General features: G+C 35.4%; 20 protein-coding genes, 5 long non-coding RNA genes and 2 pseudogenes across 33 annotated transcripts in view; 9 read left to right on the top strand and 18 right to left on the bottom strand.

The window, feature by feature from the left end:
• The window catches only part of LOC133866567 (early nodulin-like protein 14), a 15869-nt gene extending 5858 nt beyond the window's left edge, over positions 1-10011 (bottom strand). Inside the window, exons 1-4 of one of the 2 annotated variants that reach the window (XM_062303126.1) lie at positions 9003-10011; positions 5880-6027; positions 5549-5674; positions 4672-4994 (exon numbers count right to left, since the gene is read on the bottom strand). In XM_062303126.1, the coding sequence (XP_062159110.1) occupies positions 4723-4994; positions 5549-5674; positions 5880-5898 (417 nt within the window). In that variant the 5' untranslated portion in view covers positions 5899-6027; positions 9003-10011 and the 3' untranslated portion in view covers positions 4672-4722. Of the gene's footprint in view, positions 1-4671; positions 4995-5548; positions 5675-5879; positions 6028-9002 lie in introns of those variants that run through there. The other variant, XR_009899897.1, reaches the window with a different exon arrangement.
• Positions 10012-19881: 9870 nt separating this feature from the next.
• On the bottom strand, positions 19882-25354 carry LOC133866565 (early nodulin-like protein 13). The gene is made up of 4 exons (XM_062303124.1): positions 24981-25354; positions 23857-24006; positions 20719-20840; positions 19882-20275 (listed from the first exon to the last, which is right to left on the bottom strand). The coding sequence occupies exons 1-4, from the start codon at positions 25225-25227 to the stop codon at positions 20162-20164; spliced, it is 633 nt and encodes a 210-aa protein (XP_062159108.1). The 5' UTR covers positions 25228-25354; the 3' UTR covers positions 19882-20161.
• Positions 25355-30028: 4674 nt separating this feature from the next.
• On the bottom strand, positions 30029-31512 carry LOC133866564 (early nodulin-like protein 12). Its single transcript, XM_062303123.1, has 2 exons — positions 31305-31512; positions 30029-30635 (listed from the first exon to the last, which is right to left on the bottom strand). Exons 1-2 carry the CDS (start codon positions 31480-31482, stop codon positions 30214-30216), a joined length of 600 nt encoding a protein of 199 aa, XP_062159107.1. The 5' UTR covers positions 31483-31512; the 3' UTR covers positions 30029-30213.
• A 6968-nt stretch (positions 31513-38480) lies between these two features.
• Positions 38481-40224, top strand: LOC133865501 (F-box/kelch-repeat protein At1g74510-like). The gene has a single exon (XM_062301925.1). The coding sequence runs from the start codon at positions 38635-38637 to the stop codon at positions 40084-40086; it is 1452 nt and encodes a 483-aa protein (XP_062157909.1). The 5' UTR covers positions 38481-38634; the 3' UTR covers positions 40087-40224.
• A 4051-nt stretch (positions 40225-44275) lies between these two features.
• Positions 44276-45112, top strand: LOC133866655 (early nodulin-like protein 15). The gene is made up of 2 exons (XM_062303252.1): positions 44276-44521; positions 44623-45112. Exons 1-2 carry the CDS (start codon positions 44341-44343, stop codon positions 44973-44975), a joined length of 534 nt encoding a protein of 177 aa, XP_062159236.1. The 5' UTR covers positions 44276-44340; the 3' UTR covers positions 44976-45112.
• Positions 45113-45837: 725 nt separating this feature from the next.
• On the bottom strand, positions 45838-51865 carry LOC133866399 (uncharacterized). Of its 2 annotated transcripts, none has more exons than XM_062302911.1 (10): positions 51710-51865; positions 49950-50943; positions 48071-48155; positions 47863-47958; positions 47615-47767; positions 47277-47384; positions 47012-47131; positions 46642-46767; positions 46431-46514; positions 45838-46126 (listed from the first exon to the last, which is right to left on the bottom strand). In XM_062302911.1, exons 2-10 carry the CDS (start codon positions 50921-50923, stop codon positions 46001-46003), a joined length of 1872 nt encoding a protein of 623 aa, XP_062158895.1. In that variant the 5' UTR covers positions 50924-50943; positions 51710-51865; the 3' UTR covers positions 45838-46000. The 2 variants fall into 2 exon arrangements, with proteins under 2 accessions (XP_062158895.1, XP_062158896.1); XM_062302912.1 differs by having other exon boundaries at positions 51714-51860.
• A 29752-nt stretch (positions 51866-81617) lies between these two features.
• Positions 81618-82888, top strand: LOC133866344 (uncharacterized). The gene is made up of 3 exons (XM_062302860.1): positions 81618-81758; positions 81802-82446; positions 82550-82888. The coding sequence occupies exons 1-3, from the start codon at positions 81618-81620 to the stop codon at positions 82886-82888; spliced, it is 1125 nt and encodes a 374-aa protein (XP_062158844.1).
• Positions 82889-96956: 14068 nt separating this feature from the next.
• Positions 96957-103082, bottom strand: LOC133865292 (uncharacterized). Its single transcript, XR_009899685.1, has 2 exons — positions 102750-103082; positions 96957-97158 (listed from the first exon to the last, which is right to left on the bottom strand). It is a non-coding gene; the product is annotated as an uncharacterized LOC133865292 (long non-coding RNA).
• A 327-nt stretch (positions 103083-103409) lies between these two features.
• LOC133865287 (uncharacterized) lies at positions 103410-107456 on the top strand. Its single transcript, XR_009899684.1, has 3 exons — positions 103410-103902; positions 105663-105760; positions 107083-107456. It is a non-coding gene; the product is annotated as an uncharacterized LOC133865287 (long non-coding RNA).
• Positions 107457-110156: 2700 nt separating this feature from the next.
• Positions 110157-110933, top strand: LOC133865304 (dehydration-responsive element-binding protein 1A-like; annotated as a pseudogene).
• Positions 110934-144989: 34056 nt separating this feature from the next.
• Positions 144990-153505, bottom strand: LOC133866000 (disease resistance protein RUN1-like). Of its 4 annotated transcripts, none has more exons than XM_062302546.1 (7): positions 152878-153505; positions 151287-152391; positions 149110-149376; positions 148028-149014; positions 147068-147938; positions 146588-146638; positions 144990-145465 (listed from the first exon to the last, which is right to left on the bottom strand). In XM_062302546.1, exons 1-5 carry the CDS (start codon positions 153369-153371, stop codon positions 147312-147314), a joined length of 3480 nt encoding a protein of 1159 aa, XP_062158530.1. In that variant the 5' UTR covers positions 153372-153505; the 3' UTR covers positions 144990-145465; positions 146588-146638; positions 147068-147311. The 4 variants fall into 4 exon arrangements, with proteins under 4 accessions (XP_062158530.1, XP_062158529.1, XP_062158531.1 ...); XM_062302545.1 differs by lacking the exon at positions 144990-145465 and adding an exon at positions 145716-145998; XM_062302547.1 differs by lacking the exons at positions 144990-145465; positions 146588-146638 and adding an exon at positions 145716-145998.
• A 2676-nt stretch (positions 153506-156181) lies between these two features.
• LOC133866343 (disease resistance protein RUN1-like) lies at positions 156182-158198 on the bottom strand (annotated as a pseudogene).
• An 8907-nt stretch (positions 158199-167105) lies between these two features.
• On the bottom strand, positions 167106-169591 carry LOC133866995 (uncharacterized). Its single transcript, XR_009899964.1, has 4 exons — positions 169265-169591; positions 168530-168922; positions 167976-168031; positions 167106-167559 (listed from the first exon to the last, which is right to left on the bottom strand). It is a non-coding gene; the product is annotated as an uncharacterized LOC133866995 (long non-coding RNA).
• On the bottom strand, positions 169589-170453 carry LOC133866342 (disease resistance protein Roq1-like). The gene is made up of 2 exons (XM_062302859.1): positions 170391-170453; positions 169589-170296 (listed from the first exon to the last, which is right to left on the bottom strand). Exons 1-2 carry the CDS (start codon positions 170451-170453, stop codon positions 169589-169591), a joined length of 771 nt encoding a protein of 256 aa, XP_062158843.1.
• Positions 170397-175987, bottom strand: LOC133866994 (disease resistance protein RUN1-like). Its single transcript, XM_062303667.1, has 4 exons — positions 175459-175987; positions 173230-174328; positions 170832-171104; positions 170397-170547 (listed from the first exon to the last, which is right to left on the bottom strand). The coding sequence occupies exons 1-4, from the start codon at positions 175947-175949 to the stop codon at positions 170467-170469; spliced, it is 1944 nt and encodes a 647-aa protein (XP_062159651.1). The 5' UTR covers positions 175950-175987; the 3' UTR covers positions 170397-170466.
• A 4016-nt stretch (positions 175988-180003) lies between these two features.
• LOC133866993 (disease resistance protein RUN1-like) lies at positions 180004-193895 on the bottom strand. 3 transcript variants are annotated; one of them, XM_062303664.1, is made up of 5 exons: positions 193383-193895; positions 191453-192551; positions 189402-189674; positions 188328-189304; positions 180004-180269 (listed from the first exon to the last, which is right to left on the bottom strand). In XM_062303664.1, exons 1-4 carry the CDS (start codon positions 193877-193879, stop codon positions 188396-188398), a joined length of 2778 nt encoding a protein of 925 aa, XP_062159648.1. In that variant the 5' UTR covers positions 193880-193895; the 3' UTR covers positions 180004-180269; positions 188328-188395. The 3 variants fall into 3 exon arrangements, with proteins under 3 accessions (XP_062159648.1, XP_062159649.1, XP_062159650.1); XM_062303665.1 differs by having other exon boundaries at positions 180004-180222; XM_062303666.1 differs by lacking the exon at positions 180004-180269 and adding an exon at positions 180494-180625.
• A 6673-nt stretch (positions 193896-200568) lies between these two features.
• LOC133867282 (serine carboxypeptidase 24) lies at positions 200569-209037 on the top strand. Its single transcript, XM_062304001.1, has 9 exons — positions 200569-201089; positions 204043-204150; positions 205002-205097; positions 205196-205288; positions 205408-205493; positions 206316-206725; positions 206888-206983; positions 207918-208023; positions 208413-209037. The coding sequence occupies exons 1-9, from the start codon at positions 200828-200830 to the stop codon at positions 208557-208559; spliced, it is 1404 nt and encodes a 467-aa protein (XP_062159985.1). The 5' UTR covers positions 200569-200827; the 3' UTR covers positions 208560-209037.
• A 408-nt stretch (positions 209038-209445) lies between these two features.
• LOC133867370 (nucleoid-associated protein At4g30620, chloroplastic) lies at positions 209446-215343 on the bottom strand. Its single transcript, XM_062304108.1, has 7 exons — positions 215188-215343; positions 213382-213536; positions 211999-212099; positions 211869-211908; positions 210791-210862; positions 209754-209810; positions 209446-209658 (listed from the first exon to the last, which is right to left on the bottom strand). The coding sequence occupies exons 1-7, from the start codon at positions 215264-215266 to the stop codon at positions 209584-209586; spliced, it is 579 nt and encodes a 192-aa protein (XP_062160092.1). The 5' UTR covers positions 215267-215343; the 3' UTR covers positions 209446-209583.
• Positions 215344-219847: 4504 nt separating this feature from the next.
• On the top strand, positions 219848-222742 carry LOC133866945 (uncharacterized). Its single transcript, XM_062303610.1, has 4 exons — positions 219848-220702; positions 221628-221698; positions 221809-222202; positions 222298-222742. Exons 1-4 carry the CDS (start codon positions 220586-220588, stop codon positions 222490-222492), a joined length of 777 nt encoding a protein of 258 aa, XP_062159594.1. The 5' UTR covers positions 219848-220585; the 3' UTR covers positions 222493-222742.
• Positions 222743-224639: 1897 nt separating this feature from the next.
• Positions 224640-230949, bottom strand: LOC133867115 (uncharacterized). Of its 2 annotated transcripts, XR_009899997.1 has the most exons (4): positions 230628-230949; positions 229833-230224; positions 225875-226683; positions 224640-225094 (listed from the first exon to the last, which is right to left on the bottom strand). XR_009899997.1 is itself a non-coding variant. In XM_062303796.1 (3 exons), exons 1-3 carry the CDS (start codon positions 230719-230721, stop codon positions 225973-225975), a joined length of 1197 nt encoding a protein of 398 aa, XP_062159780.1. In that variant the 5' UTR covers positions 230722-230949; the 3' UTR covers positions 225450-225972. The 2 variants fall into 2 exon arrangements, 1 of the variants encoding a protein (XP_062159780.1); XM_062303796.1 differs by lacking the exon at positions 224640-225094 and having other exon boundaries at positions 225450-226683.
• A 2286-nt stretch (positions 230950-233235) lies between these two features.
• Positions 233236-234472, top strand: LOC133866620 (UPF0057 membrane protein At4g30660-like). Its single transcript, XM_062303206.1, has 2 exons — positions 233236-233529; positions 234204-234472. The coding sequence occupies exons 1-2, from the start codon at positions 233440-233442 to the stop codon at positions 234333-234335; spliced, it is 222 nt and encodes a 73-aa protein (XP_062159190.1). The 5' UTR covers positions 233236-233439; the 3' UTR covers positions 234336-234472.
• A 3778-nt stretch (positions 234473-238250) lies between these two features.
• On the top strand, positions 238251-240378 carry LOC133865369 (F-box protein SKIP1). Its single transcript, XM_062301766.1, has 2 exons — positions 238251-238654; positions 239577-240378. Exons 1-2 carry the CDS (start codon positions 238296-238298, stop codon positions 240145-240147), a joined length of 930 nt encoding a protein of 309 aa, XP_062157750.1. The 5' UTR covers positions 238251-238295; the 3' UTR covers positions 240148-240378.
• Positions 240379-241972: 1594 nt separating this feature from the next.
• On the bottom strand, positions 241973-242732 carry LOC133867029 (uncharacterized). The gene is made up of 2 exons (XM_062303701.1): positions 242472-242732; positions 241973-242355 (listed from the first exon to the last, which is right to left on the bottom strand). The coding sequence occupies exons 1-2, from the start codon at positions 242620-242622 to the stop codon at positions 242105-242107; spliced, it is 402 nt and encodes a 133-aa protein (XP_062159685.1). The 5' UTR covers positions 242623-242732; the 3' UTR covers positions 241973-242104.
• A 6185-nt stretch (positions 242733-248917) lies between these two features.
• On the bottom strand, positions 248918-250056 carry LOC133866889 (uncharacterized). Its single transcript, XR_009899940.1, has 2 exons — positions 249647-250056; positions 248918-249556 (listed from the first exon to the last, which is right to left on the bottom strand). It is a non-coding gene; the product is annotated as an uncharacterized LOC133866889 (long non-coding RNA).
• Positions 250057-252334: 2278 nt separating this feature from the next.
• Positions 252335-275975, bottom strand: LOC133865515 (protein MULTIPOLAR SPINDLE 1). Its single transcript, XM_062301939.1, has 11 exons — positions 275746-275975; positions 275571-275628; positions 275342-275488; positions 275189-275248; positions 274748-274827; positions 274278-274332; positions 273269-273382; positions 272863-273055; positions 272605-272675; positions 272099-272313; positions 252335-252822 (listed from the first exon to the last, which is right to left on the bottom strand). Exons 1-10 carry the CDS (start codon positions 275899-275901, stop codon positions 272129-272131), a joined length of 1119 nt encoding a protein of 372 aa, XP_062157923.1. The 5' UTR covers positions 275902-275975; the 3' UTR covers positions 252335-252822; positions 272099-272128.
• Positions 258319-259955, bottom strand: LOC133867491 (uncharacterized). The gene is made up of 5 exons (XM_062304288.1): positions 259721-259955; positions 259355-259582; positions 259196-259288; positions 259008-259109; positions 258319-258881 (listed from the first exon to the last, which is right to left on the bottom strand). The coding sequence occupies exons 1-5, from the start codon at positions 259850-259852 to the stop codon at positions 258501-258503; spliced, it is 936 nt and encodes a 311-aa protein (XP_062160272.1). The 5' UTR covers positions 259853-259955; the 3' UTR covers positions 258319-258500.
• Positions 275976-276769: 794 nt separating the features above from the next.
• Positions 276770-284259, bottom strand: LOC133865516 (uncharacterized). The gene is made up of 7 exons (XR_009899759.1): positions 283881-284259; positions 282489-282712; positions 282350-282405; positions 282017-282267; positions 281630-281713; positions 277054-279099; positions 276770-276948 (listed from the first exon to the last, which is right to left on the bottom strand). It is a non-coding gene; the product is annotated as an uncharacterized LOC133865516 (long non-coding RNA).
• Positions 284260-288358: the final 4099 nt, after the last annotated feature.

Below are 288358 nucleotides of genomic sequence, written 5' to 3'. Positions count from 1 at the left end.
TAAATTAACTATTTTTTATTAGCCTAAACTTTTGGAATAAATCGTAATTTAACAACATAACTTGATTAATGGTAATGAATGTTGATATTTTATTACGTCTTGCCTGGTATCATGGAAATTAATGGGAAGATCCATTCATATTTTAATTCTCTAGTTCATCAATTCCATTTTCTTAGAAAAACTCTTTTAGCTAGGTTTAATTATAAAGATCAAAGTATTTGGAAAATTTCACTTACCCCTCGATATATCATTGTTTTTGCAATGTTGAACTTTGAATTACCCAAAGTTGCAATGTGAATATTCTATTTTTCAACCCCTTTTAATCTTACATTTACTGTTAGGGCTTTATGTTAACTCTAACGGTTAACATGTTCAAGACAGGATCACACCACTCTGTTTTACCTCATTTGCTTTTCTAAAAAATTATTGAGATGTTTCATAATAAGATTCTTATTTGATAACTATAGTTATTTGTTTGCATAGTTTTAAATTTTTGTATGATAAATATAGTCTAAAGTAGCTTTTAGTTCATGAAAAGCTAGAATTTATTTAGTTGCATTTGAATTGTTGAAATATGATTTTCGGTCCATGTGTGTTTTCTCATCTTTAAAAGGATTTTTCTATAGAAAAAATAGGTGAAAGTGACCATTAAGAAAATTTACTAATTCCTATGCTTACGTTGAGCAAGCAACCTTTATTTGGTGCATCAATTGAGTAATGTTTTTTATACAATTTTAACAACTATTTTTAAGATCAACTATTAGATCTGTTTTTTTACATGTGGGCCTTAAATTTTCAATGGAAGATTTTAAAAAATAGTTGTTAGAATTGTATAAAAATTGTATAAGAAACATTATTTAGCTTGCTTCAATTTGCTACCATATTTGTTGTTAGATATGAAAAAGAAGAAGAAGAAGAAGTTATTGTTAGTGCTAGGAGAACCCGACAACAAGCTTGGTTACAAGATGGCGTTACCAAGCTCGAGGCTACTTATGGCGGATGTAAGAAGTCAATGACTTATAAATAAAAAGATTTTCTTGCATTTTTCCGACATGGGATCGATAATAATTAACGAACACTAAAGTCAATAATCTGGGTTGCCTCTTTCACTCTTTTATTTTCTCTCAAAAGTCATGGATGGCTTTCAAGAAGCAATTTTAGATCATGGCAAAGTTTTGTGCTTAGACTCCGAGACTTAAAAAAAATCCATTTTGAAACAAATAATACTTGGATTACTTCTTAATGATATATTTCCTACATACTTACAAAAAACGATATAATTTTTAATATGTTAATTATTTGTCTTTTAAATCTTTTGGTAAATAAAATGGACAATGTTCCATCCCTACACACTGGTATAATCTGACTGTTTGCCACCTTAGTTTCGTGTTTTGCAAGTATCCATAATATAGTTTGATCATGCAAAAATAGGTATAATCAGTTACAAAATTCGAAATAAAAACAAATAATATAATTTGTGATTTTCTTTTCCTTTCTAATTCCTATGGTTCTGAGCTTCTTATAATTTAGGTACAGTTCACAAGTTTTGGCAGTCATCAAAAATATGTATGACATGATCTAACAAAAATAACAATTGCATTCCACTTGATCACAACAAAATGATTGTAACACAAATCCTTGCAAATAATATTTGGTTCACATATGTATAAATATCTTTTAGTTTTCAACATATGTATGGTGAAACTTTTATAATGCAAAATTTTATTTACAATGTTTTACAATACGAAAGTTTTACTTACAAACTTGATTTATTGGAGGAAATCAAATGTTTGTATGACAATTTCAATGCAAGAAAATCATGAGCCAAAGATTCAAGAAAGGAGGAAGGTCAGTGAAAGGATGAAAACTCAGAGTCGGTTCTTGATTATTGACTAAAATCGATAACCAGTTCTAGGGTAGCCGGTTATTGTAAATTGCCAACCGGCGGTTAATCTGCTACCCTGATTGCTATCTGGTTACCCAGACCGAGTACCAAATCATTGTTTGGTACATCAAAAATTTACCATTAAATGCCCCTAACAAAGTCGTACATATATAGCTTCCTTCAAGGAGCTTTGCATCTCTAATATATATACTCTTCACAGCTTGTTTGCATCACGATTAACTTAACAACTAATTCTAATATATATTTTTTCGAACCTAAATTCTTGGGTTTTTATTTTTTAAAGATGAAAACCAAAATCTGATCTTATTATTTTTTGTAAGTGAAATTCGTACGTAGAATATTCAATTAAAATTGTAAAGACAGGTTTGGAACTCAAGACCCCTATGCTCTCTCTATTAATTGGATCGTCTAAAGATACTGTTGATCACATTCAACTAATGCAACAACCAGATCTCAACCATATGAGGAAGAAGATCATGAAGACCAAGTCAACACATAGATAAATTTTGAATATTTGAATTCTATTGCATGTATTGTTTAACTTATGGATAAGATCTAAACTGATCATAACGTTAACATTCCTATATATACAACCACTGCCACTGAATTAATTAAACCGAGATGATCGAACCTTGTGGGCAGCAACATACAACTCTCATATATGTTAAATTCAGACTTGATATTTAATCATTAATTAATAATCTAATATTTACTGATTACTTAAAAAAAAAAAAAAAAACCAAAGAAGAGTTATATGCATGACCCAAATGGCTATATCGAGTTTTCTCATTCGTGAGCCAACTATTTGCTGATCTGGATCAAAAGCTATAAACTGAATTTTCCTTCGTAATGCATGCTTTTCTCGTTCACAACACCCATACAAATTCTACTTAAATTTAAAATCACCTCCATCTACGCAAACCCTTTGCATCTCTCACTCACCATTTAGAACAAAATCTTAACTGAAACCAATTTAATGGAAGAGCTTGCAATATTTTGCTATCTTTTGTATTTGTTAAATATATTGAAGAAGATAATATTAAAGAGAGGATTATGTGCTACATCTTGTATTATTGACTATATATAACCGTGTTACATAGCTATCTATTTATAGAGAGAGAATAAGTAGTGAGTAAGAAATCCTAGATTAAATCCTAGATTAAATCCTAGAATACATAAGAAAATAAATAACGTAAAGAATAATATCAAATATTCTTAACATCCCTCTCAAACACAAGGTGTAGAAGAAAGAAAGGGAAATGATTTTTATTTATTTATTTTTAAATTTTGCCAGAAAAGTTGCTTGAGATTGCTGAAAAAGTAACTGGAAAGTCACCAGAAGTTGATCGGAAAATTCACTAGAGAAGCTGCCGAACAGTACTGACTGCGGTGGATGGCGGCTATTGAAGGTAGTAGCCAGTTGCGGCAGTGGCTAAACTTGGCCATTGTGGACTAGTTTGGCCTGAAATGAGTGGGCATCCTGGGTTGAATTTGTATGCCCATATTAGAACCCGGCTGTCCAATTGATGAGTGGGCTAGTTTGGTCTGGACCCTTGAAATGGGTTGACAGATTGGGCCAAATCAGCTTGAAAAATGAGTTAACGTGGTATTGGACCGGATTCGTTAAAAGATTTGGGCCGTTATGGCCCAAAACCCATGGACCATTTAATGGGTCGGTCTTGCCTAAAACGAAGTGAACCAGGTTGATTGGTTGGCCTGCTAGGCTAAGCCTTTTTGACAGGTTTGGGTTGGCTGGCCTAGTCATTTGAGTTGGGTTGGGTTCCCATTGTGGATCGGTTTGGCCTGAAACGAACTGAATCAGCTAGGAATCTCTTGGAACCGGCCGGTTTGAACCTACTGTAAAAGTGGCCGAACCAAGATGAACCTTGAGGAACCGATATCTAACGATCTAAACTGAGAAAAAAAGGTCTGAACTGGATTGATGCATGTAGCACGTGGATCCTACGCGCATATTAGGTTTCAGCATGTGGCGAGTGCAATTGACACATAAAAGATCTGCCGGCGTGTGGCAGCAGATATTCCATAGATAAGTAGATCTATACCTCACAAGCTTGATTAAGGGATTATTTTTTCAGATTGAGCTGGGGTGAAAGCGTAGAAGAGACTAATAGTGTTTTCAGAGGCGTGAAGCGGCATTTGGACGACTTGAATTATGAGATAGTCATACAGCACGCAAAGGACACCTGAAAAACATGACATTGAAGGCCAAAAGAAAGTGGCTATAATACCATGTTAAAAATTGAATAAGAGAATTATTAAAAAGAGGAGAGAGAGCGGAAACACATATGGGCTATGTCTTGTATTATTGAGTATATAAAACCATGTTACATAGCTCTATTTATAGAGCAAGAATGAGTAGTAGCAAAGAAACCGTACACTAAACTCTAGAATACATAAAGAAATAAATAACCTAAAGAATTTTATCAAATCCCAACGAGGACTATATAAATTAAGTAATTACAAATTTTTCATATATGAGCGAGGATCGCTTTGTTTACTTGATCGCCCAATTTGCCATCTTCATATGGTAATTTCAATTTATTAAAAATGCTACGTAAAAAACAAATTATGACCATTTTAAATAAATTTGGAAGGAAATGGAACAAATGCTAAATCATAAAGCAAAAACAAAACTTTGCAAATTAAGCAAGCCAAACAAATTATAAATACTGTGACTCCTTTCATATATGTTGTTGTAGCTTTCATAACATGACTAGGAAAGTTCACATTCGGCCTCCTCTTCTACATAATTCATAGAAACATAATAATATTGAAAATAAAAGTTGACATTTCCCCTATACTCTACGTTCAAAGATTAACCACATTTCCACTAAGCTCACTAATATAATTCCCACAAGAACACCAAACCCACCCCTCAATCCAAGAGCGTGCACCACTACTGTCTGGTGGCAGATCTTTTGGCCTTTCTCATAGCTTCCCCCAGCTTTGCTGATGAAATAGAAGGGTCCTGGCCTGTCAAGCTCAACCTCGGTTTTGGTATCCTTGTATTCTTTGATAGGGTTGGATTGGTTGCAGCTCTCGTACTCCTCCTTTGTTAGTTGCAGTACTGAATCAATGTTGAGATTGTATTCGAAGAATGAAGAGTCAAGAAAATGAGGATATTGTTGTTAGGATGGAGAGAAAGTTGAACCTCCCGATAAACGTTATGAAGAGGAAAAAAAAAAAAAGTAGAAAATCAACTATTGATTTTTCTTTTTAAAAATTACTGTCACGTTATCTCAATTTTATAAGAGGAGTATAACATTACCTAAAAAACAAAAAATTGATCATATGAAGTACAACATGAGAAAATGAAAACTCAATTCCTTTTATTTTTATTTATTTTTAACTTTTTGCTGCATAAGAATTGTAACAAAACACAAGTCTTCGATCATTCATGAACTGAATTTTCAATTCTCTGCATGTGCACAAAAAGATAAACTGGAAATAAAAAAATAAAACTCAGTTGATAATTAATGCAGGAAAATGCAAGTAAATCAAAACCCGGCAACATGAAAAATTATGTAAAGAGAGAGTTAAAATTATTAAAAACTAGTACAAAAGGCATGAAAGAATTAAACTTTACAAGAAAAAGAGGACTGAAGCGAGATGAGATATTACTGAGAAAATCGCCAACATTGAATCGGTTTTTCTCAGCCCACCGACTGAGAGAATCTGAAGAAGGTGGCCGACTACTCCATGAATTTTCCTTGTCTCCAACCATGAAACTGTCTACCTTTAGACAAGCTAAGCAAACAAAAGAAGAATGTCAGGGTTGGAATAATAGTTCACAAGGAAGCCATTGACTCAAACACACTTTGAAAGTATTGACTATAACACCATACTACGTTTTGGCTCAATTAACTCATTTATATAGGCAATTATCATGTAGTATATCTAAGCTTTACATTTTAATTAGTTTGAAAGCAAATAACAGCGGAAGACTAACAACCTGCGATAAACACGTGCATGCGTGTGAGTACTTGGTCAACATGGTTTGGTCAACATAGTTATGTGTTACTGCTATATCCTTTGAATTGATTTTATCCATAACTGCAGAATATATCCTTTGATTTGGTTTCATTCGCAGTAGCTTCTTACTGAAAATGACAACAATATAATTGTGGTGTAAATTGCACATCTGAATAATGGTTGTCTCTTTATGATTACAAAAAATTTACAAAGCAACAAATTAATACAAAAACGTAAATACTAAAGAGTAATCATTACACAACACACAAAAAATAAATAAAAATCTATCTACATTTTTGGACGGGCAAAACTAGGATTGTATGACTTTCGTTATTATTATCCCAACTCTCTTCTTCTATAGTAAGTAAAAGATGTAACCTCTTTTTGATATATTTTTAATCAAGTAACTTACAACTTACAAGCAATTTTTGGTCTATATACTATGAAGCCGACCAATTTTTGGCCAATTAGTATAGTAGATCTATTAAAAGTAAAAATGTTACGCTTTGGTTCTCATTTTCCATATCCATTATAATCATGTTTCATGTGCTTTAATAGCCTTAAACCGTAGCTATTCTAACAGCCCATCTCACAAAGTAACTTTTGATTACGTACTACTGAGAGCATTCCTGGTAGCCTCACCAAAATAGTTTTTTAGCTATTTTGGTGAGCCAATTTGATGAAAATCCTGAAAAATCACTTCTAGCAGCCTCACCATTTTAACCAAAAAATTTTGATGACTGAAATTACTAACCAAATTAGATGAGGCATTTTCACTCAACAACCCACTCACCAAATTTTGTTTCACCTTTCTCTCTCACATGATTGCACACTTTTTTCCTTTTTTCTCTCATTTTCTTCTCCCATCTCCAATCTCTCACACGATAATGTCATTATTTCATGGATATGAATGATTTTTTGTAAAAAGATTATATAGAGAAAAAATAAATAGATATGAAAAAATGGTGAGGCTGCTGGGGAAATTTTAATAAAGTGGCTAACCAGAATAGAAAAAAATAATTTTTAATTATTTTGGTGAATAAAATTTGGTGAGGCTACTAGGAATGCTCTTATGAGGGATAAGGTTGGTTGTTGATGAGTGCAATGTGTGAAACATACATCTGGAGATTATTGCCTTGTTTCAAGTAAAGTGTATTTTCTCCTCTTTTTTTTCCCATTCATTGTGTGGCATTATATATATATATATATATATATATATATATATATATATATATATATATATATATATATATATATATATATAAAGAAAGAAGTAAAATGTCTTTTTCGTGTTTCTTAGATGAATCAAAAGACCTCTTTAAAAAAAATTATGACTCAAAATAACTTTACGTTTTGACATATTAATGAATTATTGATATTTTTTTTTTTTTTTTTTTTTTTTCCTGTTATGGGTTATTAGATTATTGCATGTAACAAATGTAATATTTCTTTCTCAAGGAAAATTTAAGTGTTAATTAGGGAATCAAAATAGCGAAAGACTATTCATGCGGGATTCCCAATGCAAATTTGGATACTTTGAAGTGTTAATCCTCAATGCTCACCTATCAAATCTGACTGTAAGGGATGACAAACGTACGATAATCAAATATTTGAATCAGTCCCGATGATAGTAAAAATTATAATTATATTATATGAAATTACAAATAAAATTAAAGTAATTTTTACTATCACATCAAATTATTATTTATAACTAACTAGCATAAAGCGGGTTGTTTTTATTATAATTTATTTGAAAAGTCTTTAAAAGATTATTAGTAATCAATTTTCTTTTCTCACTCATTTAACTAATTGCTACTAAAAATATATACAAAAAAATGTTTATAAGATCATCTTGAACAGTTCTTTACTCAATAATATAACCGCACATATTAAATAAATTTAAAAATTCATAAAGTTTAATCCTTGTAAATTGGAACATGTTAAATAAGTGTTCATATATATGTAGTTTAAAATGAAATGAACTATGTTGGTGTACGAACATAAAAAAAATTGGATTACAAGAAATTTTTGTCCTTAAAAAAAGAAAAAGAAAAAATAGTGATAGAAATATTGATAACCCAAAAACACAAACATGGCATGAATGAAAACATATGATAATATAAAATCCCATTAAAAAAATATATAAAAACAAATCATAATCCATTATAAAGCCTTAAAAGCTAATGTCAGCCATCAATTAAGAATGTAAACAATCAGCATTACAAAGAAAAAACCAAAAATTCTACTCAATTAATAACAGTGCAAACTAAGAAATCGTCTAAGAAACTCTCTATCTTCCTCTCTCTGAATTTAGTGTAAAATTTACAAAAAAGAAAAAAGCCATTTGAATTAAAAAAAGAATAGAAACGGTTGTACAGAAAAAGAATATAAACGGTTTTGAAACACCAAAGAAATAATTAAGCATTGAACTTCATATGAGATGATTTATTTGATTGCAAAAAAAAAAAAAAAATAGAAATAATTATAATGGAAAGAAAGATAGCAAGTCAAGCACCTAGCTCTGCCAGATTCATATCAAAATAGATGAATTACATCTATACAAAGTGAATCGCTTTCTTTTATCTATGGTTGTTGAAGAAGAACTTAAGTCTATCTTTGATAGTTTCAAACTTTCTGAGTAGAGTTTCTCAGTAAGATACAAACCTCCATCTGTCCAACCATAATCAACCATAATCAAGTAAGTGAAACCTAAAGTAGCAAAGTACAACATATTAATAAGTAGAACACCTAAAAATAACATGAGTCTGATCTATGAATTATCCTAACAGTAAATGTTGACAAATTTGAAAGAAATAAACTTCAAGCGCAATGTACTTGTATAAATGCAATTACCAACATCTAAAGCACCAGTTTTCAAATTCAACATTTTATTTTGTTGCAAGTAAAATTACATAAGAAAATATGAATGGGCGTGAGAGAGATGCCAAAACTTAAACCCAAGACTACACATGATAAAAAAAATTCCACCAAATCGGGGAAATTCAAAGTAGAGGTTTGAGCCAAATAAAATTATCAACAAAAGCATATATATATATGTATACAAATACAATGAACTCTAATTAATAAACAACATATACCTTACCACAAACATTGCCGCAAATATCATCGGATTTCTTGTTACAGTAATGGCTTCCTGTCTCGCCCATCATCCACCACATGCTTGCTTTCTCTCTACAATATCACAAAACTCTGTCCTTGCAAATACTCAAGGAGTAATAAAAGGGATCCGAAAAAATCAGATTGACCAAAATGCCCGCCCCAGCACCGTACAATGCGTCCAAAACTGATGGCAAAAACGAAAATTTCCCAGATATTCAGCCCTCTGATCTCCCTTCGTTACACTAAAATGGACGCTCCACGCTACTTTCTTCGATTCGATTTTCGCTGATAAAAAAGAATATGCCCAAGAAATCTCCAAAAATAACAAAAAGGAAATAAATTGGATTTTGGAAAAAGAATAACGGGCCAGTAAGTGAAGGAAACAAAGGAAAAAGTTGATAAACTGATAACCCACTACTGACCCACAACCCATATAGCCCATGACTCCATTATCCAACTAACAACCTAACTGACCCACACTACTTCAGCCTCAATCCACGCCCCGCACTTCATAGAATAATCTGGAAGATTGCTCAACAGGTGATGTATCGCACATTGGTGTCCGAAGCCCCTTTTTTTCATGGTTCTTGTCAGGAAACGTCTAGAGCTCATAGCAGAATAGCGGAGAAGAAAAAAGAGAAGAGAAAAAGAACATAAGAGAAAGAAAGAGAGGGAGAGGGAGCGTCTATGAGAGTTTTATTTTTATTTTAATTTTTTAAATCACATCTGTGAGAGTTACAGAGAGAAGGGTGAGATGGTTAGAGAAAGAAAAGGAAATCAGAAGAAAGAGAGAATAGCGGAGAAGAAGAAAGAGAAGAGAAAAAGAACATAAAAGAGAAAGAAAGAGAGGGAGAGCGAGCGTCTATAAGAGTTAGAGAGAGAAGGGTGAGACGTCTCACAGTTAGAGAAAGAAAAGGAAACGAGAAGAAATGCACGTTAAGTCAGCATTGAAACACACATAAACTGCAGTCTAACTAAATGGCACAGTTCAATTTTAAAAACAATGGGTTCAATAAACACACGTACGGTTCAACCTTTCAAAATAACCGGTTCATACCACGTGTACAGATTTTAAGCTCTCTTCAAGAAAAAACTCAGTTTTATATAAATATATGATAAGATTAAATGTCATCATGGTATCATATTTAAATATGAACTCTATCAATAGTGGACATTATTATAAGTATATTATTTAGGGTTTGGCTAGTTCCAGTTTCAAAATACAAGAGACACATGTCCGGTTCTGATCAATGAGTTCCATTTTAATTAACATAGGACTCAAGTCAAATAGGAGGATGAACTATATCGTACTGTTATGTTCGCTAGGGTTAATTGATATAACCATTAAAAAAAAAGTAAGAATCACAAATAAATATATTTGTTTTAATTTTTACCAATTTTGAGGTGCCGTGCTCCACCATAGTATTCTTTGGTAATTATTGGTTGTATTATCATTTCTTATCTCACTTTTTAACTCATGGATTTAACCAAACACTAATAGAAAATTAGGAGAAATATCATTTTATTTATTATTACAAAACTTGGTGATAACTTGGTTTCTAGCTACTTGGGTCTCCCAAATGTTCAAAATATCAACAGTGTTTTCATAAGTGACCCTAAATTTTGCTTATATTAGACGTTTAAACCAATATATAGGAGTGCGGCTCCCCTCCAATTTAGTTTTCTCATGTTTCCTCCAATGCAAGTTCTGGATTATACCACATCAACTAAATAAAATCTAAGGATTATAGGAGAATTTGGTTTTGGATTTTGGATGTTTGAATTTTGGGTTTGTGATTTGGGTGGTTGGACCATGAGTGGCTGATAGTTATAGGGTCTATAGGTGTACGTGGTCGGGAGGCTTTGATCTATCATGCACTTTGTCGTTGGTGGGATCGCGATGCTGGCCGAGGCTTGGGTGTAGTGAAGGAGAGAGAGATGAGATTCTTCGTGGGTAAAAAAAAGTTGTTGAAATTGTACAAGATTAGTACAAAAGTTGTAAACGTATCATATCTCTTTATTTTTAACTCTTAGATTTTATTTAATTGATGCGGCACAATCCAAACCTTGTATTAGAGGAAATAAGAGAACACTAAATTGGAGGGAGCTCCCAAATTGATATTATATTTTCTTGGATCGATGTTCATATATATTTCAAAACATTTACACTAAGTTTGAGGCTATCTCAACATTTTCTAGCTACTTCTATAATTAATAAGCACGCTTTTAAATTGGCATTTTGATCCATTGCCACAATAAAAATGTCACATACTCAAAATAATTTTGCCTTTTCAAAATTTGATAATATATAATGACTTTACAACGACAACGTACGGCTATTATTAGCATGGCCTTGATATACGCCTGTTATCATTAGAGAAGTCATTGATAACTTGAGATATTACCAATTTGATAATTGTTAAAGTATTAATTAAATAATTAAATTTATTATTTTTATAAGGTTAAATTTGTTAAAATTACTAGTGATTTAACATGATATCAGAGTTAATTTTGAATTCGAACCATAACTTTACAATTTACACCATTCAAATTACATATTTTTGGTGTTGTGCAATTCACTTGTTAAGGCAACATTTGAAATGAGATAAGTGTTAAAGTATTAATTAAGTAGATTGATTAATACATGGAATTTTAAAGTTAATTTTTTTTGTTATTATTGCATCTAATGGTGTACATAATGTCACATCGTTTAAAATTTTACATAACTTAAAAACATATTCAGCACGTTGCATATAAAAAACATAAAGTTGGTCAAATAAAAATGATTTACCTGTTTCCCAAAACTGCTTATTCTGGACCGAAGATTAATCCCTTGATGAGCCAAAATACCATTCTGCTCTCCGTTTATTGGATGGAGTAGGGAAAAGCGATAATTAGTACATAAGATGGAGGTATCCGAGGGCAGCCATGAAGCGTACCAAAAATCTAAAAAACTCACTCGAAATTCAAGAAACAATACTTAAGTTAAGCAAGAGTAGAGGGTGGCATCAAATATATCTCTATCGTGATTGGTATGGTAAGGGCAGATAGGAAATAAACCCACAAAATTCAGAAGACAAGATTGTGGGCAAGGATAGGGAAGATGCAAGGCAGTGAGGAAACTATGCCCACAAACTTGATGCTCCGAGCGAGGAATTAGAGGGGCTGGGACCGGTTCTTAAAGGCTACGAAATCTGATTCAGAAACTTTCAAGTAAGTTTTAGACAGTCGATTAGGTTTTGATTTTTGATCCGAGGGTTGGTAGGGGTTTCAATATTTCTGCTAGAGGCCTAGGGAGTGACCATTTGACTCACAAGTTCTGCATGTTTGGAAGAGAGAAAACTGTGATCTGGTTCACGAGGCTCTCGTGAATGAGCTGCATGCTATTTTGCTTTTGCTTTTACTTGACTGTGGGAAGTGAAGAAAAATGGCGAAGAAAAATGACATGTAAACTCACATTCTTCACGTTTGAACTTACCATTTTCGTATTAATTAAGCAAAATTTACAGAATAAATCCTTTGGCCATCCAACACTGATACTCCATTGCTTGTTGGCGGCAATAAGATCGAGGTAATAATATTACTGGACCATTCGCATAGGTGAATCACATTAGGTCATCTAAAGCCAGATCAACATTTTTTTTTTGGAGAGGAAGATCAACATAAAGTTACAAGAAAAAAAAAAAGAAAAAAGAAAAGGTCTTCTTTCTTCTTTTAGTTTTTAGTTTTTATTTATTTATAAAAAGTTGATTTATTTAATTAAATTAACTATTTTTTATTAGCCTAAACTTTTGGAATAAATTGTGATTTAACAACCTGACTTGATTAATGGTGACGAATGTTGATATTTTGTTATGTCTTGCTTGGTATCATAGAAATTAATGGGAAGAACCATTCGTATTTTAATACTCCAGTTCATCAATTCCATTTGCTTAAAAAAAAACTCTTTTCGGTATAGATCAAAGTATTTGGAAAATTTCACTTATCTCTCGATATATCATTGTTTTTGCAATGTTGAACTTTGAATTATCAAAAGACGTTGCAATGTGAATATTCTATTTTGAATCTCTAGCTGTTAATCTCACCCTTAATGTATATGTAGAATTACTCCTTAATGTTAGGGCTTTATATATATATGTTTACTCTAACGGTTAACATGTTAAATATCTCTTATACTCCTATAAAATTTAGAAAAAAAAAATACAAATTTACTATTAATTAAATTAAAATTAAAAGTTCTAGAAAATAATAAAAAAAAAAAAATTAAAGGGAAAACTTCACTTAACCTTTGATGTTTTGACACTTTTGCAATCATACTCTCAAAGTTTAAAAAGTTGCAATGGCAAGTCTCATGTTTTAGAAGTTTGCAATGGCATCTCTGCTATGAAGATTTAGGTTTAAATCAAGCGGTAAGCAATTAAAATGTCTTTTATAACCATGTAAAATTTATAAAAATAAAAGTTGCCCTTAATTTTTTTTTTTTAAAAAAAAAAAAAAAAACACACACACACACACAATAGTCGTTGGAACTAGACCCATGGCCACTGTGGGTCTGGCAAGGCTGTGGGTCACATGACCCACGACTAGACCCAAAGCCGTGGATCAGCCAGGCAGCAAACTTTTTCTTTTTATTTTAATATAAAAACATGAGTATTTTGAATATTTTTTCCATCCTTGTTAGGATTTAATTGTTCCAATATTTAAACTTGGAGTACATAATTACAAAAGTGTTGAAACATCAGGGGGTTAGTCAAGTTTCCCATAAAGTATTGAAAAATTAGATGACATCAATATTGCAACTTTTAATAATTTGAGGTCAACAAACCAGTGACACCTCGGGAGGTATAAGTGAAGTTTCGCTTAAAGTTTTTACATTAGATGACTTATGATAAGAACTATGTTAAATAAAACTATTTTAAATTCTTTTATAACTCTTAAAATGTGTTAGCACTTGATTGGAGATACATTAACTACAACCAAAAAAAAAAAAAAAAAATTAATACCCTCTAATCACCTGTTGACACATATTAAAATTGTAAAAGAGTTGTAACATGATTTGAAGTCTAATATTTTTGTTAACATAAATTATAAATGACGTAGATGTAGAGTAATTCGATCTGCTGCTACAACTCTTATAACTTGCAAACAAGTATCAACTTGTTGTAAAAGAGTTGCAGGTCTAACCATTTTTTTTTTTAAAAAAAAAAAAAAAAATTTAGACAACCAAACAAAGGAGTAATGATGATCATGCGAAACCCAACCAATGCAAGCAAATTCAAACAATTAAAGATTACATACATATGCAGATATATAAGAAAAAATAAAATGAAAGAAAAACTTCACTTATCCCCTAATGCCTAACACCGTAACACGCATACGTATATGTGCCTCTAGACCTATGGAAGATCAAGATGGTTGCAATTTTATACATTTATATGTTCTTTAATTCTCTAATCTTTTTGTAATGACAAAAGAGTAACTATTACCATTCACTTATGATTGTAATTAAGTAGCTTGCAAAAAATAGGAAATGACAACCTTTGGTTATCCAATAAAATCGCAAGGCAATAGTACTGATACTCCATATATAGTTCGTTAGCTTCAATAAGAGGTGATAATATTAATGGACCATTCACATGTGCGAATCACATTAATTTGGTCATCCAACACCCGATATTTACTCTATAATATCATGTGGACGTACTTTCCAATATATTTCTTTAAAGGTACAAATCAATCAGATTTGATTATCATATTTGATTATTTCAATTCTCTGTATAGCTATGATCAGTCTTCTTTATTGCAAAATTATTAAGGAATAAAGGTAAAATATAACTTTTAGAACTTTATCCTATAGATGTATGTCATAGACTAAACCCTGTAAATTTTTATCTCTATTTTTGTTCCACACTTTGTCTTTAAGTGAGACCCACGCGCACGTCTCACTACAAAAATAGTATTGGCCATGGCCCTCTCCATCTTTTAAAAAATTTCTTTAACTATAGTATATAAATAGCTAAATCCATATATTTTGGCCAAAAATAATTAAGCTTAGCCCTAGGCCTACTATAACAAAAATTATTTTATACCCAAACCTTAATCAACACAAATCTATTATGAGCAACAACCCAAATGCTACATATATTACAAAAACTTACGAATGGGCAATAGCCTTCGGGAGCAACGTGAGAGATTTTTTAATGCAACGTAAAATGGATTTTTTAATGCAACGTGAGAGATTTGATTATCATACTTGTCTATTTCAACGTGAGAGATGTTTTAGACTAACAATTTTTTTTTATTCAATGTTGGAAGGGGGAAAAGGGGAAAAAAAAATAAAGGCGACTAGGTCATCCTTAGAACAAATGGAAATTATTCAAATAAATTACTCGGCACATCAAAGGGACTACTACCGCCAAAGAAGGCGGTTAATGTAGGCAAGGTTCCGTAAACGAAATAAACTACAGACCAACACAGGCGGGGCGGAAAGGGTCAAAATATCCTTCAACCCTGCCAAAACCCCTACTGGGATAAACAACACCACCAACAGTTGTTGGTTGAGGGCAACAAGTACGACCTTCAGTAATTGAATTTGGGGGATAGCATTGTCAAAAAGCGAAAGAAGATGCAAGCAAAAAACAGTCTCCAGCATATGAATAATTCAATGACAAACATGGAGACAGGTAGCCACAAAAAACACAAGGAATAGAAAAATACACACAAAAAAAAAAAAAAAAAAATCACAGCAAAAAAAAAACCCACAAAGCAAATTGTCTGTTTTAGATAAGCGTGAATTAAAATGATCGAGTGCTGGTATATATCCTTATCATCATTTGAATTTGAACGAGAGTTATCCTTAATAAAGCTACAATAAGAGAATAAGAGGTAATAATATTACGGGGACCATTCGCATATATATATATATATATATGCAAATTGCATTTCGGCATTCAACACCCGATATTTAACCGATAGGAAAATGATTTTTGAATATCACTTGTACATCTTTGGTACATTACTTTTTTAAATTAACCAATGAATTTGTAGAACCCACAAAGATTCACATGTGGGTCCTACAAATTCAATAATTGATTTAAAAAAATGATGTATAAAAGATGTATAAGTGATATGCATGTAACATGTCGCTAATCCATAATATCTTGTATAGGTGGTTTTAAGGCAAGCCGATATTTAATCCATAATATCTTGTACGTGTAGGTTGTTTCAATGCAAGGAGCTTAATTTGCATCGCAATTAGTATAGTAATGCTACGCATATAATTCTTATAACATTTTTATAACTTGTTGACACGTATCAAAATGTTGTAAAAAAGTTGTAGATCTAACATTTTAAAAAAGGGGGTTGATTCCTACACTTTACCGGTACAACAATTGCACAATACCTCCTCACATGAGGATGAGCCCCACACATTGGGTCCCACCCCATGTAAGGGGGTGATGTGTAGTTGTTGTAGTGGTGTTGTAAATCCATCATTTTCTTTTAAAAAATATAATTTATAAGACAACCAAACAAAAGAGTTAATGATTAGGAAAATGTTAGATTTACAACACCAATACAACAACTGTACAACAACCCCTCACATGAAGGTGAATCCTATACACTGGGGCCCACCCTCATGTGAGGGATTGTTGTGCAGTTGTTGTGATGATGTAGTGCAAGAATCAAATCCCGATTGATTAACATGTGAAACCCAAGCTGTTCATCCAAATTCAAACAATTAAAAAGAACAATACTTGCTTATATATACATATATATAAGAAAAAAAAAATTATGGGAAACTCCACTTAGGTTGTGTTGGGGATTGCGATTTCGTAGACAATAAGTACGATTTTAAACCAAATCACAGAATATAAGTCGTTTGGAAACTGCGTTTTTAAAAAATTTGATTTGAAAACGCAAAAAATCCGCCTTTTCAAATCGTAAGTAAGATAGTGTTTTTTGAAAATGCATAATTTTAAAGGCAAATTTGTGATTTTAAAAGTTAAACTGCGATTTTGCCAAACGCCTAACTGTGTTTTTAAAAATTACTTTTTCAAATAGCACATCTTAAAATCGTTATTTTAAATCGCACTTTTTGAAATCGTAAACTCGATCAAACGGACCCTTACTCTATGATGTTTTGGTACTTATGTAATTATACCTTTAAAATTTAAAAAGTTATAATATCAGGTTCTATGTTTGGATTGTGATGATTCACGGATTGTGAAATTTTTGGGTTTGATTTGTGAATATTTTTTGACACCTAGGATATGTACCCAGTGATTGGATCTTCCGTTGATTTCCAGTGGAACCCGAAGGGAACTAGTGACTTGTCAAACCCAAGAAGAACCGAAGAAGCCCGATTCTCCGATGGAGCTGATTTTCGGTAGATATTTCCGGTAGAACGTAGAAGCTATGACTGTTCGTGTATATATATATATATATATATATATATATATATATATTAAAAAAAATAACAAATTCTGGATGGTTTGGACTAAACTGTCCAGAATTCGAATTTCCAACCCTTTTTATTGGACGGTTTTAAATTGTCTAGAATAAACCATCTGAAACAAATTCCAAATAATTTTTTGTAATTTCTAGACGGTTTGAAAACATCCGGAATTCTCCCTCAATACTCTTTGTTCTTACATGAGAGTACTGCACTTTAGGAAATGGTGCACTCACATCGTTGGCTGAGCTGGCAGGGTCTTTGATTGCGTGGTGGAGATTGTACCAGGGGAATGGTTTTCCCGGGTCCTTCCTAGGCCTTCTGGGTCACAGTTATGGGGTTTTTATCGCATGTTGACCCAATAGGCCCTTGGCTCGTTGGGCACCAGCCTGTTTTGGATGATTCTCGTAGATAGCCTTTTTGAAGGGGCTATTTATTCGTCGGGCCCCTCAATAGTCCCTTAATTCTTTAGTTGATTAGTGTGTTGATCGAACCATGAGAATCAAATTTATATTCTTGGGCCCTTCAGTCTTGACGACAGGCTGTTGCCTTTACACGTCTGGGCCTTGTAGGCCGTCAAACTTAAGGAGGCGTCGGTAGTTGAGTCTTCTAGTAGCTCCTCGAATCTCTAATTGGACTGTGTTGATGAACCAATGGGAATCTGAGTTTGTCTTGATGAGTCTTTTGGTCCCAACCACGAGTTGTCACCTTTACTCGTCCGAGCCTTGTGGGCCTCCCGTCTAAAGGAGGTGTCAATAGTTGGGCCCTACAAGTGTAGTTAATTCATATATCATAATACAATTTGGACAGTCAACCAGCATATGTATGTGCCTCCATGACCTATGGAAGATGGTTGAGTTTTTATGCATTTATATATGCTTACAATTAATTAGCTTGCAAAAATTACAAAATGACACCTTTTGTTGTCCAATAAAATAGCAAGGCAAAAGTGATACTCCATAGCTCGTTTGCCGCAATAAGAGGTAATAATATTAGAGAAACGCTACACACTCATATTCCCGCATTTTTATTATTTGATGTGGCTTTTAAAATTATCATTAGATTAAAATTTAATAATAATACATCTAAAATTCAATAATAATTTTAAAAGTTACATGAAAAGTATGAAAGTGAGAGTATATATATATATATCACTATTCGTAATAATATTATTATTTTTGAAAATGGTATTAAATGCCTTTCATTATATAATCAAGAATCCTGAGCAAATTGCTCAAACAAAATCACATCATAAATAGAGATAGGAATTTCTTCTAATCAAACTTGATTTATGATGGAGTTAACGACAGCCTTAGTTAATCCATATGCCACAATATTTGTGACTTTGTTAATATGATTGATCTTCCAAGTAATAAACGAAATAATGATCATTTAATTTGAATGTCCTCCATCGGCCAATTGACCAAATCTACTCTAGTTTCGCCCTATAGCATTCACTGCTTTAACAAGCTGGAGCACAACTCCTTCTAGAATAACGTTTTGAAATCCCATTTCCTTCTGAAAGACAAGTACTTGGAATGGGCTTTGCATCAATAATATATATATATATATATATATATATATATATATATATAAAAACTGTACCCAGCTTTGCATCACGATTAACTTAACAACCAATTCTTATGTACATTTTTTTTGAACAAACTAGGTTCTTGGTAGATTCGCACATAGAATATATATTCAATTAAAATTGTGAAGTCAGATTCGAAACTCTCTATCGGATCATCTAAAGATACTGTTGATCTCATTCAACTAATGCAACAACCAGATCTCAACAATATAAGGAAGAAGATTAAGACCAAGTCAACACATAGATAAATTTTGATTATTTGAATTCAATTGTATTGGTTACTAAAAATGCTCATGTCTATTTCTTAAAAATGCTACATAAAATACAAATTATGACCATTTTTTAGATAAATTTGTAAGGAAATGGAACAAATGCAAAATTATCCTTTCATATATGTAGTAGCGCTTCATAACATGACTTAGGAAAGTTCACATCCCTCATCTTCTACATAATTCACAGAAACATAATAGTATTGAAAATAAAAATTGAAATTTCCCTCTATACTCTATGTTCGTCAAAACAACAACATTTCTACTAAACTCACTAATATTCCCACAAGAACACCAATAAACCAACCACTCAATCCAAGAGCAGTACCACTACTGTCTGTTGGGGAAATTATTATCCCCTAGGCAAATGGGCCCATGCCCGAACCAAAGCCCAATTGATTTTGCTGGCCCAACTTGACCCGCTCAGTCATTAGGGCTTAACAGAGTCTTATAACACCTTGAAAACTATATTTAAAACACATGAGATAAATACATTATCCATGAGGAGTAAATGTCTCACTCTCCCACTCACCTCTATCTCATCCCACTAAGGGTTCCACTCAGCCATGACATGAAGGTGGAACAATGTAGTTGATAATATGTGCCTATAAAATATAAATAGGCTGCTATCTCAGGTACAAGATACACTCTGATTGTATATTGAAAATATATTAAACTCTCGACTCTCAATACTTTCCAAAATAGCCATCTGACGCATTGTTTGTTCTTCCTTCCAGATTATGAAAAACACAACAAATCAAAGATCTACACGTAATCAAACTGAAAATTGTTCTAACAGTTAGCTTCAGGCCTTTTCACGCATGTCAAGCTCAACCTTGGTTTTGTTGTCTTTGTATTCTTTGATTGGGTTGGACTGGTTGCAGCTCTCGTACTCCTCCTTTGTCACTTGCTGAATCAATGTCGATCGGTATTGTATTCAAAGACTGAAGAGTCAAGAAAATGAGGAAATTGTTGTTAGGATTGAGAGAAAGTTGAACATCACGAAAAGGTTAAGGGAAAAATAAATAAATAAAAAATCAACCATGATAAGTAAAAAAAAAAAAAAAAAAAAAAATAATAATAATAATAAAAAGATCATAAGAAGTACTGCATGGGAAAATGAAAACTCAATCGGTTCTTTTTATTTTTATTTTTATTTTTTAACTTTTTGCTGCATAAGAATTGTATCGAAACACAAGTCTTCATTCATGAACTGGATTTTATAAAACTCAGTTGATAATTAATGCAGGAAAATGTAAGTAAATCAAAACCCACATGGAAAAGTATGTAAAGAGAGTTAAAATTATTAAAAACTAGTATAAAAGGCATGAAAGAATTAAACTTTACAAGAAAAAGAGAATTGAAGCAAGATGAGATGAGATATTACTGAGAAAATCGCCAACATTGAATCGGTTTTTCTCAGCCCACTGATTGAGAGAATCTGAAGAAGGTGGACTACTCCATGAATTTTCGTTGCCTCCAACCAGAAACTGTCTACCTTCAGAGAAGCTAAGCAAACAAAAGAAGATGCTCAGAATTGGAATAATAGTTCACAGGGAAGCCATTGACTGATCAAACACACTCTGAAAGTATTGACTCAAACAGCATATATACTACGTTTTGACCCAATTAACTCATTGGTTTTGGTTTCCATTTATATAGACAATTATCAGATAGGATAAATAACAGCGGAAGACTAACAACATGCTGTAAACACGTGCGTGGTGATCGAGTACTACTTGGTCAACGTGGTTATGCATGTGTTCTAATATCCTTTGTTTGATTTTAAATACCACAGGATCCGGCCTTCTAACAGCTTGGAATAAATTGAGACACTTTGCTTACAGCAAAGTTGATATCCGGGCGTATGCGTATGCGTAGAGGCACTAACAACAATAGCTTCTCTTAAATTTTTTTAAATTTAAAGAAGTAAACTACCTTTTTCTGATGAAATATGTTATTTAACATTTTCTTAGCATTTCTCATTTTCTTAGCATTCCCCGCTATACTCATTTGCTGGGATTTCTTTACTATAAATAATCAAGATAGAATTTGTTACACGATATAGACTGACATTTTTTTTTTTTATTCAATGTTGGAAGGGGGAAAAGGGGAAAAAAAATAAAAAATAAATAAAATAAAGGTGACTAGGTCATCCTTAGAACAAATGTAATTTATTCAAATAAATTACTCAGCACATCAAAGGGACTACTACCGCCGAAGAAGGCTGGCGGTTAATGTATGCAAAGTTCCGTAAACGAAATAAACTACAGACCAACATAGGGCGGAAAGGGTCGAAATATCCTTCAACCCTGCCAAAATCCCTACGGGGATAAACAACACGACCAACAGTAATTGGTTGAGGGCAACAAGTACGACCATCAGAAGCCGGATCCCAGTAATTGAATTTGGGGAATATCATTGTCAAAAAACGAAAGAAAATGCAAGCAAAAAATAGTCTCCAGCATATGAATAATTCAATGACAAACATGGAGACAGGTAGCCACAAAATACACTAGGAATAGAAAAATACACGAAAAAAAAAGAAGTCACAAATTAGCAACTACAACAAAGGGCAAAAAAAAAACCCACAAAGCATATTGTCTATTTTAGATAGGCGTGAATTAAAATGATCGAGTGCTGGTATATATCATTATCATCATTTGAATTTGAACGAGAGTTATCCTTAATTAGCTTCAACAAGCTACAATAAGAGAAGGAAAATGTTAGATTTACAACACCATCATAACAACTCTTCATATGAGAGTGGGCCCCAGTACGTGGGACCCATCCTCATGTGAGGGGTTGTTATGCACTTGTTGTGATGGTGTAGTACATGAATCAAATCCCAACTCATAGAGAAATGATTTTTGCACATCACTTGTACATTTTTTGTACATCACTTTTTAAAATCAACTATTAGATTTATAGGATTCACAAGGATTCACATGTGGGTCCTACAGATTCAATAGTTTATTTAAAAAAAATTATGTACAAAAAATATATAAGTGATATGTATGTAATATGTTGCTAATCCGTAATATCTTGTATAGGTGATTTAATATCTTGTACGTATAGGTGGTTTCAATGCAAGGAGCTTAATTTGGGTCACAATTAGTAAAGTAATGCTACGCATATAATTCTTATAACACTTTAATAACTTGTTGACACTTATCAAAATGTTGTAAAAAAGTTGTAGGTCTAACATTTTTAAAAAATATAATTTATAAGACAACCAAACAAATTAAAGAGTTAATGATTAACATGTGAAACCCAAGCAGTTCATCCAAATTCAAACAATTTTTTTTTTTTTTCGTAACAAATTCAAACAATTAAAAAGAACAATACCTGCTTATATATACATATATATAAGAAAAAGAAAATTTATGGGAATTCCACTTATGGTGCGTTTGGGTTTGCGATTTCGTAGATAATAAGTACGATTTAAACCAAATCGCAGAACATAAGTCGTTTGGAAACTACGTTTTTAAAAATTTCGATTTGAAAACGTAGAAAATCTGCTTTTTTAGATCACAAGTAAGATAATGTTTTTTTGAAAATGCATAATTTTAAAGGCAAATTTGTTATTTTAAAGGTTAAACTGCGATTTTACCAAACGTTTAACTGTGTTTTTAAGAATTACCTTTTCAAATAGTACATTTTAAAATCGTTATTTTAAATCACACATTTTGAAATCATAAACTCAAACGGACCCTTTCTCTATGATGTTTTGGTACTTGTAATTATACCTTTAAAATTTAAAAAGTTATAATATCATGTTCCCATATTTTACAATTTTGCAATGTCATCCATTTGTTAGGATTTTTGTTAAATCCTAACTGAGAACGCCAAAATATCACTGTTTAAAAAAAATTGCAAGGCTGATCAACCATAGTGACCCACGGCTGGCTTTCATTTTTTTTTTTTTTTTCTTTTTTTTTTTTTTAAAAAAAATAAAATAATAATAATTAGTGAACTAGGGTAATTTTTGTATTTTAGTAAGTTATGCAGGGGTATAAGTCTATAAGAGACATATCATTGCTTGTTTACCATTTGATTTCATCCTAAATCTTAACGGTAGGAATCGAGTAATTGAGGGCTAAAACCAGCAACCTGAAATTACAAAATTTTAAACTTTAAAAGTATAATGACAAAAGTGCCGAAACATCAAGAGATAAGTAAAATTTCTTCTAAAATTAAGAAAGCAATGCATATATATAAGATATAAGAAGCTAATCCATATATATATATAATGATTAGCCTTTATTTTCCAAAGTTCACATGCCTTTGGATCTTTACCGTAATAGACTCGCCCCTCAATCCACGAAGTGCACCACTCATTGTCGGAGCATCCTCCGGTGAGGACGCCGGTGTGGGTGTCGGAGCTACAGTGGTATGCTTATGACTTATAAATGAGAGTGCGACTATAACTTTCTCATCCAATCCTTAAATCTTGACCACAAGCCTTTAGATTTGACAACAACCATAAACTTGAAGTCATTAATCTCACATTCCCTTTCCCTACCATTGATGAAATAGAATGGTCCTGACCGGTCCAACGCAACCAGGGTGCAGCCAGCGTCGTATATTGCAATTGGCTTTGTTTTGTTGCAACTCTCGTAGTCTTCCTCTGTCACTTGCAGTATTGTTATAACCTTGGGATTATACACAAAGACTATGCAAGAAAACGAAGAAACAATATTAGTATTAATTGGATGTGATAAAAATAATGTTAGAGATATTAATTAAATCATTGATTTACTATTTCTTATATCTTATATTTTTGGAATATTTAACATGATATTAGAACAGATATCATAATTTTGAATCCTGACTCGATAGTTCAATTCATCATAAATACTCTTTTTTCTTATAAACTTATACGGTTTTTTAGATAAATAATAATTTAAAAGCAATGATTCATTGCCACCTTTTAATACAACTTTTTACCATCTTGCTTATGCGGCAAAGTGGTCCCTCATCTTATTTTATTTTTAAAACTCAAAAAGTAGTAGAGGACCATCTTGCCACATAAGTAAGGTAGTGAAAAATTATATTAAAAGGTGGTAATGAATCATCATAATTTGTTAATTAGTATCATAAATACTTAGATCTTACAGTGGGATATTCTAACATGTTATGTACACTACGCATAGAATATATCTGAAAACAAATGTATCATAAAAATTGTAGCTTACCATTAATTTCTCAAGTCAAACATACATTTTTAAATAAAATCATACAAAGTGTCCCATCCCGAAGTGCATTTGAAAAAAAAAAAATGACAAATTGAAAAACATGAAAAAATTAACATTTTCAAGCCGCATGCAAGGGATATATTTTTATAAACACAAGATTTTTAAAAATCAAATCATAATTTTACCAAATACTTAATTGTGATTTTAAAAATTATATTTTCTTTAACTCCGTCCTCGAATTGTTATTTTTTCAAATAGTATGTTTTGATACCACTGAATTAAGGAAAAATCCAGATGGAAAAGAATGAAAATATACAAAGAAACTCAAGAATAGTGCTAAATAATGGATGAAAATTTTGGAAAAAGGGAGTTCTAAAATGTATAAGAAAAATAAGACTTGATCGTAAGAAAAGCTAGAGGGGAAATCATGATGAGAGGGCCGGATGATTACCGAGATGATCGCCGACAGTGAAATGCCTTGCCTCAGACATCCCTCCACTAGTCGATATTGGAGCTGCCCATGAAATTTTGTTGCCTCCAACCACGAACTTTCTCGCTTCCAGGGAAGTAAACGGCAAAAGCAAGCTGAGAATCCAAAATGAGATTGTAGTTCTCAAGGAGGCCATAATTGATTCAATCACAGAGACAGATGAATATATTGAGAACAAAACTCCAGTTAATGCTGAGATTTGATCCATGGTTTTGGTTCTTTATATAAATTTTTAAAAGCAACCCATGGATGCTACTGGATTAATTAACTAATCCTCGAATGAAATGGTCATCATAATATTATTTTCGAATTTGGCTTATGCACTTATGGTCGCATATTTTTTTGTGCAAAAATTAATGGTGAAAATTGTAAGATTGAGGGAGGATTAATTCAGTTAGCACTACTAGCTAGAGAATTACAACTTTTATTATAAAGTAATATTAGAAGCTACTTTTTTATCTCACAACTATTCCATAATTTGATGTGATAGTTTCAACTAATTCTTGAATCAGTATTTATTAAAAAAAAAATTAAAAAAAAAAATCTAATTTAGAGTAATTAATTAAGACTGCCACGTCAACAACATTATAACTTAATAATTGTATGATAAAAATGTAATTTTTTTAACAGTACTACTCTTTATTAAAATTTCTTACAAACTGACGTAACAGTCTACTTAATACTATTACTAAAATATAAACTACCATATGACAATCTACATTACATTTACCGAATTTTACAAACCATCGTGACGTCAACTCATACCATTTTCCTGTTATGTGTTACCAATTGTTTGGTTCTTTGATGGACTTAATTCATATATATATATATATCGTACGTGTTACAACTTAATTGGAAAGTTAACTCGCATATAGATGTATGTGCCTCCAATATGACCGGCCGATAGAAGCTGGTTGATTTTTTTATGCATATATATATTTTTAATTATTCTCTAATCTTTTTGCATTGACAAAATGACACATTTGGGATTTGGCTAATGGGGAACTATGTATTTACTCTATACTATCATGTACTCATGTATAGGTGCTTTCAAGGAGCTTTGCATCACGATTCACTTAACAACCAATTCCAATCTACATTTTGCGAAGAAACTCGTAATAAATTATAAATTGTGGATGAAAATGGAGAAAGAAAAGAAAAAATAACACAAGGGATTTAAGAATTACGGGTGCACTACGGCCAAAATGGCCACATCAATCTTGCTCTTATTCTTTGATGATATTTTCGGTGAAAAAAAAACTCGTATTTATAAGAGACCGAATTGGAGTATTTAAAGATTGATAATATGAAATTAAATTTGAATACATGCAATCAAATCCAATTACGTACCTAAAAGGCATGAGATTACAATCAAATCTGAAATCAATTACAATAAGATTTAAATGTATTTAAATTTGATCATATATACTGACATTTTCAAGGGCAAAACTATGATTGTATGACCTTTTTTTTAGAAAAATGATTATCCTACGTGGCTCCTTTTTTTTCAATTTTTTTTTTATGAACCAACTTTTAGTGACAAATTTAAATGAAAAAAAAAAAAAAAAAACCTCTACATAGAATGAGGTGTGACCAATACAGATGTATGAAAGATGTAGGAAAATTATTTTTTATTTTTTTAATTCCAACACTTGTTTTTTACTATGTTGACATGATAAATGCCACATGGACACTAGTTTGTAATAAATGTTATAGGGATTGCCACGTGGTAGTCTACATTTTAATGGATGACTTGACAAATATCATGTAGACTATCATGTCAGTTTCTAAAAAACTTATAGTAAAATTTGTAGTATTCTAATAATTATATTCTTCTGATGGTCTATATTATAAAATAACATGGACTTTTAATTAACACAAATACGGATTAAACCTTGTTGGGACACAATGCCGCTCATTGCGACCACTCTAAAAATAGGCCACTGGTGCGATATCAAGGTCCATAAAATATATAAGTTTGTTTCCCTTAACACCCAATTGATTTTCTGTGGAACGTAGCTCACTATCAGACAAATAGTCTGTAAGTCATGAAATTGAGTCGCAGCCCGCAGGATCCTTATCGTAAGGAAGGAATATTGTTGGGACATAATATCGCTCCCTCTGACCATCTAAAAACAGGCATGTTGGGAGCAATGGCAGGATCCATAAATTAAAGATTTGATTTTGTCTCCCTTAACACCAATTAGTTTTAGGTAGAATGACAGTTCACGGTCTAACAAACCTAACTTAAGAGAAATTCCTAAATAATTAATAAAGAACCATCCAAAGGTTTCTTTTCTTTTTTCTTTTCCATCAAATTATAGTATTTGATCTCATAATTAATATACGTGGTTAAACCCTCTATGTCTCGATCGGTACTCTCAAACTAGCTCCAATTAATAGAGTTGAGGCATGGTACCCAGATGGCTATGGTGTTGGTTCAAAAGCAACCCATGCATGCTTCTGGATTCGTAGGGGTACTAGCTAATTACTTAATCCTTGAATGAAATGGTCATCATAATACTATATTATAGAATTTGGCTTTACTTATATATCGTTGGATATTTTCTGTGCAAAAATTGAAGTTGAAATCTGTAAGACTGGAGGAGATCGAATTATATTTCAGTAATTTTTTATTTTTTTTTTTTTATTTTTTATTTTTTTATTTTTTTTTTTTTTCACTATAAGCAATCTTCACCGTTAGTTTTCATACAAAAAGATCTCTAGCTTGTGGTTTAATTTTTCACTTGAGGTAAGCCAAATTCATTATTTTGAGTGCTACTATGATTCTTACAACTTTTACTATAAACTGACATAATAATTCAGTTGATATTTATCACGCTAACCACTAAAAATTATTCGAACTTGCTAGGTGGCAATTCACATTGCATTTACCACATTTTACAATCTCACATGACACCAACACTTACCATTTTCCTATTATTTCTTACCAATTGTTTGGTTCCTAATTGGTCTAATTAATTTATACATACAACTTGGACAGTTAACACGCTATGTAGAGTATGTGCTTCCATGCATGACCTATGGAAGATAAGGTTGAATTTTTATACATTTACTTATTTTTTTTATTCACTAATCTTTTTGCAATGACAAAAGAGTAAACAGTTCATTGATTAGGTTTAGATGAAAAAAATTCCTGAATGCATCTGTAATATTAATTGTTTTGTTAAAGCAATCTGTTATATTTCTCTAATTGAGTTATAAACGTGTTAATGTATTATATATATATATATATATATATATATATATATATATATATATATATATATATATATAGAGAGAGAGAGAGAGAGAGAGAGCATTCGCTTATGGTTATAATTAGCTTGCAAAAATTACAAAATTACTTCTTCTTTTTTCTTTTTTTTTTCTTTTTTTTTTTTGTGTTTAAATTACAACCTTTGGTTATCCAATAAAATCGCAAGGCAAAGTGATACTCCATAGCTCGTTAATTAGCTGCAATAAGAGGTAATAATTAATATTATTGGACCATTCGCATATGCGAACCACATATATAGGTGCTTTCAAGGAGCTTTGCATCACTAATATTTTTTAAAACAAAACTAAAAAAAAAATCTACGCAGCTCTGCATCACGATTCACTTAACTGACAATTTCTTTCCACATTTTTGGAAGGGCAAAACTATGATTTTATGACTTTCTTATTATTATTATTATTATTATTCCAACTCTCTTGCTATATACCAAGTAAAAAAAAAAGTAAGCTCTTTTGATATATTTTTAATTGAATAACTTACCTCTTCAAAAAAGAAAAAAGAATAACTTACAAGCTACCAATTTTTGGTCCATTATGAAGGCGACCAAGCTAGATTCAAGGGTTTTTTTTTTTTTTTTTTTTTTTTTTTTTTTTTTTTTTTTTTTCTAAAGGATTAAAATCGAAATCTCATCCTACCATTTACGGTTAAATCACTTTAATTATTTAATTAATAACATTTACCGCTTAAATCAAACAAGATCAGTAGTACTGATGCAAAAGGTGCCCTACAAATTCACTTGAAATTTAAAATCACCTCCATATATATATGAAAGCAAACCCTTTGAACCTCGAACAAAATCTTGACGAATCACCAACAACTCCGTTAGAAAATGATCATAACAATAACTTCTGGAACAACCCGCATTTCATAGTATATTTTGAGGAGCAGTCTTTTCACACTTGTTATTGACCCTGATATCGTAAACCCTTATTTCAAAGTGTAAATAATTTGATTTTTCATGTATTTGTGTGTGTGTGTGTGTGTGTGTATATATATATATATATATATATATATATATATATATGTATGTATGTATATATTTTGTTGTTTTTGTCGCATAGATTAACTTTGCAGATGTTATACATGCAGCTACCCATGCATAAATAATATGCAAAGTCTAAAAATCAGCAATGGGAAGTGGTTCCATTTGGCAGCGGAAAAAAAAAAAAAAAAAAAGAGGAGTTAAAAAAGTAAAAAAAGAGAGCCTTTATATCAACTTAAAAATCCAGTTTGACAAATGGCACCAACTTCGGATGATGGGAATTGAATTGAAATTCATGAATTTGGCAACGTGGTGCAGGAAAAATATATATATATATATATATAGCAAATGTGCTGTAGTTTTTTTGATAGTCCTAATAGATATAAGGGACAGTACATATCTCAATTCCAACAAATCCAATTTTAACCCGTTGAAAAAGTCGTAGCTGTGCGTATTGAGACACCATACTGGAGCCTCCAGATAGATAAGAAAATATTTGAAATTCAAAATAAGGATGATAAGGAAGATATGGATTAGCGAGATCTTATGATCACAAGTTAAGAGATCCTATTCAAAAGAAAGATAACAAGTTTGTTATCACTTCATATTTATCAAGGTAACCGTTTTAACCATCGATGATCACTTCGAGTTCTCACAAACATCAACTGAGGAAATGGAACAGATGCTCAATATATCATCAAGCAAAAATGAATTGAAACAGATGCTCAATCATCAAGCAAAAATGAAACATTAATTCATAGCAAGCCAAACAAATTATACATACTGCAACTCCTTCCATACGATTCGTAGTAGCTTCATAACATGACTTAAGATCATGTACATCTTCTACATAATTCACACATACATAATAATATTGAAAATAAAAGTTGACATCTCCCCTCTATACTCTCTGTTCCTCAAAAAAACCACATTTCCAACAAAGTCACTAATATTCTCACAAGAATTGCTATAAACCCGCCCTTCAATCCAAGAGAACCACTAGTACTGTTTGGCGGTGGAGACTGTGGCGATGGAGGCTGTGTTGCTGGAGCAAACTGTGGCGAAGGAGCCTGTGTTGCCGGAGCAGACTCCGGCGCCGGCAATGGAGACGAATGCTTCGGCGAATGGTATCCATGGGATAAAACGACCACAGTTAGCTTCTGGCCCTTCTCACAGCGTCCCTCAGCTTTACTGATGAAATAGAATGGTCCTGACATCTCCAACTCAACCTTCATTTTTGGATCCTTGTATTCTTTGATTGGATTAGATTTGTTGCAGCTCTCGTAATCCACCTTTGTCACTTGAAGCACTGAGTCAGTGTTGGGATTGTATTCGAAGACTGAGGGTCAAGAAAATGAGGAAATTGTTGTTAGGATTGAGAGAAACTTGAACATCAAGATAATGAGGAGAAAAAGACAAAAAAAAAAAAAAAAAATTGTTATTTGGTGGATACGATTGTGATGGTCATACAACTAAGATCAGCCTTTATTGTTCTTTTTGCATGTCCTTGGAGCATGTTTGGGTGAGAAAAAAAAATTTCAAATATTTTTTAAATACTGTTTTTCAAATATCAAATTCTACTCAAATTTTATTTAATTTTGTCTCAAATTTTTTAAATCATCCAAACATAATTTCAAAAAACAAATTCTCTCAATATTCGTAATTTTTTTTTTTTTTTTTGAATAAGAATGCATCTTCAAGCCTAAACTGGATTTTCATATTCTCAATGGTTACCTGTGCACACAGAAAGATAAACGGGAAACAAAAAAATAAAACTCTGTTGATACATAAATAGTTGTTCATGCAAGTCAGAATTAAAAACCATAATTAATTAATGCAGGAAAGGGCAACTAAATCAAAGCCCATATGGGAAATTATGTAAACAGAAAGTTAAAATGATTAAAAAGTAATACAAAAGGCATCAAAGATGTAAACGTTACAGGAAAAGGGATCTAAAATATATGTGGAGTAACAATAATTAAGAGAGAAAATTGAGACGAGATATTACTGAGAAAATCGTCAACATTGAATCGGTTTTCCTCAGCCCACAGATTGAGAGAATCTGAAGAACGTGGATTAGTCCAAGAATCTTCCTTGCCTCCAACCAGAAACTCTTTGCCTTCAGAGAAGGCAAGCAAGAAAAAGAAGAAGGTTAGAATTGGAACAATAGTTCTCAGGGAAGCCATTAATTCAACTACGCTGATGAGGTAAAAGGCTGGGTTTTGACTCTTTTTATAGCCCTTAAGTTTGGTTTGGGACTCGGGTCGGATATTGATTGCTTCGGAACATACGAGGCTGTTCATGAGGGCCACGTGTCAAACACAAAACTGCCTTGTTTCCAAGTAAAGTGTGTCTGTCTTTCTTAGATGACTCAAAATACCCTTTACGTTTTGGCATATTATTGGATTATTGCATTATGGTTTTTTTTTTTTGGTTCCATTTTTTCTTATGGGTTATTAGATTATTGCATTAAACAATTGTTTCTTTCTCAGGCAAAATTTAAGTGCTATCTAGGGAATCAAAATAGAGAAAAGGCGTTACTATAAATGTAGTGGGAACATCCAAAACCTTATGCCGATAGAAAAATATGTCTCTAAGAAGTAGTTTAATTAGTCGGGGACCACACCTCATGAAGCGGAGGTCTCTAGTTCGAATCCACCCTCCACTCTTATATGGACATAAAAAAAAAAAAAAAAAATAGAAAAATATATATTCAATCATCTATTTTATATTCTAATACTGAGAGGCTCTTCGTTGTGCACTTTGTTGCCGGCGGGTCACGACACCAACCGATACATACAAGGGCGTAGTCAAGGAGAAAGAGATATGAGATTCTTTGTGGGCGAAACAAAAAGTTTGGATTTGTTTTAAAACCTAATATTTTATTTAATTGATGTGGCACAATTCAGACCTTTTATTAGAAGAAATAGGAGAAAACTAAATTGAAGGGAAGTTGCTCCCAAATAAATATTATATTTTCTTGGATGTTCATATTGCAAAACCTTTTTAATAAAAAAAAAAGTTTGAGGCTATCTCAACGTTTTGTTCTCCTATAATAACCACGCTTTTAAATTTGCCCTTGGAGTGAAGCATCATCCATTGCCACAATAAAATGTTACATAGTCGAAATAATTCTGCCCATTCAAAATTCAATAACATATATATAATGACTTTACAAGGTTAACAACTATTATTAGATATATACTAGCTAGCTCATAACCCGCTTGTGAGATTATTCATTAATTATAATTTAATTTCAAAACTAAAAACATCTTCATTATATTTTTCATTCTATGTTAAAAAAGTTGTGTAAAAAATTCAATCAAGCCTATCTCAATAAAAAGGCATAGATTTTGATTATCAAAGCATTAATAGTAACAATCTCTGATATTGTTGATATTATACCCATTATATTTCAATAAAAATAAAATTGATATAGTTCTGAATTTTAAAGAAAATAGAGAAAGATAAACAAGATCTTTTTTTTTTTTTTTTTTTTTTTATGCATAAAAAATAAAAAAAAATCTTTCACTCAACATTTAATGCAATGAATCAAATCATCTTACATGAGGTTCAATGCTTAATAAACTCTTTGGTGTTTCAAAAGCATTTCAAGAGATGTGATCATTTCTCATTCCAAGACACAACTCTTGACTACGAGTTCGTCTATACGGAGGACGAGGGTTAGACCCTCGTCCTACGTGGCAGCATCTTTACTTTTTTTTTTTTTTTTTTCTTTTTATTTATTTTAAAAAAGAAAAAGAAAAAAAAAGAAAACGCGGGACGAGAGACTTTCAGACAATCATTGTCCAAAATTTCCCCCATTTGCCAAATCTCACCCTCTCCGACCACTGACCGAGCGCCTCCCACCTAGACGACCGGCCCACCACCATCCCTCTCCCAGCTCAGCGCCTCCCAACTAGACGACCGGCCCACCGACCGAAACCATTCCTCTGCCAGCTCTCTCTCTCTCTCTCTCTCTCTCTCTCTCTCTCTCTCTCTCTCTCTCTCTCTCTCTCTCTCTCTCTCTCTCTCTCTCTCTCTCTCTCTCTCTCTCTCTCTCTCTCTCTCTCTCGGACCCAGCAGAACGGACCTTTCGCCGCCCACCGACCGAGCGCCTCCCACCCAGACGACCGGCCCACACCGACACCATCCCTCTCCCAGCTCTCTCTCTCTCTCTCTCTCTCTCTCTCTCTCTCTCTCGGACCCAGCAGGCCGGCGGTGGGTGGATTTCGGCAGGAGGTGAGGGGGGGAGCAGGGTCTGCGTTGGAGCTCCTGTTTGGCGGTGGGTGGCGATCGGAGGTGCTCGTGGTGGAGAGACGCTGTTCGTGGGGGAGGGGAAAGCTGAAACGATCAGCTTGGTCGGCGTGTTCGTGGCAGCAGCGGTTGGAGGTGGGTGGGTAGGGGGACGGTGGAGATGGAGATGGAGGGATAAGGCTTGGGGGATTTTGAAATTTTGTGGAAGATGTATTTTCTGAAATGGGGGAAACGTGAAAGGTTTTCACGCGTTTTTTTTTTGAATTTTTTTTGAATTTTTTTTTAAAATAAATAAAAAGAAAAAAGAAAAAAGTAAAGATGCTGCCACGTAGGACGAGGGTCGGACGAGGGTCTGACCCTCGTCCTCCGTATAGACGAACTCCTTGACTGCATTGGTCCACTAACTAGCTTTAGGATTTTTTTTCTTCAAAAAAAAAAAAAGAGTAAGATGACCATTTCTTTTTCTTTTTTTCTTTATTTTTTTTTTTTTAAAAAAAAAAAAATACAAACGGATCATCACAATGGCATGACTAATTGTCGCTCAACCAACATATGGTACACACCCCATTATATGTACCTGATATTCAAAGTTATATCTATGCAGCGGAACATATACATCATAATCAGGATAGTAGAAACTAGAAAGCATATCTATAAACATAATTGTTAATCACAAAAGAGCCATTTACAACTCTATCTGTTTAAGGCTTCTTAAACATATTACTTTAATTACATACCAAAAGATGGGCTCTACAAAATACAAGTGTCACGTATGACACGAGCCAACAACAAAAGACTACCAAAGTGAGACGTCAAGTCCACGTAGCTACGACCCCAACGATATGCCTCAGTCGCAGTATCTCAAATACAGAGCTACGGAGTCATCGTTTACATAAGCTAAACCTGTAGCCAAAGCATGATCAGTATCTGTATAATTGTGGGGTTAACCACATCCGTACAAGTGAATGTATAAGTTCACCACCTCAGCAATAAATTACTAAGGTCTCAGCAGTACAGTACTCATTGGTTTTCTCATAAAACGGCATTTTACTTAATCTCTTGTTTACTATAACAGTTATTGTTTTGCTTATGAAAACCTATCTCTTGAAATCACATCATAATAGATAAAGTAAACACAGACATAACATAACAACATTGTTCATATTCCAACATGCTCACATACAAATTCATATTATAACTCAATCAACAATTCATAATTATATCTTAATCACCATAAACAACATTATGCATACTTATTTACCAATTCAATCCACAACAATGAAGTATAGTGCCAAAGGGAACAGAAGCCCTACAGTCCTCAACAACTAAGACTGTGCCAAAGGGAACACCATACTGACTCTACGATCCTCAACAACTAAGACTGTGTCAAAAGAACACCAATCCTACTGTCCTCAACAACTAAGATTGTGCCAAAGGGAACACCGGGCAGTGCCTATCCTTCCCTACCACCAAAACACAATATGCAAGAACAGGACAGGGTACTTAATTGTTCTGGGACTCTTTCCATACTACTGAAGCTGTAAACAAACTTACTGCGGCGAGATCATACAGTTCTGTTGACGAATACGATGCCTATCCAATGGATATCAGTCATCTAGCTAAGCTTTAATCATGGAGCTCCGGATCTATCTGTACTGGCGGCCGTGTGATTCATATATCATATGAAAGTTTTTTTTTTGTACCTTGTAAACAATTATTTATCACGAGAAAAGTTCCTAGAACGACACGTACGGTACTGTATATTAATTGTTCATGGTACAATTTTCTAATGAATCAACTATAGTGATGCATTGCATGATCATATATAATATGAAAATTACATAACTATCATATCATTAATGATACCATAATAAACGTGCGACTTATTGATACAGTGGAATTCACTTGTTTGCGTGGGTTGGGGCTTTGGTTGTTGGAGTGAAAATACAGGAACCTCTCTACTTCCATTTTTCACTAAATAAATGAAGGCAACTTCAAGAAGGTTTTGGCTACTTCAGGGTAGATTTGTCACTAATAATTAATAAATGGCTATTATTTATTTATTTATTTATTTTTAGAGTTTTATGTAAAATTTTATCTTCTATATATAACCTATATGCCACATATATATATATATATATATATATATATATATATATATATATATATATATGATTTATTATATTTATTAATAAATTGCATATATAGTACAGTGTATAGAATTATCTAAGGGAAATGATAGCTGCACAACATGTGCACAATCTACTCACATTGGTAGGGCCCACCCACTCAAGTAGGTCCTACCATGTGAGTGGTTGTGCATGAAGAGTTTTCCATTATCTAATGGAATTAGCATTAATTTGCAAATTGATCAATTTCATTCACTATTTATTCCTTGATTGGAGGAAGAATTACGGTGAATTTTAATTTAAAGGTCCCTGAACTAGCCTATAAATATAAAGCATGTGTATTCCATCGATCAGGAAGGCATTCAGTAAGCATAATTCAGAAGATACCTCTTATTGTATTAATTGTTGTTTTCAAGTTCTTGTTTCATAAGCTTTGATATGTTCGAGCAAAGATCGCTAGAAGTAACCCTAAAATATTTTATTTTCCATTGCATATTTGTTTAGCATAATAATATTGTCTTTATGCTCACATTTTAGTGTTAATTTTCGACCGTCTCGTGAAGTTCACAGCATGAGAGTGTATTAGTTGGGACCGGAAGCAGGTTTGTTTAGTAAAGAGTTTTGTTATGATAAGTCTATTGGATAAAAATAAAACACTTTGTTTTATTTTTACCACACTATATAAACTTATTTTTATTTAATCATAATAAACCCATTAAATATTTTCTTGGACATTACATCCCTCTTCCTCCTTACAAAATTTCGTCCTCAAAATTTGGACATTTAATCATTCTATGCACATACAAACATTCATTCTTTATTAGAAACACTTGTGCAAGTGTGCGTTTTACTTCAAACCAACACATGAAAGTGGTATATATAATTAAGCAATCATACCCTGGTTTATTCGTTAAAATGGAGGATCACTCTCACGTTTAACGATCAAGCACTCATGTGGCTTCCTCAACATCGTAATTTCATCACAAAGTTCTCACTAACGGAATGATTTTAATGTTTTCTTACAAAACATCACTCGCTTTGCACCTCTTCATAGGTCAATTTCCATTGAATATAAAAAAACTCATCACAAGTGGAAGGTCGTAAATACACTCGCAACTGAGAAACACGAAAAAATGTTATGAATGCTTGCTAAAACTAGGAGACATCATGATTGATTACACAACGAACTGGTCCCTTCATTTTCGTAGATCGGGCTTCGTAGATCACGTTACCATAGCTAAATTTGAGATTAAACGGTTAGATTTTCATAGATCAAGAGTTTTCCAAAAAAACCCCAAGAGAAAAAATGAAAATATAAAACTAAGGGACATTTTTTCTCAAAAGAGGCACCTCCTTTAACTGTGAAGGGCCAACTGGCCCCTTCATTTTTGTGAAGGGCCATTTGGCCCTTCATTTTGTTTAATGCGTGAGGCGCACCCCACACCTCTTTTTATTTTTAATTTTTATTTAATTTTCTTTTCTTTTTTCTTTTCTAATTTTTTTTCTATTTTTTTCCTTATTTTCTTTTCTTTAGACTTTAAAAATATTTTCTTTTATCTTATTTTCTTGGCTACCATTTACAACTCTATAGAATAACTTTGTTTTATTTTACCACAATAAATAGATTTATTTTTATTTAATCCTAATAAACCTATTAAATATTTTCTTGGACATTACAACGTGGGTAAAGGTGATGAAGACTTATGTCTTAGGGTGACAATGTATCATATCTCACATTTCAATTCCTTTTGTGCACAACAATCAAATAAAATTATGTTTTTGTTTGCTTTCAAAAGCAGAATAACACTTTCAAAAAATAAGTAAAAATCTTGTAAATCACATAAAAGAAAAAAAAAATCTCATAAAACATTTTTCCGAACGATGTGATTTACTCAGATTTTCATTCATTTTTTAGAAGTGCTTTTTCTTCTTTGGTAGGAACCTATTAGAGCATCCCTAGTAGCTTCGTCAAAATACTTTTTTAGCTATTTTGGTGAGCAAATTTGATGAAAACACTAAAAAATCACTCACATCAGTCTCATCACTTTAACCAAAAAGTTTTGGTGAGTAAAAATACTCACCAATTTTGATGAGTAATATTTACTTACTAACTCTCTCACCAATTTTATTTCTCATTTCTCTCTCACATGATCAGCACAATTTTTTTTTCCCTTTTTTCTCCCATCTTCCATCTCTTTCACACGATGATGTCCTTATTTCATGAACATGAAGGTTTCTTTGTCCTTGATATAAACTTTGTGGTTCTTTTATTTATTTTTTCTTTCTTTAAAAATCTGATATATATATATATATATATATATATATATATATATATATATATATATATATATATATATATATATATATATATATATATATATATATATATATAAATGGAATACTGATAGCGAATAGTTAAAATAGTAAGGCTACTGAGAGAATTTTAAAAAAGTAACACCAAAGTACAAAAAAGTGATTTTTAGCTACTTTGGTGAATAAAACTTGATTAGGTTACTATATATATATAAATGGAATAGTGATAGTGAATAGTTAAAATAGTAAGGCTACCGAGAGAATTTTAAAAAAGTAACACCAAAGTACAGAAAAGTGATTTTTAGCTACTTTAATTTGGTGAATAAAATTTGATTAGGTTACTAGGAATGCTCTTATATATATGGGAAAATTAAAGCTTGGTGCACAACAGGTTGTGCACAACCTGTTGTGCAAGGATTAACCCCCGATATATATTGTTTGTGTGATACTTATCATATTTCAATAAAAATAAAACCCACTCTCACACAGCCAATATAACCATAACCAGAGAGAGAGAGAGAGAGAGAGAGGGAGAGAGCAATTGGGGTTGTGATTTGGAGAGAGGAGGAGCAAGAGAAAGGAGAAGAAGGAGAAGAAATTAGCATTTTCTTATCCAATTCATTGGAAATTTCCGACAACATGTTGGAGGGTCCATCCTATCTTGTGTCGAGGGACTTGCAGAGCTCATGTGAGCAAGAGAGGAAGTGGATTTATAATAAGTTTCGTGTGATTGAGCTCTCAAACAGCAATTTCCGATTGGAAGATGGAGAAGAACTTCCACTGAAGAAGTCATGCAACGTGCTCTCAAACAGCAACTGTCATTTTGAAGATGGAGAAGAACTTCCACTTAAAAATTATTCATGCAACGCACTCTCAAACACCAAGCGCCGATTGGAAGATGGAGAAGAAGTTCCACTACTAAAAAAGTCATGCAACGTATCAGATACTCATGAGGGAGAGGGGCCAGTACTTGAGGGTTTTCCTGATATTTTTCTTGTCCCAGCTGATCACCAACCAGATGACCAGCAGCACACCGGGCATCAGTCAGACTCAAGTTCACTTATTCACCAACTTGGTCGTGACATCTCAATTAACTGTATTATTCGCTGCTCTAGGTCTGATTATGGATCAATCGCCTCACTGAATCAGAGCTTTCGGTCTTTGATTCGGAGTGGGGAGTTATATAGGCTGAGACAGCAAATGGGTATCATTGAGCATTGGGTTTACTTCTCCTGCAGTCTCCTTGAATGGGAGGCATTTGATCCAAGTCATGACCGCCGTTGGATGCATTTGCCTAGAATGCCATCAAACGAATGCTTCATGTGGTCAGGCAAGGAGTCGTTGGCCGTTGGCACTGATCTTCTTGTTTTTGGAAAGGAAATAACTTCCCACGTTATTTATAGATACAGCATTTTGACAAACAGGTGGTCATCCGGGATGAGGATGAATACATCCAGGTGCTTGTTTGGTTCTGCCAGCCTTGGGGAAATTGCAATTCTAGCTGGCGGTTGTGACCCACGTGGCAATATCTTAGACTCGGCGGAGCTTTATAATTCGGAAACAGGGACTTGGGTGACCCTTCCGAACATGAACAAAGCGAGAAAAAAGTGCTCTGGGGTGTTTATGGACGGGAAATTTTATGTTATTGGTGGGATTGGAATTGGCAACTCAAAATCACTTACATGCGGTGAGGTGTACGATCTGAAGGAAATGAAATGGACTGTGATACCTGACATGTTCGTTGCACGAAATGGAGGGGCTGAGGCACCTCCTCTAGTCGCTGTTGTAAATAATGAGCTGTATGCAGCAAATTATGCACAAAAGGAGGTGAGGAGATATGACAAAGAGAGGAACTTATGGGTCACAATTGGGAGATTGCCTGAGCAGGCAGTCTCGATGAATGGTTGGGGATTAGCATTTAGAGCTTGTGGACATCGGCTAATTGTTGTCGGCGGACATAGGGCTTTAGGTGAAGGGATGATTGAGCTTAATTCTTGGGTCCCTAATAATGAAGGCCCACCACAATGGGACCTGCTAGCCACGAAGCAATGCGGCAGTTTCGTGTATAATTGTGCTGTGATGGGATGCTGATCAGGTTTCCGGCCGGTCTAGGCGATACCGTTATGCTGTACGTGTGGAGTACGTCCTAGCTTTCTGGATAAATCTTGGTATGGTTTTTCGAAGGATTTTTTGTTCCTTTTCTGCTCAAAAATCAAATAATTTTTTTTTTTTTTGCCTTATTTTACTTTCAAAAGCAGAGAAACTGCTTCCAAGAAATGCTTGAAAATATGAATAATCACACAAATAATAATTAAAAAAAAAAAACTCTCATAAAACATTCGAATAAATTTAAACACAAGATCCTTGATTTTAGTTTAATTTATGTAAATTAAAACATGTTAAAATATGTTTTCCCATAAGAGCAGGGCGGAGCCAGATTTTATGTTTTGGGAGGGTCAAAATGAAAAAAAAAATAATAATTTGAGGGGCCAAAATTATAAATGTTTTAAAAAATATGGGTAAAAATTAAATTTTATTTTATTTTTTTAGATTTTTCTATTTTTTTTGGGGGGGGGGGAGACGTTTGGTTTGGGGGCCAGGCCTTCCAAGCCAAAGTGTAGCTCTTACCCTGCATAAGAGTAGTTCAAAATAAAAGAAGTGTAAAGAAAAAAAAAATTAGTAAAAAGAAAATTTGGATTCCGATTATCAAAGGATTAATATAAATGAACAGAAATTTAATACTTAATTATCTTTTTGGTGTTCCAAAAGAATTTTTATCCATTTTTTTTCGCAACAATTAAATAAATTTTTGCCTTTTATTTGCTTTGAAAAGCAGAAAAAGCGCTTACAAAACATGTATGAAAATTGGGTAAATCACATAAAAGACCAACAAAAAATAAATAAAAACTTCATATAATTCTGAATATTTGAAAAATCAAAGAAAAATAAAATTCCTAACAGCTCAACCAAAAGTTACAAACAAAACTGAAACACATGTGTATATATATATATATATATATATATGATTTTTTTTCCCTTATATATGGGTTTCTAAGTACGTGGTTTAGGTAACGTACATCATACTATATATATATATATATATATATATATATATATATATGGATTTTTTTATTATTATCTATATATGGTTTTTTTCCCCATTATAAGGGATTCCATATATGAGTTTTTAAATTAAATAGTACCGTATTAAGATTGAGAAATGCTAGAACATCTTCTGGTGTTCTCCTAGTGTTCTCCTAAAATGGCATAAATGTAATTAAAAAATTACATATATGTCTTTTTAGATGGCATAGATGCAATTTTTTAATCAAAAAAATTACATCTATGCCATTCTAGGAGAACACCAGAAGATGCTCTAACATTCCTCATTAACATTAGCAATATGATATTTTTGCCACCTCAACACATAATTCTTGACCACCTTGTCTATGTGGCAAGGTGGTCCCCTAGCTAGTTTTAGAGTTTTTTTTTTTTTTTTTTTTTTTTTTTTTTTTTTTTTTTAAAAAAAAATAAAAAAAGTAAAAGTAAAAATTGTCACGTAGTCAGAAGTTATTTCTTAGGGTGATAATGTATCATATCTCTTAACAATATAATAAATAGACCGGTTCACTTATATTTAATATAATGGACCGGTTCAGTACTTAAAGGACCAATTCACTCATTAAAAATTGTGAGTTCACGCCCATTAAATATAAGTGAACCAGTCTATTTATTATATGTTAATATGTTTATGTACGTAAAAATTTAGACAGAAATTTCCTACAACCCACACACACACACACATATATATATATATATATATATGATACTCCGGTTACCATGAGAGAAGTATTCTACAACTTTCAGATATCACCAACTTGATAATTATTAAAATATTAATTAAATTTAATATTTTTTTTATAAAGATTAAGTTTTTTTTTTGATAAATATTGATTTAATATGGTATCACTATCACGGTCAAGTTCTGAGTTATTTACGTCATTCTAATTACATATTTCACTTGTTGAACCTAGCTCACTTGTTAAGGGAGTATTAGAACATGAGGAAATTAAAGTGTTATAAAATATTAATTAATTAATTAAAATTATTATTTTTAATAAATTTAAAATTTTAAAATAAATGATAATTTAGCAGTAATCAATAATGACCGAGCCCATTTCACCTCCATATAGTTAGAATGATAAATATTGTTGATTGGTATAATTTTGACCTGTCATTGAAACATTTTTTTTTTTTGGAGGAAAAAAGATTATCGTTTTTCATTGAGATAAAAAATCAAACGTCAAGTACAATACTCCGGATATGAGAGGGGCGTTCCTCTATTCAGACCTTATCTGAAGAATATAAAAAGTGCAGATAAGGAGGAATGCCCGTCTCACATTCCTCTATTCAGACCTTCAAGAAGAAAAGAAAAAAAAAAAAAAAAGGTTTCATTCGGTTCTCTAAACCAAATATTTTTTGCATTTCATCCATACGTACTGCTTAATTACCCAAATATAGGACAGTAGTCACAGTAATACAACTCTATGAATAAGTTTTTAATTACTTTTCTCTCTCTCTCCCTCCTTATCTTTTTTTATTCATTTCTTTCTCCTTTTATTCATTTTTTTTTTATAAACAAATGAATAGAAAATTATTAAAATTGTTATTTTAATTAAATAGAAAAAGAATCAGATAAGCGAATGTATGATATTTTTGAAAAGTGACTAGTTAAATGATCATCAGCACAATAGAAGTAGCGATCCAGAAATTATATGTACTCCAAGTTGGAGCCCATTATATCAACATGCATCGAATTGGACCAATACCTATCCACAGCATAGATTTGCATTTCTTCTTGGTATGATTTTCAATTAAACTGAGATGCTAATATAGAGAGAGAGAGAGAGAGAGAGAGAGAGAGAATCACATGAAAAAAGAGGGATTTAAATTGAAAATAAACACAAACTTCAAAAGAAGAACTTATATTTTAGCCTAAAATTAAATTTCGATAACGTAATGACAGAGAAATAGGACCCAGGTAAGCTATTAACTTAGACACAAAAGACAATTGAATTTTTTTTAACAGGCTAAATAGCTTTGTTTTTTAAAGTCTTCTCTTTTTCAAAATAAAAAACACTAACAAATAATTTAAAACAAAAAACACTTATAAAACACTCAAAATTGTTTTCATAATACCTTTTCAAATAAAAAATAAAAAGCACCTTCCAATTGAGTAATGTTATATATTCTTGCTTATTTTATACTAATTGATGTAACATATTTTAAATAATTTTTCATATCAATTACTCGAAGAAAAAAAAAATGAGAAAATTTTTACTTATATAACCTTTGATCTTTTATCACTTTTGCAATTAAGTACTCAAAGTCTAAAAAGTGTCAATTTAGGGTATCTATTTTTTCATTTTTTTTTTTTCAATTTCAACATTCCGTTAGAATTTTCCGTTAAATCTTGTCAAAATTCTCGAAATGCCCATCTTTTTTTTTTAGGAAAAAAAAAATTACAAGGATTTATGTGTTGGTCAAAATTTAACGGAATTTGCAAAAATACTAATACCTGAATCTTTAAAAAAAAAATTATAACAATTTTTTTTAAAAAAATAATAATAAACACATATGCATTTTGAAAATTTTGACAGGATTTAACAGAAAATTATACCGAAGTGTTGAAATTGAAAAAAAATAGAAAGATTGATACCCTAAATTTACTCTTTTTAAAGTTTGAGTACTTAATTATAAAAGTTATGAAAGAATTGATAGATTTCTAAGTGAAGTTTTCCAAAAAATAATAATAAAAAAAAAAAGTGCAAGAAATGGCATTACTCAGACAAGATCCTCTCCGGTTCATTTGAATCGGACAGGATTCAGTTAGTTTTATTTAAATGACAAATTATCCTTTTATATTTTTATGGACAAACTCATCTTTCAAATAACACTAACCACATATCTCATTAAAAAAAAAAAAATCTATAATCCATTTAAATCGGAGAGAATCAAATACGCATTACTCCCTCCAAAACGTTAACAAACTTTTGTCATTGAATGATGCATTTTCTTTTCCTTCTACTTTTTCCTATTAAATCAAGGACAGGTTAAAAGAGAAGCCGAGGTTTGAAAATGGGCCCACCAGAAGAGGAACGTTAAAAAGACAGGTAGACCCAAAAAGGAGGGGCGGCAATTCCAAACCACTCTCTGCACCTGCTTCCAGAACCTGCCGTAACGGCTAGTTTTCTCTCTATAAACATCCCCACAAAGGCCTCCATTTCCTCATTCAACTCTCTCTCTCTCTCTCTAAAGAGCTCAAAGCCTTATACCAAATCAACCATGGCTTTACACAGAGCTCTACTGTCTTCAATGCTACTTATATATCTCTTCGCCTCCTTCACAGAAGCAAGAGAATTCTTGGTTGGAAGCAAGACCAACGCATGGAAAATCCCATCCTCTGAAGCCGAATCGCTCAACAAATGGGCTGAAGCCTCACGTTTCCAAATTGGAGACTCACTTGGTATTTTCTCACATTTCCTTCATCTGGGTTCTTGTTCATTTGCTTCATGAATTTGCATCATCATCAGGGTTGTCTTTTTTGCTTATTTTTTTGATTTGCAGTTTGGAACTATGATCCGAGCAAGGACTCTGTGCTACAAGTGAGTGAAAAGGACTTCGAGAGTTGCAGTACTTCGAGTCCTATAGCTGTATACAAGGAGGGAACCACCAAGGTGAAGCTTGATAGGTCAGGGCCATTCTATTTTATCAGTGGAGCTGAAGGCCACTGTGAGAAGGGCCAAAAATTGGTCACTGTTGTCTTGTCTGTGAGGCGTCAATTCTCTTATGTTTCTCCAGCACCTTCACCGGTAGAGTTTGAAGGCCCCGCTGTCGCTCCGACGAGTGGTGGTGCGAGTCTTAGGGGTGGATTGATGGTGGCCTTTGGGTTTCTGGTGGGGTTGGTGGTGTTGTTTTGAGGAAGACATTATTTTTGTGATCGGTAGGATTGATTCAATTTATTGGTAGTAATTGATTTACAGGAGGGGATATTTGTTGTTCTCAATTTCTATTTGTAATATTCTTTTGAAATTATATTAAATTTCGATATTAATGATGTTTATTCTTTACATTGTGTATAATACCGTAATATGATCTTTGAAATAGTTATATATCATATTTTTATCTTATTACGCTTACCTGACTGTTGGAATATCAAAAGGCCCGAATCTCAAAAGGTTGAAACTGTCACACATTTAGCATTGTAGAATAAAAATATAGTTAAAGTTTTATTTTGCTCTTAGGTCGAAAAATAGCGGTGCCTCTAAGAAAATATATTCTCCATATATTGGGGATCCATTTAGTTTGAGAAATATATTGTAATTATAATCGATCAAAAAAATCAACAGGAATCTCAAAAGGTTGAAACTGTCGGTAAGAGTCATATATATTTAGAGATTTGTTTTGAAAAAATATATTGTAATTACTCTCTATTCATTTCTTTATGAAAATCATGCATCCATCTCCATTACAAGAACCGAGCATCTTCCTTGATGAAGATCACAAATTTTTTGTATGTCAAACAGACAACGCTCCATAATCACCGACTAAAACTTCAACACAAATTCTAAGAAACAATTTCGTACTTTTAAAAAGCGCAACACTTCGCGTATGTTTCTCTCTTCCCAACGTTTAGAAAGGGCAATACTTTATTGGACATTTTATCTTTTGCTTTAACCAAGATTCAATTAGTATCTTTTGCTTCAACCTCACCACGTGTGCACACCCACACACACAAGAGAGAGAGAGAGAGAGAGAGAGAGAGAGAGAGAGAGAGAGAGATGACAATGGAACACATCAGATAACTATTACAGCCGCAAGCAGCTGATTCACCTCCAGCAAGTTCATGGGTAACAAAGGGGACGACATAGAAGTTCAGCAGCAACATACATGTTCATAACTGACAGACACAGCACGCAAATAAGGATGAGACCAGCAAACATTTTCATTTAAGGAGGGTCTTGACAATTGATTTGACATTGAGTTTCTTGAGATCTGTATATGACTGTCCACACCCAACAAACATGACTGGTGCCCCAGATATGTAAACCATTGAAAGTGCAGCTCCCACCTACGCCATGAATTTCAGTTATAGATCAGATCTAACTGATGAGCAGGATGAAAACAATCAAACCACCAAAAATTTCAAAACCCCATGCAGTTTGAGATTGGGATCTTCAGCAATTTGTTGACTCAATTTGGAAAGCACATTGTAAGATAGCCACTATGGCTCCCATCTGCCCAAATAAATTTTGAGATGTCCGACTACCTACTCGGGCAGATGAATTCTATGTGCGCTCTCTCACATGTGCTACCCATATTGCCGGTAAAATATTGTTAAAGATATTTATCCTGCAGTTTGAAGAGTCTCTTACCTTATCGTCAATGGTATCAAACTTGGTGAGCAAGATCCCATCTATCAATCTAGTATTAGGTGAGGTCGAAAGGTCAGCTAATTTCTGCAACCACAACAGAAGTGTAGCTCAAATAACTCAATTATAGAATGATTATAGAACAAATAATCTTTAAAAAAACAAGAAAAATCTGCGCAGCAATAGATGACAATCCGGAATTCAAAATACAAACCTGATTGAACTTTGAAAGCTGATCAACAGCATCATTTCCAACCAGTGCCTCTCCAACAAACAAGACCAGATCTGGATTGTTAAGGTAAATAAGCTTTGAGAGTGCTCTCATCAACGGTTCATTATCCTGAAAAGTAAGTACATGTATCGAAGTATGTTATCCTGAAAAGCTACTACATCTATCAAAAGAACACGACAGCGAAAGAGCAAACATGTCAGAAAAACTTATAGCCCTAATTATTTTTTTTGATAAGTAATAATCCAATCTTATTATAGCCCTAATTATCTACGAAAGTTAAGAGTAATACATGTAGCAGATTGCAGTAGATACCACTAAATTTTTATGATATATTACTAGCTATGCGTGATACCTGCATTCGACCAGCTGTATCAACAAGAACAACATCAGAACCATTGCGTGTTGCCTCCTGGATTGCTTCCTTTGCTACAACTGCAGGATCTTTTTCATAGCCCTTCTCAAATATAGGGATCTTACAAGAGAAAAAGATAACAAGTCAGATATCACCATCCAGATTGTAGCAAGCATTCATTTTATTGCATGAACAGAATTTCTCACCACCGAGTAAAGAAGCCAGAGATCCTGGTAACCATATGCCATAACATCAAAAATTATACCTGGAGTCTTCGTGCATGAGTCCGTAGCTGCTCAACAGCTCCTGATCGGAATGTGTCACAAGCAGCCATCATGACACTGACCTTATGCTGCTGAAGCCAGTAGGCAACCTGCAAAGTGATTTTACAGAGCAACTATCTGATCAAAAGCTAAACGAGTTAACCTATTTGGTCATTGTATATAAAACTGACACACACACACACACACATCCAATGCTACAGAGATCTAGGGAAAAAGCTAAACCTTAGCAAGATTGTTTAATTTCCCACCTCAATTTACTTTTTATTTTTGGTAAGTTTCCCAACTCCATTTACTTAAAAAAAACCAATCAACAGCTTACCTTGGCTAGATTAGTAGATTTCCCAACTCCATTCACGCCAACAAAAACAACAACATACGGCTTCCTCTGTTCCTTGGCAGCATGCACGTCCCTCAATATGTCAATAGAGCGCCTAGGAGTTAAGATTCGTACAAGAGCTTCTTCCATTGCTGCCTGCAGTCAATGTTTCATGCCATGGTTTTAATCTTATCACAAAGTAAGAAATAATGAGAAACAACTCGGAGGAGTAAAGGGATGACTTCACAAACCTGCACTGTTGAAGATACCCTTGTGAATGAAGCCAACTTTTTCCCTTCAAGACTTGCTGCGACTGATTCACAGAGTTTCTCAGCTATCTCCTCAGCCTATGAATGTCATAGCACGGAACTTTAAGTAGCAATCTCAGCATGTTTGAGAAGTACTGACAGAATAGATATGAAACATGGGTAGATAACTGAAGCAGATTGCGAAACATACCACATTCTTGGTCATAAGCCTATCCTTGAGAGCTTTCAAAGCCGGTTCCAGGTCTGACCTCTCCAAATTTGCTTTGCCCGCAATACTGCGCATAGGAAAGTGAAGCAAGAATCCAACAATTTCAATAAAATTTTCTACAAAAATGGAAATGGTAATGTGATAGTGCAGTAGTATAGCCATTTTTACGCTGAAGAACTGTAGTTGACAGTTGATCCATGAATATTCCAATATACAATGGCAAAGAGGAAACTTTTAGCAACCAATAAGATCAAGCATAACAAAGCCTTCTTGTAAACTCCGGGTTTTGAAAAAATTAGTAAATAGAACCAAAAATGAATTCAACAATTTAAAGAGACTTATTACAGCTGTTGTTACTATTATTATTATATCATTATTATTATGATAAGCAATTGTAAGAATGAAAGGAAAGGAGGAAAATAGATGAACCCCGAACCCACCCCAAAAGAAGTACTCTTGACTCCAGGGTTGTTTATAGGTAGGGTTAGCAATTTTTGACACGACCCGCGAACTCGACACAAACACGACACGGGAAAATAGGGTTTGGGTTTAACATAATCGGGTTCGGGTCATAATCGGGTTGACCCGATTATGACCCAATTAAAATCGTGTCTAGCGGGTCGCGGGTTGACCCGCCAGACACGATTATCACCCGGTTATATTAAAAAAAAAAAAAAATTACAGAAACTTCAAGAAACTAGAAACCGAGCACTGAGCAGGCCTTTTCTTCTTTTCACTTTCACAATTCACTCATTTCCTTTTCATTTTCACTCAACACTGGCCCTCTGGAAGAGCTTTTTCTCATCTCCGACGGTTGACTCCTTTGTGTCATCAGGCGAAACGACGCCGTCTGCGCTCAGCTCCGGGCCTCCGGCGCCTTCTTCTTGGCCCGCTTGGACGAATCCTTGCTATGGGTCTTGGAAATCGGCCGCTTGGTTGCCGCTGACGATCTCTCGGCCAACGAGGCTGGCTTGGATTTGGGCTTGGCGGCGGCCTTCAGGGCCGAGTCTTCCAAGGGCTTGGATGCGATGGGCTTCACGCTCGTGCTCGGGGTGGAGGGTTTTGAAAATTAGGGTTTGTTCACAGAGAGACAGTGGGCATCGAGCAAGGATTGTGATTTTGTTATGGGCAACAGATTTGTGTGTGGTTTATCTATGATTTGGAAATGTGATGGAAACAGGATTGGGTTGTTCAGAGAGAGGCAAAAAAAGCTCTTCCACAACCTCTGGATTGCTTGCTTTGCTTCTCTCGACTGGACGATCCTTCGACCTTCATCCTTCTGACCTCATTTCTTCTTCTTTGGGCGATTTGTCACACCGTGTTACCCGGGTCGTGTTCGGGTAACACGGTTGACAAGTGGGTCGTGTTCGGGTTCCATAACTCAACCCGATTAATAGTCGGGTTGGGTTAGTGTTGAACCCGAATATGTAATCGGGTCAGCCGGGTCGGCACGAACCCAACCCGCTGACCCGAATTGCCCACCCTATTTATAGGCACTCACAAACAAGATTTATAGTACAGGGAGCAATCTGAATCGAAAAATAAGTAGATTTCAACAGAAGTACATTAACAGATGAAAAAAAAAATCAAATTTATTGCCCAACATTTGACATTGAATTGTCAGAAAACAATTTCCTGGATGAAGATACTTGAATAGGAACCACTAAGTTTTTTTTTTTTTTTTCAATAAAAAAAAATCTTGCAGGAAAACTCAAGCAACATCCTACAACTAAATATGGCTTAAGCAACTAAGAACTACAATAGCGACCCGAAGTTTTGTAAACAAAATTACACGTACCAAAACTAATTTAAATCATAAATGCACAAAGCAATAACCAAGTACTGAAATCAATAAACTTACCTTTGAAACATTGACGAAAACCACCCCTTCTTCTTGGTTTCAGGCTTGCTGTCCTTCCCCACATCCTCCTCATCTTCTTCATCCTCGCTTTCACTGCTGAAGATCTCTTCCTTGTCCATCATACTTTCACCATGGTCCGCTGCAACAACCTCTATATTGTCCCCATTCTCACCCACATGATCTGTAAAATCCAATTTTGCCTGAGGAGGTGAATCATCCCAAACTCTATTCTTCTTTGTTATCTTCTTCTTTGACTCTTCCTTGGAGCCCTTGCTAACAAAAGTTTCTGTTTTCTTTCCACCTTTAGCTCTAAGCTTCTGAAGCTTATTTACATCAAAAGCCCCAGCATCGGAACTTGTATTTCCTATACCGTTAGCAGCACCATTCACCTTAGTTTTTTCACTATCAACATGATAACCATTGGAGTGTCCATTCTCCAATTTATGACCTTTCCTATTATCACCATCCTCACCATCATTGGCCAAATTACCTTGGCTCTTTTTCTTACCAACTCCTTCAAATCCACCATTTTGCACCTGCCCTTGCTTCTTACTATTATTTAGAGGCTTGCCCGCCACCTGCTTTGATTTCTTCAAATCCTCAGCCCGAGCCTCAGCCTCCTTTCTCAGTTGCCTAAAAGTTTCATCAAAATCACCATAGTCCGTTCGTTTTGGATCATATATCTCCGAAAACCCATGCTTTACCATCACAAGCAAATCATCCACATACAATAGATGGAGAATCCGCTGATACACAGCGACAAATACAAGGCCAAGCTCATTATGGAAGGTCCATTTGAGCGTGTATGCAGCACCTGGGGCATCATAGTTGTATGATGCTGCACCAGATCGCTCTTCCAAAAGACAAGACCTGATCAAGGTGTCAATTGGTGATCCTTTAAGAGCATTTCCAAGCTCTTTACACGTCCAGAGGATTAATCCTCCTCGGGTAAATATTAGTAACTGCTCTAACATCTCCTATACTTGTATACACCCTGCAATCAGATCCAGCAAATATCAGAATACCAAACCCAGGGATTCAAACATTTTTTTTTTGATAAGTAAATAAAGGTTTATTGAAAGCATAAGGCGCCTCTAAGTATACCGGAAGAATACACAAGGAAACGCCTAAGAAGGAAGAGATCAAACATGAATTGGAAAGAAAGGAAATTAATTTTTTTTTTTTTAATAATCTCCATGCAAAGCTAAAAGAAAACCCAACATTAAATCTTATATTTTCTAGTTTTTTTAAATTGTTTTAGATCTAAGAAGCACCTCCCCTAATCATGCCAAATACAACCATACATCTAAGATGAAGGGAACAATTTCATATAACAAATATAATATAAACCACAACATTTACTATTTCAATATCTGTTTTTTCCCCATTTTATGAGAAAACAACAGAGAATTGGTGCATATTGATTTAATAACAGAGAGACAGAGAGAGAGAGAGATCGGGGACGCCATTCAAACTCCAACCTGTAACAGGTCCAAAATTCGAGTCCTTTTCCCACAATTTCACGGCCAACAAACACAACCATTTAAAATATAAATAGCCCCTAAAAGCGAGACGAATTTAAATTCGAAGCCCTAGAAATTAACGATCATGGATTCAAAATTTATGGGAAACAGAAATCAGATACATCAAATTCATACACCAAATAAGACGAAATCCCCACAGAATATTTAATCATTGAATCCATGAATTTTAATAAAAATAAGGGAATTTGAAGCAATCAGAGACGAAAAAACGAATACCTGCCTTTCCTCGGAACTCTGAGAAACCCTACGAACAAAGAAAACCCAAAAAAATGGAAGGAAAAAAAAAAATAAAACCAAAAATGGAAAACAAAAAACTGCCAGAGAGAGAGAGAGAGAGAGGAAAAGGGAATCAAAATGAGACCTTGTGAATGTTCCGCTATATATATATATAATATATTATGCGGTTTTAGTGTCATGGTGTAAAAGGTGGGCGGGTTCTTTGACCAAAGTCCAAAGTCATTTGACGGTGAAAAGTAAAACTTGGCGACGCCAGTAAAAGCCTTGAGATCCCCCGGACCCCCGGTCTTTGCCCGCCGTCTTTTAAGCGGTTAAAAACACTAAAATAAAAGATGAAGGATTTTTGTTTTTGGAAAGAAATCTTCAATTCAATTTATTAAATTTATATTTTAAAATATGTAATTAACAGATTATATATTTTTACATATATTTTAAAAAGGTCTTTGAGAATCACGTTTTTTTTTTTAAAATAAAATAAAAATTGATAGAAACCATCTTTTAAGCGGTTAAAAACACTAAAATAAAAGATGAAGGATTTTTGTTTTTGGAAAGAATCTTCAATTCAATTTATTAAATTTATATTTTAAAATATGTAATTAACAGATTATATATTTTTACATATATTTTAAAAAGGTCTTTGAGAATCACGTTATTTTTTAAAAATAAAATAAAAATTGATAGAAACCATCTTTTAAGCGGTTAAAAACACTAAAATAAAAAGATGAAGGATTTTTGTTTTTGGAAAGAATCTTCAATTCAATTTATTAAATTTATATTTTAAAATATGTAATTAACAGATTATATATTTTAAAAAGGTCTTTGAGAATCACGTTTTTTTTTTAAATAAAATAAAAATTGATAGAAACCATTCTCTTACCTATATTTTATGCAAGCTAAGTGTGTATCTCTTTATGGTAAATGGGTAAATTTATCATTAAATTTGTTGGACCATATATGGGTAATAACTCTCAAATAAAATTTAGGAAGTTTTAAACCTTTTTAAATTTAGTAATTGAGTCTTCATTTGTTTTATAGGTGGACATGAGTTTAGGAGTAAAAACTATTTTAGTACTTCTATTACATTTTTCGTTCAAATATTAATGGTCCACCACGTGTCAACCGCTGAGGTCGACATGTGACACTATATAAAAAATAAAAAATTATTAAAAATTAGTTAAAAATAATAAAAAAAATTTAAAAAAAAAAAAAGAAAAAAAAAAAAAAGAGGAAGAGTCGTGGCTGAGCCAACCACCCCCTTGGCCGGTTTGGGGTGGCTGAAAAGGTGGTTGAACCACCCCCAAGGGCCACGAGGTGTTCGGAAACCGGCCACCACTCCCTTGGCCCTTGGGGGTGGTTCGACCACCCCAAAGGCCCAAACCCTCTAAAAACAATTTAGAGGGCTTGCCTATAGGGGTGGCTGAACCACCCCCGTGACCATCCCCATGGGCCACGGGGGTGGTTCAGCTACCCCAAGGGCCAAACCCTCTAAAAATATTTATAGTGTTTTGTCCGTGGGAGTGGTTTGGGCCACGGGGGTGGTTTGACCACCCCTAGATCGGCCAGTCTGGGGTGGGCGAACCACCTCGTGGCTACTTTCGACCACTCCTAAGGGTCAAAACTCTTTTTTTTTTTTTTTTTTTTCTACCATGGGGTGGCCGGCTGACCAAGGAGTGGTTGAGTTAGCCCCTTGCCAAAATAGGCCACCCCATTGTGGCCAAGGAGCCACCTTTTTTTTTTCAATTTTTTAATTTTATTATTTTTAATTAATTTTTAAATATTTTATTTTTATTTCTTAATTTTTTTTATATAGTGCCACGTGTCAACCTCAGCGGTTGACACGTGGCAGACCGTTAATATTTAGATGGAAAATGTAACAGATGTACCAAAGTGGTTTTTACCCCTAAACTCAGGCCCACCTATGAAACAAATGAAAACTCAGGTATTAAATTAAAAAAAAACTTAAAATTCAAGTACCAATATAATATTTAACCCTAAAATTCAATATTTTTAAAAATAATTAAAAATTTTAAAAAATTCCTATATTTACACTAAAAAGAAACCTTTTTTTTTTTTTTTTTTTTTAAAAAAAAAAAAAATGTCTTATAATCATATATAAGAATCAACCATTACATCATGAGAAATGATCCCTACACTCATTTCTCATAACAGTCCCACAACAAGCTGACGTGGCTGGTAATATTTTATTACTTTTTTACAAAAAGAAAAGAAAACAAAACAAAAAAATAATAAAATATTACTAGCCACATCAGCTTGTTGTGGAGCTGTTGTGAGAAATGAGTGTAGGGATCATTTCTCTTACAACATTGATCCTTCTGGATGATTAGCTAAGAGAAATGATCCATACACTCATTTTTCACAACAGCTTCACAACAAGCTGACGTGGCTGCGTGGCTGGTAATATTTTATTATTTTTTTTTGTTTTGTTTTGTTTTCTTTTTGTAAAAAAGTAATAAAATATTACCAGCCACATTAGATTGTTGTGGGGTTGTTGTGAGAAATGACGTGTTGAACCAAGTGTGCGTCAGGAGGTGAGAAATAGACATCCGTGCAAGCCCGTAGGCTAATTAGTTGCCTTCTCTCCGCACGAAAACAATCTCCGAAGACTGAAAACTTGCCAGCAAGATCCGGGCTTCATCCAGCAAACTACTGTACTTTTGATGCCATCCATCGTCCCGTTGAAGAGCGGAAACAATCTCAAGTGAGTCACCTTCACCAGACATAGGTATGGGTTAGAGACATAGGTATGGGTCAAGCACCTAGTAGCCAGAGCATGTCCGAAATGATCCCGTAGCACCAGACCCACGCCCATAATTATGTTCTTCCGGTCGACGACGGCATCGCAGTTCAATTTAAGCACACCTGGGGGTGGGGGAGACCAGCAAATGTTCCGGGTGAGAGATTCTTGAATGGGGGGTCCTCATTTTTGCTTGGGCTTCCCGGTATTCTGCCAAGGCTTCAGTGGTGCATTTAATCAAACACTTAGGGGGAAAAACCAATCCCCCATAGATGATGTGGTTTCTCCATTGCCACAATCGATGTGCCACCATAGCTATCCACTCTAGTTTCCTGTTCGAGAATTTGGCATAAGTAGCTAAAAATTGTAAGAAACTTGTCTTCATAACTTATGCACTTCTGCATGCGCTTACTCCCCTCTGCCCATACTACTTTTATGCCTCACACCACAACAGAGAATGGCCTATAGTTTCTGCCGATATGCCACACATAGGACAACTCGGTTGATCAACAACTTTACGTCTGAGCAACTTGTCTTTTGTAGTTAGGATGTCGTTACAAGCACGCCAAAGGAAAAGTTGAACGGCTCACGGAACTTGAAGCCTCCAAGTAGTTGACCATGCCGAATCTAACTCTGGGTTTGAAGAACCACTTCCCTGGAACCGGCCACGTCTATCGACCTCAAGTTGATAAGCATTTCGAACAATGAAAGTTCCCGTTGATGTTCCTGCCCAAATGATTTTGTCAGCTTGCATCCGTGGGCAAATTGCAATACTATAGATGAGCTTAGCAATCTCAGGAGGGAAAATGTGTTCCACTAGAGGTATGCTCCACCGGTTTGAATTTAGATCAATTAATTCATGTACTCTAGCTTCCCTGTTGGCCCTTGGGCATATAAACTAGAGCATGTATCTTGTTTGTGTGTTGAGAATGAACCCACTTGTCACCCTAGATCCGAATATCATTCCCATTCCCCACTTGCTACATGATTCCCTCTTCCATAAAATTTTTTGCACCCCAGATACTTCTCCAGCCCTAGTTGAGATCCCAAAAAGGTAGTCTCTAGATAATATTTCTCCTTGAGCACCTTTGCTGCCAGTGAATTAGGATTTTGGGGTAGCCTCCAGCCCTGTTTTGCCAAGAGAGCTGTGTTGAAGCACTCTAGCTCTCAAAACCCCAAACCACCAGAATCCTGCCTTCTACCGAGACCTTTCCAATTAATCCAAGAAATCTTATGAGTATTCTCCTTAAAGCCACACCAAAATCTTCTCATCAATGCATTGATGTCCCGAACCAGAGTTTTAGGCAGCCGAAACCCGCTCATAGAATCCGTTGAGCTTACTCTGAATTTGACCCTCAATACCATTAAAAGAGGAAATCCTGGATCGGCCAATGAGTGCTGGGAGTTCGAGATATTTCTCATAACAATTGGTAACCTTAATTCTAGCAGCATTTCTAATGAGCTCTCTATCAACCTCCTTTGTATTACGGCTGAAGAACACTGAGGTTTTGGCTCGATTGATTTGCTTCCTTGAAGCCATCTCATAACAGCCAAGAATATCTTTTATCTTGCCCCATTTGCTGAGATTCGCCCTGCAAAACAACACACCATCATCCGTGAAAAATAGATGACTAATTCGCGTGCCCCCTAGGAATAAGGACACCCGAAATCTGACCTGTAACAGTTGCATGGTGTATCATGGAGCTCATGGCTTCCACACACATAATGAAAAAATAGGGAGACAATGGGGAATATTCTACCATGCGGTTGGCCATTAATAAGGATGGAATAAGAGACCGTCCTTGCGCAGGCCATCAGCAGATCAATCCACCTATTTGCAAACTCAAACTTTCGAAGCATCGCTTCAAGAAAATCCCACTCCACCCGATCGTAAGCTTTACTCATATCTAACTTTAAGGCCATAAAACCCTAATTCCCTTTCAACCGATTATCCATTGTGTGCAAAGTCTCAAACACCACCAAAATGTTATCCGTAATTAAACGTCCCGGGATGAAAGCGCTTTGTTTTGGAGAAATGAGTTGTGGAAACACAACTTTAAGCATATTTGCTAAAGCCTTTGCAATGATCTTGAAGAGCTCCTTACAAAGACTTATAGGCCTATAGTCGGTCACCTTGGATGGGTTAGAGACTTTTGGAATGAGTACAATATTTGTTGAGTTAATCCCCGCATCAAAATGGCCCCCATTTAAAAAACTCAAGGCTGCGAAAAGTTACCTCATTTTCTACCGTTGGCCAGGCCTTTTGGAAAAAACCCGCTGAAAAACCATTAGGACCTGGAGACTTTAAGGGATGCATTTGAAATAGGACCTTGTTGATTTCCTCCACTATAAAAGGTTGGAGCAGCCATTCATTCATAGGACCAGTAACTCGGCCTCCCACATGTGAAAGACAAGCTGCAATACCTTCCGGCCGCTGAGTTGTAAACAACTTCTCATAGTAGGATATAAAGACCCTACTAATCTCCCTTTTATGCCTCCAAGTGTTGCCTTGCTCATCAATAATACAACGAATACCATTAAGCTTTCGTTGGTGGTTTGCCCATGAGTGGAAAATTTTCGTGTTTCGATCCCCATTTGATACCAGTTCTATTTAGCACGCTAGTTCCACTTCACATCTTCCCTAGCAAGAGTTTCATCTATTTCGGCCAGCAAAGCTTTGATAGACTCAACCGTATCCAGGTTTGCATATTCTTGGAGTTCCACCAGAAGCTTTGATTTCTTTTTGAGTTGTCCCTCTCCATCTTTGAATTTCCTACGACTCCACTTCGTGAGGGCATGTTGGCAATTGGAGAGCCTACTCTGTACCAAGAGCATGGGTCCCCCCACCTCCGGGCTGTCGTTCTCCCAAGCTGAGGCCACTACGTCCTGCCACTCATCATCCAAGGTCCACTTCTCTTCAAATTTGAAACCTATTCAGTAGGAGTACAGCTCAGGAGATTGCACACAAAAGGTCACCTGAAGAGGAGTATGATCCGACGTCCTAGTCGCCAAGACATGGATTGATATTGTTTGAAATCTAGAATAACATTCTCCATTAGCAACAGCTCGGTCAAGTCGTTCCTTAGTAAAGTTGATGTCTTGTTGGAAATTGCACCAAGTACATCTGGACGCCAAAAAGCCCAAATCTCCCAGTTGACACTCTTCCAAAGCTAACCGGAATCCCTCCATTTGGCCTTCCCTTCGAACTGCCCCTCCCACCTTTTATGATTGCTTCGGCCACCACTTCATTAAAATCGCCCATATAGAACCAGGGGCCAGGTTGATAGGGTTTGAAGTGCTGCAAGAGTGCCCAAGAGTCAGCTCGACAAGCACTATTTCGGATGGCCATAAAAGCTAGTAAATCGCCACCCTGGATTCCCATCCTCTGTTTTGATAACAACATTCATATGGTGTTTAGAATAATTGAAGATCTCTAGCTCCCAAGAGTCCTTCCACAGAAGAGCTAAACCACCACTCCTTCCAGTAGCTTCCATAATAATTAAACAAACCTTCAAAACCGAGTCTAAATCGGAGACTTTCAAGAGGCGCCTTTGTGCACAAAGTCTCCATAAGGAACACAAAACGGGGCTTCTTCTCCTTCACCATTTGGTGAAGATCGCGAACTGTTTGAGGGTTCCCGAGCCCTCGGCAGTTCCAACTTAATAGACTCATTGTGGCTGGCAGGGTTGGACCACAGCCTCGACTAATGCCAAAGATGGTTCTGCATCATCCGATATCTTTCATTTCTTCAATTAGACCCCCAATGAACTCGGATTATCCACAAGGGGTTTGGTCCATTAATGTTTCCCAGCAAAGAGCTTTGCACCACTCGAGGATGCCTCTACTTTAATATCCCTCACCTGCCGCTTCCAAGACTGAAGAGAAACCCCACCCAAGTTGATGGAGGGGATTGTGATATCCGAAGGATCCTGCGGTAGGAAGGAACCAGTACAAGGTTGTCGACTTGGCTTAAAGGAATGGGCCAGGGAGGACACTCCCCTAAAGCTTTCGGATCAGTGTGGCTTGTTGGGAACGTTTCAGGCTCCACATAAGGTCTCCTTTCACCCTCAAGGTGTCGCACAACCAAGAGGGGCCCAACACCATGTCCTGCATGCAACGAATATTTCAGAACAGTGTCCATTGTTAAGACAGAGGATCACAAGGATCCTGCAGAAGCCCAAGAATTGTGCAATCAACAGCACAATCCCACACATTCGGCAATCAGAAGCAATCAGGCATAATCACAACCCTGTGATCATGCACGTCCCTTATATCACGATCCTAGAATCATGCACGGCCTAATACTGACTTATCACCCAACGGCTAGCTTACCATATTACGCAGATCTTATTTTCTTTCCTTCTCTACATTGTACTCTTTCCTCTCTCATTTTATTCTCACCTTATTTAGTTTTTTCCCTTATTGTAAAATATCATCGACCATGTATATTTCCTTGTAAAGCCTATACCGTAAAACTCTATATAATGAATACAATTCACAGCTTGGAGGTTTCAAGCTTCCAAGTCCTTTTCAATCACTTGTTTTTGCATGGTATCAGAGCCTCTCACGGTTTACACCAAAAATTCATCACCAAATGGCCGAATCCTCAAACGCTGCTGCTGCCACCAATACAGCATCCAACGGTGCTGCAATCACTGCTGGCCTGTTCACAATTCCGAATATCCACTCTCATATCGCTCCTAAGTTGCAGCTAGATGAGAAAAATTACATGGCTTGGGTGTACCAATTCCAGCTTATACTCCCCACCAATAACCTCATGGGTATTGTTGATGGCACAAAGCCATGCCCACCAAGGTTCATTCCTGGTCTTACTAAGGACTCTCCTAATCAACTGAACCCAGAATTCACACTATGGGAAAAGAAGGATCAATACCTTCTCAGTTGGTTCATCACCACTCTTTCCGAAAAGGTGATCTCAATTGTCTATGGGTTAAATACCTCACGACAGGTGTGGTCTGCCTTAGCAAACAGGTATGCTGCCCCCTCTAAGACCCGTATCCAGGATCTAAGACGTCAGCTTCAAATCCTGCGCAAGGAGACAAACCATGTCCTGAGTATGTGCATGCTGCTAAGTCCCTGGCTGATCAACTGGCTATGGTTGGAAAGCCAGTCTCTGATGAAGATCTCATCTTCTATCTCATAGGTGGATTGAGTCCACGTTACAACGCCTTCATCACATCTTTCACCCTGATGACAAAAGATGAATCGATGTCCCTTGAAGATTTCCAGACCTTCCTTCTCAGTCATGAGCAGCTGCTCAACAATCAAGCTGTTGACACTGAACCTAGCTCATTTGCAATGCATGCACAGAAGGTGCATCCCAATAACCGCAAGCCTAGGTTCACCAACAATCAGAGGCTGAATCAGCCCCGATTCTCAAATCAAAAGGGGAATTTTTCATCTCCACAGAAGAAAGTCTTTAACTCTGCAGGAACCCCTCCTCAAGGTAAGTCAAATCCTAGATCACTTATTCAAGACACTAATCGTCCTCCATGTCAGATTTGTGGCAAGAGTAACCACCAGGCTCTCGACTGCTTTCACCGAATGGATTATGCCTACCAAGGCAGACATCCCCCAAGTGAGTTAGCTGCAATGGTCTCACAATCCAATGCCCTTCATGGAGAAGATGACTAGCTTACCGACAGTGGTGCCAATAATCATATCACTGCAGACTTGGAGAACTTGTCCATCCATCAACCATACAATGGAAATGAAGCCGTCACGGTTGGAAACAGGGGTGGGCTCTCTATAACTCATACTGGTTCTATTTCTTTACACACACCAAAAACCACTTTGCACCTTAAAGATATTCTCTGCTGTCCTCAAGCATCCGCTAATCTTTTATCCATCCAAAAATTTTGTAAGGATAACAATTGTTTCTTTAAGTTAACTGACACTTACTTTCTTGTGAAGGACAACCTAACCGAGGAGATTCTCCTACAAGGGCCTAGTGAAGGTGGCCTCTATCCAATAAATTTAAAGAATTTCTCTAAGAATAAGCTCCGAAAATTCATTGCCTTCCTTGGAGCAAAAACCTCTTCTTCTATTTGGCATAGATGCCTAGGACATCCACACTTGAAGATTTTTCACAAAATTATCAGTTCAAATCAGCTCTCTGTCACAGACTCTAAAGTTGAACCTTCAGTTTGTTGTGATTGTCAACTTGCTAAAAGTCATCAATTACCATTTCCTAAGTCTCAAACTGTAACTTCTGCTCCTTTGGAGCTTGTACACAGTGACATATGGACTTCACCTATTTACTCAATAAGTGGATGCAAGTATTATGCAATTTTTGTTGATGATTTCTCTCGTTACTCTTGGTTATTTCCTTTGAAATATAAATCAGATGTGCTGGAATGTTTTATTAAGTTTAAATGTTTGATGGAAAACTTACTTTCCTGCAAGCTAAAAAGGCTCCAAACCGATGGGGGAGGCGAATACACCTCCCACTCTTTTAAACAATATCTATCCACCCATGGCATTCTCCACAGAATTACATGTCCACACACATCACAACAAAATGGAATTGCGGAAAGAAAGCATCGACATGTCATTGAGACAGGTCTTGCTTTACTAGCCCAATCCCATTTGCCTCCTATTTATTAGGTAGAAGCATGCATCACTGCTGGTTTTTTAATAAATCGCATGCCTTCCTTAATTCTGCAGAATCACACACCCTTCACTAAACTTTTTAAGGCTGAACCTGAATATTCTAACCTAAGGGTCTTTGGTTGTGCCTGTTACCCACTCCTTCGACCCTATAATAAACATAAACTAGAATTTCGCAGCAAAAAATGTATTTTTCTAGGCTACAGCTCGAACTACAAAGGCTACCGGTGCATGGATCCTACCACTTCAAGGATCTACCTCTCCCGAAATGTGGTGTTTGATGAAACATGCTTTCCTGCCAAGGAGAAGATTACCACTTCACTGCCTACCAGCACCTCTTCCTCATCTTTTGGTAAGGTTCTTCTCCCCTCTCATTTCTTTTCAATTAACTCTATTACCACCAAACCCTGCCTCTAGCTCTCCTTTCGTGGACCCTTGCCTTTCCTCTCTCCCTACCCCTGCCTCTGCTGCCCCTGCTGCCAGTGTTGAACCTGCTGTTTCTACAACCCTGCAGCCCCTGGTGATGTCCCTGCCCCTTCATCCGGCACCTCTCCCACATTGGACCTTATTCCCCACACCTCTCATAGGGTCACTCGTTCCCAAACAGGTACACTCAAATCCAGAACCTTTCCTGACTTTCATCTCTACAATGCTACTAAGCATCCTCTCCAAACCTTTGTTGCCAACACCCTTCCTCGTGAGCCTTCCACCTATCTCCAGGCTGCTGCCCATCCAGAGTGGCTTGCAGCCATGGCCCTCGAATTTCAAGCCCTTATGGACAACCGGACATGGACTTTGTGCCCCCGGCCACCTCATCGGACGATCATAAAAAATAAGTGGGTCTACAAATTAAAATAAAAGGCCGATGGCTCCATAGACAGGTTCAAGGCCCGACTCATTGCTAAAGGCTTCCAACAAAGAGATGGCATTGACTATACTGAGACATTCGGCCCTGTCATCAAGCCAGCCACCGTGCGCCTCATCCTTGCGCTTGCTCTTGCTTTCAACTGGCCTCTCAAACAACTCGACGTGTCTAATGCCTTCCTACATGGCGTCCTAACTGAGACTGTCTTCATGGAACAGCCCCAAGGTTTTGTTAACTCCTATTTTCCTGATTATGTTTGTAAATTGAACAAGTCTCTCTATGGCCTTAAACAGGCCTCTAGAGCTTGGTTCCAACGCCTTTCGGAGGCTCTCCTTGAACGTGGTTTTGTCGGCTCCAAGGTTGATACTTCCCTGTTTTTATTACATACTTCCTCTGTGCACATTTTTCTTTTAGTTTATGTTGACGATATTATTGTCACCGGCAATAATCTCTCTGTTATTAATGATTTAATCTTAAGCCTGCAAGCAGATTTCAAGCTAAAGGACCTCGGCACTCTCTCCTTCTTCCATGGCGTTCATGTTCACCGCAACCATCAACACCTTCATCTCAGTCAATCCAAATACATTGTGGATTTGCTCTGGCGCATACATATGGATGGGGCCAAACCATATCCAACACCTTGCACCTCTGGTAAGCGTCTCACTGCCTCTGATGGGGACCCCCTCCCTGATGCTTCTCTTTACCGCCACATTGTAGGTGCCCTACAGTACTGCACACTTACAAGGCCGGACATCTCCTTCTCCGTCAACCAGCTCTGCCAATTCCTTCATTGTCCGACCACTGCTCACCTCAGCGCTGCCAAACGTGTCCTCCGCTACCTCAAGGACACTCCCGATCATGGCCTGTTATTCACCAAGGGCCCCTTGCATCTTTATGCTTACTGTGACTTCGACTGGGCAGGGGACCATTCTGATCGCAGGTCCACGGGGGGCTATGGCATCTTCTTGGGCTCCAGCCTCATCTCTTAGCAGGCCAAGAAACAGCCAGTAGTCTCCCGCTCCAGCACCGAAGCCGAGTATCGCTCTCTCGCCATCACTACTGCAGAACTATATTGGCTCCGGATGCTTCTCCAAGAACTTCAAGTGCCTCTCTCGATGCCTCCACAACTCTGGTGCGACAACATGGGAGCTATTGCCTTAGCCTCCAATCCAATCTATCACGCGAGAACCAAGCATGTGGAAGTAGATTACCACTTCATTCGCGAAAAGGTCCTTCATAAAGATATAACCATCAGCCATCTCTCTACTCACGATCAATGTGCCGACATTTTAACCAAAGGTCTTACTGCTGCCCGGTTCAATTTCTTATGCAACAAGCTAATGATCGTTGCCCCTCCCGTTAGCTTGCGGGGGGCTGTTAAGACAGAGGATCACAAGGATCCTGCAGAAGCCCAAGAATTGTGCAATCAACAGCACAATCCCACACATTCGGCAAACAGAAGCAATCAGGCATAATCACAACCCTGTGATCATGCACGTCCCTTATATCACGATCCTAGAATCATGCACGGCCTAATACTGACTTATCACCCAACGGCTAGCTGACCATATTACACATATCTTATTTTCTTTCCTTCTCTACATTGTACTCTTTCCTCTCTCATTTTATTCTCACCTTATTTAGTTTTTTTCCCTTATTGTAAAATATCATCGACCATGTATATTTCCTTGTAAAGCCTATACCGTAAAACTCTATATAATGAATACAATTCACAGCTTGGAGGTTTCAAGCTTCCAAGTCCTTTTCAATCACTTGTTTTTGCATCCATAACAGCCACATCTTCTTTCAGAGGGTTTGGCCCCCTTAAAACTAGGCCTAACTGTCTCACAAAGAGTCGGTTGCAATCGTTGAGCTAGAAGGTCCTCAGAGACATCGTGTGACCCTCCAAAATTAGTGCCCTTCAGTAGCGTACCCTGAACTGTTGTTTCCACTAAAATCGGGGGTAACCGAGGTTGCATGGTCACGTTGCTAACATTATCGCCCATAGAAACTACATGTCCTGCAGTAGTTGCCTTTCAATTCCCATATAACTGTCAATGGCAGTTGCCACCTTCACTGCCACTCCCTGCCACCCTCAACCTGTCTCCGCCACCCTGAAAGGGATTTCAGTGGCTTTACCAGACAGACCACCCATCTCCGGGCAAAGTGCACGGGGCCTGCGACCAACCTCCCCTAAGCTGCATGGTTCCACATTAAGAACATTACTGGTAGTTTTGAAGGTTGTCTTCTGATCAGACTCGGCCTCCTCGACCAACACCGGGACGTTTAAACATTGGTGCGGCAGGCAATCAAGTCCCAAACGGCCAAACTGCTCCTTCGAGGCCTCTACTTGACGGAACCCCGTGAAAGGCCCATGCAACCCACTGCCCCATGACATATAACATCACACGTAAAGCAAAACCTTGGAATGCGCTCATACTGGAACGCAATCCAGGTGGTCTCGCCATTCAATTTAAGTATCCGTCCTCATGCAAGAGGTTTGGAGAGATCCAAACGAATCTTGACACGAAGATACTCTCCCCAGCCTACGCCCACCTCATCCATTTCAACTGCAGCAACTTGTCCCACCGAGTTTCCAAGCCGGAACCCCATGGATTCACTCATATAAGCCAGGGGCAAATTAAACATTCGTACCCAAAAATAAGCCTTCTCGAACTCCATTTTGGCTGGTGCGATAGTTCCGTTAAAATCCTCACATTGAACAAATTCCCTTCGAAAACCTATGGCTGACCCTCAAGCACAAGTGACTTATCCCAACCATGTTCAAATTCCATAAGAAAAAAATTGTCCCCCAGAACTTTGAAACTAGTGGAACCTAAAGGTTTCCACCCCTTAATCAGAGTAGAATTGAGAGCATCTTTTCCTATAATACGGCCGGCAAACAATTTGCCAACCAAACAAGAATGACCCCTGTCAACAATATCATGCATACCCACTTCTACTTCCTCAACCTCCAAACTTTCCTCCTCCGAGAGAGAGATGTTCCGCCATAGACTTGGTAAGTCCTCCGCCATAACACACCAGCAGTGATGATTTCCCAAAGAAGAAATAATCCTCACACAAACAAATCGCTACAAAACTTCTCAGTCCACAGAATGGACCAGAAAAAACTACTCTCTCCTCTAAGGTTTCAGAGTCGCCCTAGAGAGAAAAGTATTGAGAAACCTTTTATTATTATTATTATTATTATTATTATTAAAGGTAAAGATTGTTACCATTTTCGTTTAGCCAAGATATCTCTGATTTAAAGGTTAAGATCTTTAATTTATAAGAAGGTAAAAAAATATAGTTGATTGAGTCATTGCGACTTCTATGGAACAGTATTATTTGTTCATGTGATATTTAAATTTAGCCATAAATACAATATAGAGGGTTAAATGACATCCCATAAGTGGCGCGTGAAAGTCTTGCTTACATAGAAATTTGTCAATTTGTTTGACTATTTCGATTTATATCTGGCTTATGTGCTGTAGTAAAACATCTGCTGTATCAATAAAAAAAAAAAAAAAAAATCTTCTGTAAAAACAACCAAAGGTTGAGATTTAACCAATAATAATTTTAACCAAACGTCATCGTTCTTAAACGTCCAAGCAAATGTTTGTTCAACCCGTGACGAGGAATGCAAGAGCTCTTTCTAGTGTTTTTCTAGGGATTTTCTATGCTTACATGACATACTTTTTTTTTTTTTTTTTTTTTTTTTTTTTTTTTTTAATAAAAACATGAGAGAGAAATGAAGTTGTAATTTTTTTTAGGGTTTAATACTTTTATGGTACTTGAGTTTTGAAAACTTTATTTTTTTAGTACACGAGTTTCCATTGTATCGCAGATAGTACTTGAGTTTTGGGAAAAGACGGACTTGGTACCTCTGTTAAGTTTTCCGTCTGATTTTTAACGGTCTGCTAGGGTTGACACGTGTCACAATATAAAAAAATTAAAAATAAAAATCTTTAAAAATTAATTAAAAAATTAAAAATAATATTAAAAACTTAAAAAAAAAAAAAAATTGAAAAAAAGATGGTGGCTTAGCCACCCCCTTGGCCACTATGGGTAGAGGTGGAGCCAGGAATTTATCCAAGTAAGGACGAAATTCGAATAATAAAATATAATGATAAAATAAATTTTTATTCTCATTATATACTTTATTTAGATGTAGAAGAAGACATTTTAGAATTGGAATCTGAATATTTTTTCTTAAAAAATGCATCAATTCTTTTTGGCCTGCCCATGATGTAATCTAAGATTTTTCAGAAACCTGAAAATTTATTTATCTATTAATTTTAAGTATTTTTACACTAAAATACTCATGACTTATGACACATATTCCAATGATATTATAATTAAACTATTACAATATTATGATCACTATTAATCTAACTAATCTTAAAAAAATATCTTAATAAAATGACCAAACAATAACAAATAACATACCTAAAAGTGACAAAAATTTAATAAAACTTATTGACACTAGCAAAATCCCAAGGTATGAAGAAAACATTTTCAAAAGATGCAAATGTTATTCTTATCTGAATAAGAAAACAATCATAATAAAAAATAATAGTCAATAAATCACATAAATGTAAAATAAATAATCAAAAAAATTGTTACCATAAAAATATTTATAAATTCATGGATACACCACAAGTGGACAATACTAAGATTATTCAAATAATCAATACATCTTTACATCTACAAGACACATACACGACTACCTATTAAAAAAAAGTGTACATATATAATCAAATATAAATAACTACCCATTAAACAAAATCACACATTTATAAATTGTAATCTAACAAAAGAATGAAAAAAAATGATGTATGATGATTGGGTAATTGTGTTAAGCGAAAAAGATGACTTTTACATTTATATATATATTGGTATAACTACTAATTTTATATCTAACCACAAATTTACATAATTGACACAGACATCTACTATATTCATGTTTATATATATATATATATATATATATATATATATATATATATATATATATATATATATATATATATATATAGAGAGAGAGAGAGAGAGAGAGAGAGAGAGAGAGAGAGAGAGAGAGAGAGAGAGAGACTTTTATATTCTAGTACTCTATATCTCTAGACAGATCGAATGATGAGTCCATGACAAAAGACACGAATCTCCATAGAGTCCATTACTGTTTAGTTGGAAGATACATGTTGGGATTTATGCAGAGAAGTCAATAGATCTACTTTCTTTCCTTGCGCTTCTCTTACTCCATGGACCATAAACCATACTACAAACATACAATATTTATCAAAAAATAAAAGAAAAGAAGAAGATACCAGACGGACAAGATGAAAGACTCACCACAATTTGCATAGCCCAACGGTTTCTTGAGCGATTTTCTTCAACTTTTAGTTCAAAGATAGCAGCAAAGGCTTACAAAAAGAAGATTTGAAAAATGTTTATAAGTTTGTTTAATTGTTTGCTTTAGATCGGTATAACTGCTGCATGAAGAGAGAAGAATATTATACGGCTGTAGGTTATAGCTAGGTTAAAAAGTTTGGTTGGGTAAATTGTTTTGAATTTGTGAGATATTAGCTCAAATTTGAAGTTAAGGCTGGTTGATTTGACTTAAACTTGTGGGGGCGAAAGTGGACATGACTTAAAAATAGACATATAATTTTTATTTTTTAAATAAGATGTAGGAGTGCTCGCCCCCATGTAAATTCTCCCCTAACCATGGGGGTAGCCGGCCACTCCTATTTTGGCTAAGGGGGTGACTGAGCCACCCCCTTAACTGATTTGGGGTGGTCGAACCACCCCCCATGGGCCACGGGAATAGTTTGGTCATCTCAATGGCAAAACCCTCTAAATGGCTAGCTTGGGGGTGGCCGAACCACCCCCGTGGCCCATGGGGTGGTTCGGCCACCCCCAAGGGCCAAAACTCATTTAATTTTTTTTTTTTTTTTGGTCTGCCATGTGGGGTTGTTCGGCCACTTTTTTTTTTTCTTTCATTTTTTTTAAGTTTTATTATTTTTAATTTTTTCAATCTTTCAATTAATTTTTAAAGATTTTTATTTTTATTTTTTAATTTTTTATATATTGTGACACGTGTCAGATCGTTAAAAATTGGATGGAAAACTTAACAGAGGTACCAAGTTCGTCTTTTCCCAAACCCCAAGTACCATCTGCGATACAAATGAAAACTCAGGTACCAAAAAATAAAGTTTTCAAAACTCAAGTACAAAAAAAAGTATTTAACCCTTTTAATTTTTTTATATTAAAATAGGGTGTCATGTTAATATATGACTAATAATAAGATGGTCGGAGTATTGAATAGTTAATAAAACACACACACATACACCCACCCACGTTTGTGTTTTGTTGTACCTTGTTTGCCTTCGTCTTCTTGAAGCTCTCTCTCTCTCTCTCTCCCAATGGCATAACTCATCTTCTCTGCCGGCCCTGACACTTTGCCTTTGGTGTCGAACGTAGCTGGGGCTACCATGGGTGGGCAGCTAGAAGTCTTTGAAATGGCACAATTCATCTCAAACTCTATAGCACTCCCCCTCATCAACCCACCAGACCCAAACCCCATATTTACCAACTCAAGCATGCACAACTTAGGCCACCCATTTTCCAAACTCTGGTCGAGATTCACTGATTGAGTCACCACCTCCCCGAGCACTGAGTCACCACCCACAAAACCCTGAAAGCTCCCAACTTGACCCGCCTAACTTGGCTCCAAAGACACCACCAAACTCACTCCCCCAAAATATGCATTCTACACGAAACAAATCAGCCCGCGAAAAAGCAAATGTACCATTTTCCATTGAAAACGGCGTCAAGTCATGGATTGAGCAAACATTTGCTTGGAGCTTTTGACATTTAAGAATGACGACGTTTGGTTAAAATTTTTGTTGGTTAAATCTCAACCTTTAGTTATTTTTACAACTTTTATTACAACACATAAGTCGAATCCTTAAAATTATCATTGCAACTATGGGGCCTATGTGTATCCCACAAATTCAATGATAATTTTGGAAGTTGGAGTAAGGCTGGGTATCGGTTAAGTCGGTGATGATATGTTTATTTTCACCTATCTAACTAAAAAAGTCGGTTAATTAACCAATTTCATATTAACAAGAATAAATTTTGACTATTTCAATAAAGTCAGTTAACTCAATAAAGTCGATCAAAATTTCAGTCAGTTTGTCGTGGCCTTTTTATATTGAGTCAAGCCTATTTGTAAGGGCAAAAATAGGTTCTTTTTTTTTTTTCTTTTTTATTTTTGTGTTTTGCCCAAATGGTTGTTTTTTTGGGGCTAAACAAGTGTTTATTGGACATATTTTTGGAATAAAAAAATTGAAGGTCAAAGTCACTAAAAAGAAGATTATATATGGATATGGTATTAGACAAACTATTAATTTTTTTTTTCTATTTATGTTGTAGTGGAAAAACTTGTGTATGACATTTTTTTTTTTTTTAAAGGATCTCTCAAAAAGATCTTGTTCAAAAACAAAATCTACATTAATTATAGTACATTAGCATGTGTATGTTTGGAATTGCAATTTCGTAGATAAAAAAAATGATTTTAAATCAAATCGTAGAAAATGAATTGTTTGGAAATTGCGATTTAAAAACGCAAAAAGCTGTTGTTTCAAATCGCAGATATTGAGGTATTTTTTTAAAACGTTAAATTTAAAAGGGACAGAAATTTCTTACAACCCACATATAAGATTGACATGTGTCCTTTAAACATGTGAGAAGCACATGTTTTTTTATTAATACTATTAAAAAAGCATGTAAGAAGCACATCCTATTTAAATAACATGTACTTCTCATATGCCAATGGACACATGTCAATCTTATATGTGGGTTGTATAAAATTTTCTACAAACCAGTTTGTAGGAAATTTCTATCAATTTAAAAAACTAACTTGCGATTTTTTCAAACATTTTATTGTGTTTTTGAAAATCATTTTTTTTAAAATTACTACTTTTAAAATTACACTTTCTGAAACTACAAACCTAAATGGACCCTACGAATATTTAACCTTCTCTTTTTATTTTGAGTAATGATTCACTAGCTACCATCTAAATATACAACTTTTCACCATCTTGTCTATGTGGCAAGGTGGTCCCTCACCTTGATTTATTTTTAAAAAATAAAAAAATTCAAAAAGTAGTGAGAGACTACCTTGCCACATAGGTAAGCTGGTGAAAAGTTGTATATTTAGGTGGCATTGAATCATTATTCTTTTATTTTTTCTTTCAAACATGACTTTTTTTTTTTTTTTTTTTTTTTAAGAAAGTCAGTAGCCTTTTTGTCTGCCCATAAAAAACTTTCTTATCTAAAATTTTGAATCAGAATAATGAATACACCGCCTTCTAAAAATAGTCTTCTTTTTTGTTTCTTTTTTCTTTTTTCTCCGAAAAAATGAATAAAGAATCCTACAATTAATTATGAAAATTATATTGTATGCAATTCGGGCACAAAGAGGAGGGCTTTAGGTTCTTTTGAGTTCGAGAAATGATCCCTACACTCATTTCTCACAACAGCTAGCCCCACAACAAGCTGATGTAGCTGGTAATATTTTATTATTTTTTTACAAAAAGAAAAGAAAACAAAACAAAAAAAAAATTAAAATATTACCAGCCACATCAGCTTGTTGTGAGGCTGTTGTGAGAAATGAGTGTAGAGATCATTTCTCTTTGAATTCCGAGTAGGATTATGATGCTCTATGATTTTTTTTATTTTTTTTAAAAATAGATTTTTGAATGTTGTGAATTCAAGTAGAGACAAAATAAACAAAAAAGACGATTATTCTTTAACAAATTAAAAGATAATTTTTTGCTTTAAGCTTTTTTACCGTATAATGTGCAAGTATGTTATGTGAATGATTTTTCGAATACGCAAGGAGAATAATTGTTAGGTTTTGGAATCTAGACCTTAGATTCTAAGGGAACTTAGACCTTAAATTCTGAGGGAACGTAAATCTTAGATTTTGAGAGAACCTAGACTTGACTTTTTAGATTCTGAGAATATATAGGCTTTTTCAAACATAAGGCTTGAGATTAATTTCTTTAATTGATCATCTTTTAAATAGGGGACTACATGATTACACAACTTAAATTGAATCAAACTAAAAGACTTTGTGATAAACTCCTTCAATGAACAACAGAAACCTACTACTAAATAACTTATGTACCATAGTGCTATAAATAATTAAAAGACTCACTTAGATAGATAACTACAACTATCATTAATTATTTGATTAAACTACTCATAACTTAAGATAACTTTTCATGATATATTCTATCTTAGTAAAGTCTTATAGCATGCAAATTCTAATACCATAACAAAAACCCTATAAAAATATATCAATTCTCATTAGTAATATGTCACATTTTTAATATGTAGCATTTTTTATGCCATTAGATGTATGAAAAATACTTAAATTCACATAATTTGAGAATTTTATTTTATTTTTAAAAAAAATAAGTGATCTTGATCCGTCCCATGCAACTTATTCAAGCAACTAAATTATAGGGGATAAAAATATCGAGAAAATAATCTTATATTATTTGGATTTGGGTTTTAAAAGATTTCGCTGAATCCATTTGGAATATTTCATTGGATCCATGCCTTGTTGTTTGTTTATTAATATGAATAATGATTCAATGCCACCCAAATATACAACTTTTTACCACCTTTCCTATGTGGCAAGGTGGTCCCCCACTACTTTTTGAGTTTTTTTATTTTTTAAAAATAAATTAAGGTGAAGGACCACCTTGCCACATAGACAAGGTGGTGAAAAGTTGTATATTTAGGTGGTAGTGAATCATTACTCAATTAATATAGATTATTTAATTAAGATAGAGTAATATTTTTTGCACAACTTTCATATAACTTTTGTACAACTCTAACAACCTTTTTTTAAAAAAAAAATAAAAATCAACAATTGGATATTTAGGGCCAACATTTAGAAAAATAGATCTAATGGTTGATCATAAAAAATAAAAAAATAAAAAAATTGTTAAAGTTGTACAAAAGTTATTAAAATATGATTAAAATAATCAGTGTGAAGATTTGTTTATTAAGCTTAATTATAAAATGCAGAAGTTGCTTAACCACAAGCTTTGCAATGGCTTTCGATGCAATCTGTGGATGACAACTCTTTTTGGTTAGATAACAAATATTGGAATTTTTCTTTAAAACATGAATTTAAATTCTATAGATTTATTAAAATAGTTTCATAATAATAATTATTTCAGTTAAATGATTTAGATTTTATTAACTCAATCCACATATAACCTTATTAAGAAAGATATGAGAAATGCTATTTTGTATTTTCTTTATTCTTCTTTCATTATTTTCGGTGATGTGATGTACGTTGTGAATTCACCATTAGATTTTGTTTTTCTTCTTATTTATGAATTGTAAAATATGTTACAATTATGTGGACATTGATTGGATTAAGAAGGTACCAAAAGTTTACTCCCAAAAACACACCAATTCCCAAAAGCTTTGAACATAAATCCAAATAAAATTATTTGGAGACTGATTATAAAATAGCATAAAATAAAAAATAAATAAATAAAAACTGCAATAACATATATAGGAAAAAGCAAAGAACCCTACAACTCAAATAATGAAGCTAAGCACTTGAAAAACCAAACCTAAACCTAAACAACAACAAAAAACTCGTAATTAGCCAAAACGACATGCAATTTATTTGAATGAAAACGAACTGGCAACACCTAATAAAACCATTCATGGCTGACTTGAATCTGAAGAATCCACAAAAAATTGGGGCTGAACCAGAACCACTTTGTTTTTTTCGGACGATTTTTTCGGGTCATAAAATGTATAACAGAGCTCGGCGACGGTGTCATAGGGCTCAACTCCCGGATCACATGCGATGCCTTTTTCTCGTCGGAGTCCACAGAACACTTTTCTAGTATTTTCAAACGTGTTCATCCAAGTACGGCTACTTACTCCATCGCCGTACATACAGCCCCTTAAAGAACCTTTAAAAGTAATTTTGGGCAGCGGAATTTCAGGCGGCTCAAAAGTTGATATTGGAAAAGTTTGACCATCAAAAGTGAATATTGGTGTAGGTCCGGTAGGTCCGATTGGAGGAGAAGGCAGCGGCTTGATTGGAGGAGAAGGCAGCGGCTTGCTTGGAGAAGGCATCGGCTTGATTGGAGGAGAAGGCAGCGGCTTGCTTGGAGTCGCTGTTGGAACAGCACAACTATCCATCAACCAACTAAACAAAAGCATATCAGCTTTAAAAGCTATAAATTTAGAAGCGCAAGACTCATAAAATTCATGGTAAATCTTGCAGCATCCCGAGTTTGCTCCGGCAAGCACTTTCCCCTGGTTTACAAAGTATTCAAAGTTTTGGCGAGCGCATGGTTTTACTTTGTCCTCCAACTCTGAAACACATTCGTGCTCGTCTGCATGAACACAAGGCAAAGAGACTGAGCAGCAAATCACGAAGAATATAACTAAAATTTTATTCATCTTCATCTTCATTCTCAATCGTCAATCATCAAAACCAAATAAATTTTTACTTTGGTAGACTCGATGGTATTCCCATATATATATATATGTATATATATCATTTCAGATGATAATTGTATACAAATGGGTTTCTATTAAGATAATGATAAAGGTGGTCAAGTAAATCCGTGATGAACTCAATTACTATTATAAAAAATAATATATATATATATATATAGGAGATAAAATTTGTTATATTTAAGTTATATCATATCATTATCCATGGTTTCAAAAATCTGTTACAAGATAAGTTTTGGAAATCAATTGAGTTGAGTTTTCAAAAATCTGCTGTTACAAGATATGTTTTAAAAAATCTCTGCTCTAATCCAGTGATGCAGATCGAAGATATTCAAGATCAATCATCAAGTTCAAATTTAAATTCTAAATTTTAGAATGGATGAGTTTATAACAGAATATTTAAATCTTAGAGTTGATCCAGGTGATCTGTATAGTCCCTGCATAAAAACACAAAAGAAAAGGACCAAAAAGAAATTTAATTAAAAAATATTAGCTAATATTTGATGGATTTTCTGTACGTATAATTCTTTAAATGTAAATTATTATTATTTAATTCAATAATTAAATTTTTATTATATAAATAATTTAATACCAATTGGTGGTTGATAGGCACATCGATTGTGAGAGTCTCTTTGTGCACTTATGATCAACTTGTTTGATGTTTATAAACTTAGTTAGAGTTGTTCACAAGTACTACAAGATGTTTAGAATTCTTTGTAATTCTGCCTACTTTAATGTATGACAGTATATATACTTGTATTTATATTGATCTTAATTAGAGTTTATCACTTGTAAGAAAGTTTAATAGACTCCTATTTCTATCTATACAATGAGTTTGGAGGCATAGTTTACTCCAACTCTACTTCTTGAGTGTTATCTGAATTGATGATTGGAGGTGCTGCTTGATGTTTATCTTGAGATGCAGCACCTTTGTCATTACCTTGAGTTGTTGAGTATAGTTTGATCCAATAAGTACACAGCAAATATCTTAATACAACCTAAAGTCTATGTTTTTACAATTTTTGTATGACTAGGTGAATGTTCTGGACAGCTCTAATCCCTTTTCAATTCAAGATTTTCTTTCCCTTTTAAATTTTAGATCATGAATTTATAAACTCAATGTGACTGAAATTTCGGTTTGATTTGAATTATTGCAAATCACCAAAGCCAGTTTTGGTTCCTCACAGTTTGAAGCTCATGTTGCAAATCAACAAATTAAATGGACAAGCAAAATAAAAGATAGGGTTAAATACGCTTGAACTCCTATGGTTTAAAGACTTTATTTTTTGCCCCTTGTAGTTCATTTCGTTTCGTAGATAATACCTCATCTATGGCTAAAAGCGGAGATGGTACTTCTGTCAAACTTTCGTCCAAAAATTTACGGAAGTCCACGTCAACACCCCTAAAAAGCTAACACATGTCGTATGCCTAATTAAAAATTAAAAACTGAAAATATTAAAACCTTTTTAAAAAAATAAAAGCTTTAAAAAATTGGAAGAAAAAATGAAAAAGAAAAGACAAGTGGCTCAACATGGCCAATTTGGGGGTGGCCGAACCCCCCCATGGCCTTTAGGGGTGGTTGGACCACCCCCAAAGAGCAAAATGGGGGTGGCTAAGGGTGGCTCGACCACCCCCATTTGGCCAGGGGGTGGGTTTGGCCACCCCAAACCGACCAGTCTAGGAGTGGTCGAATGTTATATGCACAAATGTCAAAGACAATCTAGATAGTGCATTCCAGTCAGTGCACAGCTGGATTCTATGTTATTTCAATTCCTTCAAAAATGGTGTCGTTCTGTACCAATTTCAGAATATTATGAGGAGAAGCAACGTGGGTTGGATGCTGGCTAATGTAATGGGTTAGTACGTGTATAGCCTATCATGGGCTGTAGTAGTGGAATGTGCAGTGAACTGAGTAGGGGGGTTAATTAGTTACCTTAGTGTTAATGGGTTTAGCAGTTATTTTATTCAGTTGTATTTAAACCAGATTAAACTATTGAATAGATCATCAAATTACTCAAAATCTTAAAGTACGAGGAATTGGCCCCTTGAAGTGTTGAAACAAAACTTTCAATCACAAAATCCAATCTCTAAGAAGTAGGCACATAACACCAAATCACTCTCGTGGTCCATGAGGGTGATTCGACCACCCTCACAAGGCCAAAGAGAGATAGAGAGAGAGAGAGAAAAAAAAAAAAAAAAAAAAAAAAAAAAAAAAAAAGGATTAGAGTTTGGCCTCTGGGAGTGGTTTAGCCACCCCCAGACTGGCCGGTTTAGGATCGCTGAACCCACCCCTAGGCCAAACGGGGGTGGCTGAGCCAACCCCATTTTGCTCTTTAGGGGTGGTCAAACCACCCTAAGGGTCATGGGGGTGGTTCAGCCTCCCCAGACCAGCCATAGGGGTGGCTTAGCCACCCGTCTTATTATTTTATTTTTTAGTTTTAGGGAAAAATATATATTAGCCTCCCAAACTACCACTCATTCTCCGGATGGCCCCCCAAACTACCAATGCTTAGATTCTGGCCCCCCAAACTACCACTTTCTGATTTTTTGGCCCCATCCGTCTATTTATGCCGTTAATTCTAACAGAAATTGGCCAAAAACCCGAAAATACCCCTCCCTTAACCGTGAGAATTTCAAAATGTAAGAGGGGTATTTTCGAAATTCTGTTTAGAATTAACGGCATAAATGGACGGATGGGGCCAAAAAATCAGAAAGTGGTAGTTTGGAGGGCCAGAATCTAAGCATTGGTAGTTTCGGGGGCCATCCGGAGAAAGGGTGATAGTTTGGGGGGCTAAAATATATTTTTTCCTTAGTTTTTTTATTTTCAGTTTATTAATATTTAATTAAGCATAGGACACATGTCATCTTTTTAGGAGTATTGACGTGGACTTCTGTCAATTTTTGGACCGGAAGTTGGAGGGCGGTACAATCTCTGTCTTTAACCATAAACGAGGTTTCATCTACGATACAAAATGAACCACATGAGGCAAAACATAAAGTCTTTAAAATTCATAGGGGCAAAAACATATTTAACCCTAAAAGATAAGAATAAGGATGAGATCCAAATTCAGTAGCAAATGGCATAGGCTTTGCATGGTTTACAATTTGCTTATACTTGTAGAATGATAGATTCCGGATTTTGTTTGCAAGCTTTTTATTGATAAGAAACCTTTTTTTATTTTTTTTTGAAAAAAAAAAAAGGCAAAGATTGTTACTATATTCGTCTAGCCAAGATATCTCTAATCTTAAAAATGGTATCATCTACCGTCTATACTTATGCAATGGTCTATAATTTCAAATGATACAAACTGATAATTTATAAGAATGTAAAAAAATATAGCTGATTGAGTCATTGTGACTTCTATGGAACATTATTATATGTTCATATGATTTAAATTTAGCCATAAATACAATTTAAGTCATTAAATGACATTCCATAAGTGGTGTGTGAAAGTCTTGCTTACATAGAAATTTGTCAATTTGTTTGACCATTTGGATCATTTCTATATATATATATATATATATATATATATATGCTTGTTTATGTGTGCCTAGTTAGGGAAGTTAAATGCTTCATTTCTTTTCATAATCCTTCTTTCATTTTTTATTTTTTTAACTTTTCAAAATCACAATTGCAACTATGGGGAATTGTATAATCCAACATATGGCCCCACAAATCCAATGATTCATGATAATTTTGAAAAGTGGGAATAAAGCTGTGTATCTGTTAAATCGGTGATGATGTGTATTTTCTCATATCCAACTGAAAAAGTAGATTAAGTAATCGACTTCATACTGACAAGAATAAATTTTGACTATTTCAATAAAATCAGTTAATTTGGTACAGTCGATCAAAATGCTGATTAGTTAAGTTGGTTTGTCGTGAGCTTTTTATACAAAGCCAAGCCTATTTGTATGGACTAAAATAGCTAGGTTGTTTTTTGGGTTAAACAAGTATTTATTGAATATGTTTTTAGAATGAGATATGATACACTGCCATCTCAAGACACTATTATTAATCACTTTTGCCCACGTGGTAACTTTTACATTTATTTTTTATTTTTTAGGAAAAAAAAAACCCTAAAGTTAGCTAGGGAACTGCCTTGGCACATGAGTAAGGTGGTTAAGAGCTATGTCTTGAGGTGACAAAAGATCATATCTCTTTTATAATAAACAAGAGATGCAGAAAACTCGAGATCAAAGTCACTAAGAAGAATATTACATATGGATATGGTATTAGACAAACTAGTAAATTATTTATTTCGGTTTATATTGTAGCAGACAAACTTGTGTTTTTTAATTTTTTTTTTTTAAAGGATCTTTCAAAAAGATCTTATCCACAAACAAAATCCACATTAGTTTTAGTATGGGTGCGTTTATGATTACGATTTCATTGACAAAAAAATGTGATTTTAATTCAAATCACATAAAATGAATCGTTTGGAAATTGCGTTTTTCAAAATTGCAATTTGAAAAATGCAGAAAGATTCTTTTTTCAAATTGCAGACAATAAGATTTTTTTTAAAAAAAAAAACAGAATTTTAAAGGCTCACTTGCGATTTGGCCAAACGCTTAATTGTATTTTAAAAAATAGCATTTTCAAATCGCGTTCCAGCTAGTGCACAGTTGGATTCTGTCCCAAATATTATTTGTCATTTTAAGAATAAATTTAATGGGATAAATGACAAAAATTAAATTGACAACCGGAAAATATAATAGGACGCACAAAGAATATTTTATGAACCAAAGAAAAAAGCTATATAAAAGAAAAATAATAGAAAAGGAATTGGAAATCGAATAAATGAGAAAAATGAAAAATTAAATTCGGCGTGTCCAGATGTGAATTTGGTGTGTCTGGACAGCCTTTGATGGTCGCGCGTCCGGACTGTGGTTAGTGCCCGTCTGAACGGCCTTTTTAAATGGCGCGCGTCTGGATAGCTTGTGATGCCCGTCCGTACGGGGTTCGAATTAAAGAGGGCAGAACGTCATTTTCTTCTTGGCAGCTTTGTTTTCTTCTTATTTTCTCTCGGTTTTTCCACCTAAAAATCGTGATATCTTAAAATCCAGCCATCCAATCTTAGATCAGACTTCGATAACGTAATCGTTGAAGCCCGATCTACGTTTTGATCGAATATTTTGAGGTAAATTGCTAAACTCGCATTTTTGGAGATTTCTAATAAATCTTGTAGAAATAAGTTTAACTTGGCATTTTCTCTAGGTTTGGTGTGGTTTGGAGTTACTAGGAGCTTCCCGAGCATTTGGTCTTTGCTTGGCGAATTTTTGGTAAGTTTTTCAAATACATTAGTTTTGGGTATTTTGTTAAAATAATATTTTATTGTGATTAACCCTAAGTAATGCTTTTGGGTTAGCAATATTGGGTTTATTAAAGTAATTAGGAATTATAGATAAATATTTAGGAATTTTAGAGTTATATGGGTAAAATTAGCAATGTGGCTTTTTGAGCGATTCAAAATGCTACCTAGTGTGATTATTAGTTAGAATGTTAATTAATACAATGTATTGTATTTTTAGCGGCACTTTATAGTTGAGCTTAGAGGCGTTTGGATATTGGGAGAAAAAGCAATCTGAGGTGAGTATTCTACTCACTGAGAAATTATATTTTTATGTATTATGGATTTGTAAAATACATATTGTTTCATGAATTTGAACCAACCATATGATGAAATATATGTTTTAGATAATTTGATTAGTTTGATTATATTCAATTATATTAATGATGTTTAAGAACTGATACAAGAGCGAAATGTGTTGAATTGAGTTAAAGTGTTTGAGTGTTGCGGTTGGGATTTAAATTATGCAAATTGTTTGAGAACATGTCATGTTGAAACTGTTTATGTTTTGAATGATTTCAAAGTATTTGATGAAATGTTGGATTTGTTTAGTTTTAAGAGAACATGATTTAGTAACAGCATGATTTTATAGCATGATACAATAGTGAAATAATTACTGGTCAAGCACAAAGCATAGAGCATGTAGTATAGAGCATACATCAACATCAGTACATCAGTAAAGCAACAGTATACACAATTAAACAGCAGTTATCAGCATCGTAGGGGACCCAAGCCCCAGTAGACCCAGTTTCATGCATATCATGTATAGCATTGTTTTATGAGTGATGTTTTTATGTTATGAGTAGCTTTTACTAGACGTGTCGATATGCATAAATGTCTTAAATGAAAAGCGCTTATGTATATTTCTATCGGATGGTCGCATTTGTTAAGATGTCATACATTGAACTTGAATGTACATGACTGCCCAGGTGCGAGTAATGACATGTCTATAAGTAAGAAGGTTGACTGTTATTGTTCTTCAGGAAAGACGTGTTAGCATAATTGAGTTTAACTCTAGTGCTCACATGATCTACAGACGTTCAAGGCACGAAGCTGAAATACGATTAGAGATGGTGTTGCGAGTGTTTTGTTGAAGGATGTTATCCTAGTATGGAATAGTAAGATGTCATGTTCTATTGCTTAAGACTTATGTGTAGACGTGATATCTGTGTTGGAGTGATCGTGTGCACATATGTCTGAGCCTCCGATGAAAAGTATTATTATAGAGGGGTCTATATGTAAAAACTTCCAAACGGTAGACTGAAACTTCTATATATGTTCATAGCTATATAGTATGTTTTAAATGTTTTCTGGATAGTCAGTGTTTACTGTATTAGCTATTGGTAAATTGTGGCTAATATAGTGCTCGCATGACTAAAAATAAAATAAAGATTGGTTCATTGTGAAAACTTAGTTAGTTTTATATCACTGAGGTCTTAATATGTTTTATACTGAGACGGTTGACTCATTCTTTCACATATGCGGATGTGGATACCACCACAACCGTGTAGATGATATTCCTGTGATTGCAGGTACTCCTGAGGCGGATGATGATCCGGTAGCTTACTATTTAGGTTACTACAATTGAAGCCCATAGCGACAGTCGTAGTGGGATAGGACTACGGTGTCCTTGTTTAGAGTACTTTTGTATATAGCTTGTGACGTATGTGTCACTCATTATTTTGTATAAGTCATTCTTTTGTAATAGTTATATGTAGTTAAGCCTTAAATAGATAGACTTGTGTTATGGCCACTTTTGTATGGATAACAAGTTTATTTATAGTTATGCTTTTCTGCTATGTTTGATGGTATCATGATTTATTCTGCTGTAGATGTAACTTTGTATATCAGGTGCATGTTATGGGGCATGTGTATATCTTTACTAAGTGACACATAGTCGTACCACTGTGATAACTCGTTTTATGTTTGTAAAATAAATAAATAAATAAAAAAAGGATCGTCACAGTAAATGGTATCAAAGCAGTTAATTCTAGGGTATGTTAGGAAAAACAGAAAGCAGAAACTTAGGGTTGAGTTAGAGTCTAAGTCTAATAAAAGGGCCTTAGGATTCTAAAAGCTTAAATATGAATAAAAGAAAATTTTAGGGTTCTTGTATGCATTACATAGATATTGTGATACATTTAGCCTTTCTTGCACAGTGTTTTTTAAGTGGCATTCCATTGTGCAGACTAGAATATGTCGCCCAGACGACGCCAGGCTCTACGCTGCTATCGGGATGAGGAGTCTGTTCGTGGGTGCGGCGGTAACGCACCACCACCTCCACCACCACCACCTCCTTCGCCCATGCTTGATATGGGTCAGTTTGTGACAGCCTTGATTGCTACTATACCTGCACAGAGAGAGCATATCGACACTGTCGGGTGTTCCTCGGCACTTTTCAGTCGGCATAACTTACCTGAATTCTTCGGTGAGGAGGGGCCTATGATGGCTGATGACTGGATTACTTCTCATGAGGACTTGACTGAAATGCTGAGCTGCGCAGAAAGTTAGAAGGTAGCTTATGCAGCTCTAAAGCTCAAGGGTGAAGCTAATTATTGGTGGAAGTCCAAAAAGTTCCACCTGACTAGAGAGTATGGGTAGGGTGTTCCTATCCCCTGGGAGCGTTTCAAGCAGGAGTTCAACGATCGCTTCTTCCCTTGTGCACAGAGACATCAATGTGCAAGGGATTTTCAGGATCTGAAGCAGGGGACTATGTCAGTTGAACGCTATTCAGCTGAATTTCATAAGTTGTCAAGGTATGCCCCATCCCTAGTTCCTAATGAGGAAACAAAAGTGGAGAGGTTTTGTGATGGCTTGATGCCGCTCATTCTGAAGATGATCATCTTTATGAAGGTGACAGACTATACTGATATGGTTCATACAACCACCATGGCAGAAAAAGGGATCAGGATTGCGGCTGCAGATTTTGTTAGCAGGAAACAGTCGGCGTCTCGGAGCACCTCCTCCACCGCCATCCAAGAGACAATCTGGGAGTAGTAGTGCGGGGTCTCAGGGAAGGATGAGCATTTATTCTAGCCAAGGCAGTGGTAGTAGACCACGATGCAACACGTGTGGGAAGCTGCATTCTAGTAAGTACAAGACTGGGTCGAATGCATGTTACCAATGTGGCAAGTCAGGCCACTTTGCTAGGGAGTGCACACAAATGGGTGCGTATAGGGGGCAAGGATCACAGGCCAGCATTAATCAGCTGAGGCCTACAGCATCAGCACGGGTTTACTCGCTCACTTCGGATAGCGTGCATGCTAAGGAGAATGCTACTGATGTAGTCATAGGTACAATTCCATTGTTTGGTAGCATAACTTGCGTGTTATTTGATTCGGGTGCTGCACATTCGTTTATCTCATCGTCATATGTGAAGTTGTGTAGACTGACCACTGAACCACTAGAGCTTAATATGTGCGTGACTACTCCGGTTGGTGACACTATCACTTGTAGAAAAGATGTGTATAATTGTCCTATAGTGATTGAAGGAAGAATTTTGCCAGTGAAGCTTGTTGTGTTTGGCATGTTGGGCTTTGACGTTATTCTGGGCATGGATTGGTTAGCGAAGTACAATGCTAGTATCAAATGTCGCAGGAAGTTACTTTTCGACCTTATGGCATGGATGAGTTTACATTTTACAGATCCAATGTGCGGTCTACTCTGCCACTCCTTTCCGTATACAAGCTATCAAGAATGTTAGAGATGGAGCACAGGCCTACTTAGTATATGTTCAGGCTAAGCCAAAGACTCGAGCGAAGTTAGAAGACATTCCGATCGTATGTAGCTACTCGGATGTTTTCTCCGAAATCACGGGTTTGCCACTTAATCGTGAAGTTGAGTTCTCCATTGACTTGGTACCAGGGACTCATCCTATCCACAAGGCACCCTACCGTATGACACTGACTGAGTTAAGAGAATTGAAGGAGCAGCTTCAGGAGTTACTTGACCGGGACTTCATTCGCCCAAGTGTATCACCGTGATGAGCGCCGGTGCTATTTGTGAAGAAGAATGATGGGTCTATGCGGATGTGCATAGATTTCCGTGAGCTGAATAGGGTCACTATCAAGAACAAGTATCCCTTGCCTAGGATCGACGACCTATTCGATCAACTCAAGGGAGCTTCTGTATTCTCGAAAATAGATCTTCTTTCAGGGTACCATCAATTAAGAGTGCGAGAAGAGGACATTCCAAAGATTGCGATCTGAACAATGTATGGCCACTATGAGTTTTTAGTGATGCCTTTCAGGTTAACTAATGCTCCGTCAGTGTTCATGGACTTAATGAATCGAGTGTTCCATGAATACATGGATTCTTTTGTGGTAGTATTCATTACTGACATATTGGTCTACTCGGTTGATTATGCCAAGCACGAAGGTCACTTAAAAATTGTAATGGAGAAGCTGCATGATGAGAGACTGTTTGCCAAGTTTAAAAAGTGTGAATTTTGGCTTGAAGAAGTGTCATTCTTAGGTCATGTTGTGAACAAGGATGGAATGGCTATGGATTCAGGAAAAGTGCAAGCTGTGGTTGATTGGGAAAGGCCAACAAGCGAACGGGAGATTCGTAGCTTCTTGGGCTTAGCAGGTTATTACAGGAGATTCATTGAGCGATTCTCTTCATTGTGAGGACCACTCACCGCCCTTACTAGGAAGAATGCACTATTTGTATGGTGTGATAAATGTGAAGCAAGTTTCCAGGAATTGAAGCACCTGTATTGACATTTCCCATGGAGTCAATTGGGTATGCTGTTTATACTGACGCATCGAAGAAAGGACTGGGATGTGTCCTTATGCAGCAAGGTCAAGTTGTGACTTATGCTTCTAGACAGCTGAAGGAACATGAGAAGAACTACCCTACTCTTGCTTTGAGTAGAAAGTACAGGGAAGATGAGGCAGATCTTGAGGAAATTGTGAGCCAGCTATCTCAGCAGTTTGCTGTTGTACAGATCGATGAGGTAATGACAGGTGGACCTCCTGTTATGGCAGCACTTGTGGTTGAATCTATGAGTGGAGATAGAATCAAAATGGCACATGAAGATGATCTTGAACTACATGATCTCATGAATAAGGCCAAACGTGGGGAAGCAGATGAGTTCTATCTTGCAGAAGGTGGGACATTGAAGACAAGCAATGGGAGAGCGTGGTTCCTAGCAATGTTGAGTTGAGGAGAGACATCCTTGATGAAGCTCATTGAACACGATACACTGTTCACCCAAGTAATAACAAGATGTATCAAGACTTGAAGAAGAAATTTTGGTGGCATGGTATGAAGAAGGACATTGCGGAGTATGTTGCACAGCGTCATTCTTGCCAGCTTGTTAAAGCTGAACACCAGAGACTTGCAGGACTACTTAAGTCGCTTGCAATTCTTATATGGAAGTGGCATCAGATCCCTATGGATTTTGTGGTGAGTCTTCCAAAAGCACCAAGTGGACAAGATGCCATATGAGTTATTGTAGACAGGTTGACGAAGAGCACCCAATTTCTTCCCACACAGACTTTCACGCCCCCGTTTTGGGATATAAGGGAAACGTGAGTTTAAGTGCTAAAAACAAATATTTTAAATAAAAGCGTGCATTTACAACTAAAAAATTTAAAACTTCTACTCTCTTAAACCTTTCTATTTATAAATCTATACAAAATCATGAACTCCAAAAGGAACAAATCATACTATACAATATTAGGGTTTGGCTGGTTCATCACGAACAATCGCTCTCAGCGAGGTCTACGCCCTTACAAGAAAAAGACTTCGTCTTACGGTTATCATCTGGAGAGGGGTGGAGGAAGAAGGGGTGAGTTCGACAACTCAGTAAGGAAAATACAACACCAGGGGAAATAAAACATGCTATAAACCTTTATGCCATAATCTTTAGTCATTTTCATAATGACAGATTTATTCTACTCACTGTTAAGAATTAATTTCACATATGTTGAATTGCATAAAGTAAATTGAATTACAACCTAAACCAATAGTATATTGATTTTAATTTATTTTAGATGATTTAAGTGTTTTTGAATATATTAAGATTACGATGATGTTTAGAAGTATGAATATGTGATTTTAGATTGAGTATAAGTTAGAGATTCAAGTTATGAAAAATTGTCTGAGAAGTGATATGCTAGGCTATTTATGTTTTATAAGAAAACACATATTAAAGCATGATTCATAAATGAAATGTATTGTTTTAGGAAAGGTGGCATAGCATATGAACAATTAAAAAGAATTTGTAGAATATGAATAATGATATAAGAATGACAGTTTATAAATGAGAATGACAGTTTATTATGATCCAGTATATTCTTTTTATCAGTTTTCTCTCTTTAATCATTTCTCTGTGGTTTAACCCTTTATAGACTCTAAACCGCTGTTATCCGTGAGCGGAGCACGTTGGCTTTTGTCACAAAGACCTATGGACTCAGCCTGTCGTCACAGGGGAGAGCCGGTTCCGAGTTGGGGATCTTCCCTAGGTGAAGGCCAACATCGGCTGGTAGCACACACCAACACATGGTATGCTTGCCATGCTACCCTATGGGTACCAATCCTAGCTGTAATAGTGCCTCAGGGTTAAACAGTTACTGCACATGAACGATTTTCTGTAATACTGTGGGCTCTGCTTTATCTGTATACTTTATTTCAAAACTGTAAGAGCCGTTTTCATAACTGTAGTCATGTGCAGAATTTAACTTTAGAATCTCTTTTCTTTCAAAACTGTATTCTTGAATAGAATCATATACTTTGGAATTTTTCTGTAATCATATCTTTCAAATGCTCTATTTTTCATCATTGTAAGTATGCATAATTCATAACTTTGAACTACCTTTGATCATATATGCATAAATCAAAACTTTAAAAATGCTCTTAATCATATCTGTATGCATAATTCACAATTTCTGAAATACTCTTAGTCTTAACTATAATTATGCATAAATCATAATTCTTAGAAATGCTCTTAACCAAAACTGTGATTTATGCTCAAAAGTCTTAAACAATATCATATGAGAAATAAAGCTTGGCATTAAAAATCACATGAGCAACGCTTTGTAAAATTCCCCAACACTTTTTCAAAAGATTTATAATAAAATCTTGTTGGGGGTTTTTCGGTGTTGTATCCCCTTACCTGCACTAGCCGTTAGCCTCGGAGTCGAGCTTTTACCTAAATAAATTGAAAGAATAAGCTTAGAAGAATATTCTAAAATTTGAATCCTACAATTTTACTAAAGTAAACATAACACATAACAAGAGGCCTCCAAAAGGTATTATCCATCAATACGTCACCCATGCTTTGTAAAATTACTATGATCCTCTAAACTAACATTACAGAAACTCCATCACAGTACTTACACTAATCCGAATAATACCTCATATTATAATTGATCAACAACAAAAGCCACCAAAAGTCTTAAACCATTAAGACTACATTTATCCCATTTCAATTTAACACAATATATATATATATATATATATATATATATATATATATATATATATATATATATATATATATATATATATATATATCACTTAATTATCTAGCCAAAAACCTCCAAATAATATTCCAATATCTATTCATTTAAACAACCTAAAACAAATATCCAAATCACCATAAGCAGGAATTACATAGCCAATTCCAGAGACGATTTCAACATCAAAATCATTAATAACCTGAAATCAACTCATAATCAATGAAATCTCCAAATCCGAATACCCATCAATAAAGGACACAAACCTAATCCAATCCCCTTTTTGCCAAGACCAGTGATCAAATCTAATTTAGCCAGAACCATAAAGCCCTAAACAACTCAACACAAGCTTGATCTAAGAACTTAACTTCAAATACCAACTAAATCAACGACAAGTAAGTGGAAACCCAAATCAATACATGATATAGCCAAAATAGTATCCCAACCCCTCACTGCCAGTAAACCTAAACAAGAAACACATCACAGCAAAGTCATCACTGTGGACCAAGCTACTTGGAACACAAACAATATTAAAAAAAATACTCAAACACAGCCCACGGCCACTGTCCAAAATCCACACAATTCAAAACACTCAAACTAGATCATAGGGTTTACTCACTTTGAGGATTTTCCCAGAAAATCCACCGAAGAAATCACCGAAAATCGGCTCTGGTTCGCCGGAAAAAATCGTTGGAAATTCGCCGGAATTGCACAAGAAGAATCGGGTCTTCCTCTCGGGTCTTCGGGTCACGGGGTCGGGTTCTGGGTCACGGGGCTTCGGGGTTCGGCTGGGCTGCTGCACACGGGTAACGGCTCACCGGAAACCGCTACAGGGACCGCCGGACATGGAGGATCGAACCTCCGGAAGGTTCGGGTCGCACAAGTTCTCCCGGATCCGACTGGTTTGGCTCGCGGGTCGCTCGGGTCCTCCTCGATCGGCCGGAAATCGGCCTGGGCTCCACCGGAAATCGACTTATCTCGCCGGAAAACAGCCTCCGCTCCACTGGACGACGCCGTTGGGTTCAACGGTCACGGGTCGTGAGTCACGGGTTTCTTGGATCTCTCGGGTTTTCTTCGGGTTTGATGGGTCGGCCGGGTTTCACGGCCCCTGCTCTGCTGGACGACGCTGTCAGCCCGCCGTCGACCCTCCGGAAATCGGGCTTCCGGTCGACTATCGGTGCTGACCCACGGACGTGGGTCTGGGTTGGTCGGGTCTCACCCGGGTTCTCTTCCTCTCGATCAGTCTCTGAATCTCTCTCTCTCGGTCTCTCAATCTCACTCTCTCCCTAATCTCTCAGTCTCACTCTCTCGTCTCTGTTCTCGGCAAGAAACAGAAGAATAGAAGAAGAAAGAAAGAGGAAGGAAGAAGATGCAGACGAAAGAAGAGAATAAAAAAATTAATAAAGATCAGACACTTGCCGTGCAAGTTCTTCTTTCTTTTTTTTTTCTTTTTTTTTTCTTTTTTTTTTTTTTCTACAACTTACTTAATAAGTTATATATATATAATTATTATTATATAAAAAAAATTGGGATATTACAATCTTCCCTCCTTAATAGAATTTCGTCCTCGAAATTCAAAAACTATAAAGTTTCCCTTATCGAAGAAAAATAAAGCATGCTTTATATCATCTTGCCATAATAGTGACTTTCCATGTAACCATCACCATCCACATCGTTTCCGTTTCCATTTCCATTTCTCTGCTTCAACGTAAAGGTCTGCTCTTATTGTAAAGCTCGTCTATTTCGTTCGTCTGTGTCTGTAGTACCTGATCAGATCATTGTATTCAAAATACCTTAAGCAATATCTTGAAATTCCACCTTAACTTCTATTGTTAAAGTTCCATCTACTTCTTTTCAGAAATAAACTTATCATAGACGAAAACCTCGACCATGATAAGCGGCTGTCCTTATCCCTTCGAAAAGGGTGTAAGAAAATAATATCTTATATAGTACCATGATCTATTCTATGAGTCGATCTACTGACTAAGGCGAGGGTACCAACCTTCATCCAATATGAACTGGCAAAATTTCGTATACTTCTTCATAACCCTAGAAAGTATACCCGTGCTCGAACGGTGTCACATACTTGTTAGGTACACTCAACCGATAAAGTCTCACCTAATTTAGATTAGGTCTTCTACTTTAGAAAAACATAGCTCTGACTTTGTTACTCGATGCTTCCCAAGAAAGAATCTTTTATCTCATGTTATTGAAATTCCAACGCCCAATTCTAGGGAAGAAACTTATTCAAAGTCCAACGTCTCGATAAAAAGACCGTGCTTAATTAATCCTTAGGGGTTGGGGTTTCCTTTTCATTAGAAAATCCTTAAACATTATTTCCAAGTCCAACCGTTCCTATCCTCAAGTAAGACAGTCTGTAGTTCTTCAGACTTCATAACATAAATCATATCACTCATAATAATTCCATCAAGTAAGAATTTAAAATCAATATAGTACCTCAATCAACCTCGGTTGGCTTAGCGAAAGACTAAGATGTTGACCTTAGGATCTTCCAACGATAACACCAAATAATTTTGTTTACCTCGATCATAAATTAGTAATAATTCATAAACAAGTAGATCAATCAATCATAACTATCCTTAATATCATGACAAGGGTATAAGGGCTTAAGATCAGGTCTTATAAAATAATCGATATTATCTTTATCATCAAAAAGAGTGTAAGACATTAATGTTTTCAAATCTTGCCTTCAAATCATAGGTAAATCTCAATTATAGATCAAGCAATATCCTTGAATTCCATTGCAAGATTTAACCTCGAAATATAAATCGGTTAATCATCAAATGTATATTTAACATCTAACAGAGATGCAGAAATTCTAAGATCCTCAAAGTATACATATCAAGTCTGTAAATCAGAAATTCCAAAATCTAAGGCTTAACCCTCAAATAACATAATCAAATTTTTCCTTGATCATATTAACTGATATATAATTGATTCTATTGGCTACCATGTAGTATCTTTCACTTTCCTAAAATCAACTAAGCATCAATATCAGTAATGCATCGAAACCTAGTCTCCACATTTGACATTACCATTCATCATGATTCTAGTTAAAGAGAATATTAACAATATTATCCCATAAAAATTATTCTGATTCAAATGAACCTCAAAATGGAATTTAATCATAACATATTGTTTTCCAACAATAAATATACAAATCATATTTCTATAACACCAAAATTTCTTCCAATAACAAAATCATATATTTTTCAGTTCCATGATTTAGAATCCTCTTAGAATATAAACTTATTATCAAAATCTGTAATCTTTGGCTACCATCATAAAATTGATATTAATCTTTTAAACTTCAAACTCAGCCAATATAAATCAAGTGGAAAATCCTTATTTAAAATTTCAACAGTTCATCATAATTGATAATCTAGACTTCATTTAAGAAATCCTCATTATAAATCTCCATAACAGACCAAATAATATAATATCAAGATTCGCAATTCATGGCTGAAGTTTATAACCATCAAAGTATTGCCTAACCGCCTGAGCGACTTAAATCCATCTCTAACGCTGTGCATCAACTAAATCCACTAACAATCGAAACAAACGTTATCTCCTCCACAAATCTATTTTAACTAAAACTGGGAAAACTAACTTACCAAATAAGGAAATCACAAGTTTCTAAAAATAACTCCATTTTATTCTAAAGGTCTCATTGTATCTTATCTCCACATAAACACAATTATTAGGCTAACAATGAACTTCTCAAACGCAGAAATTCTTAATCCGAACAGTTGAGCACTAATTTTTCTCAATTTAGTATCAAGAATAATTACGCACTTACCTCGCATGATAGTAACCTTACCCGGCATTAATACTTGATTTGAGCGTAGACATTCGCCTCGTAGTGCGTGATCCTGATTTTGTTAAACCACTGCATGTTCCCAGCATTCCTCTATGTCGTCATTGCAGCGAAGGACAATCGATCACAGAGAAAGGCGCTCATCCAACCAGTCAATCACACACATATTAGTAGCGAAAATAGTTGATCAAAAATTGGTAATAAACATGAAACTTATCATTGTACTTATTCAAACTACGATCTAACCGATCTTAATCATTATGCCGAAAGTATCAACCTATATCTAAATAAACAATTCTTAGGTATTGATATTTACCCAAATGGTTGATTCTTGATTGATCAAAATTCCTATCTCCAAATTCTTAATTAACAAATCCACTGCTTTCATAACCTCAAAATTCTCAGACCAAATTATCAGATTTTATCGAACCCTACAAATTAAAATACCTGAAAGATTTAACAATCCATACCTCAAAGCATTGCAGTCCTCTTTATGAGTCCATAATAATCTTCAATCACAACTGATCAATCTTCTCAAAGAGGTTAAAAGAAAATCATTATATCAAAGATCTTCTAAGACTGTCATATTCCTTGAACTCTTATTCCTTTTATTCTTTACTTAGGTGCTATGATCTTTTTCTTATCCTGCATAAATACTATTATCCTCATAGGTCAATGGATTCAGTCTTACCCTCAATCCAATTCAATTATGCCATTGATCAATCCTCAAATATATTAATTAGAGCATTTCTCAAACTTAAAATCTTCCAAAAGATTCATCTTATCATATGGATTATCTTATCCTCTAGAAAACTCCAATAATTTCTCGATATATTCTAACTTCACTAAAGTTATCCGATCACAGGAATATAATTGTTCCAAAAATCATCAATTTACTTGATCAACTTATTTCCTTATATGTCCTTAAAACACATGAATCAACAATCTATAAATTAAGTATCCATCTTCAAAACGATACAGATTCAAAATGATAGACTTCATCAGTTAGAATATATCATTGCTTGCATCCTAGAGTTAATCAAGTAATCTCAAATCTTCAATACTTATCTCTAAGCACATGAAATATATATATGATGCTTAATACATTTATTGACTTGATATCCATAAATCTGCCAAGATATTAAGCATCCGAATCTCTATAATCTATATCTCTAAAAGCATTTCTTATATCATAACTATGCCTCCAAACATGGTGGTCATCAATACCTATCCATCCAAAATAAGTTGGTCTATACCGATGCAATTTAAAACAACTATTATTCCTCAAAAGATTGCACAACTTAACACCTAAGTAAACAGATCTTGAAAACTTATCCCACTTTGTTGCCGATCATAGCTTATACCTTGGTATTAACTCCAACTTAGAGACCTTAACTTAAATAAAATCAATCCTATGGTCCACAAAGTAAATCTGCTATGATGTAAAATCCTATCCGCTCCCTAGATTTTATAGAAGTTAGACTCTAAAAAGATCTACTCCTACAGATCATAGAGCAAAATGCTCTGATACCATGTTTTCACGCCCCCGTTTTGGGATATAAGGGAAACGTGAGTTTAAGTGCTAAAAACAAATATTTTAAATAAAAGCGTGCATTTACAACTAAAAAATTTAAAACTTCTACTCTCTTAAACCTTTCTATTTATAAATCTATACAAAATCATGAACTCCAAAAGGAACAAATCATACTATACAATATTAGGGTTTGGCTGGTTCATCACGAACAATCGCTCTCAGCGAGGTCTACGCCCTTACAAGAAAAAGACTTCGTCTTACGGTTATCATCTGGAGAGGGATGGAGGAAGAAGGGGTGAGTTCGACAACTCAGTAAGGAAAATACAACACCAGGGGAAATAAAACATGCTATAAACCTTTATGCCATAATCTTTAGTCATTTTCATAATGACAGATTTATTCTACTCACTGTTAAGAATTAATTTCACATATGTTGAATTGCATAAAGTAAATTGAATTACAACCTAAACCAATAGTATATTGATTTTAATTTATTTTAGATGATTTAAGTGTTTTTGAATATATTAAGATTACGATGATGTTTAGAAGTATGAATATGTGATTTTAGATTGAGTATAAGTTAGAGATTCAAGTTATGAAAAATTGTCTGAGAAGTGATATGCTAGGCTATTTATGTTTTATAAGAAAACACATATTAAAGCATGATTCATAAATGAAATGTATTGTTTTAGGAAAGGTGGCATAGCATATGAACAATTAAAAAGAATTTGTAGAATATGAATAATGATATAAGAATGACAGTTTATAAATGAGAATGACAGTTTATTATGATCCAGTATATTCTTTTTATCAGTTTTCTCTCTTTAATCCTTTCTCTGTGGTTTAACCCTTTATAGACTCTAAACCGCTGTTATCCGTGAGCGGAGCACGTTGGCTTTTGTCACAAAGACCTATGGACTCAGCCTGTCGTCACAGGGGAGAGCCGGTTCCGAGTTGGGGATCTTCCCTAGGTGAAGGCCAACATCGGCTGGTAGCACACACCAACACATGGTATGCTTGCCATGCTACCCTATGGGTACCAATCCTAGCTGTAATAGTGCCTCAGGGTTAAACAGTTACTGCACATGAACGATTTTCTGTAATACTGTGGGCTCTGCTTTATCTGTATACTTTATTTCAAAACTGTAAGAGCCGTTTTCATAACTGTAGTCATGTGCAGAATTTAACTTTAGAATCTCTTTTCTTTCAAAACTGTATTCTTGAATAGAATCATATACTTTGGAATTTTTCTGTAATCATATCTTTCAAATGCTCTATTTTTCATCATTGTAAGTATGCATAATTCATAACTTTGAACTACCTTTGATCATATATGCATAAATCAAAACTTTAAAAATGCTCTTAATCATATCTGTATGCATAATTCACAATTTCTGAAATACTCTTAGTCTTAACTATAATTATGCATAAATCATAATTCTTAGAAATGCTCTTAACCAAAACTGTGATTTATGCTCAAAAGTCTTAAACAATATCATATGAGAAATAAAGCTTGGCATTAAAAATCACATGAGCAACGCTTTGTAAAATTCCCCAACACTTTTTCAAAAGATTTATAATAAAATCTTGTTGGGGGTTTTTCGGTGTTGTATCCCCTTACCTGCACTAGCCGTTAGCCTCGGAGTCGAGCTTTTACCTAAATAAATTGAAAGAATAAGCTTAGAAGAATATTCTAAAATTTGAATCCTACAATTTTACTAAAGTAAACATAACACATAACAAGAGGCCTCCAAAAGGTATTATCCATCAATACGTCACCCATGCTTTGTAAAATTACTATGATCCTCTAAACTAACATTACAGAAACTCCATCACAGTACTTACACTAATCCGAATAATACCTCATATTATAATTGATCAACAACAAAAGCCACCAAAAGTCTTAAACCATTAAGACTACATTTATCCCATTTCAATTTAACACAATATATATATATATATATATATATATATATATATATATATATATATATATATATATATATATATATATATATCACTTAATTATCTAGCCAAAAACCTCCAAATAATATTCCAATATCTATTCATTTAAACAACCTAAAACAAATATCCAAATCACCATAAGCAGGAATTACATAGCCAATTCCAGAGACGATTTCAACATCAAAATCATTAATAACCTGAAATCAACTCATAATCAATGAAATCTCCAAATCCGAATACCCATCAATAAAGGACACAAACCTAATCCAATCCCCTTTTTGCCAAGACCAGTGATCAAATCTAATTTAGCCAGAACCATAAAGCCCTAAACAACTCAACACAAGCTTGATCTAAGAACTTAACTTCAAATACCAACTAAATCAACGACAAGTAAGTGGAAACCCAAATCAATACATGATATAGCCAAAATAGTATCCCAACCCCTCACTGCCAGTAAACCTAAACAAGAAACACATCACAGCAAAGTCATCACTGTGGACCAAGCTACTTGGAACACAAACAATATTAAAAAAAATACTCAAACACAGCCCACGGCCACTGTCCAAAATCCACACAATTCAAAACACTCAAACTAGATCATAGGGTTTACTCACTTTGAGGATTTTCCCAGAAAATCCACCGAAGAAATCACCGAAAATCGGCTCTGGTTCGCCGGAAAAAATTGTTGGAAATTCGCCGGAATTGCACAAGAAGAACCGGGTCTTCCTCTCGGGTCTTCGGGTCACGGGGTCGGGTTCTGGGTCACGGGGCTTCGGGGTTCGGCTGGGCTGCTGCACACGGGTAACGGCTCACCGGAAACCGCTACAGGGACCGCCGGACATGGAGGATCGAACCTCCGGAAGGTTCGGGTCGCACAAGTTCTCCCGGATCCGACTGGTTTGGCTCGCGGGTCGCTCGGGTCCTCCTCGATCGGCCGGAAATCGGCCTGGGCTCCACCGGAAATCGACTTATCTCGCCGGAAAACAGCCTCCGCTCCACTGGACGACGCCGTTGGGTTCAACGGTCACGGGTCGTGAGTCACGGGTTTCTTGGATCTCTCGGGTTTTCTTCGGGTTTGATGGGTCGGCCGGGTTTCACGGCCCCTGCTCTGCTGGACGACGCTGTCAGCCCGCCGTCGACCCTCCAGAAATCGGGCTTCCGGTCGACTATCGGTGCTGACCCACGGACGTGGGTCTGGGTTGGTCGGGTCTCACCCGGGTTCTCTTCCTCTCGATCAGTCTCTGAATCTCTCTCTCTCGGTCTCTCAATCTCACTCTCTCCCTAATCTCTCAGTCTCACTCTCTCGTCTCTGTTCTCGGCAAGAAACAGAAGAATAGAAGAAGAAAGAAAGAGGAAGGAAGAAGATGCAGACGAAAGAAGAGAATAAAAAAATTAATAAAGATCAGACACTTGCCGTGCAAGTTCTTCTTTCTTTTTTTTTTCTTTTTTTTTTTTTTCTACAACTTACTTAATAAGTTATATATATATAATTATTATTATATAAAAAAAATTTGGATATTACACAGACTCGATGGAAAAGCTAGCAGATTTGTATGTACAGGAAATTGTGAGACTACATGAAGTGCCTGTCTCCATTGTGTCGGACCATAATCCACGATTTACTTCAAGTTTTTGGGAGAGGCTATAGAGTTTTATGGGTACGAAGCTGAACTTTAGCACAGCTTACCATCCGCAAACCGACGGCCAATCCGATAGAACCATTCAGACCCTCGAGGATATGCTTAGGTTGTGCGTGTTAGACTTCAAAGGGAGTTGGATACACCATTTATCTCTGGTTGAGTTTGCCTATAATAACAGTTTTTAGGCAACTATTGGCATGGCATCGTATGAGGCATTGTATGGACGCAAATGTATATCGCCTCTGTATTGGGATGAGGTTGGCGAGAATCAGTTATTGGGGCCAGAGTTGGTACAAGAGATGAAAAAGAAGATTGCACTTATTCGTAAGCGGATGCTCACTGCCCAGAGCCGATAGAAAAGTTATGCAGATAAGCATCGCCGTAAACTCGAGTTCGCAGTTGGTGACCTTGTATATCTCAAGGTGTCTCCAATGAGAAATGTGTATTGTTTTGGCAACAAGGGGAAGCTCAGTCCAAGGTATGTTGGACCGTTCCAAGTGGTGAAACAAGCAAGCCCTTTAGTGTACAAGATTGAGATGCCTCTTAATTTGGTGGGAGTTCACGATGTATTTCACGTCTCACAGCTACGAAAGTGTGTTAACTATCCATCACAAGTGATACGTCATGAGCCTCTTGATATTCAGCCTAATTTGACATATGAAGAGTTGCCAGTGCAAATTCTGGACCAGAAGAAGCAGTAGTTGAGAACCAGAACCATTCCTCTTATGAAGATTTTATGGCGAAATCATGGGATTGAGGAAGCATCATGGGAGTTGGAGCAGTAGATGCGGGATAAGTATCACCACCTATTCGAGTAAACCTAGGTATGCTTCTTTGATTCATACCCATGTCTAATAATATGATGAGAAATGCAAGTATGTATGTGATATAACGATTTATGTTCACATTTTGAGGACGAAATTTTTATAAGGTGAGAGGGATGTGATGTCTCGAATATTATTTGTCATTTTAAGAATAAATTTAATGGAATAAATGATAAAAATTAAATTGACGACTGGAAAATACAATAAGACGCGCAGAGAATATTTCATGAACCAAAGAAAAAAGCTATATAAAAGAAAAATAAGAGAAAAGGAATTGGAAATCGAATAAATGAGAAAAATGAAAAATTAAATTTGGCGCGTCCGGATGTGAATTTGGTGCATCCGGACGACCTTTGATGGTCGCGCGTCCGGACGCCTACCTTGATGCGTTTAGACGGCCTGCTATGTGGCGCACACCTTCTTAAACGACGCGCGTCCGGACGACTTGTGATGTTTGTTTGGACAGGGTCCGAATTAAAGAGGGCAAAACGCCATTTTCTTCTCGGCAACTCCGTTTTCTTCTTATTTTCTCTCGGTTTTTCCACCTAAAAACAGTGATATCTTGAAATCCAGCCGTCCAATCTTAGATCTGACTTCGATAACGTAATCCTCGAAGCCCGATCTACGTTTTGACTGAACGTTTTGAGGTAAATCGCTAAACTTGCATTTTTGGATATTTTTAATAAATCTTGTAGAAATGAGTTTAACTTGGCGTTATCTCTAAGTTTTGTCATGCCCCCGTTTTGGAAAATAAGGGGAACGCGAACTTGTGCCTAAAAAATACATCTGCATAAAGCATGCCTCTAATAGATATAGATCTTAACCATCTATTCTATTTACATGCACAAAAGAGTAGCTTTTTACAATGCTATAAATTCCAAAAGGGAAACATATTGTACAATACAAAGGTTACAACAGTCCCCCAAAATATTTATTGCCCTTAGCGAAGTCTATGCCATTACCAAAAAGTGACTCCGGCTTATTACATCCTGAAAAGGTTGTAGGGGTAAGGGGTGAGTTTGACAACTCAGTAAGTAACACAACGTTGCACAATGTAGTATATAAAAGAGTTCAGTTTAGAAATTTAAAATTTTCAGAGTTCACATATAGAAATATTAGCATCAATAAGAAATGTGCATAAGTAATCATCATTCATAGTGTGTAAGTTTTATCTACCCCTGGCCCACTTCTACATTTTTACTATGAGTGGTGCACGTTGGGCTCGTCCAAAGAACCGATCCCGAAGGATCCATAGGCTCATCTTGTCGTCACAGGGGAGAGCTGCCAGGTTAGGAAGTTGCCTAGGTGAGAACCCCCCGGCCGATAGCCCCACACTTTTGGTGTGGTTGCCCCGCTACTCATCATCATCATAAGATCCAGATCACATCATTATGGTGCCGTGGGACAAAACTTTATGTGATGCACATAAAACATACATTCATCATAGTTTCATCATCTTGTTCATATAGTGCACATGTAACATATATATATATTTTAAGAATCATAATCTCATCATCATCTTCATTCATTCATATGGTGCACATGTAACATATACATAATTCGAGATCCATAATCTTATCATCATCTCCTTTCATACCATAGTCTTCTCATTCATTCATGTGGTTCACAGGTAACATATTCATTATTTCATATTTGAGATAATAGAACAAATAATTTTCAAGCGAAAGAGTCTTTTGAAAATTCCCAACGTATTTCTTTTGAAAAAGTTTTATTTAAAATTTCGGCGGAGTTTAAAGTTGTGTTCCCTTACCTGGATTCCTGAGCAAAATCTTAGTTACTTCTAACTAGATTAGATCATAAAAATAGATTTTAGAGGATATTCCAAAAGATAGTCAAAACAATAGTAAACTAATTAAACAAGTAATGAACTGAAAAACTAGTAAAGCAATAAAACATACGAGTAATATTTCTTGTACAACTTTTACACAACTGTAACAACTTTTTTTTTTTTTTTTTTTTTTAAGATCAATTATTGAATATTTAGAGCCCACATGTAGAAAAACAAATCTAATAGTTAATTATAAAAAAAAAAAAAATAGTTAGAGTTATGCAAAAGCATTACTCAAAACAGGCAAAATTACAGTTTAGCCTTTAAAATCGCAAATTAACCTTTAAAATTCAGCGTTTTAAAAAAAATACCCTCTTACCTGCAATTTGAAAAAACTGATTTTTTGTGTTTTCAAATCGCAATTTTTAAAAATGCAGTTTTCAAACTATTTATGTTCTGCGATTTGGTTTAAAATTGCCTTATAGTCTACGAAAATCGCAATCTCAAACGCACCATAGGACTGGGTATCAGTTAAATCGGTGATGATATTTTATTTTCACATATCCAACTAAAAAAGGTTAGTTAATTAACTGACTTCATACTGACAAATAATTTTTTTTACTATGTCAATAAAGTCAGTAAACTCGATCGATAAAGTCGATTAAAATGTCGGTCGGTTAAGTTTGTTCGTCGTGGGCTTTTTATATTGAGCCGAGCCTATTTGTATGTGCCAAAATAGGTAGTTTTTTTTGGGGCTAAACAAGTGATGCAAAAACTGAGGGTCAAAGTCACTAAGAAAAATAATACATAGGGATATGGTATTAGACAAACTATTAAATTATTTCTTTCTGTTTATATAGTAGCGGATAAACTTGAGACTTTTTTTTTTTTCAAGGATCTCTAAAAAAGATCTTGTACAAAAACAAAATCCACATTAGTTCAAGTACAGATGCATTTGGAATTGCGATTTCGTAGACAAAAAGTGCGATTTTAAACTAAATCACATAAAATACAGAAAATTGCTTTTTTAAATTGCACACAAGTGGGTACTTTTTTAAAAACGCAAAATTTTAAGGGTTACCCTGTAATTTTGCTAAACACTTAATTGTATTTTTAAAAACCACAATTTTAAATCTCATATTTTGAAATTACTGTTTTTAAAATTGCATTTTTTGAAATTGTAAATTCAAATAAACTCTACAAATATTTAACCTTCTCTCTCTCTCTCTCTTTTTTTTTTTTTTTTTTTTTCTCTTTTAAAAATGACTTTCTTTTTTTTTTTTTTTCTTTTTTTTGGGTGTGTGTGTGAGAGAATGTCAATAGCCTTTTTGTTTGCCCATAAAAAACCTTTTTATCTAAAATTTTGAATCGGAATAATTAATGAATACCACCATCTTCTAAAAATAGTCTTATTTTTTGTTACTATTTTTTTTCTTCGAGAAAATGAATAAAGATTCCTACAATTAATTCTGAAAATTGTACGCAATTCAGGCACAAAGAAGAGGGCTTCGGGTTCATTTGAGTAATGATATGGACCATTTTTTTTTTCTCAAAATTTATGTAACTTCTAAAATTATCTTTGTCTTTGAGGTGTATAACTATTGAATTTTGATCCAATTATGATTTTAAAAATTACATCAACTTTGAAAGGATAAACAAATAATCTTTCATTAGCATTATTCGAGATTCATTACTACGGGTAAGTGTTATGTGCTTACGTAACGTAGGATGAGAACTTAACAAGAACGATAGATATAATAGGATTTTCAAGGAATTCTAAACCTCCTGTAATTAGAGGTGCTCTAAACTCACATTTGATAATTTACTTAATTAATTACTTTTATTCAATAACAAAGCAATATTTTTTTAAAACAAAAATAGCGGAATACAATAGAAAATAGAGTTCTGCATGAAATAAATTTTCCATTTGATTCATAATTCAACAACCTAAGACTCCTAAAAAAGATAAAAGAGATAAACTTAATCATATCCAAATAACAACGTAAAAAAATAAACATGAGACATCTACTTTATTACATTTTTAAAAATCATTTTTCCAAATCGTACTTTTAGAAATCGTAAACCCAAACGAACCCCTACTCTCACTTTTTAAAATTATCATTGAATTTGTGAGGCCATGAGTGGGATACAATGGCTCCACAGTTGCAATTGTGATTTTTAAAAGTAAAAAATGGAAGAAGAATTAAAAAAAAAAAAAAAAAATGAATCATTTGACATGTCTAATTAAGCACACATAACCAATCAGAGAAATCCAAATAGTTAAACAAATTGAAAAATTTCTATGTAAGCAAGACTTTCACATACCACTTATAGAATGTCATTTAATGACTTAAATTATCAATTTAACCCTCTATATTGTATTGAAATATAATATATTGCCACTCCAAGATACATCTTCTGACCACTATTACCCACATAGAAACTTTTAACTTTCTTTTTTAAAAAAAAAAAAAAAAAAAACCCTAGAGTTAGCTAAGGGACCACCTTACTTACTTACCGCATGAGTAAGGTGATCAAAAGTTATGTCTTGAAGTGGTAAAATATCATATCTCTATTGTATTTATAGCTAAATTTAAATATCACATGAACATATAATACTGTTCCATAGAAGTCACAATGACTCAATCAACTATATTCTTTTACCCCTTCAAAAAAACCAAAAAACCTATAATTTTTTTTACTTTCTTATAAATTAAAGATCTTAAACTTTTTTATATAATGCGATTTACCTAACTCTCACCTGAATTTCTATCATTTGAAATTATAGGCCATTGCATAAGTACAGACGGTAAATGATACAATTTTTAAGATTAGAGATATCTTGGCTAAACGAAAATAGTAACAATCTTTGCCTTAAAAAAGAAAAAGAAATAAAAAAAGGTTTCTTATTAATAAAAAGCATGGAAACAAAATCCGGAATCTATCATTCTACAAGTATAAGCAAATTGTGAACCATGCAAAGCCTATGCCATTTGCTACTTAATTTGGATCTCACCTTTATTTTTATCTTTTAGGGTTAAATACATTTTTGCTCTTAGGAGATTTAAAGACTTTATTTTTTGCCTCATGTGGTTCATTTCGTATCGTAGATGAAACCTCGTTTATGGCTAAAGACGGAGATAGTGCCACCGTCCAACTTTCCATCCACAAATTGACGGAAGTCCATGTTAACACCCCTAAGAAGCTGACATGTGTCCTATGTCTAATTAAAAATTAAAAAACTAAAAAATAATAAAAACTTTTTTTTTTTTTTAAAAAAAAAAAAAAAAGGTGGCTGAGCCACCCCTATGGCTAGTCTAAAGAGACTGATCCACCCCCATGACCCTTGGGGTGGTTCGACCACCCCTAAAGAGCAAAATAGAGGTGGCTGAACCACCCCCAAAGACCAAACTCTAATCCTTCTCTCTCTCTCTCTCTCTCTCTCTCTCTCTCTCTCTCCTTGGCCTTGTAGGGGTGGCCGAACCACCCTCATGGGCCACGAGGTTGGTTTAGTGTTATGTGCCTATTTCTTAGAGATTGTATTTTGTGATTGAAAGTCCTGATTCGACACTTCAAGTGGTCAATTCCTCATACTTTAAGATTCTGAGTAATTTGATGATCTATTCAATACTTTAATTTGGTTTAAATACAACTGAACAAAGTAACTGCTAAACCCATTAACACTAAGATAATTGATTAACCCCCTTACTCAGTCCACTACACATTCCATGATAGGCTATACACGTACTAACCCATTACATTAGCTTGCATCCACCCCCATTTGACGTGGACTTTCATAAATTTTTGGACGAAAGTTGGATGGAGGTACTATCTCCGTCTTTAGCCATAAATGAAGTATCATTTACAATACAAAATGAACCACATGGGGCAAAAAATAAAGTCTTTAAACCATATGAGGTCAAACATATATTACCTTATCTTTTATTCCGCATGTTCATTTGTTTATTTGCAACATGAGCTTCAAATTGTGAGGAACCAAAATTGGCTTTAGTGATTTGCAATAATCCAAATCAAACCGAAATTTCAGTCTCATCGAGTTTATAAATTCATGAACTAAAATTTAAAAGGGTAAGAAAATCTTGGAATGAAAAGGGATTGGAGCTGTCCAGAACAGTCACCTAATCATACAAAAATTGTAAAAACATACACTTTAGGTTGTATTAAGATATTTGCTGTGTACTTATTGGATCAAACTACTCACCAACTCAAGATAATGACAAAGGTGCTGCATCTCAAGATAAACATCAAGCAGCACCACCAATCATCAATTCAGATAACACTCAAGAAGTATTCAAAAAAAAAACTACTGTATTTACAGCAAGCATCAAACCAAGGTTTTCCACATGTTTAATGGCAATTTTTGAAGATACAAGTAAGGCAACAAAAACTTTAAAGTCCATCTGGACTTTTGACAAATCTTTTTATAGCACAATGTTGTCTAGCCACATGGCCTATAGAAGTTGGACTGAATACTATGTTAACCAATTAAAACAATTGTCACTGTTTGGGCCTTGAGAAATCTTTTTCTTCTCAATCATATTACGTTACTCACTATTTTGATATGGATTCACTTCAAGTTTTCCAAGTACATGACACTGTCAAATGGAATAATTCTAATGCTAGCAACTTATGATGGCTTCTTTGATTTCTATCAACGATATCTACAAATCAAACTATGAAACCCAGAAAAACCCCTTTGATTTTCAAGAGAAATCCCCAAAATTTCCAAGACCCATCTATTAAAAATCAAAATCTGAGAATTTTACTTACCTAAAACGGTTTCCTCTTGGTTTGGGTACTGAGAAAGTAACGGAAATCAGGCTCCCCGTGGCTTCGCCGTGGCCTACCGGCCCAGCGTTCCCGTCCGTCCCAACCAGTGGCTCACCCACCGGTTCTCTCTTTCTTCTCCCTCTTTTGGTCTCTCCCTCATCTCTTCCTCTCGGCTGTGTTCTAAAAGAAAGGAAAAGAAGGAACTAGAAAAGAGAAGCCAAGGCAGGGGAAGAAAAAGAAAATAAGAAAAAGAAGTGGTCATGCGTTGGTAGATTTATGCAAAGACTTGTGCATGTCCGAAACATGTGGGAAGGAGACTGAAAAGTGGCAAATAGAGGATGAGCTGCTGCTACGTGTACAATGTGGTGTTAAAATGTGGCTTATGTTTGAAGGCTAGATGGGGGGAAAAATATAATTATTTTTTAGAGTCTTTCTTTTAGAGAAATGATTAAAACACTTACACTACACAACAATGACACAATACCAACTGTGAAAACCAAGAAATTAGATATGAAATTTAGTGGTTTATAAGTTATGTTTATTAAATATATGGGGTCAAATAACAATTAAGAAAATAGAGAACTAAATGGGTTGGCGCAATGTTATAATTTAGAGAATATGGGGGTTTTAAAAAGAAAAGAAAAGAGTGGACAAAAGTCCAATCCGGTCAACCCTTTCTTCCCCAACCTCACGCACAGCCCCCTTCCTCTTTTCTTTTCTTCTTTTCCCTTCTTCTTTCCTTCAGCTTTCTTCTTTCTTCTCAACCAAACTGAGAGACCGACTGACAGAGAGAGATTGAGAGTGAGAGAGAGACCGAGAGAGAGAGGCAGAGAACCGAGAGAGAGAGTGACGGAGTAGAAGAGAAACCCAGAGACCCGTAGCAGACCCGAGCCGAGACCCGTGAACCCGTGAGGCCGATAGAACCCGATCGGTGTGCTGGGTCATCGGAGGTCCGATCTTTTAGCGATTTCCGGTGGTTCCAGTGGATTTCCGGCGAAGACCCACAACCCATTGAACCCGTGAGTGAAACCCGTGACCGTGAGACCCAAGACCCAGAACCCGGTTCTCTATGGGTGTTTCCCGGCGACTGTCAGTGGTGTTTTCCGGCGGTCCAGTAGCGGTTTCCGATGGATTTTCTAGGAAAATCCTGTAGGTAATTTCTTGTTGATTCCTAGTTGCTAATTTTGTAGATTAATTTGTTAATTGTTGAAATTAGGGTTTCATGATTTTATTTGGGGTTTCTCTACTGTTTGGCTGGTTGATTTTGTGTACTGATCTGGGTTTGGTTTTGATTGAGGAGTGGTTTGATTGGGATTGAATATTTTCTTAGTATAGCTGAATGGAATGGTGTGGTGGTGATGGAATTTTCATTGGTTTTATGAGGTTGAACCATGTTGGTTGTTAGTGTTCTTGAAGTTGAGTTTTGATGTGGTTTGACATTTTAATTTGATGGATGTTTTGGTAGAACCAACTCTTGTTGGATTGGTAGTTTTAGTTGGTGTTTAAGTTCTTTAATTTCATTAAATGATTGAGTTGTTTAGATTGAGAAATTCTGGAATTTCTTATTGGGTTGGTTATTAATTGGGTTAATTGACTTGGTTTTGTGGGCTGGATTTATGTATGTGGTTCTTGATGATTTTGGGTTGATTTTTGGAAGGATTTTTGGTTGGAATTCTAGATAGGTTTCCATGGGTTTTTGGTGATTTTTAGTGGATGATGGGCTAATATGTGCTCCATGATATGCTTATGATGTTAAATATTTTAGGTGTTGATGAAGTTGAATTAATTAGAGATGTGTGGTTTTTATTTTTATAGGAGTTGGTTTTAGGCCTTTGATGCTTGTGGGTGTCTAGACCCTTGATTTGCAGTTAATTTTGAGGATCCTTGCTATGTGGTAGATCTTGGTAAAAAATTGGATTATGAGCATATATGATCTTGGAAGTGAAGGGTGGTACTTGTTAGGAGATGTTAGTAGAAGTTATGGTTGATGGGATTATTTAAATTGGAGGTTAGTTATGGGAGCTTATGGCTAATGCTTTGAGGTAAAGTAAAAGAAGTTAGAAAAGGATTGAAATGTTTGAAGTTAAAAGTGTTTAGATCCTTATTATGTAAATGGCCAACACGATTGAAATTGAGAATATGTTATTGCGATGTCTAAAGGAAATAGTTAAAGAAAGAATAAAATGGTAAAGTGTAATAAGTGGTATGCATAGATCCACGTAAATAGCAAATTAAGCCTAAGTATGATGCTTGGCTTTGAGGTTAATGTATATGCCTCAAGCTTTAAGAATGTATATTATACTATGTGATCGTAAGTAGCTTAAAAAGAGCTATTAGATTAATATGTTGTATAAGGTTAAGGTTCTATAATCTAAACTATTTATATGGTTAGTAATTAAATGACTAATGCACTTATTCATTTATATTAAAAGTACTTAAGTTTATTACTGAATTAGGCTTATGTGGATAAACAAACCATAAGCTTAATGTCTAATAATGATAGTAAGGTAACTTGGTATCCAATTTACTTATCTTCGTACACTAAGTAATTTAGTGTATTAATGGACTAGGTTTAAGTATTGTATATGTATATGTATATATGTACATATATACACATGCATGCATACATGTTAAATATATATTGTTAACTTAGTAAATAAGCAACAAACCATTAATGAATTCACAATGATAATGTGGTATAAAAATAATATGTAGGCAAATAAAATAGTAAATGCATCTCCTAATTAATAAGCAAGATGTAATAAGAACCTATAACCAATGATCAACTTAATAATAGTTTGGGATACCTAGCTAGCTTTAGAAGCAAGTGATGTGACGTGGGAGCAAGCGGGTAGTTTCTGTGTCATAGAGTTTAGGTTCAATAGCATAGTCTAATGTTACTAATGTTTGCAGGATTGTGTTGTAATTGGAGACTTCAATGGTTCTCCAAGGTAGAGTTCGAGTAATTGGAATCCAGTGGGAGTTCGAGTCAGGAGTCTAATGCAGCCAAGGTGGGTATTCCACTCACTGAGAAAATATATATTTTTATATGTATTGGATTGATAAAAATATATATACTGTTTATGAAACTGAACCAACCATATGATGGAATGTATATGCTTTGAGATGATTTATTAGTTTCGATTATGTTTAAACTATATCAATGATGTTTAAGAAATAGTGCAAGAGTGAAAAGTATTGACTAGATTTAAAGTGTTAAGTTCTGCGATTGAGATTTAAATTATGCAAATTGTTTGAGAACATGTCATGTTGAAACTGCGTAGATTTGATAAAGAAACTGAGTTTTGAATGTCTTCGAAATGATTGATAAAATGCTGGATTTGTTTAGTTTTAAAAGGACGGGATTTAACAACTGCATGATTTCAGCGTGACACAGTAGTGCAATATATACTAGTGAAGCACGGAACATTGAGCATGTAGTATAGAGCATACATACCAGCAGTATCAGTATATCAGCAGCATAACAGTATCAACAGTATCAGTATCAGCAGCATAACAGTATCAGTATCAGCAGTATCAGTATCAGCAGCATAACAGTATTAGCCCCAGTTCATGTATAGCATTATAGCATTGTTTTGTAAGAGAGGTTTTTATGTTATGAGTAGTTTTACTAGACGTATTGGTATGCATAAGAGTCTTCATGAAAAAGATCTTATGTATATTTCTATCGGATAGTCATGTGTTAATATCATACATTGAACTTGAAAGTACATGGATACATGACTACCCAGGTGCGAGTAATGGCATGTCTATGAGTAGGAAGGTTGACTGTTCTTGTTCATCAGGAAAGACGTGTTAGCATGATTGAGTTTAACTCTAGTGCTCTCATGATCTACTGACGTCAAGGCACGAAGCTGGAATACGATTAGAGATGGTGTTGCAAGTGTTTTGTTGAAGGATGTTATCCTAGTACGGAAAAGTAAGATGCCATGTTCTTTGCTTAAGACCTATGTGTATACGTGATATCTGTGATGGAGTGATCGTGTGCACATATGTCCAAGCGACCGGTGAAAAGTATTATTATAGAGGGGTCTATATGTAGAAACTTCCAAGGAGGGATGTCTGGAACTTCTACATATGTTCACAGCTATATAGTATGTTTTAAATGTTTTCTGAATAGTCGGTGTTTGCTGCATTAGCTGTTGGTAAATTGTGGCTAATATAGTGCTCGCACGACTAAAAATAAATAGAGGTTGGTTCTTTGTGAAAACTCAGTTAGTCTTATTCCACTGAGGTCTTAGTATGAGGTATACTAAGGCGGTGAACTCATTATTTTACCTATGCGGATGTGGATACCACCACAACCGTGTAGATGATGTTTCTTTGGCTGCAGGTACTTCGGTATAGTCGATGGGTCGGTAGCAGTGTGCTTGGGATATTATGACTGAAGCTCGCCGCGACAGTTGTAATTGTCGGACCACGGGTTGTCCACTATTTTATAGGTTTGGTATGGCTTGTGACGTTTGTGTCACTTATTCTTTGTTAAGCCATTATTGTTATAGTGTTAATAAGACTAAAACAGATAGATGTTAAATGGCTCTTTGTTGTAATTAACTTGTGATAGATGTATAAGTTGTAATTTCCGCTATTCAGATTTATGTTTTCCGCTGCATAGATAGATGTATGTTATACTCTGATTATCAGGTACATGTTATGGGGCATGTGCCATATGTTGGCTGAGCGACACGTAGTCGTGCCACTGCGATGACTCGTTTTACGTTTTATTTAAAAAAAAAAAAACTGGTCGTCACACCAAGGCACAATAGAGTGGAGCCCACACACATGGACCCCACTCCATTGTGCCTTGGTGTTGTACCATTGTTGTGTAGTGTGAGTGTAAGGATCACTCCCCCTTCTTCTATTTGCCATGTGGATGGAAATAAAATGATGTTTTAAGTCATGGGCTTTATATGTGGCTGTCCATGGCCTTAACATAAATGGCTCAATAGAATAATTAAAGGCCAAGAAATTAGTCTGAATGAAAGGGCATTTACAACCCATGGGCTACACTATATCTGACATAATAATTTTAATCTTCTTCTTCTTCTTCTTCTTTTTTTTTTTTTTTTTTTTTGTTCTCTTTAAAAAGCTAAATTTTTCTAGGGTGTTATAGGTTTGGTATGGTTTGGAGTTAATAGGAGCTTACCGAGCATTTGGTCTTTACTTGGCTAATTTTTGTTAAGTTTTTCAAAGACAGTTTTGGATATTTTGTTAAAATGCTATTTTATTGTGATTAACCCTAAGTAATGCTTACGGGTTAGCAATATTGTGTCTATTAAAGTAATTAGGAATTATGGATAAATATTTAAAAAATTTAGAGTTTTATAGGTAAAATTAGCAATGTGGCTTTTTGAGTGATTTAAAATGCTACCTAGTGTGATTATTAATTAGAATGCTAATTAATACAATATATTGTATTTTTAACGGCACTTTACAGTTGAGCTTAGAAGCATTTGGATATTGAGAGGACAAGCAATCTGAGGTGAGTATTCTATTCATTGAGAAATTATATTTTTATGTATTATGGATTTATAAAATGCATATTGTTTTATGAATCTGAACCAATCATATGATGAAATATATATTTTGGATAATTTGATTAGTTTGATTATGTTCAATTATATCAATGATGTTTAAGAACTGATGCAAGAGTAAAATGTGTTGAATTGTGTTAAAGTGTTTGAGTGTGTTGCGGTTGGGATTTAAATTATACCAATTGTTTGAGAACATGTCATGTTGAAATTGTTTATGTTTTATGAAGAAACTATGTTTTGAATGATTTCAAAGTATTTGATGAAATATTGAATTTGTTTAGTTTTAAGGGAACTTGATTTAGTAACAGCATGATTTTATAGCATGATACAGTAGTAAAATATATACTGGTCAAGCACAGAGCATAGAGCATGTAGTATAGAGCATACATCAACAGTAGTATACACAATTAAACAGCAGTTATCAGCACCGTGGGGGACCCAAGCCCCAGTAGACCCAGTTTCATACATATCACGTATAGCATTGTTTCTTAGTGATGTTTTTATGTTATGAGTAGCTTTTACTAGACGTGTTGGTATGCATAAATGTCTTAAATGAAAAACGCTTATGTATATTTCTATCGGATAGTCGCATGTGTTAAGATGTCATACATTGAACTTGAATGTACATGGATTCATGACTGCCTAGGTGCGAGTAATGACATGTCTATGAGTAAGAAGGTTGACTTTTATTGTTCTTCAGGAAAGACATGTTAGCATAATTGAGTTTAACTCTAGTGTTCTCATGATCTACTGACGTTCAAGGCACGAAGCTGAAATATGATTAGAGATGGTGTTGCAAGTGTTCTGTTGAAGGATGTTATCCTAGTATGGAAGAGTAAGATGCCGTGTTTTATTGCTTAAGACTTATGTGTAGACGTGATATTTGTGATGGAGTGATCGTGCGTACATATGTCTAAGCCTCCGATGAAAAGTATTATTATAGAAGGGTCTATATGTAGAAACTTTCAAGCGGTAGACTGGAACTTCTACATATGTTCACAACTATATAGTATGTTTTAAATGTTTTCTAGATAATCGGTGTTTGCTGTATTAGCTATTGGTAAATTGTGGCTGATATAGTGCTCACACAATTAAAAATAAAATAAAGGTTGGTTCATTGTGAAAACTTAGTTAACTTTATATCACTGAGGTCTTAGTATGTTTTATATTGAGACGGTGGATTCATTCTTTCACCTATGCGGTTGTGGATATCACCACAACCGTGTAGATGATATTCCTGTGATTGCAGGTACTCCTGAGGTGGATGATGATCCGGTAGCTTACTATTTGGGTTACTACGATTGAATCCCGTAGCGATAGTCGTAGTGGGATAGGACTATGGTGTCCTTGTTTAGAGTACTTTTGTATATGGCTTGTGACGTATGTGTCACTCATTATTTTATATAAGCCATTATTTTGTAATAGTTATATGTAGTGAAGCCCTAAACAGATAAACTTGTCACTACAAAAAATTTGCTCATTAGCGTCAACTCTTAGTGGACGCTAATAAGTCGACGCTAAAAGCCCGACGCTAAAACCTATACCACATATACCATGAGTCGACGCTAATAGACTAAAAATAAATAAAAAACCATTAGTGTCAACTGGGTCGACGCTAATACCCTTAAAAAAAAAAATTAAAAAAAAAAGGTCATTATCATCGATCTAGTCGACGCTAATATCCTAAAAAAATTCAAAAAAAAAAATTAATTTTTTTTAATATGCCATTAGTAATTTATACACATTTCGTATATATTTCATAATGGGAAAAATACAATTTAGCCCCCCCAACTACCATCGATTCTTCAGATGGCACCCAAAACTACCAAAGCTTGGATTTCGGCCCCCCAAATTACCAACTGCTTATTTTTTGGCCCCCTCCGTCAATTTGTGTCGTTTAAGTGGATGAAAAGTGATTCACGTGCGCGGCATGTGACTCTTTTAGCTTAAAAGCCTGAAAATGCCCCTCTCCTTGTGTTTGAAATTCCTCCCGTTGTTTTGATTCTTGTTTTTCAACAACTTATCTTCTCCTCAGAACAATCGTTCTAGGCCGGTCTCCAACAATTTTTCTTCAGATGGATATCTTCAGCCGATACTCGGACCCTCATCCATTTGGGTCTACCTTCGAGAAGCTGGAGTACTTCTTCGTTTGCCGGCATCTCTGCTCGCTCGGACGAAGAAGTAGTTCTCCTAGCTTCCAGCATGCCCAAGAGGTGCGCGGGCAGGAAGAAATTCAAGGAGACGAGGCAACCAATTTATCGCAGCGTTAGGAGGAGGAAAAGGAACAAGTGGGTCTCTGAAATGTGCAAACCCAATGAGAAGACGGGGATATGGCTTGGGACGTACCCGAGTGCGGAGATGGCGGCGCGGGCGCACGACGTGGCGGCTTTGGCGCTTAGGGGAACCTCTGCGTGTCTTAGCTTGCCCGACTTGGTGTGGAGTGTTCACCTGCCGGCTTCGACGGACGCGGGTGAGATAAGAAGGGCGTGGACTGGCCGGATGACATGGAAAGCTTAGGTGGGGTTCCTTTATGGAGCTTCTCAATATAAACGACGCCGTCAACTCTGTGGTGGTCGGCTCGGCGGCCTGGTCTTCACTAGTTCGGCCGACGGAAGCATCAAGGTGTGGCGAAGAGAGGGGAGCGGAAAGGCTACCCGACACTCATTCTCTTAGCAGCGGGTCAGAAACATTCTTGGGCATTGCCAGATTTAGAACTTGATGGTTTTTGAGGTCCAAGCCAGTGTACAAAATAACAGGTTTCTCCCCTGGAAGAAATGTAGTTGAACCCGACTAGCAACCATTGATGTCAAAAGGCTGTGATGGGTTAATGGCAGGTTCAAGATGAACCCAATCAACAAGATCGTATGATATTGAATGAGCCCATGATATGTTTCCCCACACCGCACCATATGGATTGAATTGGTAGAATAGATGGTAAACTCCATTATAAATCATTTTAGAATACCATGTAATTTTCAAAATTTTCAGCAGAAGATAAAGGAAATTGTGGAAACATACCATTAGGATCTGGGTGTTGAACCGCAGCCATTTGCCAATTACAAGAACAAAGAACAAAGAACAAAGTCAACTCAAGAATAAAAGTGAAAGAAGCAAACATATGAAGTGGGAAACAAATTCAATGGTTGTTCAAACATACCATTCATCCAATTTTTAGGAGGTTGAAAGTGGTAAGTAGTCCTGTAAGGCTGCTCTCTTAGAAGTGATTGAAAATTTCAATACGGGTGATGAGAGGCACCCTGAAAGAAGTTCACCTCTGTTTTCATGTTGTAAAACAGAGGTGAACAGAGTCATGAAAAGTGGGCAAAAAATGACTTCTGGTTTGTGAAAACAGAAGCCATTTTCCATCCCAAATGCTTGGTTTTTCTATTTGACACGAAAGAAGCCATTTTCCAATTAGTCATACCCTATATTGCATATTGTTGTACTCTCCCATTTTCTGATCAATTGAACCCACAACTCTTAGGCATTTACTAGCCGATTTGATTTTAGCCAAAGAAGGACCAGCGTGCTTTGCAATTTCATCGTCATCTGGGTATTTCCTGTGGCTTCCATGCAAAAGAGCAATTACACACGTAATTCCATGCATGCACAAGAGCTATTCTTGGCTGTGAGACACGTTAAACTCCGCTGGCAGCACCGAATTATTGTACATGGCATCTCTTCTCTCAAGGAACTAAGACACACGTTCCACTTGGGAGCTTATTTTATTTCCATGCAAAAGCCATGCAGCACCGAATCACTGTGATTTTTTCCAAGGAAAGGCAGCACCGACACAAGTATTTGCTAGAGAGACCGAAACTCATGGCCGAAGCCCGAGGACCTTCAGTAACACAAACAAAATGAGAAGAAATGACGAACCTTCATGCAGAGGAAGACATGTTCTTGTCTCTGTAACTCGACGAGAACGGTGACAAGATTAGACTTGAGCAAGCGGGACACGTGGGACCGGATGAACCGGTCGAGGCAGACGGGGTGGGACTGGAGCCTCTTGAGCTCTTTGGCAGTGATCAAACCGACGAGCCGTCCATGTGCACGGCCGACGAGCTTCATGCCGGAGTTGGGAGGTGCCGAAATGAGGACGTCAAATGTGTTTTGAGACAGAACGAGGAGGCGAGAACTTCAAAGGGCCAGTTTCAGAATTTCAAGGTGCGGAGAAAGGGGCATTTTCGGGCTTTTTAGCTAAAAGAGTCACATGCCGCGCACGTGACTCACTTTCCATCCACTTTAACAGCACAAACTGACGGAAGGGGCCAAAAAACAAACATTTGGTAATTTGGGGGGCCGAAATCCAAGCTTTGGTAGTTTGGAGTGCTATCCGGAGAATCGATGGTAGTTGGGGGGGCTAAATTGTATTTTTCCCTTTCATAATTTATATACAAAAAATAAAAGGATAAAATATATAAATAGATGGGGAACTTAATACAATTCAAGCTTAGTTAAAAGCTAACCATAATCCAACACAATATATGTACTTTAGTAGCCTAAAACTGATATGTATATATATATATAAGGTTGGAAAGTGTTTTTGTTTCTTGGCACTTTCTAATATGTCTTAGTAATTTAAGAAGTGCAAACAGAGAACCAAATAACATAAAATTAGCCACTTTGCATTCCTTTTAGTTACTTAAAAGTTGAATTCCTTTCATTTAACACTGTTGGGCAGCACAGATCACCCCATTCCTTTCATTTCATCCCATAAGTTAGTACTAATCCAAACTCTCATATACAGTATAGATTATCAACTGAAATTTGTGAAAAATGAGCATTTTTGTCCGACCACAACCATAAAGTCATTTGAATAATTTAACCACGACCTTAGTTCATAATCATTGCCAATACAGCTAATCAAAGAAAATTTAACATCACTCACCATCAACTTTGAATATTGATCAGCCAAGAATAAATCCTGATAGACCATGTCAACCAACTTAAGAAAGGATAAGACAAAAATCATACAAAAAGTTAGCCAAAAATGATAGAATCTTGATTTTGACAGCATCAAAATGATTACATGCGTTGCAGTATACTAACAAATTTCCTAGTGTTCATTAATTATTTCTTCAAATATTTCTTTGTTTTGTTGTGTGTGTGTGTGTGTGTGTGGGGGGGGGGGGGGGGGGGGGAATAAAACCCAAAAAAAAACTAATGTTCAAAAACCAGATTTTGAAAGCAATAACTAAACCAGTAAATCTAGAATTGATACAATCAATCACAATTTATATACATTCCATTGTCCTTAGGGCCAACCATTGTCACAATTCACAATCAATTAATTCATAACGCAGAGGTGATCTTATAATTGCAACCAAATTCCAAGCCCATAGTACACTCACCTCATCTTCCTGATGTGTTGACAATCCCATCTCAGGATTGGTGCTCCTGCGAGACTTGTCATTTATGTCATCCGAGAACAAAGTAGTAATATTATTTGTATTAGCATCACTAGGGTCCAAGGCCACCAAATCAAATTCATAGTTCAAAATGTTCTACAAAGCAAATAAATCCAGAGTTGTCATTAATCTCCTCTCCCAAAATATAAGAAACAGAAAGTTGCATTAGAAGATGAAGGAAACCCTGTTATTGGACGACAAGAGTACCTCATACTACATAATTGACAAAAAACAATGAATTCTGTCAAAGTTTTACGCCACATAGGTCAGATCCCATATAATTACTTTGAAACAAGAATCAGAGAGTTTATATGTGCACTTATTGAAAAGCAAACCATGTGCTAAGAATTTTTTTATTTTTTTATTTTTATTTGGGATGAATAACCATGTGCTAAGCATTGTTACAGCTTAAATCCAAGCAAGACTTATAGGCCTTTAGTTAAATTGCATTGGCCTTTATTTTTAGGAAATCATAAAGTTTGGTTTGATTGAGTTGGACCAAATATTCAGATAAATACAAAGTATTTACTTGGCTGAAATTAAACATTTAGGAATGGCAACAAGGAAAGATAGAGCCTAGATTGAGTCTTGTTATACTGTTATATTAATTTTGTTAGAAATATACCTATATTCAATATAGAATTCAGTAACAAAAATATTTTGAGCTACGATAAATTTTCTCTTATTTTTTTTTAATTTTTTTTTTCATACAAAGCACAAATATAGGCGTGCTAATTAGCCAAGAAAAATAGCAAGCACACAATGCAGAATCATCAGACAGCTTATAATCTAGGTAGAATAATAACAAATTACAAACAACCAAAGCTAACACGAACTCCACTTTGAATTTTGGAAATAACGGGGTCTTTCTCAAGCCAAGTAATTTCTGAAGCTTCTTGGAAAAATCCTAAGATTATAGCATCAATCAAGACTCAAATCAAAGGAATCCAACATAACAATGAACCTCAACTAAATTTTTGCAACCATCAAGATATACCGTCTCTAAACCTCAACTTTGTTTGTACCCTTGCAAGGCAATGTGTAGTTAAGTGTACTAGCAAAATCCTAACATAAAGTTCTCCGCATTTTAACACTTGGTAGAACTGTAATTCTAGTATTGTGTGCGTGCATATTGTACTTTGCAAAAACAAACAAGTGTATACTCCATCGGTTTGTCTTCCCATATTGCTTTTTTTTTTTTTTAGATTTTCAAAATGAGTAATTTGTTTATTGGAATGTCCTAAAGTAACTAATCATAACATTCTTACAATGCGTGTACAAGATGCATTTGTGTACTTTGTGAGTGTGTACAGTGTGTGTACAAGGTATGTGTACATTGTAACACTCTTATGTTAAATTGTCGCATGGCATATGACTTAATACAACTAACCATAATTAAGTACTGCTTAAAAAAAAAAACATAATTAAGTACATAAATGGTATAGGGTTGATATGAGTGGACTAGATGGGATGTAGAGAGCCCGATGCACATCAGGTAGGGAGGCCCATTGGACAAGATTGACAATTTTTTTGGCCAGAAGTAATATTTAGTTACCCATATAATTATTGACTTTTTTTATTAAAAAAAAAAAAAAAAAACCCATATAGATGGGTTGGAATCTGGTTTTATGGTTTTTATTTTAAATAAAAAAAAATCAATAATTGTGCAGTAGGCACTACAAAAAACTTGGTATTTAGCCACATACAGTTAGCCACGTGGATGAGGGCCATCCACGTTGCTAACTGCTAGCTACGTGCAGTTAGCCACGTGGTTAATCCGGTTGTTGCTTAAATGTCACTTAGCAACGTGTGATTTTATACACGTGGTTACTTAGTCACGTGCCACTCACAAGTGGCTAAATGTATTTTATTATTTACTTTTTTAAAAAAAAAAAAAAAAAACAAAAAAAAGGCACTTTTAGCCGAGTGGAAATAACCTACGTCACTAATCACTTCATTTTCTTTTTTAAAGAAGAAGAAGAAGAAGAAGAAGAACATACTTTATTTTATGTTCTTCTTCTTCTTTCTGTTCTTATTTCTATTCATCTTCTTCTTTTCTTTTTATTTCTTTTTTTTTCCCTCGCCGGAAACTTCTTCAAGGCTGGCGAGATCTTCCCCTTCCTTCCCCCATGAAATCCAATCCAAAAAATCCCCAAAAAATCCTCTGTCGACCCATTACCAAAAAATTACCAACAAAACACCAAAAAATCACCAACAAAAACCAAGAATCACCAAAATCGCCCAGTCGCTGGAAATTAGATTCAAAAAACCAAAACAACAAAAATCCAGTCACCGAAAATCGCCCAGTCGCCGGATTCGAACCCAGCCATCAAACCAAAACAACAAAAACGCAAAATCCGTGTAAAAATCCAGCCAGTCCTCCGATCCCCCTGCATCATCGAAACATCAAGGGATAAGAGAGAGAGAGAGAGAGAGAGAGAGAGAGAGTGAGAGAGATAGAGAGAGAGTACTTGTGGTAGACGGAGATCGGCGGCCGACGAGAGTTGAGTTGGCCAATCTTCCCGGGTGGTGGCGTGCGGCCAGGCCAGTAGGGTTGAGTGGTCGACGAGAGAGAGAAGAGAGTGAGAGTGAGATGGAATTTCTTAGAGAGAGATCGACGAGAGAGAAGATAGTGAGTGGTCGACGAGAGAGAGAGAGAGAAGAGAGTGGAAGTGAAGAGAGAAGAGAGATAGCATTAAATGTGAGGTACCTTTAGAAAGAAAACAAAAATTGAAACAAAGTCAAATTTGAAATTTCAATATACCAAATGCGCGCCCACATTGGTTTTTTAATTAATTTTTTTAATTTATATACCAAATAGCCACGTGGGTATTTAATTGGCCACGTGGCAAATAACCCATGTGGCCAATAAAGCACGTGACTAAAATTTTAAATCTTTAAAAAAGAATTTGAAAAAATTTCAATTCCTGAAAAAATTATAAAAAATATGAATATTTTAACCATGTATAATTTATACACATGGCCATATGGCCACGTGTAATTAATACGTGTGACCACATGGCCACGTGGAATAATTACACGTGGCAATATGGCCACCTGTACAAATTACACGTGGCCAAATACTTTTTTCGGCTTTTCTCCTACATATAGCAACGTGTTTTAGAAGACACGTTGCTATATGGCCACGTGGCTACAGTACTGTAGCCACGCGGAGAATCCCCTGTTTTATGGCACTCTCTTAGCAAACCATAGGTTAAAGCGTGAATGCTCAGGATTTCTCATTCTATTGATTGGGCTTCGAGGATAAGATGGTCCGTCCAAGTACAATGTGTTGGCTACCAAAATTCCGGCAAGTGTGATTTTAGCTTCAATAACACTAAATAGCTATTGGAGAGCTTTTGTAGGCCTGAGCATGATACTGATCCAGTTCTCATCCAATTGGGTCCACTTCTAATGATAAGTTACCGAGTCCGATTTTTGGGAAGTGTTTTTGTGCACAACCCAAATGAATAATTTTTACACATTTTAAGATATATTTGTGGGATTTAAGTATATATGTGGGTCCTATCAATGTGTTTTGTGTTATTATGTTTTGTTTTTGAAAAATGAGAAATGATCCCTACACTCATTTCTTACAACAGCCCCACAACAAGCTGACGTGGCTGGTAATATTTTATTATTTTTTTGTTTTGTTTTCATTTTTTTTGTAAAAAATTAATAAAATATTACCAGCCACGTCAGCTTGTTGTGGGGCTGTTGTGAGAAATGAGTGTAGGGATCATTTTTCTTTTGAAAAAATATATATATTAAAAAAAAAAAAAAAAAAAAAAAAAAAAAAAAAAACCCTTCTCAACTAATAGCCGATTTTAAAATAGCCCCATAAAATTTTAAGTATACTATAGTGACCCATCAAACTACCAATGTGTGCTAAAAATGCAACTTTTTTAGATAAAACCATTATTCTCTTAAAAACTAAAATTAAAAAAAATATATATATTTTTTTAAACAAACAAAAAAATATCTAAAAAGTTACAAAAATAAAACTTTAAAAAATAAAAATAAAAATAAAGAAAAAGGAAAAAAAAATCCAAGGGGTGGCTCATAAGCCACACCCGGCCACCTCTAGGGTGCCTTGCGAGCCACCCCAGAGGAAGCCGGGGGTGGCGCTCGACCACCCCCATGGGTCGGTGAAGCTCTGGGGTGGCGCGCGCGACCCCCTGCTTCCTCTAGGGTGGTCTTCGGGCCACCACTTGGGGCGGCTTGAAGGCCACCCTAGAGGTGGCCAAGGGTGGCAGCGGCTCACCCCCAACCACCTCTGGGGGTGGCTTTATTTTTTAGTTTTATATATTTATGTTGTCGTCATCTTATTTTTTATTTTTAATTGAAAAATGATACGTGACAGGATATTATATGTATGTTTGGACAAAATGAGTGTTTTTTAAAACTTTTTGGTAATTTGGAGGCCATAGTTCAAACGTTGGTAGTTTATGGAACTACTTGTAAAATTGCTGAGTTTATGGGAATAAATTATAATTTTCCCTTGAATCTAGTAAAGTCGAGACACATTTCAAATTTTGAATTAATTCAAATTAGAAAATGTAGCATTTCCCGTATAACAAAAACGGCTTTTTTTGGCTCATTTTTTAGTGTAAAATCTTTGATTAATAATAGTAATAATACTCTACCGACGAAGTCGATCTTTGATCAATAATAGTTAAAACCAAAACTGAATTGAATTGTTAAGTGTTGGAGGCAAAATTAATATGATCCTGTGGCTGCCACCACCAACTCTTCATTACAAAATAGGAAACATCATTGATGTTATGACTTTCACGACCGCTTGGCTGCTATAAGCGGTGCAGAAATCCCTAACGTCTTGGCCTCACTCTCCCAATCCTCACCTACTCAACCGGTCAACTCTCCGGCCGGTCCCCTGTATATATATCCCACATCTATTAATATTCCACGGAGACACGGAGGAGAGCCAAAGAATAGGCGGTTTTGGGAATAGATTTACACCACTCTGAAATATTGGGCGGTTTTGGGAACGGTAATAGATTTAGATGATTGTAAATGATCATGTAAATACTGTACATGTGATAAACTCAATTACTTTTATAAAAAATAATAAAAATCTTTTTTATAGGAGATCAAATTTGTTAAATTTAAGTTAAATCGTATCAGTATCTCATGGTTTCAAAAATCTGTTACAAGATAAGTTTTGGAAATCGATTGAGTTTGAGTTTTCAAAATCTGCTGTTACAAGATATGTTTTAAAAATTCTCTGCTCCAATCCAGATGAATATCTCAGAGTTGATCCAGGCCACATTAATGTAAGCGATTGAAAGGTCTGCTGTATAGTCCTCTGCATAAAAACACAAAAGAAAATGACCAAAAAAAATTAATTAAAAAATATTAGTTAATATTTGATGGATTTTCTTATTTTCTCTTTTTCAGATTTATGTGCAAACCTTAGTTACTGTTATTTCCTCTTTTTCAGGTTTATGTGCAAAACTTAGTTACTGAATACAGTTGTTCAAACGTACTATAAGATGTTTAGAATTCTTTGTAATTCTGCCTACTTTAATGTATGACAGGTGTATTTATATTGATCTTAGAGTTTATCAGAAATTAAAGTTTAATAGACTCCTGTTTCTATCTATACAATGAGTTTGGAGGCACAGTTTACTCCAACTCTACTTCTTGAGTGATATCTGAATTGATGATAGGAGGTGTTGCTTGATGTTTATCTTGAGATGCAGCACCTTTGTCATTATCTTGAGTTCTTGAGTAGTTTATTCCAATAAGTACACAGCAAATATCTTAATACAACCTATGTTTTTATAATTTTTGTATGATTAGGTGACTGTTCTGGACAACTCTAATCCCTTTTCATTTCAAGATTTTCTTTCCCTTTTAAATTTTAGATCATGAATTTATAAACTCAATGAGACTAAAATTTGGGTTTGATTTGGATTATTGTAGATCACTAAAGCCAGTTTTGGTTCCTCAGTTTGAAGCTCATGTTGCAAATCAATAAATGGACAAGAGGAAAAAAAAAAAAAAAAAATAGGGTTAAATACGTTTGACCTCCTATGGTTTAAAGACTTTATGTTTTGTTCCATGATTTATTTCATATCGTAGATGGTACTTCCGTTCAACTATTGCTCTAAAATTTATGGAAATCCATGTCAACACTCCTAAAATGCTGACATATGTCCTACGCCGAATGAATTTTTTTTTTTTTAAAAAAAAAAAATGAAACAACTAAAAATAATAAAAACTTCAAAAAAAAAAAAAAAAAAAAAAAGAAAGAAAAAAAAGCTTTAATTTTTTTTAAAACCAATTTGAAAAAAGAAAGAAAGAGGGGTGGTTTAATATAACCGGTTTGAGGGTGGCCGAAACCACACCTAAGAGCCTTGATAGTGACTCAGCAACCCTCATTTGGCCTGGGAGTGGGTTCGGCCACCCCAGACTGACTAATCTGTGGGTGGCCGAATGTTACACGCACATATGTCCAAGACAATCTAAATAGTGTGTTATAGCCGGTCACAACTAGATTCTATGTTATTTCAATTCTTTCAAAAATGACGTCGTCCTATGCCAATTCCATAATATTCTGAGGAGAGGCAACGTGGGCTAGATTAAAGTATTGAATAGATTATTAAATTACTCATAATCTTAATGTAGGCCCTTGAAGTGTCAAAACAAAACTTGTAATCACAAAATACAATCTCTAAGAAGTAGGCTCATAACACCGAACCACCCCTGTGGCTGATGAGGGTGGTTCGGCCACCTCCACAAGGCTAAAGAGAGAGAGAGAGAGAGAGAGAGAGAGAGAAAGCATTAGAGTTTTTCCCTTGGGGTGGTTTCAGCCACTCCTATTTTTCTCTTTAGGGGTGGCCGAACAACCTCTAAGGGCCATTAGGGTGGTTCAGCCTCCCCAAGATTGGCCTTATTTTTTCTTTTTTCAATTTTTTTAAGTTTTTATTATTTTAAGTTTTTTATTTTTTAATTAAGCATATGACACGTGTTAACTTCTTAAGGATATTGACGTGGACTTCCGTCAATTTTTGGACAAAAATTTGGACGGAGGTACGATATCCGTCTTTAGCCATAAACAAGATTCCATCTACAAAATAAAATAAACTACATAAGGCAAAAAATAAAGTCTTTAAATCTTACGAGGCAAAAACGTATTTAACTCTAAAAGATAAGAATAAAGCTAGGATCAAATTAAGTAGCAAATGGCAAAGGCTTTGCATCGTTCACAATTTGCTTATACTAGTAGAATGATAGAATCTGGATTTTGTTTCCAAGCTTTTTATTGATAAGATCTTTAATTTATAAGAACGTAAAAAATATAGTTGATTGAGTCATTTTGACTTCTATGTGATATTTCAATTTAGCCATAAATACAATATTGAGGGTTAAATTGATAATTTAAGTCATTAAATGACATTCGATAGGTGGTGTGTGAAAGTCTTGCTTACATAGAAATTTGTCAATTTTTTTTGCCTATTTGGATCATTTCTATGCTTGTTTATGTGTACTTAATTAGGTAAGTAAAATGATTCATTTCTTTTCATAATCCTTCTTCCATTTTTTTTTACTTTTCAAAATCACAATTACAACTATAGGGCCATGTATATTTTCATATATGGCCCCACAAATCTAATGATAATTTAAAAAGTAGAAATAAGACTTTGTATCGGTTAACCTTCTCTTTTTCTTTTTTCTTTCAAAAAATAACCTCATATATTTTTTATTTTTTATTTTTGTGTGAGAAAGTCAGTAGCCCTTTTGTCTGCCCATAAAAAACTTTCTTATCTAAAATTCTGAATCAGAATAATGATTATCACCGCCTTGAAAAAATAGTCTTCTTTTTTGTTTCCTTTTTTTTTTCTTCGAGAAAACGAATAAAGATTCCTACAATTAATTCTGAAAATTGTATGCAATTCGGGCACAAAGAGGAGGGCTTTGGGTTCATTTGAGTAATGCTATGGACAATTTTTTTTTATTCTCTCAAAATTTATGTAACTTTTAAAATTATTGTAGATCATTATTGAATTTTGATTCAATTATAATTTTAAAAGCTACATGCCTAAATCAACTCTGGGAGAATAAAAAAATGATCGGTAATTAGCATTACTCAGGATTCATTACTCTAGGTAAGTGTTACGTGCTTATGCAATGCAGGAAGAGACCTTAACAATAATGATAGATATGGTAGGATTTTAGAGGAATTCTAGACCGCTCTGAACTCACATTTGATAATTTACTTAATTGATTACTTTTATTCAATAACAAAACAATATCCAAAAGAACATAATACATTAGAAAATAGAGTTCAACATGAACTAGATCTTCAACTTGACTCAATACTACAACCTAAGACTCCTAAAAAAGTTAAAAGAGATAAACCTAATCATATCCAAATAACAATATAAAAAGATAAACATAAGACATCTATCCACACAACAATAATAAACTAATAAAACAATTAACTAATGAATTAAACAACTAGTAAAGCAATAAAACACTACTAAACTAAATAACCTAACAGACCTAACAAGGATCACACGCATAACAGTAAGCAGGTCGTGCATGTTGTCCCATGCAACTCATTCGAGCAACGTACTAAATATTGTAGGGGAGACAAATCTCGACTAAATAACCTTATATGATTTGGATTTAGGTTTTAAAGGAATCCGGATTGGCAAACTAGATGTATCCATTTGGATTTGCCTGGACCCACGTACGCCTTGTTGTTTGTAACTTAATATATATAGATTATTTAATTAAGGTATGATTAAAATAATTGTGTGCAGATTCGTTTATAAGCTTATAAAATGCAGAAGTTGCTTAACCACAAGCTTTGCGATGGCTTTAGATGCAATCTGACTTGGATGACAACTCTTTTTGGTTAAGATAACAAATATTGGAATTTTTTCTTTAGAACTTTAATTAAAATTCATTTTTATTAAAATAGTTTCATAATAATAATTATTTTACTTAAATGATTTATCCTTCTTCCATCGTTTTTCGTTGATGAGGCATTGTAAATTCACTATTAGATATTTTTTTTTCTTCTTCTTAATTAAGATTTGTAAAATATGTTATATTTATGTGGATTTTTTTTTTTTTTTTAATAAATACATCAGAAACCGATTACAACAAGAAATTAAAAGCACAAACACAGAAGGGCCTGAACAACCCAAAATATAAATTATGAACATAAGTACGCGGGGCCAATGTTTTCGAAGATGCATGCCTATTGGCTTGAGGCACGGATGCCACAAAGTTAGGGTCACCAAAAAAAAGTGATTTGACAAGTATATTGAGTCACAAGGACCCAAACATCAAAACATGGACAAAAGGGGGAAAGGGATACAATTCCCAAAAGCTTTGAACATAAATTCAAATAAAATTATTTGGAGACTGATCATAAAAAAGCATAAAATCAAGAAAAAGAAAAAAAAAAAAAAAAGAAAAAAAAAAAAAGAAAAACGAAACAAACTGCAATAACATAGGAAAAAGCAAAGAACCCTACAACTCAAATAATGAAGCTAAGAACTTGGAAAACCAAACTTAAACAACTACAAAAGGCACATATTAACCTAAACGACAATTTATTTGAATAAAAATGAACTAGCGACACCTAAAACCATTTATGGCTGACTTGAATCCGAAGAATCCACAAAACGGGGCCAAACCCGAACCACTCCGTCTTGTTCGGAAGATTGTTTCCGATCATAAAACATATAACAGATCTCAGCGACAGTGTCAAAGGGCTCAACTCCCGCATCACATGCGATGCCTTTTTCTCGTCGGAGTACGCAGCCAACTTTTATAGTATTTTCAATTGTTCCCACCCAAGTATGGCTAGTTTCTCCATCGCCGTATGTACAGCCCCTTAAAAAACCTTTAAAAGAAATTTTAGGCAGCGGAATTTCAGGCGGCTCAAAAGTCGACATTCGAAAAGTAGGAGCACCCCAAGTAACTATTGGTGTAGGTCCGGTCGATGAGGATGGCGGTGGCTTGCTTGGAGTTGCTGTTGGAACACCACAACTATCCTTCAACCAACGAATCAAAAGCATATCAGCTTCAAAAGCTGTAAAATTAGAAGCGCAAGACTCATAAAATTTATTGTAAGCACCGCAGCATTGCGGCCCTGATCTGGCGAGCAGCATATCCCGCTCTAGAAAGTATTCGAAGTTTTGTTGTGCGCAAAATCTTACTTGCCTTAACAATGAAACACATTTCTCGAAGTAATCTTGTGAGTCGAGCTCGTCGGCATGAACACAAGGCAAAGAGACTGAGCAGCAAATCACGAAGAATATAACTAAATTTTTCTTCATCTTCATCTTCATCCTTGATCGTCAAAACTAAATAAATTTTTAGTTTAGTAGACTCAATACTATTCCTATATATATAGAAGTAGGTTTGCCCATCAAATTATTTGTTCAATTTAAGTTATATCGTATCACTATCCCTTGGTTTCAAAAATCTGTTACAAGATAAGTTTTGGAAATCAATTGAGTTGAGTTTTCAAAAATCTGCTGTTGCAAGATAAATTTTAAAAAATCTTCTCCAGATCTTCAAGATAAATCATCAAGTTTTCAAATTTAAATTAAAAATTCAAGAATGGATGAGTTTACAACAGTGCATTCAAAATCTTAGAGTTGATGCAAGGTCTTCTACGTAGTTCTCTGCAGAAAAATACAAAAGAAAAGGACCAAAAAGAAATTTAATTAAAATATATTAGCTAATATCTTAATACAACCTAAAGTCTATGTTTTTACAATTTTTGTATGATTAGGTGACTGTTCTGGACAGCTCTAATCCCTTTTCATTTCAAGATTTTCTTTCCCTTTTAAATTTTAGATCATGAAGACACATTTCCCATTTGTTTTATACTACCATGTGGTTGAATCTAGTAAAGTGGCGACGTGGAGACACATTTCAAAATTCAAATTGGGAAATCTTGCATTTCTCGTATGACAAAAACTGCTCTCTATTTTGCTCATTGTTTAGTGTAAAATCTTTGATCAATAATAGTAATTAGTAATACTCTACCGACAAAGTCGATCTTTGATCAATAAATGTTAAAGCCAAAACTGAATTGAATTATTAAGTGTTGGAGGCAAAATTGATATGATCCTGCCACCACCAACTCTGCATTGATGTTGTGACTTTCACGACCGCTTGGCTGCTGTAAGCGGTGCAGAAATCCCTAACGTCTTTGCTATTTTGGTTCGAATGGATTCACCCCACTTTGGGATAGGCGATCATGTAAATACTGTACATCTGATAAACTCAATTACTATTATAAAAAATAATAAAAATCTTTTTTTTAGAGGAGATCAAATTTGTTAAATTTAAGTTATATTTAATCATTATCTCATGGTTTCAAAAGTCTGTTACAAGATAAGTTTTGGAACCCGATTGAGATTGAGTTTTCAAAAATCTGGTGTTACAAGGTATGTTTTAAAAAATCTCTGCTTCAATCCAGATGATGCAGAACGAATATATTCAACATAAATCATCAAGTTCAAATTTAACTTCAAAATTCAAGAATGTATCAATTTATAACAGGAATATTTAAATCTTAGAGTTGATCCAGGCCACATTAATGTGAGCGATTGCAGGGTCTTCTGTATGGTCCTCTGCATAAAAACACAAAAGAAAAAGACCGAAAAAAAAAATTAATTAAAAAATATTAGCTAATATTTGATGGATTTTCTAATACGTACATATAATTCTTTAAATGTAAATTATTATTATTTAATTAAATAATTAAATTTTTATTATATAAATAATTTAATACCGATTGGTGGTTGATAGTTACATCGATTCGTGACAATTTTGCTTTGTAGACAGTTGTTCCCAAGTACTATAAGATGTTTAGAATTCTTTGTAATTATGCCTACTTTAATGTACGTATGACAGTATATATACTTGTACTTATATTGATCTTAGAGTTTATCACTTCTAAGAAAGCTTAATAGACTCCTGTTTCTATCTATACAATGAGTATGGAGGCATAGTTTACTCCAACTCTACTTCTTGAGTGTTATCTGAATTGATGATTGGTGGTGCTGCTTGATGTTTACCTTGATATGCAGCACCTTTGTCATTATCTTGAGTTGTTGAGTAGTTTGATCCAATAAGTACACAGCAAATATCTTAATACAACCTAAAGTCTATGTTTTTACAATTTTTGTATGATTAGGTGACTGTTCTGGACAGCTCCAATCCCTTTTCATTCCAAGATTTTCTTACCCTTTTAAATTTTAGTTCATGAATTTATAAACTCGATGAGACTGAAATTTCGGTTTGATCGATTTGGATTATTGCAAATCACTAAAGCCAATTTTGGTTCCTCACAGTTTGAAGCTCATGTTGCAAATAAACAAATGAACATGCGGAATAAAAGATAAGGTAATATACGTTTGACCTCATATGGTTTAAAGACTTTATTTTTTTTCCCATGTGGTTCATTTCGTATCGTAGATGATACTTCATTTATGGCTAAAGACAGAGATAGTACCTCCGTCCAACTTTCATCCAAAAATTTATGAAAGTCCACGTTAACATTCCTAAGAAGCTGACACATGTCCTATGCTTAATTAAAAATTGAAAATAATAAAAACTTTTTAAAGAAACAAAAGCTTTAAAAAATTGAAAAAAATAAATGGAAAAAAAAAAGAAAAAAAAAAAAGACGAGTGGCTCAACATGGCCGTAGGCCAAATGGCACCCCCATTCTGCTATTTGGGGGTGGCCGAACCACCCCCATGGCCCTTAGGGGTGGTCCGACCACCCCCAAAGAGCAGAATGAGGGTGGCTAGGGGTGGCTGAGCCACCCCCATTTGGCCTGGGGGTGGCTTCGGCCACCCTAGACCGACCGGTCTGGAGGTGGCCGAATGTTATGCTCACAGATATCTGAGACAATTTAGATACATGCATTCCAGTCAGTGCACAGCTGGATTCTATGTTATTTCAATTCCTTAAAAAACGGCGTCATCCTGTACCAATTCTAGAATATTCTAAGGAGTGGCAATGTGGGCTAAATGCTAGCTAATGTAATGGGTCAGTACATCATGGAATGTGTAGTGGACCGAGTAAGGGGTTTAATCAATTATCTTAGTGTTAATGGGTTTAGCAGTTACTTTATTCAGTTGTATTTAATCCAGATTAAAGTATTGAATAGATCATCAAATTACTCAGAATCTTAAAGTATGAGGAATTGACAACTTGAAGTGTCTGAAACAGAACTTTCAATCACAAAATACAATCTCTAAGAAGTAGGCACATAACACTAAACCACCCCCCGTGGCCCATGAGGGTGGTTCGACCACCCCTACAAGGCCAAGGAGTGAGAGAGAGAGAGAGAGAGAGAGAGAAAGAGAGAATGATTAGAGTTTGGCCTTTGGGGGTGGTTCAGCCACCCCTATTTTGCTCTTTAGGGGTGGTCGAACCACCCCAAGGGTCATGGGGGTGGTTCAGCCTCCTTAGACTGGCCATAGGGGTGGCTCAGCCACCTTTCTTTCTTCTTTTTTTCTTTTTTTAAAAAAAGTTTTTCATTATTTTTCAGTTTTTTTAATTTTTAATTAAACATAGGGCACATGTCAGCTTCTTAGGGGTGTTAACATGGACTTCCGTCAAATTTTGGACGGGAAGTTGGACGGTGGTACCATCTCCGTCTTTAGCTATAAACGAGGTTTTATTTACGATACGAAATGAACCACAGAAGGCCAAAAATAAAGTCTTTAAATCTTCAAGGAGCAAAAACGTATTTAACCCTAAAACATAAGAATAAAGGTGAGATCCAAATTAAGTAGCGAATGGCATAGGCTTTGCATGGTTCACAATTTGCTTATACTTGTAGAATGATAGATTCCGGATTTTGTTTCCATGCTTTTTATTGATAAGAAACCTTTTTTTTTCTTTTTTCTTTTTTTTTTTTTAAAGGCAAAGATTGTTACTATTTTCGTTTAGCCAAGATATCTCTAATCTTAAAAATTGTATCATTTACCGCCTGTACTTATGCAATGGTCTATAATTTCAAATGATAGAAATTCAGGTGAGAGTTATGTAAATCGCATTATATAAAAAGTTTAAGATCTTTTTAATTTATAAGAAAGTAAAAAAAAATATAGGTTTTTTGTTTTTATTTAAGGGTAAAAGAATGAGTAATGATTGAATACCACCTAAAGATACAACTTTTCACCACCTTGCCACATTGGCAAGGTGATCCCATACCTTAATTTATTTTTAAATGAGTAATGATTCAATGCCACCCAAATATACAACTTTTCACCATCTTGCCTATGTGGCAAGATGGTCCCCCACTACTTTTTGAGTTTTTTTAATTTTTTAAAAATAAATTAAGGTGAGGGACCATCTTGCCACATAGACAAGGTGGTGAAAAGTTGTATATTTAGGTGGTAGTGAATCATTACTCTTTTTAAAAAAATAAAAAAATTCAAAAAGTAGTGGAGGACCACATTGCCACATAGGCAAGGTGGTGAAAAGTTGTATCTTTGGATGGTATTCAATCATGAGGAGTGATTGTTACACTCATGCTGCACAACTCCTGCACTCACACCAGACACAAGGAAGTTGGCTCAGTGTGTGGGTCCCATTTCCTTGTGTCTAGTGTGAATGCACAAGTTGTGCAGGTGAAGTGTAACGATCATTTTCCTTCAATCATTACTCTAAAAGAATATAGTTGATTGAATCATTGTGACTTCTATGGAACAGTATTATATGTTCATGTGATATTTAAATTTAGCTATAAATACAATAGATATATGATATTTTATCACTCCAAGACACAACTTTTGACCATCTTACCAATGTGGTAAGTACGTAAGGTGGTCCCCTAGCTAGCTCTAGGGTTTTTTTTTTTAAAAAAAAAAAAGTAAAAGTTTCCATATGGGTAATAGTGGTCAGGAGATATATCTTGGAATGTCAATGTATTATATCTCAATACAATATAAAGGGTTAAATTGATAATTTAAGTCATTAAATGACATTCCATAAGTGGTGTGTGAAAGTCTTGCTTACATAGAAATTTTTCAATTTGTTTGACTATTTGGATTTCTATGCTTGTTTATGTGTGCTTAATTAGATATGTCAAATGATTCATTTCTTTTTTTAATTCTTCTTCCATTTATTTACTTTTAAATATCACAATTGCAACTGTAGAGCCATCTGTATCCCACTCATGGCCTCACAAATCCAATGATAATTTTAAAAAGTGAGAGTAGGGGTTCGTTTGGGTTTACGATTTCTAAAAGTAGGATTTAAAATAACGATTTTAAAATGTGAGATTTGAAAAATGATTTTTAAAAATGCAATAAAGTATTTGGCAAAATTACAGTTTAGCCTTTAAAATTGTAAATTAACCTTTAAAATTCAGTGTTTTCAAAAAATACCCTCTTACCTGCAATTTGAAAAAAACTGATTTTTTGCGTTTTCAAATCATAATTTTTAAAAACGCAGTTTCCAAACTATTTATGTTCTGAGATTTGGTTTAAAATCGCCTTATAGTCTACGAAAATCGCAATCTCTAACGCACCATAAGGCTGGGTATCAGTTAAATCGGTAATGATATGTTATTTTCACATATCCAACTAAAAAAAGTTAGTTAATTAACTGACTTCATATTGACAAATAAAATTTTTGGCTATGTCAATAAAGTCAATAAACTCGATAAAGTCGATTAAAATGTCGGTCGTTTAAGTTGGTTCGTCGTGGGCTTTTTATATTGAGCCAAGCCTATTTGTATGTGCCAAAATAGGTAGTTTTTTTGGGGCTAAAAAAGTGATGCAAAAACTGAGGGTCAAAGTCACTGAGAAAAATAATACATATGGATATGGTATTAGACAAACTATTAAATTATTTCTTTTTGTTTATATAGTAGCGGATGAACTTGTGAGACTTTTTTTTTTTTTTTTTTTTTTTTTTTTTTTTTTTAAATTTTAAGGATCTCTAAAAAAGATCTTGTACAAAAACAAAATCCACATTAGTTCAAGTACAGATGCGTTTGGAATTGTGATTTCGTAGACAAAAAGTGCGTTTTTAAACTAAATCACATAAAATACAGAAAATTACTTTTTTAAATTGCACACAAGTGGCTACTTTTTTAAAAACGCAAAATTTTAAGGGTTACCCTGTAATTTTACTAAATGCTTAATTGTATTTTTAAAAATCACAATTTTAAATCACATATTTTGAAATTACTATTTTTAAAATTGCACTTTTTTAAATTGTAAATTCAAATAAACTCTACAAATATTTAACCTTCTCTCTCTCTCTTTTTTTTTTCCTCTTTCAAAAATGACTTCTCTTTTTTCTTTTTTCTTTTTGGTGTGCGTGTGTGAGGGAATGTCAATAGCCTTTTTGTCTGCCCATAAAAAATTTTTTTATCTAAAGTTCTGAATCGGAATAATGAATACCACCTCCTCTAAAAATAGTCTTATTTTTTGTTACTATTTTTTTTCTTCGAGAAAATGAATAAAGATTCCTACAATTAATTCTGAAAATTGTACGCAATTCAGGCACAAAGAAGAGGGCTTTGGGGTCATTTGAATAATGATACGGACCTTTTTTTTCTCAAATTTATGTAACTTCTAAAATTATCATTGTCTTTGAGGTAGATAATTATTGAATTTTGATCCAATTATGATTTTAAAAGTTACATCAACTTTGAAAGAATAAACAAATAATCCTTCATTAGCATTATTCGAGATTCATTACTATGGGTAAGTGTGATGTGCTTACGTAATGTAGGATGAGAACTTAACAAGAACGATAGATATAGTAGGATTTTCGAGGAATTCTAAACTTCTTATAATTAGAGGTGCTCTAAACTCACATTTGATAATTTACTTAATTGATTACTTTTATTCAATAACAAAGTAATATTTTTTTTAAAAAAAAAATAGCAGAATAATAGAAAATAGAATTCCGTATGAAATAGATTTTCCTTTTGATTCATAATTCAACAACCTAAGACTCCTAAAAAAGATAAAAGAGATAAATTTAATCATATCCAAATAACAACATAAAAAGATAAACATGAGACATCTACCTACATAACAATAGTAAACGTTGTAAATCTAACATTTTCCTTAAACAAGTAATAAACTGAAAAACTAGTAAAGCAATAAAACATACGAGTAATATTTATTGCACAACTTTTACACAACTGTAACAACTTTTTTTTAAAGATCAATCATTGAAGGAAAATGTTAGATTTACAACACCAATACAATAATTGCACAACAACCCCTCACATGAGGGTGGGTCCCACACACTGGGGCCCACTCTCATGTGAGGGGTTGTTGTGCAGTTGTTGTATTGGTAATTTATTTTATTGCAGTCCCAATATATTTTTTTTTATTTTTTATTTTTTTATAAATCGTGCTTGTTTAATTTGTTAATATTTTTAATCAAACAAGTCTACTAGAAAATATGCATCTGATCTAGATATGAAAAACTAAAAAAAGAAGAAGAGAAAAGTAGAAAAGCTGATTGAATCTCAAAGAGGAGCTCTAAATAAATTTGTTATTAGTAATAAACAAAATAGTGAGGATAATTTCTGTCAAAATCTCATAAATGGACAAGAAATTCATAAAAAAGAATTAGATAAGTGTTTTCTTTTGCATACTTCCAGTATTTAAGGGCACCTTACGTTTTCAATAAAACTAATTTTATTTATAAAAAAAAAAAAAAAAAAAAAAAAAAAAAAAAAATCATCGAAAAGAATTAAAAGAAAATGAAAATACTAGTATGTATTTACCTCTATTATTACAAATATTTTTATCACTCAGGCCAATGGAAAAATATTAATGCAAAATTAAGGGATTTATTAGTAGAAAATGGTCCAATAAGATGCATTAATATAGATTTTCCTAAAGATGAGAACTCTAGGCATTTTTCTAGTACATATTATATACTAAACTTATCGAATGGGGAGCAACATAATAGAATGGCTAGTCAATTCAAAAGATTTAGATAGAGTATTATGTTTTTGTTACAAGTTGTTTAATTCAAAACCTAATAGAATGCAACTAGATAACGAAGGAACTAATGACTTAGAAAAATCTTAGTGCTAAAATTAAAAAGTCATGAAATCTTAGTGTTTAATATAATAATAATATTAAAATAAATATTTATTTTTTACTTACAAAAAAAATTTTAAGGCCCCATTTCAAAGTTTTGCCTTAAGGCCCCAAGGCCTCTAGATTGAAGCTATATTAAGGGCTGTGGATGCCCTGATAAAATAAATAAAAAATTAAAAAAAACGATGTTAGACAAAAAAGAAGAAAGAAAAAGCATTGGAGAAGAGAAAGAAATAGGGAAGAAGAAAAGAAGAAAATAGGTGTGAATAACCTAATAGATATTTCTTCTTAACAGATCCAACAAGGACTACACATGTAACCGTAAGTGGGTCGTGCATGTTGTCCCATGCAACTCGATCATTCGAACAACTAAATATTGTAGGGGATACAAATCTCGAGAAAATAACCTTATATGATTGGGATTTAGGTTTTAAAGGAATTAATCTGGATTAATTGGGCAAACTAGATGTATCCATTTGGCGGGGGATTTGCCTGGACCCACGTACGCCTTGTTGTTTGTAACTTAATATAGATTATTTAATCAAGGTATGAGTAAAATAATATTGTGCAGATTCGTTTATAAGCTTATAAAATGCAGAAGTTGCTTAACCACAAGCTTTGCGATGGCTTTAGATGCAATCTTACTGATGTCAACCCTTTTTGGTTAAGATAACAAATATTGGAATTTTTTCTTTAAAACTTTAATTAAAATTCTATAGATTTATTAAAATAGTTTCATAATAATAATTATTTTAGTTAAATGATTTAGATTTTATTGACTCCCCATATAATCTTATTTAGATATGAGAAAATGCTACTTTAATTTGTATTCTATTACCCTTCTTTCATCGTTTTTCGTTAATGTGGAGTTGTTAATTTACCATAAGATATTTTTTCTTCTTCTTCTTCTTAATTAAGATTTGTAAAATATGTTATATTTATGTGGACATTGATTGGATTAAGAAGGTACCAAAAGTTTACTCCCAAAAACATAACAATTCCCAAAAGCTTTGAACATAAATCCAAATAAAATTATTTGGAGAATGATCATAAAAAAGCATAAAATCAACAAAAAGAAAAAAGAAAAACAAAACAAACTGCAATAACTTAGGAAAAATCAAAGAACCCTACAACTCAAATAATGAAGCTAAGCGCTTGGAAAACCAAACCTAAACCTAAACAACAACAAAAGACTCATAATTAACCTAAACGACAATTTATTTGAATGAAAACGAACTGGCGACACCTAAAAGCGTTCATGGCTGACTTGAATCTGAAGAATCCACAAAACGGGGCCAAACCCGAACCACTCCATCTTGTTCGGACGATTGTTTCTGGTCATAAGAAATAAAACAGATCTCAGCGACGGTGTCAAATGGCTCAACTCCCGCATCACATGCTATGCCTTTTTCTCGTCGGAGTACGCAGCTAACTTTTCTAGTATTTTTTAATGTTCCAATCCAAGTACGGCCAGTTTCTCCGTCGAAGTACGTACAGCCCCTTAAAAAACCTTTAAAAGAAATTTTAGGAAGCGGAATTTCAGGCGGTTGAAAAGTCGACATTCGAAAAGTAGGAGCACCCCAAGTAACTATTGGTGTAGGTCCGGACGATGAAGAAGGGGGCGGCTTGCTTGGAGTTGGAGTTGGAGTTGGAGTTGGGGTTGGATTTGGGATTGGATTTGGATTTGGGGTTGGATTTGGATTTGGGGTTGGATTTGGATTTGGGGTTGGATTTGGAGTTGGATTTGGGGTTGGAGTTGGGGTTGGAGTTGGGGTTGGAGTTGGAGTTGGGGTTGGAGTTGGAGTTGGGGTTGGATTTGGATTTGGGGTTGGATTTGGATTTGGAGTTGGGGTTGGATTTGGGGTTGGATTTGGATTTGGGGTTGGGGTTGGGGTTGGGGTTGGAGTTGGAGTTGGGGTTGGGGTTGGGGTTGGGGTTGGGGTTGGAGTTGGAGTTGGGGTTGGGGTTGGAGTTGGAGTTGGGGTTGGGGTTGGGGTTGGGGTTGGGGTTGGAGTTGGGGTTGGAGTTGGGGTTGGAGTTGGAGTTGGGGTTGGGGTTGGGGTTGGATTTGGGGTTGGATTTGGGGTTGGATTTGGGGTTGGGGTTGGAGTTGGATTTGGGGTTGGAGTTGGATTTGGGGTTGGAGTTGGGGTTGGATTTGGGGTTGGGGTTGGAGTTGGGGTTGGAGTTGGGGTTGGGGTTGGAGTTGGGGTTGGGGTTGGATTTGGGGTTGGGGTTGGGGTTGGATTTGGGGTTGGGGTTGGGGTTGGGGTTGGATTTGGGGTTGGGGTTGGGGTTGGGGTTGGGGTTGGGGTTGGGGTTGGATTTGGAGTTGGAGTTGGGGTTGGAGTTGGAGTTGGAGTTGGGGTTGGGGTTGGAGTTGGGGTTGGATTTGGGGTTGGATTTGGGGTTGGAGTTGGGGTTGGGGTTGGATTTGGAGTTGGGGTTGGGGTTGGATTTGGAGTTGGGGTTGGAGTTGGGGTTGGGGTTGGGGTTGGATTTGGGGTTGGGGTTGGATTTGGGGTTGGGGTTGGGGTTGGATTTGGGGTTGGGGTTGGGGTTGGGGTTGGGGTTGGATTTGGATTTGGAGTTGGGGTTGGAGTTGGGGTTGGATTTGGGGTTGGGGTTGGGGTTGGGGTTGGATTTGGGGTTGGAGTTGGGGTTGGAGTTGGGGTTGGATTTGGGGTTGGATTTGGGGTTGGGGTTGGGGTTGGGGTTGGGGTTGGATTTGGAGTTGGATTTGGGGTTGGAGTTGGGGTTGGATTTGGGGTTGGATTTGGAGTTGGAGTTGGAACAGAACAACTATCCTTCAACCAATGAATCAAAAGCATATCAGCTTCAAAAGCTATAAATTTAGAAGCGCAAGACTCATAAAATTCATTGTAAACCCCGCAGCATACTGTTCCGGTGGGCACTTTCTCCCGCTTTAGAAAGTATTCAAAGTTGCGTTGTACGCAAAATCTTACTTTGCCCTCCAACAATGAAACACATTTCTTGAAGTAATCTTGTGAGTCGAGCTCATCGGCATGAACACAAGGCAAAGAGACTGAGTAGCAAATCATGAAGAATATAACTAAATTTTTCATCATCTTCATTCTTGATCGTCAAAACTAAATAAATTTTTAGATTGGTAGACTCGACCCTATTCCTATCTATATATATATAGAAGTAGGTTTGCCGATGTTCTCAGTTCAGATGATAAACTCAATTACTATTATAAAAAGCAATAAAAATCTTTTTTTATAAGAGATCAGATTTTTTAAATTTAAGTTATATCGTATCATTATCCCATGGTTTCAAAAATCTGTTACAAGATAAGTTTTGAAAATCGATTGAGTTGAGTTTTCAAAAATCTGCTTCAGATATTCAAGATAAATCATCAAGTTCAAATTTAAATTCAAAATTCAAGAATGGATGAGTTTACAACAGAACATTCGAATCTTAGAGTTGATGCAGGCTAGGCCTCATTAATGTGAGCGATTTCAAGGTCTTATATATGTATAGTCCTCTGCATAAAAACACAAGAACAGGACCAAAAAGAAATTTAATTAAAAAATATTAGCTAATATTTGATGGATTAATTAATAGCTTCGGCCATTTCAAGCTTAATTAATAGCCATCAACCTCCCATTTCCAATTTCTGCTTGATAGAGTAGAATATTTCGTGGGCCATAATGACATTGTCATGGATGGACCTCCCTTTGAGGATTGTAAGGGCAACAACGAGGAAAAAAAAAAAAAAAAATTCAAAAGGGGCCAAGTTCTCCATATTATTTTGGTCCTTTGTTGACTCATTATTTTGGTCATTGTTAGTTCAATTATTGACCCATACCCATCTTTTAGCATTTGTGGTATTGTATAAAAACCCAAGCTCATTTTAGTTTATAGTTGGCTCTTATTTTGGCCCATCTTTTTTGGCATTTGTGGTATTGTTTAAAACCTATACTCATTTCAGCCCATAGCTGGCTCTGGTTTTGGCTCCTAGTTAGCCCATCTTTTTTGAAATTTGTGGTATTGTTTAAAACTCATGCTTAGCCGTTTTAGCCCATAGTTGGCTTTGATTTTGGCTCATAGTTGGCCTATTAAAATTTAAGGTGCATCTCCAATCACCATCGCCGACTTTCTCCAGTCATCGCCAAGGTCATTGGCCGTCATTGATCATTGTTATATCTAACAAAAAGAAGAAAAACTTATTTATTTCACCTTGAGTTTGAGGGGAATGTTAGAGTATATTAGGGGATTTGATTTTAGAGATTTATTGTGATTATTATTATCTCTTATAAATCATCAAATCTAATTGATTTGATTACTATCAAATCTGATTGATTTGATTGTAATAAGATTTGATGGTAATCAAATCACATTGCTTATCTACCTTAATTCTCCTATAAATGGGAGTCTCATATATTGTAAAAATATTTAGGAATAAAAGCATAATGTAGTTCTTTGGACTTTACCATGTAGACGTAGGTCATAGATCGAACTACGTAAAATTTATTGTGTTCTTATTTTATTATTCCACTATTTATCTTTAGTTTTTCATTCTATTATGTTTTCTATCGGTTACAACATCAGAGACCAGAATCGAAAAATAAAAAATAAAAATAAAAATAAAAAAATAAACAATAAAAAATAAAAAATAAAAATTCCAATTTAATTGTTATTTGTACCATGTTTTTATACCATATGAAAATGAGAAAACATGTGATTTACCTAACAAAAAAACAAGAATTCTAGCAGGAAGATTGGATACTTGTTTCTCCTAATTTTGTCACTCGAATTTGCTTCAGCATCACGGAAATGCTGCATCTAGCTTCTTATTTTCCAACCCTTCAAAGGGCCTTTTGAGACATCAGAACGTAAATGAGGCTCCTGTAACATTAAATGCATATGCACACAATCAAAGCACTTATATCACAATAACACCTTCACAAATCAATTTTAAACAAAAGTATTTCCTCTATATAAATAAACAGAAAAGAATCAACTAATAAGTGAGTGAAAGATTTAAAGAAATGGGACCCCAACGAATCACATAGGCAAAGCAGTAATGGAATACACACAAATAGCACAAGATAATGGCACACTTCTGCTATTGAAGTTTCTCTTCATGATCTTTACCAAGAACACTCTCATATACAGAAGGATGCCCTTGTTACCCCAGTGACCACCCCTTTGGCGCGTCAACAGCCCCTCTTCCCAGGAGACATCTTTCCTCCTCTAGAGACACCGGCAGAGTGATTTCCGGTGGACCAGGTGCAAACTTTGGCTGATTTCCGGTGAAAAGCAGTGGGGTTGAGGGAGACCAGAGAGTGAGAGGGAGACCGCAGATTGAAAAAAAAAAAAAAAAAAAAAAAATTAAATTAAATTAAATTAAATTAAATTAAATTAAATTAAATTAAATTAAGAAAAAGATTAAAAAAGGATATTTAAAGAAAATAGAGAGTGAACTGTTGGAGTATGTTTAGAAAAATGAGTGACTAAAGTAGATATTTGTATTTTTTCAGTAATTATTTAAACTTCTCTTGCTGGACATGCTCTAACATTAAGCAAAATGACTTATCATTTTACTATGGGCTTGTAAGACTTAGAAAATGGTAGCCCAAGAAAAGAAAATAAGGATGACATTTTTAGGTCCAAGTATAGGTTACATATTTTAAAGCCCAACTTTCTCTCAACTTCACTAATGATTGAAAATGCATTTTTGAGAATTTGGCATATTCTCCTAATCCTACCCCTTGGCTCACGTGAAACACTCAAATGAAACCCTCCCTTGCATTCGATTTTATCCCGTAAGAAGGGAGAACCGAAGAATATAACTTCAGTTAGGTCATGGCATAAAACAAGGCTTTTCTACCCACCAATTAAAAATCAACATGTCATCTCAAAACAAAAAACTCAAATGTTGCTGAAACACCGAATCAAAAAAAATGACCTACCCATTTTTCATGAAAACCATGTTTTACCCCATTTCCCTCTCAAACACGTAGGCCATGGGGGTGGTTCGGCCACCCCCAAATCAGCCGAACCACCCCTAGGCCAAATGGGGTGGCCGGCCACCCCCTTATGGCCTAAAAGGGGTGGCTCAGCCTCCCCTTTCATTTTTATTTTTTTTTTAAAAAAAAAGCCTTAAAATTAAAAAGAAAAAATATTGTGGCCACGTGTCTCATTTTGAATGGTGCCACGTAGCAATAAAATAGATTTCCGTTAGTTTTGGATGGAAAAATGGATGAATGTATCATTTGCATATTTTTCCATAGCACAGGTATCACCTATGATAAAAAAAAATGAAATTGAGGAAGCAAAAAATAAAGTTTGCAAACCACATGGGGCAAGTATGTATTTAACCAAAAAAAAAAAAAAAAATAGGTATGTCAAATGATTCATTTCACTTTATAATTCTTCTTCCATTTTTTTACTTTTAAAAATCACAATTGCAATTGTGTGGCCGTGTGTATCTCACTCATGGCCCAACAAAATCTAATGATAATTTTAAAAGGTGAGAGTACGGATTCGTTTGGCTTTACGATTTCAAAAAATATGATTTAAAATAATGATTTTAAAATGTGCGATTTGAAAAAGTAATTTTTAAAAATACATTTAAGCGTTTGGTAAAATTGTAGTTTAGCCTTTAAAATAGCAAGATAACCTTTAAAATTCTGTGTTTTCAAAAAATCATCATCTTACCTGCGATTTGAAAAAATAGATTTTCTGCGTTTTCAAATCGCAATTTTTAAAAACACAGTTTCCAAACTATTTATATTCTGGGATTTGGTTTAAAATCGTACTTATAGTCTACGAAATCGCAATCTCAAACGCACCATAAGACTAGATATCGGTTAAATTAGTGATGATATGTTAGAGGTACTCTAAACTCATATTTGATAATTTACTTGATGATTACTTTTATTCAATAACAAAGTAATATTTAAATAAATAACGGAGTATAATAGAAAATAGAGTCCCACATAAAATAGATTTTACATTTGACTCATAATTAAACAACTAAAAAAGATAGAAGAGATAAACCTAATCATATCTAAATAACATAAAAAGATAAACATAAGATATTTACCCACACAACAATAGTGAACTAATTAAACAACTAATGAACTAAACAACTAGTACACACGTAACAGTAAGTGGGTAGTGCATGTTGTTCCATGCAACTCATTTAAGCAACAAATTGTAGGGGATACAAATCTAGACAAAATAACCTTAATTCTATGATTTGGATTTAGGTTTTAAAGGAATATCCGGATTGGGCAACCTAGATGTATCCATTTGGATTTGCCTGGACCCACGTACGCCTTGCTGTTTCTAACTTAATATAGATTTTTTAATTAAGGTATGATTAAAATAATCGTGTGCAAATTCGTTTATTAGCTTATAAAATGCAGAAGTTGCTTAACCACAAGCTTTGCAATGGCTTTAGAATTTAGATGTGCGCAATCTGACTGGATGACAACTCTTTTTGGTTAAGATAACAAATATTGGAATTTTTTTCTTTAAAACTTGAACTAAAATTCTATAGATTTATTAAAATAGTTTCATAATAATAATTATTTTAGTTAAATGATTTAGATTTTATTTACTCCACACATAACCTTATTAAGATATGAGAAACGTTACTTTGTATTTTCTTATTCTTCTTCCATCATTTTTTGTTGATATGATGTTGTAAATTCACCATTAGATTTTTTTTTTCCTCTTAATTAAGATTTGTAAAATATGTTATAATTACGTGGACATTGATTGGATTAAGAAGGTACCAAAAGTTTACTCCCAAAAACACACCAATTTTCAAAAGCTTTGAACATGAATCCAAATAAAATTATTTGGAGACTGATTATAAAATAGCATAAAATCAAAAATAAATAAATAAAAACTGCAATAACATATATAGGAAAAAGCAAAGAACCCTACAACTCAAATAATTAATGAAGCTAAGCACTTGGAAAACCAAACCTAAACCTAAACAACAACAAAAGACTCGTAATTAACCTAAACCACATGCAATTTATTTGAATGAAAACGTACTGGCGACACCTAATAATATCATTCATGGTTGAATTGAATATGAAGAATCCACAAAAAATTGGCGCTGAACCAGAACCACTTCATTGTTTTTGGACCATTTTTTCGGGTCATAAGATATATAGCAGATCTCGGCGACGGTATCATAGGGCTCAACTCCCGCATCACATGCGATGCCTTTTTCTCGTCGGAGTACGCAGCCAACTTTTTTAGTATTTTCAAATGTTCCCATCCAAGTATGGCTAGTTTCTCCATCGCCGTACATACAGCCCCTTAAAAAACCTTTAAAAGTAATTTTAGGCAGCGGAGTTTCAGGCGGCTCAAAAGTCGATATTGGAAAAGTTTGACCATCAAAAGTGAATATTGGTGTAGGTCCGATCGGTGGAGAAGGCGGCGGCTTGCTTGGAGTTGTTGTTGGAACAGCACAACTATCCTTCAACCAACTAAACAAAAGCATATCAGCTTTAAAAGCTATTATAAATTTAGAAGCGCAAGACTCATAAAATTCATGGTAAATCCCGCAGCATCCCGAGTTTGCTCCAGCGGCCACTTTCTCCTGCTCGAGAAAGTATTTAAACTTGTGGCGAGCACATGCTTTTACTTTGTCCTCCAACACTGAAACACATTTCTTGAAGTAGTCTTGTGAGTCGAAGACGTGCCGCAAATCACGAAGAATATAACTAAATTTTTCTTCATCTTTATCATCGATCGTCAAAACTAAATAAATTTTTAGTTTGGTAGACTTGATCCTATTCCTGTCTGTATATATATAGAAGTAGTTTTGCCGATGTTATCGGTTTAGATGATTGTATAGAAATGGATTTGTATTAAGATATGAGTAATGATTGAATACCACCCAAAGATACAACTTTTCACCACCTTGCCTATGTGGCAAGGTGGTCCCCTACCTTAATTTATTTTAAAAAAAATAAAAAAATTCAAAAAGTAGTGGGGGACCACCTTGCCACATAGGCAAGGTGGTGAAAAGTTGTATCTTTGGGTGGTATTCAATCATTACTCATTAAGATATTGATGGAGATGATCAAGTAATTAATCCTGTATGTATATGTGATAAACACAATTACTATTATAAAAAACAATAAAAATCTTTTTTAATATAGGAGATCAAATTTGTTAAATTTAAGTTATATCATATCATTATCTCATGGTTTCAAAAAGAAATTTAGTTAAAAAAAATATTGGCCAATATTTGATGGATTTTCTACTGCCACTACAAAAAACTTGGTTTTTAGCCACGCCACGTCGCTATTTCGCGACATGGTGATTATCCACATGACGATTTTGCCATGTGGGTAATTCACCACGTAGCGAAATGCTTTGCGTTGATAATTAGCCTCGTGTATTTTTTGTCACTTCGCCAATTAGTCATGTGTATAATTGCCACGTTGCCAATTAGCCACATGGCAAATAAGTCACATCGCTAAAATATTCATATTTTTTTCAAAAATTGAATTTTTTTGAGGTTTGAAATTTTAGTCACGTGTATTTTTGCCATGTTGCCAATTAGCCACGTGTATAATTTCCACGTTGCCAATTAGCCATGTGGCAATTAAGTCACGTGGCTAAAATTACTTCCTTCCAATTCATTTCCCCCAAATTTTTTTTCATTTCCTCACCCCTTTAACTTTTCATTTCCTCCTTTATTTTTTTTTTCATTCCCTCCCGCCCCTCTTCTTTTTTTTTCCTTCTTCCCATTTTTCCCACATATCGATGCCTTTCCTTCTTATCTTTTTTTTTTTTTTTCTTCCCCTTTTCTTCACATAGTCAAGGAGATGGAAGAGGGAGACTGAGAGAGCTGGAGAGGGGAACTGGAGCGATTCTGAGAGAAAGTCGTGGTCGACAACGCCGATGAAGCCTATGGGATGTTTTTCCTGCGTTTTTTGGGTTTTTCCTGCGTTTTTAGATCTGATCTGAAAGTTTGGGTTTTTTTTTTTTTTGTAGTTTCATTTCGCTACGTCTTTGGTAAACATGCATCTTCACCGGAAAACAGGAACGACAACTTGGTGATTTTTGGTTTTTGTTGTTGATTTTTGGTGATTGTTGGTATTTTTTGGTGTTTTGTTGGTATTTTTTGGTAATGCAGTCGAATGAGGATTTTTGGGGGATTTTTCAGATCGGATTTCATGGGGGAAGGAAGGTGAAGATTTCGCCAACCTTGCAGAGGTTTTTGAAGGAAAAAAAAAAAAAAAAAGGCGGTAGTTAGCAACGTGGGTTAGATCCATGTGGCTAAAAGTGTGTAATTTTTTTTTTTTTTAAAAATAAAATAAAATGCATTTAGCCATGTGTGAGTGGCACCTGGCCAAAAGCTATGTGGCTAAGTAACTACTTGTATAAAAATACACGTTGCTAAGTGACATTTAGCAACAACCGAATTAACTACGCGAGACCCACGTGACTAACTGCACGTGACTAGCAGTTAGCAACGTGGATGAGCCTCATACACATGGCTAATTGTATGTGGCTAATTAAATACCAAGTTTTTTATAGTGTAAGTGCATATAATTCTTTAAATGTAAATTTTTAATTTTTAATTAAATAATTAAAATTTTATTATATAAATAATTTAATACCAATTGGTGGTTGATAGGTATATTGATTCGTGAGGGTCTCTTTGTGCTTTTATGCTTGTTTGATCATTATTTCCTCTTTATCAGGTTTATCTGCACAACTTCGTTACTGAAGACAGTTGTTCACAAGTACTATAAGATGTTTAGAATTCTTTGTAATTCTGCCTACTTTAATTATGACAGTATATATACTTGTATTTTCATTGATTTTAGAGTTTATCAATTGTAAGAAAGCTTAATAGACCCCTATTTCTATCTATACAATGAATATGGAGGTATAGTTTACTCAAACTCTACTTCTCGGGTGTTATCTGAATTGATGACAGGATGTGCTGCTTGACGTTTATTTTGAGATCGATGCAGCACCCTTGTCAGAGTTGTTGAGTAGTTTGATCCAATAAGTACACAGCAAATATCTTAATACAACCTAAAGTCTATGTTTTTACAATTTTTGTATGATTAGGTGACTGTTTGCAGATCACCAAAGCCAGTTTTGGTTCCCACTTTTCTCTCTACAAAACCGTGTAGTTGAGTTCAAGTAAATCGCTTACATTGGGCTCCATACTTGAAAAAAAAAAAAAAAAAAATGTCTTTTAGCTAAATATTTGTTAAGCCGAATGTGAGTGCTCTTACCACCCGAAAAAAGTTCAATATTTTTCTAGTAGCTTAACTCAGGAAAAAAAAATGTAAATTATAAAGGATTTTTAATATAGGACTTACTATATTTCCCTCTAGAACATGAAGAATATCTTCATGAAACCATAACCTACTACGTTAATTTGCTAGGTTCTTGTAACAAATCATGCATAATTAATCTCTCAAACTTATCAATAGTTATGAGTGACTTATCCGTATACACTTTTATACCATATTCTGGAAAGAAACTACATTTTTTCACTTTATTGGCATAACCTTCATTTTTTCATTTGAAAAAACATGCAATGTCAACGAAAATATCCTTCTTAATGACCTCCAACCCATCCTAACTTATTGGAAGTACTTCTTGATTTCACTTTATTTTATTTTTTATGATAAATTGTTTTATACCTATCCAATGCGCTTTCTCATTCATGCATGTAAGCCTTTGCCAGATAGAACCGAACCTAAAACTATGAAAGTCGATTAGTGGAAGGCCCTGGCATAATCTATAGTTCCACAAAATTGTCATTAAGTTTGTCACTTTTAAAAGCACTCTAACTAAAGAGCCGAAGAGTTTCATTGTAATCCAACGTCTCATTGACCCAGTATACTGGATCAACTCCATGTGCATGCACTAAGTAATTATTTATCTCTTCTTATTAGAAATCAATTCACACCTCAATTCACTGGATTTCAAATTCAGAAAATTAAACTTTTGTTTTGTCAAAATTTCATTGAACTTTTGTAGCCTGCTTTTGCTTTAAAATGTAAATTCAATCGTAAATTAAGGCATTGCTAGCTAATTAGCAACGTTGAATTAAGGGTAAAAAAAATTAGTAAGGAACTAAAAAAATGTAAATTCAATTGTAAATTAAGGCATTGCTAGCTAATGGCAGCCCACCCCATGTGCATGCCACAAAGTACAACATATGAACAAATCAGGCCCAACAAGGATGACCAAGGAAATACTGTTAATCTACGGTGGGTACGTATATGAGCCACATATTTACCAAAGTTCCTTTGTCTAATTAATATTGCGCTTTTGACCAGAATATTTCAGTTCTCCGAAAAGTTGCTGTTTGATTCCTTCTCTTTTGGGTTTTCCTGTTAGATTCAAAAGCACAATAACCAGAATACAAGCTAGGTAGCATTTCTCTTTCTTTTATTGTCATATAACCAAAGATGGAATAGGGCCAAGATGCCATCAAGTTTTTTGCAATTTGCGTGCAGTTATTAGAGATGAAATTAACAGCCCCTCAAATTAAAAAATGTTATGCATCCTCCTCCGTTCCTTCTCTTATTCTTTCACTTTTCAAAATTACTATTGGATTTATAGGGTCAATGCATGTGTAAGACCTACACATGGACCTTACAGATTTAATGTTGTTTTTAAAAAGTTAGAGGAAGTGAGAAGGACCATGGAAGGAAATGAATCATTTCTCTTTAACTATTAATATGTGGAATATCATGTAGCAGTCCAAGAAACACTTTTTTTAAAAAAAATAAATAATGAATTTCCAAAATGTAACCACACGTAGAACAAACTCCACACAATTTCAGCCAGTAAGTGCAATGTGGCCTCAAAGAGGACTTGCAATTCCCAGCAAAGTAGTCCATTTGGTAAATTGCAAACCCAAAGCTTCTAGGCCAACCATACAAGAAAAAGAGAAAAATGTCTTAAGAGATGTGCTACAGATTTCCTTCTCTTATTCTCTCACGTTTCAAAATTACCATTGAATCTATAGGGTCAATACATGTGTAAGACCTACACATGGACCCTACAGATTCAATGTTGATTTTAAAAAGTAGGAGGAAGAGAGAAGGACCATGGAAGGTAATGGATCATTTCTCTTTAACTATTAATATGTGGAGTATCATGTAACAGTCCAAGAAACACTTTTTTTTTTTAAAAAAATAATAAATTTCCATAATGTAACCACACGTAGAACAAATTCCACACAATATCAGCCGGTAAGTGCAATGTGGCCTCAAAGAGGACTTGCAATTCCCAGCAAAGTAGTCCATTTGGTAAATTGCAAACCCAGAGCATCTAGGCCAACCATACAAGAAAAAGAGAAAAATGTCTAGAGATGTGCTACAGATTCCCTTCATGTCCTTCTATCCTCACTTTTAAAAATCACCATTATTAGATCTATGTAGCTCATATGAGGGTCTCACATGAACCTAATAGATCCAATGGTAATTTTAATAAGTGAGAGAATGGAAGAAAGACATGAAAAAATGAGTCATTTTTGAAATAGTTATCACCAAGAGCCGAAACCCTAAAGCGGTCTAATACTAATAGTGCGCATTGCCAGAATTGTTTCCGAAATTCTTGTATATTGCTGAACAAGATACCAAGGAAAGGTCCAGCAGCAACAATCAAAACTCTGCCCCAAAAGAACCAGAAAAATGTTTGTTAGTATATAGGAATTTGGTTTGGAAAGAGTGAACAAACTTCCTATTCTTAATCTTTTTTTATTAATGCACGTAAATATTTTACAAAATCAATTGCAAGTAGCACCTGCTTCCACAACCTTAAGATGTCATTGCAACATTCTTAAATGGTAGGGATAAGTATTTCTTGTTCCCCCACCTGAAAACCTTATATAGCCAAAAGTACCAACTTCAATCAAAGAATGTTATTATTCTCCATATCATACAATTCTCTAATATTTAAACCAACAAAGGAAATTATTCACAGCCATGTTCATATTATCCTCGGTAAGAATCCTGAATTCCGCATCAAATCTCATAAATTTTGTTCCTTCTTGAAAGAGACTGAATATGGTACAAGAAACAAGAAAGGGGACAAGCACAGATTGAACAGTAATGAGAATTTTCAGAAACTCAAACAACAGCAGCAGCAGTTGATTCTGAGCCTGCCTGATGAGATAGCCATGGATTGTTTGGTAAGACTACCCTACAAATTCCACTTCAACATGAAATTAGTTGGGTAATTGAGATGGATAATGTGATCCTTTCTCCATTTATTCATAGTGACAGTGTAATCAAGTTTTTATGTTAGAACAACTCCTTTTCTCTTAATTTGTAGTTGTTGCTTAAATTAAAAGAAGAAAAAAAATAGAAAGAAAGACAGAAAAAAGCAAATTTGTGAAAAAAATTATAACTTGACCTTGAAGAGAGGGAATAATTTTAGCAAAGTTTATGTTCAGGTGAACTTTATCCCTGAGCTATAAGGCCGCAAAACAAAAGTTTTATTCAATAACTCATTAAGCAGAATGACCAAATCTTTGAATCGGGTTAATTCCAATCTTACAAAAGAGCATGGCCATGATTAAGAAGTGCCTTAGCAAAGTACTAAAATGAAACAAAACAAAAATAGAGACTATGACTATTTGATGTAGAGTTGCTAAACATTTAACTAAGCATTGCAAAGTCAATTCCTTGCCACAGAGTTCAATTATAATCGCTTGGATAATTTAACCTTAAACACTTAACAAAAGAGAATTATAAAGAGAGGCTATGGAGAGTAAAAACACTAGCATTACATCTGAAGTGGAGGTTGCAGTATGTGACTCTCCTGCCAGATTATGCAAGTCCTGTAAAACACACAAACCCAGAGCAAAAGGAAATCCTTCAATATGTCTTGCTAGCAGTCCTCCAGTATTATTTATCATTGCTGATCAATTTATGCCACAAAAAGTATAAAAGCAACATCAATGCCATTCAAGAGAACATACATACAAAAACACACAAGACTGGTTGAATCGTTTGACTCAAGGTTGCCAACCAGCCCTTTGACTGTGCTACCACCATCCATCGTCATTTCTCAAAATAAAGCTAATGTGTATATCATCATCATTCCTGTAAATGAGCCATGTTGGTTTCACAACCTGGCTCATTCACTTGAGCAAGATTAATTTCTACACCATGCTTTTAATTTTGAAGGGTTAAGAAGCACTTATATTAATTACAAAATAGGAGTATAAATATTACAAAATAAGAGTATAAATAAGTGCAGCACTTACATTATTAGAACCCAAGCTAGTGACTCTGTCCCAAATAGTCGCTCATGGTCCAATTGCTGAATATGTCCCACGCATTCGCATATGGAACCCCATTTGTCAATTGCACCAAAGATTCGAAAAAATGGCATAATCGTCTCCAAACCATCCAGCCCTCCGAACCCACCCCATTCAGCAGTTAACCCAAAACAAAATTAACGAGCATTATAGGGTACTTAGAGGAAAAAGTGAAAAGAAGGTGGCCTGTTTAAGTGCCTGGGTGATTTGATTGGTGTAGTTGTGATTCACCAAGGGGAGTTTCCTCTACATCTGGAATGCTAATGCCCAAGATTGAAGAATGCCTCTTTTGTTGTGGGTAACAATTGGATTCCAAGTTGCCATCATCATCATCACCACGGCTTCTCTTAGAATGTTGAATACGATCCATTAAATCTATGGCGTCCTCTTCATATCTATGTTGTAGATGGAATCCGCAAGTTTTAAGGATCACAGTCTTAGAATAACTGCCAAACTCTAATTTAAATGTAACTCGAAGATTATCCATCTTTAGCCGAGAATGGGGTGAACCAGAGTAATGCAAATATACATGATCTGAGCCGGCTGCGTAACTTATCCAAATAGACCTATGACAATAGATTAGTTGACCATTGTTGATGACTTCAACGAGAATTCGAAAACAAACCTCATCTTCTACATCCTCTGTTTCAATAACAGCAGAGAATGCAAATATTGTATTCTCCAAATCCAAATGTAGAGGCTCATTGATATTAATTTCACACCAATCAGTATATGAAATCGCTTCACGTTGGCTGAAGCAATCTGGAATCTTATTTCCCGGAAATATACAGCCAAATTCGCGTTTCTTAGGATGTCCCTGTTACACGGATATGACAAATTTTCAATGATAAAACCAACAAATAAAGTCAAACACCAACAGGTATATATGTGAATATAGATATGTACCTCACTCATTAAACGAATTTGCAGATCATCCCCCATATTTTCACGCAATCGATGGCAATCGGAGAATTCAATCCATTCAAGCATTGGTAAATCGTTTATATTATTATATTGAAATCTTTCCAATGACGTGCATCCATTCGCACATACATTTTTTATATTTGGTGGAAGTTCTGGAATTTCTTCAAGTTTCTTGCAATGGCTCAAGTAAAGCTCCTCCAATCCAGCAAATTCGTTGAGCCATGCAGGAAGGCTAACAATAGCGCTATTTGATAGATCTAGAACTTTCAAATTACGAGGGCAATCACGTTCAATCACGAAATCTGATTCTGTTACAACATTGTTTCCAAGACTCGACGATTGCGGTGCTGAAGATGTCGTTCCAACCCCCTCTGGCTCTGGTGGATCCCACATATTAAGCAACTGAGATCTTCTAGGTTCTTCTAAAAATATCGCCAATGACTCGCACCAGGCAGCTTGCACTTCTACTACATTTGGTGGAAATCTTAAAATTTCTTGGAGTCCCTTGCAATTAAGCAAATTAAGTTCTTTCAAATGTTGCAACTTATAAATAGTATGTGGAAGATTTGTGAGGTCTCTGCAATCTGAAAGATGCAATTGTTTAAGCCCAACGAGGTACCCAATGGATGAAGGCAATTCCTCTATGCCAGTATATCCTAAGCCGATGAACTCTAAAACTTCCATTGGAAACTCAATTTCAGGAAAGGTTTTAAGCATTCTACAAAACATAAGGTCAAGACGTTCTAGAGATCTCAACCTAAAGCTTCTTGGCAAAATCGTAAGATTATAGCAGCTATTAAGATTCAAAACAACGAGCTTATCAAGTAATCCAACAGAACAATGAACCTCAACTAAATTTCGGCAACACGAAAGAATCAATTCCTCTAAATTTGAAAGCCTTGAAACATCAGGGATTTCTCTTATGAATTTACAAGAAGAGAAATCCATAATTCTCATGTTTTGGAAATTCTGTCAAAAAAAAAAGAGGAAATAAATTAGTTTGAACTTTGAAACAAGTTTACAATGTAATTGAAACCAAGAAATATTAAAGATGATAATTCTACCTGGACTCCCTCCAATGTCTTGAGTTTACTCACTTCCAGTTTTAAAACAACGAGGTTATTTCCATAAAAATTGGATGGTAAAGATTCTCCTTGATATCTATTCCAGTCAAGCAATCTTAACTTATTAGAGCGAAAATTGGGCTCTCCATAACACCTTGCAGCAATTATTAATAGCCTGAGCTTTTTCATCTTCTCGAAGGTTTCGGAATTCAAGTATATCTCTTTTCCAGGCAAATTTATCAATATGGCCTCAACTTTGTTTGTTCCCTGACAAGACAAAGTATAGTTAAGTGTACCAACAAAATCATCAAAAATGAGTAATTTATTTTTATTATGGGAACGTCCTAAAATGATTGATCATCATATTCTCAAAATTAATTTGTCTTTTATATATATTTACATATTACCCTTACTTTTTTATAAAAGAAAAGGCAAGATACTCATAAAGTGCACATCTTTAAAATAATAAAAGTAGTTATATAATTTTATTTATGCTTCTTAATTAAAAGCATTCCATTTATTAAGCTCTTTTGTAGTATTATTCGTCAAATTTCTTTAATTGGTTATTGTAAACTGGATAACAAAGTATTAAAAGTGGCAGCTTGTTTGGTAAAGTTTTTAGAAGTGTTTTGAATTTTGAAAATAGTTTTGAAAAAGATAAAAATTGAGAATTGATTTGGTATGGGTCACATTTTAAAAAAGCGTTGAATGTGGGGTTTATAAATAAAAATTAATTTGGTAAAAATTTTATAAGTTTTTTTTTTTAAAAAAAAAATGGAAAATATTTTTACAAAATAAAAAAAATTAATAAAAAAATAATTTTCTCGTTTTTCCAAAGAGAAAAATTAAAAAATTAAAAAAAAAAAAAAAAAAAAAAAAAAAAAAAAAAGGAAGAAGAAGAAGAAGAAGAGAGAGAGAGAGAGAGAAGAAGAATGTTGAAACCACCATTTGCAACAACTGCCTAGCAGCTAGCTAGATGCGTTACGGCTAGCACGAGGCTGCTAGATGCATCTAGCAGCAACGGCGGGGTTGCAAGATGCATCTAGTGGCCTCTATATATGCGGCTACCAAAATTTGTTTGGCCACCATCAGACGGCGGCATGCACCACCCCAACTTCCTTTTTTTTTTTAAAAAAAAAAGTACTGTTTTTATTTGTTATACATTTAATCAACACCCCAACACCTACAAAAATAAAATTATTTTCCTTTAAAAATTGAGAAATTAATGTTTTTACCACCTCTTTGGAAAAGTTTTCTAAAGTAGTTTTGATTGTAGCTTTCTTTTTAAAGAGTTTTTCACAAAGTACAAATTTTGAAATGTTCATTAATGTTGTATGTACTGTTCACAAATAGCAGGATGTTGACCTCCACAAGTGGGGCATCCCTTCACTGAAAGGAGGAGGTGGGTCTCCTCCCTGGCTCCCTCTCCCCTCCACGAGAGGCATTCAAGGAGGTTGGTCTTCACTTATTCTTTTATATAGATGTGCGTAAGACTAGCTTTCACGCATTGGATTACAAAGGTGTAGGACGTTTTCTAAAAAGAATTTTGTTTTTATTTTTTATAAAGTATTTTGTGGTTTGTTTTGAAAAATGTGTTTTTATTATTTTTTTTTATTTTACAAAAGTTATATTTAAAATTTTAAAAAAGTTTATTATAATCTTCTAAATTTCTAATAGGAATTTTTTTTTTTTTTTTTTCCTGATGAAGGTGGGATTATATAACCTCACTTGTTCTCCTTCTATTATGAGCATCACTATTTTTCTGTGAATATTCGACCCTTGAAGTCCCATAAACATCTAACTTCAAGCAAAATTGTTATTTTGTAAATTCTTATAAAAAAATTTTATTTTGTAAAATCCCAATGAGGCCGTGATAAATTAACTATCTTGTTATTTGAAAACAATTTTACAAATGGTTTTACAAAACCACAGCCAATTAAATTAGCAGTCAGACTCTATTGTAATTATTGTATAATTTTAATTCGGTTTTGAAATTAAATCCATTCTATTTATTCGATTCTTTTCTATAACATATATGTATCGACATACATATATTTGCACATAAATTTTCAGACTTTTTTATGAAAAGAAAAGGTTCAATATTTTTCTAGTAGACTAACTTATGAAAAAGAACAAAAAAAATGTAAAATTAAAAATGATTTTTGATATAATCTTACCGTATCTTCTCTTAGGACATGACAAACATCTTCATGAAACCATAACCTACTGCGCTTTCCAGGTTCTTCAGGTGATTCTTGCCGAACAATTTCTCTACCCATTTCTTGCAACAAGTCATGCATCTCAATTTGTCCTCGAGACTCAGTTATGAGAGACTCAGTTATGAGACACTTGTCCTTGAGCTCTTCGATACTACTATATGAATGGAAACCAAAACTATCTAGTGCTTTTGTGACATATGTCACACCTTGTCCTTTAAAGAAACAAGCAATGTCAAGGAAAACATTCTTCACATTTTTCTCCAATCCATCATAACTTATTCTAAGTTTTTGAAGAATATTTTCATTAGGAATTCTTTTATACACATCCAATTTACTTTTCCAATAAAGTATATCTCTACCTTTTAGAGTCGAGCCCAATAATGTTAAAGCTAGTGGCAATCCCCGAGTATAACATACTGCATCTTGTGCAAGTTCCAAAAAATCAGGATCAGGTCTATCTCTATTGAAGGCATGCCAACTAAAGAGCTGAAGACTTGTGTTCTCATCCAATCCCTCTACCTTGTAAGGTAAAGCTTGATGTTGAGTTAGTAGATGATTATCTCTTGTTGTTATGATGATTCTACTTCCTAAACCAAACCAATCACTTTCTCTAGCTATCTTTTCTAATTGGCTTGAATGATCCACATCATCAAGAATTAGAAGTACCCTTTTAGAGGAAAGCCTTTCCCTTATCAAAGTAATTCCTTCATCAACATTACCAATCTTTGGATTTGTGATGATTTTAGAAAGAAGTTTCTTTTGCAAATGGATCGGACCCTCCTTTTGGAAAGTTTCTCTAATGTTTTCAAGAAAACAACTTACTTCAAACCGAAAAGCAATCGAGTTATAGATCGCTTTGGCAATAGTTGTTTTTCCAATGCCGCCCATTCCCAAGATCCCTAACATGCATGTACCATTATTCTTCTCAATATCTAAAAGGGACTTCAATTGTTGTATATGAGACTCTATTCCAATTGGATGCTGGGCAACTTCGAAGTCTATCTTTTTAGCTAATGTCCAATTCAGCCATTCAATGATTTCGTCAATAAATTTAGATTCATCCCTATAACCAATACAAACAATAAGAAACATTTAATGATCAAGTTCCTTTCACATTAAAAGAATAGAAATATGATCCGGTTATGATGATCTTAATGTAAATGAAAGTTTTAATAAATTTAGAATTCTTTCTGATAAGATAAAAAGATGACAAGCTAGGAAAAAAATCAGAATAAATATTAAAATAATGCAAAATAACAGAACGAATCTTTTTATAAAACATGTAATTAGTAAGAAAAGCTAGGTAAAAAGTTATAAATAAATACCACAGCAAATGAAAAGTTCATTCTAAATGAGTATGCCATGAATAAGTTATTTAAAGCAAATTATGGCGTCTAAAACATTTTTAAATATAAAAATATACTTCACCTGGAAGCAGTTGTATAACGATCGATGTACTATAACTAGAAAACATATATATATATATATATATATTAACACACGAGATTAATTAATCTACAAGGACGGCAGCAAGGGTGGTTAGAAATACTTGTTTCCCAAATGCATTCCGGGCAAATTTGCCACTTTTTTTAGGGCTTCCTTCCACTCCTTCACCTTCATTTCATCATTCTTGAACCTTTCTTCAAGTTTAGCAAATGCTTCTCCAACACAATTGATTTGACGCCGTATATCTGCCGGATCTACGTCATAGAACAATGGTAAAACCTGTTGCCCCCATTTTTCTCTACACTCAAGGATCTTCATTAGCTCATCCAAGCACCATCCGGATGATGCATAGTTTTTAGATAACACAATGATTGAAATCGTTGACTGATCAATAGCTTTGACAAGTGCTGGTGAAATTTCGTCTCCCCTTTCAAGCGTGTCGTCCATGAAGGTGTTGATTCCGGTTCGACGCAAAGCTGAGCATAGATGGCCAGTAAAACTTCTGCGCGTATCTTCGCCTCTAAAACTCAAGAATACATCGTAATAAGCCCTTGGACGGATGGGAGAGGAAGACGAAGAAGCTCCGTACAAGGCCATGGACGAATTAATTGAAGTTGTAAGTTGCAAGACAAGTGCTTACTACAGAAAATTGCAGAGCGGCTATATACAGCTAGCATTTCTTGGGCAACTTCTTGGCAACTTCCTTGAAGCTGTGGGGATATTTCGAGGTGAATGCGACGACCGAAAGTTGACAATATAAAATTAGGATGGTAATTAATATTCTACGCCTAACAAAAATAATTGCAGGAGAGACCTTTGGCTGATTGGCTCTGCCTCTTAAAAAAGATAATTTATTCATCCACTAACAACTACTTTCTTGTCCACTTTCGATAACTTCCTAATTATTTTGAGACACTTGCGTATAATTTATGATAAAAGACAGAATGAATTCCTTTTATCGTTCTTTATTTTAAGGCTATGTTTGTTTGAATGGTTCCCGGCCTGTTTGTGTTTTATAAAAGTAATATAAAGCGGAAACATGAAATGCTCTGTAAGGTGCATTACAACGTTGTATTTCCTAAGAAATTATTTATTCCCATAAAAAATGGTTACAATAAATTTTTTTTAAAGATATAATGGAGCTCAAAAATTAAATTTAAAATACAGAAAGTGTTAGAGAGACACAGAAGAAGAGAAGAGAATTTTTCTTTGTTTTTTTAAAATTTATTATATTGAATATCATGAGTTATTTATATCTAAGACTGACGCCCTAATAACCCACTGATACGCACGCGCGTGTAAGTTTGGTACTTTGCACCATGGTGACGGCCACCGCGAGATCACCAGATGTCGTGTTATGATTTGATTTCTCAAGTCTTCCGCGGGCCCCAACCTCTTATGAGTTACTCTTACTCTTTCTCACATTTGGTCTCAGTGTGGCTTTACTTCATAGAGAAATTTTTACTTCACGGTGAATTACCTTGACCGACTTAACCAATTATAAAAGGGACACACATTCGGCCCTTAAGTGTGAGAGAGCAGTGTGGTGTGCGAAAAACAAAACACAGAGAAAAAAGCAGAGCAGCAACGGCAGCAAGAGAATTAATTAAGAGATCATTTTCTCTTATGTATTCCATTCTTTTATATGTGTGAAGTCAGTTTAGGTATACTGAGGCTTTTGAATTTGAGTTATATTTTTTTTTTTACTATTCTTTGTATTCCATCCTTTTTAATAGTAATTTAATTTAATTTTTTTTTTTTTTTTTTTGGTCTTTCCACCATTGAATATAAGCTTATTAAACCGAACCACTTAAATCTTACTGTTTTATGTAATTGTGTTATTTTCTGCTAAATTGAAAATCCTTAAAATTATTATTATCACAGCCGCCATCAATCAAGTGGTGCAACACCACCGCAACTTGTTTTATAAACTTTATTGTTTTTAGGCAAATATATATATATATAAACCTCTTAAACTAACATCCAATTTTAGAATAGCCTCCTAAATTTTTAAGAGTGTTAATGTGACTTATCAAACTACCCAAATATGCCAAAAATACCACTTTTGTTGAAATATTCCTACAATCCCTTTATTCTCTTAAAAAACTATTTTAAAAAAATAAAGAAGTTTGAAGAAAAAAAAATATTAATATAAAACTAAAAATATAAAGAAATTAAAAATAATAAAATAATAAAATAAAAAGAAGAAACAAGTAAAAAATGGGTGGCTCGTCAGTCACCCCTTAACTAGGGGTGGCCCGCCGCCACCCTCGGCCACCTCTGAAGTGGCTCGCAGGCCACTCTAGGTGAGGGGTGGCTTAAGGCCACCCTAAAGGAAGCCATTGCCTGCCATGGGGACGGCTCTATTGTAATTATGGTATATTTTTCATTTGGGTTTGAAATTAAATTCATTCTACTTAGTCGATTCTTTTATGCAGTATTGCCAGTATATATGCACCTTTATACATATGAATGTAAGTACTTTTCTACATTTCTTTATATAGATATATATGAAAAAGCCCCCTCAACTAATATAAAAATAAATAAATAAATAAAAAATCAACAATGTAACATGCGTGACAGTTTGATACATCAAACTACTAGTTTATGTCAAAGGACCACTCTGTTAGAGATTGTCGTCAGTTTGGACGAAAAAGTATTCACGCAACCACTTTTATGTTATTCTTCCTAAAATACCTCTATTTTTTAAAAAAGTAAAATTAATTTTTTAAAAATAAATAAATAAAAACTAAACATTGGGAAAAAAAAAAAAAAAAAAAAAAAAAAAAAAAAAAAAAGAGCAACCCAAAGGGTGGTTGAACCACCCCTAAAACCAAATTTTTAGGTGGCCGAGACCCGTCAGCCACTTGTGTTTTTATTTTTTAGTTAAGTTTTTCTATGGTAAATTTGGTTTTCTAATGGGGAAATAAGGGCATTTTTGGAACATTTTGGTTGAAGCACATAACCACTTCTCCATCCAAACAGATGGTCAACGCTAATGGAGTGGCCTTTTTGATGCAAAATGGTAGTTTGATGTATCAAACTGTCACAAATGTCACTTTTTGTCGCTATATTTTTCCAAAAAAAAAAAAAAAAGCTTAATACTTTTCTACTAGTTTTAATTTTTTTTTTTAATTTTTTTTATGAATAATATTTTTCTAGTAGCTTAACTAATGAAAAAGAAACAAATGCAAATTATAAAGTATTTTTAACATAAGTCTTACTGTATTTTCTTTTAGGACACGACGAATATCTTCATAAAACCACAACCTACTACGATCACCAGGTTCGTTGGGTGATTCCAGTCGAACAATTTCTCTTCCCATTTCTTGCAGCAAGTCATGCATCACCAATGACCCAAAGACGACTGAGTTATGAAACACTTATCCTTTAACTCTTCGATACCACTATATGAGTGGAAACCACAATATAATAGTATTTTTTTTCACATATTCTACATTTTTTCCTTTGAAGAAACATGCGATGTGAAGGAAAATATTCTTCGCATCTTCATCCAATCCATCAAAACTTATTCCAAGTCTTTTTTGAATATCATTGTGAGGAATTTTTTTGTACTTGCCCAATTTACTTTTCCAATAAAGTATATCCCTACCTTTTAATGTTGAGCCTAGCACCACTAAAGCTAGTGGCAATCCTCCAGCATAACGTACTGCATCTTTTGTCACTTCCACGTAACCATCATTAGGTTTGTCTCTACCAAATGCATGATAACTAAACAATTGAAGAGCTTTATTGTCATCCAATTCCTTCACCTTGTACGTTAAAACTTTATGCTTACTTAGTAAATCTTTATCTCTTGTAGTTACGATGATTCTACTTCCTAAACTAAACAAATCACCTTTTCCAACTATTTTGTCTAATTGGTCTAAATGATCCACGTCATTAAGAACTAGAAATACACTTTTTAGGATGCCTTATCAAAGTAATTCCTTGGTCAACATTGTCAACCATTGGGCTTGAATCTTCTAGGATCTTATCAAAAAGTTTCTCTTGCAAATGGATCATATCATTTTGGCCAAAAGTTTCTTTAATGTTATTAAGAAAACATCTAGCTACTTTCAAACTGTGAAGCAATCGAGTTGTAGACGGCTTTTGCAATAGTTGTCTTATCAATTCCACCAATTCCAAAGATCCATAGCATGCATGTACAGTCCCTCTTTTCTATATCTAAAAGTGACTTTACATCTTCTACGTGCAACTCTATTCCAATTGGATATTGAGCAACTTCAAAGTATGTCTTTCTTGCTAATATCGAATTCACCCATCCAATGATTTCATGAATAAATTCAAGCTCATTCCTATCAAAACAAGAAGATAAAAGATAAATAAATAAATAAAAAGACACACCTAATGAGTTACTTTCACAATATAAAGAATATAGGAATATGGTATAAATACAATGACTTATTTGTTCTTTTTTCTCCAGAAGCGATGACAATTGTATGCTATGAATTATGATATAATACTCCAGTTTTATATTGAGAAGAGATAAATAATTTATAGAGAGTGAGTGGTTTATAGAGATACTCATGGATGCTAAGTCTCAAATTGCCTAGTTACTATGTGAAACTGTACTTTATAATGGATTCTAGGAAAAAAAAAATAAAAAACTACTCCAAATTGACTAATCATTTTGAAGTGATAGAGCAGATTTGGCTAGCGCTTTTCCTTAAGTCGTTACAAATGGTATCAAAGCCACAAAGTAACGCCAGGCCATGTCGTATTGGAGCACCGAATGCATGACATGGCTCTGATGAGGAACATCAGAAGTTTAAAAGAAAGAGTTTGTAACACTCCGATTCTATATTGGGAAGAGATGAATAGCTCATATAGAGCGAGTGGTTTATAAAGATATTCATAGGTGATACAAGAAGGAAAGGTGCAAAAGTGGTTAGAAATACTTGTTCTCCAAAGGCATCCCGGACAAATCGGCCACTTCTTTTTGGGTTGTCTTCCATCTATGCACCTTCATTACATCATCCTTAAACTTCTCTTCAAGTTTAGCAAATGCTTCTCCAAAACTATTGGTTTGATGCCGTACTTCTGACGGATTTACATGATACAACAACGTTAGAACCTTTTGCCTCCTTGTTCTTTTACACTTGAGGATCTTCATTACCTCGTCTAAGCACCAGTCGGATGATGCGTAGTTTTTAGAGAATACAATGACTGAAATCTTTGAATTTTCAATAGCTTGGAAAATTGATGGTGAATTTTCTCTCCTCTTCTAAGCTCTTTATCCATGAAGGTGTTAATTCCCTTTCGGTGAAAAGCATCATATACATAGGTAGTAAAAGTTGTACGAGTATCTTCACCTCTAAAACTCAAGAACACATCCCATTCCAGAATGGAAGAAGAGGAGGGAGATGAAGATGAAGATGAAGAAGCTCCGTGGAAGGCCATGGACACAGTTGCAAGAGAAAATGGTTTTTTTTTTTTTTTTTTTTTTTTTGTGCTAAACGGAGGATTATTTTAATTAGTTTATCTTCTTGAATGCGGACAAAGAGGAAGGTACACCTAATTGAGGGCAAGCATAAAGGTCAATGCCCAATGGCTCGGGCCATAGACTTTGGGACGTAATGAATGGATGGTTGAGGTCATGACTCATGCCCAGCATAATAAATCAACATTTTAAATAATCCGTTCATATGTCTTTAACCCATTTTCATGGGAAAGGGAGGTGACATTTGGGAGTATGGAAATGTGTTGATCTCAGTGATCACCTATTAGGCTATTAAAATTCGGATTCTCAACAATTATTATTCGGATAGGTTCTTTCACAATTGTCTACCTAAATGGCAAACAATTTGGACATGCAATTATACCGGGACTCAATCCCATAGATTATATATGTGAAAGATAAAGAGTTGAGTTCAAGCTAGTAATTACACCACTTAACAATTTTCAATTAGACTAATAATTCCTCTCATGCAATTTAAATTTCACACCAATTCGAGATTATTTATTATTCAATTTGTAACTAATTTTAATAGAGTCTTGAAATATTTAAAAGAGTGTTGTTGTGGACCTGTAACTATTAATACAAGTCTCTCAAAACCTGGCTTGAAAACTAGTTAGTTCTCGTGCCACTCGCCGCATAACCACGTGACATTTATTCATAGTGTTCTCTATGCTTTGGGGGCTTGTGACTTATGTTCAATCCATTAGGCCCAAATTAAGGGCTTCTGAGCCTGTACTCATGATTTGGGCGGCCCAGTGTATTGGGTATATCATTGTTATAGTAGGATCAAAATCCCACCTTTCTTTATATCGTTATAGTCTCGAATGAACTTAATATTATTTGTTACATAAAAAATCATTATCTCAAGAGAACTTTATATGTACATTACAATATAATAATAAAATATGTATTTTGCTAGACGATTACTAGATATCTTAAAACAATGAGCACCCATGTCTTCAAAATTACATTCGGGTGCTTGTTATTTTATACTCAAAAGTTCAAGAGTTATTCTTCGGAATATTTACAGCAGCTTCTTTTTTAATTTTTTTAAAATTTAAAGAAAAAAACTACTTTTTGTTTTCCTATTCAAATACAGTACTTTATAATAGATTCTCTTATATTTTCTTATATTAATTAAATATTATTTCTTTACAAATATAAGTTCTTACCTATCCTCACATGTTTCACAAAATTTCAATATAATTCCCAATAAAAGGCAAAAAGATGAGATAGAAAAGAGAAATATTTTGTATTAAAATAATGGATAAGGAAACTTTTTGGTTCCCTACACATTGGGTATAACGCTAGCATTCTCAATACTTAAGAAACTGATAGGTATCTATTGTGGGTGATTTTTTGTAATTTTTTTGGCCTTTTCTTTATATGCATGCAAGGAAGCAAATGGGTTATAAGAAAGTTGTTGAGAATGCTCTACAGAAAGCGTTTACTTGCAAAAGAGATAAAAAAAATTATATATATTAATCAGTAAACATTGGCATGAAATTTATTATTATTGTTATTATTGAATTTACCACAATCTAAAGGAAACCAAGATCGTCAACTTCCCAGTTGTTCATGTTGAAGGCACCCTCTCTTAAAGTATATTTGGATTAAAATAAAGTTAGGAATTGAGGATAACTTGATGGGACTGAATTATATATCTTAAATTAAGAGATTTGATTATGATTATATTTCATAAATAAGCTATATAAATAGAACTTTTTGTATTTTTTAACTTATAAACTGAATAAGAGCAACCATGTAAACATGCGTTATAAACCAAATTAATCACATAAAATCTTTTATCACCATTTTGTTTTATTTCCATTATTGCTTGTATTTTTTTTTTCATTTTATTATTATTATTTTGGGTCTCTTCCCTCTCCCATGTCTATCTTCTTGATTGTGGATATAGAGAAAAGTACAGCAAATTTGAGGTAAGCGTAAGGGTAAACGTCCAGTGCCGTAGCTGCTGGGACACAATGGCTGGAGCCCGGATGGTTGAGGCCATGCCCATATCATATTTCCTATGCATAGGAAATATGTATTGCCTCAATGTCACCATGGGAAAGGGAGGTGAACACTTGGGACTTCAAGGGTAAGGAAAGGTGTTCCTCTCATCCAATTCCATCCGTCACATATAAGGATCTGGATTCTCACAATTATTTATCTGAATTACTTGCAATTTAATCAAGAGATTCTCTCATAATTGCATGCATAAATAACAAACAATTTGAACAGACAATTATAGTCCCGGGTGTCAATCCCATAGATTATATATGAGAGAGAAAAAGAGTTGAGTTCAAGTGATTACACCACTTACAAACAATTTTCAATTAGACTAATATTTTCTTGTGTTTACTATTAGATTATATGCTCTTTATATATCTCATGAATATTAAATTTTACACCAACTCGAGATTATTTATTATTCAATTTATAACTCATTGTAATAGATTTTTTATGATATTAAAAAAGGAATGCTAGATATACTGTAATTCTATCAAATTATCATCTAACAATAATGACGTAACACTCTCAACTAACTCTTGATTTAATCATGGTTAAATATCTTCTTCTTCTTTTTTTTTTTTAAAAAAAATGATCTAACGGTTGGTTTAGAATGTCATATTATAACATTGTTGGATAAACATTTACTACAATTACAGTATCTAGCATTTTTCATATAAAAGAGAGAGTTGTTGTGGTACTACACCTATTACTATAAGTCCAGGGGTAGAACTAGACATTTAAGTATAAGGGAGAAAAAAATAATAATTTTGGAAGGGATGTGATATATTATATATATATATATATATATATATATATATATATATATATATAAGGGTAATCTTAAAATTTTGGAGGGCTAATATTCCGTAAACGCCTTACCATATATATATATATATATATATATATATATATATATATATATATATATATATATATATATATATATATATATATATATAAAAGGGTAATTTTAAAATTTTGGAGGGCTAATATTCCGTAAACGCCTTACCTAGTTCTGCTCCTCTATAAGTCTCTCACTAACTAACGTGGTAGTCCATATATATATATATATATATATATATATATATATATATATATATATATATAGCACTCATCATATCAGCCACCAAAATGTGGACTGACACGTGGCGCTTACCACGTCAATTATTAAAATATAGACTGTCACATAACAATCCACGTAACACTTAATTTAACAAAATGTGAAGTGTCAAGTGAATTTGTTAAAACATTATAGTAAAAGCGGTAGTACCAATGCATGCATTTATCTATTAAAAAAATCATACCTTTGTGCGTTTTTTAACAAAGATATAGTTTTTAATTTCATTTATCTTGATATTTGACAACTTCAATAAGTTAAATACAATCATATAAATAATCAGGAGATGGAAACATATTCATAATCTTCTTCAGAATAAAGAAAGAAGGAGAAGCTTCCTGGACAGTACAAGAGATGTTTTGCAGGCTTGCACGCACGTGAGGTTTGTGTTAGGCATTGAAAAATGGGAGTGAGGAAAAAGCATTTCGGAAATCATGGAAGAGATCTCATCTATAACGGTAAGAATTTTAGAGATCGAAGAAGCAACTATAATATTTAGGCTATAATTTACATGTTAGAATATAGAGAAAATATAATATATTTGTCATATATTATAACAATATTACTATTGGAGTATTGAATCCCCGGCCCATTGTCAGTGCATGTAGTGCTCATGGAGAGATCTCATCTATATTGGTCAACAAGTGCAACTATATGTATATATGGGTCAATTAAAAATTGTGATCATGCATTAGGTCATAAATGGGGGAGGGAAATTTAGGGAGAAACCTATCTATTTGAGTCTTTGACCAAATTTGGGTCTGTTTGGGAAAAATAAAATAAAAATTAAAACTGTTTTTGGCCTGACCTAATTCAAACAAAACTCTTTTCAAATATTAATTATGTAAAAAGATTTTCAAATGTAACTCTCATACTAAACACTTTTTAAGGTTAAATACATTTTTGTCTCTTGAATTTTAACAACTTTATTTTTTCTCACTTAGATTTTATTTTCGTCACATGTAGTACCTTGTTTAGGCAAATGATATTTGTACATACTTTTTGGTACATACTTTGTACATACACTCACATTTGGTATAGGACCTATGCATGTGAGATGAGTCCGGCCCACATACATGGGTTTCACACCAAATATAAGTGTGTGTGTATATATGTACATATAACACATCTCCCTCGATTATGAACAATACCCAAAGAGTACATCTGTCCATCTGTAATCAAGAAAATTAATAGAATTTCATGTCAAACCATAAGTCTTCACGGCCAAAGACCCACAAACCCATGGTTAGGCCATGGGTCTCCATAGATCGATACGGTATAGCCGTGAGAAATCACTACCAGTCATGGGGGGTTATTCATCCGCCCTAGCATGTTGGGGGTAATGTTGCCGACGTGGGGTGGGTTCTAATCATGTGGATATGCCAAGTGGGACTGCCAAATTAGTTATTGACCGACGAGATAATACTCTTTTTTGTTTTTTTTTTTTCACCATAGCTAGCAGGTAGCAAAGAACAACCTTGCTCTTTAAATTATTCATGACAAACCATATATATATAATATTATATTATATAGATGTCACAGAAAGAACCTTTGCTTCTTTAATTTGCTCTGCAATCTACTTCAAGACTGTATAGATGTCATTCTTACGATTTTTTTAAGCATAACTAATGCAACCAGATAGACTCCTATTTTTTTTTGAACACGAGAATAGCACCTTCATTGCAATGAAAATAAGTCCAAGAGGGAATACAAATAACCAAGGACATACATCAGTTCAGAAGGCTAACAACAAAGCTCGACCGCTAAAACACTTTCCGAAGACCGTCGCAGTGACTAGAGATGAAGAATCTCTACCCACTAAGTTAGGAAAGTCCCAACTTGAAGCAGCTACCAAGGGTAGACTGTGAACAAGATCAAGAATATACAAAAACTACAGCTATCCAAATAATAAACAAACATTACAAGAAGTAGACTTGTTAAGCCTCTCTTGACAGTGAAGCACAACCAAAACAAATAAAGAGAAGCAGATCTAGCATCAGCCATCAGACAGATTCTCATAATCTCTGAAAATTACAAAGGATAAACTGTAAAAAAACACAAGCAGAAAAACACATCTTCAGAGCACGCACAGAGAAGACAACATCCCGGCACCGGCGCGTGGCTTACACGCGCCACCCCCCGGACTCCCCTTCTACTGTCAAACGCCGACCAACCCGAAAGCACCAACAACCAGGCCGAAAGAAAAGGAGCGTGGCCCTCACACGCAGATCCATCCCCGGCGTGTGCAAGCCACGCTCCGAGCGTGGAGTTCTGACACAGCCGAAAGTTGCAGCGACTGAAACCGGAAGTTGACGGCGAGCAACTTTGAAAGGGACGTGTCGCAAGTTTTCCGGCGTATCAACGTAGATCTAGCTCGAAAGGAGGCCGGAAAAAAAAAAAAAAAAAAAAAAAAAAAAAAAAAAAAAAAAAAAACGAAACGGTCACTCCCATGAACGTCTTCCACCGAAGTGCTTCTGCCAAAAGAAAAAAAACACAAAGCAAACAAATAAACAAAGCTCCATAGCCGCAACAGCTAGGAGGAAAACAACCTCCACCGGATCTAACCGGGAGGAACAAAAAACTCTACATCCCTAGTGGCTGGGAGCACAACTATCCCCACTGGAACAAGCCAGGGGGAACCAAAAGAGCCCATGGCTCTAAAGGAGCCAGGGACCAACTGGGAGGAGTGAGGCGTGAGGCCTCCCCCCTCCCAGAGCTACAGACGTTCACCACACTCTCGCTCAAGGAAGAAGACAGAAGACCCAGAGGAGAGAGAGAAGTTTTCCCAGATAGACTCCTATTTATTACTGAAATAATTAAGTGCAATATTATACCTTTTGATGTGTGATGTGCAAGAAAGGTCAACATATAAAGCTTGTATTTTAGCTAGTGTTTCCCTAGTGTTGTTCTAATGTCCGGACGGTTTCAAGTTGTCCTCTCGATCCATGTCTCTAATGGAAATCCAAGTCCTTCTCGAACACTGACTGACGTTTTGATGGTGTTGCCCTGACATCCGAACGCATGCACACTGGAACGCTGTTAAGAAGCTTCTCGACATAGATGAGTGTCCAGATGTATCACTGGCCTGTTCGGACGGAAACAAAAGATCCAACTTTTGCTGAGTTGGAATCCGCATAGAATTTTCCTAGAACTCTGAAATTGCCTTCTTGAAAATTGTGACACTGAAACATGTCATAATAAGACGTTTTTCATATTAGAGAAATAAACTCTAAATACTTGAAAACTCTAAAATGATATGGTATCTCTGTTATAACACCAACCTTACATAATAGTGATTTTGTCAACAGAATGTAGCAAATAAAAACAAACAACATGCTACTACTTTCATATTTATACTAAAATAATACTTGCAAAGAAAGTAAACATGTTCCTAGTACTAGAAGTAAACCTAATCCTAATAAGAAAAGTAAATAATTAAACCCTAGTAAGGAAATGAAATAATTGAAAATAAAGACATAATCAAATCAATTAAAATCTTCTACAAATGAAATCCCTAGCTTGGCGGTCACGTCTTTCCTTCTTATGCTCCGTTTATTTCGATGTAAAATGGTTTCCGTCGTAAAATAGTTTCAGGGAAGTCATTTTTCAGAAAAAATATTTTCCGTCGAAATCATTTGTTGGTGTTTGGCGCGTACGGAAAATTACAAATATTTTTTATATTTTAATTTAATCATATTAATTTTTTTAAAAAAAATTATTCACAAAATAAAAAATATTAAAATAAAATAATATAAAAATATTTTTTTAAATTTGGCATATACAAATTCCGGCAAAAGTTGCCGGAATCTGGCCATTTCCGTCGGATTCCGGCGAACTTTGCCGGAATCCGGAACAAAACGGCCAAATCCCAGGTAGTTGACCGAAAACCGGCCGTCCTAGCTGGAGATTCGGCCAAAACAGCCGGATCCGGCCAGATGCCGGGGGGTCGGGCCGTTCTGGCCGGATCCGTCCAGGATCCCGGCCGATGATCCGGTATTCTGGCCGGATCTGGCCTCTTCGGCCAACATCCCGGCCGAGACGGTCGAAGCGGTCCAGGATTTCAGCCAGATGGCCGGATCTCCGTTGTTCTGGCTGGGATCCGGCGAGATAGCCGAAGATCCGGCTGCTCCGGCCAGTCTGGCCGGAATTCGACATGGTATCCCCGGAATCCGACGACATCTGCTGGCCGTCGCCGGATTCCGGCTTAATTTGTCGAATTCCGGCATCGACTGGAGTCGAAATTTGACTTATCGAAATTCGGCAATAGTCAACCGCTTTAACGTAAAGGTCAACTGCGTTGTTTAAAAAAGAATCGACTACTTCTACCATTTACGGAAAATGATTTATGCTTTTAAAAAGCGTAAATCATTTTTCGAAATTTATTAAGCATTTTTTGTCAAACAGAAATCATTTTTCGGTTGACCATTATTTTCACCCCTACCAAACACCGGAAAATACCGAAACCATTTTCCAGAAATTATTTTACGCCGAAACAAACGAAGCATTAGTCTCAATCGCCTATTAGCATCGTTTGCGCTTGGCGATCGCCCCTCGATTGAGCCATCGCATATGAAACTCTCAAAGATCACTTCTTGGATAAGGCTTGGCGATCGCTACTCGAATGGAGGTCTAACGATCATTGTTTGGGAACGTCCTACATGATTTTATTTTATGTTTTAGAGAAAGAAAAAAAATACTAATAACATCATGTTTGAATTTTCTTTTAGATAAATTACCTTACCTCTGCCCGAATAAGACGCTATCCCTTGTTTAGCAAAGTTTAGCAATGATATTGTTTTAAAATTCTTTCATTCCACCATTTTAAGTTAACCATTCCACCATTTTTGTTTGAAAATTCTTCCCTGGGATATTTCTTTCATAGTTGTGAGTGGAAATGACCATTCACACGCCTTAAGAAAGTTGGGTGATCTTTTCATGGCAATGAGCTCACAAAAATAATAGGTGACATTTGTATTCTTTTTACGAGGAATGTTACACAGTCTCAGTTTTTCACGTCTATTTTTACATTTTTTAAGATAGCTCTAAGAACCACTATTAAATTTAAGATTGATTTTTATTGAATTTTAATCTAATAATAATTTTAAAAGTCACTTAAAAAATATAAATAAATGTTAAAAAAAATAGAATGCGCGTAACGTTACTTTTCTTTTATTGTCATATAACCAAAGATGGAATAGGGCCAAGATACCATAAGGTTTAATTTTGGAATTTGTTCATAGTTATAATTAGAGACAAAATCAACAGCCCCTCAAAATAGAAAAGTGTTGTACATCCCCTTTTGGTCCTTCTCTCATCTTTTCACTTTTTGAAATCCTCATTAATTTGTGGGGTTCATATGTAGGACCTATACATGGACCCTACAAATTCAATGGTGATCTTGAAAAATAAAAGAAGGACCACGGACCGAAATGAATTATTTCTCGTCAACTATTAAAATGTGGATGGTCATATAGCAATTTAAGTAACACTTTTTTAGTAAAATATGAATTTCCACGTGAGTTTGTAAAGGAACTATGGTAGTCCAAGCATAGTCCTATTGAAAAATCATAACTTTGTAACATTTTTTTTTTGGGGAAAACGTCACTTACAAGTCTTGATCTTTCATCAATTTTGCAATTATAACTTCAAACTTTAAAAAGTGTTAATTTAAGGTATCCATCTTTCAATTTTTTTAAAAACAAATTTCAACCCTTCCACCTAAATTCGACATTAAATCAAACAGTTGGCAAGTAAAATGTTCCTTATACTCCTTAGATGTTAATAAAATTACAAAAATACATTGATTTAATAATTAAAAATTATTTTTTTTTAAAAAAATAAATAGATAAAGTCTGACCCACTGTAGGTCACACACGTAACCACACGTAGAACAAACTCCACACAATTTCAGCCAGTAAGTGCAATGTGGCCTCAAAGAGGACTTGCAATTACCAGCAAAGTAATCGGCCATTTGGTAAATTGCAAATTCCCCATCAAATCTCATAAATTTTGTTCACTCTTGAAAGAGATTGAATATAGTACAAGAAACAAGAAAGGGAACAAGCACAGAACAGTACCGAGAATTTCCAGAAACTCAAACAACAGCAGCAGTAGCAGTTGATTCCGAGCCTGCCTGATGAGATAGCCATGGATTGTTTGGTAAGAGTACCCTACAAATTCCGCCCCAACATGAGATTAGTTGGGTAATTGAGATGGATAATATGATCATTTCTCCATTTATTCATAGTGACGGTGTAACCAAGTTTTTATGTTAGAACAACTCCTTTTCTCCTAATTTGTAGTTGTTGCTTAAATTAAAAAGAAAAAAAATAAATAGAAAGAAGGAAAGACAGAAAAAAGCAAATTTGTGAAAAAATTCTAACTTGACCTTGAAGAAATGGAATAATTCTAGCAAAGTTTATGTTCATGTTAACTTTATCCCTAAGCTATAAGGCCACAAAACTAAAGGTTTTTTCAGAACACTAACTTGCCACAGAATTCAATTATAATCGCTTGGATAATTTAACCTTAAACACTTAACAAAAGAGAATTATAAAGAGAGGCTATGAAGAGTAAAAACACTAACATAACATCTGAAGTGGAAGTTGCAGCATGTGACTCTCCTGCCAGATTATGCAAGTCCTGTAAAACACAGAAACCCAGAGTGAAAGGAAATCCTTCAATATGTCTAGCTGGCCAAGAATTAATTATGCCATTGCAACTAATTCCTAAAACGACATCCATCTTCGATCGAATTTGACTTATACCATAATATTTTTTCTCCAAATTCGTTTGATTGATTAAAATGTTGGTGATTATGTTAAATCACTACTTATTTCGAAAACTTAAGCTGATAGGAAGATGCAAATTTAACTATTTAATCAATACTTTAACACTCCCCCTTACGTGTAGGCTTAAATTCCATTTTTACTAGATGGGACCCAACACTTCAAATATTTAATTGAAATAAAAAGTAAATGACGGAGTCAAAATTCGAACTCAGGACCTTTACTTTAATAACATGTTAAAGCAAATAGGAAGAGGTAAATTTAATTATTTAATTAATACATTAATAAATTAGTCTTCAAACGCTAATTAAATTAGAAAATTTATGTCCCACAATGCAAATGTGAAACTTACATAAACAGCAATGTCGATCACTAACTAGGCAACAAGCAGCAAGCAAAGAAGAAGAATGAGGAAGAAGATTGCCTCTTTTGTTGTGGGTACTAATTGGATTCCAAGTTGTCATCATCACCATCACCATCACAACTTCTCTGAAAGTTGAACTAAGATGGCTGAATTATATATAGGAAAGGACCTCTAAAAATAGATTCGTTGACCAAAATAGATGATCTCAACGAGAATTAAAAAATAAAGCATATCTTGTAGATGCTCTGTTCCAATAACAACATAGAAAGCAAATCTTGTCTAATTGTCTTCTCTGAATCCAAATGCACAGGCTTATTGATGTCTATTTTACACAAATTAGAATATGAAACCTCTTTATGATGGCTAAAGCAATCAGGAATCCTGCATAACACACAAACCCAAAGAAAATGAAATCCCGAAATATGGCTGTCCTCCAGTATTATTCATCATTGCCGATGAATTTATAACCCAATTATTACAAACCAAAAAACTATAGAAACACAAAAAAGACCCTCAAATAAAGCAATATAAATTTCAAGGGGTAATAAAAATGCTCAATTGAATGAGCCAGGTTGTGAAACTATCATGGCTCGTGGATTATAACCATGGTGTAGTTGGTTTCACAACCTGGTTCATTCACTCGAGCAATATTAATTTCTACTCAATGCATCGAAATTCTAAGAGTAAATGCAAAATAGGAGCCTAAATAAGTCACGCACTTACATTATTATAACCCAAGCTAGTGACTCTGTCTCAAGTTCTGGGGGCAAATTGATTGATGTAATTGCGATTCACCAAGAGGCATATCCTCTACATCTGAAATTCCTTAGCAAATCAAAGGAAGAGTGCAAAAGAGGGTGCCTGTAATTATGGGCTTTGCGCATGGAAGGACAAGTTTGCCATGTTGGTAGAGTCCATCACAAGGGTGTTGAGAAGCATCTCATGTCTCACCTTTTGACTTTGCTTAAGATTTTGCACCTTCAGTATCATTTCATTCTCACATCTCAGCAGCGAAGAATGCCTCTTTTGTTGTGGGTACCAATTGAATCATCTTCTAACTTCTTCTAAAAATATTGCTAATGACGCACAGCCCTCCGCCATCACAAATTGTACATTTGAAGGAAGCCCCAAAATTTCTCGAAGTTGCTTGCAATTTATCATAGTAAGCACCTCCAAATGTTGCAACTGATAAATGCCACTTGGAATATTCATGAGGTTTGCGCAATTGTCTAGAGATAACCTTTTAAGCTTAGCGAGATGACCAATGGATGAAGGCAGTTCTTTTATACCAGTACAACCATTAAGAGATAAGTACTCTAAATTTTGCAATTGATGAATGCTATTTGGAAGATTCGTAAGGTTTGTGCAACCACCTAGATTTAATGCTTTAACCCCAACCAAGTAGCCAATGGATGAAGGCAATTCCTTTATACCAGTAAATACAAACTTAACATACTCTACACGTTCCATTTGACACTCAATTTCAGGAAAGTTCTTAAGCCTTGAGCAACCCCCAACGACAAGACGTTCTAGAGATCTCAACTTGAAGCTTCTTGGAAAAATCCTAAGATTATAGCATGAATCAAGACTCAAATCAACGAGCTTATCAAGGAATCCAATAGAACAATGAACCTCAACTAAATTTTTGCAACCATCAAGATATAATGTCTCTAAATTTGGAATCCTTGAAACATCAGGGATTCTTTTAAGGAATTGACAATAAGAGAAATTCATGGTTGTCACATTTTGGAAATTCTGTCAAGAAAAAAGAGAAAATAACTTAGTTTGAACTTGGAAAGAAGTTTACAACGTAATTGAAACCAAGAAATATTAAAAACAATAATTCTACCTGGAATCCTTCCAATTCCTCTATACCAGTAACTACAAACTTGACATACTCTATACGTTCCATTTGACACTCAATTTCAGGAAAGTTCTTGAGCCTTGAGCAACCCCCAATGACAAGACGTTCTAAAGATCTCAACTTGAGGCTTCTTGGAAAAATCCTAAGATTATAGCAGTAATCAAGACTCAAATCAACGAGCTTATCAAGGAATCCAACAGAGCAATGAACCTCAACTAAATTTGTGCAACCATTAAGATATAATGTCTCTAAATTTGGAATCCTTGAAACATCGGGGATTTTTTTAAGGAATCGACAATAAGAGAAATTCATGGTTGTCATGTTTTGGAAATTCTGTCAAGAAAAAGAGAAAATAACTTAGTTTGAACTTTGAAAGAAGTTTACAACATAATTGAAACCAAGAAATATTAAAAACAATAATTCTACCTGGAGTCCCTCCAATTCCTTGAGGTAGCTATAACGCATATTTAACTCAACAAGGTTCTCTCCACAAAAATTGGATGGCAGAGATTCTCCAGGATATTCAGGCCAATCAAGCAATCTTAACTCATTAGGGAGAAAATTAGGCACTCCATAAAAGCGTGCATTACGATTTATAAACATTCTGAGCCTTTTCATCTTCTTGAAAGCTTTGGGACTCAAGTGTATCAGGTCTGGCGCAGGAAAATCTATCAATATGCCCTCAACTTTGTTTGTTCCCTAGCAAGGCAATCTATAGTTAGGTGCACTAGCAAAATTCTAACATAAAGTTCTCCATATTTTAACACTTGGTAAAACTATAATTCTAGTATTGTATGTGTATATTATACTTTGCAAAAACAAACAAGTGTTTATTGGAATGTCCCAAAGTAACTAATCATAACATTCTTCAAATGTGTATACAAGATGCATGGATTCCACACCTAGTATAAGTGTGTTTACAAATATCATTTTTATTTGGGTTTGAAATTAAATTCATTCTACTTAGTCGATTCTTTTCTTTTTTGTAGCATATATGCATCAACATTTATACATATATCTGCATGTAAAAGTACTTTTCTACCTTTCTTTATATATATATATATATAGCCCCATCAACTATTAGCTTAAAAAAAATAATAAACCAACAAAGTGGCATGCGTAACAGTTTGATACATCAAATTATCATTTTATGTTAAAAGGCCACTTTAGTAGAGATGGCTGTCGGCTTAGACGAAAAAGTAGTCACACGACCACTTTTTTGTTATTCTTCCTAAAAGTACTCAAATTTTTTAAAAGGAAAAATCTATGATAAATTCTTCGGTAAATACACAATTTGAAATCAATTCTTTATTTTTTAATATTGAAAATTAGATGCATGGGTTATCAATTATTCTAAATAGATCCCTCCATTAATTTACCATCCAAGTTTACTGTAAACCATTAGTGGCTGCCACATCAACATTTTTCCTTAAAATAATATTTTTGGTTTTTTTTTTAAAAAAAAAAAAAAAAAAAAAAAAAAAAAAAAAAAAACCGACAGCTTTATCTTCTTCTTCAACCTCTAGAAGCCTCCCTCCAATGGTGAGGTCCATTTGCAGACCAAAACCGTTCCAAATCCTGGAAACCATCGACCACAATTACATGATTCCAGCTGAACATCTATATGAACCAGAGATTTTTTTTTTTGCCAGAGGAATAACGGTGAAATCAGTGATGACTGATGATAGCACACGGAATCGGATTACTAATTTCTCGGATCCAGCATTGTGAATCGAAAAGTCGTCAGAATAGTTTTTTTCTTGGGTCAGAATACCATAGGAATCAAAGAAAGTCAGTCGATCTCACCTCCTCAAATTCACCCTCGAATCAAAGCGAAAAGTCAATTCCATCTTCACCTCTCACGTCTATTCACGCGCCACCACAGGCTTCATCGTCGAGAACCAAGATGAACCCATCATCCTCATCTTTGACCTTCATCTCCATCTCTGTCTTCTCCTTGTTGCTCATCTGGCCGTAAATTTAGCTGGCCGACGACGATGCCGCGGGGATTCAGCTGGCCGTAAATTTATTTCAGCAATAATATTATTATTAACTGGAATTATGTAGTTGTAATTGATGATTTCTTGGCTTTGGAACGGTTTTGGTCTGCAAATGACCTCGCTATTGGATGGAGGGAGGTTTCAAGAGGCTAAAAAAGAAGATAATGCTGTCAGTTTTTTTTTTTAGATTTTAATTTGTAATAAAATAACAAAAATATTATTTTAATTAAAAATGCTGATGTGGCATTAACGGTTTATGGTAAACTTGAATTGTAAATTAATAGAATGATCTATTTAGAATAATCGAAAACCTAGGTTTTTAATTTTCAAAATTAAAAAAAATGAGGAAGTGATTTCAAATCGTGCATTTATCTAAAGATTTTTCACAGATTTTTCTTTTATAGAAAACTAAAATTGAAAATTAATTTTAAAAAAAAAATAAATAAATCAAAACTAAACATGGAAATAAAAAAAAATAAAAAAAAATAAAAAAAAAAAAAAGCTTTAAGTGTAAATTTGGTTTTCCAATGGTGTAATAAAGGCATTTTTGGAATATCTTGGTCGAAGTGCATAACCACTTCTCCATCACTAATGTCAACACTAATGGAGTGACCTTTTTGATACAAAATGGTAGTTTGATGTATCAAATTGTGACAAATGTCACTTTGTATGGCTATTTTTTTTCACCCCCCCCCCTAAAAAAAAGCTCAATGTTTTTCTACTAGCTTTTTTTTTTTTTTTTTATGAATAATATTTTTCTAGCAGTTTAACTTATGAGAAAGAAACAAATGCAAATTGTAAAGCATTTTTAACATAAGTCTTACCGTATGTTCTTTTAGGACATGACGAACATCTTCATGAAACCATAATCTACTACGTTTACCAGGTTCGTTGGGTGATTCAAGTCGAACAATTTCTCTACCCATTTCTTGCAGCAAATCATGCATCACCAATAATCCCAAAAATGACTGAGTTATGAGACACTTATCCTTTAACTCTTCGATACCACTATCTGAGTGGAAACCACAATAGAGTAGCATTTTTTTGACATATTCTACATTCTTTCCATTGAAGAAGCATGCGATGTGAAGGAAAATATTCTTTGCATTTTCATCCAATCCATCGAAACTTATTCTAAGTCTTTTTTGAATATCAATGTGAGGAATTTTTTTGTACTCGCCCAATTTACTTTTCCAATAAAGTATATCTTTACCTTTTACTGTCGAGCCTAGCACCACTAAAGCTAGTGGCAATCCTCCAGCATAACATACTGCATCTTTTGTGACTTCCACATATCCATCATCAGGTTTGTCTCTACCGAATGCATGACAACTAAACAGTCGAAGAGCTTTACTGTCATCCAATTCTTTCACCTTGTAGGTTAAAACTTGATGCTTACTTAGTAAATCTTTATCTCTTGTTGTTATAATGATTCTACTTCCTAAACCAAACAAATCACCTTCTCCAACTATATTGTCTAATTGGTCTAGATGATCTACGTCATCAAGAACTATAAGTACACTTTTTAGGTGAAGCCTATGCCCTATCAAAGTAATTCCTTGATCGACATTGTCAACCATTGGACTGGAATTTTCTAGAATCTTATCAAGAAGTTTCTCTTGCAAATGGATCATACCCTTTTGGCCAAAAGTTTCTCTAATGTTATCAAGAAAACAACTACCTTCAAAATGTGAAGCAATCGAGTTGTAGACGGCTTTTGCGATAGTTGTCTTACCAATTCCACCAATTCCAAAGATCCCTAGCATGTAAGTACGGTCCCTCTTCTCTATATCTAAAAGCGACTTCACATTTTCTACGTGCAACTCTATTCCAACTGGATACTTGGCAACTTGAAAGTATGTCTTTCTTGCTAATATCGAATTCACCCATCCAATGATTTCGTGAATAAATTCAGGTTCATTCCTACCAGAACAAAACGAAAACAAAACACGTAATGAGTTACTTTCACAATATAAAGAATATAGGAAGAAGATATAAATACAATGATTTCTTTTTTCCTTTTTCTCCGCAAGTAATGACAATGGTATGCTATGAATTATGACATCACACCCCAATTTCATATTAGCAAGAGATAAATAACTTACATAAAGTTAGTGGTTTATAAAGATATTCATGGATGCTAAGTCGCAAATTGCCTAATTACTATGTGAAATTAGACTTTATAATGGATTTTAGAAAGAAAAAATTAATAATAATAACAATCTCCAAATTAACTAGTCCTTTTGGGATGATAGCTCAGATTTAGATAGGCTTGGCAATTTTGACATGACCCGCGAATTCGACACGAACACGACACGAATATATAGGGTTTGGGTTTAGGCTATAACTCGTTTATGACTCATTAACCCGTTTATGACACGTTTATGACCCGTTTTTGACCCACCAACCTGTTTATGACACGTTTATGACACGTTTATGACCCGTTTATGACTCATAAACCCGTTTATAACATATTTATGACGCGATAATTACACATTTTTTACCAAATTAGTTAAATGGGTTGACACGCTAACCTGATGGGTTGACACACCAACTAAATGGGTTGACACGACAACCCGAATTGCCAAGCCTAGATTTAGATAGAGCTTTTTCCTAAGTCATTACAAATGGTATCAGAGCCACATAGTAACATCAGGCTATGTGATACTGGAGCACCACATAATATGACCTTGACGAAGATATCAGAAGTTTAAGAGTAAGAGTTTGTAACACCCCGGTTCTATATTAGGAATAGGTGAATAGCTCATATAGATTGAGTGATTTATAAAAATACTTATGGGTGATAAGTCTCACATTACCTAATTACTAGGTGAAACGGGGCTAGTCTCACATTACCTAATTACTAGGTGAAACGGGGCTCTATAATGGATTTTAAGAAGAAAAAAAACTTCAAATTGACTAGTCCTTTTGGAATAATAACGCAGATCTGACTAGCGTTTTTTCTTAAATCGTTACATAATAATACATATGATGTAAGGGATAAAAAGTTTAGAACAATCTAGAAGGAAAGGTGCAAAAGTGGTTAGAAATACTTGTTCCCCAAAGGCATCCCAGACAAATCGGCCACTTCTTTTAGGGCTGTCTTCCACCTCTGCACCTTCATTACATCATCCTTGAACTTTTCTTCTAGTTCAGCGAATGCTTCTCCAAAACTATTGGTTTGATGACGCACTTCTGACGGATCTACATGGTAGAACAACGATAGAACCTTCTGCCTCCTTGTTCTTCTACACTCAAGGATCTTCATTAGCTCATCTAAGCAGTAGCTGGATGATGCATAGTTTTTAGAGAGTACAATGATTGAAATCTTTGAATCTTCAATGGCTTTGAAAATTGCTGGTGAAATTTCCTCTCCTCTTCTAATCTCTTTATCCATGAAGGTGTTGATTCCCTTTCGGTGCAAAGCATCATATAGATGGGCAGTAAAAGTTGTACGAGTATCTTCACCTCTAAAACTCAAGAACACATCCCATTCCTGAATGGAAGAAGAGGAGGAAGACGAAGAAGCTCCGTGGAAGGCCATGGACGCAGTTGCAAGAGAAAAAGGTTGGTTTTAGCTAAACAAAGGATTGTTTTAATTAGTTTATCTTCTTGAATATGGACAAAGGTCAAAGAGGAAGGTACACCTAATTGGGGGCAAGCATAAAGGCCAATGCCCGATGGCTCGGGCCATAGACTTTGGGACGTAATGAATGGATGGTTGAGGCCATGACTCAAGCCTGGGAAGTGGAGGTCAATGGGGGCATTCACATGATCACATCACATGGCCCCAGTGAAGAAATTAAGCCGGCCATAAAAAAGGTCAGTGACACGTTTGTCTCAGGACCTCGCATTTCTTCGGTTTGCATGATGGCGTGGTTGACAATCAAACTTGCCATTCACATGTCCATGTCTGAGTGCGCAAGTAATTGATGATGATGACGAAGGTTGTGTCATTGTCATTGCGATTAATCGAATCAGAAGCACTAAAGGTAACTACCTATCTTATGCTCGACGATTAGATCGAGGGCATAATCATACTCTTTTTTTTCTTCTTCTTCTTTTTTTTTTTTTTTTTTTTTTTTTATGATTAGGGCATAATCATACTTAATTACTTTATTATGTTAATAAAAAATGCAGCTTATCTTTTTTGAACTTCACGGTGGTCAGAAGTTTAAGCCAACCACGAGATCGAGCACCGTTCATCTATTGCTTCTGAGTTCGCACCCTCCGTCTCCATATGGTAATTTATTTTGACCAACCTTTCCAATATATATATATATATATATATTAAGTATTAATTAAATAATTAAATTTCTGTATTTTTATCGGTTTAAGCTTTTGAGATAAGTGATAATTTAACATGATATTAGTGCATAGTTATGAGTTCGAACTATATCTCCTTTATTTATCTTTCATTTCAATTAAATATTTTACATGTTGGACCTCACTTATTAAAAGCGAGTTTGAATCCACACGTGAGGAAAAGTGTTAAAGTATTGATTAAATGATTAAATTTATGTATTCTTAAGCTTTTGAGATAAGTGGTAATTTAACTATATATAATTTAATTTATTAAAGGATGGTTGAGGTCATAATAAATCAACATTTTAAATTATCCATTCATATGTCTTTAACCCATTTTCATGGGAAAGGGAGGTGACATTTGGGAGTATGGAAATGTGTTGATCTTAGTGATCCTTATTAGGCTATTAAGATTAGGATTCTCAACAATTACTATTCAGATAGGTTCTTTCACAATTGTCTACTTAAATGGCAATCAATATGGACATGCAACTATATCGAGTCTCAATGCCATAGATTATATATGTGAGAGATAAAGAGTTTAGTTCAAGCTAGTAATTACACCACTTAACAATTTTCAATTAGACTAATATTTCTTGTCATGCAATTTAAATTTCACACCAATTCAATTTGTAACTCATTTTAATAGATTCTTGTAATATTAAAAAGAGTGTTGTTGTGGACCTATAACTATTAATACAAGTCTCACAAAACCTGACATGAAAACTAGTTCTCGTGACACTCACCGCATCAACCACTAAAACGTAAAATATTGCCACGTGACATTTACCATGAAGTCATATTCCAAGAAACTTATCATGTATACATTTGAGCAGCATAGGAAACTCTATTATATTACTTTGAACATATTCCAATCCCTACACTAAGAGCCTCTCCCATATATATAAGCACCTGATTCACTTCTGATCATGAGCTCTAAACCCGGCCACTCACTCCATGGTTTCCTGAAAATGATATCAAGGAAAGGTCTAGCTAGCAAAAATCAAAAACTCTACTAATAAAGAAGCAGAAAAATGTAGGGTTGCTAAAATTTAAGGAATTTAATTTGAAAAGAGTGAATCAACTTCAAGTAGCACCCATTTGGACAGCCTTAAAAGATGTCGTTCCAACATTTTCTAAGTAGTAGATCGAGATAAGTATATGTATTATTAGACTGAGATGAGCACGAAAACAAGTACCAACTTCAAGTGTAACAAATTAAGTGGGATTAGATTTGGTAGTAATCTTTTGAAGTAAGCCTATTGGTTGGGCCATTGAGGTTTGATTCAAATGAATAGCACTTCCTTTTCCAGTCAGAATATGATAGAAAGTGAAATCACGATTCCAAGAATATTCATCAAGTGATGTATTTTCTTATCAATCCAAGAACAAAAGGCTATTGGATTCATATTCATCGAGTACGTATTTTAGCTAAAAGTACCAAGTACTTCAATCAAAGAATGTCATTCTTCATATCATACAATCTTTTTCATTTAAGCAAAAAAAACAATTATTAACAGCCATGTACATATGCTCGTCAATAAGAATCCTAAATTTAATTTCCTCATAAAATCTCTAGTTTTGCACCATACAATCTTTTGTTTAAGAAAGTAACAAACTGTTCCCAAAGATGGAACCAACTAATTAATGATACAATTAATTGCACGGTCAATCCCAGGCAACGGATGCTTGCAAGAAAGGTTAACAATTAAAGGTTGAACACTTGTGAAAAAAGTTTTATGCTTAAGTTAGCACGGATGAAATGAAAGATGAATTGCCCAAAAGAATGAGAGTTAGGATAATCTTAATTAGAGAGATGGTTATGCGAATGTAACTGAAGTGATAACCTAATGAAGCACCAGGTTCCAGGCCTTGTTGGCGGTTAGGGCAAGACTTGGGTAGTTATCCTTTGCACCTTATTCATAGTGTTCTTATGCTTTGGGGCTTGTGGCTTATGTTCAATTCATTCGGCCCAAGTTTAGGGCTTCTGAGCCAGTACTCGTGATTTGGGCTGGCCAAGTTTAGGGCTACTATCATTGTTATAGTAGGATCAAAATCCTACCTTTCTTCATATCGTTATAGTCTTTCTCTTTTTTCTTTTTTTTAATTAAATATGGGAAAAGGATTATAAAGGTAGATCTTTCCCACTTCTTATCCTAATGAACGAAAAGATAAGAGATCGTATAGGAATACTTCTAAAAATATGATTGGAAGCGGCCCACTTAGCTAAATAATGTGAACGAAAGTTAATACTGCGAGACATTTTAAAAACATTCCAATTATAAAAGGAAGATAAAACTAAACTAATATCTGAGATATAATTAGCAAAAGACCAAGAAGATAAAAGAGGAGGATTGTTGATAGCAAGAATAGCGTTTTAGTCTCGAATTAACTTATTATTATTTGAAAGATAAAAAATCATTATCTCAAGAGAACTCCTTTTTTTTTTTTTTTTTTTTTTTGGATGAATCAAAGAATTTTATAAAAGCTCAACCATCTACACAAGCTAATAATCACTAGCCCATAAACCTCGAACAGAGGACACTATCCAGAATGACCTATACAACCATTACTACTGGAAAACAACACACCTATACCAGAAACTTTTGTAAATTTCAACTAATTACAAACTTTATACATTTATTTAGTTTCTTAAAAAATCCCTTAGCAAGGATTCAAGTACAAACTTCCTATGTAATCTGTTTAACAATAGCCTCCTTAATTCTCAAATTGTTGTTGTGCACCAAAGCATTTATTTGTTGCCAATGATGATAAATGCATGCACCTAAACAAAGTTTACCAAGACTAGTCTGTAAACCCTTCCCCCAGAGCTTAGCAATGCTCCAAATTATAACCTTCTCCCATTCAGACGGAATGTCAGTGAAGAGACACGTAGACATTAGTGTCCTCCATATCGCCATCTTGGATCGAATTGACTTATACCATAATATTTTTTTCTCCAAATTCGTTTGATTAATTAAAAAGTTGGTGATTATGTCAAATCACCAATTATCCCAAAAACTTAAGCTGATAGAAAAAGATAAATTTAATCATTTAATCAATACTTTAACACTCCCCCTCACGTATGGGCTCAAACTCCCTTTTTAATAAGTAAGACCCAACACGTGGAATATTTAATTGAAATGAGAAGTAAATGATGAAGTCAATGTTCAAACTCAAAACCTTTGTTTTTATACCATGCATGTTAAATCACCACTTATCCTAAAAGCTTAAGCTGATAAGAAGACGTAAATTTAATCATTTAATAAATACTTTAACAGATTAGTCTTCAGACACTAATTAAACTAGAAATTTTAAGTCCCACAATGCAAATGTGAAACTTAACTAAATAACCGCTTCGTCCCCTATAAACAACATGGTTGGTCACTAATTAGGCAGCAAGCAAAGAAGAAAAATGAGGAAGAAGATTGCCTCTTTTGTTGTAGGTACCAATTGGATTCCAAGGTGTCGTCGTCGTCGTCGTCGTCATTACCATCACCATCACGGCTTCTCTGAAAGTTGAACTAAGTCGGTTGAATTATACACATATAGGGGGTACCTATAAAAATGGATTCGTTGACCAAAATAAATGATCTCAATGAGAATTCAAAAATAATGCATATCTTGTAGGGAAAATGTTAGATTTACAACACCAATACAACAAATGTACAACAATCCCTCACATGAGGGTGGGTCCCACATACTAGGGCCCACCCTCATATGAGGGATTGTTGTACAGTTGTTGTATTGGTGTTGTACAAGAATCAAATCCCATCTTGTAGATGCTCTGTTCCAATAACAGCATATAAAGCAAATCTTGTCTTCTCTGAAACTAAATGTACAGGCTTATTGATATCTATTTAACACAAATTAGTATTTGAAACCTCTTTATGATGGCTGAAGCAATCAGGAATCCTGCATAACACACATGTAATATATATTATATTTATATAGTATATATTATTCCTTTTTGGTTGTGGCCTTTATATCACATTTACGGTGTCTATTATGTTTATTATTTTAATAATAAACATATACGGTATTAAAGATATTTCTATTAATTAAGATTACCGTAAATATAGAATCGGTATTATGGTTAATTCTATTTATTTAGATTACCGTAAATATGGAATCGGTTAATTGATTTTAAAATCAATTAACGATATTGTTTCCTTGATGGAAGGAGACAATTAAGGTGTTTACCATTTTGAGGGTCCCTGACCTAGCCTATAAATAGAGTGCCTGTGTACACCATCAGTACAGCCATCAAGCAATAGGCATAGGTTAGAAGATCTCTCATATTTGTTCCTAGAAGTTCTGAAGAAAGTGCTTGAGCAACAATGGCCGGAGGTATGCCGAAACTCTACTTTGCTTTTATTTTTCCGCTGCGCATGTTAGGTTAAAATAATTCATGTCTAAATTATTTCTATCATGTGGTATCAGAGCCAACCTCTGTGCTATTTTGCTTAGCATACAATTTTTCTATGCGTTATCAATATTGAATCCAATATTTTTTTGTTGTCAATATTGAATAAGGTTTATTATTATTTGTTATTATTCATCATTTTTTGTTCACACAATATTGCAATTCAGAATATTGTGTATACTATGATACTGTGATGAAACGCATGATTTCTGTGATTTACTGTTCATTGTTTAATATGACTGTTTTGCCCCTGCTGGAAACCCCTATGCTTGCCATTTTTTATGCCCCTACAGTAAAACGGCGACCCTTGGGCCGCCGTTCTGGCACCACAAGCAGCGGCCGAAAGGCCGCTGCTCCTGCAGTGAACGGCGACCTGGGTCGCCGTTCCAGCACCTAAGCGGCGGCCCCTTGGCCGCTGCTTCTGGGTAAACGGCGACCCTGGGGTCGCCGTTCCGGTGCTACAAGCAGCGGCTGAAAGGCCGCTGCTAATGCAGAAAACGGCGACCCTTGGGTTGCCGTTCCAGTACCCGGGCAGCTGCTCCTCGGCCGCTGCCTCTGCGGGAAACGGCGACCCTTGGGTCGCCGTTTCGGCATCCTGGGCAGCGGCCTTTCGGCCGCTGCTTGTGCAGTGAACGGCGACCTTTGGGTCGCCGTTCCTGCTGTCCCAAACAGCAGCGGCCCTTTGGCCGCTGCTTCTTCAGCTCACGGCGACCCACAAGGGTCGCCGTGGTCGTCAAGGGCGGCGGCCTCTCTTGGCCGCCGCATAAGGGGCGGCAGAAAGGGGCGGCGGCGGGAGAGGACAGGGGCGGCGGCTGGGTCCTTTTTTCTAGCCTTAGGGTTTCTCAACCCATCTTGAAAAAGACGGGTCGGGTCGGGTTGTTAATCGGGTAGGGTTTAAAACCCAATCCCACATCAAGTGGGCTGACCCGTATGAACCCAACCTGACATTAAGTGGGCTGACCCGCGGGTCAGCCCAATCCAGAATTGGGCCTGTTCAACCAAAAAAAAAAAAAAAAAAAAAAAAGGGGCTTTATGGGGTTTAGAACTTGGGTTCACTTAGTGTAAAAGGGCCTAAAGCCACATTCTAAACCATTAGGCTAGGCTATAAGCTTAGTGTGTTATCTTAATATCTTTTATTAGGGTTGAAGTTTAAATTATTATGTATTGAAATAATTTGTTTAATACATAATTGTATATTTATAAATTGTTTGATGCCTAGACCTAAGGGATAATTAGCAAAACCTAATATGTTAATGTGGGTTTATGACGCTATCTGAGAATGCAATGTCGGGGAAAGTTCTGGCAAGGAAAGTCTTGGGATTTAAGTGTGTCCGGTGTGACCCCCCTCACTTTCCTGGGAGCTCATCTGCTTGCACCTTGGAGAATGTTGTTTACCTCATTTACGTGTTGGTTTGTTTTGTTCCTAGGGTCATTTGTGGGCATCTATAAAGTTATTAGATGTTAATGAAGTCGCAATTATTATGATAATTTGAGAGAGCCAAAGCATCTCAATTTTGAATAATAATTGCATCAAGTTTAATTATATGAACTTCATATGGAAAAATTAACATCGTATTGTAATTAACTCATAAATTTAATTACCTATCCCCAAAGGGATGGTTTTTATTTTTATGACTTAATTAGAATAAGATAATAAATTTAGTATTAAAAATAAAAATTATCTCGGTTGCCCAAAGGTACGGGGAATTTTTATTTATTAATATTTTAAATTTATTGGTCTTATTAATAAGGAGTAAATTTCATGCGTGATGCAACCTTTGCCCAAAGGTAGGTTGAAATTTACTATTTAAATTAGCATTGGCTGATTTAAATTAAAGTAACTTCATAGCACTTAAGTAGTTTTGTTTTTCCTTGGTTCTTGCAGCTATACCTGCTGGATTATTTGACGGTACTTTTCATGTTCCAAAACTCAATGGCAATAATTTTGCTGAATGGAAAGAGAACTTACTCTTTACATTAGGGTGTTTGGAATTAGACATGGCACTCCGGACGGATGAACCACCCGCTTTAACGGATACTAGTACTACACTAGAGATGGCTAAACATGAAAGGTGGGAGCGATCCAATCGCCTCAGCTTAATGTTTATGAAATCTCACATTGCCAAAGGCATTCGGGGTTCTATCCCCGAATGTTCTAAGGCTAAGGATTTTTTGAAAGCCGTTGAAGCACAGTTTGTGAGTTCAACTAAAGCCATGGCCAGCACTCTAATGAAGAGACTATCAAGTCAAGCCTTCGACAGTTCCAAAGGTGTGCGTGAGCACATCATGGAAATGAGGGATATAGCAGCTCAATTAAAGTCCCTTGAGGTTGAGATTTCCGAATCCTTCTTGGTCCATTTGGTTCTCAACTCTCTTCCTCCTCAGTATGGTCCCTTTAAGATTTCATACAACACACATAAGGATAACTGGTCAATTAATGAACTCTTGACCATGTGTGTTCAAGAGGAAGAGAGATTGAAACACGAGAAACCGGAAAGTGTTCACTTGGTTGCTCGTACTAAAGCAAAGACTAAGAAAGGCAAGGCTGCCCACCACTCCAAGAAAGGAAACAAGCTGTCAGTCAAAGGCAATAAGGATGCTTGTTACTTTTGCAAGAAGGAGGGGCACATGAAGAAAGAATGCCAGAAATACATTAAATGGCTGGAAAAGAAAGGTAATCTCATCTCTTTTGTATGCCATGAATCTTTTTTTGTTGAGGCTCCTTGCAATACATGGTGGATTGATTCTGGTTCTACAATCCACATTGTGAATACATTGCAGGGATTTCTCAAAACAAGGAAGCCGATAAGAAGTGAGCAACGTGTTTACTCAGGAAATAAATTGTTCTCACCGGTCGAAGCAGTTGGGACCTACAGACTTATTTTGAAAACTGGATATGTACTAGACCTTGAGAATGTTTTTTATATTCCATCATTTTCTAGAAATTTAATTTCTATTTCAAAACTTGATGTATTTGGATACGGTTTTTGGTTTATTAACTCAATTTTCAGTATTTTTAGAAATAATAATTTTGTTGGTGGTGGAATAAAAATTGATGGTCTATACAAACTTTCTTTAGATCCCAACTTTGAGAACAATTATTTATCGTTGCATACTGATATTGGCATAAAGAGAAACCTTGTAGATGAGAACTCCGCTTGGCTATGGCACAGGAGATTGGGACATATCTCCATAGAGAGAATCAAAAGATTAGTAAGCGATGGAGTTTTACAAACTCTTGACTTTACTAATTTTGGTACTTGTGTGGATTGCATAAAGGGAAAGCAAACCAACAAGACCACTAAAGGTGCCAGAAGGAGTTCTGAGATTCTAGAAATCATACACACAGACATCTGTGGACCTTTTTCTACTCCTTGCCTCAATGGTCAAAGATATTTCATATCTTTTATTGATGACCATACGAGATATATGTATCTCTACTTCCTAAATGACAAGGCTGAAGCGCTCAATGCCTTCAAAACCTATAAGGTGGAAGTGGAGAAACAAAGGGAAAAGAGAATCAAGATCGTAAGATCTGATAGAGGCGGAGAGTACTACGGTAGGTACACAGAAAAGGGACAAATGATCGGTCCATTTGCGCGATTCCTTCAAGAAGAAGGTATTGTTGCCCAATACACAATGCCTGGCACACCACAACAAAATGGTGTTGCAGAAAGAAGGAATCGCACACTTATGGACATGGTCAGAAGCATGCTTAGTAATTCTGAATTACCTTTATTTTTGTGGAGTGAAGCCTTAAAGACTGCCGTGTATGTATTAAACCGAGTTCCATCCAAGGCTGTCCCCAAGACACCTTTTGAATTATGGACTGGATGGAAACCAAGTTTAAATCACGTACACATATGGGGTTGTCCTGCTGAAGTGAGGATTTACAATCCGAACATGAAGAAACTTGACCCAAGGACAACCAGCGGTTATTTTATTGGCTATGCAGAAAACTCAAAAGGATTCAGGTTTTACTGTCCTTCTCATAGTACTAGGATTGTTGAGTCTATAAATGCAAAGTTTCTAGAGGATGCTGAACCTAGTGGGAGTGCTCATCCACAAAGGATAGAATTAGTGGAAGCACGAGAGTTGGCCAGATCTCCTCCTCACAGAGGAAGATTGATTGTATTCAGGGAAAATCAGATTGATTATCCTGAGCTACAATCAGTTCTAGAACAACCGGCTCATGAAGAACAAGGAGATCAATTTGATCCTCCTGAGCCACAACCAGTTCTAGAACAACCAACTCATACAGAACAGGTTCAGAATGAATCTACTCTCCCATTGCAAAATGCAGAGGAAGTAGAATTAAGAAGGTCCTCTAGAATAAGGAGACCAGCAATCTCTACAGATTATGTTGTATACCTCCAAGAGTCTGACTTTGATGTTGGACCTAAGGATGATCCAAGTATGTTTTCACAAGCCATGAGTGGGGATAACTCCACATTATGGTACGATGCCATGAAGGAAGAGATGAAATCCATGGCCAAAAACCAAGTCTGGGATCTCGTTGACTTACCAAAAGGAGCTAAAGCCATAGGCTGCAAATGGGTTTACAAAACCAAAAGGGATGCTTCTGGTAATGTTGAACGATATAAGGCTAGACTTGTGGCCAAGGGTTTCACTCAAAAGGAAGGCATTGATTACCATGAAACCTTCTCTCCAGTATCAAAGAAGGATTCATTTAGAATAATCATGGCATTAGTAGCTCATTTTGACTTAGAGTTACACCAGATGGATGTGAAAACAGCATTCCTGAATGGGGATCTTGATGAAGAGGTTTATATGAAACAACCTGAAGGCTTCGATGATGATAGCAAGAAAGCTTGCAAGTTGAAGAAGTCTATATATGGACTAAAACAGGCCTCCCGTCAATGGTATATTAAGTTTCACAAGGTTATTACCTCATTTGGATTTACTGAGAACCTTGTTGATCAATGTATATACCTTAAGGTCAGTGGGAGTAAAGTGATATTTCTAGTCCTGTATGTAGATGATATTCTACTTGCAAGCAATGATTTAGGTTTGCTACATGAAACTAAGCAGTTACTCTCTCAAAGCTTTGAAATGAAGGATTTGGGTGAAGCCTCTTATGTCATTGGCATAGAGATTCACAGAGACAGACAACAGAAAGTTTTAAGACTGTCTCAGAGGGCCTACATTGAAAAGGTTTTAGAGAGATTCAAGATGAGTGACTGTAAGTCTAGTGTGGCACCTATTTCTAAAGGAGAAAGATTCAGTAAAGACCAGTGTCCCAAAAATGAGTTGGAACAACAGCAAATGAAAAGTATCCCATATGCATCTGCAGTGGGAAGCCTGATGTATGCTCAAGTCTGCACCAGACCTGATATTGCATTAGCGGTTGGAATACTGGGACAGTACCAAAGTAATCCGGGATTAGAGCATTGGAAAGCTGCCAAGAGGGTCATGAGGTACTTGCAAGGAACCAAGGGTTACAGTTTGACTTTCAAACAAGCTGATAGTTTGGAGGTCTTTGGATATACGGATTCAGACTTTGCTGGATGTATAGATAGCAGAAAGTCTACTTCAGGATATATCTTTCTTCTAGCTGGAGGAGCTATATCTTGGAAAAGCAGCAAGCAAACTATAGTTGCTACATCTACCATGGAGGCAGAGTTCATTGCATGCTATGAAGCCACTACACAGGCATTGTGGTTAAGAAACTTCATTGGTGGACTAAAGGTTGTCGATTCAATAGCAAGACCCATTAAGATCTTTTGCGATAATTCTGCTGCAGTTTTCTTCTCTAAGAATAACAAAAGTGGAAGCAGAAGTAAGCACATCGACATCAAGTATCTTAGTGTTAGAGATAACATTAAGAGACATGAAGTTTCTATTGAGCATATTAGTACAGAATCAATGGTTGCGGACCCCATGACAAAAGGTTTACCGGTAAAACAGTTTAAAGGTCATGTGGACCATATGGGACTTGTTGATTCACTTTGTACTCCTTTTTGATCTATAGACATAAAGTTAATGAAATAAAGTTTATTGTGCACATTTGTTAATTTTTATCCATGAGGATAAATAAAGTTGGACCCGAATGACTTATAGGAAGTTCATTCATAAAGCTTGATTATCCATAAGGTACTCATGTAAGGAGTGGTTTACATTGTGATACATGGAAGGGACAACCTACTTTTATAATGGTTTTACCGCCATGATTCGTGTGAAACACTTCTTAACTGAGTTGGAGGATTCCATAAAAGATTGGCCAAAACTAAAGAACCTAATACCATATGGTCATGTGTTATAAAGTCCAAGTGGGAGAATGTAATATATATTATATTTATATAGTATATATTATTCCTTTTTGGTTGTGGCCTTTATATCACATTTACGGTGTCTATTATGTTTATTATTTTAATAATAAACATATACGGTATTAAAGATATTTCTATTAATTAAGATTACCGTAAATATAGAATCGGTATTATGGTTAATTCTATTTATTTAGATTACCGTAAATATGGAATCGGTTAATTGATTTTAAAATCAATTAACGATATTGTTTCCTTGATGGAAGGAGACAATTAAGGTGTTTACCATTTTGAGGGTCCCTGACCTAGCCTATAAATAGAGTGCCTGTGTACACCATCAGTACAGCCATCAAGCAATAGGCATAGGTTAGAAGATCTCTCATATTTGTTCCTAGAAGTTCTGAAGAAAGTGCTTGAGCAACAATGGCCGGAGGTATGCCGAAACTCTACTTTGCTTTTATTTTTCCGCTGCGCATGTTAGGTTAAAATAATTCATGTCTAAATTATTTCTATCAACACAAACCCAAAGAAAAAAGAAATCCCGAAATATGGCTGTCCTCCAGTATTATTCGTCATTGCTGATGCCTTTATAACCCAATTATTATAAACCAAAAAACTATAGAAGGACAAACAAGACCCTCAAATAAATCAATATTAATTTCAAGGGGTAATAAAAATGCTCAAGTGAATGAGCCAGGTTGTGAAACTAACATGGCTCGTGGATTATAAGCATGGTGTAGTTGGTTTCACAACCTGGTTCATTCACTTGAGCAATATTAATTTCTACTCAATGCATTGAAATTCTAAGGGTAAGAAGCAATAATATTATGTGTACAACCAAAATTCTCTTGTAATGAAAAAAAAAAAAAAAGAAAATAGGAGCCTAAATAAGTCAAGCACTTACATTATTATAACCCAAGCGAGTGACTCTTTCTCAAGTTCTGGGGGCGATTTGATTGATGTAATTGCGATTCACCAAGAGGCATATCCTCTACATCTGAAATCCTTAGCAAATTTGCCATGTTGGTAGAGTCCATCACAAGGGTGTTGACTGTTGAGAAGCATCTCATGTCTCACCTTTTGACTTTGCTCAAGATTTTGTACCTTCAGTATCATTTCATTCTCACATCTCAGCAGCGAAGAATGCCTCTTTTGTTGTGGGCACCGATTGAATCGTCTTCTAACTTCTTCTAAAAAAATTGCTAATGACACACACCCCTCCGCCATCACAAATTGTACATTTGAAGGAATCCCCAAAATTTCTCGAAGTTGCTTGCAATTTATCATTGTAAGGACCTCCAAATGTTGCAACTGATAAATGCCATTTGGAATATTCTTGAGGTTTGTGCAATTGTTTAGAGATAACCTTTTAAGCCTAGCGAGATGCCCAATGGATGAAGATAGTTCTTTTATACCAGTACAACCATTGAGAGATAAGTACTCTAAATTTTGCAATTGATGAATGCTATTTGGAAGATTCGTAAGGTTTGTGCAACCACCTAGATTTAATGTTTTAACTCCAACCAAGTTGCCAATGGATTTAGGCAATTCCTCTATACCAGTAAATACAAACTTAACATACTCTATATACTCCATTTGACACTCAATTTCAGGAAAGTTCTTAAGCCTTGAGCAACCCCCAACAACAAGACGTTCTAGAGATCTCAACTTGAAGCTTCTTGGAAAAATTCTAAGATTATAGCAGCAATCAAGACTCAAATCAACAAGCTTATCAAGGAATCCAACAGAACAATGAACCTCAACTAAATTTTTGCAACCATCAAGATATAATATCTCTAAATTTGGAATCCTTGAAATATCAGGAATTTTTTTAAGGAATCGACAATAAGAGAAATTCATAGCTGTCATATTTTGGAAATTCTGTCAAGAAAAAGAGAAAATAACTTAGTTTGAACTATGAAATAAGTTTACAACATAATTGAAACCAAGAAATATTAAAAACAATAATTAATTTTACCTGGAGTCCATTCAATTCCTTGAGGTAGCTATAACACATATTTAACTCAACAAGGTTCTCTCCACAAAAATTGGATGGCAAAAATTCTCCAGAATATTCAGGCCAATCAAGCAATCTTAACTCATTAGGGAGAAAATTAGACACTCCAGAAAAGCGTGCATTACAATTTATAAACATTCTGAGCCTTTTCATCTTCTTGAAAGCTTTGGGACTCAAGTGTATTAGGTTTGGTGCAGGAAAATCTATCAATATGCCTTCAACTTTATTTGTTCCCTAGCAAGACAATGTATATAGTTAAGTGTACTTGCAAAATCCTAACATAAAGTTCTCCATATTTTAACACTTGGTAGAACTATAATTCTAGTATTGTTTGTGTATATTATACTTTGCAAAAACAAACAAGTGTATACTCCATCAGTTTGTCTTCCTATATTGCTTTTTTTTTTTTTTAAGATTTTCAAAATGAGTAATTTGTTTATTGGAATGTCCTAAAGTAACTAATCATAACATTCTTACAATGTCTGTACAATATTGTGTGTACAAGATGCATAGGTTACACACCCATTGTGAGTGTGTGTACAAAGTATGTGTGTAAAGTTTTCAAAATTTTGTTTTTGATTTTATATTTTTTAAAAGATTTCTTAACAAAGTAAACATTGAGAAATGTTGTATGTATGGTCCACAAATAGAAACACATTGGTTAATAATGAAAAATATTTTAAAAACCAAAAATGAAAAAGTGTTTTTAAAACAAGAAAAAAATAATAATAATAATTGTTGGACGTCGGCCTCCACAAGTGGCCCCCATCCCTCCACTTTAAGGGGGGAAGTGGGTCTCCCCCGCCCCCCTCCCTCTGTGAGAGGAATGCAGGGGGTGGGTCTCTATCGCCACTTCCATTGAAGGGGTGACCTCTACTCATGGAGGCTGGTTTTTTTAAAAAGAAAAAAATATATTTTTTTCATAAATAATAAGTTCTAAGTTCTACATACTTTTTTCTTAAAAAAAAAAGTTCATTATAGTCTTTAAAACTCCTAATTGGAATTTTTTTTTTTTTTCTCGAGGTGGGATTAAGCTTAGATGTTCTCCTTCTATTATGAGCATCACTAATATTTACATACATATTCAACCTTGAAGTCCCAATAACATCTAACTTCAAGTAAAATTGTTATTTTGTAAAATATCAAACAAAATTTTTATTTTGTAAATCTCAAGAGAGGTCTGATAAATAGACTATCCCTGTTATTTGAAACAAGTTTACAAATGATTTTATGAAAACACAACCAATTAAACAGGCGGACTCTATTGCATGTAATTATGGTATATTTCATGTCAAAAAAAAAAAAAATTATGGTATATTTTTCATTTGGGTTTGAAATTAAATTCATTCTCTGTGTGTGAAAAAAGCCCCCTCAATTATTAGATTTTTTTTTTTTTTAAAAAAAAAAAAAAAAAAAAAAAAAAAAAAAAATCCAACAAAATGACATCCATGACAGTTTGATACATCAAACTATCATTTTATGTCAAAATGTCACTCTATTAGAGATGACCGTCAATTTAGATGAAAAAGTAGTCCCATGACCACTTAGAGAGAGAGCAACCCAAGGGTGGCTGAACCACTCTCAAAACCAAATTTCCAAGTGGCCAAGCCACCCTAGAGAGTTGGGAGTGGCTCGCGAGCCACCTCTCAGCCTCTTGTGTTTTTCTTTCTTTCTTTTTTTTTTTGGAGTTCAGTATTTTAAGGGTAAATTTGACTTTTTAATGATGAAATAAGGGCATTTTTGAAATATTTTGGTCATAGCACATAACCTTCTCCATCCAAACTGACAGTCAACACTAATGCAGTGGCATTTTTAATACAAAATGGTAATTTGATGTATCAAACGGTCACAAATGTTACTTTGTGTGGCTATATTTTTCCCAAAAAAAAAAAACTCAATATTTTTTTTCTAGCTTTTTTTATTATTTTTTTATGAATAATATTTTTCTAGTAGCTTAACTTATGAAAAAGAAACAAATGCAAATTATAAAGTATTTTTCACATAAGTCTTACCGTATTTTCTTTTAGGACATGACGAACATCTTCATGAAACCACAACCTACTACGTTCACCAGGTTCGTTGGGTGACTCCAGTCGAACAATTTCTTTACCCATTTCTTGCAGCAAGTCATGCATCACCAATATTCCCCGAAACGATTGAGTTATGAGACACTTATCCTTTAACTCTTCAATACCACTATCTGAGTGGAAACCACAATAGAGTAGTATTTTTTTGACATATTCTACATTCTTTCCTTTAAAGAAACACGCAATGTGAAGAAAAATATTCTTCGCATTTTCATCCAATCCATCGAAACTTATTCTAAGTCTTTTTTGAATATCAATGTGAGGAATTTTTTTGTACTCGCCCAATTTACTTTTCCAATAAAGCATATCTCTACCTTTTAATGTCGAGCCTAGCACCACTAAAGCTAGTGGCAATCCTCCAGCATAATGTACTGCATCTTTAGTGACTTCCACATAACCATCATTAGGTTTGTCTCTACCAAATGCATGACAACTAAACAGTTGAAGAGCTTTATTGTCATCCAATTCCTTCACCTTATAGGTTAAAACTTTATGCTTACTTAGTAAATCTTTATCTCTTGTTGTTATGATGATTCTACTTCCTAAACCAAACAAATCACCTTTTCCAATTATCTTGTCCAATTGGTCTAAATGATCCACGTCATCTAGAACTAGAAGTACACTTTTTCGGTGAAGCCTTTGCCCTATCAAAGTAATTCCTTGATCAACATTGTCAACCATTGGACTTGAATCTTCTAGGATCTTATCAAGAAGTTTCTCTTGCAAATGGACCATACCCTTTTGGCCAAAAGTTTCTCTAATATTATCAAGAAAACATCTACTTTCAAACTGTGAAGCAATCGAGTTGTAGACGGCTTTTGCAATGGTTGTCTTACCAATTCCACCAGTTCCAAAGATCCCCAGCATGCATGTACAGTCCCTCTTCTCTATATCTAAAAGCGACTTCACATCTTCTACGTGCGACTCTATTCCAATTGGATACTGGGCAACTTGAAAGTATATCTTTCTTGCTAATATCGAATTCACCCATCCAATGATTTCGTGAATAAATTCAGGTTCATTCCTACCAAAACAAAAAGATAAAAAAATAAAAAAAAAATAATAATAAAAACAAAACACCTAATGAGTTACTTTCGCAATATAAAGAATATAGAATATGATATAAATACAATGATTTCTTTTTTCTCCGCAAGAGATGACAATGGTATGCTATGAATTACGATATAACACCTCGGTTTCATATTGGAAAGAGATAAATAGCTCATATAGAGTGAGTGGTTTATAAAAATACTCATGGATGCGAAGTTTCAAATTGCGTAGTTACTATGTGAAATTGGACTTTATTATAGATTCTAGGAAAAAAAAAACTCCAAATTGACTAGTCATTTTGGGATGATAGCGCAGATCGGACTAGCGTTTTTTCCTAGGTCGTTACAAATAGTATCAGAGCCACATATTAACGCCAGGCCATATAGTATTGGAGCACCACATGACATGGCTCTGACAAGGACGTCAAGAGTTTATGGGGGAAGTTTATAACACCCTAGTTCTATATTGAAAATAGATGAATAGCACACATAAAGCGAGTGGTTTATAAAGATACTCATGGGTAATAAATCTCACATTGCTTAAGTAACTAGGTGAAACTAAGCTTTATAATAGATTTTAGAAAAAAGCTTTAAATTGACTAATTTTTAAGAGTGATAACACATATCTAACTAACATTTTTTCCTAGATCATCACATATGATGTAAGGGATAAGGATAATCTTCTCCTCCCTAAATCTCTATCCTCCCAGTGACTACAAGTCCCCATTATCATAAGGAAAAAAATAAAAAATAAATAAAAATCTGGAACAATCTAGAAGGAAATGTGCAAAAGTGGTTAGAAATACTTGTTCTCCAAAGGCATCCCGGACAAATCGGCCACTTCTTTTAGGGCTGTCTTCCATATCTGCACCTTCATTACATCACCCTTAAACTTTTCTTCAAGTTCAGCGAATGCTTCTCCAAAACTATTGGTTTGATGCCGTACTTCTGACGGATTTACATGGTAGAACAACGACAGAACCTTTTGCCTCCTTGTTCTTCTACACTCGAGGATCTTCATTAGCTCGTCTAAGCACCAGTCGGATGATGCATAGTTTTTAGAGAATACAATGACCGAAATCTTTGAATTTTCAATAGCTTGGAAAATTGCTTGTGAAATTTTCTCTCCTCTTCTAAGCTCTTTATCCATGAAGGTGTTAATTCCCTTTCGGTGCAAAGCATCATATAGATGGGCAGTAAAAGTTGTACGAGTATCTTCACCTCTAAAACTCAAGAACACATCCCATTCCTGAATGGAAGACGAGGAGGGAGAAGAAGATGAAGAAGCTCTGTGGAAGGCCATGGAAGCAGTTGCAAGAGAAAATGGTTGTTTTTTGCTAAACGGAGGATTATTTTAATTAGTTTATCTTCAATGTGGACAAAGAGGAAGGTACACCTAATTGGGGGCAAGCATAAAGGTCAATGCCCAACGGCTCAGGCCGTAGACTTTGGGACGTAATGAATGGATGGTTGAGGTCATGACTCATGCCCAGCATAATAAATCAACATTTTAAAGTATCCGTTCATATGTCTTTAACCCATTTTCATGGGAAAGGGATCAAGGTGATCACACTTGGAGTATGGAAAGGAGTTGATATTAGTGATCACCAATTAAGATTCGGATTCTCAATAATTACTATTCGGATAGGTTCTCTCACAATTATTTACCTAATTAATTAAACGGCAAACAATCCGGACATACAACTATACCGGGTCTCAATCCCATAGAATATATATGTGAGAGATAAAGAGTTGAGTTCAAGCTACTAATTACACCACTTGACAATTTTCAATTAGACTAATATTTTCTCTCATGCAATTTAAATTTCACACCAATTTGAGATTATTTATTATTCAATTTGTAACTCATTTTAATAGATTCTTGTAATATTAAAAAGAGTGTTGTTGTGGACCTGTAACTATTAAGAGCACTAGCAGCAGATTCCCAACCATTTTCCCTATATTTAAGGAACAAAACTACTTTTTACTTCTCTATAAAAAAATATCCCACAATAGATTCCCTTACCTTTCTCTATATCAATTAAATATTATTTTTTTACTCTTATTTTATTATTTTTCTCTCTTTCTTACTTTTTCTCTCTTCCCCATATCAATTAATTGTACTTATTTTATATTAAAATAATACATAGGGAATGAATAATAGACATGTATACATTGGGAATCACTATTCATTCCCAACCCCCTCATCTAAATATAGGGAATTTGCTGTGGGAGGTTTTTTGATGTTTTTCATAAAATTTTCCCTAAATATAGGAAAAGGAATCAATATAGGGTAACTGCTACTAGTGCTCTAATACAAGTCTCTCAAAACCTGGCTTGAAAACTAATTAGTTCTCGTGACACTCGCCGCATAACCACGTGACATTTATTCATAGTGTTCTCTATGCTTTGGGGGCTTGTGGCTTATGTTCAATCCATTAGGCCCAAATTTAGGGCTTCTGAGCCTTTACTCATGATTTGGGCTGGCCCAGTGTATTGGGTATTTCATTGTTATGGTAGGATCAAAATCTCACCTTTCTTCATATCGTTAAAGTCTCGAATGAACTTAATATTATTTGTTACATAAAAAATCATTATCTCAAGAGAACTTTATATGCGCATTACAATATAATAATAAAATATGTATTTTGCTAGATGATTACTAGATATCTTAAAACAATGAGCACCCATGTCTTCAAAATTACATTCGGGTGCTTGTCATGTCATACTCATAAGTTATGCTTTAGAGTATTCACACCAGCTTCCTTTTAATTTTTTTTTTTTAAATTTAAAGAAAAAAAAACTACTTTTTACTTTCCTATCCAAATACAGTAATCTACAATAGCTTCTCTTATATTTCCTTATATCAATTAAATATTATTTCTTTACAAATATAAGTTCTTACCTATCCTCACATTTTTCACAAAATTTCAACATAATTCTCAATAAAAGGCAAAAAGATGAGATAGGAAAGAGAAATATTTTGTATTAAAATAATGGATAAGAAAGCTCTTTTGGTTCCCTACAAATTGGGTATAACGGTAGCATTCTCAATGCTTAAGAAACCGATCGAGTATTTGTTGCGGGTGATTTTTTGATTATGATTATATTTCATAAATAAGCTATATAAATAGAACTTTTTGTATTTTTTTAACTTATAAATTGAATAAGAGCAACCACGTAAACATGCGTCATAAACCAAATTAATAACGTAAAATCTTTTTATCACTATTTTGTTTTATTTCCATTATTGCTTGTATTTTTTTCATTTTATTATTATTATTTTGGGTCTCTTCCCTCTCCCATGTCTATCTTCTTGATTGTGGATATAGAGAAAAGTACAGCGAATTTGAGGTAAGCGTAAGGGTCAACGGCCCGTGCTGTAGCCGCTGGGACACAATTGCTGGAGCCTGGATGGTTGAGGCCATGCCCGTATCATAGGAAATCAACATTTTTAAATTATCCATTAATATGTTCACCCTGGAAAAGGGAGGTGAACACTTGGGACTTCAAGGGTAAGGAAAGGTGTTCATCTCATCCAATTCCATCCGTCACATATAAGGATCTGAATTCTCACAATTATTAATTTGTCTGAATTACTTACAATTTAATCAAGAGATTCTCTCATAATTGCATGCATAAATAGCAAACAATCTGAACATACAATTGTAGTCCCGGGTGTCGATCCCATAGATTATATATGAGAGAGAAAAAGAGTTGAGTTCAAGTGATTACACCACTTACAAACAATTTTCAATTAGACTAATATTTTCTTCTGTTTACTTTAGATTATATGCTCTTTATATATCTCATGAATATTAAATTTTACACCAATTTAATTGAAATTATTTATTATTCAATTTATAACTCATTGTAATAGATTTTTTATGATATTAAAAAAGGAATGCTAGATATACTGTAATTCTATCAAATTTTCATCTAACAATAATGACATAGCACTCTCAACTAATTTTTGATTTAATCATAGTTAAATATCTTTTTCTTTTTTTTAAAAAAAAAAAAAAAAAAAAAAAAAGGAAAAAGAAAAGATCTAATGGTTGGTTTAGAATGTCATATTATAACATTGTTGGATAAACATTTACTAGAATTACAATATCTAGCATTTTTCATTTAAAAGAGAGAGTTGTTGTGGTACTACACCTATTACTATAAGTCCAGGGGTAGAACTAGACTTTTAAGTATAAGGGAGAAAAAAAAAAAAAAAAAAAAAAAAAAGAAGAAGAAAATAATTTTGGAAGGGATGTTACATATATATATATATATATAGTAAAGGTAATTTTAAAATTTTGGATAGTTAATGTTCCGTAAACGCCTTACCTAGTTCTCCTCCTCTATAAGTCCCTCACTAACTAACCTGGTAGTCCATATATATATATATAGCACTCATCATATCAGCCACCAAAATGTGGACTGACACGTGGCACTTACCACGTCAATTATTAAAATATAGACTGTCACATAACACTTAGTTTAATAAAATGTGAAATGTCAGGTGAATTTGTTAAAATATTATAGTAAAAGCGGTAGTACCCATGCATGCATTTATCTATTAAAAAAATCATACCTTTGTGCGGTTTTTAACAAAGATATAGTTTTTAATTTCATTTATCTTGATATTTGATAACTTCAAAAAGTTAAATACAATCATATAAATAATCAGGAGATGGAAACATATTCATAATCTTCTTCAGAATAAAGAATGAAGGAGAAGGTTCCTGGACAGTACAAGAGATGTTTTGCAGGCTTGCACGCACGTGAGGTTTGTGTTAGGCATTGAAAAATGGGACTGAGGAAACAGCATTTCGGAAATCATGGAAGAGATCTCATCTATAACGGTAAGAATTTTAGAGATCGAAGAAGCAACTATAATATTTAGGCTATAATTTACATGTTAGAATATAGAGAAAATATAATATATTTTTCATATATTCTAACAATATTACTATTGGAGTATTGAATCCCCGGCCCATTGTCAGTGCATGTGGTGCTCATGGAGAGATCTCATCTATATTGGTCAACAAGTGCAACTATATGTATATATGGGTCAATTAAAAATTGTGATCATGCATTAGGTCATAAATGGGGGAGGGAAATTTAGGGAGAAACCTATCTATTTGACTCTTTGACCAAATTTGGGTCTGTTTGGGGCAAAAAATTAAAATTAAAATTAAAAATGTTTTAGGCCAAATCGACCTAATTCAAACAAAACTCTTTTCAAATATTAATCATGTAAAAAGATTTTCAAATGTAACTCTCATGCTAAATACTTTTTAAGGTTAAATACTTTTTTGTCTTTTGGATTTTAACAATTTTATTTTTCTCACTCCGATTTTATTTTCATCACATGTGGTACCTCGTTTAGGCAAATGATGTTTATACATACTTTTTGGTACACACTTTGCACATACAATCATATTTGGTATAAGACCTATGCATATGAGATGAGTCTCACATACATGAGTTTCATACTAAATGTAAGTGTTTGTGTGTGTGTGCGCGCGTGCGCGTGTGTGTATATGTACATATAACACATCTCTCTCGTTTATGGGCATATATCCAAATAGTATATTTGTCCATTTGCAATCAACAAAACTAATAGAATTTCACGTCAAACCATAGGTCGTGCGTCACAACCATAGACCCGCGAACCCATGGTTAGGCCATGGGTCTCTATAGCTATGGTATAGACGTGAGAAATCACTACCAGTCATGGGGGGTTCTTCATCCACCCTAGCATGCTGGGGGTAATGTTGCCGACGTGGGGTGGGTTCTAATCATGTGGATATGCCAGGTGGGACTGCCAATTAGTTATTGACTGACGAGTTAATACTCTTTTTTGTTTTTTTTTTTTTCACCATAGCTAGCAGGTAGCAAAGGACAACCTTGCTCTTTAAATTATTCATGACAATCTATGTATATAATATTATATTATATAGATGTCACAGAAAGAACCTTTGCTTCTTTAATTTGCCCTCTAATCTACTTCAAGGCTGTATAGATGTCATTCTTACGATTTTTTTAAGCAAAACTAATGCAACCAGATAGACTCCTATTAATTAATGAAATAATTAAGTGCAATATTATACCTTTTGATGTGGGATGTGCAAGAAAGGTCAACATATAAAGCTTGTCTTTTAACTAGCTAGGTCTGACAATCAAATTTGGTGAACCACTTTCATCACAAGTCTATGTATAAAAGATATGATCACATCCACTAAACAGACAAGTTTCTTCTTAATTTCACCACCCGCCAAACGGGAGATCAAACCAATTTACATATTAATCTGCTAAATATATATTAAGGTTGATTAACAGACATCTGTCCAATAGAGGAAAAATAATCAATTATGTCGTTTTCCGAAGTTAGTTTGGCTTTGTGGTTGAATTTGAACGTGACTTGCACCATCCATATATAATATATATATGTTTTCTATCACTAGAGAAATGAGTTGATATAGACATCTTTGTAGGTTAATGATCGAGCACTCCTTGACCAGGCCTCCAACGTCCTTTGTCTTGTGCCATTTCCAAAGAATCAAAGCTGCAAGGCCGATGGGTGGTCACAAGACTTCCAACCCCACATCAAATTCACCTTTACTATCTCTTTCCTCTCTTGAAATTTGGGACCACCCGGTAAAGAACACATGTTAATATATTAATTAAATGATTAAGTTCATTGTTTCTTATTAGTTTAAAGTTTTAGAATAAATAATAATTTAAAGTGGTAAAAGAGTACTGATTGTATATTGTAATAAGCATCTTCCATTTTGTTTGAGGCGGCGTTGGCGAGAAGTCTGACATACATTTATACTTGTGTTGTTCAACTATTGGAATATTAACCAGCTTCAAAACATGGGTCTTAAATTCGCATTCTGACTTCATAATTTACCTCTATTTTAGTTAAGAAAAATGTTACATGCACTCCCACACTATCTGATGCAGCGATCATGAATGGTAATTGCCACTACTACGCTATAATAAGGTGGACTTAGCCGTGCATGTAGCATTTTTTCAGTTAAATATTCAACATGTTGGGTCTCTCTTATTGAGGGAGAGCTCGAACCTACAGCTAAAAAAGAGTATTAACTAAATAAATAAATTCATTATTTTTATTAACTTCAACTTTTGAAATAAATTATGATTTAACCTAGAAAGAGAAGCTTTGGCTAACCTAAACTCAAGCCAAGCTCAAATAGCTAGCTAGGTTAGTTGTATTGCTCAAAAGTTGGTAATAACTTCTTTTTTTTCCTTGTTTTGAGAAAGGAAAATGATACAAATTTGCATTCTTTATCCATCTTCTATTCAAATCTATCATTGGATTTGTAGGAATAAAGATGATTAAGGAATAGATGTCTACCATGTCCATTTAAGAAATATCTCTAGAATTTATTTATTTTTTTTTTTAAAAAAAAAATGGAAATAAAAAGGAAAACTTGGCCCATTTTGCCTCATTAACACCGCAAAGAAGCCTCTCAATAAGTCAGAGCTCCTGACTCTTCTGCCGGCTGCTTGGTTTTGTGGTTTTCTGTTTGTTTGTATTGTGTATTCTCTTGTTTCACCTGCACAGTCTGCCTGTGTTTTCCTCAGGTTTTATTGAAATTTTTGTTGGCTTGATGCTAGATCGGTCCTCTTTTATTTGAGAGTGAGCATTAATGTAAAAGATGCTCAAATGTAATTCTAGTAAAGTTTGATGTCTCTGCTCAGGCAGCTATGTTTTTAGTCAAATCCTTCTAGCTTAGAGTTTAGGGGGTCCATATCCCTCTTTCTCACGATGTACTTTGCAAATTTTATAATAGCACATGCTATTTGTTTAAAAAAAAAAAGTCAGAGCTCTGGTGGCTGGCTTGGCACACTGTATCTTTATCCTTCAATTACATCTCTTTTGATGCATTTATGATGCTGCCTTCTTGGTTATTAACTTAGCTCTGATCCGGCCAGGTTTCAATTGACAATTGCCTTGTAGGTCCAGCTACTCTCTTATCTCTCTCTCTCTCTCTCTCTCTCTCTCTCTCTCTAAATCGGGAGAGATATAGAGTGAGAAGGTCCACAGAGAGCAGCCCAACTTGCAGTTGTGTAGTAATGCGGCAACATCAGCTGGAAGGCCAACCCTACTAACCTATAATTGAGTCATCAATTTATCTCTTCACTCAGTTCTATGTATTTATAACTCTCTCGATCTCTTCACTTCAGTTGAGGAACAGAGAGAAACAGAGCACTGCGCGCACCCATTATGGAGGGTCCAATGGCATTCCTAATTCTCTTCACGTCCTTACTCTTTTTCTCTTCAACCACCGCCGCCGCCATTGCTGCTGTCCCAAAACAGCAAGAGCTGGACCGAATTTCAGCTCTCCCTGGACAACCACCGGTGACGTTTTCTCAATTCTCCGGCTACATTACGGTCAACGAGCAACATGGCCGAGCTCTCTTCTACTGGTTGACCGAAGCCGCTGCTTATCCTGAGAAGAAACCGCTTGTTCTTTGGCTCAACGGAGGCAAGTTTTATCATCTTTCTCACATTATTTTTCCACCCACTAATCCTTCTCCTTGTAATTGACCTTGATTTTGAACTGGGTTCAGATGAAACTACTTTACATATATTCATCTAGAAAGTGAAAATTGAATAAATAAATAAATACATAAAAAACTAGAAAGTGGAAATTCGATGTCTAGCTAACCTTACTATTGGAATGAAAACAAAGTTTTTCTTTTTCTTTTTCTTTTCCTTTTCCTTTTCGGAGGGGGAACACTCTATATTCGATACTTGCAGAAAACCATTAAATGCAGTGAAGAGTTCTCCTTTTCAAAGTAACTAATTAAAACATTGACAAGTTGTAAGGAATGCAAGGACAATATTTAATGACAACCCATGAATTCCTTTCCAAAAATTAATTAACTACACATATTCTGAAATATTTTGAAGTGTTTATTCTTGATGTGATAATAAAAATTATTATTAAATCAAATAATAAATTAAATTAAATTAAATATAACGTCCAATAGTAGTAAATGAATGTTGGTAGTAATATTATAAATTTTACTATGAATTTTTTTATAAATTGATGTGATTATTTATACGACAGATTTGACATAAATATTGTTAAAATTTTAAAATAAAAAAAAAAATGAGAAGAGAGATACAGAGACGTGAGTATTAAGAAATTCTAGCAAAAGTTATTTTTATTTTACTTGCATTTTACTTTCCTATAATTATCAGTTTAGTATTGGCTTATAAAGACAAATTAGGTCATTTTGGTTTGGGTTTTGGATATTAATGGTGTTGATGGCAAAATGATTGAGCAAACAATTTCTGGCCGCCAATAAATGAGCCATTAAACTATATCTTGCACGTGTCACCACCCCACGTGTCGTACCTTGTCCACAAGTTCAAAGACCCTTCTACAATTCCATGCCTAGGTCCTAATGGCTAATGCAGTGCCCATCAACCATGAGAGCACATTAGCAGGCAGGCAGTAACCCAGGCTAATGTGCGCCAACATCGCCATCAATCGGGTGAGTGAGTGTGAGTGAGAGTGAGAGTGCGAGTGAGAACAACTGGGTGTGTAGTGAACGAGTGCACCCACCATGGAGAAAAATACAGCCACATGGGTCCTCGTGATCTCTCTCTGTCTGTATATAGGGTTTATTCCTTCCAAAGCTGACGTTTATTCTCTCTTTCCTCTTTCTAAAGCACTCTCCCTTTACCTTACTGATTTTTTCTTTTGTTTGTCTGTCAATATGGTTGTGGCCTGTGGGGGAAAAGAAAACACCAATTGCTGCTACAAAGTGAACCAACTTTTTCACTCGAAAACTTTTCTGATCTTTCCATATTGTCCCAGCAAAAGATGCCTCTCTCTCTCTCTCTCTCTCTCTCTCTCTCTCTCTCTCTCTCTCATCCACTCTCACACACTGTAGTGTGTACCTCCATCTTTGAAGCACGCGCATTCAGAAGCCACAAATGGTGATAATGATGATGAAGATGTGGGGTTATTAAGCTTTATCCTCTTGTTGGGACCCCGAAATGTGGGAAAAAAACAAGAAGGAACTCCAAATTACATTAGGACATCATTAATGTTATTTAATAGAAAACTGTTATATAATTGGCATATAATTTACTTGATGATATGACAGTAAAATTTAATTATTGAATGAACTTTTTAAAAAAATAAAAATGAAGACATGCATATTTTTACTGTTACGTCATTCTATTATACGGCAATAAAATAGCTAGAAGGATGTGCACTAATCTCTTTTATAGTGAATTTTTACGTGAATTTTAAAACTTTTTTTTAATAAGTAAATTTAATATGTAAAATATTTAATTAAATTAAGAGATAAATTACAGACACATTATATTTAGAGACAAAAATTGAGAATCATTTTAGGAATCTATAATAACGAGGATTTTTGTTCTATGAAATATTCATGGTAGGTAGCGGTAGATAGATAATTTCTGTTTTGCCTGAATTTTCTTGATCCTGGTTTCCATGTTGAGATTGTGTTTCCTTAATATTAATTGTGCATGAAATAGTGCATGGAAGGAAGCTGACATCTCAAAGAATAAAATATATGAAAAGCAATGGCTAATTTTAAATGGGTAGGTGCTTCAACGTTGATTATTGCAGTGACTGGCATATAGTGTACATGTTTTTGTGAAAAAGTTGTACAGATTTTATGTAGTCAAATCAACACCTAATATGTTTCCATGAGCTTTATTGAGCTGCTTCGATAGATTTGTCGGTGCTGCTTTTGCTTATATATTTACGTACACCTAGCAAATTAAAAAAAAAAAAAAAAGAAATTAATAATTTTACTTTTCATAATCATTAATTTACAGTACTTACTTTAATTGGGCCAATTTAAGTTATTTTAAATAATTTCTCGATTCAACCACTTTAAAAAAAATATATATGTTTACAATATAACAATAGATTTCAACTACAACTAGGTAATGATGATTAAGTAATAGACTTCGATCAATTGTAACTAGCTGGGTGATAGTTTTCAAATATAATTAGGTCACAGTCCTCAACTATAGTTAAGTCAGTCTTTAACGGTGAGTAGGTGATAGTCTTCAACTGTGAGTAGATGATAATCTTCAACTATAACTTGACCTCTTGATCTTATGATATACTCTAACAAAAAATAGCATTACTGATCGATTAAAAAAAGTGGGATATATTGAACTTTAATTGTGGTATTGAAAGGTTAATCCTCTAGTAATTAAGAAGATAGAAAGTAAGTTTGGGCTGTATAAACAATTTAGGAAGCTTCGATCATAATTTAATTAGTCATTTTAAAACAATAAAATATATGTGCTTTGTATTCATGATCACGCAGATCGACTTTGTTATCTTTTACAAGATTTATGGTCTCAAAAGATTGGCCATAATTATGTAATAATAAAAAGAATAAATTTAATTGTGCATTCATGCATGATGCATGCAGGGCCAGGCTGTTCATCAGTAGCATATGGTGCATCAGAGGAAATCGGGCCATTTAGAATTAACAGAACCGGTGTATCTCTTTATCTCAACAAGTATGCGTGGAATACAGGTAATTAATTAACAATTCAGCCACCATTAATTAATTATTCATTTTGTTCTTTTGATGAATGTAATTATATTGTGGATGATATAAAATATAGCATGTTCATGTGCCACAATCCTCATCACATGGGTCATAGGTTACATCAACATGCAATTCTAACCTTCTTGGTCAAATGGTTGACAAAGTTCTGGTCTAGCTACCAATCAGACCATATGTCAAAACAAGAAAGAAGAAACGATAAAAATGATTAAGGCACCATGACCAAGCATGGCTTTTATGACTTTTTGTTTTTTAAACTTCTAAGTAAATAATTAAAGAAAATGTTTAAGTACTACGATTTTTACTGTAATTTCTTTACAAACTTAGGCAGTAGACTATACGAGTGCTACATGTTGCCATATGAATGAAAACATTTAACAAAATTAATGCTCTATTTATTTTGACATAAAATGTTTTCCTTCTTTTCAACGAAATTATTTTCAAAAAAAATAAAAGAAATGATTTCCATGAAATTATCTTTCGGAGTTTGGCTAGTATGGAAAAGGAGCAACGGCAAGAAACGGCCAGCGAATTCCGACAACCTCTGGTTGTGTAAGAATGAGAAGTTTAAACTCGAAAAATGGTTTACAAAATTACATAAGCTTTTTGGTCAAACCGAAAATATTCTCGGTTTGACTATCATTTTCGGTCGCACAAAATACTGAAAAAATAAAATAAAATAAAAAATATTTTAAGCCGAAACAAACGGAGCGTAAATTGTTTTAGTGCCTGACGTGGTAAGTTTCACGTAGACTATTACGTCAGTTTGTCTTTGCTATGTTAAAATATCTAATTGTAATTACTTTTTATGCTTACAGAAGCAAATATTTTGTTTCTTGAATCGCCTGCTGGTGTTGGTTTCTCTTACTCAAACACAAGCTCCGACCTAAAAGATTCTGGAGACAAACGGACGGGTAACAAAAATCATTGAAGATTATTATTAATTGTTTTGTTGCCATAAAATTATTTTGTAATTGAATCCTAAGAGTACTTAACCAATTTTGTGACACAGCTCAGGATGCTCTAGTCTTTCTAATTAGATGGATGTCACGGTTTCCACAATACAAATATAGAGAATTCTACATTGCTGGGGAGAGCTATGCTGGTATATATAAGCTTAATCAACAACCAGTAATTAATTACCTATTAATTACTACTTTCTCAAAAACTGCTATAACTAATTACATAAGCTAATTGATGTTTTTACTATTTTCTTATATATAGGGCATTATGTTCCCCAGTTGGCGAAGAAAATTGTCGATTATAATAAAGCAAACATGCATCCCCTCATCAACCTTAAAGGCTTCATGGTAAGTAACAAATAACTCAAACAATTTGACTACCACTAAGACAATTAATTATCAATGGAGTGTTGCTAGAAGTAGTAAAGCTTTTACTATAAGTTTCTTATGAGCTGATTATGTGATAATCCACGTTATGTGGCATGCATTTATCACGTTAGCTTCTAAAGTACTGTGAACTATTACATAATAGTTCACGTAACACTTACCACATTTTACAAAATGATATAAAAGTTTACGTGAAACTTATTATACTGGAGAAACTTCACTTAACCCCATTGAACTTCCATTACATTTGCAATTATCTACCTAAACTTCAAAAACTCTTAATTTAGTTTATTCATCTTTCAATTTTTTTTTAATTTCATCCATCCGTTAAATCTTAATAGATGGGTGTCAAAATTTTCAAAATGCCCTTTTTTTTAGGAAAAGAAAAAGATAAAAATTGCAAGGATTTAGGCGTTAGTAAGGCCAGTTTAACGGAATTTACAAATATACCCACGCCTGAGTCTTCTTTTATTTTTTGAAAAAAGAAAAAAGAAAAAAGAAAGATAAATACACTAAATTTAGAGTTTTTAAAGTTTATGGGGTAATTGCAAAAGCGGCGACAATTTAAGGGGATTAAGTGAAATTTTACCTATTATATCAACTACTAAAATATGGACGGTCACATAACAATTTAGGTGGTATTATCATTTTCATAAAATGGAGATTGTCACATCAATTATATTTGTATAAGATGAGAGTAAAAACTGTAATATCCGAAACATTTTCCTAATTTCAATCTAGTAATAGATTTAAAGTTTGTAAACCAAATTTGTACCATTACAGGTGGGAAATGCAGTAACAGACAACTACTACGACAGCATTGGAACGGTTACATTTTGGTGGAGCCATGCAATGATATCCGACAGAAGCTACCATTCAATTCTCAAGCATTGCAATTTCAAGGACGATAAAGCATCACAGGAATGTGATGATGCAGCAGGTTATGCCATGAACCATGAGTTCGGAGACATCGATCAATACAGTATTTATACACCTTCTTGCTTGCCGTTGCGTAACGGTACAAATACAACGAAGCCTCTACGGCTCAAAAATACTCTCCTACGTCGAAGGATTTTTTCTGGGTACGATCCCTGTACTGAAAATTATGCAGAGAAATATTATAACCGGCCGGATGTGCAAAAGGCAATGCATGCAAATGTTACTGGAATTCCTTACAAATGGACTGCTTGCAGGTATACCTAATCTATTAGCTCTTTTTTTTCTTTTTCTTTTTCTTTTCTTTTTTTTAAGAAAACTTTATTATTATTATTATTATTATTATGAAATGGAAAAAGGAAATGCAGGGGTTTATGTGATTTATATCTTATTGGAAAATATGATTTTGTATGGGGCAGTGATGTTCTTATAAAAAACTGGAACGATTCTGAAAGTTCTCTGCTACCCACATACAAGGAGCTGATTGCAGCTGGTCTAAGAATCTGGGTTTTCAGGTAAAGGATCTGATCAAAACTCTAAAATATATGTCTTCTAATGTCTGTTCTTCTTATTTCTTATTCAATCCTATCACCCTTTCCTGAAGATTAAGAACAGAAGAAAAAAGAGAGATGTGAAAGTTAACAAAAATGCTCTTATTATTAGTTTTTAAGAGAATTTGATTAGGAAAACAAGGAAGAGTTATAATAAAGGCTCTGACTCTGAGCAAATTGAAAGTGAAGCTTTGATTAGGTGACAGTCTGCTTTTCCTTCAGTTAAAAAATCAATTTCAGATAGTCTAGTCACATAAATGACACATCATCTGCTGACTGTAGCCGATTGATTTGAAGGTTGAGTGCTCGGCTGTGCTTGATAAGACTCCTCTGTTCTTCCACCGGAGTTGGCTTTTTAGGATATGGCTCAGGTGTGTAAAAAAAATTTACAGCACCTAAGCCTAATCTGGCTTTTCAAATAAACAAGTCTCTCTTTTTTTAAAATAAAAAATTCAATTTCTATTCAATTTTTTATATCTTATCAATTACCTTTTTCTAAAATATATCTATATATTTTTTATATCACATCAATTAATTTTTATCAAATTTTTTTATTTTCTTTTACAAAAAATTCAAAACCTTTTTTTTTTTTTTTTAAATAACAATTTTTACAATCAACCCCAAAACAAAAAATATTTTTTAAATTAAACACATATCAGTTTAATAAACAAATTTGAATAAAAATAAATTAATTAAATCCAATTTAGAGGAAACTGTGTTAGTAATATGTCTTTGTTTATAGCCGTACCCCAAAGCAAATATGTCCTAATTGCATCAGATTTTTTTCTTTTCGTTCCATGAATTAAATGTAGGACTTTTTAATTTCATAATTTAAAATTACAAGCAAAGAGATGGGGGGAGATGGAATGTTAATGCTATTGCTTCTACTTTGATGCAGCGGAGACACAGATTCAGTGGTTCCAGTGACTGCCACTCGGTTCTCTCTCAGCCATCTCAATCTCACGGTTAAAACTAGGTGGTACCCATGGTATTCTGGTGGTCAGGTAATCACAAAATTTCATTCCAAAATCAATCAAAAGTTCACATCTTCCTCAAACAAAAGCACATGTCTTTAATTTTGTGTCTCGTGCATGTAGAACACAAGTTAAGAGTGTCATATCAATAACTAGAGAGACCCGTATACAAATACATAAACCAAAATACAATACAAATTGCTAGCAATTCAGATAATAAATGTGAGATAGTTAATAAGAGATCCATCTATCTAAATAAATTTTGGGCGATCCGCTTACCTGCTTGAACAAGTAAATTTCATAGAAACTCCCCCACGTTTGTTACGATCTCGAGATCCCAAACCAAAGCAGTAAGAAAGAAAGATTGATATTCATAAAGAAATGTTGAAAAATTTTGCTAATTAAAGTCCTTTTTATAGGTAGGAGGATGGACAGAAGCCTACAATGGGTTAACCTTTGCTACAGTGAGAGGTGCTGGGCACGAAGTTCCACTGTTTCAACCCAGGAGAGCATTCACTCTTTTCAGATCTTTTTTGGCAGGGAAAGAATTACCACCAACATCTTGACAAATTACTTGGAGATGATAACGAACGATAATTGGTCATCTTTGAGGGAGTTCTTTCTATAATTGTTTCAATTAACTTGAAATTCCACAAAATGGTGGGGTAGGATAGGAATCATTCATTCAAATTAGTATTTATAATTTGAAGGACAAAATTGTTACATTTCTTGTAATGGACTGATGCAAATTGAGTTTCCCGTTAAGGAATTGGATTAATATTGTCACGCCCCAAGTTCTTCAATGCAAGCATGAGATAGATTTCCTTGCCTAGGGCTAAGCGCATAGCTTTTAGTACAACTCCCATACAAATATATGTACGTGGCCGTCGATGACAAATCACATTTCAATAGCTAATATAGCAAGTGTGATGAATCGTTACGTCAATTTGTAAATGTGATAATATCACATGGACTTGCACTTAAATTTGTAAATACTTGTATTAAAATTTATATTGCTCTTAGCAGCATTCTTTTCATATTCAACTTTAATTACATAATGTGCTTTCTTCTTCTTTTTCGCAATTTTAGCTGAATATGCTTTTAGGCAGCTTTTTAAAGGATAATGATCTCCCGCAATTTGCTGCATACGGCTAGCAATTTGAACAACACATGTGAATTCTCTTACATGTGACCTACCTGCCTTAGTAAGTGACCGAACCCAAAATTGATTTCGACGGGTGGGTCTCATATAGACTCTCTCACTAGCAATTTCTAGAAATCCTTATCCCTTTTTAAAACCTTGGTATTCTCCGTGTATGTCATAATCCAATTTCAAATCTTCCTATGTCCAAAAAGTATATTTGGAAAAGAAACAAGAGCCAATTTTACAAATGAAAAAACACACCCTTTGCATTTTGTGGAAGTCAACAAGTGGAAAATTAGCTGCACAGAGGTTCCAAATGTCTCTACTCTTCAATTTGAATAAAAACAACATTGTTAGATTCAAGGTCATAGTACAAGTATTCCTTCTCGGTTCACATACAAAATTGAAGTGCATCTCAGATACCAGTGTCTGAGATGAAAATATAATTACTTCAATCCCTCACCCATGCCTGGAGGCATTCCCAAGCTCTGAGCAAGATCACTCATCCTCTCCTTCATGGCCTGAGATAACAATAAGGCTGAGAATTTCAGTTCTATAGCAAAGATGGAAGAAGAGTTTCAGAAAATTCTTTATGCAAAAAGCTGGGAATTCTCACCTGGACACTCTTCTGGTGTGCATCCTTGTATGCCTCGGTAACTAAAAGTGAAAGTTTCTGCGCATAAAACAAAATGTAATTGTTGTAAGTCTCAAACAGTAACTCGTACATCAAATTAATCATTTTCCCTATCTGGAAGGATTACTGAACCCAAACCAATTGGATACTTAAAACTATTTCCTCCATTTTCAAAGATACTGCCCAGTTGGAAGGATGACCAAACCCCAAGTTAAACAACTATATAGTTTAATAAAACAGTTTCCCCCATTTCTAAAGGTGTTTCCAGATATGCATTCACTAAATGAGCATATATTTGAGCCTAAAATCAAAAGGTCATCATTATGAAAATGTGGAGCTTTAAATCCAGCTTAGTTCAAGAAAAAAAACCTCTTGCCAGGAAATTCTCCATGATTTTTGAGTCAAAGACTGAAACCATAGTCAGTGCCAGCAGTTGCATCCCCATCCGGGTACAAGGACAAGGAAATGAAAAGGCGAACAGAAAATATAATTGCTTCATGACCCATTTTGTTGTCTCATGGGATTTGAATGGTCCTAGACGTTCCAAGAAGTCCAAACAATGGGACACACAAGGAATAGTAGTTATCATCATAAAAATTTTGGGAAAAAAAAGCTTTGTTCCATGAATTCTAAAACACTGATTCCATCCCATCCATTATGCTGATCAGTTTTTTATGGCCCCACTAAAGATGATGGTTTTCATATTATATATCATATACAAGATATGAATGAAATTGTTCAACTTGTAAGGGAGAACTAAACAGGCACTTATAACAAATTCCAAGGTGTGATAAGATCATGCTATAAGAATACATTTTTCATTTTATTTGCCAATGGTCTTTCAATCAAATGGCATCACCTGCCCAATAAAAAAGGGCTGGAGTGTGAAGTCATAAGTCCAATCCCATAATGGTGTATGACAGTATGAGTTGTGTTTATTATCTATTTATAATTTTTTTGGCAGAAAAATACTAATAGAAAGATGAAGTCAAAAGAATGTAGGAATTGGATATACTTGCCTCTGGTCCTAATTCCATTGCAGCCTCAGTGATCTCTGTGCGAACAGGTTGCTGGTTTCCAGACAGTGTTACCTACAAACATAAGTTAAGAGCTATTGTGAAGTTCACTGAAGAAATAAATTAAGGCGTGCAATACTAAAAGGTGACTCAAATCATTTGAGGCAGTTCCTAACATCATTAAGATGGGAAAAGCAGTCCTGTCTTAGAATTAAGCAGCAAGTGACGTTCAAAAGCTAAAACAAACATCCATGAAAGACAAAATCATTCGACAGGGTACTTTGACATTTAGAATCATCACCCTTTCTTTTCACTATATTGAAAGTATATCTTATGTCATGTACAGAATCATAACAAAGATATCAAATTACGCCAACTAAAATGTTTACATGATCTTACTGTTTTGCACAATGATTCTGATCTAACTTTTAAATGACTCTATCCACAAAGACAAAAATTTGCCCTCAAATCACACTGAAAACAAATAATATAAACAAATTTTCCTTCTTTTTTTTTTTTTTTTGGATGAATCAAAGCTTTATAGAACAAACCAAACAGAATACAACCCTCCGGTGAAAACTGGAACACTTCCAAAAAAAGGAGAACAAAGATACTGCTACCAACAATAGCAGAGAGCAACACCTAAACCACTTACACTCTGCAGCAAAAACTACTGCAAACCAGCAACAAAATAATTCAACGGTAAGCCAAAAACAACTGCAACAATTACAGCAGTAGAGAACAGAAAAACAGATTCAACAAACTACAGCAAAGGATGTAAGTTCCACCTATACACAAGAGCTAGGTGTTTTGACAGATTCTTAAACTTCCCCTTAGCCAACATCCTTGATCTGACCTCCCACAAAATATTTGCAGATTCTTAAATTGTCCATGTTTTGCGAGCTTTTTCTAAGGCAAACCAAGTCAAAAAGCTAAAACAAAATTTTTGTCCTCGTTCAAACATGAGCAAATGATTGACCTAATAAATGACTTTACCAGTTCACCTAATGAATGTCCAAAAGCAAATTACGAACACTCAAGTGCAAGCACACACACAGACAGCCACAGAGAGACTAAATACCTTGATTAGCTCACCTTCACAGTAACCATCAAACTCTGTTCTGCATAATAAAATGATAAAAAAGAAAATGAAGAATTCACAGATACAGAGGTAAAAATTCAGATGTAATAGGTGTAACATATAATCCTACGCAGCAAGTTCTTTTTGCACCCGTACTGCCTCAACTTGGACAACCATTTGTGCCTTCTTCACGGTCTCGTAAAGATTCTGCATGTTTCCAAAAATTCCTGCCTGCAATCAACGAGCAAAGTAATATTAGTCTCAGTTCACAGATATGGGTCCAACTCCATGTCATCATGCAAATAAAATACACAACACCAATAAAATTGATAGTCCCTATAAATTTGATTTAAGACTCTGAACAAATCCTTTTTCACCCTGTATCCACCAGTAGATCTCACTGTCAAGGGAACAAATCATCATACACCAAGGTATAATTCCATACCTGTTCTGCTAAGGAGAATTAGAGAAGGATGAGACACATAAGTGTTCAGTCCCAGGCTACACCAAAAAGAGTATTCCGACTCCTCAGGCACTTATAAACCATATAATTCAATACTTTATACGACTTATTTAGGTATTGCAATATCATCTAAAACTTGGCTCCTCTAAGCAATATCATCAAAAAAACTCGAAGCACCTCTGAGGAATTGCTTTATGATTCAATACAATGATATAGAGTGTATTCTTGTCAAAGTCCAAGAAGCATCCATGTAATAAGAAGTTTCTGTTTAAAGCAATTCCTCACTCCAACATCTAGAGAAAGAAAATGAAAGCATCATGTTATTGTGACAATAAAGAAACTCAGATTTTAAATTCTCTACCTCACAAGTCACAAACTAAAATGAGGCTCCTAACAGCTCCTCTTCAAACAATTCTTTTTCATTCGCTTTCAAATCTCATACGCTATTGTCCATAAGGAAATTATTTTTTTTCAGGGATGAAACTTAAAACCTATGATGCGGACGACCAGCAACTTTCCAAGATCTTGCTCAGGCATGGTTGTGATTTTAAAACAGAACACATTGTATGTCTCTGTGCATGTGTCTATGTGTATATACTTATGGAAACCTACAGGGTAATACAGAAATTAAATTGAAGTAAAAAAGACAAATGGCCTTATATTTCTCCACTCTTTAAGAAAATAAAGGCAGGCACTTCCACGAGTTCCAAAATAGGTAACAGATAAAGCCAAACAAACAAGCTTCATCTTATCAAAAACCCAACATACCAGCCGTTTTTAGGACAAATATCCTTACATAAGATAGCTTCAAATGAGTTTCAGTATATGCAAATGTTATTTCCTTCCTGGTTGTCTCACTGGCATGCACCAGAGAAATCTCTGACTTACATCAAAATTATCACAAAACTCGGTTTAGAGGTTTTTCAAGGCCTTCAATACGCTCCACAAACAAAGTTCCTCTAGATGTTCAATAGATAGTGTCAACTTATGTGATCATGTTTAGAACCGACATATACTGTTTGCTGAGAAGAAAAAGTAAACTCCATTAACCTTTGAAGGCGCATCTTCCCCCTTCTCATTCTTTTCCTTTTTTCCTCCAAATAGACTGTACACACGGAGGGATCTATGATTATGCCCATATTTTCCATGACGACGCCGAGATAACACCTGTGTACCCACTAAATTGGCATTTGAAGTTAGGTTACCTGTAATGAGCAGGACAAGAGTAAAGTTACAAACAACTCTTTTACTATCATAAATTATTCAAATACACAGTTCGGAAAGCTACAATCGTTATAAAACAACTAGAAGTTGCGAACTTAAGGAATTATCCATTACAGAGAAGTTGAAGACCAAAATTCTCTTTGGCATAGTGTCCTAAAGCACATTCAACGGACATAATAAAAAAAAAAAAAAAAAAAAAAAAAAAAAAAAAAAAAAACTCAACACGGCATCAATACATTTGATTAGAATTAACATGAGTAAGAGCCATGTTTTCTTTTCATACCAATTTCGATTAGATTTTCTCCTCATTTCAAAGATTGTTGGGTCATCCCACATTCTTTGTACAGAGATCTTTGTTAAATCACCACTTGTCCTAAAAAGGACAAGTGGTGATTTAATAATCTTTAATGTCAAAAACACATTTTTTTTAAGGTTCTTAGTATTCTGAAACTAAAACATCCACCTATTGAAACTTGGGATGCAATTAGAAAGAAGGAGGTTCGGGTAAAATGGTGGAAGGTGGTTTGGCATTCAGTGGCAATACCTAAGCATGCTTTTCTATTATGGCTTGTTTTCAGGGATGCTATGATTACTAAAAGCCGAATGTGTGGTTGGGGATACATGGGAGACTGTCTATGTCCTTTCTGTCGTAGCCAAATTGAATCAAGGGAACATCGCTTCTTTGAGTGTAGTTTTAGCTACCGAATTTGGAAGGAAATCCTTGGCATTTGTTTGATTTCAGATCCAAAGAAATCCTGGGAAGAGGTTGCAGATTGGAGTGTGCTTGTGATGAGACAGGATTGCCTAAAAAGTCGATTGTGTATCTTGAGCCTTGGTGCTACGGTCTATAATTTGTGGAAGCATAGAAATGATATTCTACATGGGAATGCTTTGAGTTCAGAAGAGATGATTATAGCCAAGATAAAGTGGGAGATTCAGGCTTGTATAACGGCTAAAGGTCCTTATAAGAAGACTTCCATGAATTTGCAGCTTGCGGCTTTGTGGAATCTTCACAAGATTTTCTCTTAGTCTGTGTTTTTGCTGCTGTTTTCATGTGTTTGTTTCGTTGTGATGTTTTTGGTGTTATGCAGATGTTGCTTCTGTTTTGTCTTGTTTGTAAGGCTTTGTGAGATTGTTTATCTCTTGCCCTTTGTAATGTTTAAACCAGTTATTTTTCTGGTGTGTAATTCCTTGTTGTTTGGGCTATAAAAGTTTTCATTCATCAAAAAAAAAAAAAAACATCCACCTATTGTGTAAACCAGTCATTTTCTCAAACAACCTATTTATGCCAGGAGAAACTGCTTTAACCCCACCTTAGACCCATAATGGTGCTCAACTTCATGAAACTTTGAACCACCCCCATCAATATTAACAGCTCAACTTGATGCAAGCAATCAAATTCAGAAATGCACAATATACAAAACATATCCATAAAACAAATTCAGGTGAGCAATACATGATTTGTTCCCACATAGACCACACTACACAAAAGAACCCAGAATCCCATCCAATACTTGCATCCATATATTTTCACACTTGGAAATAAATTCCCTAATTTCCTAAGCTTTCTCGGCAACCAAACAGGTGATAAAGAATACAAAAATAGAACCAGAGAGAGAGAGAGAGAGTTACAGAGGGAGGGAGACGAAGGGCAAGGCTTTACTCCTTTTAGGTTTGAAATCTGACCAGTGAGAGAAATCGTCGACGCCATTGCTCAAAGCTTTGAGAGACTTCTGAGCTTTTTCGGTTTTTGTTTGGAGAGGATAATGTGTAGGTTTTTTCTTTTTTCTTTTCTATTTTTCTTAGAGACTGTTCAGAGTTATTGGCTATCACCTGCTGTTTAAGTGCTATAAAGAACGGACCAATTCTAGAAGAGCACGTAGACTCAGGATGGGATAAAGTGGTAAAGTTGGCAGAGAATTGCTATACACATTCTCCTCCGATGTTCCTAAATGCATGCTCACGTGGCATTTAAAAATTATCATTAAATTTTGAATAAATTATTATTAGTATTTTTATCTAATGATAATTTTTAGTAGAGTTGGCAAAACGGATTATCGTGTCAGTTTCGAGTCGATTTGGTTGTCCCGCTAACCCGAACTCGACACAATTAACTAAACGAGTTGAGATATAAAACCCAAACAGTACACGTTTACAAAGGTCATAAACAGGTCAACCCGTTTAGTCTAAACCCGTATTCTATAATTTCGTGTCGTGTTCTTATCGAATTCGCGGATTGTGTCAAAAATTGTCAACTCTAATATTTAGTGCTACATCAAAGAGTGAGAATAAAAGCACGCGCAACATTATTCAAGTTTGTAATCATCACTAATTAGTATTCAAAGAGTAATGTTATTTTTCACCTTTGTTTTTTAAGTTGGTAATGTGGTATAAAATGAGTGTGGTAAATGAAAAAAAACTCTAATCAAAATATTATCAAAAAAAAAAAAAAAAAAACTCTAATCAAAATGTGATTATTTGTAATTTTCCTAAATATATCTAACAATAGGCATGTTGACATTAGTTTTTACTAGAAGTGGTACCTACCTTCCTACTCTTATAAAATAAGTGGTTAAAAACACATAATATAGTCTTTAAATATATATACACATAAATAAACATGATAATCTTGTACTTCATTAGATGTAATAAAATAAAATATGAAATATAAAATTATTCTTCTTCATTTTAAGTGAAATATAAAATATCATATTTTGCTTAAAATATTATTTAATGGAGTATAAAATAATTTTTTTTTTCCATTTGACTATAAATGAAAAGAATCTTCATAAATTTTTTTGCATAACATCGATCATGAATAGAACAATTTTTTTTTTCTTTGTTAAATATGTGGCCCTGTTTGGTAACCTTTGTGGATTGATTTTTTTTTTTTTTTTAAATATGAATAAAATTTGATTGATGTGATATAAAGTAGAAAGATGTTTGAAATTTTTTTATGGAAAAGTAAAAATGTTTTGTTTTGTAGTGAGTTTTTTAATTTGAATGGTAATAAAGATTAATTGATGTGATATATAATATAAAAAAATATATATATATATTTTTTGATATTGAGTTTTTTTTGGAAAAAAGTAAAAAGAAAAGAAAAAAAGATGGAGTTTATCAAACAGGGTCATGTCATGGTGTTGAAAGGCCCAAAAGCTAAAGCAGAAGGGAAGAACTTTAAGCCCACTAGGAGGAACTTGTTCAACGTACATTTGTTGGAAACTTCCTTGGGCCAATCAGTCTCCGGCTCTGCATTTTGTTCGTAGAAAAAGATCCAGTACTCAAAAAATTAAAATTAAAAATTAAAAATTAAATCTTAGGAGTGTTTGATAAGGCATAGAACCAAGCTATGAATAGAGTATATTTTAGTTTTTTTTTTTTTTTTTGGTAGTTTTTTTGTTTCGAAAATTGGTTTCAAAATTGATATTTTATTTTAATCAAACCGTATAAGAACAACATTAAAACTAGTTCCAACTTGGGTTTATGACTAAACGTCCGTATAGTTTTATGATTTCAAAAAAGGTGCAATTTTAAAAATAGTAATTTAAAAAATGTGCGATTTTTAAAAATACAATTAAGTATTTAACAAAATTGCGTAAACAATCATTTTGTTTGGGAGTTCATTTTTCAAAAGTGTCGGTTCGAACATTTTTAAATCGCAAGTAATGACTAAACGTCCGACCTTCAAAATTACAATTTGACATTTAAAATAAAAAATTTTAAAATAAGCATAGTTGCTTGCGATTTAAAAATTTTCAAACCGAAACTTTTGAAAAATGAACTCCCAAACAAAATAATTGTTTAAAAACACGCGTTTAACCCGTAATTTTGCTTTAGTTTGGGTTTTTTTTTTTTATTTATTTTAATTGTTTTTAGGAGGAAAGGAAGTCGTTTAACACCATTGATCCACAAGTCGTTGCCTAGTAAATTCTTTTGGCAAGCAAGTGGCCAAAGAAAGATCCTTCCGTGGGGGCAGATCATACCTGCCAACATTCCCATTCGGCTGCTTGCTAATTGACTTGTTCCAACTTCCAACCCCAATGGTATGGTCTGGTCCTATTGGAGTTTTATTTTTCTTTAGAGAAATAACATAAAGGGCACTTTTGCAATCATTTTGATCGGACGCAGGTCCCCTAACAATTCCATGCTCAGAAAGAGGGCAGGGAAAAGTATAGGTCGCACCAAGAGGTCTTTGATTGGGCAGGCTTCTCTGTTCGGACAAGAAAGCCCTCTTTTACAAACGCTCAAAGAGAAGAAAACAAGGCCAACAACAAGATCCCAATTGTAGGGTTGTAGGGGATCTCGGTTCATTTTGATCACACATAATTGAGGTGCTAAGACAACTGTTAGAACGGTTTTTGGGTGGCTAAACTTCTCCAAAACAGAGAAAGAAGTTATCATAGTCCGTTGGCCCCTCAGCAGACCGGAGACACTATGATGGTTGACTATAAAACATGGCAAATATCAGGATCCCAATTGTAGGGTATCTCAATTCATTTTGATGCCGGTGAGTGCTAAAGTATTGATCAAATGATTAAATTTATCTATTCTTATAAGCTTTAACTTTTGAGATAAGTAGTAATTTAACATAGTATCAAGTAGTAGAAGTTATTGAGTTTGAATTCTGTCTCCGTTAATTCATCATCCAATTTCAATTAAAATATTCTATATATTAGACTTCATATATTAAAAGAAAGTTTGAACCCACACGTGAAGAAAAATATTAAAATATTAATTAAATAATTAAATTTATCTATTCCAATAAACTTTGCTGCCCTTTCTCATGCCTTGGCTTTTTTTGCTCATACAGAATTAACCTAATTTGCCGTGCCCTTCCAACTCTCATGGAATTTAAACCTGCATGATGTTAATCTACCACCCTAAACAGGTGTACTTTAGCAGTGCTAATGGGTGTATGATTTAAGCATGCATCTGGAAGTACCTTTCTTTTTCTTGTTCTTTACACTCCCTCTCTTTTTCAGGACAAAGACGAAGTCCACCTCTCCTTTACATCACGCTCACATGTCCATGTCACACAACATTGACAACAATACATCTCTGTGCTCAGGAATTAACTAAGAAGAGCCAAAGGAAGTTGCAGAACAAGGGAATTAATTAAAAGCCACTTCTCTCTCTAAACTGGAAATACAGTTATATACATATGGAGATCGAGTATATCTGTTGTCAATTTTTTATACGATTTATAAATTCAACATAAAATAATGTATTACGGTCAAAGTGTTTGACTTATTTAATTAAATCGATCGGATTAAGATTGACCTATATAGTTTTATACATATTATTCAACACCACCTGAACCTGACACACAACTGTTTAGGGCCGATAATTTTTTGACACGATTTACAATTTCAAAATGAATCTAACAAAAAATTAACGGGACAGAGTCGATGAATGTGACCCATTTAATTAAATTATACGAGCTCTCCTTTTCTCTCTCTCTCAGTCATAAAAGGACCAAAGGGTGCTGCTCCCCTACAAGATTGTTTACAGAAGGGAATCAAACTTGAAGAGAGAGAGAGAGAGAGAGACCCAGCAGCTTTTTCTCTTTCACCCCCCCTGAGATTAGGCTGTGGTGTCCACTCCTCTGAAGGGCAATATGTTAAATTCCGTTTACTTAATAGAGCTCCTACCATGGTGGGTATTCACAGTGTGTCCACTACGGCACTAGCACTGACTTCAAGCAGGCGGCATTTACAAAATTACCCCTTATCTTCTTTAAGCAGTAATGGGTTCATGGAAGTGGTAGAATACTAGAATCTGAGCATATATATGGTTGGCCCCAAGGCCCCCAACATTACCCCAAGAGGCTGAGAAAGCTTTTTCCATCATCTTTCCTAAGTGGATGATGGATAATAGGCAGGTAGGTGGAGGTGACACGCAAAAGTCCAGAAGGTAGGTGTAGATGGGAACTTCGCTAATCTGTATTCAATAGTTTTGACAATGGCACATGAAGTTACCAACAGACCCTTCCAAAAACCATTCATGGATTGGACAAAAGGACCAACTTTTTTGGTTTCTGGCTGGAACCAGAATTGGGTCTTGTTCTACTTTATCTGCTAAAATGCTGGAAAGCTTATTGGATGTAAAAACAGAGAGAGAGAGAGAGGAGACAGCATCCTTAATATCAAAGCAAAGACCAAATATGGTTATACCAGTAAATTCGCACCCAATTTGACCCTAAAAATAAGGTTGTACCAAACAACATCAACTGCAAAACAGCACATCAGATAATATAAACAGCATCATGTATCTCTCCCCCCATATAGCTCCTGCTTTTTTCAGCCCTCCTCATCTCTCTCTCTCTCTCTAAAGAGACTCTCTGTCTTTCTCTCTCTAACACAGAGGCCAACAACAAATACGAAGAGAGAAGAAACATGGAAACTCCACGCACCCCCCCCTCCCTATCAAAAAACAAAGGAAGAGTCCACACCACCCAACTCTCTCTCTCTCTCTCTTTCTTCAATGGCCCAGCTGGACCAAAATTTATGTGGAAGGAAAAACAAAAAAGAAAGAAAGAAAGAATGGGAAAGAAAAGAAAGAGAAGATAGATAGATAGATGTTTTCAATTGTCCTCCAACCAAACCTATCTCACAGGGTCACAGGGTCACAGCCTCGCTTACTCTCTCTCTCTCTCATAAAAACATGTTGCCAACAATACCCTTCTGCAACCCCCCAAAAAATCCCCATCTTCATCACTGTCTCTCAAAAGAACATTATTTTTCACCGAGTTATGTGGGCTTTTTTGGGTTTCTTTGTCTCGGTCAGAGTTTCACAGAGAAAACAGGGAAAGCAAGAACCTTCTTACCTCTTCCCTTCTCTATCTCTCTTTTCCTATTTGTCTTTCTTGTTTCTTTCTCTCTATTCTGTCTCTCTAGCCTCCTCTCTTTCATTATTTCTTACCCATCTCTCTTTCTTTTTCATTACCCATCTCTCTGTCCCTCTCCCTCTATTTCTCTCTCTGTAATTGTTGGTTCCTGGCTTTTGCGTTCTGTTTTTCTGTGATCTGATGAAGAAGATGAAAGGGGTTGTTGCTATGGAGTCTTCTCCATATGCTTTGTATAAGGACCCAAGGAACGGGTTCAAGCATCAAAGTCTTTTGCAAGACTTTGAAGAGCTACAAAAGGTAATTTCATTTGTGGGTTTCAATAGATTTGTAATTTCTGCTGTGGGTTTCATCAGATCTGATGTCTTGTTTGATTTTCTGGTGGGTTTTGTTCATAGGTTTTTTGGGTTTCCTTCATTTGGGTTCTTTATGTGTGTATGGTTGCTTAGAAAACTGAGTAGATGAAAGAGAAATTAATATTTTGGATCTTATGTTTAATATTGTTATTTTTAGTTTAAGAAAAGCTAAAGATCTTGCACAAGCAAAGCCAAAAGGATTGAATTTCCTTGTGTTTTTTTTCTCCATGGGTTTCTGGTTTTATTTGCTTGATTTTCTTACCCTAACCTATGTTTGGTTGCTGAGAAAAACTGATAAAAAGGAAAGAGAATTTATATAAGATGTTTTCTTTTGGTATGTTTGGTCTCAAATATAATAAACTTTCATCAACTATGCCTAATTTTGTTTTTTCTTCTTTTTTTGGTTTCTTTTTTTATTCATATCATTGTCTATGTTTATGTTTATATTCCAACCTTTCCATCATCCAAACTGACCATTAGGGGAGAAACTGTTGTTATTTACTAATCATGAGTTTAATCGATCTTTCCCTAGGTTGATACCTTTGTCTATTACACTTTGTTTTTCTCCATTTCCGTCTTCCTGCTATTCTGTGTTTGTGGTCAGTATTTTTACCTTGTATATGAGCTTAGTTTTTCTCTTTATGTAGAGGGTTCAACTACTATTTTTTAGGCTTTTTTCTTACTCGTTTTGGTTACTCCTTGTTAATTTTTTCCCCCTATCTATTTGTGTTCTTCTCTTGCTGATGTTGATAATATTTACCATGTTTGGTTTGTGAGGTGTTGGTTAGCGTTAATTTATAGTCTTATGGGGGGCTTTAATTTTCTTGAGTTAGCCAGAGATGGATTTGTAATATTGAAGTATATTTCAGGAAACAGAGGCCATGAAGAAGAAACTGCAGATGATGAAACACAAAAAAATTACCCTCTCAGGGGAAGTCAGGTATAAATAATGGTTGTGTATTTTTTGGCGGATTCTGGATAAAGTCGTCCACATTCATTTATCAATAGAAATTTATAATTTAGGCCATGATATATTCTTTTTAACTGCAGCTTTTTGAAGAAACGATACAAATACTTGATGGCGAACCGGTCTTCCAACCCGCAACCAAAGCAAGACTTTGTGCATCCAAAGAAGTTTGATATTCGAAATACTAGTGCTGCAAAGGGAAAGAGTTACAGTAAAAAAGAAGCTGCATTACGACCCCCTGTTCCAGTTTCTGATTTAAACAGAAAGGAAAGGATTTACAATGGAACAGAAACCGCCTTGAGGAAACCTGCTCCGGTCTTCGACTTAAACCAGAAGGCTAGGACTTTTAATGGAAAGGAAGCTGCTTTGCAAACTTCTGCTCCAATATCTGACCTGACCCAGAAGGAAAGGATCTACAGTGGAAAAGATGCCACTAAGCGAAACACTACTCCGGTCTTCGACTTGAACCAGATTTCGGTATTTAGCGACCCGGGTGAATTTTGAGCTTCAAGGTCTTGCATTTGGTCATTGTGTTATGAGCTAATGTTTTTATTGTCTTCTCTGTTTTGCAGAGAGAGGAGGAGGAGTTGCAGGCTGATTGTGAGCTATCGAAAACAGAGGAGCCTAAGAAAAGTTTACTCAGAGGTGGAAGTGATGAGCAGCACAATGATATGAAATTATCCATTTGTAGGAATATCGGGAATGGGCCAAGTCGAGCAGGGAAAAGGAAGATTTCATGGCAGGATCAGGTGGCTTTAAGAGTTTGAGATCTTTCTTCAATTGCTATTGAAGATCCTATATTTTGGTGGGGTAAAAATGGTTGCCTCACCTTGTCATGTTGTTGATGTTTCCTCTTGTATCCCTCCAATGTAAAACGTAGAAGTAGTCATATATAGTGAATATATAGATGAAACGATAGAATTGATGATCAGGAATCAAATGTGTTGACATACACCTCATTAGTTTTTATAAATGCCCGGAGAAGTAAACTAGAAGTAAATTTGGAATTTTGCCTTTGTTTTTTATGTTTCTCTTTTCTATGCGTTGTTTGTGAATGCAAGTGGCCGGCTTGGTTGTCTTCTAAAAGGAGCTGGAAACTCTTAACCACGCCAGCCTGCTGGGCTTGGACGTAGGGGGAATAGTTTCAACATCTGGTATTCAAATGGAACGTTGTTGGCTACTCCTTGTGATCATCATGTTTTGTTGCATCCAACGCTATACATGGTTTTGTAGTAACGTACATGCTACTAAATTTGTGAAATCTAATTATCCTCTCCAATTCATTTGAAAGTAATCGCTTCTCAGGTTCGGGTCATATCGGAATGGACCAGGATCTTCTCTAATTGCTTTCAACTGGAGAGGAGTCAGTCCTTGTGTAGGTATAAGATTTATAGGTCAATTCTAACCAGACTTATTTAATTAAACGGGTCAAATTTTTCAATCCTAATTTGTTAATTTCGTATTATATTCATGTTAAATTTGCAAGTCTGGTAAAAAATTATTAATCCTAAATGTTGCGTATTCAGGTTATGTCTATGCATAAATTTAAAATTATATATACGTCAATTCTAATATGACCTATTTAATTAAACGGATCAATACTTTTCAACTATAACCTCATAAATTTCGTGTTCAGTTCGCATTGAATTAATACCAATTGAATATTTGTTTGCTGTTACTTCACCAATTAGAGGTTGGTGGAGGAAACCAGCATATGAAGTCATTGTTGTACTTAATTGTTACTTAGGATGGTGGGAAAGCAATGGCCACTAAGAAGGTTGGTGTTGGTTTTCTTGGAGAAGTAATGGAATGATAATGTTGTTTTTCTTTTTTCTTTCCGTTTTTGTTGAGTAATAATTTTGTTTTCAGCCTGCGGAGACCCAGGACTTTTATGTTACTTTCCTGTTAGCACATTGGAGATTGTGGAATGAGCGGTAATAAAAGAAATTATTGTTCTACATTTTAATTAATTTGGGTGGAGAAAGCAATGGCCACTAAAACCTGGTTTACTGCATTTCACACCTGATTCGCACATCCTGTGAGATTAATCGTGAGGGGGTCGGTTTATGTCTAATTTCTGTCGAAGAATGATTTTTTCCTTTTTCATTAGTCCTCTCCCTGTGCAAATTCACAACTGAATTTGTAGGACCTAATGTGAATTTCTATGAGTCTCACAAATCCCTTATTTCCGTCTGAATAAAGAAGATACGCATGGACACGTTAGGTAGAAAATCTTGTCATACTTCCATTTTACTCTCACCTTTTATGCGCTGAGTAGGCATTACCATGGCAGACCAAAAAACAAATTACCCAACCTTCAGAAATGGTGGCACCACCACGGCTGACTTGATGCCACGTCAACGCATATGGGAGTGGGAGTAAAATGAGAGTATGGCAAGCATTACCCCTAAAACTAAACATAATCCTAGAAAATGAGTCAACAAAAACACATTCCCCAAATCCAAGGCTGGTTCAAAATACTTGTTGGAGGTACTAATGCTCCTGTATTATTCACCAATGCTGAGTGTTTGTTGCTTACGCATCCAATGAAAAATTGGATAAATGGCATTCACTCAATTTAAATATTAGTGTGTAGACTGTGGCTCTGTGCTCTTCTTGCTGTCTTTAAGAGCCCAAGAATGGCATAAAATATTTTCGCAGCTGTGGCTGGGATTTGGATCATAGGGTATTGACATCAAATACCAATTACACATCCCCTGAGAACTCATTAAGCACAGGAAATGAAGGCAAGCAGATGAATGAAGCACAAACATGGAAGAGCTAAAGCAGCGAGAATGGAGTTTACTACTAACAGGAAGAGAAGAGAACCAGCCAGAGAACTAACATGGGAAGACAAGCCAAGAGACCAAACTCTAGTGTTGAGTAATTAAGCACTGTTATCATGCACAAACTACAAAGAGTAAAAGGGCATATATATATATATATACATAGGTTAATAGAGCTTACTCTCATCAGGACAGGAGTTGCTATAGAACAAGGACCGGCATCATATCTACCTCAGAAGAAGCCCCTTCACATGAAAGTCAAGTACAAGCGGCTTTGACCAGTGGTCTGAAGACTTCAGAACACCTCTTCTAAGTTCAGCCTGTCAAATAAGAAGCTTGCCTTGTTGCACTAGGCATGCTACACTCTCAAGGACAGCAAAAGATGATTCAATATGCTTTCTATCATGAGAGAATCTAAGTACTGAAATACAACATGGGGACATCCACATAAGCAGATGGTACCAGACTCATTTTCAAGCATGGAAAAAGAATTTTTCCACATCAATCAGGAACATTGTAAGAAATGATGGAAGAATTTAAAGGGCCGCCTAGAGCCGTTGCTATGTAGAATCCATCACAATCACTGTCAAAGAAAGAAACCAGCGACAATGAACATTTACCCTGGCAAAAACATATTCTACATTCATCTAAAGTTTCCAAAGCTATAATAATTTCCATTCACAACATCAAAAGCTAAACATGTTTAGATGACAATTTCGGTTGAGCATTATTCAGGCTTTCCTTTGATCAACTCGTAATGTCAAAGTCCCTCTCGGTAACTGTTGTTAAAACTTCAGCTCTTGTTTAATTCAAGGTTCCTCAATTTTCCCCCACCCAAAAATAGTATAGTCAGAACAGTCATAATATCAAAACTGAGTTTTCTAGGTTGTTAGATTAGGAAAAAGTACATTCTACCTGTCGCATTTGGTAGGGTTAAGTTTATGAATTAAATTGTGACTCTGCCTTTATAAATAATAATAAGATGTGTGTTGGTGATTAAGAAATATTGCCCTGCCACTTATTTTTCTCAACATAGTTTCAAGCACTGTCCCAGTTAAAAAACAAAAACTTAAATCTTTTTCCTTCACGAATCCCCTTTCCTCCTTTCCCAAACACACGAGTTCCTTTCCTTTCCCATTCCCACTTAGTTCCTTTTCCTGAGAGTCATGTACTTTATGCTAATCTAACATCGGTTATCAAATGATACATGTCCTTAACCTCATCAAGCTTAAGGACTTTCAAATAATGACAGGATCTAAATAGAACAGTCCTATATTTCACAAGCAAAACAAAAATAGTGCTCGCAACCCAAACCTATATCTGGAGCGACAAAACTGTAAACGGATCAGATATGTTTCTTCACCTGATTTTTCTTCATCTGCAATAACAGTTTCTGCTGTCTTTTCATTTGCTTCTTTGGCCATTACATCTTCACCTTCTGCATTTTGAGTAGCATCTGACTTATTCTTTGGCCACTAAATCTGTATCTACTTCCTTCTGAGTATTAGCAGGTGCTGCCATGAAAGATGTGGTCACATTAAATCCATCTTTTTGACCAAGTTCCTGAAGCGTCAACCTGTGCCTTTTCCCCTTTTTATGACCCTCCATCACCACCTGAGAGTAAGCGCCAATTTGACACATTTCACACCAAAACTTAAATTTCTTCCTCTTAAATTCTGTAATTTTCTCAGCTCCCTGGTCTGTTGCCATGCCATTTGTCTTAGAATCTTCTGCATTTTGGTTTTTCTGCAGCAGAACCTGCTCATTATCATTCTTCAAATCTTCTGTAATCTCCATTTTCTGGTCTGAACCATCCCCAGTTTTATTCTGGTGAAGTGATTCCCCTCCTACTCTTGCCTGCAGTCCTGAGCTTCTGATATCAGTGGTAGCTGTAAGCTTAGAAGGCTTTGTAGTTTCCTTTGGCAGTGGTGTTGAGCTGGCAATTTTTCCCATTGTCTGAGCTATAAGCCGTGCTTCTTTGGCCTTGTGCTTCTTACCTTGAAGGTGTTCATTGAAACCTCTCTCGCTTGTGGCACTGACCTGACAGAGGGCACAACTCCACTCCTCCTTAGGTCTCTTCTTCAAACCAAATGGTGGGAGCTCACTAGTGCTCCCTGCAGGTGGTGTCACAGCTTTCCGCTTTGTTCCAGAAAGATTTGGGTCGGGCTTAGCCTGCAATAGAATACTCAAAAACAATGCATAAAAAGGAACTCCTTGAAAGCCTCAGCATCATTTCCCATGTGAACTTAACCCTCAGCTTTTGAAAAATGGACTAAATATAACCTTTAATTATCTTGTTTTCAACAATTTAACAAGAAATACAATGTTTCAGAAGTTTTACCAGATCTGAACAGTCCAGAAGGAGGGCTAAAAAATTAGGGATTTAGCATGAAGAATTTATTCATTAGAGAGTTGGGAATATTGCAAATAACATGTCATTTCCAAGGGGGGAAAACCAGGACCTACCCATGAGATAGAATAGCTTCAAGTAGATAAACGGTTCTATTCTTAACAGTGAATTTGATATAGCCATACTTTTCATGAATATAAGTAACCACACAAAATCCATTTTTGATTTGTATTACAGCTTGTCCCTTTAGAAAGTGATGTATATTGGCATGTAAGTACTGTCCAAAATTGCTGATTACAACCCATGTGCCAGGAGAGAGGAGGGCGTGGAACTTTTTCCTTTTTATGAGAGAAGATAACTGAGAAAGTACAGTCAAACAAAACCTATAACAATAATAATAAGAGTTTGTATCTTCACCTTTGTCAATATTACAATTGAGGAAATACTAAACCTTTAACCATAAGATTAAAGCAAGTTCATCATAATGACAAAGTCCCACTTATTTAAAGTTGTAGGATTAAGAATGTCAGTTTTTTTACTTATCAAAAAAAAAAAAAAGAATGTCAGTTTTGACAGAGTTAAGTATTCAAATCATAAAGCATAAGATCTTTGAGAAAATCGGAGAATTGTATCAGAAAGGATTCATAACTAAGATTTCTAATAATTTTGGATAAAGGATCAAGTTATTTGATTCAATTTGTAGATCATAGGATTTCAACAACTTGATTTTTATAATCATAATTGTCAGTATCTTATGATTTACAATAAGAATCCTTTGAACCTTAGCCAAAATAATTAGAAGAATAGTTCTAAATCCTTTGCGAGAGAAATCCTTCCATTTTCTTTCTCAATTTATGATCCACAACTTGAATCTTGAATATCATCATATTCTTACGTTTAAAATGCAAGGGCACATTTGGTATGCGGAATAGTCATTCTTTTGTTTGGTTGCACACCATTCCTACAAATAGTCATTCCCATGGAAATAGCTAGTCCCATAAATAGAGGAAGCTATTCCTCTAAAAGATGATAGGAATAACTATTATTTGAAGAACAAAATAGAGTTTAAAACCCTCTTCTTCTTTTTCTTCAACCCCCCCCCCCAAAAAAAAAAAAAAAAAAAACTCGTTAATATTCTATGGGTGGCCGGCCACCCATAAAATATATATATTGGGTATTTTAGTAATTTTGATTCAATTCTAGTGAGAACATATATATTGTTACCAAACAAAAGAATAGAAATAGTTTTTTCATTCCAACTTCTTATATTCCCAATAATACCCATTCCTATTCCTAAATGAATGACAATTCCGTGTACCAAACGTGCCCTAAATATTTTGTAAATAACACTTTTTTGGCCTGTATATTACAATACAAAATTGTAGTTATGCGGTGAAAAGAAGGGGCGGGGGGAGTTAAGAATATTTCTGCTGGTTCTATGAGGTTACACTGCAAGCTGTTGAGTTTTTTAGCAAAAGATAATTCTTCAAAAGTACTTAAAATGTATGGACAAAAGTGAGAGCGTGACGAGTAGATATCACTGTTGAGCATATCTTGAAGCAAGGCTTCTGCTGAGACCTGCTGCATACACGCAAGGTAGCTTTTTCTCCAAATGAACCCACAGATGAAAAATCAATACCCAAGGGCCATCAGAGGCATCGCACTAGATTATTTTATGTCCAGATCACAAGAAAATCTGTATAACAAAATGTCATAGCAAACATTCATGACAAGAGTGATCGTGGAAAATAATCTACCTAGTCAATGACCATGATGCCCCTTTAGGACTGACATTTGAAGTGCTGGTCCAAAAGTAGAATGGGTACCAGATGCATACATAGCAAGCCTAAATAGCAAATACATGTTGTGTGTATATGCTATCATTACTCAGGAAAAACCACCCATGCAAGATAGATTAGTTAACATTAATTGATTCAAACATGAAATTTTACAAGGGGTTTCATTCAGAAGGGAAAAAAAAGGAAAAACGAAAAACAGGTTGGGGTTTCCCCAGACTGGTTGGGGGAAAAATATAAAGCTGGCCGGATACTTTATTTGGCCTTTGTTTTCCTTTCATTTAGATAACAACACACACCAAAGTGTTGTCACTGCTATATAGACAATTATCATATTTCTTCCATTCTCCTATTATTTGATTTTCATTAGACTTCAGGTTTCATACTCCTCATCCCTCAAATATAGAGATCTCTCCAACAATCTCCCCTTCAAATTTCAATGGTTCTGGTCGATTCTCTGTTTCTGGATAACCAAGCCAAAATGGTGCCTTTCAGTATGGAGTAGACCACCAATTTCAATTACTTCTTTATAATGTCTATTTAGGAAATTAGGGTCTAGTCCCCCATAAAAACAAGGTGGCAATAGAACCGGTATAAGATGAAATGCCTAATGAGTTTGAGCAGGCTTATGGGCATAAATATAATCATCTATGCAATGCATAACCACTGTGCCATACATGCATGCATGGAGACTAGCATGAATAGACAAACACATACGACTACATGCATATATGCATACATTCACATATATCACATACATCAAAGTCACAAATCAACCAAGCAAAGAAATGAGAAAAGGAAAAAGAGAAAATTACAAGAATTTCTATATATATCCTCCAAATTTAACAGTATTTCCCAATATCAGAAAAAGCTTTATGACAGATATATTGGCAAACTCTTTTACATCAGGACCTAAACATAGAAGTTTCACCTAAGTGGCACTAAACCCAGAAGCAGTTCAAAATGGAAAAACAGATTAAGACAGCATGCACCCCGATTCTGATAAGAAACGCAATAAACAGAACTAAAACAATCACATTGATAGATTTCCTAATATATTGCACCATAGTTCCCAGAGAAAAATCAGCTTATGTATGAAAAGCACCATAACATAAATCGAGCATATGACACTCAAAATTAACAAACAACAAGGTGATATAAGATTGATAACTAACCAGTACGATCAGCTTATCCTTGTTAATCTCCCGGGGAGGCTTGATATCAAGCGGCATTGCCTCCAGTAACCGCGGCATCATCGGAAACGTATCGAATGCACCACCGTAACCGGGAACTGCGAAACTTTCGAATGGGTGCATCGGCGGCGGCAACCTCGGGTCAAACCGCATTGCGAATCGCTCCTCGAACAACAACCCCTCGGGCGTGGCAATGGAGGCAAGCCTCCGCATTGCCATCTCTCGCTCGATCATCAGCGCCGTCCTCACCTCCGCCTCGAGCATTCGACGCCGAGTGATATCGGCGACGATTATATCTTCTCTAATCCGGTCCTTCTCGAGCTCCCACTCGATCGCTTCACGAACGTCACTCGGATTTCGCATTGGTCCCGGGCCTGTTCTCGGATCAAAATCAGTGATAAAAGTCAGATTTCTAAGCGAATGTGTCGCATGTTTGGTTCTCCGGTAAATGTGGGAAACGAAAAGGAATTATGGGTCTTAAAAGATCTTTGATTTTTCAGTAACTGAACCTCATCCGAATCAACTAAGCTGAACCAGAACAGCGTAAGACATAAGATTCAGACATTTTCCTTTCTTTTTCTCAGCAAACAAACAGAAGAAAATAGTATCCCACAAAAATTAAAGAAAAACAGTTCGATTTACCCTGAAAACAGTTTGAAATTCAAAACAGCACAAAGCACACAATCAAATTAAAAGGCTTTATTTTCTTTTCCTCTCTCACATTCACTCAGCAGCCAATAGACGCATATAGAATAGAGGATTGATTTACTTGCGGACCTCTGAATGCGTGCTCGGTAAAGTAGCTGACGCTGGAAGGAGGGTTGGGACATATTGGCGGTCGGTCATCGACGGCTCGAAACTTGAACTCCATTTAACTACAGAGAGAGTAGTGTAGAGAGAGCGAGAAAGAAAGGATTTGAGGCTTTAGGGCTTCGATGTCCGCCTCCCACTGGATGGAAGATAATTTAGCAGTTCTTGAGGTGGCCGTCGATGGGGAGCAACCCAAACAATATATAGCGCCTGTATGTTATTGACTTTCTGTGTGTGGAGAGGAGAGGAAGGGAGATAGATCTGAAAAGTTGAAAACTATGTGGAGTCGCCGTCACATACTCCTAACTTTAATAGAGTTAGAGATTCTCGTTGTCGTTGGCCAGTCAAGGGCAAGTCAAAAGGTTATTTTGGTAGTCATTTTATTTTATTTTTTCCAAGAAAATAAAAAATAAAAAAATAATTTGCGATGATCTCAAATTTTCAATTGAAGTAATATTGCTTAAACTTTTATAAAAAAGAAATGTTAGAGGATTTACTCCAATTATTTTCGAGTCCTTCTATGTTAACTTGACATAAAAAAATAATAATAATAAAAAAAAAAAAATGATCGGTTATAAGCTGTAGTTTTTTTTTTTTTTTAATTAAAGAAATAATGTCAATTTAGCACAAAAAGAATTACAGTAGATGCTTTAACATTTATCATTATAAAATTGCAATGTATTCATTTTGAACCATAAATGACAAAAATACCCTAGCATAGAGCTCGGGATCCTTTCGAAAGTGCAAACATCTAGAAGAGGTCCACGCTTAGCCTAATCTAATTTTTGGTTGATAATAGTTTGTTGTTTTGTGAACTATCGACGCTCATTAACAAATCCAAATCATCAGCTTTTAAAAGCATAAAAGATAAAGTATGAAATAGTCTACATAACTAAAATGTCAAGTTCCTCTCACAAACAGAAAAATAAATTTTATTTAAAGCAGTGATCTAATCTATCCCTAGGCTTTGACATTATAGTTAGAAATTATGAAGGATTTGTAGTAGCTGCCCGAAGCACCACTAAAAGCATATTCGTAAAGTCAGTAGTAGTGGAAGCATTGGCGGCATTACATGCAGCAGAGCTCAATTGAGAATTATGATTCCAAGAAATCATATTGGAGGGGATTTCCATTCAAATTGTAAATGTTGTAAATGCAATCGGTAGAAATTGAAGTAAATTTGGCCATATTGTGGGTGGGATTAGAATTGTGTTGAATAAGTTGAGACAATAGCAATTTTATCATGTGAAGAGGAAAGCAAAATGCTTATGCTTACCATGTCATAGATTAAGTTTGGTTAGAAGAAATGTTGAATTGTGTTTATGATATATAGGAGAGCAAAAGGCTCTTTGTTGATGTTTATTAATAAATATTGAATATTTTGTTTAAAAAGAAAGAAAAAAAAGAGAAAGGGTCTTTATGGACCTATATGCCTGAACAATTTGAAATATGTTCGGACAAATGAGATCCATCCAAGTTCTTCCTCAAATAATTGTAAAAATATATATATAAAAAAAAAAAAAATCAAATCATTCATAAAAGTGGTTAGTTTATTTTTACCTTCTAAAGGCTCCCTTGGCACTCTTGAGCCACATGGATTGTGGCAATGAATAAGTAGTACATGTAGCATTTTTCACGAGTTTTTTTTTTTTTTGTTTGGTTTGAAAGGAGTTATTTATGTAGTAAAAAGTTGAAAAGTACTTTGAATGAGATTCACAAATGAAAATAGTTGTCTGTAAAGTCCACATAATCAAATGGTTTGACAAATGTGTTTTAATATTTCTAAAAAGTGAAAATGAAAAGTGTTTTTGAGACACAAGTTGTTATTTGTTCAGACATTGATCCAGTCAAGGATAATGACCAAGTAAAAAAAAAAAAAGGTTAATAACATTATTTAAAGAGCATATCCACAATATATTGGAGGCTTTCTCGTATCAATAATAGAAAAAAATAAAATAAAAATATAACTACTAGAACAAATACAATCATAAATAAAATAGAAAAAGTGAAAAAAAAGAAAAAAAAAAAAAAAAAAAAAAGAGGGTTTATAACTCGAGAGATAAATATTAACCATAACAAAATAAGTTATGACGATAAAAGATTAAAATCACCAAAAAATATTTGGCGGCTATTAAAAAGAAAAAAATTTCAATTACTTCATAAATCCCATTATTTTTTTAAAATTTTTTTATATTATGGTATCAATATTTATCTGTTTAATCACCTCAATGTTTATTATTAAAAAAATAAATATTAACAAAAATTTAATAATTTATCATGAAAAGTATCCACATCCTAAAGGATATGTTTGTTAAAATTTATGATCTTTATTTATTTTTTTTATTTTTCTATATTCAAACAAAAAAATAATAAACATTTTAAAATATAAAATACTTTAAAAAAAAAACCCAAAAATAATTTCCATCATTATGTTACATTAGAATACATACATACATATATATAAGCCAACCAGAAGCCAGAAGGGATAAAGAATCCCGACAAAAAATTGTTTGAGAATCCGGATCCAACCAAAACGACATCTTAACCCTAAAAATAGTTGGGAAATATGGTTAAAGGACCACTTACGACTTACGAGGGCTCCACTACGTCGTTGATTGGTCAACAAAACGTTCTTCACCACCGCTTGCGGTTCTTTCACGGTAAAAGATCAGATCCCTATTTGTTTCCTTCTCCATTAAGAGTTCCCTCGCCACTGTGGTCCGCGGATCTCTCATAATATCTCTCTGTCTGTGTTCGACATCACGAGCACCAGCTGAAAATGCCGAGTCGCTGCGAAATGCTCTGCGAGATAATCCTCGCCATCGTCCTCCCCCCCGTGGGCGTCTGTTTCCGCCACGGTTGCTGCAGCGTATCTCTCTCTCTCTCTCTCTCTCTCTCTCTCTCTCTCTCTCTCTCTCTCTCTCTCTCTCTTTATCTATCTACTATCTTATACCTTTCTGTTTGGTTGCCGAGAAAACGGAAAGGAAAATCAACATTTTCTCAGCACCTAAATGGAAATGAAGAGTTTGGAGAAAAAACGATGCGAATTCAATTTTGTTTCATATCTCCAGACTCCAATTTAGGCGTAATTGAAGTGTTTATTTATTTATTTATTTTTGGCTATTGTCTTCTGAGCTCCGTGATTACAAATATTAAGAAATTTCACTCTGTTCTCAGGTCCACTGATGAATAATTTTGGCGAATTTCGCATTTTTCCTGTCTCTCTCTATCTCTATATAAATTCCTCTTACTCTCTGTTTGGTTACCGAGAAAACTGAAAGGAAAAGTATACATTTTCTCAGCACCTAAGCCGAGCCAAGGAGTTTGATAAAAACAAAGTGAATACAATTTTGTTCCTATCTGGAATTTAGGCATAATGGAAGTGATTTATTTTTCTTGTTTGTCTTCTTAGATCCATGATTACGAGTATTCCAAGATTATAATTAATTAAATAAATACGCTTCTTTTTTTTTTCTCTGTGTTTTGCCTCATTTGCATTGTGACCAAATCCGAGGCTGACCTCTCGATCTGTTGTTTTTACAGATTGAGTTCTTCATCTGCTTGGTCCTGACTATTCTTGGTTACATTCCTGGAATAATCTATGCTCTCTATGTCATCGTGTTTGTGGATCGCGACCAGTACTTTGATGAATACAGGCGTCCTCTCTACGCCTAGTCCCGGCATTCTCCTTGCTTCTATGTACGCTTTGATGACGTTTTATCAAACTGATGTCTTATGTATTGTTTAAACTTGTTTTGATATGATGCGATGAATATGATATTGGTTCACTTGGATGGAGGATTTAAGCCTTATTTATATGTAGATTTGGTCTGATTAGGTGTAAGATGTTATATCAAATTCACAGCACAAGTTTCTTTGTTGAAGCGAAACCACTCAAATCCATCGGTCTCGTGTTGTTAGATTCATATCAAGCAATTTATACTGACAATCTTTCTTCAACTCCTTTGATTTTAAACACTCAAATCCAAGTGCAACGTATAAGTATTAGAAACATCAGTTATTATGATCATTGTTATTGTCATAATCATTATTGTTGTTGGGGTTTGATTTGCTTTGCATTTTAGAATTGCTACTATAGCCTTTAGTATAAAGAAATCTGATCTTACTGGTACAAAACTGCAGCATATCATCATAACTTTGACATGATAGAATTTTATTGGCGTTGTTAGAGTATAAATGTATAATCTAGTACCGTTAAAAACTTTTCGAGGATTTACAAAGTTTGTTTGTTGCACTCAACACCAACATGAGTAGTTCTTTCTCGGGTTCAGGGCTGTAGTTAACACTTCATAATCTGGTTTAGCATCATTCTTGTTTTCAAATTTTTCTCACATGTGTGTTGCCTTACTAGAAGTTGCTTTAATAGAAGTAGCGTCAACAACCCTCAAATGCTGTACTCACATGATGGATATTTTGTTCAGAAGGAAGTACTACAGTTTTCATATTGCATGACTGCACATTTGGCGAGCCAAATTAAGGTCTCTTGCACAACATTAGAAATGCCTCTGGTGTAAGACAAGCTGCAGTTGCTTAGGTCTGATATTAAGTCTTAGGTTGTCATCTCTCTCTTGCCCTCGCCCCCTTTTTTTGGTTGTTCCCTGTTGCTAACATTCCTATAAACCTCTGTTGTTTTCTGAGGGAAGGGGTGAAAAGAAAATGAGTACTCTTTCATTAAGGAAGTCCGGAAACTAAATAGTTTAAGTGATTTACCTGGAAATACTGGATGAATAGGTGAAGTCATTTGCCAAACAACACTTTTTTTTGGGCAATCAATCAGATGCCCCTACCCAACTTGTCTAATGAATGCCAAATGGAATAATTCAGGGGACATAAATTTTCTTCAAAGTAGGTTTGTGGAATTTCTTTCAACCTACTTTATAAAATTATCATGTATTCCTTTGCATGGGAGAAATGCATGATTTTTTTGTCGGCCTTTATATGTTTTTACATCCAATTACCGACATAATTTCTGACACATCAATAAACCAGTCCCTCTACCTGCCAGGTTAGGAGGTGGCTCCACTCCCTCCACACTTGCGTTTTTTTGTTTGCTGGCTGTATATAATTGAAACTTCACACAAATTGTGGGTAATTTGGTAGTTGGTGACTTACTGTCAGAAATTCGTTTAACAATTTGGATGGAAAAATTGATGTTGGCACCATTTTTTTACGTGAGTGAAAATCCAAGGATCAATTTTTTATTTTCCCTTTAAATAATGGGGGGGGTAATGGTTTAACATCTTTCGATTTATTTTTCTTCTTCACTATCTTAGTGACTATGTTTCTCTTGGCTCTTTTAATATTCTATATTTGGTCGAGGTAATAAAGAAGAAAAGAGGACAAGGACTTTTAAAGCATGAATAATGCTAGATACTATAATTTTATTTAATATTTAACAATGTTGATATGAAACTCTTAATTAATTTAAGTGTGTCATGTCAGTATTGTTGGATAAATATTGAATAAAATTATAGTATTTAGGATTTTTAAGAGCATTCACAGCTATCCACTTTCACTATTTTATTTAAATATTTTTTTCAATAATTTTTTATTTATTCTTTATTCATTCCAATAATTTTTTTTATTTAAAAAAAAAGGTGGCAAAAGCGGAAACAAGATTTGATGAGTATTATTCACCCGCACTAATTTTTTTTCAGCAATTTATGCTCCGTTTGTTTCGACGTAAAATAGTTTCCGTCGTAAAATATTTTCGACGAAATCAATTTCAAAAGAAATTATTTTCTCGAAAACATTTTTCGGCGTTTGGTTCGCACGAAAAAATTACGAAAAGTGAAAATGCAACTGTCGCCGGAATCCGGCAACGACCGGTCGCCGTCGCCGGAATCCGGCGAACATGTTTGGCCGGATCCGGCCAAAATTGCCGGATTCCGGCAGGAAACCTCCGGGACCGGTCAGATCCGGCAGGATCCGGTCATTTTGGCCGGATCTCGGCAGGATCAGTGGCCGGATCCGGCCAGATCCGGCCGGATCAGTGTCCGGATCCGGTCATATCCGGCCGGATTCCGGCCATTTTGGCCAGATCCGGCCGGTTCAGTGTCCGGATCCGGTCATATCCGGCCGGATCCCGGCCATTTTGGCCAGATCCGGCCGGATCAGTGGCCGGATCCGGTCAGATCAGGCCGGGTTCCGGCCGGTTTCGGTCCATGGCCGGATTCCGGCCAGATTCCGCCGGCATTCGGCGCAGTTGCCGGATGTCGCCGGATTCCGGCGGCCGGCGGTATTCCGGCAGCCGGCAGGATTCCGGTGGTCGGATTCCGACGCCGGCATTATTCCAGTGACTTGATGATGCCGGATTTCGGTGTTGCCTATTTTCGAACGACCGATTATTGTCGGATTCGGACAGTCAGATATCAAACGTGCGTGTAAGGACGAAGAATATAATTTTGGAAAACGATTTACGGTTTTAAAAACCGTAAATCGTTTTCCAAAAATTAAAGAAGGTTTTACGGTCAAACCGAAAATGATTTTCGTTGACCGTTATTTTCGCCCCCTACCAAACACCGTAAAATACCGAAATCATTTTCTGGAAATCATTTTACGCCGAAACAAACGGAGCATTAGTGCAACAGATACAGAGTGTTTTCGTCTCATTTTAATATTTTTTAAGAACCGGATGTGGATGCTATTCTATGTTCTGATTTATTCTCAGCAATTTGGTTAACAGTTAACACCCAAGTATTTATTTTATAAACTTTCATTTAATAAAACCCATACAGTTGGGAGCATATTTTCTCTGAATCCATATTACTCATAATACCACGACTACAAGATGAAATCATTCACTTTCAGCCAAAATTGAGCTCCAATGGGAGTCCTCACCGCTTATTATGAAATGAACCATTAGAATTAGAGAAATGATTCATGTACAACTCATATTGCATAATTATTTCACAATCAAAAAAACATAAGGTGAGATTCATGCATGTGAGTTTTACCCAATAAGGATTGATTCTTACACTACACAGGTACAACTTCACAACACCCCCTCACATAAGAGTGGGCGTATCTGAGTCCCACTCTCATGTGAGAGGGTGTTGTGAAGTTGTTGTACAAGCCCACTCTCATGTGAAGGAGTGTTGTGAAATTGTTGTACTGTGTTGTACAAATATCATTTTTGTTACCTAATATATCCTGGGGTTGTGAATAATTACATAAGAATTGTAATTTTATCGTCCCCCTTAGAATTGGGATAAGTGTTTTTCAAGTTGTTACGTTGAATTGTGTGTTCAAAATAATTGGATTAAAAAATAGATAAAATTAGAGAGCTACACGTGTGTCGCCAGGTGGGTAGAGAAGCTGAAGGCTGAAGCTGTCCACACCGAGTAAGGATAAGAATTTTTTTTTTTTTTATTCTCTCAATATTTTAATGTGACTTTTAGGCTAATGATTTGGTCAAAATTAGTAGTGATATATTCTAAATTTAATAATAATTTATATTCTAAAGTCAATAATAATTTTAAAAACTATTTTAACATTAAAAGAAGAAGAAAAAAAAAAATCCTAACATTAATCATGTCCACACCAAAAATAACATGTCCAACCAAAACAAATAACGACCTTAACTAGACCTCTCTCAAACCAACAACCCTCGAAATGGATAACAATGAAGGAGAAGAAGAGTCCGATTCCGGACCCGGACCCGACTGGGCCGAGTTGACCCAGGAGTGCCTGACCAACGTCCTCTCGCGGCTCACCCTGGAGCACCGGTGGCGCGGAGCCATGCTGGTGTGCAAGCCGTGGCTCCAAGCCTGCATGGACGCTTCTCTTCACTCGGCGTTCGACATCGAGCCCCACTTTGGCTCGGCGTTCGAATCGTCTCGCTGGTGGACCCCCGAGTTCGAGAGGAAGATAGACTCCATGCTCCAATCCATCGTCGTTTGGAGCGATGGGTTTCTCTCTGAGATTCGCACCCGTCACTGCTCTGATCGCTCTCTTTTATTCGCCGCTGAAAGGTGTACAAATAATCACACACACACACACAGATGTATGTTGATTTTTTTTTTTTTTGCTTTGAGTTGTTTTGAGTGTTTGAATCTTTGATGGTAGTGTGGTTGAATTGGGTTTTTGTGTTTTTGCTTTTTTAACTTTTAATTGAATTATACTTATAAAAAAAAAAAAAAAAACTTTTAATTGAATTATATAATAGGCTTTTGCCACAAGGTTTGGACTTTTGTTTCCTTAGTGTTGTGTGGTGGGTCAGTTATTTGAATGAGAGAACTGAGACTCATCCTAATATTTTCTCTTTTTCATAGTGTGAGCTTTTTTATGTGGGTAGTTTTATTGTAATGCTAAAGTTTGAATCTGTTTGTACCAAATATTTCTTCAAGGCCTAAGCTTAGTCGATAGTGGAAGATCATGTAACATGGCTTATGTGATATGGCTGCTATTATGGTTGTCTAAAGTCAAAAAGCATGTAGGTAGGCCATTCGTACTTACGTAGTAATGCATTTAGGATGCTAAGAATGGCAGTTGTGTGGAGTGTGGCGAGATTACGAGAGAGAAGGTTATTGGTAGTTACAGAGCAGGGAAAAACCACCTCTTTTCTTGCATAAAGGAAGATGATTAGTTTCTTAGTGAAGTCTACTTGTACTTTACAGTAATCTGAAAGTGCATTACGAACCGTTTGTTCCATTTGTTTTTTCAGTTCAAATTGAGAGGGAATTGTGTTGCCAGAAAACGTATGATAAAAAGAATCATGAAATTAGTTTTGCTAAATTGCACCCATTACGGTTTATTAATAGGTCGGAGTGCGAATGATGGGGTTGAACTTTTGGCCTTACCTCTTTTTTGGTCTGAGTTTTTTGTTAAGGTCGTTGTTGGTTCATTAGGATATAAATAAATGAATTGAATTTTGTCATGTATTTGCATTTTCAGGTGCCCAAATCTTCAGGTCCTTTCAATCAAGAATTGCCCGAATGTTACTGATAGATCAATGGCTAAGATAGCTTCTCGATGCACCAATCTTAGGGAACTGGATGTCAGCTACTGCTATGAGATATCTCATGAGTCCTTGGTATTGATTGGAAAGAATTGCCCGAACCTTAGAGTTCTGAAGCGAAACCTTATGAATTGGCTTGATCCTTCCGAACATGTAGGAGTTGTTCCTAATGAGTATCTAAATGCTTGTCCTCAAGATGGGGACTCAGAAGCTGCTTCTATTGGGAGCTCCATGCCTTATTTGGAGCAACTTGAAATTCAGTTCTCCAAGTTGTCTGTTAGGGGCCTTACTTTGATATGTGAAGGGTGTCCGAACCTCAAGTACTTAGATTTGTCTGGTTGTATGACCTTGACTAGTAGGGATATTGCTAATGCATCATTGGGTCTGAAGGATTTGGAGATCAAAAAGCCAAATTTCTATATTCCAAGTACGGTCTTTCACATGGAGAGGTATGGCCATTGGAGTTTGTATGATGAGAGGTTTCAAACAGATGTCTTCCGAATTTGATCAGGCAAGTGGATAACAATATCATTGCAATTTGGTCATTTTTGGGAAAGCATATTGTGTTTGCTGGTCTATGTAGCTCTTAACTAACAAGGGTTCTGTAGCCAGGTTACAGTATATGTATATTTATTCCATGTCCAACGCCACATGTACTTTGGTTTCTGTAATGTTTGTTCTGTTCTGTTCTGTTTGATTTATAATACATTTGGGTATCAAGAACGATACTTTCTTTTACACTTGTATGGTGGATTGGAATTTACAAAATATATGGTTATTAAATGTCTGTATCATCATATGGCATTGCTTTTTCACTGTAAATGAAAAGCTGATCTGGTGATTAAGTGGATTCTTGGAAGCGCCTTCCATGCTCTTGAAAATAAAAATTGCTCTGCCTAGTGGCTACTCTTGGACTTAGGCCTGCCCAAGAACTCTTCAGAAACCCTATTGTCTCTCTCGATTGTCTGAAGGAATTTACAGCCTGAGTGCTGAACAACTCTTCAGAAACCCGTCAATGGGCTAAAACCTCTTTAGAGACATGATGTAATTGAGATCTCTTTGACTGTAACTATGGGCTTGTTTGTCAAGGAACAATACATTACATGTACTTTTTTTTTTCTTTTTTTTCTTTTTTTTTATATATTTTTCACTACTAATCAACATCAAAACATTCTCATTTTTTTTTTCACTTTTTTATATCACATCAATAATTTTTTATTACTATTCAAATAAAAAAATTCACTACGATACAAAACTTTTTCACTTTTTTATACAAATTCTTTTTATTTTATATCACATCATCACTTTTTACTAATTTCAAAAATTAACAACCCACTACTCTGTTATGTTCTGTTCTGTAATGTCACTTGCCAAACAAGCCCTATAATATGAGGCTTTAGGCTTTAGGGCCCTATTCAAACTATGGTGTGGATATAAATAATCAATGGGCCCTACTCAAACACCACACTAATGGCAAGTAATCAGTCAATTGATAAACGGCTACGGCCCACCACGTGGCAAGCATCTATGGGCCAACTTTAAGGGGCCACCCTCTCTAGAAATCAGGTAATTGTCCTTTCTCTCCTCAAACTATCTCCATTCAATTTATTCTCAAACAAATTTATTGACTTAAATATCGGAGGCTCCCTGGTCCCCTGGGGATATGGTTTTTCTAGTGACTTTTTTCTTTATTTTGCAGGTGACCCATCGTCCGATCCAGCCGTGCGAAATGTTGCATCAACAAACTTAGTGGAAGTCGTTGAAATTATTTTCAAATTATGTCTTCCTCTTCATGACCTAGGAGTAACTTCCTTTGATGTATTGGTTTGTCATTTAATGTGGTAAAGTCCATGCTTGCATCTTGTGTGTGATTAGAAATCTCTAAGATGAAAAGAATTGAGATAAATGAAGAGAGAAGAAATTTTTTTTTTTTTTTGGTTGTAACTTGTAAGCCCAAGAGAGAAAGTTAGTTATTGTGTCTATCTTTTTCAATTAGGACCTACCTCTGGAGTGGTAATTAGAACCTTGTATCTTTGAAATTCACCAGCGTTTGAACTTCGTTTTGGTTTGGTCTTTTTGTAAAGATCATCACAATGCTAATTGATCTGTCATCTGTGCATAAACTTTGCTAAATGAACTGTCTCTACTGACCAAAGTAGAAACATTCTCATTTCTTCTCTCCTCCCTGTGATTGTGGTTCCTATTAGTAACATTAACCCCCCTAGCCAGTTCTGCCCCTTTCCCTTTTTTTGTTTGCATTTTTCTTTTGTTTTATGTATCATTTGCTCAGGAAAACAAAAAGACCAGGAGACGAAGGGTTGGAGATCTAATCAATTGAAAAGGTTAGTCCTTAACATTGATCAAAAGAAGAGAAAAATGAAGTTAAATGATCACATCTTGCAACAATTTTTCCTTTCCCCTCTTTGAAGCTTAAACTTACGTTTTAGACAACCACCCATGCCATTCAAAAGAAGAAAACAGACGTCAACAATCCAAATATAACATGCCTGAGCACCACAGAAAACCCAGAAGAGGGTTTAATTAACAAGGAGCTTGCTCCACTTCGTCTACGAGTGTTGGGGGGCTTAACGTTATTGGCACCCCCATAAACTACTTTTGCCTTTCGGAAAACCCTTAAATGATGAGCTGCTTGATCTGCCCCATGTGTTCTTTGATCACCTTCTCTGTTTGGTTTGTTGACCGAGCCATATAAATCTGAATAGAACGAAATCTAGTTAGAAATACACTGAATATCTTTTACTTAAATCATTTTATCAATTATAAACTATTACATCAGTTTGTGAGAATACTTGTTGTAAAAGTTGTAGTACCTTTAACATCATTCTTACAGTTAAGCTGTTTTGGGAGCTTTGAAGATGACCTATCTCCAGCTTTTTTGGTGAAAGTGCTTTCACATGCTGAATACGAAAGAACTTTGAGGGACACAATGAAGAAGAGCCATATAAGTAATTCTTTCCTCATGTGCTCTTGCTTTTGTTTTGGACCAACACTTTTAAGGTGGTGGGTGTTGAGGGAAGAGGAAGGGGTTTTAGGCTGCTATTGATTAAGGCTCTGAGGACTCACAAGAAGTAAAATCTCATTTTATAGTGGAGGTTCTTTTGATGGGGGAGACAAAGCTCCCCTAGTATGATAAAAAAATACTGTCCACCAACAAAAAAAAAACCTGGTGTTGGGTTCTTAGAATGGGAATCCAATTCTGAGCAAGAAAAAAAGTTTGCAGATTCTTTTCATGTTCGCTTTTCTTTCCTGTATTCTTCTCTTCGTTGGGTGGTGATCGGCTTCTTTTAGGATATGCTAGTAGAAAAGAATAAAGAGGCCATTCATTTTGTTTAAAGGATCAAATTCACATCTTTTTCCCTTGAAAGAAGATCAAGGAATGGGATGCCTTGTCGGCTTGTCTTGAATCCTTGGAGAATTCTCAAAACGATTGCATGCTCTTAATCCTATTTACTTTAGATTCGGAGGATTGCTATAGTGATTTCATAGTTTTGTTATGTTAGTTATTAAAAGGAGTAAAGCTAGAATTATTTAATGAGGTTGACATGCATTCTTAATCGACCTTTATTTTTATTCTTTTCAATAATAATTGATTCAATGGTTAGTTGAGGCTGTCACGTTAATATTGTGAGATAAAAATATAATTTCTAATATTAATATATATAACATTTTTATCTTACAATGCAATCCCAACTAATTTTTGGATTTTTTTTTTTTTTTTTTTTTTTTTTTTAAAAAAATGGTTGATCCAAGGGTTGTATGGGACTGTCACATCAACATTATGTGATAGTTGAATAAAAATGAAATTTCTGGCATTACTCTTGTTAAAATATTAACCTCATGTATCAGTCTTCATATAAGAGCACTAGCAGTAGTTTTCCTTCAACTTTTCCTTAATTTAGGAAATAAAAACACTTTTTACTTCCCTATTTAAATGCACTCAACAATAGCTTTTCTTGTTATTTCCTTATACTATTTAAATATTTTTTAAATTAAATAGTAAGAGAAAAAAAAAATATGAAAGAGAAATCATTTAAATAATATTTTAAATAAATGCTAGATGAATGAAAGAGGAAATAAATTTTTTTTTATATTAAATAATGTTAAGGGAACAATTTTTGTTTCTCTAGATGTAGGGTACAGTTTACTTTTAATTCTCTTGATGTTTCTTTAGCTTAGTGAATAATAAGGGAATCTGATTCAAATGGTTTCTTACAAGTTTTTCTTACATGCATGGAAGGGAATGAGATTTAGAAAAACTATTGTTAGTGCTTTAATAAAAAATAATAATAATAATAATTAAAAAAAAAAAAAAAAGGTGTTGTATGAGTGATTCAACCATCTCAAGCTGAAATTAGATTTTTTGAGATTAAGACACATGTTTTATTATGGGATATGTTTCCAATCCCAACTTCAACTGGACCAAAACCAAACCATTGCATATATATATATATATATATATATATATATGTTTATTACTTCTGTTTGATTAAATTTGTATAAGTTAAAAGCTTTTGCAATAAGTGATAATTTTAACTTATTATTAGAATCAAATGTCTTGAGTTCAAACTTTGACTTCATCAATTCACCTCCCAATTAAATATGTTGCGTGTTGATCTCACCTATTAAAAGGGAATTTGAGTCTATATATGAGGTGGAACGTTAAAGTATTGATTAAATGATTAAATTTGTATTTTCCTATAAGCAAAAGCTTTTAGAAAAAGTTATGATTTAACTTCTAATTGTTCTCACTATATAATAAAAGGGAAAACATTATATTTTATATTTTATAAATTTTTATTATTATAAGTGACATGGGTCATAATATAATTGGTGTTAATGTGGCATTACGACAGTTTCCATCAAAATTTTGGAGAAAAGCTGGGTACAAGGCCCGTGTGGAGTTTTCACACTTTTTCTTTTCTTTTCTCTTTTTTTTTTTTTTTTTTTTTTCACTTTTTTAACCCAGAAAAGTGTTTGCAACTCAATAATCGCATAGCATTTTTTTTTTCTGCTTATTTTGAATTTTATTTCAAGCTTCTTTATCGTCCCTAGCAATATTACTCCTCTCAAATATCTCTTTATTTCTTCAAAGAAAGAAAAAAACAATAGCGTTTTGGAATAAGTTGTAAGAGTATTCATATTGGACGATGCAAATTTTTATCTATTCTAGATAATCAAAATTTACTTTTTGCTAGTTTAGCTAATCATTTTCAAAACTACCCTCCAACCGATTATTTAGGCCCTGTTTGATATCTTCTTTCCCTTCTCCTTCCCCTTCCCTGACGCGCACCGACAGGATTGGCTTTTCGCAGGAGGCTGAACAAATTCAGCCATTTTCCAAGATGGAACAACCCTTTTTTTTTTTTTTTTTTTTTTTTTTTCTATTTTACTCCTGACATGGAAAAAAATTCAGCAGCTTAAACAGTCATATACAGGGGTAAAATGGGTAAAAAAAAAGCCTGTTTTGTTTTACCCATTCTACCCCTGGCAGGAAATTTTTTTTTTGCAATATAAACGCTGTGTATAGGGGTAAAACGAGAAAAAAGCATGTCATTTCATGAAAAAGTTGGTTGAATTTTTTCAGCCCTTTTGCCAAAAGTCTCTCCTGTCAGTGCGCGTCAGGGAAGGGGAGGGAGAAGGGAAAGGGAAAGAGGATATCAAACAGGGCCTTAGATTTTTATCTATTTTATGAAAATAATCATTTTTAATATATTTTTTTTATTCTTTATGTTAAAACTGTGATCAGGACGAAGAAAATGAAGATTGAGCTTTGGTCACAGTCGAGATTTCCAAGCTAGCGACGACGAGCTCGCCAAATCACTCTAGCTCCGGCCGACTTTAAAGACCAGCTCGGCAATCCGGTAGTTGTCACCGTCGAGATCTCTAACCCCTGAGCCAGAGACAATGAGCTCGCCAGATCGCTTCAGCTCTAGCCGACTTTGAAGCTCTAGACGAATACGGACGTGTACCAGCCTGACGATCCAGCAGTCGTCACCGTTGAGATCTCCAATCCCTGAGCCAGCGACGACGAGCTTGCCTATACTTCGTAGAGAGATTGCCGGCACGAGAAAGAAAGTTATGGGAAAGAGGAAGAAAGTGAGAAAAACACTCATTAAAAAAAAAAATCGATAGATTTGTGAATAGTGCAATACCACATGGGGCGTTGCATTGTTCACAAATCTTGAACAAATCTAAACTGGCGTTGGGATAGAGAAGCCGATGGAAGAGCTTTTTTGTGGCTTTCTTATGTATTGTAGATTTACAATGGATTTTAAATAACCCATAGTGAATGCTCTAACAGACATTGTATGTCAGATGGTAGAGATGAAGGTCATGAAATAAATTTTAACATAACAATTATTTTCCCCTTTTCCTTTCCCTGCATTGAAAAAATAAAAAACAAACAATTTTCCCCTTTCCCCTATGGTTCATTTCCTGTCGTAGATGGTGTCTCATTTATGGTTAAAGACAGAGATGATACTTCCATCCAAAAATTTACCGAAGTCCACGTCAACATCTCCAAGAAATTGACACGTGTTCTATACATTAAAAAACTAAAAATAATAAAAACTTAAAAAGTTTTAAAAAAAATTGAAAAAGGAGAAAAAAAAAAAAAAAAAAAAGAAGAAGAAGAAGAGGGATGGCTGAGCCACTCTCATGGCCGGTTTTGGGGTGGTTGAAACACCCCAGATCGACTGGTCTTGGGGTGGCCGAACCACCCCATGGCTGGCCACCCCACAAGGCCAAAGAGAAATAAATAAAGAAAAAAAAAAAAAAAAAAAAAAAAAAAGAAGAAGAAGAAGAAGAAGAAGAAGAAGAGAGAGAGAGAGAGAGAGAGAGAGGTTGGTTTAAGGTTTGGCCCTTAGGGCAAGGGTCATGGGGGTGGTTCGGCCAACCCATGCCAAATGGAGGTGGTTCAGCTACTTCCAAACTGACCATAAGGGGGGGGGTGCTCGAGCCACCCTTCCTCTTTTTTCTTTTTTTAAAAATAAAATAAAATATTTATTTCTTTTATTTTTTTAAAAGTTTTATAATTTTTATTTTTAATTTTTAATTAGGCATAGGACACGTGTCATCATCTTATAGGTGTTAACATAGATTTCCGTCAATTTTTAGACGGAATTTTGAACGGAAGTACCATCTCTGTTTTTAGCCATAAATCAAATACCATCCACGATACGAAATGAATTACACAAGCTAAAAAATAAAGGTGTTAAATCACATGGAGTAAAAACGTATTTCACCCTATTTATTAACATAACATTATGATTGGCTCTGACTAGTTGCGATGGCCAAACATCTAGCTAGCTAAAAGAAAGAAATAAATCAAAAAAGCAACGCATGTGGGGCAAGAAGAATTCTTGGGGAACCACTGGGTGATGCAGCGCATGTGAAAAAAAATATGAGCGCAAAGCATCCTCTGGCTAGCACCGTTGCCTTGTAGAGCCGTTCGAGCCATTTTATAATCGCTAATCGCCTAGGGTGGTGCAAGGGCAATTAGCAAACTAGTCCAATTGCCTAAGACAATTACTGTTACAATTAGCGATGATACAATTACCCTTTTTTCACCCCTAATAGTCCTTATTAATTATCAGTGTCTTTTCATCTCCCATTATGCGGCTTCTCTTCGCTTGCCATTCAAGATCCAAAAAAATTAGAGAAGTGCTACATTTACTAAATTTTTTTCTTAAAAATTAATTTTCAAATAATGTGTCAATCATAGATAAGATTTATTATTTTGAAAAATGTGTCAACATGCATCTCATAGGATGATGACACATTATTTAGAAATTATTTTTGGAGATGAAAATTTAAAAAGTAGAGCATTTCCCAAAAATTCAGGTGGTGTTTGATAACTTTTTTTAAGAATTGTTTTTGGTGTTTTGGTTGAAAGTATTTTGATATAAGTTATAACATAAGAGTAAAAATAGTTTTTTACGTTGTAGAAGAGCTTTATTTTATTGGCAATATTTTATGGAGTAATGGATGGGCATCAACTTGGTGTTCAACTTTAGGCCACATATGATACCAACCTTATGATATATATCATATGTTTAGGATATAAATTTCTTACAAATCGATTTGTAAGAAATTTTTTACAACCTATATATAAGATTGACATGCATCTCTTGGCATGTGTAACGACCCACTCTCAATGACACAATATTGTCCGCTTTTGGCTCCCCCAAACCAGACTTCCCAGAAGGTCACCCATCTTGGCCGATACTGCTCTCGCAGAAGCACGCTTAACTGCGGAGTTCTGATAGGTTCATGGTCATCACGGCTTTAAAACGCATTGTGTCATAAATGATGCATTTATACATATAAGCACATCCTCATTCACAAGCGATGTGAGACGTCACAATCACCCCCTCTTTGGACCTAACGTCTCCGCTAGTGTCCCTCACTGGGCGTGTGCACGCTCCCACCATCTCAAGCTGGGCAATGGTTCTAATACCATTTGTAACGACCCACCCCAATGACACAATATTGTCCGCTTTTGGCTCCCCCGAACCAGACAGGATGTCACCCATCCTGGTACTGCTTTCGCAGAAGCACGCTTAGTTGCGGAGTTCTGATAGGTTTATGGTCATCACGGCTTTAAAACGCGTAGTGTTATAAAGGGTGCATTTATACATATAAGCACATCCTCATTCCCAGGCGATGTGAAACGTCACAGCATGTGAGAAACACATGTTATTTAAATAACATGTGCTTCTTACATGCTTTTTTAATAGCATTAATAAAAAAACATGTGTTTCTCACATGTTTAAAAGATACATGTCATTTTTATATGTAAGTTGTAAGAAATTTCCTACAAACCAATTTGTAGAAAATTTCTGTCCATATCAGATTATGTAATTGTGTATAATGATTCTGCTTATATATTATATTTGACAAATTAAATCATTACTTATTTTAAAAAGTTACCTTAGTAAGTGATAGGTAATACATAAAAGAGTAGTACTATAAGATACGCCTTCATCACACTATTAGCAGACTTTTTGTGTTTACGTGGCACATCTTGCAGTAGATGAATTAAATTTATCTCACCGCAAAATGTGCCACGTAGGCACAAAAGTCTGCCATAGTGTGATGAAAGTGTGCCTTATAGCATTACTCCCCTACTTATCCCAAAGAAAGATTAAACTGATAAAAAAAAAAATTTGAATTTAATCTTTTAATTAATATTCTAACATTATATGTTTGATTCATATTAATCTCCAAGTCCCACCGAAATTTAGATCTAAAGTACTTGGACTGAAATTTAGATCTATAATACAAAACCAATGGAATTTATCAATAATATTTACGAATGGCAAATACAATATGCTGTCACACCCATTTAAGCAACAATATTAAAAAAAAAAACTAAAAAAATAAAAAATAAAAAAGGTTAAGGCAAGAATATGATACAAATGTAGAACTTATATATTTAAGAATGTATTTAAACTATATGAAGCACTTAGGATTGTAACACAATTTGACGTGTTGGAGATAAGATCGATCTTAAAGATGTTTGAAGATGAACTAACATACTCCGCCACCCACGCACGCACAAACTAGAGCATGAAGAAACCAAGGGAAACGCAAATAACAGAGGCAACATTGAAGGAAGATATCCGACTTCGAATAGCTGAAGATTTTCTGCCACCAGCACCACGTGTTCCGACTCTCGGAACCGAGGGAATCCTCTTTTTGATGTGAACTCCAAGCTTCCGATTGTAAAATGAACTGCCTGCCAGTTGTGATCTCTCTTGTTGCAGATGCTGGCCGGGAACTCTACTCATGAGGGGATTCAAAGCGCTTTCAAGAGCTGAACTTGGAAGAAGGTGAGAGAATAAGAGGAGAGCGGTGACTGAGAAAGAGAGTATCCATCTCATGTTTATCATGTCTGTGGATCAAGGAGAAAAAGTATAAGCTTCTTGTGGACAAGGGATCGATATATAGCTAATGCTCAATAATTAATGGATCGAAGCTTTACCTTTTTATACGAAGTGGAGATATTAATTAATTCGAGTGTGGCAGACTGGCAATTAATGGTTGGGTTGGATCGTGTCGTAATTGGTAAGAGCGCGTAGCTAAATTAAGAGGACAAAACAAAAGCAGAGAGAGAGAAGAGTTGAATGCTTCGAGGAGCCGGGCCTCCACAACTGACTGAAATTCTTCTTCAATCAGATTTCCTAGTTACTACACCCCATTTATAGAAGAAGAGAAAAATCAGGGATTATTCTGGAAAAAAAATCTAGGGTTTCAGCTTATTAAGGAAAAAGAAGAATAATGATTTACTGCCACCTAAAGATACAACTTTTCACCACTTTGCCTATGTAGCAAGGTGGTCCCCCACTACTTTTTGAATTTTTTTATTTTTTAAAAGAATAATGATTTAATGCCACTTAAATATATAACTTTTCACCACCTTGCCTATGTGGCAAGGTGGTCCCCCACTACTTTTTAAGTTTTTTTATTTTTTAAAAATAAATTAAAGTGGGGGACCACCTTGCCACATAGATAAGGTAGTGAAAAGTTGTATATTTAGGTGGTAGTGAATCATTACTCTATTTAAAAATAAATTAAGGTGAGGGACCACCTTGCCACATAGGCAAGATGGTGAAAAGCTGTATATTTAGGTAGTAGTGAATCATTACTCGAAAAAGAATGCTACTGTCACCAAATGCAGTTTTTTTTTTTTTTTAGAACATGTAGCATGTGCTACGATATATTACTGAAAAAGCCTGAAGGCATACAGATTGAGACAAGAGGTACAAGATTCCTGAACTCTAAGTCAGAAAGATCTGACTCAGGGGCGGAGCTAATTAAGATTTAGGAGTTGGGGAGGCCAAATTGAAAAAAAAAAAAATTGGGAGGACCAAAACTATAAAATAACAAAATTTATTAGTAAAATTAATTATTATTTTCTTTTTTTAGGAATTTTTTTTTTTGGGGGTAAACCCCTGGCCCCCAAAGTCAGGGGTAGCTTCACCCTGATCTAACTTAAAAAACAGTTGCCTACCCATTAACTCTATATACATTATTAAATCCACAAACTTTAAATTATAATAATGAAATTGAGAAAATCTTTTGAAGGACTGAGTAGATTTCAACACGGAATTTGTCGCTAACGTGAATTGCTCATTACGGCTAGAAAGGGAAAGCTACACTACAAGCTAAATGCGAAAATTTGGACCGTGCACCAGACAAAGTCACGAAAGGACGAAAGTCAAGCCGTCGGGTAAGAAAAAAAATACGTGTATTAATTAATTGACACCTTTCACCCATCCTCACAACTTCTACAAGATACCTCACAGCTTCTACAAGATACCATTGATCCGTTTAATTTGACTCGCCATCACAGAGAGAGAGACAGGAAGAAGGGGAGCATTGAGTATTCATCATGCACGTGTTTTTCTGAACGGAAAAATAAAATAAAAATAAAATCATTTATTCTACAGTTTTCTTAAAGTAGTCCTAAGAAATCTTCTAAAGTGTGAACGAAAGTGATTATTATTTTCATTGGCTAAAGTATACGCAATATGCATATTAATTATTATTGTCATTCTGGAAAGAAAGGGAAGATACGAAGAAGATTGCGACGGCGTAGTAGAAGAAATGACAAAAGTCAAGATCTAAGGAAAAGACGGTATCCGCATCAGAGATGACCTTTATCCCGACCCCAAGAAATTTATTAGACCTAAGGAAAGTTTGAACATGCAGATTTTAATGAGTAATATTCACTCGTCAACTCTTTCACTAATTTTATTTCTCCTTTCTCTCTCACTTGATCACAATACTTTTTTTCCTTTCTTCTCGCATTTTCTTCTCTCATCTTCCATCTCTCTCACACGATTGTGTCATTATTTCATGGACGTGAAGGTTTCTTTGTCCCTGACATAAACTTTGTGGTTCTTTCATTTATCTTTTCTTTCATTCTTTCTTGAATTTGGTTAAGAAGCAAATAAAAACTTTTGTGAATTTCTTAGCAATGATCTAATCTCAAGATAAAGATATATGATAGCTTGTTGTATAAAAAAATTAAATAGAGAAAGAATAAAGAAATCTGAAAAAAGTATATTTAAATGAAATAGTGATAGTGAATAATTAAAATGATGAGGTTGCTGGGAGTATTTAAAAAAAAAAAAAAAAAAAAAAGCTCACGAGAATAAAGAAAAGTGATTTTTAACTACTTTAGGGAGTAAAATTTGACGATGCTATTAAAAGAATGCTAACAAAAAGGAAAAAAAATTATATTTTATAATTTTTTTTTATTATAAGGGATATGTGTTGTAATATGATTGGTGTAGATGTGGCATTACACAGTTCCATCAAAATTTTGGAAAAAAGCTGGGTTCGAGGACGGCGTGGAGTTGTCACTATTTTTTTTTTTTTTTTAATTTTAATTTTAATTTTAATTTTAATTTTAATTTTAATTTTAATTTTAATTTTAATTTTTTTTTTTTTTTTTTTTTTTTTTTTTTTTTTTTTTTTTTTTTTAACTTTTTTAACCCAGAAAACTGTTTGCAACTCAATAAGTGCATGCATAGCATTTTTTTGCTGCTTATTTTGAATTTTATTTCAAGCTTCTTTTTATCGTCCCTAGCAATATTAACCTCTCAAAGATCTCTTTATTTCTTCAAAGAAAGAAAAAAACAATAGCATCTTGGAATAAGTTGTAAGAGCATTCACATTGGATGATGCAATTTTTTATCTTTTCTAAATAATCAAAATTTATTTTTTCTAGTTTAGCTAATCACTTACAAAACTACCATCCAACTGATTATTTAGATTTTTATCTATCTTATTAAAATAATTATTTTTTATATTTTTTATTTTTTTTGTTAAAACTGTGATCAAGATGAAGAAAGTGAAGACTGAGCTTCAGTCACCGTCGAGATCTCCAAGCCAGCGACGACGAGCTCGCCAGATCGCTCCAACTCCGGCCGACTCTGAAGACCAACACGGCGATTCGGTAGTCGTCATCATCAAGTTCTCTAACCCCCAAGCCAGCGACGACGAGCTCACCAGATCACTCCAGCTCCGGCTAACTCTGAAGCTCTAGAAGAAAAATGACGTGTACCAGCCCGGTGATCCGGCAGTCGTCATTGTCGAGATCTCCAACCCCCGAGCTAACGACAACGAGCTTGCTTGTACTTCCTAGAGAGACTGCCGACAAGTGGAAGAAAGTGAAAGAAAGTGACGGGAAAGAGAAAGAAAGTGAGAGAAACAATCATAAATAATAATAAAAAATAAAAATAAAAATCAATAGATCTGTGTGGCGTTGCACTGTTCACAAATCTTCAACAAATCTAAATTGGCGTTGGGATAGAGAAGCCGATGGAGGAGCTTTTTTGTGGTTTTCTTACGTATTATAGATTTACAGTGGGTTTTATATAACCCACTATGAATGCTTTAACGAGAATTGCATGTCGGATGGTAGAGATGAAGGTCATGAAATAAATTTTAACATAACAATTATTTTCCCCTTTCCCCTTCCCTGCATTGAAAAAATAAAAACAAACAATTTTCCCATTTTTCTTGTGGTTCATTTCCTATAGTAGATGATACTTCATTTATGGCTAAAGACGGAGATAGTACTTCCGTCCAAAAATTTACGGAAGTCCACATTAATACCTCTAAGAAGTTGACACGTGTCTTATTCATTAAAAAAAAATTAAAAAACTAAAAATAATAAAAACTTACAAAAACTTAAACAGTTTTAAAAATTGAAAAAAAAAAAAAGAAAAAGATGAGGGATGGCTGAGCCACCCTCATGGCCGGTTTGGGGGTGGCAAAAACACCCCAGATTCGGCCGGTCTAGGGGTGGCCGAACCACCCCCATGGCCCATGGGAGTGGCCAAGCCACCCCACAAGGCCAAAGAGAATAAATAAATAAATAAAAGAAAGGTTTAAGGTTTGGCCCTTAAGGCAAGGGCCATGGAGGTGGTTTGGCCAGCAAGTTGACACGTGTCTTATTCATTAAAAAAAAATTAAAAAACTAAAAATAATAAAAACTTACAAAAACTTAAACAGTTTTAAAAATTGAAAAAAAAAGAAAAAAAAAAGATGAGGGATGGCTGAGCCACCCTCATGGCTGGTTTGGGGGTGGCAAAAACACCCCAGATTCGGCCGGTCTAGGGGTGGCCGAACCACCCCCATGGCCCATGGGAGTGGCCAAGCCACCCCACAAGGCCAAAGAGAAAAAAATAAATAAATAAAAGAAAGGTTTAAGGTTTGGCCCTTAAGGCAAGGGCCATGGAGGTGGTTCGGCCAACCCCAAGCTGGCCATGGGGGGGAGAGGCAGGTGGCTCGAGCCACCCCTCTTTTTTTTTTTCTTTTTTCTTTTTTCCAATGATACGGTAGCCCTTTTTTCATCCCTAATAGTCCTTATTAATTATGTTGCAAGACTGGCATTACAATCATAATAGAGAAATACTACATGTACTTAAACTTTTACAAAATAAGCCTTACTAATTGATGTAGAACTTATTCATTGGAGATGATAAAAATAATTAATAAAAAGAAATGATAAGAGTACCAATAAATAAGCTCTACATCATCTTAGTAAGGTTCTATTTGTAAAAGTTTAAGTACACGTAACATTTATCATCCTAATATGTTGGCCGGTAAAAACATGCACGCATACAAACAAACATATGTTCCCGTATGTGTGCAGCTCAATGTCTTTTCATCTCTCCCATTGTGCAGCTTCTCTTCACTAGCCATTCAAGAACCAAAAAATTAAAGAGATGCTACACCTATCAAATTTTTTTCTCTAATTTTTTTTTTCTTTTAAAAGTTAATTTCTAAATGATGTGTCAATTATGGATAAGATCTATTATTTTGAAAAATGTGCCAACATCTCATAGGATGATGACACATCATTGAGAACCACTTTTAGGATGAAAATTTAGAAAGTAAAGCATTTCCCAAAAATTAAGGTGATGGTGGTGGACTGTCTTTTTGTGTTTTGGTTGAAAGTATTTTGATATAAGTTATAACATAAGAGTAAAAATAGTTTTATGAAGTAATGGATAGGCATCAACTTGGTGTTCAACTTTAGGCCACATATGATACCAACCTTATCATATATATCAGATTATGTAATTGTGTATAATGATTCTGCTTATATATTATATTTGACAAATTAAATCATTCCTTATTTCAAAAAGTTATACTGAATAATAAATTCAGCCATTTAATATTCTTATATTTTCCTTCACGTTAGTCTAAAACTGCCTTAATAAGTCATAGGTAATACATTAAAGAAAGATTAAACTGATAAAAAAAGAAGAAAAAAATTAATTTAATTTAATTTAATCTTTTAATTAATATTCTAACATGGATATGTTTGATTCATATTTTTAATCTCCAAGCCGGACCGAAATTTAGATCTATAATACAAAACCAATGGAATTTATCAATAATATTTACGAATGGCAAATACAATATGCTGTCACACCCATTTAAGCAACAATATTAAAAATAAAAAATAAAAAAATAATAATAAAAAAAAAAGGTTAAAGCAAGAATATGATGCAAATGTAGAACTTATAAACACATATTTAAGAATGTATTTAAACTATACGAAGCACTTAGGATTGTAACACAATTTGACGTGTTTGAGATAAGATCGATCTTAAAGATGTTTGAAGGTGAACTAAAATACTCCGCCACGCACGCACAAACTAGAGCATGAAGAAACCAAGGGAAACGCAAATAACAGAGGCAACGACATTGAAGGAAGATATCCGATTTCGAATAGCTGAAGATTTTCTGCCACCAGCACCACGTGTTCCGACTCTCGGAACCGAGGGAATCCTCTTTTTGATGTGAACTCTAAGCTTCCGATCGTAAAATGAACTGCCTGCCAATTGTGATCTCTCTTGTTGCAGATGATGCTGGCCGGGAACTCTACGGAGGGGATTCAAAGCGCTTTCAAGAGCTGAACTTGGAAGAAGGTGAGAGAATAAGAGGAGAGCGGTGACTGAGAAAGAGAGTATCCATCTCATGTTTATCATGTCTGTGGATCGAGGAGAAAAAGTAGAAGCTTCTGGTGGACAAGGGATCGATATATAGCTAATGTTCAATCATGGATCGACCTTTTTATACGAAGTGGAGATATTAATTAATTGGAATGTGGCAGACTGGCACCCAATTATCGGTTTGGAACGTGTTGTGGTTGGTAAGAGCGCGTAGCTAAATTAAGACAAAACAAAAGGCTTTGAGGAGCCACAATTGACTGAAAAATTCTTCTTCAATCAAATTTCCTAGCTAGTTGCTACACCCAATTTATAGAAGAAGAGAAAATCAGGGACTATATATTCAGAAAAAAAAAGATCTAGGGTTTCAGCTTATTAAGGAAAAAGAATGCTACTGCATGCAGTTCATTAAAGAAAGAGAATGCTTATATTAATTACTACTTGCTAGGAAAATAAAATCTTGGGTTTCCTAACAGTAATGACTTGACAAAGAATAATTTGAGGCCAAAGCAGGAAATAACTTGACAAAGAATAATTCTACTATTCAAACCTATTTTTTATCGTTAATATGATGTGTTTTTAGTGATTTTTTATATCAATCACTTAAAAATAAATAAAAGAAAAGTCACTTAAAATACATCACATCGACCAATATAAAATGAATGATAAATAGTTACGAAAAGTAGCATTACTCCTTAATAAGATGGAATAGGCCATTTCCATTTCAAATTCATGGTCAGGATTTAAAGTTAATACATTTAATGATGTATATGATTTCACATTTTTTTAAAGAAGTACTAACATTAACTTTATATACATTATTAAATGCAATGCCAACTTTAAATCATAACTATAAAATTGACACTGTCAATTTCTTTTGAAATTGAGAAAATCTTTTGAAGGACAAGTAGATTTCAACACGGAATTTCTCGCTAACGTGAATTGCTCATTCCGGCTAGAAAAGGAAAGCTACACTATAAGTTAATGCAAAAATTTGGACCGTGCACTAGACAATGTCACAATAGGACCAAAGTCAAGCCGCGGGTAAGATAATTCTATTATGGCCCATGAACTTCTCTACTCTCTCAAATCCAAGAAAGGTCGTGGGGCCTTATGGCTGTGAAGAATGATATGGAAAAAGCTTTTGATCGAATGGAATGAGATTTCTTATTAACCATAATGCTTAAATTGGGCTTTCACCCCACCTAGGCCAATTGGATAAGGATCTGTGTTTCCTCCACCTCCTTTTCGATTCTGATTAATGGATCTCCTTTTGGGCTTTTCACTCCAACCCAAGGACTTTGTCAAGGTGATCCCCTGTCTCCTTTCCTTTTTATTCTAGGTACCGAAGTTCTTTCCAAACTCTTTCAACAACAAGAATCTATTGGTCTTCTCAAAGGAATTTCAATTTCCAAATTTTGTCCACCAATTAACCATCTTTTGTTTGCGGATAATCTAATTATCTTTGCCAAGGCAACTTCCTCTGAGGCGACATCGATCACATCCTGTCTCCATAAATATTGCAGTTGGTCAGGTCAAAAAGTTAATAATGGGAAATTTTTCATTCTCTTCAGCAAGAACACCTCTCTTGCCAGTATCTCTAGTATCCTGGGAATTATTCCTTATCGTCTGACGACTTTTGCCCCTTTTTACCTGAGGCTACCCCTATTGTTTGGATCCTCTCGCAAGATGGCTTTCCAACCCTTGATTGATAAAGTTCTTTCAAAAATCACTGGATGGCGGGCAAAGACTCTATCTCAGGCTGGAATGATTGTTCTCATTAAATCTTCGGCAGCGGCAATCCCTACTTATGCTATGAGTACTTTCCTCTTACCTTCTTCCCTGTGCAAGACTCTAGATAGACGTCTTAAAGATTTCTGGTGGAGGTTTCCCCTCGATAAATCTCGTCATCTGAGTCTTAAATCTTGGGATTCGATCTGTCTCCCCCGCAATCAAGGTGGCCTTGGTCTCAGGAAAATGTTCACCACAAATCTGGCTCTCATTACTACACTCGGATGGAAATTTCTTCATTCCAATTCTTTATGGGTTCAGCACTTGCATAAAAAAATACTTACATTATGGTTCTTTCTTTTCGGGCCCCTCTTCCCCTACGGCTTCTTGGCTTTGGAGAGGCATCCAAAAATGTAAGCAATATCTAGTTTCTAGTTCTTGTTTGAAGATCACTACACTACAAAAAAAAGGGGAATTCTAGACGGTTTTAAACCGTCCAGAAATGCAGAAAAACCGTCTGGAATTGATTCCAGACGGTTTAAAACCGTCTAGGAGAATGCGTCGCTGATTAAGTTTAGGGACGGTTTGGGGAAAACCGTCCGCAATTCCAGACGGTTTTCCCCAAACCGTCGAGCACTGTTTACAGACGGTTTTCTCAAACCGTCTGCAATAAATTTCAGACGGTTTGGTCAAAACCGTCTGCAATTTTCCAGACGGTTTGGGCCGAAACCGTCTCTAAATTATCTGAAAAAAAAAAAATAAAATAAAATAAACCGTCCAGAATTTTTTTTTTTTTTTTTAAATATGAATTTAATTAATAGAAAATTCCTTAATACAAAATCCTGCAACATCATCTAAATCCAAATTCATTTTCAAATCTAAATCCAACATCCAACAACATCATCCATATCCAAATCCAACATCCAACATCATCCATATCCAAATCCAACATCATCCATATCCAAATCCAACATCCAACATCATCCATATCCAAATCCAAATTAAATGGCACCAACAACAACTTGTGCAAATTCAAATTCACACGATAACAGTCTATACGTATTAGCTTACATATCATAAGTTAAATTCAATTTCAAGGACAACAACAATCAAGTCCAAATACCTAGACAACTAGACATCACCTTCTTGGTTGTTTTCTGTTGATGGTACTTTTCCCGCCATAATCATAGCTACCATACGTTTGACACTTTCCAACTCTTGCTGTTGCGCTGCATATTTGGTGTTTTGCTCTTCGCACAAATTCCTCAAGCGTTCTACCTCAGCAGCCATCTCCATTTCTCTTGAAGTAGGCGAACTAGATATTGATCCTTGTTCGAAGGAATAAGAGGAGGATTTACCGGGAGTCGGCCCTAGCCCCACCCCTCGTACACGTCCGGAATGTTCCCGTCCTAGCACTTGTGCGCACGCATCGTTGTGCGACCAATATACCGACCCCTGTGAACTTTCTCGTCCTGAAGGCGACTGATTTTCGATAATTGCCTTTATCTTCGCCTGCACAAAACATGCAAATAAAAAATTGAATCTTTCTCAAGTGGACAAAAGGTTAAAATTATATATATATAAAAAAAGAAAACCTTGAACCGGAGAATAATGTTTACGTATTTATTACGTACTTACCATAGCTTCCCCAGCCGTTACATTCACAGGGGTCCCATCTTTCTTGGTATGCGAGACAATGAACATATCGTCTCGGTTCGGGGTTTCACCTGTGTCTTCCTCCTGCAATATCATTAACATACTCAATTATAAGCTTATTATCTTACTATAATGCTTACAAACCGTGAGTGTTTTAAATTTGTACGTACCATTTCTCGTGCAACCTGTGCAACGCTCTTCGATCCCAGAGTATGAAGAAATGCGTTGCAGCTACGGCTCATCTTGGCCTTCAATGAATTCGCCTATAAAAATTGTAATGTTAATATGGGGATTCTTAACAAAATAAATAAGGCAATATATAAAAATACCTTATCAGCCGAAGACAACCACCTATCAACTTGCATTTCAAAGTCTTCTGAATCAAAAATTTGCGCTGTCACCGCCCTACGAACCACAGATTCTACGGTATCTGTTTCTTGCAAATTCACACTTTTCTTGACCTCGTGCCTGAATTGCCTTCTTTTGTTTGCGAGGTCCATCAACGTCAGTCTTTTTATGTTCACGATGTCGTGAACAGGCTCCATATGGAATTTTTTCTAAACACAAAATAAGAGGGTATAGCTTAATTGGAAATATAAGACTACAAAACTATAAATACATTTTCTAATTATGAATTGTAATAAATATGATTGATGATGACAGAAATATTGCATGTTTTGGTATTCATAGGTTACCGTTAGGGTGAGCCACATCTGTTCCTTCCCTCCTGGTGGTAACTTCCTCCAGTTACCATGCAAATTGATAAAACGACCATTTCTTACGATCTTCCCACAGATTCTTCTAAATTTCTCGCTACCCGGGCCCATTGGTTGGTGTGCGGCATTGAATTGGATCACTATCCTTTCCCCATCAGGTATATGCCATATGTCCTTAGGACTACCAACAGTCCTAACATTCCTTCTACTCTGCTCATCTGCATATCATAAAATGGATTACGTTACACTTCTGCGTTGCTAAATTAGTATGAGATTAGCAAAGTAACTGACGATCATCAAACATAAAATAATTCATACCTATTGTATGAACTTTTCCACCCCGTAACATACGCGGCACCCGTGAAGAACCGCTATGATGTGAAGTCTCAGGCACTGATTGTGCTGATGATCCAAATTGCTGAGAATCTACACCATCTTGTGTCTCCATAGGATCTTGTGTCGTATCGTCTGACCCTACAATCGGTGGCTCACGTACTACATGCTGAGGATCTACGCCCATTTGTGTCTCGTTAGAGTTCTGTGTTGTATCGTCTGACCCTACAACCGGTAACTCATGTAGTACATGTTGAGAATCTACGCTCACTTGTGTCTCGTTAGGGTCCTGTGTCGTATCGTCTGACCCTACAACCGGTCGCTCAACTGATGTGCGGTCTACAGGCGTCCAAAAATCATTTGCCAGTTGCAACGTCTTTTTTTTAGGGGCCATGTGTACCTGCAAACACATACAACTGTTGATCAGATTTAACTGTAAATTAAATATACTAGAGGCATTTACAGAAACGAGTTTTTTTAGAAATTAAAAGTGGGACGACTATAAGTAAATCATTGTAAACACCATATAACCTTGATCAGATACTCTTTAATAATTTAACCATGTTTATACATACAATTATTATGTTGCTACGATGGCCGGTACATTAGTACGTGCACAATCAATGTCATCAAAACCGACGTCTCCCGTCACGTTGATGTTGAAAGGCTCGTTCTCATGATAACTGTCAACGTCGGCATAATCCTCACTTTCACCACTGCCAACATCGTACACATTTCTTGGTTTTGTCCTTACAGCAACAACCCAATTTGGATTTTTGGGATCCTTGACATAATACACCTGCGATACTTGATTTGGTAGTACGAACGGATCATCAGTGATTCGCGCACCCGTGTGTATTAGGTTCTTGAAATTTACAAGATCGAATCCATATTCGTCCTTTTTGTATCCCTTATTCAGTTGAATGTCGGCCCAATCGCATTTGAAAAGCACATACCGCGTCAAGTCGTAGTAAGTAACCTCAATTATTCGAGTTAGCTTACCGTAGTAGGTGGGACCATCTTCAGTGGTGACACACACTCCACTGTTTTGACTTTTTTTTTCTTCGTCGACATCCAAGGTACGGTATAAAACGCCATTAACCACATACCGCTTATATTCTATAGCATCGAACATTGGGCCTTTGGCATGAGTTACAAGTTTCTCTCCCAATTCTATTCTATCTGCCTTGTCCAACTTATCAACCTGTGATTTGGATACCTTATTTTAAAAAATAATTCAATGTGTCTTTCATAGGTAAATAAAAGTTCAAACCAACATTTTACTTACGTATGACTTGTACCAGCTACAGAATTGGTCCCTTTGTTGCTTCTCCAATTGTTGATGTGATGTAAATTCCCTATTGTTTGATTCCATTAGCGACTCCATGTGCATCCTATACTTAAACAAAACATGTATTCGGTTACTCGAGAATGTATTTAGATGCGTACAATACTTATTTAATAATGTAACTCACGTGCGAAATCGGAGGAAATCGTCAGAGTTGAATAAAATATATCGGTGTGCTTGCTCAAATGTGATCTTATCAAGTTTTATCCAATTCCTCGCCCCTCTCGATTCATCTTGGTGTCTCGGAGCCTTATTGTGAACAGTTGGCGCGTTTACTAAATAGCGCGAGCAAAACGTCAACAATTCGTCCGCAAAGTAACCCTCTGCAATAGACCCTTCTGGTGCAGCCTTATTACGAACGGTACGTTTATATCTCCCAAGGCACCTACATTTAAACTAAATCGTGAGACCAGCACATAGATTTGATATATATTAATAGGTTATTCGATTGAATATATAATTAGTGAACATAATTTTATCATTACCTCTCAACGGGATACATCCACCTGTAGTGTACCGGTCCAACCAGTTTGCATTCACGTACTAAATGTATAATTACGTGCACCATGGATGTAAAAAAACCCGGAGGGAATATTCGTTCCAATTTGCACATAATTATGGGTATCTGATTCTCTAGACGATCTAGATCTTCCACCCGTAGTGTTTTTGAACAAATGTCCCTAAAGAACCCACATAGCTCGATTAAAGGCCTCACAACATCATCTGATAAGGTTCCTCGAAGTGCAATTGGCATGATTTGTTGCATGATTATGTGATTGTCATGACTTTTCAAACCCCCAATAGTACATTCTTTGAGCTTGACACACCGTGACACTTTTGAAGAATATCCATCTGGCACTCTTACATCATGTAACACTTGCAGGAAGTCGGTCTTCTCTTTTTTTGTCATTGTGAAACAAGCTGCGGGGAAAAGTGTTTTGCCGTTTTCCACAGTAAATGGATGAAGTTCTTGTCTCAATTTCATCTTACGCAAGTCTTGACGTGCTTCGAGGTTGTCTTTAGTTTTACCACTCATGTCCAATAGCGTGCCAAGTATGTTATCAACGACATTTTTTTCGGTGTGCATTACATCAATGTTATGTCGTAGTAATTGATCTTTCCAATAAGGCAAATCGTATAAGACACTTCGCCTCTTCCAATCAACTTCCCCAGGGGGCAGCTTCTGTCGGGTCTTTGCCCGATTAACAACACCATCTAATTGTCTCATGATCTCATCACCATCCGGGAATTCGGGAGGACCACCTAGTTCCTGCGCACCGTTGAATCGTCTCTTGTTTCTTCTCCATGGATGATCTGGAGGTAACCATCGCCTATGCCCTATAAAGCAAAATTTTCTACCATACGTTAGCCACGTTGATTGCGTTTCATGCCTACAACAAGGACATGCTTTCCGTCCATGTGTACTCCAGCCTGACAAATCACCGTATGCCGGAAAGTTATTTATCGTCCACATCAAGGCCGCACGCATGCTGAAATATTTTTTTGAGGTTACATCAAAAGTTTGTACCCCTACTTCCCATAGTTCCTTCAACTCACTTACAAGTGGCGTTAGGTACACATCTATATTCTGTCCGGGTGCACTCGGACCAGGGATGATCAAGCTTAACATAAAATACGGTTGTTTCATGCACATCCAGGGAGGCAAATTGTAGGGTACTAACATTACCGGCCAAGTACTGTGACTAGAGGACATTATCCCGAACGGATTAAAGCCATCTGACGCTAAACCTAACCTCACATTTCGCGGGTCTAATGCGAAATCTGGGTAATGATTATCGAATGCCTTCCATGCTTCTCCATCGGCCGGATGCCTCAACACACCGTCTTTCGTACGGCCTTGAGCGTGCCACTTCATATGTGGCGATGTATGATGTGACATAAACAACCGCTGCAGCCTTGGTATCAAAGGAAACCAACGCAACACTTTGACTGCTTTTTTTTTTCGAACTTTTGGTCGTTCCATCATCATTAGTTAAGTCATCCTTCCACCTAGACTCATTGCAAACTGTACATTTGTCCAACTTTTCATTTTCCTTCCAAAACAACATACAACTGTTGCGACAAGCAGATATCTTCTTATACTCAAGGCCTAAATCCCTCAAATACTTTTTTGCCTCGTATGTGTCTTTCGGCAAACTTGCATCCGGATGCATCAACTCATTGATGAATTCAAGCAACATGGAGAATGATGTATTGCTCCAACCGCCCATGCACTTAATGCTATATAAACGCACAATAGCTCCCAATTTGCTATGTTTGGTGTTTTCATGGAGTGGTGTATCGGCATCCTTTAACAATTCTTCAAACTTACTTGCTGCCATGTTAGAGTCTTCAATTTCAGCATCCACAGATTCGGCTTCGGCTTCGGCTTCCACTAGAGACCCACCAGCTTCTTCACGAACATCGTGCATCGCGAAAACGTCATTAAGCATGTCTTTCATCCCACTGGACCCCCCATGTAGTGGAATGCTATCCACTTGAACCGTCCTAGGAGCTTCATATGTCGTCTCGTTAACAACGGGAGGGACAAGTGATTCCCCATGCATTATCCACTCAGTGTAACCCTCAATAATCCCAGCACCTGACGTTAAATGGGCATATACAACTTCACTGGACCATGATTTGCCCAACAGACACTTCTTACAGGGACACACAATGACCCCTTTTCTATTCGAATGTTCGCGTGCAAATTTCACAAACTCCATAACCCCGCGAATATACTCTCGCGAACTTCGCGGCAACTTCATCCAACTCTTGTCCATATTTAATTCTAACTACATCACAAAATAGTCCAAATATTTCAAGTTAAGATAATGCAAGAGTACTAATTAACCCCTACGATAGATTGGGAAAGAGATAAACACAAGACAAATACAAGAGTACTAATTTCAAGTTAAAATAATGCAAGAGTACTATTTGTTTGCTTTTGTCATTCGCTCAAGGAAAAAAGTAAATAAATAAAAATCCAGCTTTCTAATATATTAGTTGAAACTTTTTTTGTCGATCTAATGTTTAGTTTACATAATGGAGAATTGTTGGTGTAAGAGAAGTTCAATCCATATACTCGATCTCTAACATGATTCAGTTTTATTTTTATATTTTTATCCTCATGAGCACCTCCTATTGGAAATATTGAAGAAACTAACAAAAAGAAAACTACATGGATATTCATTATTTATCACAATATTTTAACCTTTATTTATGTAAATTTTTACAGGGAGAGGAACTAAATAAATTAGTACAACTGTTCCGATCCCTCCAATTAAAACCGAATAGTACTAAGTATGCAAGGATTTTTATTCCATTAAAGTTAGCTAATTCAATTCTCCTTATAATATATATATATATATATATATATATATATATATATATATATATATATATATATATATATATATATATATATATATATATATATATATAAAAGCTTAGGAGCTAGCCAAATAATTTGAATGTGCAGAAATTGATTGTTTGGGGCATATAATTTCAGTTGTGGGTGTAAAGGTAGATCCTGCAAAAGAAATAATAGAGTGGCCTTTCCCAAAGTCCCTTAAATCCCTAAGAGACTTAAGTGACTTAAAAGGCTACAATTTTTTCACAAAAAAATCAAGCACAAATGTTTTGAAAAATTCGATGCAACATTTTTCAGTTGTTTGACGGTAGATATCAAAATGAAAAGTTTTACAAATAAAGTTGCAGTAAGAAAGGTAATTATGATATAACACTACAAAAAAAATCTTTTATTTTTTCTGTTTTTCTAATTACCCATCTATTTTCTCTTATCAAATAATATTTTTTGCTCTAAATTTTTTAGTTTCACACGATCTCCAATAATAATTAAGGCTGTTTTACTTTAAATAGTTTTTCTCTTTCTTAAAAATTGTCAGATATGAAATTTTTATATATGCTTCCTATTTAGGTTGTTGTTGTTAAGTTTATTAATTAATTAACAATCCCATCAACCAAGAATATAATTGTGCCATTTAATTAGCTCAAAGTTGTACGAATGGCTGCTTCTTCTAAGTCCAAGTTTTTCTGCTTAAAAGGTATATATATATATATATATATATATATATATATATATATATATATATATATATATATATATATATATATATATATATATATATATATATATTTATATATATTTATATATATGGTGCTTCTGAGGGGAATAAGATAACCAATGGCCCTTCCATGAGTTTCTGTAGTTGTAATGTAAATCAAATTTAAGGTTTTCTTTTATGTAAGAGATGTTAGTTACTTTTTCTAAAAGAATTTTGCATTTGAAATTTCAATGGTGTTCATGATTGTAGTCACTCTCTATGTTTTAATGCGACTGCATATCTTAGGGATTTAACTGCTTCCTCTCAGTTCTATCATTATCAAGTCAAATGTTTTTTTTTCATCTGGCTTTAATTGTTTACAATGTCTTTAAACTACACACACATACTTGTTTTCCCTTAAATAGTCTTCATAAACACACACATATGTTTAATTTTTTCATCTGGCCACTGGTACCGCATGGTTATAGCTTAAGATTTGGAGATAAAATATTAAACATACAAAGAGAAAGCTCAAAATGGGAAGCCAAATAGTCTTCATAGCCATTTACTGCAGGTACGTACTGAGCATCTATATTTTCACCAAGTACAATGAAACAATGTGTAGATTGTGCTCAAAGTGGTAAGACAAAGAGGAGAACAATACCTTTAATTCAATAAAGCCAGATTGGAGAACCAATATTGAATGTAGAAATATAACAAAATCATAGTGGCAGCACATCTGATTTATACAATCACTGAGAAAAAGGACGCCCTAAAGTAAATCCTTAACACCAGTCGTATCAGGCCCAATTACCAGCAAATAAGGAAGACAAAAATAAATCCATTTCAACACATATATCATACGGCCAACCCCAAAAAATTACCAAACTTGAGCATCAAAGGGCCAATCGGCCATTCACAACCTAGAACCATAACCCAATCGGTTTGAACCAAAGAGGACCCAATCCATTCAACAGAAATCAAAGAGGGAGAGAGTGGATGATTTTTAACACGAAGTTGAAGGGAAAAAAAAAAAACCAACCTTTAAATCGGAGAGAGCGCCGGCAGAGGGAGAGCGCCGGCAAAGGGAGAGCGCCGGAGATGGGAGAGAGGGCCGGAGAAGGGAGAGAGGGCTGGCGGCAGAGGGTGTGAGAGACTCTGAGAGGGAGAGATCGAGTGGACTTTAATTTTAGCTGGAGGCTAGGAGAACGATACCTGCGTTTTTTCCCCATTTAGATCTAGGGTTAGGGACGGTTATTTCAAAACCGTCTATAAACGGTTTTAGACGGTTTTTAAAAAACCGTCCGGAATTAGAAAATTCCAGACGGTTTTTTGAAACCGTCCGGAATTAGAAAATTCCAGACGGTTTTTTGAAACCGTCTATACTATTTATAGACGGTTTTAAAATAACCGTCGGGAATTCTTTAATTTCGGACGGTTTTAATAAAACCGTCCGTATTTTTAATGACGGTTTTAGTAAACCGTCTGTGAATTTTTTTTTCCCGACGGTTTTACCAAAAAACGTCCAGAATTTTTTTTTTATAGACGGTTTTTAAAACCGTCTATAAAAAAACCGTCAATAATTCCCCTTTTTTTTGTAGTGCTACAACTAGCTCCGAGCCCATTTGGCCTACAGCTAAGGTTCCTTCCCTCCCTTCTTATCGACCTTCTCCAAGAAACCCCAATGGTAGGAATGTTCCATCCCTCTCTATCTCTGATCTCATTCTTCCAGGCACACGGCAGTGGAACGAGCATCTTCTTTATGGCATATTTGAATTTTCTTCTGCTTATGCGATTAGCCGTTTACCTATTTCACAGGAGGTTGACTCAAGTTACCTATGGACTCCCTCTTGCTCTGGTACCTCCCTCATATCCCCATCTTCTCTATGGAAGAATATCTAGAAGTTACAGCTCACAGATCGATTTAGACTTTTTCTTTGGAAAATAGCTTGGGATATTCTCCCGACGACCACACGGCTACAGACTATTATTCCCACTTATAGACCTAATACTTTGTGCCCGCTTTGTAAGTCTGGACCTGACTTTACTCGACATCTCTTCTTTCATTGTCATTTTGCGAGGATTAATTGGCGCATTTCGCTGTGGCCGTTTGATTCTACAACTTTGGATTCCCCCAATTTACAAGACTGGATCAAAATTATTCTCTCCCCTAAAGCCAATCTGCATATCCCCAATTCTAAACATCATCGCTTTCAAGTGTTTGCTACGGTCACATGCAATCTGCTTTGGTTCCACCGTAATAAAGCATTCCATTATGGGCTTTCCTTTGATGTTCGTACTGTTGCCAAGCTCATTACAAAAAAATATCACCAGCATTGTGATGCTTGGTCACATACGCTTGAACCCGTTCCAGAAAAATGGATCCAGCCACCCCTGAATTGGTATAAGATCAATTTTGATACTGCAATACGATACTCCTTTTCCAGCCAAGCTGCTATTTGCAGGAATCATAATGGACAATTGATCAAGATAGCCTCCCAAATACAATCCAAATGCTCTCCTAACAAAGGTGGGGCTTTAGCTACGCAACTTGCTGTCTCTTTGGCTGCCTCGCTCCACCTCAATAGGTTCATCCTAAAAGGGGATTCTCAAGTTGTCATTCTTACTCTTCAATGTCCAACGATTGTTTAGGACTGGCGTATCACCGACATCATTACATCCACATTAGACTCTATTCCTCCTGATTCTTCTTAGTCAGCACAGAAAGTCAATAGAAGTGCAAACTTCGGTGCCCATTATATGGCACATTGGGCCGTAGCTAAATTTAGTTCTAGCAGCATTCTCACCTCCTCTAGTTTTCATCCTTCTCATGTTCCTTTTGTCGATGGCACCGATCCCTTGTCCAATGTTGCTCTATCTCCGGATCCTCAATTGTAGTTTGATACTGGGGCCTTTTGACTTTAATTAGTTTTGTAACGTATCTATACCCAAAAAAAAAAAAAAAAAAAAAAAAAAAAGCCGCGGGTAAGATAAAAAAATGCGTGTATTGTGACACCTTTCACCCGTCCTCACAACTTCTACAAGATAACATTGATCCGTTTAATTTGACTCACGGTCAAAGAGAGACAGGAAGAAGGGGTACAATGGTACATCATGCACGGGTTTTTCTGGAAAAAAAAAAAAAAAAAAATCATTTGTCCTACAATTTTCTTAAGTAGTCCTAAGAAATCTTCTATAAGGGCGACCTTCCTACTTTAACGAAAGTGATTCGTTGTGGTTATCTCTAAAGTGTCTTGATTGCCTTACCTCCCTCATACGCAATATGCATATTAGACTCTATTCCTCCTTATTCTTCTTGGTCAGCACGGAAAGTCAATAGAAGTGTAAATTTCGGTGCCCATTATGTGGCACATTGAGCCACAACTAGATTTAATTCTAGCAGCATTCCCACCCCCTCTGGTTTCCATCCATCTCCTGTTCCTTTTGTCGGTGGCACTAATCTATTGAGCAATGTTGCTCCTTCTCCGGATCCTTAATTGTAGTTGTTCCCAGGGCCATTTGGCTTTGGTTGTTTTTTTCTAACGTATCTGAAAAAAAAATATATATATATATATATATTAAGTAAAAGAAGGTATCCACTTCAGAGATGACCTTTATCCCATTCTCAGGAAATCTATTAGACCTGGATTGAGATCCCCGGCAATCTCAAAGAAATTGCTCATACACAATTTTTTTAATTTAAGCCATCCATTTAAAGTAACGGCTCTTAAGAAGACAGTTCATCGATCCACGTCCCAACCTCATCAGCGATCCGTGCTTTCTCAACCCCCTAGTTTCTTTCGGTTCTCCCTCCCAAATACAGTCTGCATCTCTCTCTCTCTCTCTCTCTTCCCCAGTTCTCCTTTTCCTTCTTCATCTTTCTGCAACTGATTCAGACCGCAAGTTTGCAACAATCAAACACTCTTTTCACTCTAAAAGGTTTTCTTCTTCATTTTCTTCAATCCACATATGTAGGTTTTCTTTTTTTTTTTCTTTTTTTTTCTCAATGGTTTCCTTTCGATCTAAATTTTGGTTTATGGTTTTTTAACATTTTTTAATTCTCTACCATTCTCTGAAATTTTGAAGGCCCTCCCCGTCTTCTTCTTTTCAACCTCATTGTCTTCTTGTTCGTCTTTGTCAAAATTCCCTCTTCGTGTCCGAATTCATTTCTTTTTTCTTTTCAAAAGTTTAATGCGTTTGCTATAAGCTCTGTTTGGGTCTCTTTTTGTTAGTGTTTGATGACGGAACTGTACCACTCCTTTTCAAATTGTATGATAAAAAAGCAACATTTATGGCTTGTCCAGGTTCTAGTAGCTGGTTTTGATTAAACATGCTGATTATAGTTGTGGAAATTAAACTTATAATGACCCAAGCTTCAAGTCAATCTATTCGTAGTAATTGCCGTTCTTGACGAATCGCTTTCAGGAGTTAAAGAGAAACTGAGCAGACCCGGTCAGAGAAAAATGAGAATCGGTAGTTCTGTAACAAGAAAAATGGTCGACGAAAAAATCAGATCAAAAGGATTCAAGGAAATCAAAGAGGAAAAAAATTAAAAAACAAAGAAAACCTTGCTTACCTTTGTGATTGATTATGGCGTTGCTCTTACTGTAAATGAAGGGATATTGCTTTGGTGTAAACTCTCTTAAGCTTCAAAGAAAGTTATGCTTTCTGCAAGGGAGAAAATGGAGAGAGAGGGAGGGACAACGAGAGATAGACAGATGAAAGATAAACTGACCGATTTTTGTCCGAAACCAAAAAGAGGCTGGGTTCAATTTTTAAAATCCAATACTTTTTAGACTTCCATGCCATTCTTGTTCGCCATTCTTGTAACGAACGGCCTGGATTGTTAAAATTGTGGATGGGCAATTTCTTTAAAATTGCCGGGGATCCTGATCCCTCAATCCATGCACCTACACAGATGAGGATTTTGTACTACTTGTCTTCCGTTTGTTTCGACATAAAATAGTTTACATCGAAAAATATTTTCGGCGAAATCATTTTCAGAAAAAATAATTTTCTATAAAATATTTTTTGGCGTTTGGTTCGTATGAAAAAATTACGAAAAGTGAAAATGCAACTGTCTCCAGAATCCGGCAACCTCCGGTCGCCGTTGCCGGATTCCGGTGAACATGTTTGGTCAGATCCGGCCAAAATGGACGGATTCCGGCAAGACTCATCCTGATCCGGTCAAATCCTGCAGGATCCCAGCCATTTTGGCTAGATTCGGCCGGATCCCGGCCATTTTGGCCAGATACTGACCATGGCGGGATTTCGACTAGATTCAGCCGCAATCTAGTCCGCCGGCATCCAGGGACGGTGGCTGGATGTCGCCGGATTCCGGTGCCGACAGTATTCTGGTGGCTGGATGCTGCTGGATTCTGATGCCGCCTGGATTCCGACGATCGACTATTGCCGGATTCCAGCAATCAAATATCAAACATCCGTGCAAGGACGAAGAGTTTAATTTTGGAAAATGATTTACGGTTTTTAATTAAAGAAGCTTTTACGGTCAAACCAAAAATGATTTTCGTTGACCATTATTTTCACCCCTACCAAACACCGTAAAATGTCGAAATCATTTTCCATAAATCATTTTATGTCGAAACAAACGGAGCATTAGTTTATTGTAAGGTTTGCAACACCTCAAATCTTAGCTCTTCATTTGTAATGAATGGTCACAATTGTGACAATCATCAAAATTAAGAAAAGGGGTAAAAATAGTGAAAAGAAAGGGGTGGTGGCCTGCTTTGAGGGTGGTCCTCGTCTACCTACTCTCAAAACAGTTAAGAGGAATGCTAGAGCTCTTTCTAGTGTTCTTCTGGTATCCATCTGAAATGACATAATGTAATTAAAAAAAATTAAAAAAATTACATCCATGTCATCCAGAAAGACATAAATGTAATTTTTTTGATTACATTTATATCCTTCCAGATGGACACCAGAAAAACACTAGAAAGAGTTATAACATTCCTGAACAGTTAATGAGTGGCTGACCAGTCCAATCAACTATTTGAGAGTCCTACTTGTAGCATTACTCTGGCTAACTACCTCTCTCTTTTTTCTATCATTTTAGCTTTTTTTCCTAATTTTGATGACGTAGCACAATTTTGAAAGTCCATTACAAATTAACTGTATGAATTTGATGTCCTACAATACCTAGGGTCTCACCCAATGTGGGAGTGGGTTGTGTTGAAATTGTGTAGGAGTTGTAATGAAATCATTTTTCCATCTAAAAATATCTAGCTTACATGAAACAGGGACCTGACTATAGCCGGCAAGAACAGGGGAGGATTTGTGATCCTGATGTCAAATGGTATTAGGAATAAGACAGACAATGTAGATATTATTTGTAAACAAGTAGATAATCAGTTTCCTAATATTTTTCCCTATGAATCAATAGAAAGGATGATACATATGTTTGAGAGAGATAGAGACCTCCCTCGGGTTTAAGTCTATAGCATATTTTCCATCGAATCAGGTTAGCCAAATCCAACACTTTTTTTTTTTTTTCAGATTCTTGCATATTCCAAGTGATAATAATGATCATATATTGCTTGGGGGGGGGGGGTGAAGGGAATTGGGAAACGAAGGATCAAGGGATGGACTTACATTTCCCAGAAGTAACATGCGAAGATGTATTCAGTGGAACAGATTATCAAGAATCTCCGGTTTGAGCATCTGGAGTGATGAAGACTGTCCTACTTGTTTAGCCAATTCACCTGTGACTCGATCCATGTAAAGCACATAAAGCCCATTTCTGTTTTCCAAAAGTTCCAATGCTTTCCGCACATGTAGAATTGATGCCACCCACTCTTCGAACAGCACTGCATTATCATTATGTTACATCATTTTGTAGTTGTCTATGCATACAAGATTGCTTCATTTCAATTACGGAGAAAATCAACAACAATGGTTTCTAGAGTTTCAAGATGTCAATGAAGTATTAGTAGTAGTATTGCTATTACTACGTTTTATTTTCTTTTTGTAAACAAAGTACTATGCCACTTATGCTTATAGGTCAAGCTTGGAAAATCTATCAAGTCTTGAAAAGAAGGCTAGGGTGGTAGAATAGATGTACAAAGTTAACTAAGTTATGCGGCAACTGCGATACATACTCTTGTCAAAGCCTTCATCTCTTGACCACATTAGTAAGTAGTCTGATATCAGAAACTCAATAAGCTGGATCCTGTTATTCGCATGAGCAAATTAGACAAATCCATCGTCATAACACTCTTCCCGCCAAAAGAAAAAATGTATGGCATAAACTGAAATTGTGTCGGCACAAAATTGCACCAACAAATTACTTCTGGTGCACAACTGAAAAGATCAGGCAGATCATCATGATAGTAAATGTGCTTTTGCAGAATACTTACAGTTTGAACATGCACTCATGCGTGTTGGAAAAAGAATCATCAAATGGATCTAAGAAAAGCAAACTTTCAGCTAGTACAGAAATTCTCTCAGAAACTGAAAGTATTGCACGTTGTCCAATGTAGGCTTCACTTCCAAGCTTACGAATCAAGTGCTGAACATAGAACTGGGCATCAGAGTCGGTGTGAAGTGACTCTGTAACAGAATATTGAAACCAAAATTCACAAAGAAAAAGAGAAATAAATCAAAAATCCTAATGGAAATATCACTGAGGAAAAGAAAAGAAAACATACAACAATCTTTTATAGGGTGACAAAATTACAGTGTAAAATTGAAACCACTATATGTCTTAAGAATAAAAAGCTAAACAAAGCATTAAGCTAAATACCAACCGCAAAAAACCATTACCATCTACTTTCAAGGGGGAACACATCCTTCTAACCAAATGCATAATTAAGCTGCTGACGATTCCTTCAATGAGTTCCATGTTCCTTTCAGTTGACAATAGATTCGTCAAGGAAGCTTCAATAAGGAGAACAAATATTATCAATTTGGAGAGTAAGAACCAAGACCATAAATATAAAAAGAAACAGTAGCACAGATAAGGAGAAACTTATAAGACATTAGGTGTAGAGCTTTAACTACTGCACCGAAGTGCAAGTAAAGGCGGTAGCCAGTAGTGAAACTAACCAGAGCTGACTACTTCCCTACCTCCCTGTATAAAATCAAAGAGGAACACTAACTGTAGGTTGTTGCACTTTTGCAATTCATATAATAATGGTTACGGTTTCTAATTTAAGTCAGTCTAATTGTTCCAATTACTTTCTTTCCATTCAACTTTAGGGAAAATTTTCTATTCAAACATAGGACATCACATCACTTTTCCAGTTTCGCACACTGATCTTTGCATCCTTACTCTTTCGTGCCACCTGTGATCCAGTACTTCTTTCAATATTATCCTAAATAAATTCTAGCATGGAACTAAGAGACAAAACATTCCGACAAAGGATATTAAAGACAGTCATAAGTAACTCGGTATCAGCTTCCATCATTTAACTTAACTTTCTTCTTTCAAAGACAAATCCTTTAATCATGCGGACCATAGTAAAGACATAGCCGTCACCAAGAAGTGTAAATTAAAGCGAGTACAAGCATAATTAATTAAATGGTGATCAAAAGAGGTATGATCCAGTGCACCTACACCATATGGAAAATAGCAGTTGTTTACATATTAAAGGCACTTTATTTAAGGTAAGAATTATTTTTTTAGACAAAAAAAAAGGAGGTACTTATGAATACTAAAAGTTGATATTTTCATGGATAATCAATTACAATAAACTAATGAAGCAGACTACATAACTAGTAGAACAAACTGACACAGCTTAAATGAAATGCATAGCAGAATCGCAACCAGTACCTAGGATAAACTCTACAGCCTGGTGTCCCCATTTAGTTAAATTGGCCTCTCCCACCTGAAAAATAAAATCAACAATTAATAGAATAAACGAAACATTGAAAAAAAAAAAAAAAAAAAAAAAAAAAAAGAACCTTTTATTAGAAATCAAAGAAGCTTGAACAGAATAACCTTGATGTTAAAGTATTTATGATAAGGATCTAACACTTGAAATAGTTATTTCCATTGCTCATGAGGGAATTGAGAGGAATAACTATTCCTTAATTTAAGGAATACTCATTCTCTCATGGGCTATGATAATGGCTATTTCATTCTCCGTTTTTTCATTTTCAATAAAAATTATTTATTTTTTTTAATGGAATACTCATTTCATTTACCAAACGTAACCTTTTTTTTTTTATGAATAAAGTAACCTCACTATAAGAACGATATGGAAGGCATGCAAAAAAATACAGTAAGTCAAGCAGTCTGACCGGACAAACAGTGTCACAAAGCTCCACCAGAAAATCAACGGAGGCTCTGAGCTGCTCCGTATCAACTTCAATATTCAAGTCTGCAATTATAACCAGAAAATACATTTAAAAAGAAAATAAAAAAAGGAAGCCCATTTGCTTTTAATATTACTCCAAGTTCAAATACAACAACAATTCATCAGATTAATCAGAAGTAACCAAGTGTGTAACACTCTTCTGAATCTCCAAGAGAAAGCCACAAGCCTCATCCCCATACTCACATTCTAACGTGGCAAATAAAATCTAAACGAAAAATCTCAAATTAAGTGTATATTCCTTTTTGGAGAGAATGAGAACCACAATGCAAAGTACCATTTTGTATGGGCGTAGAAACAATTTGAATTGCGAAAACGTAAAGAACAGTAAATCAAATTATTGACAATTGAAGTAAGAAGTAAGAACCTGAAGAATGACGTCGCTGAAGTGATCCACCTGCTTTTCTTCTCCTTTCCTTGAAGCGCACTGCACAATCAAAATTTCTGAACACCAATCGGACATAAATAGAATAATCAATCGCGACAATGATGATGGTGATGATGATTTCGATGATATAACCTTGTCTGAGAAATCTCCGGCGAAGAACGTCGTTGAATCTGCGATCAGAGCCGTCTCCAAGTCGCGTAGAGCTCAATTTCCCCAAATTATCAAAGAAATAGCACTTGCAAGAAGCGCTTTGCGGAAACAGATCGCACTGCGTAGCATCTGAAGGCAAAAAGCACATCACAAAACCTAAAAATCAAACGCTCTAAGAGACCGATCGAGAGAGATAGAGAAATTTGAGAACCTTCGGCTTCCTTGAGATCTTCTCTGAGTCTCAGTATCTCTTGCTTTCGCTCCTTAGCCTAAACCTCCACAGATAAAACTCAATAAGACTAGCTAAGAAAAAAGCAAAAACCAAACAAAGATATGAGAAATTTTATCGCAAACCAAACAGAGATATGAGAAATTCGTGGCAGGACCTTTCGCTTCCATCGGAGAGCGTCGGACTCAGAAGGATTGGACCGGTTTTGAAGAAGCTTCGATCGGAGAAGAGAGATGGCCACGGCGAACTTCAGCGTCTGACCGTTGGGATCGGAGTTCGTGCTTGATGGTTGAGCTTCTTCGGTCGCTGACATTTCTCACGAGGAAAAAGCGCGGGAGAGTACGAGCTTTATCAATTCGCGAATTGGAAATATTGAAGTCCCGGTATGACTATTTGCAAGTATACTGACGCGATATGAACGAAAATTATCAGAGAATTCAAGCCTAAAAAAAATTAAAAATTAAAAATTAATAAAAAAATAAAAATAAAAATAAAAAAAAAAAGAAAGAAAAAATCAATTAATAAATCTACATGGAACGACCCAGAAAAAGCGCTAGTCATATCTGCGCTATCACTTCAAAAAGACTAGTTAATTCGAAGCTTTCTTAAAATTCCTTATAAAGCACAGTTTCACCTAATAACTAGGTAATGTGAGACTTAGCACCCATGAGTATCTTTATAAATTACTCACTTTATGTGAACTATTCATCTCTTCCTAATATAGGACAGGGGCGTTATAAACCCCCCTTAAACCCTTGACGTCCTCATCAGGACCACGTCATGCAGTACTGTAGTTCCACATGACCTGGCATTATTAGGTGGCTCTAATACCATTTGTAAAGACCCAGAAAAAACGCTAGCCATATCTGTTCTATTACCCCAAAAGGATTTGTCAATTTGAAGCTTTCCTAGAATCCCTTATTATAAAGCTCAATTTCACCTAGTAACTAGATAATGTGAGACTTAACACTCATGAGTATCTTTATAAATTACTCACTCTATGTGAACTATTCATCTCTTTCTAATATGAGACTGAAACGTTACACTACATCTCGTTTAATCTTTTTACAGCTTCCCGATTTGAAAGGGCATTAGCCTCTCAAAAATATAAAATATGAGTAAACCTTTTTACAACTAGTTAATATGTCAAAATATGTTTCGAGCAATGTCAGCCATTTAAATAATTAAAACCTTTTAATTACATGTTAAGTCATGTCAATAAATTGTAAAAGAGTTAACCCATGTTAACCCATGTCAATACCACGACTATTCCTAATGCTTGCAGTACGTAGCACCTGGACGCAATCCAAGATTTCTCCCTGCTTCTTGAGTGTATCTCAGTGATGGTTTTGGCTTTTACCTGCAAAAACCAAGATAGTAAAGAGATGATTAGAAATTATAACTCAACACACCTTTATATCAGTTGATGATCTATCTAGAATAAAGATGAAATTAGGATGTCTACCTCTTCACGTCTAGGAACCCAATTGTTAGACCTCAAATCAAGAACATCACGAAGCATGAACCTTACACGTGGGACCAGTTGAGGGTTTGTGCTCAGATCCTTCAATCGGCTGAAGTCCCATAGACAATGGACAAAATCCAAGAGCCCCCATTAGTGCCATTATCAACCTGGCAGGTAACCACTTGCTCATGAGAAGACAGTTGCTTAATTGAGGTAATACCTGGGTCCCAACAGACCCAAATCCTGCCCAACCAATGCATATCATAATTATGAATCAAGTTCCAACCAGTGAGAACAGCATTCTTGATATTCTGAGCCTTATCCTTCTTCACCCGAGTCTCAACTAAGCAGATAATATTTACATTCAATCTCTTGACTTCCTTCCTTACCTCCTGTTGTTTAAAGGGTATGTTAAAACCCCTTATATTCCAGATAAGTATCTTCATACTAACTTGGTTGGAGAGAAACCCGTCTCCAAATCCACATCCTCCTCATGCTCACCAATTTTCGCCTTCCCTTTGTCCCGAGAAGAGATAGTCTTCTCAAAGAAATCTAGGAAGGTAGAAGGTGTTTTATCATGTACTTCACCTTCAGCATCAATCTCCATTCCTATGGCATCAAAGGAATTAGACAGCCGGAGTCCACCTTCCTTTCTCTTAGGCTTAGACCCAGAAGAAGGTTTCCGGATAGTCTGATCAAAATGTTTGGGAGTAGATTGCTTAGCTGCCATCTGAATATTCTTCACTGCCTGATACCCAGCCTGCTTAGGGAGCCAGATCTTTTTTTCTTTTTTGGAACAAGCATAAGCTACATGCCCAAAACCACCACAGAGAGAGCATTTGGGAGGAAGCCAAGGATACTGCACTTCAACAGGCACAGTCTCACCATTGCTCTTACAAATGATAATCTCTTTGGGGCACTTGGATTTAGTATCAATCTCAACTAAAACCCGGGCATAGCCTAACCTCTTATGTTCTTCTGGGACCTTATCTCCATAAAGAGGTCTCCCAACCCCACAAGCAACAAGACTTAGGCACTTGGGAGTCCAATATTTCATTGGAAGGTGAAGGAGCTTCACCCACAAAGGAACCGAGGTTAAGGTCAATTTCAGAACCTGCATTTCAGGCAACCACTTCCACAATATCAATGGCTTATTAGCAACATGCCAAATCTTGGCCTCCAAAACCGCATCACAAGTCAATTGATCATCAGTAAACCTAGAAAGAAACATTCCATTTTCCAGTGAGAAGACCTCCACCTCTCCATACTGTTTCCACATAATGGCAACAGATTTCTTCACCAAGTAGAAAGGAAGAGATTTATCAAGGAACTACCCCACAAGGCTAGACCTCCACTTGACAACCCCTTCCTCAATATCCTCATCAGAAGGATAAACCAGGGTCTGATCACCATTTTTAATTGGTGCAATATACTCCAATTTCCCCACCGATGAGTTGGATTGAAACAATCCTCTCCAACCCAAATTCTGATAGGGTTCATTTCGGATCAATCTCCTCTGTTTCATCACAATCCTCAGGGCATTTCTCAGAACAATCACTATGGACTACATGGCATTCAGAAGCCACATCATCCACTTCAATTTCCTCAACATTCCCATCCACACTACTTTAATTTCACTTCCACATTCCCCTCAACAACCACCAAATTCTTCACTTCTTCAGTTTGATCAACAACCAAAATCCCAAGATCAGACGTTTCATCAGAGAAAACATTCTGGTCCGGGACACCCTTAGTCACAGGACCCCCAGAAGAACCCTTACCAAGTGTTACAACCAAACTACCTCTCCCCCGACCTCTGCCCCTTTGGTTAGGTTTTCTCACCATGAAACCCACGCACCCCTCCTCACCTCAAACACAATCAATTCAACGCAAGAAAGGAAAATATAATAGGGAAAACCTGAAGAGATGAATCCGGCAGTCGCAGTCCTATCCGCCGGTCATCACGCGCCGAGACCAAGTTGAATTGAGTCTTTCCCGCGCTTTCTCCCCAAGCAAAGTGCTAACGTGGCGAGAGCGTTTCCTAATCTATTTGGTTAAATAATTAAAAAATAAATAAAAAGAAAAAAAAAATGGTCATGTCTTTCATTAAACTGAAGGAGAAAACTCCATTAATTTCAATCTGAGACAGAAAGGAAGGAAAAGTGCCAGGCCAAACTTGGAGAAGCCGATGGGTGACAGCTCATTTAGCAACACCGACTTAATTAAATATAAATAGGGGAGGCCTCAATCCTCATAACTTGTCACAGAAGTTATAGTTCCTAATTATACTTCCGCCATGGGCATAAAGCTCAAACCCACAGAAATAGAAATACTCCTCCATAATCTTTACAACAAAGCAACCGGAGGATCAGACAACGGCATCCCTGAATGCAACTTATACGGCGAAAAAGAGCCTTGGGAGATATGGGAGGCATGCAACGACAGCACAGGCACCAACAAAAAAGAGCTTTACGTCTTCACAAAGGTGAAGAAGAAGACTGTCAACAGCTCACGTCTGGACCGGACGGTCGGAACCGGTGCGTGGAAAGGGGAGGACACTGGCGTCAAGATATACGGCAGCAACAAGAGCGATGAGGGGACTACGACGAGGCTTGTTGGAATGAGAAAAAGGTTTCGGTATGAGAGTAGGACGGAGCATGAAGGGCGGTGGATCATGTACGAGTATAGCCTTGATGCCTCCACGCTCATCCATGCAAAAGTAAGCAATATTAAACTATTTCTTGAATATTCTTGATTTTTTATACTGTTATATCTTGTTTGAATATTCTTTACGTAAAGATTAACAGCTCTGACTTAGAAATTTATCGGCTTGATGCAGTTTCAAAATTATGTGCTTTGTCGAATTAAAAAGATGGATGGCATATCAGAAAAGAAGAGGAAACTCATTGGACAAGAAGAAAACCAAGAGATCAGAAAAGTGAAGGATGATCAAAGTACGGATTCTGAACCTCAGCTGCAAATTTGCAACAAATCAAAGAAGACAAAGCTCCAAAGTGAAGAAAACAACAACAATGGCGGCATACCAGCAACGGCACTGACGACAACGACAAACCCTGATGATAATACTAGGTTGCCAAATGGAGATCATTATATAATTATTGACTTGTCTGACTCTGATGACAAACCCAATATTATCGGAACTACGCCGGTGGAGGAACAATTCGATTCACCGGAATCTCCCTCGGGAGAATTTACCACAATTCCAGGAATATTGGACCCAAATTGTGCTGTTGACGATGAACACACCGACTGGGCAAAAGCATTCGCTGAGGAGTTAACGGAAGGTCAAGCACACCTTATGGAGGAGACACAGACAGATGATCAGATGTTGCCCAATAATGCCTATTATCTTGAGAATTGCAAATTATTATTATATAAATAAGAGGCCAGCTTTTTGTTTTGTTTTGTTTTTTTCTTTTTCTTCTTCTTTTTGGCATGTATAAATATTGAGAATTTGAGAGAGTATCAAAGTCCCAGGCAATATTATCTCCTTTTTATTTTAATTAACGAGATAACAATGCTGTGTGTTCAACAATATTTAATTACCAACAATTCACTCGTTGCAGAATATGGGTTAATTTTGATTGACTAATTAGTACTGTCTCTGTCACACATGAAATTGATTAATTTGCTCAGGCACCATTGCATGAGATAATAGAGGGTGTTGAATTAATTTAACCCCGCAACGGACACAGGTGGTGACTCCCTAAGAGTTTGGATCGACCACTCTTAGTATGTTAAAGATATTCCGATGAACGATGTTAAAGACAGTCAGAAGTAACTTAGTATCAGCTTCCATCTTTTAAGTTACCATTCTTCTTTCGAAGACAAATCCTTTAATCATGCCGACCATATATAGTTAAGACATAGCCCTTCGCCAAGAAGCTAGGGTAAAGCGAGTACAAGCATAATTAATTAAATGGTGATCATAAGAGGTATGATCCAGTACTGCACCTACACCATATGGAAAATAGCAGTTGTTTACATATTAAATGAACTTTTTGGGGGGTAAGGTAAGAATTATTTTTTTAGACAAAAAAAAAAATTGAAAAAGAAAAAAAAAAGGGGGGGTACTTATGAATACTAAAGGTCGATATTTTCATGGATAATCAATTACAATAAACTAACGAAAACTTAGGTTACATACGTTTGGTACACGCAATGATTATTTTATTAGAAGAAAAAAAAATAGCTTTCATTAAGAATCTAAGAAGCTTGAATAGAATAGCCTTGATGTTAAAGTATATGATAAGAATCTAACACTTGAAATAGTTATTTCCATTGCTTATGAGGGAATTGAGAGGGTTATAGATATTCCTTAATTTAAGGAATACTCATTCTCTCGTGGGCTATGACAATAACTATTTTTATTCTACGATCTTTTTTTTTAAATAAAAATTATTCATTTTTTTTAATGAAATACAAATTCCGTGTACCAAACGTATCTTCTTCCTTTTTTTTCTTTTTTTTTTTTTAATGAATAAAGTAACCTTACTATAACAACATTAATATGGAAGGCATGCAAAAAAAAATACAATAAGCCAAGCAGTCTGACCGGACAAAAAGTGTCACAAAGCTCCACCAGAAAATCAACGGAGGCTCTGAGCTGCATGCTCCGTATCGACTTCAATATTCGAGTCTGCAATTATAACCAGAAAATACATTTAAAAAGAAAATAAAAATAAAAAAAGGAAGTAACCAAGTGTGTAACACTCTTCTGGATCTCCAAGAGAAAGCCACAAGCCTCATCCCCATACTCACATTCTAACGGGGCGAATAAAATCTAAACGAAAAATCTCAAACTAAGTGCATACTGTATATACCTTTTGGAGAGAATGAGAACCACAATGCAAAGTACCATTTTTGTATGGGCGTAGAAACAATTTGAATTGCGAAAACGTAAAGAACAGTAAACCAAATTATTGACAATAGAAGTAAGAACCTGAAGGCGCACTGCATAATCAAAATTTCTGAACACCAATCGGACATAAATAGAATAATCAATCGCGACAATGATGATGGTTATGATGATTTCGATGATATAAACTTGTCTGAGAAATCTCCGGCGAAGAACGTCGTTGAATCTGCGATCAGAGCCGTCTCCAAGTCGCGCAGAGCTCAATTTCCCCAAATTATCAAAGAAATAGCACTTGCAAGAAGCGCTTTGCGGGAACAGATCATACTGCGTAGCATCTGAAGGCAAAAAGCACATCACAAAACCTAAAAATCAAACACTCTAAGAGGCCGATCGAGAGAGATAGAGAAATTTGAGAACCTTCTGCTTCCTTGAGATCTTCTGAGTCTCAGTATCTCTTGCTTTCGCTCCTTAGCCTAAACCTCCACAGATAAAAAACTCTATAAGACTAAGAAAAAAGCAAAAATCAAACAGAGATATGAGAAATTGGTGGCGGGACCTTTCGCTTCCATCGGAGAGCGTCGGACTCAGAAGGATTGGACTGGTTTTGAAGAAGCTTCGATCGGAGAAGAGTGATGGCCACGGCGAACTTCAGCGTCTGACCTTTAGGATCGGAGTTCGTGCTTGATGGTTGAGCTTCTTCGCTCGCTGACATTTCTCCCGAGGAAAAAAGCGCGGGAGAGTACGAGCTTTATCAATTCGGGAATTGGAAATATACTGACGCTATACAAACGAAAAGAGGAATGGTAATCAATCAAATATTTTTTTTTAGAATTTAGTTTCAATTTGACATGCGATAATCTTATGAAATTTATCATTTTAAAAAATGTATCATAATATGAGATTATGACATATTAAGTTAAAACCAAATTTTGAAAAAAAGTATTAAAATATCTAGAGCATTTCTCGAACTAAAATTATCATAGAATTTGCGACTAAAATGTCTAGCATTTCTTCTTTTTATTTTTAGCATTTCCCAATTGATAATTCTATAACTCCTTTAATCTTTTTACAACTTCTCGATTTGAAAGGGCATTAGACTCTCAAAAACAATTACAACTAGTAAACTTTTGAGAAAACTTCACAAAAGGGTATCAAACTATAACGTTTTTTCAATTAAATGTATCAATGTTGCAAAACGTTCGATTGAGCGTATAAATTTATCAAAACCGTTCAATGTAGGGTATTCAGTCACCCTCCGTTCTAAAACAATGACAAAACCCAAAACACGTGCGTTTCACGTGATTTTTTAAGCAAATCTTCCATTTATGCCCCTCTATTAAAAAAAAATATATTCATTTAAATCTATTGCGAAAATATATTCATTAATCTTTTATTGATCTATTAAAAACTGATCAGGAAAAAAAAAATTCCTTGATCAAAACAGACCGTGATTAGGGATTTTGCCATCAAAATCTTTGTTAGGAAGAGAGGGGGATATTTTCGATACCATATTTTCAAAATCATGATCATGATTTTTAGGGATTTTTGCTGTGATCATGATCATGATTTTTAGGAATTTCTGCCGTCTTCATGGAGTCGACTGTGATCTTGATTTTTGCCGTCAAAATCTCTGGGTTTTTGTTTTGGGCCGTTTAGGGATTAGGGATTAGGGATTTTGCCATTTAGGAATTGAGTAGTGGTTTATTAGGGATTTTTGCCAACAAAAGCTCCAGCCAACAACGTCTTTCAACCACGAGGAAGACCCTGTTAATTTCTATTGTTCAGCAGAAAATATTCTTCCAATTCTTAATTTTCGTTATATATACTCTGTTAATTTTGTTAAGGTTTTATGATTCAGTGCTTTATCTTTATTGTTCTGATGCCAAGGAAAGAATCAGAACAAAAACACAGCACAACAAGGGAATTCAATCGGGGATTCGAAACCCACCTGATTTTGCCATTGAACCAAAACACCAAAATCAGAAAAACACAGCACAACAAGGGGATTCGATCGAGGATTCGAAACCCACCCGATTCTGCCATTGAACCAAAACACCAAAATCGGAAAAGCCCACCCCGCGCGGCCGTTTGCTGCTACTGCCCCTGCAGGCTCGTGAACCTGCTGTGCCTGGAGAGGGCTTTTTGGGTCCGGTGGCTTGGACGGGTCGACAAGGAGCATCAAGTCTGGAGCTTGGGTCTGGTATTGGGGTTGAGCTAGTGGGAAAGGTGGATGGCGGCCTCGATGAAGAGGAACTCACCTTCGGTGTCCCAAGCTCGGACCGAGTCGGAAGGGAAAGTGGCGGGGTTTTATCGCAGAAGAAGACGGTGTTTGGGGTGTTTTGGGGCTATAAATACGACGTCGTCTGGAGCATTTTATAAGTTTTGTCATTTATGTGTATTTTAGTATTTTCTTAAGGGGCATAACATGAAGAACGCCCTTAAAAATCACATGGAAGTCACGTGACTCCACTTCCGTCAGGATTTAACATCGAATCCTGACAGAATATCCGACATTGCACGGTTTTGATAAATGCATACACTCAATTAAACGTTTTGCAACATTAGTACCCTTAATTGAAAAAGCGTTATAGTTTGATACCATTTTGTGAAGTTTCTCCTAAACTTTTTTACAACTAGTTGATGTGTTGAAATATGTTTGGAGCAATGTCAGCCATTAAAAACTGTTAGATTATATTCGTATTGTCCCACATGGGCTACGTTGTATATACGTCCTTTATGTACTAGCCTATATATAGGCCTCTCATGTACAGTATTTTGTTGTGATTCAATACATACTATTTCTCTCAACATGGTATCAGAGCACAGGTTCTGAATCACCGATTTATTTTATTTCTTTGGCCTCTTCCCGGAAATTTTCCGGCGCCGCCGCCGTTGCTTCCGCCGTATCTCATCGCTCTGTCTTCCTCGGTTCTCCGTCTTCCAGTCCTTGTTTCGACTTGGTTTATATACCAATCAAAACCTTGGGAGACCACCGTGCTAGAGCCATCGAGAACAGCCCTATCGGCGCATTCACGCGCCTCCACGCGCCGCTTGAAGTTTCTGCCGCCGCCAGCCTCTGCTGCCGCTCCGCCATCAGACGATCCAGCCGTTTGATCGCTCAAATTTCAGCACAGATCCCTAGCCCAGCCGCCTAGCTGCTCGGAGACACCACTTTTGTCCAAATCTGACGGTGGACCCGCCGCCACGTACCTCTAGAAGATTGCTGCCTGCCGGTTCACGCGCCCACGCGCCGCCACCCCTCGCGCGTGTCATTCACGCGCCAACCTTCTGCAGTGCCACGTCAGCCCTAGTGTCACGTCAGCCTCAGTGCCACGTCAGCCTTAGTGCCACGTCAGCTCTAGTGCCACGTCAGCTTGACTTTGATTGTTGACCGTTAACCGTTGACTCGGCTGACCATGTGTTTTCTACTTATTTTCTCGTTCTGATTTCATTTTTCTGGTCTATTTCTGCTTTTGGCATCTCCAGATGGCACAAAACGAGATTCTTACTCATATTCATGCTACATTGGATGGCACCAACTACATTGTTTGGTCCCAATCTATGAGGAGCTTTCTTAAAGGCCGCAAGCTCTGGCTTTATGTGACTGGGGATATCCCCAAGCCTACTAAAGTCGATGCCGAAACTGATGCTGCTTTCCACACTCGTCTCATTGATTGGGACAGCAAACATCATCAGATTCTTACGTGGTTCCGTGCCACCACCATTCCCTCTATTGCGGCTTTATTTGGCAGTTTTGATGATGCACAGGGTGCTGGGGATATGCTTGCTTCTCGCTACTCGTCGATTGATGGTTCTCGCGAGTACCAGATTATTCTTGATCTCTATCGTCTGAAGCAAGAATCAAATCAAACTATTACGGATTTCTTTGCTCACATGCAGTTCTTATGGGATCAGTTGGCTCTTTCTGATCCTGCTTGGAGGGACCCTACTGATGCTCAGATGTATGCTGCCCGCAGGGACTAGCATCGTCTCTATCAGTTTCTGATGGCTCTGTGGGATGATTTTGAGCCTGTTTGTGGGCAACTTTTGCATCGCTCTCCTCTTCCCACTTTGGACCAGGCTGTCTGTGAGCTTGTTCGAGAGGAGACCAGATTGTCTACTTTGCGCTCTCAGCACACTCCGCATACTCATCTTGTATTAGCTGCTCCATCTCCTCAGACTAAGCACTCTGACAGGTCTGTTCGTGGACCCTCCAAGAATCGTGACAATCCTTTTTGTCGCTATTGTCGCCGTCGTGGGCATACCATTGACAAATGTTGGCGCAAGGCCAAATCTTCTACACATGCTGCAGCTGTTACCACTACTGAGAGTGCTTCTTCTTCGGCTGCCCCAGCTGCTCCCTCTGGCGACTCTACCGGATCTACTCTCACCTTATCTTCAGCTGACTTTGAGGCAATTATCAACCAGGTCCTCGCTCGTTCTGGTAATGTATCTTCCTCTGTCCTCTCCGTTTTGCCAGGTAAATCTTCCTCTTGGCTTTTTGACTCCGCTTGCTGCAACCATATGACGCCATATGCCTCTTCATTTACCACTTCTGTCCCTCCCCCACATACATCTTTAATTCACACAGCTGATGGCTCTTCTATGACGGTTCAATCCTTAGGCACTGTTCATACGCATTTCCTTTCTGTCCCTGATGTCTTTCATGTGCCCAAATTATCTTTTAATCTCTTATCTGTTGGGCAATTGTGTGAATTGGGCTATAGACTTGTTTTTGACTCCTCTGGTGTGTATGTGCAGGATCCTCGAACGGGCCAGACACTTGGGACCGGGCGTAGAATTGGGCGACTGTTTGAGCTTTCCTCCTTACACCTTTCCATCCCCGGTGTCTCTGCTGCTGTCACTTCATCGCCGCCATCTCTTGCTCTTTGGCATTCGCGTCTTGGTCATGCATCTGTGTCTCGGGTACAGGTTTTAGCTTCTAAAGGTTTATTAGGTTCAGTGTCCAATAAGTCTTTTGATTGTATTTCTTGTCAACTTGGGAAACAACCAGCTTTGCCTTTTAATAATAGTGAGTCTATCGCATCTACTTCTTTTTATTTAATTCATTCTGATGTTTGGGGGCCTTCCCTTGTTCCTAGTATGAGTGGCTCACGCTATTTTGTGATTTTTGTGGATGATTTTTCTCGTTACACTTGGGTGTTTTTAATGAAATCACGCTCTGAATTATTGGATATCTATCGCAATTTTGCAAAAATGGTTGAGACCCAGTTTTCTAAACACATTAAAGCTTTTCGTTCTGATAATGCCTTAGAATATACTCAACAAGCTTTTCAAAATATTTTAAAACACTATGGCACTGTTCCTCACTTGTCTTGTCCAGGCACCTCACAGCAAAACGGAAGAGCTGAACGTAAACTTCGGCACATTCTAGACACTGTTCGTGCTCTTCTTCTTTCCTCTTTGGTTCCTACCCCTTTTTGGGGTGAAGCCACTCTCACAGCTGTCTACACTATCAACAGGTTGCCTACACCTCTCCTTGCACATTGTACCCCTCACGAGCGGTTGTTTGGCTCTTCTCCTACTTACCATCAACTCCGTGTTTTTGGTTCCGCCTGTTTTGTTTTGCTCCAACCTCATGAACGTACCAAACTCGAGCCTCGTTCTCGATTATGTTGTTTTCTTGGGTATGGGGTAGAACAAAAGGGTTATCGGTGTTATGATCCCGTGTTACACCGCCTTCGCATCTCCCGTCATGTGGTCTTCTGGGAGCATAAGTTATTTCACGACATTGAGAAATTTTGTATGCCCTCTTTTCCTCCCTTTACCACACTTTTTGAGACGTCTCTCTCTCACTCTACCTCTAGTGATATTTGTCCCGAGTCTTCCTCGCTTGAGCCGCAGTCTTCAAATGCTCATGATGTTGCTACGCTTGAGTCCCAAGATTCTGTTCCATCCGAGGCTCCGGCTCCTGCCTCCCCACCTGCTCTTCGCCGATCCACTCGGGTAAAGTCTCTTCCATCTCATCTCCAGGACTTTCATTGTTTTCATGCCTTAGCTGCCTTACATGAACCTCACTCCTATCGTGAGGCTTCCACTAACCCTCTTTGGCAGGACGCGATGAAAGAGGAACTTGATGCATTACACAAGAACCATACATGGGATCTGGTTGACTTGCCTCGAGGAAAGTCTGTTGTTGGGTGTAAGTGGGTCTACAAAATCAAGAGTTGTTCTGATGGTACTGTTGACAGATACAAGGCTCGTCTTGTGGCCAGAGGTTTTACTCAGGAGTATGGTGTGGATTATGAGGAGACTTTTGCTCCTGTTGCTCGCCTCTCTTCTGTGCGTGCTCTATTGGCTGTTGCCGCTTTTCGACATTGGTCACTTTCTCAAATGGATGTCAAAAATGCCTTCCTTAATGGCGATCTCAATGAAGAAGTCTATATGCAGCCACCTCCTGGCCTC

The sequence above is a fragment of the Alnus glutinosa genome, chromosome 4, assembly GCF_958979055.1.
Source record: "Alnus glutinosa chromosome 4, dhAlnGlut1.1, whole genome shotgun sequence".
NCBI lineage: Eukaryota > Viridiplantae > Streptophyta > Magnoliopsida > Fagales > Betulaceae > Alnus > Alnus glutinosa.
Note: the sequence above shows the minus strand (reverse complement) of the source record. Positions and strands in the feature narration are given on the sequence as shown.

Bases quoted from the DNA above. Each gene is read 5' to 3' on its own strand.
- LOC133867282 (XM_062304001.1), top strand. From the start codon at position 200,828: ATGGAGGGTCCAATGGCATTCCTAATTCTCTTCACGTCCTTACTCTTT. The intron at 201,090-204,042 runs GCAAGTTTTATC...TGATGCATGCAG, and splicing joins TGTTCTTTGGCTCAACGGAG to GGCCAGGCTGTTCATCAGTA. The intron at 204,151-205,001 runs GTAATTAATTAA...TTATGCTTACAG, and splicing joins CAAGTATGCGTGGAATACAG to AAGCAAATATTTTGTTTCTT.
- LOC133865515 (XM_062301939.1), bottom strand. From the start codon at position 275,901: ATGTCAGCGACCGAAGAAGCTCAACCATCAAGCACGAACTCCGATCCC. The intron at 275,249-275,341 runs GTTATATCATCG...TTGATTGTGCAG, and splicing joins CCGGAGATTTCTCAGACAAG to TGCGCTTCAAGGAAAGGAGA. The intron at 273,383-274,277 runs GTACTGGTTGCG...TCCTTATTGAAG, and splicing joins GGCTGTAGAGTTTATCCTAG to CTTCCTTGACGAATCTATTG.
- LOC133867370 (XM_062304108.1), bottom strand. From the start codon at position 215,266: ATGGCGTCGACGATTTCTCTCACTGGTCAGATTTCAAACCTAAAAGGA. The intron at 210,863-211,868 runs GTATTTAGTCTC...TTATGTTTGTAG, and splicing joins GTGAAGGTGAGCTAATCAAG to GTAACACTGTCTGGAAACCA. The intron at 209,811-210,790 runs GCAAGTATATCC...TTTTATGCGCAG, and splicing joins CAATGGAATTAGGACCAGAG to AAACTTTCACTTTTAGTTAC.
- LOC133867491 (XM_062304288.1), bottom strand. From the start codon at position 259,852: ATGGGCCCGGGTAGCGAGAAATTTAGAAGAATCTGTGGGAAGATCGTA. The intron at 259,583-259,720 runs GTAACCTATGAA...TTTTGTGTTTAG, and splicing joins AGATGTGGCTCACCCTAACG to AAAAAATTCCATATGGAGCC. The intron at 258,882-259,007 runs GTAAGTACGTAA...TGTTTTGTGCAG, and splicing joins TAACGGCTGGGGAAGCTATG to GCGAAGATAAAGGCAATTAT.
- LOC133866000 (XM_062302546.1), bottom strand. From the start codon at position 153,371: ATGGCCTTGTACGGAGCTTCTTCGTCTTCCTCTCCCATCCGTCCAAGG. The intron at 152,392-152,877 runs GTATTTCTAACC...TATTGGTTATAG, and splicing joins GGAATGCATTTGGGAAACAA to GGATGAATCTAAATTTATTG. The intron at 149,015-149,109 runs GTAGAATTATCA...TTTTTTTGACAG, and splicing joins AGACATTGGAGGGAGTCCAG to AATTTCCAAAACATGAGAAT.
- LOC133866344 (XM_062302860.1), top strand. From the start codon at position 81,618: ATGTCAGTTGAACGCTATTCAGCTGAATTTCATAAGTTGTCAAGGTAT. The intron at 81,759-81,801 runs GTGACAGACTAT...CCACCATGGCAG, and splicing joins AGATGATCATCTTTATGAAG to AAAAAGGGATCAGGATTGCG. The intron at 82,447-82,549 runs GTTATTCTGGGC...TACATTTTACAG, and splicing joins TTGGCATGTTGGGCTTTGAC to ATCCAATGTGCGGTCTACTC.
- LOC133867029 (XM_062303701.1), bottom strand. From the start codon at position 242,622: ATGAGGAAAGAATTACTTATATGGCTCTTCTTCATTGTGTCCCTCAAA. The intron at 242,356-242,471 runs GTACTACAACTT...CGTTCTATTCAG, and splicing joins CTGTAAGAATGATGTTAAAG to ATTTATATGGCTCGGTCAAC.
- LOC133866399 (XM_062302911.1), bottom strand. From the start codon at position 50,923: ATGTTAGAGCAGTTACTAATATTTACCCGAGGAGGATTAATCCTCTGG. The intron at 47,132-47,276 runs GTATAATTTTTG...TTCTCTTGTAAG, and splicing joins CTCATGCACGAAGACTCCAG to ATCCCTATATTTGAGAAGGG. The intron at 46,768-47,011 runs GTATCACGCATA...CTTACTTTTCAG, and splicing joins ATACAGCTGGTCGAATGCAG to GATAATGAACCGTTGATGAG.
- LOC133867115 (XM_062303796.1), bottom strand. From the start codon at position 230,721: ATGGAGTTCAAGTTTCGAGCCGTCGATGACCGACCGCCAATATGTCCC. The intron at 230,225-230,627 runs GTCCGCAAGTAA...ATCCGAGAACAG, and splicing joins TACCGAGCACGCATTCAGAG to GCCCGGGACCAATGCGAAAT. The intron at 226,684-229,832 runs GTTAGTTATCAA...ATTCTATTGCAG, and splicing joins AGGATAAGCTGATCGTACTG to GCTAAGCCCGACCCAAATCT.
- LOC133866993 (XM_062303664.1), bottom strand. From the start codon at position 193,879: ATGGCCTTCCACAGAGCTTCTTCATCTTCTTCTCCCTCCTCGTCTTCC. The intron at 189,675-191,452 runs GTAAGACTTATG...TTGTCTTGCTAG, and splicing joins ATGTCCTAAAAGAAAATACG to GGAACAAATAAAGTTGAAGG. The intron at 189,305-189,401 runs GTAAAATTAATT...TTTTCTTGACAG, and splicing joins AGGAATTGAATGGACTCCAG to AATTTCCAAAATATGACAGC.
- LOC133866620 (XM_062303206.1), top strand. From the start codon at position 233,440: ATGCCGAGTCGCTGCGAAATGCTCTGCGAGATAATCCTCGCCATCGTC. The intron at 233,530-234,203 runs GTATCTCTCTCT...TTGTTTTTACAG, and splicing joins TCCGCCACGGTTGCTGCAGC to ATTGAGTTCTTCATCTGCTT.
- LOC133866655 (XM_062303252.1), top strand. From the start codon at position 44,341: ATGGCTTTACACAGAGCTCTACTGTCTTCAATGCTACTTATATATCTC. The intron at 44,522-44,622 runs GTATTTTCTCAC...TTTGATTTGCAG, and splicing joins CCAAATTGGAGACTCACTTG to TTTGGAACTATGATCCGAGC.
- LOC133866565 (XM_062303124.1), bottom strand. From the start codon at position 25,227: ATGGATCAAATCTCAGCATTAACTGGAGTTTTGTTCTCAATATATTCA. The intron at 24,007-24,980 runs GTAATCATCCGG...TTTCTTGCATAG, and splicing joins CACTGTCGGCGATCATCTCG to TCTTTGTGTATAATCCCAAG. The intron at 20,276-20,718 runs GTAATATCTCAT...TTGACTCTTCAG, and splicing joins CAATGTTGGCGATTTTCTCA to TCTTTGAATACAATACCGAT.
- LOC133865501 (XM_062301925.1), top strand. From the start codon at position 38,635: ATGTTGGAGGGTCCATCCTATCTTGTGTCGAGGGACTTGCAGAGCTCA.
- LOC133865369 (XM_062301766.1), top strand. From the start codon at position 238,296: ATGGATAACAATGAAGGAGAAGAAGAGTCCGATTCCGGACCCGGACCC. The intron at 238,655-239,576 runs GTGTACAAATAA...TTGCATTTTCAG, and splicing joins CTTTTATTCGCCGCTGAAAG to GTGCCCAAATCTTCAGGTCC.
- LOC133866564 (XM_062303123.1), bottom strand. From the start codon at position 31,482: ATGGCTTCCCTGAGAACTATTGTTCCAATTCTAACCTTCTTCTTTTTC. The intron at 30,636-31,304 runs GTAATATCTCGT...CTTGACCCTCAG, and splicing joins CAATGTTGACGATTTTCTCA to TCTTCGAATACAATCCCAAC.
- LOC133866945 (XM_062303610.1), top strand. From the start codon at position 220,586: ATGAAGAAGATGAAAGGGGTTGTTGCTATGGAGTCTTCTCCATATGCT. The intron at 220,703-221,627 runs GTAATTTCATTT...AGTATATTTCAG, and splicing joins ACTTTGAAGAGCTACAAAAG to GAAACAGAGGCCATGAAGAA. The intron at 221,699-221,808 runs GTATAAATAATG...TTTTAACTGCAG, and splicing joins ACCCTCTCAGGGGAAGTCAG to CTTTTTGAAGAAACGATACA.
- LOC133866994 (XM_062303667.1), bottom strand. From the start codon at position 175,949: ATGGCCTTCCACGGAGCTTCTTCGTCTTCCTCCTCTTCTTCCATTCAG. The intron at 171,105-173,229 runs GTAAGACTTATG...TTGCCTTGCTAG, and splicing joins ATGTCCTAAAAGAACATACG to GGAACAAACAAAGTTGAGGG. The intron at 170,548-170,831 runs GTAGAATTATTG...CTATAATCTTAG, and splicing joins AGGAATTGGAGGGACTCCAG to GATTTTTCCAAGAAGCCTCA.
- LOC133866342 (XM_062302859.1), bottom strand. From the start codon at position 170,453: ATGGAACGTATAGAGTATGTCAAGTTTGTAGTTACTGGTATAGAGGAA. The intron at 170,297-170,390 runs GTAGAATTATTG...TTTTCTTGACAG, and splicing joins AGGAATTGGAAGGATTCCAG to AATTTCCAAAATGTGACAAC.